The 243,473-nt window shown below is 42.6% G+C and overlaps 6 protein-coding genes, 1 non-coding gene and 2 pseudogenes across 17 annotated transcripts; 5 read left to right on the top strand and 4 right to left on the bottom strand.

Annotated features, from left to right (window-relative positions):
* Positions 1-21,919: 21,919 nt before the first annotated feature.
* FLVCR1 (FLVCR choline and heme transporter 1) lies at positions 21,920-61,638 on the bottom strand. The gene is made up of 10 exons (XM_003930465.4): positions 60,721-61,638; positions 54,583-54,727; positions 47,039-47,179; positions 40,840-40,907; positions 39,285-39,388; positions 36,633-36,743; positions 35,724-35,829; positions 35,055-35,166; positions 29,763-29,830; positions 21,920-29,598 (listed from the first exon to the last, which is right to left on the bottom strand). Exons 1-10 carry the CDS (start codon positions 61,456-61,458, stop codon positions 29,524-29,526), a joined length of 1,668 nt encoding a protein of 555 aa, XP_003930514.2. The 5' UTR covers positions 61,459-61,638; the 3' UTR covers positions 21,920-29,523.
* LOC120361577 (THAP domain-containing protein 1 pseudogene) lies at positions 55,267-56,239 on the top strand (annotated as a pseudogene).
* Positions 61,639-61,989: 351 nt separating the features above from the next.
* On the bottom strand, positions 61,990-121,440 carry TATDN3 (TatD DNase domain containing 3). 11 transcript variants are annotated; one of them, XM_074385166.1, is made up of 14 exons: positions 121,325-121,440; positions 118,374-118,406; positions 116,934-117,007; positions 116,333-116,417; positions 111,003-111,065; positions 109,388-109,497; positions 109,161-109,216; positions 105,708-105,820; positions 105,247-105,327; positions 99,575-99,636; positions 98,973-99,032; positions 82,878-83,064; positions 70,939-71,066; positions 61,990-62,840 (listed from the first exon to the last, which is right to left on the bottom strand). In XM_074385166.1, the coding sequence occupies exons 1-10, from the start codon at positions 121,388-121,390 to the stop codon at positions 99,613-99,615; spliced, it is 705 nt and encodes a 234-aa protein (XP_074241267.1). In that variant the 5' UTR covers positions 121,391-121,440; the 3' UTR covers positions 61,990-62,840; positions 70,939-71,066; positions 82,878-83,064; positions 98,973-99,032; positions 99,575-99,612. The 11 variants fall into 11 exon arrangements, with proteins under 11 accessions (XP_074241267.1, XP_074241269.1, XP_074241268.1 ...); XM_074385168.1 differs by having other exon boundaries at positions 105,247-105,324; XM_074385167.1 differs by lacking the exon at positions 82,878-83,064.
* On the top strand, positions 79,822-81,031 carry SPATA45 (spermatogenesis associated 45). Its single transcript, XM_074385170.1, has one exon. The coding sequence runs from the start codon at positions 79,893-79,895 to the stop codon at positions 80,181-80,183; it is 291 nt and encodes a 96-aa protein (XP_074241271.1). The 5' UTR covers positions 79,822-79,892; the 3' UTR covers positions 80,184-81,031.
* On the bottom strand, positions 85,354-98,483 carry LOC141581071 (small ribosomal subunit protein uS7-like; annotated as a pseudogene).
* A 61-nt stretch (positions 121,441-121,501) lies between the features above and the next one.
* On the top strand, positions 121,502-150,121 carry NSL1 (NSL1 component of MIS12 kinetochore complex). Its single transcript, XM_010341042.3, has 6 exons — positions 121,502-121,780; positions 124,982-125,060; positions 128,108-128,238; positions 130,118-130,172; positions 147,721-147,788; positions 148,629-150,121. Exons 1-6 carry the CDS (start codon positions 121,547-121,549, stop codon positions 148,905-148,907), a joined length of 846 nt encoding a protein of 281 aa, XP_010339344.2. The 5' UTR covers positions 121,502-121,546; the 3' UTR covers positions 148,908-150,121.
* A 21,381-nt stretch (positions 150,122-171,502) lies between these two features.
* On the top strand, positions 171,503-172,051 carry LOC120361580 (large ribosomal subunit protein uL11-like). Its single transcript, XM_039463418.2, has one exon. The coding sequence runs from the start codon at positions 171,503-171,505 to the stop codon at positions 172,049-172,051; it is 549 nt and encodes a 182-aa protein (XP_039319352.1).
* Positions 172,052-183,150: 11,099 nt separating this feature from the next.
* BATF3 (basic leucine zipper ATF-like transcription factor 3) lies at positions 183,151-196,613 on the top strand. The gene is made up of 3 exons (XM_010341043.3): positions 183,151-183,262; positions 185,820-185,924; positions 196,020-196,613. The coding sequence occupies exons 1-3, from the start codon at positions 183,185-183,187 to the stop codon at positions 196,206-196,208; spliced, it is 372 nt and encodes a 123-aa protein (XP_010339345.2). The 5' UTR covers positions 183,151-183,184; the 3' UTR covers positions 196,209-196,613.
* LOC120361611 (U6 spliceosomal RNA) lies at positions 190,257-190,360 on the bottom strand. The gene has a single exon (XR_005577780.2). It is a non-coding gene; the product is annotated as a U6 spliceosomal RNA (small nuclear RNA).
* Positions 196,614-243,473: the final 46,860 nt, after the last annotated feature.

Genomic DNA, 243,473 nt, shown 5'->3' with positions numbered 1-243,473 from the left:
AGCTCTGCCTAGAACGTCCTGGGTGAGGCAGGTAGCAGTCCCTACCTATTTTTATTTTTTTGAGACGGAGTCTCGCTCTGTTGCCAGGCTGGAGGTCAGTGGCGCGATCTTGGCCCACTGCAAACTCTGCCTCCCAGGTTAAAGTGATTATCCTGCCTCAGCCTCCCAACTAGCTGGGACTACAGGTGCACGCCATCATGCCCAGCTAATTTTTGAACTTTTAGTAAAGACAGGCTTTCATTACGTTGGCCAGGCTGGTCTTGATCATTTGACCACGTGATCCGCCCAAGTCAGCCTCCCTAAGTGCTGGTATTACAGGTGTGAGCCATTGCGTCCTGCATCCCTATGTATTTAGTGAATGCCAGAGGATTCGTAATATGAATATTCAGGAAAATCAGAGTCAGAACTCTTCCCTGAGCACAATGGGTGCATTCCCTTCATGTCTGACCATTGAACAGTGTTATCTGAATTCAGACTTCTCCACTATTCCCCAGAAAACTATATACACAGCTCAGATCCCTCCTGTATCAGTCAAGAGGCAAGCAGGACGCAGGTGGAACTCTGAAAAGGGTGTAAGTGAAATCAATTTGTGAAGGGAATGTTAATAGGGGTATAAGCAGGATTAAGGGAGACACCAGGATGGTGAAGCATCCAGGACTGGAAACATCTGGAAAGCTCTCCCACCGAGGCCTGGAGGAGCCAGCAAGAGCAGGAGCCCGGTCCCCTGAGGGCAGCCTCCTGTGCACAGAGCAGGGAAGAAAGCAGATTTGGGGAACAGTCAGAGACTACCGCATGCACCTCCAATCTTCAGGACACTGGCATATACCCCATGCCTTCTGGGGGGCGTTTCACACACAGAGATGAAAGGGAAAAACAGATCAGACATAACAAGGACTGAATAATACATGAGGGAAAACAAGACATTGGTGTGTTCAGACTGTCGGTGTCAGCACATTCAGAGGCTGAATCTGCTCCTGGATGTACCAGATTGAGACCATGAATCCATGGCAGTGTACAGGAAGGGGGTCCAACCTTCTTACTTGGTCCTCCCTGAGCATCCAGTTTGAGGAACGGGTTCAGCATCAGACATGTGCCAACAGGCTGGGTGCAGTGGCTCACACCTGTGATCTCTGCACTTTGGGAGGACAAGGCAGGCAGATTACTTGAGGTCAGAAATTCGAGACCAACTTGGCGAACAGGGTAAAACCCTGTAGCTACTAAAAATACAAAAATTAGCTGGATGTGGTGGTGGGCACCTGTAATCCCAGCTACTAGGGAGGCTGAGGTGGGAGGATCACAGAAGTTTGCAATGAGCCTAGATCGGAGCCTCTGCACTCCAGCCTGGGTGACAGCAAGAATCTGTCAAAAAAAAAAAAAAAAAAAAAAGGAAAGAAAGAAACGTGCCAACAGATTTCTTAATTTCTTAATTGTAGCACTCATGAAAGATGGCAGCTATTCAGGGAGCAGAGTGAATGCCCAGGACAACCATATCTTTTGGCAGAAGAGGTGCTGCAAAAAGTTCAGAAGGAAACCCTTCCCCTTGACATGGCCAACACGTATTATTGCTGACATTCACTGAGAACTTACTGTTTGCCAGACACGGTTCCCCGTGCTTCTCAGGACCCACTCCATCCTCACACGACCTCCCTAGGAAAGGGGTGCTCTTGTGTGTGCTCCCCACCCCACATTCATGCGTTTAAGCATTAACCCCCAGAGCGACTATATTTGGAGGTGGACCCTCTAAGGGAGCAATTACGGTTAAGTGAGGTCATAAGGGTGGAGTCCTGATCCAATAGGATTAGTGTCCTTATAAGGAGAGACACCATAGAGTGCCTTCTCTCTCTCCTCTCTGTCTTCTTTCTATCTCTGTCTCACCCTCTGTCTCTCCACACACATGCTATGTGAGGACATAGTGAGAAGGTGGCCATCTACAAGCCAGGAAGAGAACCCTCACCAGAAGCTAAACTTGCCAACACCTTGATGGTGGATTTTTAGCCTCCAGAACCGCGAGAAATTATGTGTGTTGTTTAATCCACTCAGCCCGTGGCACTTCGTTATAGCAGCCTAATACAAGCGCTCTCAATAGTCCCCATTTATCGATGAAAAAACTGAAGCATAGGGAAGCTAAGTGGCTTTCTCACTGTCACCCATTTGCCTTAGATTTTGGTATCTTTATCTTTCAGGATCCTGCTTTTCTTGCAGGAAATGGGTGGGTGGAAACAGATCTGGGTCATAGCCCCAAATGCCAACAGGGAGGCAACAGATAAAAGAAACAAGTGAAGTTGTCTGCACAGGGGTGTGGCAAACTGGAGAAGGCAGGCCCCTTAAAAAGAGGTAGCCCCTGGCCAGGCGCTGTGGCACATGCCTGTATTCCCAGCACTTCGAGAGGCCGAGGCAGGCAGATCAGTTTGAGGCCAGGAGTTCGAGACCAACCTGGCCAACATAATGAAACCTTATCTCTACTAAAAATGCAAAAAATTAGGCTGGGCTGGGTGGTGCACACCTGTAGTCCCAACTACTCAGAAGGCACTCCAGCCTGGGTGACAGAGTGAGACCCTGTCTTAAAAAAAAAAAAAAAAAAAAAGAGGCAGCCTTTGGTCAGCATTAACCAATCACTGGCCAAGTGTCTCATGTTCTCAGAGCTACACTTTTTCAAGACATCTGGACCTTTTTAGGAAGTGTTCTGGTTTCTCAACTGTTAGCAAGAAATTCCATCACAAAACAGTGTATAGGCCAATGAAGACACATCTATGGGACATCTCAGTGTGCAGCGGCCAGTTTGTCCTTTCTGGGCTAGATTATTTTTCTACACTCCTTTCTCCTCCTGCCTCTCTCCTCTGCCATCATTCTCTGCCTTCGGCATTATTATTATTATTATTATTATTTTTGAGATGGAGTCTCACCACTCTGTTGCCCAGATGGAGTGCAGTGGCACCATCTTGGCTCACTGTAGCATCCACGGTTCAAGCAATTCTCTTGCCTCAATCTCCTGGGTAGCTGGGATTACAAGTATGTGCCACCACACCCGGCTAATTTTTGTATTTTTAGTAGAGACACGGTTTTACCATGTTGGCCAGGCTGATCTCAAACTCCTGACCTCGGGTGATCTGCCCCCTTCGGCCTCCCAAAGTGTTGGGATTACAGGCGTGAGCCACCGAGCCCGGCCTCAGCGTTATTCTTGTGTGCAGATGCTAACCCCTGCAAAGAACCAAAATGATGCACACTTGTTTTAAGTCATAATCAGTGCAAACGGTAGACTTGGCCATGCCATATGTCTTTGAGTCTGCTTCCTCTTTTGAAAGTTGGTCCAGTAACACCCACCTCACAGGAATTCCATAAAGATTAAATAGGGTGCTGTAGAGGGAAGCAACTGGTGCAGAATGAATTCTCTATGTATAGAACTCCTGTGTATCAGAGACATTGCACCTATGCTTTCCATACATCTTTAGGTGACTGAGTTACGTATGTACAGTTGACTCATGGTTTTATTGGCTGTAATATGCTTGAAATAGACATGATTGACAAAGTTCTTTTTTTGCTCTTTTTGTTTTTTGTTTTTTGAGATGGGTCTCACTCTGTTGCCCAGAATGGAGTGCAACGGCATGATCTCGGCTCAATACAGCCTCCGCCTCTTGGGTTCAAGTGATTCTCCTGCCTCAGCCTTTCAAGTGCCTGGGATTACAGGTGCCCACTACCATGCCCAGCTAATTTTTGCATTTTTAGTAGAGATGGGTTTTCATCATGTTGTCCAGACTCCTTTCAAACTCCCGACCTCAGGTGATCTGCCTGCCTCGAACTCGAAAAGTACTGGGATTACAGGTGTGAGCCACTCTGCCCAGCCATGATTGGCACAGTTCTCGAAAAGTGCTGGGATTACAGGTGTGAGCCACTCTGCTCAGCCATGATTGGCACAGTTCTCGAAAAGCGCTGGGATTACAGATGTGAGCCACTTTGCCCAGCCATGATTGGCACAGTTCTAAAAGGCAGCAGGGGATGTTCTGTGGAGCTCAAGGTCATGGCTGGGAGGTAAAGAAATTGTCAGGAAGGGGTGAGAGCAGCAGTGATCTCACCCCTGGAAGACAGGCACAAAACAGCCTCCTCCTCTGTTCATGAGGGATTGGGAGGCATAAGCAGTAAGAGCGTTTGTAATAACACACTCAAAGTCCTACTCAATGCTTAATAGCTGTGTGCAGAAATTCCAGTGGGTCCATTTTTAGTTGGGGCTAATGAGGGTTAAAAACTCTCCAGGCTGCCCAAAATACTCTCAGCGAGGCTCCCCGAGGGGGGTTTATTTACCACACTGCTGATTAAGGAACAGTTTATCTGCTCTGGGTCATCTTTCACCAAAGCCTTTTATCAGTGTGTTTTTTTGACTGCTGCTGGTTTGTTTTATTTTTTAAATAAATGAGAACAGATTATTTGTGTTCCAAGACCATGACTCAAGTTAGCTGTTTGCCAGCTGTGAGGGAGACAGAGCCGGATCCTCTGGGGCCAGCCCTCCTTTTGCAGAGCTGGAGGGAAGTCACAAGGATGAAGGAGTGAAAAATGAGGAGACAAAAATTCACTTATTTCCATGTCTTGCTGGGGAGTAGCGCAGTGGTGCAGCGACGATCTGGGGAGAAGTAGCCCAAAGAAGAATGAATGGGCTAGAGGCCAGGTGGAGAAGGGAAGCCCAGAAACAAAGTGGCAAGGGACGAAGAGGTAGAGCAGAGGGAGGCATCCAAGGCGGTGCACCGTGTAGACTTCTCTGAGACAAACTGAAGACGTCTATGTGCAGGATCTTAAAGGGAGGAGCACCGAGTGGAGGGAGGACCTGAGTGAAGCTGTACTCTCTGCTGGATTCAAACTGAATCAACTCTGGGCAGATCAAGGAAAAGCTTGAAGGATGTGACTTAAGGAAGAACCTTCTACTGAAAAAGCCAGGAGACCCTAAAATGCGTTTTCTGAGCAGATAATACAGACGCCTTATGGGTAGAGAGCAGCGCTCACTGGATTTGAAGCCAGCCCCATCACTAACCCGTGGATAATCCTGGGCATGCCCCCTCCCCTCTCTAAAGTTTGGTCCATAAAGTGAGGGGGCTGAACTACATTCCTGTTTCTCAAGCTTGGCTGCACATTAGAGTCAACTGAGAGCTGCTAAAAAGCCCGATGCTGAGGCTGCAACCCAGATGGTTCCGATCAGAGTCTTTAGGAGTGGGGTCCACAGCTGGAATACTGTACATGATGGAGTTGGGAACTTGCAGAGCTAGATGGTATCTAAAGGCCTCCACCAGCCCTGACACTCATTAAGTCGTCGTCGTCTTTTTTTTTTTTTTTTTTTTAAACAGAGTTTCATTCTGTTGCCCAGGCTGGAACGCAGTGGTGCGATCTCAGCTCACTGCAACCTCTGCCTCCTGGATTCAAGCAGTTCTCCTGTCTTAGCCTCCCAAGTGGCTGAGATTACAGGTCCTCAGCTAAATTTTGTATTTTTAGTACAGATAGGGTTCACCAGGCTTGTTTCGATCTCCTGACCTCAGGTGATCCACCCATATCGCCTCCCAAAGTTCTGGGATTACAGGCATGAGCCACTACATCTGGCTTCATTAAGTCGTTAAGGAAAGGAAAGAGGAGAGTGGTTGGCAGGCAGGCCTCAGTGGAAGCAAAGCATGGATCAGACAGCTTCTTGAGGGTTCCACACTCCAAAAAATTCAATGATTTGAGACCCCGTGTGAATGGGCACTTTCTGCCAACTGTTTCTTTCCATTAATTTACTCCACAAATATTTATTGAGCATTTACTATGTGCCTGGCACTATTGTAGGCTCCAGGGATACAACAGGACCCTCTCCTGTGTTCAGTTATTGGGAGAGACTTGAAACCACAAAAGTAAAGAAGAGTGCAGGGTGGTGCAGAGAATGCGAAGGAAAGGAAAATTTGGGAATGCGATTCACATGGAGTTTTTCAAACATATACATTATTTGCTCAAACCCCTAAGATCACTCTGGATCTGTCCTCGTCCCATTAATCTCATCTTCCTATCCTCCTTCAACTCTGGGGTCATATATATTTGGATTTAGCAAGCAACTGTAGGGTCAGAAAAATTCTGCTCCCTGATTCCAAATCAGCATGAGCTCTCAGGTATACATCAGGTCTTCCCAACTGAAATACAAGCTCCTCAGAGTTGAATATTGGGCCTTGCATCTTTGGGGAGCAGATAGTATAGTTTAGAGTGCGAGGGCTGAGACAGATGGCCTCTTACTAGAGACTATTACTGTGTGGCCTTGGGCAGAACACCTAACAGCACCCCAGTCACCCGACTCAGCTTGCATCTGCAAAATGGGGATTGTAATAAGACCACCTTTTACTAACTTTTAGATTGCTGTGAAGAGAATTGTCTAAATTAATATAGGCAAAGCAGTTACTAACAAAGGCTGGCACACGATCAGCACTCAGTTCGTGGTGACTGTTGTTATCCTGGAGCAGAAGATGTTAAATGTGCTTGTTCTGATGAAGTTTATGAAGTATGTCATTGTGGTATCTGCTCTCTCTCATTTCCCATCAAAGCAGGGGGCTGATATGTTGGTTAAGGTAACAGCAGATGCTGTAGCAGGTAGGCCCTGAAATCCCAGCGGCTTCATTCAATAGGTATCCACTCTTCTCTCACGTAAAGTCTGATGGGCCTGGGGACAGGGTGCTGGGCTCCATGCAACCATTTAGGGTGCCAGAGGCTCCATCATGTTCAAGGCACGAATCCCGAGGCATCCCAGGGCTTGACATCCCAGTGACACACCACATAAGGGAGGGAGTGCAGGGTCACATGTAAGGCTTCTGCAGGCCAGGGACTGGCATTACTGCCACCAGCCAGAACTCAGCTGCATGCCACAGGCAACTGGGAAGGGTGGCCTGGAGGAAGTGCAGGAGGGGCTGCCATGGTCTGAATGTTATGTTCCCCCAAAATTCACATGCTCAAATCTAATCCCCAATGTGAAAGTAGGGAGAGGTAGGTTTCTTAGGAGGTCATGAGGGATTAGTGCCCTTATAAGAGGGATCTCAGAGAGCTGGCTCACCCCTTCTACAATGTGAGGATGCAGCAAGAAGCCTCTATGAGGCATGGGCTGTCATCAGACACCAAATCTGCCAGCAACTTGATCTTGGTCTTCTCAGTCTCCAAAACTATGAGAAATAAATGTCTTGGGTTTATAAGCCAGCCAGTTTATAGCATTTTTGTTATAGCAGTTCAAACAGACGAAGACAGGAGCCTCTAGGACTCGGCCTCCAAGGTCTTCTTAGTGGGCTAGACTGTCTCCCGTCTCAGGTGCCCAGACCCGCAGTGGCTGTCCTGCCTGCGACTTGCACTAGGGCCACTGTTCATGTAAGGGCTCACTCCTCCTGCCTCCTTCTTCTCTGGCCTTCTCCAGTTACTTTTCTCCTCTTCCTGTTCTCTCGCCAAGGGTCTCTACCCTCTGTTGAGCTCCTATGATTGGAGAAAGGCTCATTGTTTGGCCATGGAGGCCTTGGTGGAGAAGTGCCCTAGGAATTTAGCGACAAGGGATGGTGAAGGGTGGAGCTGGTAGAGGAACCTTCCAGGGAGGAGAGCCATGGCCACTGCCACCTGCTTCCTGTGAGACCAGGAGAGCACAATCCCAGGTTGCCAGGCTCCCAGGAGCCTGCAAGGGGCTCTGAGCCTCTGATGCTGTCTCTGATCCACAGTAGGCATACCAGCTAGGAACTTAGGAATGCAAACTCTCAGCCCCCTCCCAGACCAGCTAAATCAGAAACTCAGCTCAGAAAAGTCAGTAAACCTGCCCTAAGTCACACAGCAAGTAAGAGACAGGACAAAAGCATTTGAACAAAACTTTCAGGTGATTGTGGTGCACGAAAGTCTGCCAGTCGCTGCTGCAGGGTCGGGGCCCAGGGGAGGGGCGCAAATGGGAAAGTGGCTCTTACTGCCCCCTGTGGCCACAAAGTGAACAACAGCCAAGCGTCTCGCTCTGGGGACAAACTTTTGGGGTTGAAGTGGCAGCAATGACAACATGTAGAAAATTAGGAAGCAAATTCTGGAAGGCACTGGGAACCAATCCCACAATGCCCTGCATGGGGCTTACCTGGGTCTGCCTTTTGGATAGTTTTTAAGACTTGAACTAGAGTCCGGCCCAGAGCCAGACCCAAAATCTGTTTCCAGAAGAGTGAACCCACCTGTATTTACATTTCATAGGGACTAGCCACAGCTAGCTGGAAGAGGCATCTGTGGTTGAACTGATGAACCCATCAGGGATCAGGCTTCAAAATGCTGCCAACATCCTCAGGGGATACCAGGGCAGGCAGAGTCACTTCTTCCCTGGGAGAGCACAGAACTCCGAGCTGGGGATGCAGAGTAGAGCCGGGGATGTGAGGGAGGAGGGGCAGCAAAGCCACTGCCCAGCTGATCCAGAGGAAGGACAGATGGGGCCCTGGAGCAGCATGCGGCAGCTCAACCACCATGAGCCCAGATGCCAGTGACCAGCCCCTCTGAGCCTGGGATGGTGGTCCCGGATGCCCCACTGTTCTCCTGGATGCACCACATGGGCCAAAGCCCCACAGAGTACGGATCACTCAAAGTAACCTGGTTTTTAAAGATAATTTCTGGCCACAGACTTGAAAGTACATAACAGCTGTTAGAATAAACATGAGAAAGCATGAATGGGTCTGTGCGTTAAACTTTATTCAACACAAAATTGTCATCAAAGAGCCTGACATAGATAACCTCAGGTTCTTTTTGTTTGCCTGTTTGTTTTGTTTTCTGAGATGAAGTCTCACTCTGTCACCAGGCTGGAGTGCAGTGGCATGATCTTGGCTCACTGCAACCTCCACCTCCTGGGTTCAAGTGATCCTCCTGCCTCAGCCTCCTGAGCAGCTGGAACTACAGGCATGCAGCACTATGCCCAGCTAATTTTTTGTATTTTTAGTAGAGACGAGGTTTCCCCATGTTGGCCAGGATGGTCTCAATCTCTTGACCTTGTGATCTGCCCGCCTTGGCCTCCCAAGGTGCTGGATTACAGGTGTGAGCCGCCACACCCGGTCTAACCTCAGGTTCTTTCCAGGTATCTAACTCAGGAGTCTGTGGGTATGGCTTGCTGGATTTTTTGCCTTGTCAGAAGACCCCAAGGACCCTCCAGTTTAAGAATCACCAGTATGGCTATCATTGTCATCATAACCAGAAGCCCAGAGTGTCCACCCCTCCACCCTAGAAGATACACCCTGGCCAGTAACAGGGCCTGGGGAAGATACACCAGGATAGAGTATATACCTATATCAGAGCCCTGATCTGCTGCAGCCGTATCACCTACGTAGAGAAGATACACCACACTCTGAGGCCCTGAAGATGAGGTGGGTCCAGAACAGGGGACGCCTTGAGGGCACCAGGGCAGTTGCCCAACAGGCTGGATGCAAAATACCTTTCTTGAGGCCCCGGCTCCATGGAATAATCCAGGCAATTGTGCCTCAGGCCTTGGGAGGCAGAAGAGCCAGCAGCAGTTCCATGCCAGGTGGAAGAGAGCCTGTATCTGATGCCCTCAGGTTGGCCATAGCACGGACTCCTCCTTGGCGATGCCCCTCTGTGTCATGGGGATGGACTGGCACCTGCCTGAGGCTGAGGCTGCTCCCAGCCACACCCTGCTCAAAGTTGATCAACCTTCCCTTTCCCAAGGAAGCTGACTGAGACAGGAAAGGCCTGGCCTGGGAATCTCAACAGTGGGGCCCACCTGGGCCTGAGTTTACTTTTCTGAAAAATGGCTGTATGAGTGAGGCTCCGGGCTCCTTTATAGGAGGCACTTATGGACACCAGTGTACCCTAAAGAAGGGGAGCGGGGTGCTAGAAAACAGCCTGGAAACACAGGCACACTCTTTCGGCTTTGCCATTTCTTTTTATTATAGATTGTTTATTATTTTTACGCCAATACATCTGGTACAGGTGAGTCTTCAGTTCTTCAGAGAAATAGTATGAACATAAAATGCAAACTATTATTCTATTTATGATTTGTTTTCATAATTGAATTCTGAATTCTAGGTCACGATAAAGTTGCTGACTTTCAGTCAGATTCAGTACAAAATTGACATTTCAAACATTTAGGTATAACCCAACAAGATATCTCAGTAGAGTTGTCTTTCGCTTAGATTATAGGCTAACTAGAGATGGCTCGGGAGCCTTGGGGAGTGGGGACGAGGGCGCTACTGAGCTTCTCGCAGACACCTCTTGGTGCTGCCACTGGCTAGGTGACTCAAGCCTGCCTTCCTCATGGGGTGTTGCAATGGTCAGATGACATCACGTAGATGAAGACGAAGCCCTTCAGGAACTGTCAAGCTCTCCACAGACGGAGCATATGCTTAGTCCCCCTACAGTAGGATCCAACCCTCTAGCCAAGAGTCTGACCAGCACTGCTTACTGATGACACAGTAAGTAATAATTTCTGTATTTTTAGTAGAGATGGGGCTTCACCATGATAATGTCCCCTGGGACCCCTTCTGCACAAAAGCCACCAAGGAGCACTTTCCCAGCCCTGGACCACGCACTGGCTGGTTGTCTGGGGCATCTTTCCAAGCCAGGGACTTGGTCAGCTCTGCCAAGCCCCCTAAAGCACTATTTTCAGGAGGAACCTCCCTACCCATCAACAGCCCAGGTGGTCCTCCAAAGAGGTGGCCAGAGCCTTCGAAGGCTCGAGGGCTTCATTTTAATGGGTCAGTAGTCCTCAAAAGGTGACCACTGCCCACTTATTGTAGGAGCATGGGGATGCCTGTGAAAAATGAAATTCCAGGACCCATCCTGGGTCTAAGGAATCCATTTTTGGGAGTGAGCTTGAGAGATCTGTGTCTTTTTTTTTTTTTTTTTTTTTTTTAAATCATAAGCACTCCTGTTTATTGATGTGCAAACTAAATTTGAGTTTTGGAAAGGAACTGTCATGAGATCTGGGCCCCCGCCCAGAACAGACTTCTTGTGAACCATTCAAATTCCAGAGAATCTTCCTCATTTTTAAAGAGCCCACCTTGTTTTGGAGGATAAGGAAGTGACAGGAATGCATAAAACATATCAGCCAAGTGTCCTTTGGGAAGAGTCAGCAGAGACAGTGCAGGAAGAAAACCTGAGATAAAAGGGAAATGTGGGGAGGTCAGCTTTCAAAGGCACTGGCAGCTTTTGCTAAGGGCAGAAATCCTGTCCAAGATAGAAAACTAGAGGAGGTCTCCCTAGGGGCACAAGTGGGTGCCCCATCAGACTCCGCCCAAACTTCAGCTCCGCCATGCCATTTCCTCCGTCATTCCCTCCCCAGCACACCCTTCCCTCTGCAGAGCAGTGCTCACTGCTGTGCCACAGCACACCGTGTGGCCCCTCCTGAGCACTTTCTCACCTTTGAAGTTCTCCACGTGTCTGTCCTCAATAGGCTAAAAGAGCTAGCATGAGATCTTGCTTGGCTCTGCAACCCCAACCCCTGGCCCAAAGTGCTGTTAGATGTGTGTTGAATGAATACATGAGCCAATTCCATAATCAATTTGTGGGACAAACACCCAAAGGAAAGAAACAATTTTAAGAGATTATTTAAAGAGAGAATGAAGGTTGGGTGCAGGGGCTCACACCTGTAATCCCAGCACTTTGGAGGGCCAAGGCGAACAGATCACCTGAGGTCAAGAGTTCGAGACCAGCCTGACCAACATAGTGAAACGCTGTCTCTACTAAAAATACAAAATTAGCCAGGAATGGGGATGGGTACCTGTAATCCCAGCTACTCAGGAGGCTAAGGCAGGAGGAGAATCGCTTGAATCCGGGAGATGGAGGTTGCAGTGAGCCAAGATTGCACCATCACACTCCAGTCTGGGCAACAGAGCAAGACTCCGTCTCAAAAGAGTGAGAGAGAGAGAGAGAGAGAGAGAGAGAGAGAGAGAGAGAGAGAGAAAAGAAGTCTTGATTATATAACCATTATCCTTATAAATAACATAGGGAAAACAAATCAAGGAAAGATTAGATGAACCCATCAATAGTTCTAGAAGCGAATAATTCAGGAAAGTGGTGTCCTGTGCGTCTGGCCCAGTGTGGCAGTCCTGGGGATCACTAGGTAATTCCTGGAGAAAAAAAAATACATATCTATATGGCTATGAACGTCTGTCTTTCCTGCTTCTACTCTTTCAGAAGAACGAGGGCTGCGGTTGAAGCCTAGGACTGTTCCCTGCTGGAAGCGGATCTCCTGTGCATTTTGGGGGGCAGGGCCTCTTCCCCTTCCCTGCGTCTTCTCTTTTTTGCTGCTTCCTCACTTCGCGGCCATCCTGGGACTGCATGGAGCGGGTGTCAGTGCTCCCTTTACTGGGCAGGAAGTCACTTTCATTACCTTAAATCCAGGTTTTCCAACTTCCCCATCTCCACTCCCTTCTGACATCCACTTCGTCTCCCTTTTCTGAATTACCCCAGAGGATAGGGGAGGGAGGCAGGTAGGGGAGGGAAGAGTGCTAGGCAGGTCCAGTCCCAGCCAGACACGCTGGAGGAATCAGCCCGGCCCTTGAGGGCGCGCCCGTGGGTGGCTGAAGTTTGTTTCTCCACAGAAGCAGACGCCAGTGCCTTGTGGCTTCCACAGTCTGGAGACGGCCCGCTGCACCATCTGTGTTCCTTCCCCACCACAGTCACAGATGCACCCACGGGCTTGGAACAGCCTGGCTGCCGGAGAAACAGAATCTCTGCATTGTTCCTCTTCATGGGGGAAATACAAAAGCTGTCCGTCTGTAAAGAAAAGAATAGCCAGGCCGTCTTTCCAATCGGGTCAGAGGGAGGGTTTCTGAGACAGCCCAGGAGCCACAGTGGGGAGAGGCAGAGGCTGTTCTGGGCCACCTGGGGAAGCTGCTGCAGGGTGGTGCTTTCTGGGGGTGGTCCCAAACCAGCAGCTCCAGTAAGAGTCCAGGGTTCTTTGGGACCTTGTTAGGAACCCAACCCAGTGTCTTGGGTCCCACCTCAGACCTACTGTGTTCCTACAAGCCTTCTGGATGATTCGGAGGCAGTTGCAAGTTCGGGAATGTTGGAAATAGATGCTCGGTGCTGCAAAGAAAAATCAGCACTGAGACAAAGGATCTTTCAGCAATGCCCTAGGCTGCAGGAAGGGTACCCTCGCTAGAGAGTACAATGAATAAAGGAAAACACAAAAATTTATCCCTTAGGCATTTGGGGTTGTCCTTACTGCTGTGTCTGATCGCCATTGGCTGGAGCCAGACCTCACAATTTAAACTAAAACCCGATTGGCTAATAACTTAAAATATTTTTTTTTTGGCACATAAAACTTAGTAAGACTTTAATATCACCAAGTATGTACACATAGTTCACATTTTCCCAATTGTCGTTATATTTTCATGGTGTATTCAAATCAGAATTAAAATAGTCATGCACTGCAATTGGCTGAAATGATCAAGTCTCTTTTAATCTCTCTAATTTTTCCAACCAAGTTGTTTGTTAGAGACAGTGAAACATTTGTTTTACAGAGTTTCCCAGTTTTTACATTGTATTGATTTTGTCGTGATAGAGCATTTGTTCATTAGAGGCTGGATAAATGCTTGATTAATTCCTTTTATTTACCAATATTCAGAGATATTTCCTTAGCATCCTATATAAGTCACCAGTAGAATCTTGCAAAATTCTATCATGGGTTCCTGGATTTAGGTATATTTGAAGAGTTTCAATCCATTTCAGTTGTTTTCTTATTGATGATCGAATTATACCATCTTTGACCAGTAAAACCCTTTTAAATTGATCCTTGAATCTTTTGCAAGTCACTCCAGTTGTCTTGACAACTTTCTTTTCTTCTTTTGTAAAAGGTAAACCATCTAGATTGCTAAGAATTAATGTGCAGAATCTTCATCTTGGTAGAGTTCCTTGTGACTCATATGGCAGTTGGCAGGAGGCTTCTCTACTTCCTCACACATCAGCCTCTCCATAGCCTACTTAAATGTCATCATAACTCGTCATCTGTCTTCCCCTAGGGCGAGTGATCCAAGAGAGAGAAAGGCAGAAGCCACACTGTCTTTTCTGACTTCATCTCTGAAGTTTCACATGGTCACTTTCTCTTTTTGTATCTTTGGCTTCTTGTGACTACTATTGTAATATTGGGGTCCAGAGTGCCCTCAGCTCCCCTGAGAGGATGTTTCTCCAGGTCCTTGGTCTAATGCCCTCTCAAGAATGCGAGAGGAGACCACGGACTCAAAAGTGTTTATAGAAAGTGATTTGTTTAGAGAGAGAGAGAGAAAAAAAAAACCTGAGAAGGAGAGAGACAGAAACAGCTAACTCTCATACAGAGAGAGAGAATCCACAAAGATGGAATCCAGGAGAGGAAAGCAGCTTCCACCCTGAGTGGAAGGGAATAGAGAGATGGAGTTTAGGAGGGGAAGACAGGCTTCCACGAGAGAGTGTGGAAGGGGACCCCAGAGGAGAAATCCAGGAGAGAAATATGGTTTCCACGAAGGGAGTGTTGGGGAAGGGGACCCAAACACGGAATCCAAAGGGGTGCGGAAGAAGGGGACTTTTAACCCACCTTCTCTAAGACCCCGGACCAATGAAAGAAGTTCCCTAGAACTTCTGCTGGAGTGATTGACTCAGTTTCTTGCCACTTCCTTTCCTTCGGCCGGCCGCACCAGCGAAGGAAAAAAGCCACTTGCTTCGGGCACTTTAAAAGCCTCATTTGCAGCCACTGCTGGGCGGGCCCTGAGTTCTCCTGCCCCGGGGGCTTTTGGTTGCCATGTTGACCCCACTAGAACCACGTGCTAGGTTGGGCCACGCCCCCAGCCGCTGCCCACGCAGGGACCGGCCGAGGTCATAGGGGAAGGACCTGGGGAAGCCTTTTTTGCACTGCTGCCCGGGACTGAGGAACGCCGGAGAGGCCTGCCAAAACCACGCACCAGGCTGCCGTGCTCCCTGGTCCCTGCAGGCTCCGGCTGTACCTCGCCCCTCCCTGCTGTTTTCTCCCAGCCCATGGTGCTGGCGGCTATGGCTTGGTGTAGGCACCTGGGCCCACCCACGGGGCTGGGTCGTGGTCTCCGTGGGTCCCCATTTCCAGCTGACAAGGAGCGAAAGGCCCAGGGGCAGTGCTCCCCTGCTCTGCCCCACAGGAAAAAATTGTGCTTTTAATTCCGGCGGGCCTGGCAGCTGCTTAATACAGGCTGGGTTGTGCCTCCAAGGCTCTGCTGCTGCTTCAGGTGAGACAGGACAGAATGGGGCTGGTTTTACTCACGGTTTTGAAGTGTTTTTCTCCAGCTGTATCCCTTTCCTGGTGTACCCCTCTTTCTGGTGTACCCCTCTCCTGGTGTACCTCTCTACTGGCTGGCTCACCAAATGTAATGTTGGGGTTCAGCGTGCCCTCAGCTCCCCGAGAGGATGTTTCTCTGGGTTCTTGGTCTCCTTCCCCTCTCAAGAATGGGAGAGGGGACCATGGCACAGTGCGCCACAGTGCGCAGTAAATGCTGGACTCAAAAGTGTTTGCAGAAAGTGATTTATTTAGAGAAAGAGAGAAACCAGAGGAGAGAGAAGCAGCTAACTCACACTGAGTGAGAGAATCCAGAAGGATGGAATCCAGGAGAGAAAAGCAGCTTCCACACTGAGTGGAAGGGAATAAAGAGAGAGAGAGAGAGATGGAGTTTAGGAGGGGAAGACAGGCTTCCACGAGAGAGTGTGGAAGGGGACTCCCAGGGGAAATCTAGGAGAGAGAAAGATGGCTTCCAGGAAGGGAGTGTTCATGGAAGGAGACCCAAACATGGAGTCCCAACTTATAACTTTTCTAAAGAGGTAAAAGCAAGGGAGAGCTTGGACATGCCCGTGAGCACGTCCAGCACAGATATCTTGGTTAAAGAACAAGGACGTAGGACCGACTATGTGCCTGTAGGCATGACATGTCTAACAGCTACATCGGAAGGGGCTTAACAAAGTTATTGGCACACTTATTTAACAAGAAAGGAAACTTTAAAAAGAAATTTTCTACTTCCCACAGGGAACCTCTGGGTTAAGGGATGGCATGGAATCGGCCCTCGGCCCTGGGGTGGGAGGCAGGAGCTGGGGTACTGGGGATCATGCTGGGGCCTCCAGCCACAGGCTTCATCCATTTACCCCAGTGTTGCAGAAATACGTAGTACTCTTTTGTGTGTGTGGCTGAGGAGTTCCTGTGGAAGGGAGCCCCACATGGGGCCACTGGACAGGGCCTGGAGGAGCACAGCCCGAGGGCACCCAAGGGATTCCACAAAAGAGCAGCCTTTGGTGAAAAACAACGTGCTCTCTCCCATTTGACAGAAGTGGTGTCCTGGACAACTTCTACCTCCAGTTAAGCTGAGTCACCTGGCTGTTCTCGCATAGATCATCCTATGATTTGGCTTCATGCATCCCTAGAAAGGTCATTGATGGCTAATGTTTCACCACTGCCCCATGCAATGCAGCCGTCCACTCAGGCAGAGGGAGGCTTCCGTGTGTGTGTGTCTGTGTGTGTGTGTGTGTGTGTGTGTGTGTGTCTGTGTGTGTGTGTGGCAAGTGACTGCTCTGCTACAGGTTTGATGATATGGCTGAAATGAACTGTCACATCCGTGTCCCTTATCCTCAACACCTCACTGCAATCCAGTAAATTTCAGTAGAGAGTCTGCAACAGTTCCTGAAATGACCAGCAGGGAGGGTGCTTTCCCCATCTGTGGAATGGAAATGGCTCTCTCCAGGCACAGTGCCAGGTGAGGGTCTAGCTACCAGATTTTCAGTGCTTAGGAAGAGTCAGATGTACTTGCAAGCCAAAGAGGCACTGGCCTGAGGCAGAGTCATGTTAAGGACACAAGGAGAGCCAAAGCCTCACTCCGTTTGTCTTACTGGATAATGGAGGCTTTCTGAGCTGTATCTATTCAGCCTAGACCACGTTAAGTTGCAAATACAATTGGCATTATATTTGAGGTTGTTGCCTGTCCTTCATATCTCACTGAGATGAAAGGAGAGAGAATCATTTGACAGACTAGAAGGTGAGCATGAGTTCTGGGATGGACAGGGAAGCATAAGGAGCATAAAACAATCAAACTGGGGTCTCCCGAGCAGTGCAATCCTCTGCTCAAACAATCAGAAAAGCTTTGCCTCATTCCAACACTGAGAACTGAGTCTATTCCTGCATGTCTGTGTCTGGCAGGAAGGGCCACTCCCCCCGCCCACCCCGGAGCTCCCGTTTCTTTTGCACAACACTGTGGACTGAAATGATTTCTTTTCTTGTCCTTGAGCATCTTGGAAGAGGAACACCGTCTTTGCATTTCCAGCTCCAGCCACAAACTGACAAAACTGTAAATGCTCAGTGTTGAATAAGGGAATGAATAAATGTCCACGAGTAGAGAAGCATTCGATATTATGTTAGCTTATTGCAATATCATGTGGCGATGTAAAATAATGGTTCTAAAGGACACATGGAAAATGCTTATGGTCTTATGTTAAATATAGAAATTGCTTTATTCTTATGTAAAATTATGCATCCATATGAACTAAGAGAGAACAAGGAAAAATGAGTTGTGTATGGGTAGTGGGCTTGTTGGTGGCTTCCTTTCTAGTTTGTTTTTTAATTTCCTTTGTTGAGGGTGGTGCAATATACATAGGAACCATTTTTCCTGCTTACAAAAGCAACTCAGTTTTGTTCTTTTAGTGCCCAAATCCCTTGGCTACCATCTCATTTGCTGATATCTCCTCTGAATTCTGATGCCTCCTGAATTCATTTTTGTTTCATCATCTTTGCTCAGTGCCCAGCACTGCACCCATGTGCACATGCAAGTGACAATATTTTGGATAATAATTTTATTGGCAGCTGCTTATAAATAACATTAGGTTTGAACACTGGTTCTTTCACATCAGGCTGTTGCTTCTCAAATGTGTGTTATCAGCAGCAAGTTCCTGTTTACACTGTTTTTTAAAATGAGAGTCGTAATGGATCTGATTCATTGAGGACCTACTGTGTGCCTTCTGCTTAAATTTAACCCTCACCACAAACCTGCAAAACAGGAAATATTGTCCTATTTAATTGAGGAAGAAACAGAAATTCTGAGAGTTTAAGTTACTTCCCCAGGATAATAAATAGGTTCCAAACCTAAGACTGTGGGCCACCCAAGGGTCATGTTTTTATCCTGTAGTCCATGATGAATCCTTTTTTTTATTTTGAGGTTGAGTTTCACTCTTCTTGCCTAGGCTGGAATGCAATGAAGCCATCTCCACTCACTGCAACCTCCACCTCCCAGGTTCAAGCAATTTCCTGCCTCAGGCTCCTGAATAGCTGGGATTACACATATGTGCCACCACGCCAGGCTAATTTTGTATTTTTAGTAAAGACAGGATTTCACCATGTTGGTCAGGCTGGTCTCGAACTCCCGACCTCAGGTGATCTGCTTACCTCGGCTTCCCAAAGTGCTGGGATTACAGGCATAAACCGCTGTGCCCAGCCGATGAATACTTTCAAAGGGCTCATGGTATAGTTGAGGCAGTGAGATAATGCACATAAATAACAGAAGAAAACCATTCAAGGAAACTGCCTTATGATAAGAGTACCCTGTACTGAATAACGTTGCAAAGAATGAGCATGGCTTTGTATAGGTTCTCCAGGGGAATCTTTTAAAATTCTGAGCTCCTGATGACACAATAGAAAGCTCTGGCCATGGACAAATTCTGCCCTAGCTGGAATGACCCAGAACATGTCTGTCTCGGTTTGAGGTCAAAGTAAGGATTCAGCCTTTTCACTGAAAAAGAAAACACTGTCACTCCTATTTCATCCTCACTTTTATTTTTATGCATTAATGAAACTTTATAAAAATATAATGTGTCATTTTATCTCAGGGGGTTTGGGGCCGGAAGAATCAAATGTTTTCCTTGTGATGGGAATGAAAGGTCTGAGAGGCGTGCTCAAACAGCATTTGTCAACCAAAACCTACAGCCTCCAGCCAGAAATCAGGTTTCTGCTGGTTTCCACCAGGTTGTTCTCTTTACAGTTACCATTTCATCAGGGGGTTAAAATAATCAAGATAAAGGGAAAAGCGCAAATGGATACATGTAACAAGATTAAGCAAAGGCCTAATATGCCACTTGTCTAAATGGAAAATGAGGCTCATCTGTCTTATTTTAATGAGTTCTTTCTAAATTTCTCCTCTGTGCTGCCTCTTCTCCTTTCTCAAGGCTATGGGGTCTCCAGGCCCCATCTGCTCTGCCCTCCTATTCAAACCTGCTCGCAGGATAGCTATCAGATACCAGTGCAGATTTAAGATGAGATATTCCCTCTTAGCGGTCTGGTGTGCTTTGAAACCTTATCTCTCTTTAGGAACCCAAAAATATAGTATCTCCTGTCATAGGTCATAAAGGCATTTTCCAGGCATGGGATCCGGTCAAGGGCCCTGAAATTACTTCAGGGCTAGCTGTCACCTACTTCTTGCAGAAAGTAGGGGGCAGTGTGGTGAGGACAGGAAGCTGACACTGGACAGGTGGATTACAGGAAAGAGTTGACTTCAGAAATGTGTTACTTACCAAGGTTTGTTCACCTGCTATTGAAAATAAAATGGTATCTTTTTTTCTGGATGGAAGTAGTTTTTCCCACTGAGAATCTAAATGTGAATTTTAGTGATTCTCAATGGAACCTGAGAAAGGTCTTAGATTTTAAAGTTCCTATTTTTTTTTGAAACGGAGTTTCGCTCGTTACCCAGGCTGGAGTGCAATGGCGCGATCTCGGCTCACCGCAACCTCCGCCTCCTGGGTTCAGGCAATTCTCCTGCCTCAGCCTCCTGAGTGGCTGGGATTACAGGCACGTGCCACCATGCCCAGCTAATTTTTTGTATTTTTAGTAGAGACGGGGTTTCACCATGTTGACCAGGATGGTCTCGATCTCTTGACCTCGTGATCCACCCGCCTCGGCCTCCCAAAGTGCTGGGATTACAGGCGTGAGCCACCGCGCCCGGCCAAAGTTCCTATTTCTTATAGGGCAACTGATAATAGATAAAATGTCATGTATTATTTTATATTTTAAAAACTTTCATGGCTTTTGTCTCAAATATTTAGCTGTTTGTAAAACTAAATAATGCTGGAAACTTTATCCTGAACTATGCTAATTATAATTTAGATGGCATGACAACGAATGGTAGTAGCAGCTTTTTATTACTTTCTGTTTACATAGAGGCTGTATCTTCCTTAAACCATCCTAATTCTTCTGCCTGTCTTTACCATAGGCTCCTTCTTTGTCTGCACTAACTCTTTATGTTCCATCTACCTCGTTAGAGGCCTTTGATCCTTGATCCTCCCTTACTCTTTATTCACTCTATATTCTCACATTGTCAATCACTGATCAATGTAGTGCTAGTCAGTTTCTCCTTTCTAGAAGCAAGACCCTTTTTAGGGAATCCATAATGCCCAAACTCTTTTCATAATAATACAAAGAAGTTATGTACCTTTTTCACTGCACTGACATTTGCTATGGTGGTACAAAGGTGGTGGTGGCTAAAATTGCTGCTGTACACTAAAAATTAAGTTCCACTTGTTTATGTCTGCTTTTGCTGCCTCTGTTTTTGGTGTCATATTTAAAAAAACCATTGCTTACCAATGCCTATGTTTCCTCCTTACACTTTGTGATTTCAGGTCTTATATTTAGGTCTTTGTTGTTGTTGTTGTTGTTGTTGTTGTTGTTGTCGTTATTGAGACAAGGTCTCATTCTGTCACTCAGGCTGGAGTGCAGTGGTGCAACCTCGGCTTACTGCACCTTCAACCTCATGGGTTCAAGTGATCCTTTCAACTCAGCTTTCTGAGTAGCTGAGACTACAGGCATGTGCCACCACACCTGGCTAATTTTTAAATTTTTTTGGTAGAGGCAAGGTCTTATTACGTTGCCTGGCTGTTCTCAAACTCCCAGTTCAAGTGATCCTTCCACCTCGGCCTCCCAGAGTGCTGGGATTACAGGAATGAGCCACCAGATCTGCTGTCTTTAATGCATTTGAGTTGATTTTTGTGTATGATGTAAGATAAGAATCCAATTTCTTTTCTTTTCTTTTCTTTCTTTTTTTTTTTTTTTGCATGTGGTTATCCAGGTTTCCCAACAGTATCTATTGACGACTATCCCTTCCCCATTGTGTATTCTTGTTACTTTTATTGAAGACTAGTTGATGGTATATGTATGAGTTTATTTCTGGGCTTTCTGTTCCATTGGCCTATATGCTTGTTTTTATACCAGTACCATGATGTTTTGATTACAGTAGCTTTGTGATATAATTTGAAATCAGGAAGTGTGATACAGCTTTTATCTTTCTCAAGATTGCTTTAGCTATTCAGGTTCTTTTGAGGTTCCACATAATTTTTAAGATTGTTTTATTTTTGTGAAAAATGCCACTGGAATTTTGAGAGATTGTGCTTAATCTTAAGGTTGCTTTGGGTAGTACAGACATTTTAACAATAATGATTCTTCTGATCCATGCACTTGGGATATCTTCCCATTAATTTGTCTTCTTCAATTTCTTGCATCAATGCATTATAGTTTTCATTGTACAGATTTTTCTCCTCCTTGATTAAACTTATTTCTGAGTACTTTACTCTTTTTGATTTTATTGTAAATGAAATTTTTTGCTTCGTTTTTCAGATAGTTCATTAGTACATAGAATGCAAGTTTTTAAATGTTGATTTTGTGTCTAACAACTTTCCTCAATTTATTATTTTTTAATGTTTTTTCATAGAATCTCTAGAGTTTTCTATACATAAGATCATGTTATCTGCACAGAGACAATTTTAATTCTTCTTTTCAAATTTGGATGTCTTTTATTTCTTTTTCTTATGTATTTACTCATGTTAGAACTTCCAGTCCTACTAAATAGAAGTGATAAGAGTGGAACTCTTTGCTTTGTTCTGGATCTTAGAGGAAGAGATTTCAGCTTTCCACCACTGAGTATGATGTTAGGTGTGGGCTTTCCATAAATGGTCTTTATTGTGTTGAGGTAAGTTCCTTCTATGTCTATTTTTTTTTTTTTTTGAGATTTTATCATGAAAGGATGTTGAATTTTGTCAAATACTTTTTCTGCATCTATTGAGGTGATCATATAATTTTTACTCTTATGGTGTATCACATTTATTGAATTGTGTATGTTGAACCATCCTTACATCCCAGGGATAAATCTCATTTGATCACAGTGAGTATGAACCTTGTAAGGTGTTGTTGAATTTGGTTTGTTAGTATTTTGTTGAGGATTTTTGCATGTATATTCATCAGGGATACTGTCCTTGACTGCTTTTGATGTCAGGGTAATGCTGACCATTAGTTTGGAAGTGTTCGTTTTCTGCAATTTTATGGAAGACTTTGAGAAGGACTGGTATTAATTTCTTTGACCGTGCGGTAGAATTCACCAGTGAAGCCATCAGGACCTAGGTTTTTCTGCTATGGACAACTTTTGATTACTGATTGATTCAATCTACTTACTTGTTATTGGTCTACTCAGATTTTCTGTCTCTTCATGATTCAGTCTTGGTAGGTTGTGTGTTTCTAGAAATTTATCAATTTCTGGGTTATCCAGTTTGTTGAAATACAATTGTTCATAGTAGCCTCTTACAATTCTTTGTATTTCTGTGGTATCAGTTGTAGCAATATCTCCTCTTTTGTTTAAAATTTCATTTGAGATTTCTCTTTTTCTTACTCTAAGGTTCATCAATTTTGTTTTTTATTCAGAAAATAAAACTTCTAGTTTCATTGTTCTTTATTATTTTTCTAATCTAGATTTCATTCATTTCTGTTTTCATCTTTATTTCCATTCTTTTACTAATTTTGGGCTTAGCTTGTTCTTCTTTGTCTAGTTCCTTCAGGTGTAAAGTTAGGTGATTTATTTAAGATATTTCTTAACATAGGCATTAATTGCTATAACTTCCCTTTTTGCTGCATTCCAGAAGTTTTAATATGGCAATGGAAATAGAAAATATTTTTATTTTCATTTGTCTCAAAATATTGTTTGATTGCCTGTTTGATTTCTTCTTTGACTCATTGGTTGTTCAGAATTTGTTGTTTAATTTCTACATATTTGCGAGTTTTCCAGTTTTCCTCCTGTTAGTAATTCCTATCATTGTGAAATGATATGTAATTGTGTAATTTCTTATCATTGTGTCAGAAAAGATGCTTAATATGATATGTCTTAAGGAATATGTGATTATTGCAATTGTATTTCTTACTTAGATGTCTTTTAAAGACATTCTTTTGGAACTAAAACATAACCCATCCTGGAGAATGTTGATGTGTGCCTGAGGAAAATGTGTATTCTGTTGCTGTTGTATGGAATATTCGAAATATGTCCATTAAGTCCATTTGGTCTAAAGTGTAACACAACTTGTTACACCCTTTTAAAGGATTTACCCCATTATCATTAAGGATAGTCTTTGTCCTTTGTTAAAGTTTTTTTTTCTTTTTCTTTTTCTTTCTTTTTTGTTTTTTTTTGAGACAGAGTCTTGCTCTCTCTGCCAGACTGGAGTGCAGTGGCAAGATCTCGGCTCACTGCCACCTCTGTCTCCAGGGCTCAAGCAATTCTGCCTCAGCCTCCCAAGTAGCTGGGATTACAGGCATTTGCTACCACGCCCAGCTAATTTTTGTATTTTTAGTAGAGACAGGGTTTCATCATTGTTGGCCAGACTGGTCTCAAACTCTTGACCTCAGGTAATCCACCTACCTTACCTCCCAAAGTGCTGGGACTATATGTGTGAGCTACCGTGTATTTCTCACAAGGTAGATCTGGTGAGAATATGAAAAAATGCTCATCACTGATCATCAGAGAAATGCAAATCAAAACCACAATGAGATACCATCACCAGTTAGAATGGCAATCATTAAAGAATCTGGAGACAACAGATGCTGGAGAAGATGTGGAGAAATAGGAACAGTTTTACACTGTTGGGAGTGTAAATTAGTTCAACCATTGTGGTAGACAGTGTGGCAAGTCCTCAAGGATCTAGAAATAGAAATTCCATTTGACCCAGCAATCCCATTACTGGGTATATACCCAAAGGATGATAAATCATTCTATTATAAAGACACACACATGTATATTCATTGCAGCACTGTTTACAATAGCAAAGACCTGGAACCAACCCAAATACCCATCAGTGATAGACTGGACAAAGAAAATGTGGCACATATACACCATGGAATACTATGCATTCGTAAAAAAGGATGAGTTCATGTCCTTTGCAGGGACATGGATGAAACTGGAAACCATCATTCTCAGCAAACTGACACAAGAACAGAAAACCGAACACCACATGTTCTCACTCATAGGCAGGTGTTGAACAATGAGAACACATTGGCACAGGGAGGGGAACATCACACACTGGGGTCTGTTGAGGGATGAGGAGCTAGGGGAGGGACAGTGGGGGTAGGGAGGTTGGGGAGGAATAACATTGGGAGAAATACCTGATGTATTTTTAATACTTTCATTCTTTTTTTCTCCTCTAGCTGTATCTTTTGAAATGACCTGTCTTTGAATTCAGATTCTTTCTTCTGCTTGATCAAATCTGCTGTTGACTATTGCATTTTTCCTTTCTCATTGTATTCCTCAGCTGCAGAATTTGTTTATGATTTCTATCTCTTTGCTGAACTTCCCATTTTGTTCATGCATTTTCTGATTTCATAGAGCCATATGTCTGTTCTCTTGTAGCTCACTGAATTTTCTTAAAACAATTTAAATTTATTGTCAGGCAATTCATAGATCTCAATTTCTTTGGATTTGTTACTGGAATATTATTGTGCTCCTTAGGTGATATCATTTTTCCTTTTTTTTTTTTTTTTGTTTGTTTTCTTGAAGTCTTCCATTTCTATCCTTGCATTTGAAGAAAATTACTTCATCCAGTCTTTATTGACTAGCTTCAGGAGAGAAAAGCCTTCATCAATCTGCCTGGCTAAAATTTTGGAGGCTCTCTCATGCTTCTGTGGATTCACCTGCTCCACAACCACATTTCCACTTGGGGAAGGGGATTCTTAAGTTATAAGCCTTTGCTCATTTCCACAAAGCCAGGCCAGGTGCTGACAGCCTCTTGTTTGCTTCCCCTAGGGTGGTGCTCTGAAGTACTCTGTATACCTTGCTCCAATTCCACAATCAAGCCATGTCTCTATATTCGATGCTTGCGGCTGCCGTCCAACGTGGCATGCTTAGGGAGCCAGCCTCAGGGAGATGGGGGTGAGGTGCACAGAACATCTGGGGTGGCCATGGGTCATATGGGAGGTCCATATGCAAGGTATAGCAGTGGCTGGTGGGTAGGCTTCCTGATGGGAGTCTGTGGAATGCTGAGTAGGTTCCACAGCCTTTCTTCCCTGCTTCCTGCCTTTCCCAACACTTAGCTATGCCAATCACCTCAGTATTCTAGTTGGGGCAAAAAGAGGTAGGCCTCTTAGGCAGCATCCCACACAGCTAGGGGCTGCGCACTCACTCACTATGCTGTCACCTTCTCCCATGGGAGAAATCATGGACTGAGGGGTGTCTCTCTTGCCGCTAAGCTGTGCCAGCTTCAAGGAGGAGTGATATAGGTAAAGTGAAAATATTCTTATTCCTTTCTTTAATACATCTATTCTCAGATATCTCTGCTTCAATGGTGTGTTGGAATTTCTACATTGGATGTCTGGATTCCTACAAAGGAACTATCATCTGAAAGTACTGGAAAATCAATGCTTATGTGGAAGATCGATGAAGATTCTGCCATCTTGCTGACATCACTCTATAAAGTTACTTTTAAAGGAATAAAATATTTTAGTATCTATTTTAGCCTTCACCCTGGTAGACTTTGCTTCCTTATTTTATGTTCCATGCACTACCTCATTCCCTCTTTGCCCATTCTGAAATTTCATAATCCCTTTAAATTCCCCATGTTTACCTAAGCAGCAGAATTTTTTTAAAGCCATAAAAAAATAAATTTATTTGAGTCTGAAATACTGAAGAACAAGCATACAGATAAATAGTATAAAGGGCGAAAATTAGAACTTGAGTAATGACTTAAGACAGGCATTTTTCAAGCTATTGCATACAGACACATTTTTACATACAGACATTTTTAAAGACATTTCTCCAACATTCTCAAAAGGCAAGAACTATATTTGTGACATTTATAATAAATGCAATAGCTTTTGAAACATCGTTTCTTTCCTAAATCATCTGATTAAAATTCACACAAGTGCTAATTACCTATTTCATTTTTCAAAAATATGACATAGTCATGTGCCACATAACGCTTCAATTAACAATGGACCACATGTGACAGTGGTCCTATAAGATTACAATGGAGCTGAGAAATTCCTATCACCTAGTGATGTCACAGCCATTGTCACAGTACAGCACAATGTATTAATCTGCTCTATGTTTAGATTACACAAATACCATTGTGTTACAATTGCCTACCGCATTTAATACAATTCAGGTTTGTGGCCTAGAAGCAATAGGCTACCCCATACAGCCTAGGTGTGCAGTAGGCTCTACCATCTAGGTTTGTGTAAGTACACTTCATAATGTTCACACGATGAGATCACCTAACAACAAAATTTCTCAGAATGTAGCTCTGTCATGAAATCACACATTACTGTAAAATTCTAACATTCTTGTTTGATGTATTACAGACAACTTTCACTCAAAATACAGAAAAATTATCAATTCATTTTATGTTCTGTCACGTCATATTTCATCCCCATTCTAACCAACAAGGAAAAATACACATAACATATATGTATATGCTTTTCAGAAGTAAAGTATTCTAAATTTTATTTGTAATTTGTTCAAAACCTCAGGAACTCAACAAGTACATGATTATTTTAAACAACATTTATAGTTTAAAAATAAAAACAATTATTTGGGGAGACTTAAAGTATATTTTTGGCTGTTTTCACTTATAATGTAAATATCTAAGGAAGCTAATGATTGGACATATTCTGCTTGAGAAACTGACTAAAAAGGCTAAAAAGAAATTTAACAGTCCCTGTATCCATAAGGTAGCTATCACATTTGTTTATCCAACTGTCCAGGGAATTTCTCTCTGGCTGGTTTCAATTTTCTGTGCTACAATAATTTGGTCTATTATATGATTAATAGCATTTAATATTTTGAAAAGATCTTTGAGATCAAGCTAAACATTCATTTCATGGATGAGGAAAATGCTGCTGTGAGGTTTATGACTGTCCAGAGGTTATAGGAACATACAGAAACACATCCAGGCCATGGACACAGAGTTCCTGATTCTTAGTCAAATTCTTTAGGTTAACACATTCCCCAGGATCAGATTCTACATAATTTACAGTCACTTGATTACAGAGAATGTTATAATTTCAATATATATCAATGCATATATTTTGTCTGATATAGTTGGGATACTTGTTCTTCCACACTCATGTTGAAATATAATCCCCAGTGTTGAAGGCTGGGCCTAATGGAAGGTGTCTGGATCCTGGGGGTGGATCCCTCAAGGCTTGGTGCTGTCCTTCTGTTCTTCTTTTTCTGAAACACAGTCTCGCTGTCACCCAGGCTGGAGCGCAGTGGTGCAATCTCAGCTCACTGCAGCCTCCGCCTCCCAGGTTCAGGCAATTCTCATGCCTCAGCTTCCCAAGTAGCTGGAACTACAGGCATGGGCCACCGTGACCGGCCTGTGTGTGTGTGTGTGTGTGTGTGTGTGTGTGTGTGCATTTTTAGTATAGATGGGGTTTTGCCATGTTGGCCATACTGGTCTTCAACTCCTGGCCTCCAGTGATCCACACACCTCAGCTCCCAAAGTGCTGGGATTACAGATGTGGGCCACTGTGCCCAGCCTCAGGTATTTCTTTATAGTGATGTAAGGATGGCCTAACATACTGCCTAAATCAAAACTGCTATTCACTTCAAGGGTATTCATTACTTGACTAGCTTTTTTGGGTACATATGAACATAATGTAAATGTTATTACTGTAAAGATGTTCCCTACGAGCTCAGAGAGTCAGGACATCAACAACATTTAAACTCTCACTGTAAACATGACACAGTGGTAGGCACTGTGGAAATATATTTGGTCCTATTTTCCTTACCTGAGCTAGTAGAACAGCAGACTGTTCCAACAGTGTGATGACTGCTATACTCTGCACTGAAGAAAAGAATCCACTCTCCCAGCACACAGATGAAGCACGTACCCGGGCATAGTACTGCTCAAGGGAGAATGGTCATAAACATGATACTGCAGAATTCAAACAGCATTCAAGAGGACTCCACTAAATGGGGACATGTAGACTATCAGAAGTTATTACAGATTTCCTTATCTCGGGAATCTTCAAGGCAAAATACAGGATATGATACAAGAAATCATGAAATAGCCAGTAACATATATGATAAAATTGTCTTACTATAAAGTTATACAAGAAAGAAAAAAAAAAAGGAAGAGAAAGAAAAAAAGGCAATGGGTACAAAGCTATTCTATTTTAAGCTGGAGTGAAAAAATACAGTGTTAGCATTTACCATGATAGAAAGGCAGCACAGAAAACAACCTGAGAGAAAATGAGCCTGTAATGAGGGCCTTGCCTTAATTAGAACATAATTCTAAGACCAAAGTTATGGGTAGAATCTGTACACAGAATAGTTTTTGTAGCCATTGACTGTGTGTGTTAAAAAGTACTTTGTAACAAGAGTACACTGGGAAAATGTACTCTTGTTGTAAAGAATGGGAAAAATCTTAGAGGTCATCTGAAAGCCTGATACCCATGCTGTTCTTTGTGGGTGAGTGGTGTCATGTTGGTATGTTGTACTCATACTGAAGTGGCTTTGACAGTTGGTCAGCACAGCAGAAAGGCAGTCAATTAGGAATATATTGTACATTTAGTTCTACTGGATATTTTAATGTATAAACTGCATGAACTATTATGTATCTTATGGGGACTGAACACCCCATATTATCACTGTAAAAAGTCTTCTAAGCAGCTGGGCGCGGTGGCTCAAGCCTGTAATCCCAGCACTTTGGGAGGCCGAGGCGGGTGGATCACAAGGTCAAGAGATCAAGACCATCCTGGTCAACATGGTGAAATATCGTCTCTACTAAAAAAAAAAAAATACAAAAAATTAGCTGGGCATGGTGGTGAGTGCCTGTAATCCCAGCTACTCAGGGGGTTGAGGCAGGAGAATTGCCTGAACCCAGGAGGCGGAGGTTGTGGTGAGTCGAGATCGCGCCATTGCACTCCAGCCTAGGTAACAAGAGCGAAACTCCGTTTCCAAAAAAAAAAAAAAAAAAAAAAAAGTCTTCTAAGCTTCCATTTTCTGCAAAAAAGAAAAACATCTACTTTTGAAAAGTAAATGTCAAGAAGCTTACTTTTAGATACAAGACTAAAAACCGGATACAAATTAGATAAATAGTAGTGTTAACATGATGTAAACAGAAGCATTTTAAGAAAATTTCCCTTAAATCAACAATGAAGCAAAATAATAATTACGCATTTAGAGTTCATATGGTAATTTTCAAGTAAGTGTCTATTCCCCCACCACATGCAAACCCAGCCTTGGTGCTCATATATCTCTCCAAGCATATCACATTGTCCCCAGTTACTACAGGATAGTAACTTTTTCTTTAACTTCAAATTGCGGATTCTGACTGCTTGGGTAACATAACTGTTTTTGGTTCTTGGTCTGTCGGACTGTCAGCTGGTACCTATAAAAATAATCAGAAGATTAAAAATGTATAGCATCTGGCATATCCTATTACAACAGATCAACAGTTGATGGCAGAAAAACAGCTAAATAAAAAAACATGGTTTTACATTTATTCTATGCACACTTCTCAACAGTATAATCATAAAAATATTCATTACTTACAGCTTTAATATCGTCATTTGTAATTCCTATATTTATGTTGTGTCTTCGCAGATCAGACTTGATTAATGCTGAAACAGAAAGGCATCAACAAAGTTACTATAAACTGTTATGTGAAGATTTTTTTTTTTAAAGCAGCTCAAAGTCTTTCTTACTATTGTCAATTCAATATACTATAATGTCATGATATTTAATAGCATCTCAACAGCCTGAAAAATAATAGTACGTTGTTAACAATTAGTAAATCATTCATTATTGAACAAATACGGGAATGCTAGGAACCAATGATACAAAGATGAAAAGCACAATTCCTTTCCTTAAAGGATTCTCCAATCAAGTGAAACTTTGACACGTAAACAAGTTTAACAGTATATGATAACTGCAAGGTATAGTAGGGAAGTGGGAGCAAAAATGTCTATGTCAACCAAAGAAAATAAGAGACGACTTGCCAGAACAGAAATACTTGAAACTTGAAAAAAGTGAGTAATAACTTGTCAAGCAGACAAGAGAAGAGGAAGGCTTTCTGGGCACAAGGCAATACAGGTATATCTCAGAGATATTGTGGGTTCAGCTCTAGATCACCACAAAAGAGTAAATATCACAATAAAGCAAGTCATACAAATTTCTTGGTTTTCCAGTGCATAAAAAGTCATGTTTACAAAAAAAGAAAAAAATTCATCAGGATATTCCCAAAAAAAGAAAAAAAAAAGTTACGTTTATATTGTAGTCTATGAAGTGTGCAATAGCATTACATCTTTAAAAAATCAATGTACATGCCTTAATTTAAAAATATTTTACTGCTAAAAAATGCTAATGATTATCCAGGCTTTCTGCAAGTTATTATCTTTTTGCTGGTGGAGGGTCTTGCCTTGATGTTGATGGCTGCTGACAGATGAGGGTGGTGGTTGCTAAAAGGTGGGGGTGGCTGTGGCAATTTCTTAAAGTAAGACAGTGACGAAGTTTGCCATGTCAATCGACTCTTCCTTTCATGAAAGATCTCTCTAGCATTCAATACTTGTTTGATAGCATTTTAACCACAAAACTTCGCTCAAAATAGGAGTCGATCCTCTCAAACCCTGTCACTGCTTCATCAATTAAGTTTACATAATATTCTAAATCCTTCGCTGTCATTTCAATACTTATATCATCTTTACCAGTAGATTCCAACTCAGGAAAACACTTCCTTTACTTATCCACAAGAAGCAACCCTTCATTTATTCAAGTTTTATCATGAGATGCAGCAATTCAGTTATCTCTTCGGATTCTACTTCTAATTCCAGTTCTCTTGTTATTCCCATTACATCTACAGCTATTTCCTCCACTGAAGCCTTGATAGTCTGACCTTCTCCCATTAATCAAGAATGTTTTTAATGGCAGCTAGGATGGTGCATGCTGTCCAGAAGGTTCTCAATTTACTTTGCCCAGATCCAGGAGAGGAGTAATTATTTCTGGCAGCTACAGCCTTTTGAAATGTATTTCTTAAAGAGTAGAACTTGAAAGTTGAAATTACTCCCTGATCCATGGGCTGCAGAAGGGATGCAGTGTTCCCAGGCATGAAAACATTGATCTCCTTGTACATCTTTATCAGAGCTCTTGGGTAAACAGGTAATTGGTCAAAAAGCAGTAATATTTTGAAAGGAATGTTTTTCTGAGTAGCAGACTTCAACAGTGGGTTTAAAATATTCAGCAAACCATGCTATTAACAGATGTACTTTCAACTACAGGTTCAGGTTCACTGTTCCATTGATAGAGCTTAGGCAGAGTAAATTTAGCCTAATTCTTAAGGGCCCTAGGAGTTTCAGAATGGTCAACAAGCATGAGTTTCAATTTAAAGTCACCAGCTGCATCAACCCCTCACAAGAGAGTTAGCTTGTCCTTTGAAGCCAGACATTGATTCCTCCTCTTTAGCTATGGAAGTCCTAAATGGCATCTTCTTTCACTATAAGGCTGTTTCATCTACATGGAAAATTTGTTTAGTGTAGCCACCTTCATCAATCATCTTAGCTAGATCTTCTGGATGACTTATTTCAGCATCTACATCAGCACTTGCTGCTTCACCTTGAACTTTTATGTTATGAAGGCAACTTCTTTCCTTACCTCATGAACTAACCTCTACTAGCTTCCAGCTTTTCTTCTGCAACAACTTTCTCACCTCTTTCAGCTTTCACAGACTTAAAGAATTTGGACCTTGTTCTAGATTAAGCTTTGGCTTAAGGGGATGCTGTGGCTGGTATAATCTTCTAACAAGACCACTCAAACTTTCTCCATATCATAAGGCTGTTTTGTTTTCTTATCATTTGTGTGTTCACTTGAGTAGCATTCTTAATTTCCCTTAAGAATTTTTCCTTTGCATTAACAACTTGGCTGATTGTTTCGTGCAAAAGGCCTAGATTTTGGCCTGTCTGGGCTTTTAACATGACTTCTTCACTAAGCTTAATCATTTTTAGCTTCTGGTTTAAAATGAGAGATTTACTATTCTTCCTTTTGCTTAAACACTTAGAGGCCATTGGAGGGGTATTAATCAGGGGCCTGATGTCAATATTGTTGTGTCTCAGGGAATAGGGAAACCAACAAATGGCAGAGAGATCTAGGAATGGCTGGTCAGTGGAGCAGTCAGAACACACAAAACATTTATTTTTAAAGTTCACTATTTTTATGGGTGTAGTTCATCATGCTCTTAAACAATTACAACAGTAATACCAAAGATCACTATCACAGATGACCAAAACAGATAGACTAATAAAGCTCTAATACAATACTCAACATATCAGAGAAATTAATTCGCATCAATGTAAAACTAATTATAAAGATCTATTTTCACTTCTTAATTTTCTAGACTTGATCTGTTTGAATTAGTATTCATGAATCTCACGTTAGAGTAATGTGAAATGGAATTACAAACTGCTCCCTTCTTTGGTATAACAATAATACTTGATTTTTTTGAGAAGGACTCTCACTTTGTTACTCAGGCTGGAGTGCAATGGTGTGATCTTCACTCACTGCAACCTCTGCCTCCCGGGTTCAAACAAATTCTTCTGCCTCAGTCTGTCACGTAGCTGAGATTACAGGTGTGTGCCCCCACACCTGGCTTAATTTTTTGTGATTTTAGTAGAGACGGGGTTTCACTATGTTGGTCAGGCTGGTCTTGAACTCCTGACCACAAATGATCTGCCTGCCTCAACCTCCCAAAGTGCTGGTTATACAGGCATGAGCCACCACATCTGGCCAACAATAATACTCTTTGATAAACATATAGTACTTGCCTAGAAATTAAGAACCAACATGGAATTACTTATGAAAAAACAATAGTTAAAGCAGTTAATGTATTATATATTTCACAGTTTTGTATGTTTTATGTTACTAACTGGGTAGAGGAAAAAACTTCCTTGTGATAAGATGTTTTTCTTTGAGGAGACAGAGTGTATTCACTTTCTTTTAGAATAATAAATGAATGCTCAAGTTCCCATCATTCATACAGTAATGAGTTAGTGACTTTAGGTAGTTGTGTATATCCAAAATGTTTATCACTGATGGGATTTCATAACCTTCAGGTTTCACAAAGAATGATCAGGTATTCAACAAACAGTAAAAGAAACGTTGATTCACATCTTTCTGACAGATTCTATCGTCCCACTAAGTTATAACCAGATCAAAGCAGCACAATTTCCCTTGGTATCTGCGGGGGATTGGTTCTAAGACGCCACCTCAGATACCAAAATCCATGACTGCTCAGGTCCTTTACATGAAATGGTGTAGTATAAGCTTGTTCAACCTGTGGCCTGCAGGCCATATGCAGCTCAGGACAGTTTTGAATGTGGCCCAACACAAATTTACCAATTTTATAAAACATTATGCAATTTTTTTTTTTTTTTTTTTTTTTTTTTTAGCGTATTAGCTATCATTACTATTATTTCATATGTGGCCCAAGACAATTCTTCCAATGTGGTCCAGGGAAGCCAAAAGATTAGACATCCCTGGGTAGCATTTGCATATAACGTATACACATCCTCCTATATACTTAAACCATCTTTAGATTACTAATACCTCATACAATGTAAATAGTTGGATACTATAATGTTTAGGGAATGATGACATTTTAAAAGTCTGTACATGTTCAGTGCAGATGCAACTATCCATTTTATTTCCAATTAATTTCAACCCACAGTTGGCTGAAATCACAGATGAAGAACCCATGGGATACACAAAGGGCTGACTATAATCCTGAATATCCGAAACTTCTGTCCCTAATGATGGTAAAGGGATACAAAAGGAAATTCACAAATCAGAAGCCAACATGGGCCTAGAAACAGTGCTGAACATAATTCATGTTTCCAAATCTGTTGTACACCCATGTGCATGGGCAAACTATGGATAAAAATTCTTTGACATTCTCTTTCTCTGGATATTGGGCACTATTTTCCTTCCTGCTTATGTCTATGATGATTAAATCTAAGAAGTATAAGCACTAGCTAAGGATGCCACATACTATTTCCACCACTACCACTTGGACTGCTTACCGCCTCTACCACATTATAACAATAGCAACACGTGTTATGCACATCCCAGGTGCCAGGCACTAGAAGCTTTTCATGAACCATTTCAATTAATCCTCATGGTAACCCTATAAAGCAGGCTTTAACACTCTATTACATAAATGAGGAAAGGAGAATTTGAGAGGTTAAGCAACTTGTCTAAAGTCACACTCCCAAGAAGCAGCAGAATCAGAATTTGAGGCCAGGTCTTCCCAACTCCAGGTCTTTACTATTCTTTTTTTTTTTTTTTTTTTTTTTGAGACAGAGTCTTACTCTGTCCCCCAGGCTGGAGTGCAATGGTGCAATCTTGGTTTACTGCATCCTCTGTCTCCTGGGTTCAAGAGATTCTCCTGCCTCAGCCTCCCAATCAGCTGGGACTACAGGTTCGTGCCACCACACCCGGCTAATTTTGGTAGAGACGGGGTTTCACCATGTTGGCCAGGCTGGTCTCAAACTCCTCACCTCAAGTGATCTGCCAGCCTCTGCCTCCTAAAGTACTGGGATTATAGGTAGGAGCCACCACACCAGCCTTTACTACTCTTATTACAGCAGTTTTGCTTGCTAGGCAGAGTAACTGTATTGAATTTGAAATCTGCAAAATGAAGTAACAGATTGATGTCCTTAGAAGAGAACAAATAATGTCCCGCTTTTTACCTCATTTATTCCCCTTGAGTTCTGCCAAGCCATTGAGAAACAATATACAGGAAAATTAGATATAAACGCATGACACAAGTCCCTTTGCCAGGCAAATGCCCTAATTTACCTGTTAAAATGATGCCTATAAACATCCAGACACAGAGAAAAATGTTCCCTGCCATAGGGTCATAGTCTGATGTGAGCTTTCCTTGAGCCAATGTGAACAAAATTCCAAATATCTAAAATACAATAGGAAAAGTAATTTGTTATTAAGTTTACTTATTTAAAACAAGTATAAAGTTTTCATTAGAATTTTTCTTAACTTATTCTGTTTATATGATTTGGTTTCTAGAAACATTCATTGGAAAGTTGAATTGTTAAAACAAAAACCAGGGTCAGGCTGGGCGCAGCGGCTCACACCTGTAATCCTAGAACTTTGGGACGTTGAGGTAGGCAGACTGCTTGAGCCCAGGAGTCCAAGACCAGCCTGGACAACATGGCAAAACCCCATCTCCACAAAAAATAACAAAATGAAAAATGTAACTGGGCATGCTGTCGTGCACCTGTAGTCCCAGATACTCTGTAGGCTGAGGAGGGAGAATTGCTTGAGTCTAGGAATTTGAGCCTGCAGTGAGCCATGATCGCATTACTGCACTCCAGCTTGGGTAGCAGAGTGAGACCCTGTCTCCAAAAACAAAACAAAACAACAACAACAACAAATTATGGTCAAACTCATTAGCACTAGAATATATCTGGTACAATAATCATCTCAGGTTTAGAGAAATCAGAGGTTTACCTGTGCAGAAGCATTAAGAAGACCAGATGAAGTACCTTCGGATTCAGGGTAAGTGATTTCAACAGCAAATTCAAAACCCAAAGGGAGGTAACCAGTCATGAAGAAGCTAGAAAAATAAATCCAGAATTACAGAAAGAATTATCAGAAGGTCACAATCACATACTGATGCAATTATTCTGCTTCTTGGGCCTATTCTAATGACCAAATAAGTGAGTATTTTGAAGCTGCTATGTCAAAGCAAGGAAGCTTTATTACTGACCAATCAGTCCAAGGTTACAGAACTGGAAAGCAACAAATACCAATATTTTTTCTGAAAACAATTTACTTCTAGTTTAATAAGTCAATTGTCTTTGTAATCAAAGTTACACAGATTAAGTAAGGCTCATCCATTTTTTCACCAATGGCATAACAAAAACCAATTTTAAACAATTTTTAATAGTTTATTTTTTCTTTTTTTTGAGACAGTTTCACTTTTGTTGCCTAGGCTAGAGTGCAATGGCGTGATCTTGGCTCATTGCAAACTCTGCCTTGTGGGTTCAAGCGATTCTCCTGCCTCAGCCTCCCAAGTAGCTAAGATTACAGGCATCCACCACTGCGCCCAGCTAATTTTTGTATTTTTAATAGAGATGGGGTTTCACCATGTTCACCAGGTTGGTCTCGAACTCCTGACCTCGTGATCCACCCACCTCAGCCTCCCAAAGTGCTGGGATTACAGGAGTGAGCTACCACACCCAGCCAATTTTTAATAGTTCTTTTAGAATTACACATTTATATACACAGAATGAATCCTTTAAAGTTAAAAATATTAAAGAACCTTTGAATAAACTTAAAAAATTAAAAACCAGAGTAATAATACTTCAGAATAATAACAGCATGCTATCAATCCTCCTAAACACATCTGATACTTACCCAAGGACCCCTCCAGTAACAAACACAATAATAATGTATCCAAGGTCCAATGTGAAAGTAAATATAACCATTCCAATAAAAGACAAAATATAAACTATCAGAGTAGTCTGCCTAAAACAAAACAACAAAGCCGTTAGCATTTTGTCTGATCCTCCTAGGCATATAAAAATCATCACTCTTATAGAACAGATAGTAATGAACCTGTTTTTCAAAGTTCACCTCTTCCTGTCTATGGAAAATGTATCCACCAAAGCATAAATTTTAAAGCATTTTTAATTTAAGATTCAGCAGCAGCAGACCATAAAACCACACCATATTCAATGCTCAGATGGGGATACTTTTATACGAATAAAATCATTTTCATGCCATCAAATGGGATAGTTCCCTACTCACATTTCAAGATACGGATCAAATTCTACCTCTTCCAAATGCCTTCCAAAGCCACACCAGCTTATGAGAGTCTCTCTGTCTTCCAAATTCCCTTATAATTTGGGCACTATAAAACTTATGACATCTATTTTCGTTTGTTCTGTTGTTTAACTTTTCATATGTAAATGACTTATTTGCTCCATTGAGACCACAGCATCTTAAGAACAGGGATCACATACTGCTTGCCATAATTTTTACCCAAGAGAGATGCACACAACAGAAGTTTGGTGAGTGAAAGGCAGTTACCCTGAGAAGAAAGCCACAGTAGCAAAGAACACACTTCCATGCCCATCAAGTTTTCTAAATGTACAATGGATGAAAGACTTAAGAAATTTAATCCTTTACATATGCTCCCTTCATCTATAAATCAAGCAGGTTTCACTCTAAGCTATCATTTTACAATAATGAAGCTATGGCAAGTGTTGCCTTAAATTATGGAAGAACTATCTTGGAGAATTTCAAGATTAGAGATACTTTTGGTGGTGTTTAGACTAATAGTATCAGATGTATCTTGAGCCTTGAAAGGTACAGGGGACACAGTTCCATATTTCATTCATCTATTCATTAATAGTTTCATTCATTCATTTCCAAGTACAGCGGGAAGTTTTGGCCTATTAAAAAATGTGGTAATTTTTTTAAAATCCCAGAGCAAAATATGCTGCCTCTGAAACCCCTTTCTTAGTCTCCCAGTTGGTATCATTCACTTTTTCTTTGGTATTAGCATTTTGGTGGTTCCATATAATCATATAATGTGCAATTAACATAGTATATTCTTTCTTTTTTTTTTTTTAGACAGAGTCTTGCTCTGTCACCCAGGCTGGAGTGCAGTGGTGCTACCTCAGCTCACTGCAACCTCCACCTCCTGGGTTCAAGCAATTTTCCTTCCTCAGCTGTCTCAGTAGCTGGGATTACAGGCACCCACGACCACACCTAACTATTTTTTGTATTTTCAGTAAAGACAGAGTTTCACCATGTTGCCCAGGCTGGTCTCTAACTCCTGGCCTCAAGCAATCTACCCACCTCAGCCTCTGAAAGTGCTGGGATTACAGGCATAAAACATGTGTCCAGCCAGCATTGTCATATATACATTACTCTACAGTTAAATGGTGCTGTAGTCTGGGGATACTTTAGCCAAAAATTTCTTACCAAAATAAAGCCTTATGCTCAACAATATTTTTTTGATCGGAAAGAACTACATTTTTGTTTTTGTATTTAAGCTCAAAACATGAGAAAAGAACAAGATAGACCAGGCACGGTGGCTCAAGCCTGTAATCCCAGCACCCTGGGAGGCTGAGGTACGAGGACTGCCTAAGCTCAGGAGTTCAAAACCAGCCTGAGCAATAAGGTGAAACCTATCTTTACCAAAAAGTAAAAAAATTAGCTAGGTGTGGGGACACATACCTGTGGTCACAGCTAATCAGGAGGCTGAGGTGGGAGAATCACCTTGAGCCTGGAAAGCAGGAGTTGCAGTGAGCCAGGATGGTGCCACTGTCCTCAGCCTGAGTTACAGAGTGAGACCCACCTCAAAAAAAAAACAACAAAAAAAAACACACACACACACACACACACACAAATCAAGTCTATCCAAAGTCAAATATTTCTCAGAAATGGCTCTTTTTAAAATACAAATAATTTCTTCTAAAGTGGTAGGTTAAGTACTGTTAAAAAGAAAGAAGGTTCATAAGCTATCCAAGTTCTCAAAATTTAAATAAATGTGACCAATAAAATAATACAACACATAGAATATTGAAACACTTGTTAAATGAAGAGAACCTACTAATTAGAATCTAGGTCTTTAAGTAATAACACTTTTAAAATTTTTTTATTTTTATTTTTATTTTTGAGATGGAGTCTCACTCTGTTGCCCATGCTGGAGTGCAGTGACATGATCTTGGCTTACTGCAACCTCTGTCTCCTGGGTTCAAGTGATTCTCCTGCCTCAGCCTCCCAAATAGCTGAGACTATAGGTGCATGCCAACATACCAGCTATTTTTTTGTAATTTTTAGTAAAGACGGGGTTTCACTGTGTTAATCAGGATGGTCTTGATCTCCTGACCTCATGATCTACCCACCTGGGCCTCCCAAAGTGCTGATTACAGGCGTGAGCTACTATGCCCAGCCAAGTAATAACAGTTTTTAAATTTCTTAAAATAAAAAGCAAATTGTTCTTTAAAATAAAAATACCTTTGTTCATACACCATACATGTATTTACTTTCACTTACTTGTATGTTTTGGTATAATCCAGCCATAAGCCACAAAGAATAGAGCCCACCATTCCGGCTACTACCAGCGTTAGCCCAATTCTTCCAGCATTGACTTCCTCTCCCTGAAAACAATTTGCATAAGAAGTTGATCAAATAAATGGATTAACTAATTAAGATTCTTCACATTTCCATACCTTTTCATAGTCAAGGAAAATAATTAGATAAAATTAACTATACATTAGGACGATTCAGTACACGTGCTAGGGTAGGAGGGGAGGGCAGGTAAAGAATATATAAAGGTATTATATTTTAAAACCAGAAAAAAAAACTAAAATAATAGAATAAAAAAAGAAAATTTTTGTTAATCCTCTATGGTTAGAAGTACAATGATTTTTGTTAGGATTCTTAAGTATAGATAGCCAAGTGCTCCATAATGACATTTAGGTCAACACTGAATCATATATACAATAACAATCCCATAAGATTATAATACTGTACTTTTATTCTACCTTCTCTGTTTAGATATATTTCAATACACAATACTTACCATTGTATTACAACTGCCTACAGTATTCAGCAGAGTAACATGTTATACAGGTTTGTAGCCCAGGAGCAAGAGGCTATACCACATGGCCAAGGTGTGCAGTAGGCTATACCACCTAGGCTGTGTAAGCACACTCTATGATAGTCACTCAACAATAAAACTGCCTAGTGAATTTCTCCGAAGGTGTTCCTATCATTAAGGAAGACATGACTGTAGAGATGTCTGAAAAGGAGGTTAATGGATAGCTTTTACATAGTACAACTGCTTTATCCTTTCAAAAGCAAAGATAAGTCAGTAGGAACTTGATATTTACTTATCTATATTTATGTTGATTTCCCTTAAAAATGTTTTGTCTTTTTCCATATAACCAATCAGATTATTTCCTAAAAATAAGCTTATGTATTGTCACAGGGATAGTAACTTCTGCTTTCCATATTGTGTGTTTTATAAACTGAATTAAATATGTTAAATTAAAATGATGGGAGCCCATTGTTTTGGAGTGAGCTCCCACACTAGGCCCAACAGACCAGACCGCACAGAATGGTGTCACTAGTGCTAGGTGCCACATAATCAAACTGAACTTTAAAATGGGGCACTTTTCCAGAAAAAAAAATAAATAAAAGGAGATTCATTGCAATCCATTGGAAGGGGCCCAATCCCCTTGGTTTTAATGCTATAAGGAAAGTAACTTTGTAAAAACCAGTCTGCTCTTTGTTCCTTGTGTCTGCTTTCTTCAGCCTTCTTCTGCCTATAAAGTCCATCTCCTCTGCTCAGCTCATCAGAGTACCTTTCTAAATCTTTACATGGGATGCTGCCCAATAAAGGAATTGATAATAAAAGCCAATTAAATCTTTAGACTAAATTTGTGGAAATTTCATTTTTAACAACTATATTATCAATTAAAACAAATATAAATATTTGATAGCAACAATGTCATAATCCTTAATCTCATGATCCTGCTAACACCAATTATATTGCTAAAGAAAAATCCTTGGCCAGGCATGCAATCTGATATTAGCAGAAGCTTACCTTATAATATGTCAATATAATTTGATTTAACAATGTTGAGACTGAATAAAAGGCACCAGTCATGATACCTACAATAATAAAGATGATATTAAGTCATGATACCTAAAATAATAAAGAGAATACTAAAATTTTGTCATTTACCAGTTCATGAAGTGACATGGATTATGTGACAATTGTGAAAATAAATTTCTTAAGACACTTGATAAAGGAAATTAAAAACCACTGCCATTCCCTTTCAGGACGTAGACTAATAAATTGCACACTAAATTTACTAACATAGGATAGCAGAATTCTGTCCTAACACTATTATTATTTAGAATGAGATATATTACCCATAAATCATACCCCCACATACAACACTATATATGGTAACCAGTCAAGCAATGGTTTACTAAAAGCTACATACAGTGTACTATAGCCAACGAATGTGCAAAGCCTAACAAACTGTGTTTTAGAGAGTTTACCTTTTTGTATCAAAGACTTACTGAAAATTCATAAGACCAAATCAGTTAAAGAATACTTTTTTTTGAGATGGAGCCTTTCTGTTGCCCAGGCTGGAGAGCAGTGGTGTGATCTCAGCTCACTGCAACCTCCGCCTCCTGGGTTCAAGCGATTCTACTGCCTCAGCCTCCTGAAGAATACTTTAAAAGTGAACAATAAAAACAGCTGGTTATGAGAACCACAGATAGGTTTGAATCCTGATGTTTCCTAGCATGTATTGTATGAATTTAGGTAAGACTCTTCACATAAATTAAGCTAAGACTTAACTTTATTATTTCTCTATTATTAAATATTTTAAGAATACAAAATAATATAGAGAATATAACAAATATCCTCATATATCGCTCAGATTTGGCAAACATTAACATTTTTCCATCTTTGCTTCAGATTCATTTTTCAGACTTTTCCCAATCCTATTCTTTCCCAAAGGCAAGCCCTATCTTGAGCTTGGTGTTTATCATTTTATATACTACCATATATGCATATTCATAATTAGAAGTATTCTGCATATATATAAATATGATTTGTAATGGGACTACAGGCACATGCCACCACGTCTGGCTAGTTTTTGTATTTTTTTGTAGAGATGAGGTTTTGGCCATGCTGCCCAGGCTGCAGGTCTCCTTTTATGCCTTTTAATGTTTTATAATTTTCTCTATGAAGTTCTTTTGGTATATTTACTCTAAGAAATCTTTATAGTTTTAGTTGCTATTATAAAAGACATCTTTTCATGGAAATGCAATTCCTATAAATACATAGGAATGCAATTGATACTTCACATTGTCAGTTACTTAGTAACTTGGCTAACTCATCAGTTTTAACAGCTGTCTCTAGGTTTTCTTGTCTTAGTTTAACAGACGGGTGATCACCAAACATTTTATGTAAAGGACCAGGTAGCAAACCTTAGTTTGCTTTGTAGGACATATGGTTTCTGATGTAACTACTCAACTCTACCCTAGTAGTTCAAAAGCAGCTATAGACAATATATAGACAAACAAAACTTTATAAAAACAGGGAATGGCCAGATTTGGCTCATGGGCCATGGTTTGCTGACCTCTGATATGCAAAATCATATTATGAGCAATAACATCTTTTTTGTTTCTGTTTCATATACCTTTTATTTCTTTTGTCGTGTGTTACTGAGCCAGCCAGGACCTCCAGTTAGATGCTGAAGTGATGACAGTAAATACCCTTAAGCGATACTTCTTATTGATTCTTAAAGAGAATGGCTCTAAAGTTTGTCTTTAGTATAATATTTGTTATAGGGTCTTTGTAGATTAACTTTATCAGGTTCAGAAAGTTCATTTGTTGGCACCTAATTAAACAAAAGAGCTTCTACACAGGGAAAAAAAACCCTATCATCAGAGTAAACAGACAATTTACAGAATGGGAGAACACTTTTCTGACAAAGCTCTAATATCCAGAGTCTACAAGAAACTTAAAATTACAAGAAAAAAACAACCCCATTAAAAAGTGGGCAAAGGACATAAACAACCACTTCTCAAAGGAAGACAATCACGTGGCCAACAAACATGGAAAAAGCTCCACTTCACTGATAACTAGAGCAATGCAAATCAAAACCACAATGAGACACCATCTCATGCCAGTCAGTATTAAAAAGTAGAGAAACAACAGATGCTGGTGAGGTAGCAGAGAAAAAGAAACGCTATTACACTGCTGGTGGGAGTGTAAATTAGTTCAACCTTTGTGGAAGACAGTGTGACAATTCCCAAGATTTAGAAGCAGAAATACCATCTGACCTAGTAATCCCATTACTGAGTATATACCCAAAGGAATATAAATCATTCTATTATAAAGATACAAACACATGTATGTTCACTGCAGCACTATTCACAATAGTAAAGACATGGAATCAACCCAAATGCCTATCAATAACAGAATGGACAAAGAAAATGTACATTTATACCATGGAATACTATGCAGCCATAAAAAGGAATGAAATCAAGGTAGGTGCAGTGGCTCATGCCTGTAATCCTAGCACTTTGGCAGGTCAAGGTGGGTGGATCACCTGAGATCAGGTGTCCGAGACCAGTCTGGCCAACGTGGCGAAACCTGATCTCTATTAAAATATAAAAATTAGCTGGATAGGTTGGCATGCACCTGTGATTCCAGCTACTCAGGAGGCTAAGGCAAGAGAATTGCTTGAACCCAGGAGGTGGAGGTTGCAGTGAGCCAAAATCACACCACCGCACTCCAGCCTGGGCAAAAAATCGAGAAACAAACAAAGCTGAGATTGTGATTAACTTAATCATTTATGCACAGTCAAGTTTTTTTTTTTTTCCCTCAGATGGAGTCTTGCTCTGTCACCCAAGCTGGAGTACAGTGGCACGATCTCAGCTCATTGCAACATCGGCCTCCCAGGTTCAAGCGGTTCTCCTGCCTCAGCCCCCCAAGTAGCAGAGACTACAGGTGCCCGCCACCATACTCAGCTAATTTTTGTATTTTTAGTAGACACAGGGTCTTGCCATGTTGGCCAGGCTGGTCTTGAACTGGCCTCAAGTGATTCGCCTGCCTTGGCCTCACAAAGTGTTGGGATTACCGGCGTGAGCCACTGTGCCTGACCCCAGTATTAAGTGATATGGTATCAAAGCAACCAAAATTCCACAGATACCTGAGTTCACTGAAGGTACCATCTAAGGCCCTCACTGGTGCCATTTTCTTCTTCCCCTCTGACTATTCAAATCCAAACCACTCTTCAAGGCCTAGCTCAAACACTCTCTTCTGTGAGACTCTCCCTGCCATCCCTAGGCCTTCCCTTCATTTATCCTTTCTCAAGGATAAACCCTGAAGGCCCTCAGCATGCACTCACCATACAGCTTCTCTTGTGTTGTTATCCTTTTGATAAGTACCAACTATATTGTTGTTTACTTCTCAAATGTTTTTATTATCTCCCCAGTTAGATGATCAATTTCCTGTGGGTAGAAATCATCTATCATGCCTCTTTCTAGCCACAAAGCATCTAGAGCACCACTATACATTTAGTTGGTATTTGATAACTACTGATGGAATAAATGAATAAAAGAATGAACACCAAAATGAACAATAAGTTAGGCAAACATTAAGCTAGCTCTTGTAGGATTGCTTACAGAAAAAATTAGCACATAGGCCAGGCATGGTGGCTCAGGCTTGTAATCCTAGCATTCTGGGAGGCTGAGGTGGGTAGATTACCTTAGGTTAGGAGTTCAAGACCAGCCTGGCCAACATGGTGAAACCCCATCTCTACTAAAAAATACAAAAAATTACAGTGGTGTGCGCCTGTAATTCCAGCTACTTGGGAGGCTAAGGAAGAATTGCTTGAACCCCAGAGGCGGAGGTCACAGTGAGTCGAGATCACGCCACTGCACTCTAGCCAAGGCTACAGAGCGAGCCTTCATCTCAAAAAAAATAAATAAAAGCACATTTCAGGTAAAAGAAATGTTGGCACAAAATTACAGAGACTAGAATTAACAGCGTATATGAACGTGGAGATGTGTGTGTGTGTATGTGCGTGTGTATGTCTGTGACGGGGGTTGGTTTTAAGTGTGGCTTAAAGAGAATTTTGTATTAGGAAAGTGAGTGACAAAAGAGTGGTCAGAAAAAGGCCACCTTAAGTGACAGGCAAAAGAAATGAATTTGCTCTACTATGTAACAATAAGCCACTATATTTTCTTACATGTAATTACGAATTTTAGGTTTAACCTAAACAAGGAGGTAACCAGCAAAATTAAGACAACAAACTATGGCATGCAAAAGTATTAATATATAAGGATGAGATGATATGACATCTGGGATTTGCTTTAAAATATTCCAGGAAAGGCTGGGCATGGTGGCTCATGCCTGTAATCCCAGCACTTTGGGAGGCCAAGGCGGGTGGATCACCTGAGGTCAGAAGTTTGAGACCAGCCTGGCCAACATGGTAAAACCCCATGTCCACTAAAAATATAAAAAATTAGCTGGGCATGGTGGCAGGCACCTGTAATCCCAGGTATTTGGCAGGCTGAGGCAGGTGAATCGCTTGAACATGGGAGGTGGAGGTTGCAATGAGCCAAGATTGTGCCACTGCACTCCAGCCTGGGCAACAACAGCAAAATTCCATGTCAAAAAAAAAAAAAAAAAAAAAATTCCAGGAAAAAAACTGGGGGAAATAGATGAGGCAAGAATGGCAAAATGTTGGTAACTGTTGAAGATGGGTGATAGTGTACACAGGACATGGGCATACAGGAATTTATTAGATTAAATGCTCAACTTTGGTGACTAGCAATTTCTACTTTAAAAAAAAATATGTACCAATGGAGGAATGTTTAAAAAAAAAAAAAAGGAACTAATCCTGATAGAAATGACTTAATCTCTTACAACTTATAAAACATGTATGTACTAGGGTGTATATTCCCAAAAAACGTAAAACAGAGAATCTAGCAGTGAGTGATTCCCAGAGGCAAGTAAGACAGAAATAGGGAGTGTCGGTGGTTCCTGTACAGTAAATGGTGTTAACACAAGAAACAAAGAATGAACTGTCAGAAAACTCTGAAAAAAACCAAGTGTGTTGGTGTCTACAGTCAAAGCTACGCTGTTAAGATGAATACCTGTCAGCTATCCTGAAAGATTTGGAGAGAGAGAATATTCTTAGATGTCAGAACTGGTTAAGGTGAGTTCCTTATGTCTAATTTTGATTCAGCAGTCAAAACAGATGTCAGCTTGTACAGGGTCAAAGAAAGGTATTATTGATAGCACTTCCCACATGCTTACACCAGTATAACTGTAGTTCACAAATGGCCTAAAATACTCTAAGAGAACTCACAAAAGAAGACAGCATTTATCTATTTTGAGAACTACTTTTCTTTTTCTTTCTTTTTTGTTTTTGAGACAGTCTCATTCTGTTGCCCAGGCTGGAGTGCAGTGGCACAATCTTGGCTCACTGCAACCTCCGCCTCTGGGTTCAAGCGATTCTCCTGCCTCAGCCACCTGAGTAGCTGGGATTACAAGTGTGCACTACCACACCCAGCTAATTTTTGTATTTTTAGTAAAGAAACAGGGTTTCACTGTGTTGACCAGGCTGGTCTCAAACTCCTGACATCCATCCACCTGCCTCGGCCAACCAAAGTGCTGGGAGACGATAGGCATAAGCCATCATACCCGGCAAAGAACTACTTTTTAAAAATTATTATTTTTTAAAACATATAAGAAGAAGATCTATCCTGGACTTTCTTTTTTCTTTTTCTTTCTTTCTTTTTTTTTTTTTTCTGAGACAGAGTCTTGCTCTGTTGCCCAGGCTGGACTGCAGTGGTGTGATCTCAGCTCACTGCAACCTCCGTCTCCCACATCAAGCAATTCTTCTGCCTCAGCCTCCTGAGTACCTGGGACTACAGGTGCATGCCACCATGCCTGGCTTATTTTTGTATTTTTAGTAGAGATGGGGTTTCACCACATTGGTGAGGCTGGTCTTGAACTCCTGACCTCATGATCCGCCTGCTTCAGCCTCCCAAAGGGCTGGGATTATAGGCATGAGCCACCTCCTCCTAGCCCATCCTGGATTTTCTATTTTTAGTTTAAAATTTAAGTTTATGATTATGCTATAATTATTTTTATAGCATTAACAAGCCAATCTCATTGAAGTTCAAAACACTAGGTTAAATGAAAAGAATCCACAATGCTGAAAGGCTTACACAGACATTAAAGAAAATACAAGAAAACCACTTACCATAAGTGATCAACAGAAGGACAAAAGGAATGTTTTTAAACAGGTTTCTTATTGAATTCTTATAGGAGTACTCTTCAGGGGGACTGTCTTGAAGAGCTGCTTGAGCCTGACTTGGTGGATACTGCGGTTTTTCTTTGAAGGCTGAGAACATACATGAAAAGGATTATGTATATTTAATATATATACAATACGTAATTAATTATATGTATCTTTCTCAGTGAGCAGACAGATTTCAGTTTAAGTTTAAAAAGGTAGTTTAAGTCTTTTATGGTGAGGGTTTTTATTTTCACCGATTTCTAAGTGAAGAATAGTTTAACGTCATCATCTCAGTTCTCTGAAACTGACTAAAACTCCAGAGATACGGCCAATTCGCATAAGTGAACTGCAAAACCATCGACAATATGCCACAACCCTGCCTACTGAGTATTCTATTTTTACCTAAGAAAGATTTAATTTTTACTACATCAAATATTCAACAATTCTATTTTTAAATTTAGTTCAATTTGTAATTAGAGATAAACACGAAGGCTGGGCACAATGGCTCATGCCTGTAATCCCAGCTCTTTGGGACATGATGAAGGGGTAAAAACTCTTGAGCCTGGGAGGTCAAGACTGCAGTGAGCTGTGATTGTGCCACTGCACTCCAGCCTAGGTGACAGAGCAAGACCTTTTCTCAGAAAAAAAAAAAAGGAAAATAAAGGAGAGAAATAAAAAATTATCAGGTATGAGGAACCCAATATACTACTGAATTTTAAGAAGACTTGAATTAGCAACCATTTTCTTCTGAAGTTCGATATAAAGTTTATCATCTTATCAAATTACACCTCTGGGACTAAAAAAGTCCAGGTGGATTCATGGAAGCAGAGCTAGGTCTTGCTAACTCATTTGAGCTGCATATGGAAAGTACAGGGCAGACGTCCCCAAACTGCGGCCCCCTGAGGCCATTTATCTGGCCCCCCGCCGCACTTCAGGAAGGGGCACCTCTTTCATTGGTGGTCAGTGAGAGGAGCACAGTATGTGGCGGCCCTCCAACGGTCCGAGGGACAGTGAACTGGCCCCCTATGTAAAAAGTTTGGGGACACCTGGTATAGGGGTAGAGCTAAGAGACTTAAAAGTGCAGTATATGATATCTGATAATGTAAGTTTTAGCACTGTCCATTTCTAGTTAGAAATTTCATAGCCATTCCAAGCAGACATCTAGAGACCACCTTTTTGATGTGCAGGAAAGGATCTACCAACTTTCCACAAAAGATGGCTAGAGAGATTTCTTTAGAGTTAGGCTAATCAGAAGTCAAGACTAATTCATAGGCCACCAATTCACAGGCCAGCAATTCTGTAATTCCAGCACTCTGGGAGGTCAAAGTGGGAGGATCATTTGAATGAGACTGTCTCTAGAAAAAAAATGTTTTAACTAGCTGGGCATGGCAGCATGCACCTGTAATCCTAGCTAATTGTGAGGCTGAAGTGAGAAGATTGCTTCAGGATCGCTTCACTGAGCCCAGAAGTAAAGGCTGCAGTGACCTATGGTCACACTACTACACTGTAGCCTAGGTGATAAAGCAAGACCCTGTCTGTAAAAAACAAACAAAAAAACTATTTATAAAAGGACTAAATTGCTAAAATACGGTACAGTAGAAATTAAAATCTAATCTTTGTATTGATTCAAAACTTTAAACTGTTTCAAAATTGTTAACTCCAACAGAAGGAAAATATTGTACTTCATTCAGTCTAAGATCTTCTAATGCTTGCAGTCAACGATCTTGCCAGGTATCAACAGAAGGTCTTTACTTAACCAGGTCTCAATTACCACAAATGTTAGATGCCATTGATTATTAGAGGCATCTTCATTTCAGAGATTTCATGAAAAAGTAATATTTCAGGATTGATACAACAGGGTAAATTCAAAAAGAAAAAAGAAGCCTGTAATCTCAGAACTTTGGGAGGCCAAAGTGGGTGGATCATTTGCGGTCAGGAGTTGGAGACCAGCCCAACCACCATGGTAAAACCCTGTCTCTACAAAAAAATACAAAAATTAGCTGGACATTGACGGTGGCACATGCTTGTAGTCCCAGCTACTAGGGAGGCTGAGGTAAGAATCGCCTGAACCCAGGAGGCAGAGGTTGCAATGAGCTGAGGTTATGCCACTGCACTCCAGCCTGGGCAATGAAGTGGGACTGTCTCAAAAAACAAAATAAAACAAAAAAAGAAACAGAAAGAAGAAAGAAGCTAAATGGATTCAGAAAAGAATATTGTTTAGGACTCTTTTTAGAAGTTAGGATTTCTCTGCCATCCTTAGCCAGACAGCAAACAAGAAAAAACATTTTTTAATAGAAATTAGGATTTCTTCTTTGTTGTTGTTGTTGTCTGTTTTTTAAATTGGCTATTTCTTTCTTCCAACAAGGAAGACCCGCTTTGGAGTCTGAAAGAGGGTTAGATATGATGGATTTATCAACTGGAATCATTTGGAAAATTTAAAATAATAGATTTTGAGATACTACCCAAGGCTCAGTGAATCAGAAACTCCAGGATGCAGCCAGAGAAACTGTTTTAAACACAAAACTCCCCAAATGCTTTTGAAAACCAGCCAGGGAGAAACAATCACTGGGAAAGTAAGAAATGACCCTTCAAATTTCCATGAAGTTCTGTAGTTCTCTAATTTTCCTGTTTGCTGCTAAAATTTTTTTAAAGTTCATTGCTGACCAAAACATTAACTGTGATGTAACTAAAACTTAACAAGCTAAAATATACTTCTATTATTACAGACCTCACAACTAATTAAAGGAGAGATATAACTCATAAATATTTACTTTTTAATATCCTTACATTGGAAGACTGGTACACATAAAAGGTTTAAGTTGCAAATCCTCCTCTTCCTTTCATTCTATCTGCTCTTGCACTGTTAGGATGTCTGTTGTCCTTTCCTGAGTCTTTCTGTATCCTAATCAGACAGGAAATATCTCTTTTTACTAAGATTGGTAATGCAGAACTCACATAGTTATAAACAAAGTTTCAGAAAGTAAAAACTATGCTTACAAGGTAGTCATGGATATTTAATGAATCTTAAGTCTCTTACCATGGCAAAATAAATCTAAATGGCCCAAATCTGAACTCAAATGCAAAAATGAAAATACTTCTGGCCAGGTACAGTGGCACACGCCTGTAATCCCAGCATTTTGGGAAACCTGAGGCAGGAGGATCACCTGAGGTCAGGAGTTGGAGATCAGCCTGGCCAACATGATGAACCCTGCCTCTACTAAAAACACAAAAATTAGCCAGGTGTGGTGGGTGCCTGTAATCACAGCTACTCAGGAGGCTGAGGCAGGAGAACTGCTTGAACCCAGGAGGCAAAGGTTGCCATGAGCTGAGGTCATGCCACTGCACTCCAGCCTGGGCAACAGAGTAAAACTGTCAATAAATAAATAAATGAAATAAATAAACAAAAAGAAAGAAAGAAAACAAAAGAGAAACTTTCTCAAAAAAAAAAAAAAGAAAGAAAAGAAAAGAAAAGAAAATACTTCTTACCAGTCTTTAAATTCAATAGATTTATTTTTTAAATACAAGAGTTTTCCTTTAGTTTCAGGGAGTCAAACTATCTTTTGGCAAAAATCAATCCTGTATTTACTAGCTACATGTTGTAGTAAAGTCGGATTTAAGTCTACTTGAAGAAAGAGGAACAAAAAGCCATGGACCTATAACCTTGTTTATTCCCAAATGTCACTTTCAAAGAATGAAATATGGCTTTTTCTTTCTCCTCTGAAACAGAAAAATAACAGCATTCTACTGTTTTCTCTTCTCCCAACCAAAAATTTGCACCAATTAAACAATTGATTATTTGAAGCAGTTATCTCCATTCTGGCATTAGTCATAAAAAGCAGCCAAAATATTCTTGAGCAACACATTCAAACTTTTCCTCCTATATAGCAAGTCTACGGCTGTTTAGGATCACTTTTACTTTTTAAGATCAGATTTTAACATTTTAAAAATTTCATTATTCGTCCCTGTGTGATTCAGGCATATATTACGTATATTACATTATTATAAGAAATAAATGTTTAAACCCTGGCTCTGCCTCAGCTCATTGTATGACTTTGAGGAAGTAAATTCCTGTTCCCCACCTTTATAGCTTTCTCATTCATAAAATGGAAATAACAATAACAAGCTGTTTGAGGATTACATGATACAATATATGTAAAATAATTCTGTAATTATCAAGTGCAACACAAAATATATTGCCTTTTTTGAGGAATATTTATTTTAAAAAATCAGAGATTGCCTCAGGAGCTTGAAATTCTTACAGACTAAGTTAAATGTATTTCTGTTAAAGGTTTGCAGCCCATGTTTAGATAGGTTGAATTAAGACTCAAGTGGTAGTGCATGCCTGTAATCCCAGCTACCCAGGAGGCTGAGGCAGGAGAATCACTTGAACCTGGGAGGCGGAGGTTGCAGTGAGCTGAGATTGCACCGTTGCACTCCAGCCTGGGCAACAAGAGCAAAACTCCATCTCAAAAATAAAAAGGAATCATAAGCAGCTGGGTGTGGTGGCTCATGCCTGTAATCCCAGTACTTTGGGAGACCGAGGCAGGTGGATCACCTGAGGTCAGGAGTTCAAGACCAGCATGACCAACATGGTGAAACCCCATCTCTACTAAAAACATAAAATTAGCCAGGTATGGTGGTGTATGCCTTTAATTCCAGCTACTTGTAAGGCTGAAGCAGGAGAATCCCTTGAACCTGGGAGGCAGAGGTTGCGGTGAGCTGAGATCACGCCAATGTACTCCAGCCTGGGCAACAACAGCAAGACTCTGCCTTAAACAAACAAACAAACAAACAAACAAAAAACAGCTGGGTGTGGTAGCTCATTCCTGTAATTTCAGCACTTTGGGAGTCCAAGGCAGGCTAGGAGCAGCCTGGACAGCATGGTGAAACCCTGCCTACAAAAAATATAAAAATTAGCCAGGCATGGTGGCACACACCTGTAGTCCCAGCTACTCAGAGGACTGAGGTAGTTAGATTGCTTGAGCCTGGCCAGGAGGTCGATGGTGCAGTGAGCTGAGATCGTGCCACTGCACTCCAGCCTGGGTGACAGAGCAAGACCCCATTTCTTAAAAAAGAATCAAAAGTAAAATTATGCACACGTTATACACTTACGTGTTTAAGTACATTGCTATTAAATATTTTTATTGTGATTACTTTTGGCTTCTGTCATCCACTTATTTTGGTGAATCAGAAAATTATTTTAATTGACACATGAGTTAAATGACACAATTTACTGCTCTGCTGCACAAGAATAGCTTTTAAATACAACAGCATTACAATTTATGCAAGAATCTGAATTCAAACAAAAAATAAGCCTCAGTAAAAACTAAAATAACACATTTTTATCTATAACTTTTATATATGGAGTTAGATTGTCTAGGCTTAAATCTGACCTTCAGTGTTTACTAACTGTGACCTTGGACAAATTAGATTTAACTAAATTCTGTGCCTCAGTTTCCTCATCTATAAAATGGGAATATTGGGACCTTCCTGATAGAGTCATGAGCAGTAAATGAGAAACAGCATGTAATAAGCTGTAATAAGCCTCCAAACATGTTTGGCACATACCAACAAACCAAATGTTTGAGGCTATAATAGAGTTCTCCTAATAGGAAGCAGGAATTAGTGTGAATTTCAGTGGAAGGCTTGGGTTAATTCCTGGACACTAGATGGCTTATACTCAATATAAGCTCCATGAGGGAGAGGAACAGTTACTTGGCATGAACCTTTGAGACAATATTTTAAGTTGACTGCTGAGAATCAATTTAGTAGGTGTCACATTGCTGAAAAAATTAAATTATTTTATAAGAATTTGGTAGGACTTCCAAAGTAACTATGGGTAGAATTTAGAATGAAGTAAAATCACCTTTTAGTAATTAAGAAACTTAAAATTGATAAGGATTTTGTAAATAATCCAGTTTCCTCAATAGCAAATATTTGGGAATGAGGGAAACAAGTACATGTTCTATTTAAATGTCACAATTTTCAACTTAAGACTTTCAGATCACAACTGTGTATTATTTTGCTTTTATACGTTTGGGATCATAAAATTAAAATTAGAGTCTTCCAAGCAAAAGTCCACAAAGTGCCCTTCTTTCAATGCCATTTTTCCTATTCTGGGTAATAGCACAAGACTCTGTCTCAAAAAAAAAAAAAAGAAAACCCTATTGCTAATGGAAGCTCCATTTATACAAAATGTAATTCCTATTTCATCTAGAACATCAAACATGGCTACCCGAAAAGCAGACTTAAAAATTTGGGTTTTTTTTTTTTTTTTAAACAATACATATTTTTTTTATAACTTTGCTAAACTGCTAAAATAGGATAGGAAGAATGTGTACTTTTTAGTAGTCTGCATATCACAAATATGCCACTCCCTAACTAACTGAAAACAACAAACAATAAGTGAATTAGACATGTCAGAATATTTTTTATGTTACCAAGAGAACATTCTGCTCCTTATAGTAAGGAAAATTAAGTATGTGGGCTGAGCTTCCTATACCTGGATCCTGCAGTTTATCTACCAAGGCAGCTTCTATTCAAACACTCTAGAATCTTCAGCATTCATTTCTTTGAAAACTAAGGATTTTATATCTGGAGATCATAAGATATGAATTTTCTATTACTATTATAGCCATTATAGAAACTAATATGCAAATTTAACTCCAGCTATAATGAAATTATAAATTTGATTAAAAGATGGCCTTTCAACTTTATTAGTTCTTTTCCTTTTCAAATAAATTTCAAATTTCAAATAAATATGAGTGCCTAAAAGGGAATATTATAGTTATGCTAGCAGCTATATTACTTACATAAACCTTACCTATCCTTTTCCCTGAAATCAAAAGTTTCCCATTAAAAATAAACTTTAAAAAGCAGACCTTCCCAAAGCTTCTTCCAAACTGATGATGGCTGCTTGCAGCTGATTTTGACTGACTGCTTCAAAAGACAGGCCCAGACGAGAGGACTCGGTGACGAATGGTGGCAGCCGTGTTGTGCTGGAGTGGCCTAACAAGTAGATAGTTGCCACAGTTTGAAATTCTGCTGAACAGCTTGCTGCTGCCCAGGACCATTCACTAGTCAACATTTTCAGATCCAGTTAACTGTTAAATTGGAAATCCTTGGGAGAATTTAGCATTACAAGAAAGACCACGGCCTGCGTGCATAACATCAAAGCATGATAAGAACTTGTTCCTGGCTAGGTAGGCTTAAGATGCAGACCATGTAAGCAAATATGGGAAGACGAGGCAGGTAATATGTTTGAAACCAACAGTTAGGAAGAGGAAAAGTTAGTAGACAGATAAATGAATTAGTCTTGAAACCCATTACGATGTAAAAACAGATGTGTAGGCCGTAACATATCCCTAGGGTTGTAGCATTCATTACCTGAGCAAGAATGAAACAAGCACATGACACTTGAGATATTATCAACAAAAATTTCCAGAGTTAGTTATCCTCAAATTTCTATCATGCATTCATTTAAGCTTTAGGGAAAATAATTCACTTACCAATTGCTGTTAAAATAAATAAAAGTGTGGCAACAGCTGATGTCCCATAAAACATGGTGCTGATATTACAAGCCAGGAGATTTGTGTCATTCTGTGTGTTGGGTACTAAAACTGGTGGTAGCAAAAAGCCAACTGCAGTTCCAAGCTGTAAAACACATAGTCCTGTTAATAGCTATTATCGTTAGAGAAGAAAGTAAATGCTGGCAATTAACAGAATATGAAGAGGACAGCTAGGGTTTATTAAGGAGCTTAGTAAATTACTATGTTCTAATGTCTTTGTTACAATCGTATTGTTAAAGGGAAATTGCTGACCAATATCTTTCCTATTCAAAAAACATTTACCGAATTCCTACTATCTGAGCGATGCTGCTATAAAGCTGTGTGATATACAGTCCCTGCCCTGTAGATGCTTACAAAAGAAAGGGGAATAAGAATATACAAAATAAGGCTAAGATGACCTACAGAATGAGAGAAAATATTTGTAAATCATATATCTGCTAAGGATAGAGCTTCCAGAATATATAAAGAACTCTTACAATTCAACAAAAAAAGCAAATATCCCAATTTAAAAATGGGCAAAAGACCTGAAGAGACATTTCTCCAAAGATATACATATGGCCAATAAGCATTTTAAAACATGCTCAAATCAAATCCATAATAAGATACCACTCCACACCAGGTAGCATGACTATTATAATAATAGCAATAGAGAAGTGCTGGCGAGTGGGACCAGCAGCCCTCGTGAGAGGTGAGGTTGAAGCTGCCTCCGCCATCTTGGAGATGGGAGACGGGCGACGGCTGTGGTCCTTCTGCTACTGCAAACCACAAAACGAGCACACTAGTCACACCCGAGGGAGGCCACCATCACTGTAACTGTTGGCCAAAGCTACAAAAGAAACGAGGGTGTCCAACTGAGCGCGGCGACACTGAAAGCAGCTTCCCCTGCCTCCTGCGGCTGCGGAAGTGAAGTGCCGAGGGCCGGAAGGATACGTGCGGTCCTGCTCCGCCCACGGCCGCGAGAACCGCTGCTTCAAGGACAAGCCCGTTTCTTTCCACAAGTTTCCTCTTACTTGACCCAGTCGCTGTAAAGAATGGGAGGCAGCCGTCAGGAGAAAAACCTGTAAACCCACCAAGTATAGCAGTATTTGCTGCGAGCACTTTACTCCAGACTGCTTTAAGAGGGAGTGCAACAAGAAGTTACGGAAAGAGAACGCGGTGCCCACAGTATTTCTTTGTACTGAGCCGCAGGACAAGAAAGATGATCTTCTGGAGCCACAAGAACAGCTTCGCCCACCTCCTTTACCGCTTCCTGTTTCCCAGGTTGATGCTCCTGTTGGATTAGTAATGCCACCTCTTCAGACCCCTGTTAATCCCTCGGTTTTCTGTGACCACACTACACTGTGGAGGATACAGTGCACCAGCGGAAAAGGATTCATCAGCTAGCACAGCAAGTTGAAAAACTCAGAAAAAAGCTCAAGACCGCACAGCAGCGATGCAGAAGGCAAGAACAGCAGCTTGAAAAATTAACGGAGGTTGTTCACTTCCAGAAAGAGAAAGACGACGTATCAGAAAGAGGTGATGTGATCCTACCAAATGACTACTTTGAAATAGTCGAAGTACCAGCATAATAAAATGTAATGTGTATTGATTTCTTTTTTTTTTTTTTTTTTTTGAGACGGAGTTTCGCTCTTGTTACCCAGGCTGGAGTGCAATGGCGCGATCTCGGCTCACCGCAACCTCCGCCTCCTGGGTTCAGGCAATTCTCCTGCCTCAGCCTCCTGAGTAGCAGGGATTACAGGCACACGCCACCATGCCCAGCTAATTTTTTGTATTTTTCGTAGAGACGGGGTTTCACCATGTTGACCAGGATGGTCTCGATCTCCTGACTTCGTGATCCACCCGCCTCGGCCTCCCAAAGTGCTGGGATTACAGGCTTGAGCCACCGCGCCCGGCAGTGTGTATTGATTTCTAATGGGGCAATACCACATATCCTCTTCTGGCCTATAGAGGAGTTTCATTAAAAAAAAATAACACTTGTTACTTACATAAAAACAGTTCAGAACTTTTTTTTTTTAAAAAAGAATTCGATATATACTGTAAAATTATAAATTTGTTTGTAATTTCAAGTTTTTTACATTTTAACAAAATATTTTAAAAGTTACAAACTAACCTCAGAACTCTAAGTTGGTTTCAAGACTGGAGATTTTTGGGGTTTAGTATTTATAGAAATAATGTAAAAATAAAAAGTAAAAAGAATGAGAACAGTACAGTAAAAGGGTGATTTAAGTTTAAAACTTAAAATTAATACTGTTTTATTGAGAGAACTAGTTATATTTTAAATCAGAAGTATGGGTCAGATCATGGGACATAACTTCTCAGAATATATGTATATGTACATATTCTCATAAGTAAAGTCACAAGGTTCACTTATCTTTCTGAATCAGTTATCACGGATAAACTGGCAAGTCAGTACTTAAAAAGAAAAAAAGATTTGATTGTCTTCAGCAGAAAAGAGTCATTCCATATCTAATCAATAAGTTTAGATTCTAAGAGTGGACTTTTTTTTTTTAAATGGGCTCCTATTTTTTCTCCTACTGTCTAGCTATTTAAAATTAGAAGTGCATTTTCAGTGGAAAAAACATTCTTCAATAAATAAAGTAAGGCATTGTTATCAGTGAAGTCATTGAAAAAGTGTTGGCAAAAATGTGGAGAAATTGGAACCCTTGCATACTGCTGGTGGGACTATAAAATGGTACAGCCACTGCAGACAATAGTTTGGCAGTTTCTTAAGTTTAACACAGAATTGCCACACGACTTAGCAATTCCACTCCTAAGTATGTGTCCCAAAAACTGAAAACAGAAATTCAAACAAATAATTATATGTGAATGTTCATAGCAGCCCTATTCACAATACCATAATAACCAAAAGGTGAAAATAACCCAAACATTTTATCAACAGATAAATGGATAAACAAAATGTGGTATATCCATACAACTAAATACTATTCAGCTATTAAAAAGGAATGAAGTACTGATATAGTGCTATGACATGGATGAACTTTGCAAATAAGCTAAGTGAAAGAAGCCAGCCACAAAAGGTCACCTACTATATGATTTCATTTATATGAAATATCCAGAACCGGTCAATCCACAGAAAGAGAAGGCAGATTAGTAGTTGCCACAGGATAGGGGAGGGGGCAATGGTGGGGAAGTGACTGCTTAGTAGGTATTGAGTCTTCTTTAGGGTGGATTAAAATATTTTGACACTAGATAAAGTAACAGTTATGGCTGGACACAGTGGCTCATGCCTGTAATCCCAGCAATTCGGGAAGCCGAGGCTGGTGGATCACCAGAGGTTGGGAGTTCGAGACCAGTCTGACCAACATGGAGAAAGCCCATCTCTACTAAAAATGCAAAATTAGCCGGGTGGGGTGTAATCCCAGCTAATTGGGATGCCGAACCAGGAGAATCACTTGAACCTGGGAGGCAGAGGTTGTGGTGAGCTGAGATTCTGCCATTGCACTCCAGCCTGGACAACAAGAACAAAACTCCTCCTAAAAATAAAGAAGTAACCATTGCACAACACTGTAAATGTACTAAATGCCACTGAACTGCACACGTTAAAATGGTTAGTTTTATGTTATGTGAATTTTACCTCAACTTAAAAAATGGCTGAATATCATAATCACAACAAGAAATAAAATCAAAATATTAAAAGGTTCAGTGGAGGAAGATATCATTTTTAGAAGGGCCCAAGAAAGGAGTCTGAGGCAGAGACAGTCACACTTATCAAATACTTCATTTGCTCCCTTACAAAAAGCTAGATAGAGAGACTATAACTGGTAATTATGAGAGTGTGGTAATACAGAACTGTGATGGAGGCATAACGAGTGCCAAGACTGGGAGACCACATAATTTACTGTCCAAACTAGAACACTCTTCAGAAGGAAAGGGACTTCATTAGTAATTATACTAGACAAAAGGTGTACCACCAGGGCTATCCCAGGCAAACTGGGACATATGATCAGGATAGCTAAGAGAGTACCACCTTATATAGAAATATTATTCAGCTATCAAAAAGAATGAAGTAAAAGAAATGCGATTCAGAAAAAGTTCCTAAAGGAGCGAAGATCTGAATAAGAAATTGGGAGTTGTCAAGTGAAGAAATATTCCAAGCCAAGAGGACATTACATACAAGGCCAGGAGGGGAAGAGCATGACTCTGGGAGAAACTGTAAGTGTGGACAGTTCCACACAGAGCAGAGAAAGCATATGTCTGTGGGGAAAGGGGTTGTGGAGACAGATAAAGGGGAAGGGCTCGAAGGAGACAGACCTGGAGGGTCCCATATGTCACATTAGAGTGTTTAAATTTTATCCTACCGACAATGGAAGCCACTGCAGGACGTAAGGATGTGTCCTGAACAGATTTGCATATTGTGAAAGACCACACTGGATGAATGTGGAGAACAGAGAGAAGAGAGCAAGGGCTACAGATAGGGAGGACAGTTAGCAAGCTCTAGGTGAGAGCTGTAGGTGGCCCAAGCCAAGACCGTGGCATTAGAGATAAAGGGAAATGAGCAAGTAGAAAGCAATTTTGAGTGGTGTGTTCCCATGAGGTATCCGAGATAGTTCCCATGAGACTATCTAGCTGGCTGATATCTGTATGAGTCTGAAGCTCCTTCACTTATTCAACATAGTTTTATGGAGAGTAATAAATGCTGATGATACAATTGTGTACATTCAGACCATATGCTTATTTTCATAAAACTTACAATCTAATGGTGGGAGTAAGAGAAGAGTAATAGGTAATATATAAACATGTAAACAATAACATGAGACAGTGATGCATACTATAAGGAGAATTAAAGTAAAATAAATAATAGAGTGACTGGGCAACTCAAATGGGATCAAGAAATGCCATTGAATATTAAAATGAATTTAAACTGAGAGATGTGTGACAAGAATAATGTAATCATGGCCGGGCGTGGTGGCTCACACCTATAAGCCCAGCACTTTGGGAGGCAGAGGTGGGCAGATAGCTTGAGCTCAGGAGTGCAAGAGCAGACTGGGCAACACGGAGAAACCCCGTTTCTACCAAAAACAAACAAAACAAAAAAAAACTTTAAGAAAATAGCTTCTGTCCAAACCTGCAAATGCAACCAACTCAAGTATCAGTCATAAATTATTTTGGACATACAGACAACTAAAGTTCAATCTACTCCATCTTCTCTACTTTTAGATAAGAGAAATTACTATACAGCAATAAGCATGTGGATTCTTGTGCCTCAGCCACCTGAGTAGCTGGGATTACAGTCATGCAGCACCAGGCCCGGCTAATTTTTGTGTATTTGGTTTTGCCATGTTGGCCAGGCTGGTCTCAAACTCCTGGCGTCAAGTGATCTACCTGCCTCAGCCACCCAAAGTGCTGAGATTACATGCATGAGCCACCAACTCCAGTCCAGAACTTTTAGTTAGCTGTCATTTCTATGTCCCTTATGTGCTAGGCACTGTGCTGACCGCTAATATGTGAAAATAAAAAGGAGCTCTTCACAATGACCTCTCAAAATGGAAAAAGTCTTCCCAGAATCCAGTACCTTCCTTTCACAAAGAATACACTTGTGACAAAAATAATATCTACCCAAGTCTTGATCATTACTGCATTGACAGGTTTTCTATGCTCAGCATATACAAGCCAATACAGTTAATTATTCTTATTATTTTGAGACGGAGTCTCAGTCACCAAGCTGGAGCGTAGAGGCGCGATCTCCTCTCCGCTCACTGCAACCTCCACCTCCCAGGTTCAAGTGATGCTCCTGCCTCAGCCTCCTGAGTAGCTGGAATTACAGGTGCCTGCGACCAGGCCCGGCTAAGTGAGCCACCGCGCCCAGCCAAGTTAATTACTTTATAGGTAATTTTCAAAGCAAGATGACAAGGTGGTTTGGAAAATTCTGTCCTTACAAAGAAACGTATAACCCTTTTCAATCCAAGACTGCCTCCTATTCTGCGACTTCATCTCCTCTTTCATAGACAAACACCTCCTGGGGCAGTCAGTTCATCCACACAGGCCATAGTTCTCACGGCCTATGACTTTTTCTGGTCTTTGAAGGATCCAACTTTCACCTACCACTCCAGTCCTTACCTGATTGCCCAGCACAGCGGTGGCACAAGCTGTGGACACTTCTTTGGGCCCAAACCACACTGAGGCGATGCGGGAGGGCAAGCCCAGGATGAACACCTGGGCCACGGAGCACAGGCACTGGCCCAACATGGTGACCCAGAAGAGATGCTGCTGCACACTGCCGCACTTGATCCAGGCGCCCAGGCAGTTGAGGCCGGAGCCCAGCAGGGCGGTGAGCCGAAGGCCTCTGGTGTCCAGCAGCCAGGTAGCCGGGAAGATGAGGGGCACGTAGGCCAGCATGTACACCATGGACAGCCAGTCGATGTGCAGCAAGGTGACACCGTAGAAGCCCTCGAAGACGTTGCTGATGATGCTGTACTGGATCCACTGAAAGGCGTTCACCAGCGAGTACAGGCTGAAGATCAGGAGCACCACGAAGCGCCGCGGGGAGAGCGCCGTCCGGGGCAGCGGGGCGCCCTCGGCCCCCGGGGTCTCCGCCCCCGCGCCCGCAGGCAGCAGCCGGGCCTGGGTCTCCTCTTCCGGGGCCAGCGGAGTCTGAGGCCCGCCCACGGCTCCCGAGGCGGCGGCGAGGCTGTCGCGAGGGGCCCCATTCACCGAGAGAGAACCCGCTTTGGGCCCGTTCTGCGGCTCCAGGCTCCCCTTCCCGGCGGGCGCGCCCCTCGGCAGCGGGAGGTATCCTTTCGCGTGTGGGTGTCCGGCCGCCACCGCCGCCCCCTCCTCATCGTCTGGACGCGCCATGTCCCCGGCTCCCCGGCGCCACCTCGCGCCCCCGCCCCCCTCCCCGGCTCCGCACCCTCGGCCCACAGCCCAAGGTCTTCCCGGGCCCCACCTCCACCCCCTCGGCCCACCGCTCTTTCCCCGGTGGCGCGCGCCGCGAACCGCAATCCGCGCCGCCGCGAAAACAGATGAAGGCGTCCCAGTCCGCGCCGCGCGGCGGTCACCCCTCGTCTGGTCCCGCCCCTAGAGTCGCGTGTCCCGCTTGACGACGGTCCTCCGGCCAATCAGCGCGCACATTTGCCCGGCGCAGCAGCAAATCGGGAGGATGGAGAGGGGCTGGAGCGAACTGCCGGACTGCGGGGGCGGGAAGCGGGCGGGGAACGCCGGCTGCCGTTTTCCTGCCCGGAAGGATGGAGGACCCGGGGTCTGCCGCACCTGGGGATGGGGAGGCGGCCCGGGGTTGTGTTGCTGGAAAAAGGGTGCCTCGACTCGGACCCCAAGAGAGGGTTCTTGGGTCTACCGCAGGAAAGAATTGAACGCAAGTCACAGAGCTCCGTGGAGGAAGCAAGTTTACTGGAATCTGCTCCGTTAGAGTCTGGCATCCTCTGACTGCAGGAGAAGGAGCTCCCGCCCTTTGGTAGTCACTACTTACGGGAAACTGTGAGAAGCTGTGAGCAAACGTGGAATCTGCGGATGTGCCCACTGAAGATAGGGCTGTGGATGCACTAATGACCATTAATCCTTCAACCCAAGCCTGCGCATGGCCATAAATATTGTGTAATTATAATTGCTGGTCAGCTTAGAACGCGGCTATTTTCAGACCTTTAGCATTAACCTTATAGGTGCCCTGTGAGTGCCTGGCTACTCACTTTAACATGCAATCACTCTGGCTGTGTTTTATTAAACCAGATGCCTGGTAAGCAGTGACTCCTCTAACAAGCGGGCAGCTTGGAACTGGGAACGAGAGGGTCACCGAAACAGAATGAGGAAGACAAAGAAGTGGGCATCACCCTCGCCTCCACAAGGGCTTCCCAAGGGCGCTGTCCCCTACGCAAGCCCAGGACGAACTTTATTTGTCGCCCCAGCATCGCTGTGCGTCTCAGTGAGACCCTGGCTTTAGGGCAGACAGGACCACGTTTCATAAATTCATGCTGTCCCTGCAGAGGAATAACGCCAGAAAGGGTTCCAGCACAACTTCCCTTGTGAAGCTGGAATCCCCCAACCTCACCCTGCTGACTTGGATAAAGCACTGAGACCGGCTGTGATGGAGCAGATCCGGTTGCTCCACCTTCTCCCTCGGACCAACACGTGTAGTTAACAGTTACTGGATGGACATGCATATTCAGTTCGCTCCAGGCACCAAACTTGTGTTGAATCGTAAGTGCCAGACACTGTCTTGAAATCTGGAGAATAAAAAAATAAAAACGAGATGTCCAGAGCACAGTAGCCTTGCGTGTCTTCCTGGACTAGAGAAAATTCAGCCCAGCTGCTCCTTGGGAAGCTATGTTTGGGGGTGGGGGGGAGAGAGACCCCAAAGAATTTGTTGTTAAATTCAAACTAGGTGTATATAGTACAGGAATTCTTACCATGCATTTAATCGTAAAAAGTGCTGATATCTAGAACCCTAAGCCCCTGCACTTTGTTTTATTGCCTCTTACATTATTATTTTGGTCATGTATGAAATATATTCGGCATCTCTCGGTACAAGTGAAATGCTACATATTCTAAACTTAAGTGATAAGTGCATTATAATGTTTTCCTTGGCCAAAGTATATCAATTGCTTGTGAAGCAACATTCCTTCCCTGCTTTTCTCTCTCTCTCTCTCTCTCTCTGTCTCTCTCTCTGTCTCTCTCTCTGTCTCTCTGTCTCTCTCTCTCTCTGTCTCTCTGTCTCTCTGTCTCTGTCTCTCTGTCTCTCTCTCTCTCTCTCTCTCTCTCTCTCTCTCTCTCGGCTGACCACCAAGCCCGAATGATCTGCTCACCTATGCCTCCCAAAGTGCTGACATTACAGGGATGAGCCCTCACGCTGGCCTTTGCCTCGTTGTTTTCTCCCTGCCCGCTACATTAAGTTTGGTTGCTTTTTACTACCTCTATTTTTCAAGAATTTGTAACGTACTATGTTCGAGCACCTAGCACATAGTAGGTGTTCAATAAATATTTACTGTGTGTATTTTAAATAATTACTTGCTTTGTAAAGAAGTCTATTTCTTCTCTCCGCCCAACAGCCGCCGCACTGCCGTCACGGACACCAGCCTTGTGTCCCCATCTAGCCGGCCAGGGTCACTAAGCTCCTGGGCAGAATCAGCTCTCAGGGAGAGTGCACACAGGAATGTATGGATGACACAAGCCACTCCATCATCCGCCCAGTAAAAGGCCCCGTGCTCAAGGGCTATGTAATCACCCGTTGGAGCCTGAGCCAGAGGCCCGGAGATGGCACCGAGCTTGGCTGCTCACTGAGTCTTGGATGTTGGGTTCCACCACTGGGTCCGTAAGAATGGTATGCCACGATCCGCTCCTTTATTTTATTTTTTGCCAGCCACACGGAAATTAAGATACACGTTTAAATAAAGTGTTTGTGTTCCAAATTAAAAAGCAAGAAATAGAGAGAGGTAGGAAGGAAATCTATTTCTTTGATTATTATTATTATTATTATTTTATTTTTGACACGAAGTTTTGCTCTTGTCACCCAGGCTGGGGTGCAGTGGTGCAATCTCAGCTCACTGCAGCCTGCGACACCTGGGTTCAAGAGGGTCTCCCTCCTCAGCTTCCCAAGTAGCTTACAGGCACCTACCACAACATGAAATCTATTTATTAAAAAAAAAAAAAAAAAAAAAAAAAAATCTTGCAGACTTCCAGGAGAAGGAAGGTTGAGAGGGAGGGAGGGAGGGAGGGAGATCTATTTCTTAAAATAAAAAAGAAAAATAAAAAAATCTTGCAAACTTCCAGAAGGAAGGAAGGAAATCTATTTCTAAAAAAAAAAAAAAAAAAAAAAAAAATTGCATTCTTTGCAAAACACAGGACTTAAAAAAAAAGAAAGAAAGAAAACAAAAGAAAAAAATTCTTGCAAACTTCAAGAAAGAGTTTCTGTTCCAAATTTTTTAAAAAGAAAGAAATCTATTTCTTTAAAAAAGAAAATCTTGCAAACGTCCCTGACAAACATGGTTTTCTAAACATTGGAGGTTATTCTAGATCACTGAGGGGTGTTCTCTGAATGAGGAAAAAAAGTAAGTGTGGAATCCAAATTGGGCCTTAGTCAAAAACTTTATTTTATGAATTTCTAAAAAAATGAACTAATTGCATTGCTTACTATTCAGCATAAAGCTGGACACAGTGGCTTATGCCTGTAATCCTCGTATTTTGGGGGAGGCTGAAACAGAGGATGACCTGAGCCCGGGAATTTGAGTCTGGCCTGGGCAACATAGGGACACCTTGTCTCTAAAAATAAATAATATTCAGCACTATTATTCAATATTCACAGGCATTTTTCTGTACTTTCATGTACCATGAAACCTACATAGCTCACACACACACAAAAAGCTATTTGGAAAGGGAATCCAGTGGGTTAAATTTTAAATGACCTTTCTTTGTTTGCCCCAACCATACCTCTGTTCCAGATGTCCACAGTAAACATCCAGGTATCTGCAAACTTTCCACCCCTTCCTGAAACCAGAGACTGAAATGTTATATTAGATCCAATTTCCCTATTATCCAGTGGGTGCTAGACATCATCTTCTGCCATATCTAATAGATAACTCTTCTCTGCACTAGGGAGCTTCCTGAACATACTACTACAGGGAGGCCATTTTTTCTGTTTAGGCTCCTTCTGTTTAGAGATCATTTGTCTTTTCTATGTCCTCAGCAAGAAGGATTGGGTTGAAAATTCCCTGGGTGTCCTGGACAGCCAGTCAGCTCATAATTTTCCCAGATATTTTTATGAGCTGGCTGGCCCCTATTCCATTCTGTCTCTCTCTCTGTGTTGCTCAGGCTGGTCTTGAACTCATGGCCTCAAGCAATCCTCCTGCCTCAACCTCCCCCCAAATGCTAGGGTTACAGGCATAAACCACTGTGCCCAGCCATCTGTCCTACTCTCGTATCCACCTTTATCATGTGCTTTCTCTGCACATATATCTGACACTACCACCACTTCCCTGGAATGTACCACCAAGGGGGTCTAGAGTATTTGGCAAGGGCATCAGAGCTACAACAAGCTACCTGGGTTTGAATACCCTGCTTCAGCACTCATTGGCTATGTGACCTTGGACAAGTTACTTAGCTGTTCAGTAATAGGATTATAAGATCCTGCTTTGTAGGATTATTATGAGGATTAAATGATTGAACAATGCCTGGCACATGTTAGACTTGTCATGTGTTCAGGCTCTAGAACCAAGTGGCCTAGGTTCAAACCCTAGCTCTTTCACTTACTAGCTGTACAGCCTTGGATTAGTTATTGCATGTATGTGTACCTGTAAAATGAGGACAATATTCTTCACAAAATTGTTATGATCAATAAATGGCTAGTAAATATAAAGCACTTAAATGGTGCCTGACCTCTGATTCACACCAGTACTCAGTAAACCCACCCATCTCCTTTATTACCAACTCATATCTTTGTGTTTCTCATAATCATATCTCCTTCTTATTGTGGTATCTTAGATTAGACCCCATCTGTTTCCCATCTATTTAAATCTGCTTGGATTCTCCTGTTGTTTTTGTTTTTAAGACAGAATCTCACTCTGTTGCCCAAGCTAGAGTGCAGTGGCGCAATCTCCGCTCACTGCAACTTCCATCTTCCAGGTTCAAGCCCTGCCTCAGCCTCCAGAGTAGCTAGGATTATAGGCATGCTCCACCACACCTGGCTAATTTTTTATATTCTTAGTAGAGATGGGGTTTCTTGAACTCCTTACTTCAGGTGATCCACCCACCTCCACCTCCCAAAGTGCTGGAATTACAGGCTTGAACCACCATGCCCGGCCATATCCTCCTGTTGTTACTCCAAACTGTTTCAGATCAAATTTCTGACTATAGGGTCCATCGCTGCAGTGTGCTTTCAGGACTGCCCCTAAAGGGTGGCACACCATGGCATATCATAGCTACCTTTTGTCTAACAAGAGGTAAGTTTCTTACCACTGGAGGTGATAAATAGTTGGAAGGACTACCATGTGACATATCTATACAGCAATTAGATGATTTTTTATATCAGAGGGTGTGTTGTGGATAGGATTTATAAATTCTGTGAAAAAAAATTGAGCTATGTAATATGTAATTTTTTCCCTCCCCTTAGATCTAATTTTTCTTCTGACTTTAAGTTGCTATGATTTATGAAAAGCAAAATAAGCTATTTCTACTGAGAGCATTAGACACAATTACTATGCCTACCTATGCCTTCTTCCCAGGAAGAAGGAAAAAGGTCCAGAAGTAAAGAACAGAGTAAGAAAAAGTAAAAACTCATCAGTATCTCTTTGTAGTGGCATTCTAAGTTCTTAATCTTGTCTTCCTTCTCTGACTTCAGTGGTAGATACTTATTAACCAGTTTAAACATGAGTCACAATTTGTATCAAATGTTTGGATGTATAACATAAAATGAACCTTAACCTCTGTCAAAAAAGATACTACTGGGAGCATCATTTGGCTAGGAGTCAAGCTGAGATTGAGCTACTTTATAGGTGTGGAATGCCAAGTCAGAGAGATTTGAATAAGTAACAGTTCAGCAATATGAGGTCTGGACAGTATCCAGGAGCCAAGGTCCAAAATGCTAATAGGAGTGATGTAGCTGTCCCTGAACAAAGGTTTCCTATAGTTTAAGAGCCTCAGAGGTTAAGATGCAAACCAGAACAATGCTATTGGAACGTGCAATCCATGATGTTTCATGGGGAGGTGGATAGATCTGGGCAGCCTTGCCTTCAGTTTACTCCTGCTAGCAACAGACTTTGTCTATCTGAGCCTCAGAGGCCATATGGTTCTATTCTGTGAAAACATGAAGTTGGAAATGAAGGAGTGGAGGAGAAGGCTGGAAAGCAGAATCCTCCCACACGTATTCCCCAGTCCATTGAGACATTTTATTTACATATATGTATTCCTAAAAGAAAGAGTCCCAGGATTTTTTCTCCTGTGTGTTTTTGTCTTGTTTCCTCTTGGTCCATGATGCCAGCTGAGGTCATCAACACAGTGAAAACAAACTGGTGAGATGGGAACAAATTATTTTGTCACTTTTCTAAATCTTCTTTTTTTTTGAGACCGAATCTTGCTCTGTTGCCCAGGCTGGAGTGCAGTGGTGCAATCTCCGCTCACAGCTACCTCTGCCTCCTGGGTTCAAACGATTCTCCTGCCTCAGCCTCCCAAGTAGCTGAGACTATAGGTGCCCACCACCATGCCTGGCTAATTTTTGTATTTTTAGTAGAGATGGGGTTTTACCATGCTGGCCAGGCTGGTCTTGAACTCCTGACCTCACGTGATCCCTCCACCTCGGCTCCCAAAGTGCTGGGATTACAGGTGTGAGCCACTGCACCGAGCCCATTTTTCTACATCTTTTAATTGCATATCAAATCTGGAGCTGATTGCTCCACACTTGTTTAACCTGCCTATGAGGTTCATGACAATTTTCGCAGCTCTGTGACCATCAGTGACGTTGAATTCACCAATATAACCATGTTCATCATCACAGTTAGAAACCGAACAATGACTTTGGAGCATGACCTAATAAGAACACCGCATTTGGGTTTCTTTTTCGAATTCATGCACACCATTATGGTGGCACAGAAAGATGATGAAAACTATTTGTACATTTTTGTGTAGAGGTACTAGAGATTCAATTCTGCAACGGCAGAGCTTCCTGCCCTAAAACATCTCCAAGGATTTGCTAAGGCAGATCCTGCCTTTCGTGTCTGGCTTAAAATTTACCTATTGCATGATTTAAATGTAACCAGGCCGGGCGCGGTGGCTCAAGCCTGTAATCCCAGCACTTTGGGAGGCCGAGGCGGGTGGATCACGAGGTCGAGAGATCGAGACCATCCTGGTCAACGTGGTGAAACCCCGTCTCTACTAAAAATACAAAAAATTAGGTGGGCATGGTGGTGCATGCCTGTAATCCCAGCTACTCAGGAGGCTGAGGCAGGAGAATTGCCTGAACCCGGGAGGCGGAGGTTGCGGTGAGCCGAGATTGTGCCATTGCACTCCAGCCTGGGTAACAAGAGCGACACTCTGTCTCAAAAAAAAAAAAAATGTAACCAATGTCAAATCATAACTAAATTTTCCATGTTACATCTGCTTATTCCTTTAGGCATGATTTAATTTATCACATTAGCTAGTTGACACATTGGTTTTAAATATAATGAGATTTAGGCTGGGTGAGGTGACTCAGGCTTGTAATCCCAGCACTTTGGGAGGCCGTGGCTGGTGTATCACCTGAGGTCAGGAGTTCGAGACCAGCCTGAACCAACATGGTGAAACCCCATCTCCACTAAAAATACAAAATTAGCTGGCCAGTACTAGCAATTTTAAAACTCTCACCTTCTTTTACAGTTTTTTTAAAAAGTATGTATTTTTTTAAAATTATACTTTAAGTTCTGGGATACGTGTACAGAGTGTGCAGGTTTGTTACACAGGTATACACGTGTCATGGTGGTTTGCTGCACCCATCAACCCGTCATCTATGTTAGGTATTTCTCCTAATGCTATCCCTCCTCTAGCTCCCCACCCCTCAGGAGGCCCCGGTGTGTGACGTTTGCCCTTTCACAATTTTTAATTGCTTAATTTGAATTGATTGAAATGTACTATCTCTCTTCATTCCCACCAGAATTAATTCAGGTTTTTTGAGCCTAAAGGCTTAATTTGGGGATGGGGGTGTTATTTAAGAAACAAACATCTTTAACTTGTGGCCATAATGCAAACAAAAATCAATAAATAAAAAGAAAAAAAAGAAACTAACATCAAATTTAAAATTTAAAATGAGACCAGGTGTGGTGGCTCATGCCTGTAATCCCAGCACTTTGGGAGGTCAAGGCAGGTGCATCAGTTGAGCTCAGGAGTTCAAGACCAGCCTGGGCAACATGGCGAAACCCCTTCTCTACCAAAAAAATACATAATTTATCTGGGCATGGTGGCACATGCCTGTAGTCCCAGCTACCTGAGAGGCTGAGGTGCGAGGATTGCTTGAGCCCAGGAGGTCAAGGCTGCAATGAGATGAGATTGCACCACTCTAGCTTAGGCAACAGAGTGAGGCCTTGTCAAGAGAGAGAGAGAGAGAGAGAGAAAGAGAGAAAGAGAGAGAGAGAAGCCTTCAGAGACCCTGAAGGGTAAGCCATATTAACCTCATGGTAAATTGGCCTCTGCTCACCCCTCCCACACCTATAGCAACTAATATCTTCATTTCCAGATTTTCTCTGAAAAAAACTGCAACTGCCTCACATGTTTTCTCTTGATTCTCTACTTTGGAACTCACTTACTGAAACTCTGATGAAAGAATTGGGCCAACAAAAATGGACCTCCAGTCTTCCTTCCCAGCCCTGGCCAATTCAGAGCATCTACGACAGAGGAGTCTCAACGGTTTGTATGCTTAGAGCTGAGAGACCAAATAGCTGTAATTAGAGGAAATGCCATATGGACACAGGCCACAAGCCCCTGTAAACCAAAAATGAAATATTCTAAGCCCCAACATAGTCCATGGATTAAACCTCCCACCTCAGCCTCCCAAATAGCCGGGATTACAGGCACATGCAATCATGCCCCGCAACTTTTTGTATTTTTGGTAGAGACAGGGTTTCACCCTGTTGGCCAAGCTAGTCTCAAACTCCTTACCTCAAGTGATCTGCCTCCCTCGGCCTCCGAAAGTGCTAGCATTACAAGCGTGAGCCCCTGTGACGGGCCTCTAACGCTATTTCTGAAGTTTTTTTTCTTCTCTGCTTTTCTGAAGCCCCTTCGTCCATCTCTTGTTGCCTTACGGTACCGTCACCCTGGCTGGGCCTGATTGTTCTTTCATCAGTTTTTTTCTTTGTTTCTTTAGCCTACATATGCTCTTCTACCTGGGTTATAAAAATGTGAAGTACATCCTAGTTCCATGCTGGGCCTTATTATTAACAAGAACTTTCCTGAATCTCTCAAGATATAGTGAAAGCATGCATACATAAACTATATTGAACTAAACTGTATTTCCTAAAAATAAATAAATGTGTTGGCTGGGAGCGGTGGCTCAGGCCTGTAATCCCAGCGCTTTGGGAGACCGAGGTAGGAGGATGGCTTGAGCTCAGGAGACCAGCCTGGGTAACACAGTGAGTCCTTGTCTTTTAAAAAAATACAAAAATTAGCCGGGTGTGGTGGCTCAAGCTTATTCTTCCAGCTACTTGAGAGGCTGAGGTGGGGGGATGGCTTGAGCCCTGGAGGCGGAGGTTACAATGAGCCAAGATCACGCCATTGCACTCTAACCTGGCAACAGAGCAAGACCTTGCCACCAAAAAATAAAAATAAAATAACATAAAATAAAAGTGTTTTAAAAAATGTATTGCCCACCTTTGAAGGCAGCGATGGCACTATAAATGATGTGTAATTTCTTGAGTCAGCTTCTTTCTTGAGTTCCTCTTCCATGTAGTGAGTTAGTCAGTTAGATAGCTTTTCCCTGCCCCTACTTCCAGAGTGACCTGAAGATTTAAAAAAAACAAACAAACAAAAAAACTGGAGACATCCTCTTCTTAGAAAAGAAACGCATGAATAAAATAACTCCCCATGTAGCCTGGGCAACATGGCAAAATCCCATCTCTACAAAAAATTTAAAAATTAGCTAGTGTGGTGGTGAACGCCTACAGTCCCAGCAACTCAGGAGGCAGACATGAGAGGGTCACCTGAGCCCCAGAGGTCGACGTTGCAGCGAGCCTTGATCACACCACTGCACTCTAGCCTGTCTCATGGAGTGAGGTCCTATCTCGAAAAGCAAAACAGGCCAGGCACGGTGACTCATGCCTGTAATCCCAGCACTTTAGGAGGCCGAGGTGGGCAGATCACCTGAGGTCAGGAGTTCCAGACCAGCCTGACCAACATGGTGAAACCCCTTTTCTACTAAAAATAGAAAATTAGCCTGGCATGGTGGCTCATGCCTGTAATGCCCCTCAGGAGGCTGAGGCAGGAGAATCACTTGAACCCGAGAGGTTGAGGTTGCAGTAAGCCGAGATCATTCCATTGCACTCCAGCCTGGGTGACAAGAATGAAACTTCATCTCAAAAAACAAAACAAAACAAAAACAAACAACAACAAATTCCCCATGTAAAATATAAAGTTTTAATAAAACCGATAAAGTAGCTACCACTTACTGAGTACCTACAATGAATCTTTAGATTAGAACTCTTCTTCATGGGGCCAAGGAGCCATTTGTCCCCAGTAACCACAACGGCACCAAGCAGAATATGTGCTCAAAATGTATCAGAACATGTAATAAATTGATGCCAGGCACAATGCAAAAAGCTTTACATGCATTCCTAATTTAATCTCAACTCCTTCCTCATCACTTACCACACATACACACAGCTTGGTGATAGCAGTAACCTTAGCCCCATTTTACAGATCATGAAACTGATACTATGAGGGTTGGATGGCTGGGCCTGGTGATGCACACCTGTAATCCTAGCACTTTGGGAGGCCAAGGCAGGGGAATCACTTGAGCTCAGGAGTTCAAGACCAGCGTGGCTGACATAACGAAACTGTGATTGCACCACTGCTCTCCAGCCTGGGTGACAGAGTAAGACCCTGTCTCCAAAATAAAAATTTTTTTAAAAGAGGGTTGAGTGATTTATATTTATCCAAGGACACCTGGTTATTAAGTAAATGATTTCTCTGACTCCAGAATCTCTCTTGACCAGGCTTCTATGAATAGAACAAAGTTGGAATAGCACTGATCAGAATATTCCATCACCAAGGTAGCATCCCAGTGGGCTAATCCACGCCAGTGGACTTGAAACACACTTTCGGTTGCTGTATGTTAAAGGTAATTTATAACAATATGCTTGTGGAAATAGTAATATATTTTATCATGCAGTCCTCATTACTATGATAGTTATGATCTATAAAGATACCAAAAACCTTAAATTACCAAACACTGAACCATTCCTCCTAGAAAGAATACAGCTGGCCAACTTACAATAGTTTGACATACAATTGTTCGACTTTACAATGGCACAAAAGCAATATGCATTCAGTAGAAACCGTACTTTTCATCTTTTTCCCAGGCTAGTGCAACTGGTGCTATTTAGGGTAACAAATATATTTTAAGGAGTGGCCAAATTTGCAAATATTTAATCCATGAGTAATGAAGGTCTACTGTATATACATGTTTAGTATTTTCAAAGCCTGAGCTAGGCAGAGTTGCTCATGCCTATAATCCCAGCACTTTGAGAGGCTGAGGCAGAAGGATCACTTGGGCCTAGGAGTTCAAGACCAGCCTGGACAACGTGGTAAACCCTGTCTCTACAAAGATTAGCTAGGCATGGTGGTGTGTGCCTGTAGTGCCAGCTATTTGGAAGGCTGAGGTGGGGGTTCATTTGAGCCCGAGAGGTTGAGGCTGCAGTGGACTGTAATCAAGTCACTCACTGTACTCTAGCCTGGGTGACAGAGTGAGACCTTGTCTCAAAAAAAACAGAAAAAAAAAAAGTTTCAAAGCCCTTTTCAGTCTAATGCTCTCCCAACGGAGCTATTTTGGGCAGTTCTTCAAAGCTGCTTTCAAAGTCGTGAGTTGAACATATTACTTATCTCCATGTAAGAGATTGCAAAATGGATGAATTAGCAGTTGAAACTGTCCTGTTCCTATGTCACTTACAGGACCAGCTTCACAGGCATGAGACCCAGTCACATAGGGCCCTTTGCTCAGAGGGTCTCACAATTGGCTGAAAGTTTTACTGACATCACCTTGAAAGTCTGAATTGTTTGTTAATAAAGCATCCAGCATTTTTATTTTCACTGGACCCTACAAATTATGTAGCCAATTCTAGTCAAACAGCAAGTAAACAAGATTAGTAATTGGGGAGAAAAGAAATTTTATCAAATTGAACAAAACTTTTTTCAAAGTGCTTATTTAATATGATAAAGTTACCACTTAATGAGGGTTGGTCGTATTAAGCTCTTGATATTTATTAGCTCATTTCATCCTTAGGACACTGTGAGTTGGATATTATTTTCATTTAACACGTGAGGAAACTGAGGCCCAGAGAAGGTAAGTAACTTAAACAAGGTCATATAGTTAGGAGGCAGCATAGGTAAATATTAATCAAATCTTTTTTACTTAATAAATGTGCTTTTAGCACTAGACTCTATTACTGTGTCTATTTTGTTTTATTTAGCTCCAGTTGTAATAAGAGTTTGAATTTTGTTATCTTCATGGTGAGCTTTGAACTAAGACATCTATGTTTTATTTGCAGTTCAACTATAAAATGGGCTTTTAACAAAATATAAATTAACTCAGGCTGGGGGTGGTGGCTTACGACTGTAATTCCAGCACTTTGGGAGGCTGAGGCAGGCAGATCACTTGAGGTCAGGAGTTTGAGGCCAGCCTGGCCAACATGGTGAAACATCCCCCAACAATCTCTACTAAAAATACAAAAAAATTAGCCAGGCATGGTGGCGCACACTTGTAGTCCCAGCTACTCAGGAGGCTAAGGCACGAGAATCGCTTGAACTTAGGAGGCGAAGGTTGCAGCGAGCCGAGATCAAGCCACTGCACTCCAGCCTGCATGACAGAGCGAGACTCCATTTCAAAACTAACAAACAAAAACAGGCAATTGACAAACTAACCTTTTTATTATTTTATTTATTTATTTATTTATTTTGAGACAAAGTCTCACTCTTGTTACCTAAACTGGAGTGCAGTGGTGTGATCTCAGCTCACTGCAACCTCAGCCTCCTGGATTCAAGCAATTCTCATGCCTCAGCCTCCCAAGTAGCTGGGATTGCAGGCCCATGCCACCACACCCAGATAATTTTTGTATTTTTAGTAGAAATGGGGTTTCACCATGTTGGCCAGGTTGGTCTCAAACTCCGGACTTCAAGTGATCTGCCCGCCTTGGCCTCCCAAAGTGCTGGGATTACAGGCGTGAGCCACCTCTCCCAGCCTTCATTCTTTTACTGGTCTCTTCCATGACGCTGAACTCAAATTCCAGACATTAGCGTAAAAGCTATGGTTCTAAGTTCAATGATTTCCCAAGGGAAACAGGAAACAAAAAGATAAAATGGGGAAGCTGCACATGCTGGAGATGGAAAACTTAAACTGCAGTTCAGTAAAAAAAAACATTTCATCACATATTCTTTGCCTTTAAAAATAAGTTTATCTTATCCTGTTTAAATTCCCAGAAACAACGCCAGGCGCAGTGATTCACGCCTGTAATCCCAGCACTTTAGGAGGATGAGGCGGGTGGATCACCTGAAGTCAGAAGTTCGAGACCAGCCTGGCCAACATGGGAAAATCCCATCTCTACTAAAAATACAAAATTAGCCAGGCATGGTGGCACATGCCTGTAGTCCCAGCTACTTGGGAGGCTGAGGCAGAATTGCTGAACCCAGGAGGCAGAGGTTGCAGTGATTGGAGATCACTCTTGCACTCCAGCGTGGGTGACAAGAGCAAAACTCTGTCTCAGAAACAAGCAAGCAAAAGATTTCTAGAAACGAATGTAGGAGTGTTAGGTTCTCCCTGACATACTGGATTAGAGAGAAATATCTTTTCTTGTTTCTACTAGTCCTTAAATTGGGGTGCAGACCTCAGCTCAACTCTTAGCCTGAGGCAGAGTTCTCAAGTGATATACACTTGGATCAGCCAGTCCACTACTGGGCATGAGAATAAATGTCATTGTATGCTGCTGAGTTTTGCAGCATCATTCTGGCAATAACCGCCTAAGACAATTCTTTGCCATCTTTCAGAAACTCTCAGTCTTCCATGTGGGTCTGGAAAGGAGGAAGGGAACAAAACGTTTGGCATTCTCTCCTAAAGCATTTCCATTTTCTACAGGTGTAAATGCTTGTTAGGTTTAAGTGTTAGGCAGAGAGCTTTGAAAAGATACCTCTTCTTTGCTTATTTAGGAATGAAAAATTGATGGCTCTGGTAGCTTTCCTAAAAGAACGTATGTTTGCATGGTTTTCGTCACTTCAATGTGTTTCAAAGTGTTATTATACAAATAAAGTGAAAACAATCTAAAGTCTAGCAATAAAAAGAATAATTAATGTCAGCCTTGGTGGCTCACACCTGTAATCCCAGCACTTTGGAAACCTGAGGTGGGTAGATTGCTTGAACTCAGGAGTTTCAGCCCAGGCTGGGCAACATGGTGAAACCCTGTCTCCACCAAATATACAAAAAAAAATTAGCTGGGCATGGTGATGCATGCCTGTGGTGGTCCCAGCCACTCCAGACACTGAGGTTTGGAGGATCACTTGAGCCCAGGAGGCAGAGGTTGCAGTGACCCAAGATGATGCCACTGGATTCTGTCTGGGTGACAAAATGAGACCCCCATCTCAAAAGAAACAAAGAAGAAGAAAAGGTGGGGCCAGGCACAGTGGCTTATGCCTGTAATCCTAGCACTTTGTGAGGCTCAGGTGGGTAGATCACGAGGTCAGGAGTTCAAGACCAGCCTGGCCAAGATGGTGAAACCCCACCTCTACTAAAAATACAAAAAAATAGCCTCACGTGGTGGCAGGTGCCTGTAATCCCAGCTACTTGGGAAGCTGAGGCAGAGAATTGCTTGAACCCAGGAGGCGGAGGTTGCAGTGAGCCAAGATGGCGCCACTGCACTCCAGCCTGAATGACTGAGTGAGACTCTGTCTCAAAAAGAAAGAAAGAAAGAAAGGAAAGAAAGAAAGAAAGAAAAGAAAGAAAGAAAGAAAAAGAAAGAAAGAAAGGTGGTATCTCCCATGTCAAAATAATTTAAAAGACCGAGTGCAGTGGCTCACACCGGTAATCCCAGCACTTTGGGAGGCCAAGGCAGGTGGACCATGAGGTTAAGAGATCGAGACCATCCTGGCCAACGTGGTGAAACCCCATCTCTACTAAAAATACAAAATTAGCTGGGTGTGGTGGTGTGCACCTGTAGTCCCAGCTACTCGGGAGGCTGAGGCAGGAGAATCACTTGAACATGGGAGGCAAAGGTTGCAGTCAGCCAAGATGGCGCCACTGCACTCCAGCCTGGTGACAGAGCAAGCCTCTGCCTCAAAAAAACAAAAACAAAAACAAAAGAATTTAAAATTAAAATTAAATTTAAAAAAAGAAAAAAACTAAATCCACATGTTAAGACTATTACATTATCAAATATTACATTTTTGTTACTAATGACCCATGTAAATACATGAAATATTCTCACAATAACAACATTAAAGTGAAAGAAAATCAAGACTTATAAGTAATATACTTTCTTATTCATTCAAATATTTATCAGCCACGTAATATTCATTAGGCAATGTGCTAGGTACTCAGCCAAATTTTATGTTAAGAGCTTTATTGAGTGGTCATTGGCATACAATAAACTGCCCATGTTTAAAATGTACAGTTTGATGTTTTTGACATATGCATACACCCAGGAAATCTTCACCACAATTAAGATAATAAACATATCCATCAGCCCCAAAAGTTTATTCATATCTCTTGTAATCCCTGCCTATTACCCTTGCTCCCTGCCTTTCCCCATTCCCAAGCAACCATTGATTTTCATTTGTCACTGTAGGGGACTTCACACTTCCTAGCTTTTTAAATTTAATTTTATTTTTTTTTCTGACACAGGGACTTGCTCTGTTGCCCAAGCTGGAGTGCAGTTTTGTGATCACAGCTCACTGCAAACTCCACCTCCGGGGCTCAAGCCATCCTCCCACCTCAGCCTGTTGAGTAGCTGCGATTATAGGCAGGTGCCACCACACCTAAGTTCTTGAATTTTTTTCATAGAGACAAGGTCTCATTATGTTGCTCAGGCTGGTCTTGAACTCCGGAGCTCAAGCAGTCCTCCTTCCTCAGCTTTCCAAAGTGCTGGGATTATAGGCATGTGTGACCAGGCCCAGCCGAGTATTTCCTAGAGTTTTATATGCATGGAATCATACACTATACATTCTCATTTGGCTGGTTTTTTTTTTTTCCTCAGCATAGTTATTTTGAGATTCAGCCATGTCATTGTGTTTATCAACAATATGTGAACATTGCTCAAATATATATGCTGATGAATTAACATTTCAGGTAAAAGGAATATATCTATATTATATAAATATATTATATACATATATATATATATAAATATATTTTATAACTCAATGTCTATTGTGTACATATACCACAATTTATTTGTTTATTCTGCTGGTGATGGACGTTTGGGTTGTTAGAACTTTTCAGCTCATAAAAATAAAGCTGTGGGCTGGACCTGGTGGCTCTGCTCACACCTGTAATCTCAGCACTCTGGGAGCCAAGGCAGGAGGATCCCTTGAGCCCCAGGAGTTCAAGACCAGCCTTAGAACATAATGAGACCTCATCTCTACAAAAAATAAAAACAAAAATAGCCAGATGCTGTGGCTTGCACCTGTAGTCCTAGCTACTCAGGAGGTTAAGGTGGGAAAGTGGCTTGAGCCTGAGAGGTCGAGGGTGCAGTGAGCCATGGTCTCGTCATTTCACTCTTGTCTGTGTCAAAAATAAATAAATAAAACTAAAGCCGTGTAAAAAAAAATTTTAAGATGTGATAAACATTTATGTGTTAGTTTTCATATGTACAGATACATTTCTTTATGCATGTATGTGGAGAATTTCATTTCTCTGGGGTAAATATCTAGAAATGGGTCATGTGATAGGAATATGTTTAACTTTTTAAGAAGCTGCATGATTATTTTCCAAAGATATCGTACAACTTTACATTCTCACTAGGAGCATATGAGAGTTCCAGTTCCTTCATATCTTTGCTAACACCTGGTTTGGTCAGTCTTTTTCATTTCAGCCAGTCTAGTGATATGTAGTGGTACCTCACTGTAGTATTTATTTACACTTTCCTAGTGACTGATGATGCTGTTTTTTTGTTTTTTTTTTTTTTTTTTTTGGAGACAAAATCTTGTTATGTCACCCACGCTAGAGTGCAGTGGCACGATTTTGGCTCACTTTAACCTCTGCTTCCCAGGTTCAAACTATTCTGCTGCCTCAACCTCTTGAGTAGCTGGTATTAAAAGCACACACCACCATGCCCAGTTATTTTGTTGTTGTTGCATTTTTAGTAAAGATGAGTTTTTGCCATGTTGGCCAGGCTGGTCTCAAAACTCCTGACCTCAGGTGACCCACCTGCCTCAGCCTCCCAAAGTGCTGGGATTACAGGTGTGAGCCACTATGCCCAGCCCCATTTCTTTGTCTGCTGGCTTCTGTTATTGCTTGTTGAAGAGTCAGCTGTTGGTCCAATTGTCCCTCCTTTTATTCTCTGGTTGCTTTTAAGATTTTCTTTTAAGTTTACTGTAATCTCAGAGTGGGCTTTTTAAAAATATCCTGACTGGCATTGTTTGAGCTTCTTGAGACTGTTGACTGTATCACTGTATCATTTATCAGTTCTGAATATTTCTCAATCTTTACAAATCTTGCTCTGTCACCCAGGCTGTAGTGCAATGGCACAATCTCAGCTCACCGCAACCTTTGCCTTGCAGGCTTTAAGTGATCCTCTCTGCTTTCCAAAGTGTTGGGATTATAGGCGTGAGCCACTGCACCTGGCCACCTTTTTTTTTTTTTTTTTTTTTGAGACAGAGTCTCACACTGTCACCTGAGCTGGAGTGCAATGGTGTGATCTCAGCTCACTGCAACCTCTGCCTCCTTGGTTCAAGCGATTCTCGTGCCTCAGCTTCCCGAGTAGCTGGGATTACAGGTGCCCGCCACCACACTCAGCTAGTTTTTTGTATTTTTAGTAGAGATGGAGTTTCACTAAGTTGGCCAGGCTGGTCTGGTCTTGAACTCCTGGCCTCATGATCTGCCTGCCTTGGCCTCCTAAAGTGCTGGGATAATAATAATAAAACAGTGAGGTGTGCTCTCCAGGCACGGTGGCTCACAACTGTAATCCCAGCATTTCAGAAGACTGAAGTGGGCAGATCACCTCAAGCCAGGAGTTTGAGACCAGCCTGGCCAACATGACAAAACCCCGTTGCTACTAAAATACAAAAATTAGCCAGGCATGGTGGTGCACACTTGTAATTGCTACTCAGGAGGCTGAGGCACGAGAATCACTTGAACCTGGAAGGTAGAGGTTGCAGTAAGCTGAGATCACACCATTGCACTCCAGCCTGGGTGACAGAGCAAAATGCTGTCTAAAAAAATAAATAAATAAAAAAGTGAGGTGGGGTGGGAGGCGTGGTGGTGGTAGTGTTATTTTATGAAAGGAAAAACAGGAAACTGGTAAATGTGATTGTGAATAGTGGCTTCTAAGTCAAAAAGACAATTGATAGTATTTTTTCGTTTGCTTGTAGGATAGCAAGAATCACTTGACGATTGCTTTGTGAGCATAATGGCATCTATAAACAAAATCACTGAAATAATTAAAAAACATGGAGTAAGCAAACAACATCTTCTGGAGGAGATAAACAGAAAGCGTGAATCCAACTGCTTGGTGGAACGAAGCAATCAAGTCAGCTTACTGAGAGCTCAGAAGAGGCACTTCCCGGGTGCTTATCAGTCCTCTACTCATACCACAGCCAAAGAGCCTGTTCCTGACAGTGGCAGGAGCTCCTGGGTCAAGCTGAGTCTCCTTGCTCATGTGGAGAGGAAGCACTTTCCACCAAAAAGTAAGATGTTATGATAAGATTTTTGTTTTCAAACGGAGTTCCACTCTTGTCACCCAGGCTGGAGTGTAATGGCATGATCTCAGCTCACTGCCACCTCATCCTCCAAGGTTCAGGCTAGTCTCTTGCCTCAGCCTCCCAGGTACCTGGAATTACAGGTGCCCACCACCACAGCCAGCTAATTTTTTTTTGTATTTTTTAGTAGAGACAGGGTTTCACCTTATTGGCCATGCTGGTCTCAAACTTCTGACCTCAGGTGATCCACCCATCTCAGCCTCCCAAAGTGCTGGGATTACAGGCATGAGCCACCAGGCCCAGCCTATGATAGGATTCTTAACCAATTGATAGGCAGGATTTGTAGGAATTTCTTAGGAATAATCTCTGGGACCGAAAGAGGTCCCTGAGTATTGCCCTGGTATATCATAAAGGCAATCCGTTTGAAGGTAAAACTGTCATTAAACTAGCCTGGTGGATTGTAAGATCTATTATAGAACAGAGACTCATTTTTTTATGCATACAGAATCCCAGGCCCCAGCTTCAGGCTGTCTCATTCAGTAGGCTCTAGGGAAGTGCCTGGAAATCTGCATTTTCAGAAGACTAAGGTGATGCTGATGCCAATGGCCTGAGAACCACATTTTGAGAAGAATTGTTACAATAGACCACAAAAACTTCAGAGACCTACCATCTCATCAGTTTCTCTGGCCTTTATAAACATTTCATGTGCAAAACTGAGGTGCAATGGAAATCCTTTTAATGACCAAACGTCACATAAAAAGCCCTAATAATATGTGGAGGGGCTAGACATGGTGTGGCCCATGCCTGTAATCCCAGCACTTTGGGAGGCCAAGGCGGGTGGATCACCTGAGGTTAGGAGTTTGAAACCAGCCTGGCCAACATGGTGAAACTCTATCTCTACTAAAAATACAAACATTGGCTGGGCGTGGTGGCATGCACCTGTAGTCCCAGACTTGTGAGGCTGAGGCAGGAGAATTGCTTGAATTCTGGAGGAGGAGGTTGCAGTGAGCTGAGATCACTCCAGTGCACTCCAGCCTGGGTGACAGAACAAGACTCTGTCTCAAGAAAAAAAAAAATTGAGGAAGTTTGGTGGGGGCAGCAGATGGCAGGGTGGTGATGGTGTTATTATTTTATATGAGGAGGAAGGGCAACTGATAAATACCTTCATTGTGAATACTCGTTTCTTAGTCTAGGCAGGCAGCCGATAGCATTTTCTCATTTATTTGAAAAAAAGAGAATGGGGTGTGTAATCATATCTAATACAACCAACAAATTCTTAATTTAGATCAGAAACAAAAGAATTACCACATTTGAGATTTCACTTCTTTCATGTGGCTGTAACTTTACGTTTGCCCAGTGCTCTTAGGAAGTGGAGTGTGATACAGCGTGGTGTAGAAAGCTGAGATTCTCCCAATATTTTTAGAGTTAATCTGTAACAGTCATGTGTTTTTTTATTCAAAAATAACTCTTAGGCTGGGTAAGGTGGCTCATGCCTAAAATCCCAGCATTTTGGGAGGCCGAAGTGGGTGAATCATCTGAGGTGAAAGGACAAAGTATTACATTTCACTTTAAATCAAAAGCTAGAAGTGATTATGCTTAGTGAGGAAGGCATGACAAAAGCCAAGATAGGCCAAAAGCCAGGCCTCTTGTGCCAATCTTTTATCCAAATTATGAATGCAAAGAAAAAACTCTTGGAAACACACAAATGATAAGAAAGCAAAACAGCCTATTGCCAATAGGGAAAGTTTGAGTGGTCTGAACAGATCAACACAGCCACATTTCTTTAAGCCAAAGCCTAATCCAGAGCCAGACCCTAACTCTCCTCAATTCTGTGAAAGCTGAGTCTCTCTGTCACCCAGGCTGAAGTGCAGTGGCATGATCTCAGCTCACTGCAACCTCCGCCTCCCAGGTTCAAATGCTTCAGCCTCCCAAGTAGCTGGGATCACAGGTGCCCACCACCTCACCTGGCTAATTGGTTTTTTGTTTTGTTTTGTTTTGTTTTGTTTTTGTATTTTTAGTAGAGATGGGGTTTCACCATATTCCTGGTTCACCAGGAGGCCAGTCTCAAACTCATGGCTTCAAGTGATCCACCCGCCTCAGCCTCCCAAAATGCTGGGATTATAGGCATGAGGGACTGTGCCTGGGAGGAGGTCATTATTCTAAGTGAAGTGAGTCAGGAATGGAAAACCAAATATCGTATGTTCTCACTTATAAGTGGGAGCTAAGCTATGAGGATGCAAAGGCATAAGAATGATATGATGGACTTTAGGGACCCAAGGGAAAGGTGGAAGAGGGACAAGGGATAGAAGACTACACACTGGGTACAGTGTACACTGCTCAGGTGATGGGTGCACCAACATCTTGGAAATCACCAATAAATAACTTACCATGTAACAAAAAACCACCTTTACCCCCAAAACTACTGAAATAAAAAATAAACAAAAGAAACCACCCTATCTAAGCAGCACTTCTCAACACTCTATAGTCCCTTTCCCAGCTTTCTTTTTCACCACAATGTTTATCATGCCCTAATGAAGACTAAGCTTTTTGAAGGCAGTGATGATATCTGCTTTTTTCACTACTTGATCCTCATTCCCTAGAACAGTGTCTGGCCCAAATTAGGCACTCAGGAAATGCTTCCTGGCTGACTGAATAAACGTTGGGACAAGGAATATACTTTCCCAGAAGTAACTTACCTCATTCCTCTAGAGACCAATAGCTATGTCCTTAGGCAATGGCTCACAAAGTTAGAGTTTCTCACAGCGACCTTAGTTGGTTGCTGTAGAATAATCTTCAGAAATGCAAGAGGGTAATAATACAGTACACTTTGCTGGACATATTCAATAAGAATTGGAAGGCACTTTATTCTTTTCCTTTGCATACCTGTGCGAGAGGAAGAAACACTCATTTACTCTTCATTCATTCAACAAATATATATGAGTGCCTACTTTATGTCAGGCACTGTTCTACGTGCTTGTCAATACAGTGATGAACAAAATCTTGCCTCAAAAAGCTTTGGCCAGGTGTGTGCTGGCTCACACCTGCTATCCTAGCACTTTGGTAGGCAGAGGCAGGAGGATCCCTCGAGCCCAGGAGTTTGAGACCAGCCTGGGCAACATAGAGAGATCCTGTCTCTATTTCTAAAAACAAAACAAAACAAAACAAAACAGAACTTAGATTTCACTGGGTAGAGCCAGATAAACAAGTTAAAAAATACTGAATGTTAGCCAGGCACAGTGGCTCACACCTGTAATCCCAGCACTTTGGGACACCAAGACAGGTGGATCACCTGAGATCAGGAGTTCGAGACCAACTTGGCCAACATGGTGAAACCCTGCAAAAAATTAGCTGGGCATGGTGGTGCATGCCTGTAATCCCAGCTACTCTGGAGGCTGAGGCAGGAGAATGGCTTGAACCTGGGAGGTGGAGGTTGCAGTGAGCCGATATTGTGCCACTGCACTATAGCCTAGGCAACAAGATTGAAACTCCATCTTAAAAAAAAAAAAAAAAAGTAAATGTCAGATCAGATAGTGGTGAGTGGGTGCTATGGGGACACAGGAAACAGCAGGGTGGAGGGTGCATCGCTGCCCGTAGAACTATACGGGGATTACTATCCAGTGCATGAGGCATGACCCAGGACTCCTGGGTTCCTTGAGGTGAGGTGTCTTATATAAACAGGGAGAAGGGACAGAATGACACTAGTCCTGATGATGGAACCTCAACCTGTGTGTTGAGGGGAAGGAATGGTATGGATTTTGCATAGAGTATTTGGAGTTCTAGGCGCTCCTCTTTGCTTCTACTAATAGTGATGTGAAGACCAGGAAAGTTCTCTTAGAGATTTCCAGGCCCTCTCTTCAATCTTCCACTTGGAAATGTGGAGCCCAAAAAAGGGGGCAGTTTATTTAATATATAGTCTTAAAAACACCTGGGTTCAAGTTTTGCCTCTGTCATTGACTAGTATCATACTTTTAGTCATTTGATTTTTTTTTTAGAGGCAGAGTCTTGCTCTGTCACTGGGGCTGAAGTGCAGTGGTGTGATCATGGCTCACTGTATCCTTGACCGCCTAGGGTCAAGAGATTCTCCCACCTCTCAGCCTCCCTAGTAGCTAGGACTATAGGCATGTGCCATCATGCCTGGCTAACTTTTGTATTTTTTAAATAGAGACTGGGTTTCGCCATGTTTCCCAATCTGGTCTCAAACTCCTGATCTCAAGCAATCTGCCTGCTTCAGCCTCTCAAAGTGAGTGCTGGGATAATAGGTGTGAGCCACTGTGCCCAGCCATTTGGTGTTTTCTTTCTTTCTTTCTTTTTTTAATTGAGATGGTGTCTTGCTCTGTCACCCAGACTGGACTACAGTGGCCTTATCACAGCTCACTGCAACCTCTGCTGCCCAGGTTCAAGCGATTCTCATTCCTCAGCCTCCTGTGTAGCTGGGATTACAGGCATGCACCACCACACCCAGATACTTTTTTTTTTTTTTTTTTTTTTTTTTTGAGATGAACTCTCACTCTGTCACCCAGGCTAGAGTGTCATGGTGCAATCTCAGCTCACTGCAACCTCTGCCTCCCAGGTTCAAGCGATTCTCCTAACTTAGCCTCCTGAGGAGCTGGGATCACAGGTGTGTGCCACTATGCCCAGCTAATTTTTGTATTTTTAGTAGAGACGGAGTTTCATCATGTTAGGTGGGATGATCTCTAACTCTTGACCTCGTGATCCACCTGCCTCGGCCTCCCAAAGCGATGGGATTACAAGCGGGAGCCACCGCGCCTGGCTGCCATTTAGTGTTTCTAAACCTTAGTTTCTGTATCTGAAAAACAGTACTCTACCCTCCAGGGTTATTTTAAAAAACATGAAATGTATTATAAGTTATATGACAAATACTTTTTTTTATTTTTCAGATAATGCCATATTTGGATAAAGTACATCTCCAGACACACACAGAAATGTCTTTGATCCTTCTTCAGTGTCTAAATTATTTAAATATTTTAATTATAAACAAAGCTAAACAAAAGTATTTACTAGATCCCTTAAAAAACATTAAGTCACACAAAACATATGACATCTTTATTCATTCCATTCTATCATTTAGACTTAGATGATTTGAAGAGACAGTATTTGAGTTCTTTAAAGATACTTTCAAAGACGAATACCTGAGTTTTCTCTACAGTGATCTTCTTTTTTTTTTTTTTTTTTTTTTTTTTTTGAGACAGAGTCTTGCTCTGTTGCCCAGGCTGGAATGCAGTGACATGATCTCAGCTCACTGCAACTTCTGCCTCCCAGGTTCAAGCGATTCTCCTGTCTCAGCCTCCTGAGAAGCTGGGACTACAGGCACATGCCACCACGCCCAGCTATGTTTTGTATTTTTAGTAGAGACGGTGTTTTACCATATTGGTCGGGCTGGTCTTGAACTCCTGACCTCAGGTGATCCACTAGCCTTGGCCTCCCAAAGTGCTGGGATTACAGGCGTGAGCCACCATGCCTGGCTGATCTTTTCTTTTTTTTGAGACAGAGTTTTGCTATTGTTGCCCAGGCTGGTGTGCAAGGGCACGATCTCGGCTCACCGCAACCTCCGCCTCCCAGGTTCAAGCGACTCTCCTGCCTCAGCCTCCAGAGTAGCTGGGATTACAGGCATGCGTCACCACACCCAGCTAATTTTGTATTTTTAGTAGAGATGAGGTTTCTCCAAGTTGGTCAGGCTGGTCTCAAACTCCTGACCTCAGGTGATCCGCCCACCTCAGCCTCCCAAAGTGCTGGGATTACAGGTGTGAGCCACCATGCCTGGCCCTGATCTTCTCTTTACTCATCTAAAATGTTTAAATAATAGTTTATATTTGTTTCTATAATTCAGTGGAATATATTGATCAACCCAACTGATCAGGTTGAAGGCTAAAAAGTTAACACTTGCTTCTAAATGATAAATTAACTTCCTCTGTTAAAGCTACAGTTTTGATGATTTGAATAAGGAGATATTTAAGAGGGTAATATAAGGTGCCTATAGACAGGGCTTTCTGTTATATTGCCTTGTCCATTCCCAAAGAGGTCATGGTTAGAATAATCTCATGGCCAAATCCTGTTTGGCTACTATCACCTCTGTGTCATTGCTTCTTGGATCATAATGTCTTCAAATCTTTTTTTTTTTTTTAGATGGAGTCACACTGCGTTGTTCAGGCTGGGGTGCAGTGGTGTGATCTCAGCTCACTGAAACCTCTGCCTCCCAAGTTCAAGCGATTCTTGTGCCTCAGCCTTCCGAGTAGCTGGGACTACAGGCATGTACCATCATGCCAGACTAATTTTTTGTATTTTTAGTAGAGATGAGATTTCACCATGTTGCCCAGGCTGGTCTCAAACTCCTGACCTCAGGTGATCTCCCTGCCTTAGCCTCCCAAAGTGCTGGGATTACAGGCATGAGCCTCCTCAAATCTTAACTTGGTTTATGTTCCTTTGCATAGTTAAGAACCTACTCTATATGGCAAGCAGAGCACTGCCTGGCCTGGAACCCAGAGCTTTTTGGCATTTGTATTTCAATAAGACATTCACCTTTTATATGGATGCCCTCTACTTCCACAGGAAGCTCAGACTCATAGAAAGCCAAAGTGTTCTGATATTTGAAGGGATATGGGTAAGTCAGCTGGCTTAAAGCCTTACGTCAGCCAGGACTATATAGTAGGGCACCATGTGGATAAGACTCATCAACCATGAGAATATGTTAAAAAATAGTAATAATAAACAACACAGAACTACAGCTAATTTTTCACTTCCCAAAAGGCAAATACCTAGCCAGGCAGCAGTGGCAGATGCCTATAGTCTTAGCTAATCAGGAGGCTGGAGTGGGAGGATCACTTGAGACCAGGAGTTCAAGGCTGTAGTATGCGATGATCATGCCTGTGAATAGCCACTGCCCTCCAGCCTGTGCAACACGGCGAAAGTCTGCTTTTTCTCTTTTGGAAACAGGGTCTCATTTTGTCACCCAGGCTTGAGTGCAGTGGCATGATCATGACTCACTGCAGCTGGACTTCCCGGGCTCAGATGATTCTCCCACCTCAGCCTCCTAAGTAGCCGGTACTACAGGTGTACACCTGGCTAATTTTTATATTTTTAGTAGAGACAGGGTTTCGCCATATTGCTGGTCTTGAACTGCTGGTCTCAAGCAATCTGCCCTCCTCAGCCCCCCAGAGTGCTGGGATTCTGTAATCCTGTTTTTGTTTGTTTGTTTGTTTTTAAACAAATACCTATTGTCAAGAACTGTAAAGGATTATTGTGCCAGAGTTGTCATGGGCACCCACAGAAGACATGAGGCTCCTGGTTCAGAGGCAAAGGATTTTACTACTCAGAGCACAACAAGGAACACAAGCCTCATGTTTGGGTTGGTTCCCCTTGCTCTCCCCAACACCCTCAAGATCCATGGGGCAATGTGAAGATGTCCAGGTAGATGCCACACACACAGAGGTTTTGCCTCACAGCTGAGGAAAGCAGCTTAAAGAAACCCAACCCTTGCCCGAAAGGAGACATTATCTTCATTATAGTGGATGGTAAACAGACCTGCCCTCTGCTCCAGAGGGAGTCATGATCTTCCAAAGAGATAATCTGGAACAAAGGTTGTCAGTGCCTCTGCTCCCTAGATGTGCAGAAACATGCAAGTCCTGTAGAGAATTATCTTCCCACACTCAGTAGCTCAAATAAAGACTATCAAATACAGTATTATCTCTTTGGCTCAAGCTAGAATGAATAACAGGAAATAAACACATAGGTGGTAAAGGAGTGTCAGGGTATGGACAGTACATTTCTTTTTCTTCTTTTTGAGACAGGGTCTCACTCTGTTGCCCAGGCTCGAGTGCCATGGTGCGACTTCGGCCAAGTGCAGCCTCAACCTCCCCGGCTCAAGCAATTGTCTCACCTCAGCCTCCAGATTCGCTGGGACTACAGTGTGTACCACCATGCCCAGATAATTTTGTTACTTTGGCTATGTTTACCAGGCTCGTTTCAAACTCCTGGCTTCAGGCAATCCTCCCACTTCAGCTTCCCAAAATGCTGGGATTACAGAGATGAGCCACCACACCCAGCTGGACAGTACGATCAACACATTCCCTAACCTCAGTTCTCACTAACCCTAACCATCCTCCTCTCCTATGTGCCTCTGGTTTTATAAAACTACTTGTGACTCTCTGAATTTGCCTTATTCCACTACTTCCTCTTTACCTAACTTCAATTTGTATACGATTTAATTTCGATACCACCTCCTTCTGGAAACCTTCCCTTATCCCTGATCCCACCTTAGGCATTTTCTACTTTATCCTCCTCTATACACCCTACAGCAGTCTTAGGCTAAAACCAGAACCTCAAAAGTCACAAGACAATGTATGTATTTGGACTCTGACCCTACCTGAAATGGCAGAAAGTCCACATGCTCTCCACCCCCTCCCAGGTGTGTTTCATATCTGTCCGTGCATGGGTTTCCTCAGTAACACTAAATCACAGTTTCCTCCTTTTCTGACCTGGCTTCCTGCAAAGCCCAAATGTGGTCTACTGGTGGAATTCTTTCTTGCTTGGGAAGGTCAGTCTTTTTCTATCTCTAAGGCCTTGCAACTGATTGGATGAGGTCAACCCACTTTACAGAGGGGAATCTGCTTCACTCATAGTCCACTGATTTAAACGTTAATCTAATTTACAATATACCTTCACAGAAACATCTAGAATAATGTTTAACCAATTATCTGGGTAATGTAGCCTCACCAAATTGACACATCAAATTAACCATCACGGCAGCTGTCCCCCCAAATAACCCTTTACCTTATACTGGGGGATTCTCTGGCATCTGAAAGCCCCAGGCCAATGCTCATGATTCCCAACTCCCCACTCTCTGAATTCCACTGGGGTGGATCTGGTGGACTCTGGCCTTTCCTATGCCCTTGAGAACCAGAGAGCAGTAGAGGCGGCCCCACATAAAACTCATTATCCTTAGCTTTAGCAGGTAGCTCAGGAAATCCACAGGACAGCCTTGGTAGGCTTCTGGAAAATTTAGTAAAGAGTAAGGCTAAGTGGCGTTCTGGAGGAATTGTAAGAAATTTGCTATTTGGGGCCAGGTGTGGTGGCTCATGCCTATAATCCCAGCACTTTAGGAGGCCAAGGCAGGAGGACTGCTTGAGGCCAGGAGTTCAAGACAAGCTTGGGCAACACAATGAGACCCTGTCACTAAAAATAAATTAACAATATTTAAATAAAAACAATTTTGCCTTCGGGTGCAACGGCTCATGCCTCTAATCCCAGCACTTTGGGAGGCTGAGGTGGGATGATCACTTGAGCTCAGGAGTTCAAGACCAGCCTGGGTAAGACAGCAAAACCCTGTCTCTACCAAAAATACAAAAAATTAGCCAGTCATGGTGGCTTGCACCTGTGGTCCCAGCTACTTGGGAGGCTGAGGTGGGAGGATGGCTTGAGCCAGGGAGGCAGAGGTTGCAGTGAGCCAAGATGGCACCACTGCACTCCAGCCTGGATTGTCACTCTGTCAAGTGAGACCTCATCTCAAACACACACACACACCAAATTGCTATTTTATTAACAGTTTTAGATATTTTTTCTTTTTTTTTTCTGTTGTGGGGCCACTCCAAAGGGCAGACAGGTTTATAGGGCAGCAACCTGGAAAATCAGGCGTTGGACTTGGACACACCCTTCAGCTCTCCCTTCTTCTTGATGGCAGAGGAGTTGGAGGAGCCCTTGGCGCCACTGATGAGCTCATCAGTCAGGCACTTAGCGATGGTCTTGTTCCGGAAGGCAGCCTCACGAGCGCCTGTGCACAGCAGCCAGATGACCTGATTTACACGGCACAACGGGGACATGTCCACAGCCTGTCGTTTCACAGTTCTGGCTTGCCCAATGTGTACAGAGGCCTCCCAGGGACCATTGTTGATGATGACGTTCACCAGGACCTGCAGAGTCCTCGCCTGTGAGCAGGTGAATGGTCTTAAAGGCATGCTTGGCGATGTGCAAGGTCATGAGCTTCTTGCGGTTATTGTGACTGCTTGTCATCATGGAATGAGTGAGGTGCTCCACAGTGGGGCGCTGAGCTTTGTGGAAGCGTTTGGCGGCATACTGCCCTGCACTGTGAGGCAGGTGCTTGACATACTTCTCCTTTACTGCAGTATAATCCTGCAGGGAAACGTCATTGATCTGCATGCATATCATCTGTGTTCTGCTTCCCAAAGAGCTTGATGTCTGGGCTCTCTGCCCCCGCTGGTGCTGTTGTCTCCCATTTGGTCCCTGGGAGCACAGCCTGAGCATCTCTATTGCTTGGCGTGGACCATGTGCTGCCCTGGCACAGACAGGAAACTAGATATTTCAATGATCGTTTTTAGGCTTCTTTTTTTATTTTTTATTTTTTATTTTTTTTTCTGAGTCAGAGTTTCCCTCTTGTTGCCCAGGCTGGAGTAAAATGACACGATTTCGGCTCACCGCAACCTCCGCCTCCTGGGTTCAGGCAATTCTCCTGCCTCAGCCTCCTGAGTAGCTGGGATTACAGGCACACGCCACCATGCCCAGCTAATTTTTTGTATTTTTAGTAGGGACGGGGTTTCACCATGTTGACCAGGATGGTCTCGATCTCTTGACCTTGTGATCCACCTGCCTCGGCCTCCCAAAGTGCTGGGATTACAGGTTTGAGCCACCGCGCCCGGCCACGCTTCTTAACTTTTATTAATAATAGACAGTTCTTTTTGGGTCCCAGAAAAGAAAGTGGAAGAAGCAGATTCAAATGGTATTTGCATGTAGAATCCTTCTATAGGAAGCCACTGATTTCAGAAGGCCCCTGTTAAAAATAGACTCCCCTGATAATATGTTTGGCAGTCCAGTAAATTTGTTTGGTGACAGTATTGCAACAAACTTTGTTGTGGTACAGGTAATTCACCTCAAATTCAGAGAGGAATCTTGGGAAATGGGCTTATTGGAGAACTCTTGTGACCCTTGGGGATTGGGGACAAGTTCCTCCAGGCCTTGTTTTGTGTGGGGTTTGGGATACAATTTTACAGGCGTGATCCTTTGTTTGATTCCAGCAGGTGTATTCTTTCTGGTCAAATTAATTCCTGACTTTTCTTGTGAGTTTCCAACAAGAGGATTTTTTTTTTTTTTTTTTTTTTTTTTATGGAGTCTCACTCAGTTGCCCAGGCTGGGATGCAGTGGCATGATCTCATCTTACTACAATCTCCGCCTCCCGGGTTCAAGTGATTCTCATACCTCAGCCTCCTGAGTAGCTGGGATTACAGGCATGCCCACCGTACCCAGCTACTTTTCATATTTTTAGTAGAGATGGGTTTTCACCATGTTGTCCAGGCTGGTCTGGAACTCTACTTCAAGTGATGCTCCCACCTTAGCCTCCCTAAGTGCTGGGATTACAGGCATGAGCCACCATGCCTGGCCTCAACAAGAGGGCTTCTTATAATGACAGGAGCATTACACAAGCAGTGAATTGTGGCTATTGATGAACTACAAGGCATAACGACCCCTAAGGGTTAATGGCTCAAGATGATCTTTGGGGTTGAAGTTAAGCAATTCCTATAAAATTCAAAGTTCTTCTTCCCCATCCTGACATTTTAAAGTCAGGAACTTAGGCCCCAAATGAACTCCAAGGTGGCAAAAAGCCTCAAAATGCATGTGAAAGATGGGAGTGAAAGAGAGGAAGGCAAGTTTTGGCCTTGGAGATGATGGAGTTTTGTGGACCAATTGCCTTTTCCATCAATCAGAGTTTAGTTTCAAGAAACAGAAACCAACTTTGACTAATTTAAGCATATAAATGTATTAAATATATTAGGTAGCTCACATAAATCTCTAAGACAGCCAAAAACCAGGTTTGAAGATTATAGAGCTAGAAACAGTGCCCCAAAGCAGGTCACAAGGCTGGTCCATGATGACTCACTGCCTTGGGACACTGAATACAGTTACTGGAATCAATGCCACCACTGCCTCTGAAGTGGGGTACAGCTGCCACTTCCCACACCAGCACAAAGTCCCATGCCATTGGTTTCTTTATATTCCTGGCCTCTGACTTGAAATCTGGGCTGCGTACTTCTGACTGGTGGAACTTAAGTCACGCATTTGCCATGATAGTGAGGAACGCGGGGAAAGCAAGTATTTGGAATGTTCAGTTTCTAGAGTGGAAGATGGGTTCTGCCTCATAAAATGAGGGCTTTCTCACTCTAATATATAAAAAGTAGACCCAAAATATTTAAAAATGTTCATTGCAGTGTTGGCTCCAAATCAGTACATATCCTTCTTGCCATAAGAATTTAAAATGCTTTCACAAGTTTAATCACCATCTGCCATAGGCTTTCAATGTCTCATTCTTTAAATTAATTGGAATTTTGCTCCTGGAGACCTATGCAGGCTATATAACCAGTCCCAGATTTCCCTCTTTTCCTTCTTTCCTGTTTTCCTTCATTTTCCTAAGGGTCTCTTGATGACAGCTACTTCAGGGTATTGATTTTCTCATTAAACAGGGTTCTTAAAAATGCAAGCATTAGAAACTAAATTTGGCTATTTTTTTTTTTTTTTTTGACAGAATCTTGCTCTGTCACCCAGGCTGGAGTGCAGTGGCACAATCATGGTTCACTGTAATCTTGACCTCCTGGGCTCAAGTGATCCTCCTACCTCAGCCTTCCAAGTAGCTGGGACCACAGACATGCACCACTATGCCTGGCAACTTTTTAAATGTTTTGTAGAGACAGAATCTCCCTATGTTGCTCAGGCTGGTCTTGAACTCCTAGTTTCAAGTGATCCTTCTGCCTTGGCCTCCCACAGTACTGGGATTACAGGTCCAAGCCACCTTGCCCAGCCAAATTTGGCAAATTTAAGCAGAAAGGGAATTTACTGAAGGATATTGAATAGCTTGTAAAATCTCCAGGAGGGATGACAAAACGAACTCATGCCAGTGAACTAGAACCACAGAGACTCCACTGCCACAGACATTGGGAATAGACTGCGGTTAACACTGCCAACTTCTGCAAGCTAGACTCAGAATATTGTCATGAAAATCCCTGCCACACTGTCCACCCTTGTGAGCACAGAGTCAGCTCAGTCCCGGCTTTTTAAAATCAGTGTCCTGCTTGCAAGAGAGGCTGGAAAGTGATTGCTTAGCAGTTTCAACTTCTATAGTGGGAAGCAGGTTCTGCTTAGTAAGGTGAGGCATTTCTCACACAATGGGAACTCACAAATGGTATGACCAAAACCAGACCAAAACAAAAACAACAAAGCTGTCTAATGTCTATCCATGTGAACCACAAGATTTCTTTTCCCTCCCTATTACTTCTCTCAGTTATTGCCTGTACACTCAGAGGCCAGCCCCCCAATTCAGAGTTCCTGATTTGCTATACTCTAAGGATGGGCTGTGAAGATGCCATTTAAGCTCATGTAGATAGTAGACAGAGAGGCATTGTGATATTTGAAAACAGTGCTGGGATGGAAGTCAGGGTATTATATATCATCACACATTAGCTGGGAGAATTTACACAATTTAGTTAAATTACTTGGGCCTCAGAAGTAATCCACAGAGAAGTCTTGTACACACATTAAGCTCTTAACACTTTCTGTTCTTACATACTATGCATGGTTCTCAATATGTACAACTTCTTTTTGAGACTGAATCTCACCTTGTTGCTCAGGCTGGAGTGCAGTGGCACGATCTTGGCTCACTGCAATCTCCACTTCCTAGGTTCAAGTGATTCTCCTGCCTCACTCTCATGAGTAGCTGGGACCACAGGCACACACCACCATGCCCAGCTATTTTTGTGTTTTTAGTAGAGGAAGGTTTGCCATGTTGGTCAGGCTGGTCTCGAACTCCTGACTTCAAGAGATCCGCCCCCCTTGGTCTCCCAAAGTGCTGGGATTACAGGCATGAGCCGCTGCACCCAGCCTCAATATGTACGACTTAAATTACTGAACTGAGCAATGAGAAGTTGTTTGCACTATTTTTAATACCTAAGATATAAACACTACAGATTTTCATGAATTACAGGAATGCTCACCAAAGAAACCATCTTTTTTGGAGATATGGTGTTTCACAACTAGCCAAAGAGGAAGGGTTTCAGGGGGGTCTATTAGGATATTTTTGCTTGGAATCCTATGTTTAAACTTGTAGCACTGGTAATCCTTGATTTATCTCATCCCTTTCTATTTTATCTTTTTGGCTGACCCTGTAATTATCAGCACTGACTTTGTCACAATTTATAAAGGACAGTGAGATTTGCCTATGCTTTAAAAGCTAAGCTCTAACAAGCATTGGACAGTCTCTGGAAACCCTTTCTAAGTTACTCAGGTCCTGTAAATGAAACGAAGATTCACATATGCTGCTTTGAAGTATTCTGTGCACAAAAGGGCAAGAAAGGGCAAAGGCAAGAAATAAAACTCTGAAGTATGAGTGTAGCTTGACCATGTAAAAACAGGATTCCTCTTTATGTTTAGTTTAGAAGAGGGGACTTGGAGAGGGGAAGGAAATGTGCAACAGTGAAGTACGGAGGGGATTATGACAAAAATCGTAAACCAGAGATAAAGAGCAAGCAGCAAAGTGGTTAAACGAACTCTTAGTTACAAAAAAAATGAAAGAAAAGAGCTGACAACAATTCTTCAAAAAATAATACAATTTCATCTGATTCTTACTCAAATAAAGGCAAGAGCTAAAATAAGAACCATTTCCTTTAGTAAGGAAGGTCACCATATGCTGGGGCAGTGTGGGGAGGGAGGTGGCAGATCCCTTTTTGCCTTTCAGCTGAGGGGAGAGGGTGTTCCTACAGAATGCAGAAAGACTTGTTTCAGGCCAAAAGAGCTTATTCCTATTTTGCAGAATGGTTCAAAATTAGGAAATCTCTGGATAGTATTTAGTATATTTATAGGTTAAAGGAGAAAAATACGTTTCTCAAAGAACTGTGGAAAGGACGCCAGGCAGGGTGGCTCAAGCCTGTAATCACAGCACTTTGGGAAGCTGAAGCAGGCGGATCATCTGAGATCAGTTTGAGACCAGGCTGGTCAACATGGTGAAACCCTGTCTCTATTAAAAATACAAAAAATTAGCTGGACATGGTGGTGGCTGCCTATAATCCCAGTTACTCAGGACGCTGAGACAGGAGAATCACTTGAACCCAGAAGACAGAGGATGCAGTGAGCTGAGATCATGCCACTGCACTTCAGCATGGGTGACAGAGTGGGACTCTGTCTCTAAAAAATTGTGGAAAGGTATATAATATCCAATATCCATTCCAAAGAGAAGATTGAAAGATAAAATATTTTTGCAATTCCAGTCAGTTTAAGACTTACTGCCTCCATTCACTTGTTTAAAAATATTTGAGGCCAGGTGCAATGGCTCATGCCTGTGATCCCAGCACTTTGGGAGGCTGAGGTAGGTGGATCACAAGGTCAGGAGTTTGAGACCAGCCTGGACAACATGGTGAAACCCCATCTCTACTAAAAATACAAAAAATTAGTGTGGCACATGCCTGTAATCTCAGCTACCTGGGAGGCTGAGGCAGGAGAATCACTTGAACTCAGGAAGTGGTAGTTGCAGTGAGCTGAGATCACGCCATTGCACTCCAGCCTGGGTGACAGAGTTCACTGTCTCAAAAAAATAAAATAAAAATATTTGAGAGCATATCATATTGCAGGCCTTGTTTCAGACGATGTAGAAGATGCAAAAACAAACCAAAATTGACTTGCTCTCAAAAGGCAATTTCTTAAGGTGGAAAACATATACATAAGGTAGCAATAGTAAAAAGGAATATGTGATAAGTATCATTGAACTGGTTTATAGTACTTTGTTCTTCATTACTATAGTGTTGCTGGAAAAGACTCCAAGAGCCAGCCCTTGGGTCTAGCACAGGGAAGAATTGGAGGGGAGTCACAGAGCACAGCGGAGGAAGCAAGTTTATTGGAACTACTCTGTTATAAAGTAGTGAGTCCTGAGGAAGCAGGAGGAACACACTGTCCTTGGGCAGTGTCTCTATTTAGCAAAAAACTATAAGGAGCTATGATTCAACTTGGAAAGTGCTGATATGCTCACTAAAGGTCAAGGCTATTGGTGTTATAATGACCATGAATCCTTCAAACTAAGCCTATTCATTAATGGTATCTTTGGGTGAAGTGGGCTGCATTCAGGACATCTGGACATTCTGCAGGCTTGGCGGGAGATGTCCTGCATGAGCATAATTTTTTTTTTTTTTTGAGACAGAATCTTGTGGTTGCTCAGGCTGAAGTATAGTGGCGCCATCTCGGCTTACCACAAACCTACACCACCTCCCAGGTTCAAGCAATTCTCATGTCTCGGCCTTCTGAGTAGCTGGAACTACAGGCATGTGCCACTATACCCAGCCTTTTTTTTTTTTTTTTTTTTTTGAGACGGAGTCTTGCTCTGTTGTCCAGAGTGGAGTGAGTGGCGTGATCACGGCTCACCACAACCTCCACCTCCTGGGTTCAAGCGATTCTACGGCTTCAGCCTTCTGAGTAGCTGGCACTACACGTGTGTGCCACCATGCCCAGCTAATTTTTGTATTTTTAGTAGAGATGGAGTTTCACGTTGGCCAGGCTGGTCTTGAACAGCTGACCTCATGATCTGCCTGCCTTGGCCTGCCAAAGTGCTGGAGGATTATAGACATTGTCCACCACACGCAGCCTAGCTTTTTAAAATATTAATATTTTAGTAGAGACGGGGTTTTGCCATATGAGCCAGGCTGGTCTTGAACTTCTGGCCTCAAGTGATCCACCTACCTCAGCCTCCCAAAGGGCTAGGATTATAGTTGTGAATATTTTGTAATTATAATACTTATGGCTATTTTTAGACCATAAGTATTAACATTATAAATGTCTTGTGAGTGCCTAGCTACTCACTTTAAGATGGGGTCACTCTAGCCATGTTTTTTTGTCTTTTTTTTTTTTTTTTTTTGAGACTGAGTCTTGCTCTGTCACCAAGGCTGGAGCGTAGTGGCACCATTTCGGCTCACTGCAACCTCAGCCTCATGGGTTCAAGTGATTCTTGTGTCTCAGCCCCCAGAGTAGCTAGGATCACAGGTGTGTGCCACCACACCTGGCTACTTTTTCTGTATTTTTAGTAGAGACGTGGTTTTGCCATGTTGGCCAGGTTGGTCTTGAACTCTTGACCTCAAGTGACCCTCCCATCTTGGCCTCCCAAAGTGTTGGGATTACAGGTGTGAGCCATTGTGCCCAGCCTCTAGTCATATTTTATTAAACGAGAGGCCAGGTAAGGAGGGGTTCCTCTAAGAATAGCACTTCTCACATTGCTTTGAAATTACTTGTCTACTTGGCCATCTCCTTGATTAAATTGTGAACTGAGGGCAAAGACCATATTTTATTCTTCTTTGTAACCTAGGGACCGAGACTAGTAGGCCACATATAGGAGGGGTTTAATAATTGAAACAAACAAATGAATGAATAAATGAAGAAAATAGCTAAACAGTTTAGAGGGCAAGGATCATATCCGGCTGGGGTGATGAGGCAGTGAAGTAATTTAACTTGAATCTTAAAGGATTTAATGGTAACAGTCTGACACAGGGTATGTGTACAGGAGGTAGGAAATAGGGAAAGGAAATACAGAGTTGAAAGAGAGCTTAAAAGTCTGGTTTTGGCTGGGTGCAGTGGCTCCCACTTGTAATCCCAGCACTTTGGGAGGCTGAGGCGGGCGGATCACAATGTCAAAAGATTGAGACCATCCTGACCAACAAGGTGAAACCCCATCTCTACTACAAATACAAAAAATTAGCTGGGTGTGGTGGCATGTGCCTGTAGTCCCAGCTACTCCAGAGGCTGAGGCAGGAGAATTGCTTGAACCTGGGAGGCAGGGGTTGCAGTGAGCCGAGATCATGCCACTGCACTCCAACCTGGTGACAGAGCAAGATTCTGTCTAAAATAAAAAAGGTCTGATTTTAATATAACCTCCTGTTAAATGTAGGAATTTCATTTATAATGGTGCTGATGGGAAAATACCCTATTCTGTTTGTTAGTCTGGTTTGGACAATCTGCCCTATTTTTGATTCTTCTGTAAATGAATTCATTTCAAAATATTTATCGAGTCATTTCAAAGTGATTACATAAAATCACTTTGATTTAAGAAGTTTATTTTTTCTATGACAGGTACTTTTTCCAGCATTTGCTGCTTATATAACAAGATTAAATACCTAAGTTTTGCCATGGGCCACACCTGCTAAGCTACATATAAGCTTTTTAAAAAAATTATAGTAAAATACATACAACATAAAATGTATCATCTTCATTCTTTGAGTGTGCAGTTCAGTGGCATTAAATACCTTCACATTGATGTGCTACCATCACTACCAACTATCTACAGAACTGTTTTTACACCTGAGATTTTTATTTTTATTTTTTTGAGATTTTTATTTATTTACTTTTTTAGAGACAGGTTCTCACATCTCACTAGGTTACCCAGGCCAGACTAAAACTTGGGCTTAAGGGGTCCTCCCATCTCAGCCTCCTGAGTAACTGGTACTACAGGTGCATACCACTGTGCTTGGCTTATACTAACATTTTAAACTTAAAAATACAAAATATTACTGTTCATGAGGAAGTCAGATACATTTTTAACAATGCCATTTACATTCTAAATATGTTGGCAAAATTCATACCAGAACTTAAAATTGGTATATTAACTAAACTTTTGGGCTTTGTATTTAATAATGATTGTTCAAACCACTGGCCTCATAAGTCGAAAATCTAAGATCAGTGTAAAATCCTTATGCATTTTTATCTTAAAGAGAAATAACTCAAAGTATTAAAAGTTTAATTTTACAAACCTAGAAAAGAGATTTCTGATAGCATAGGACACCAGACACTCTCCCTTCACTGGCTTAATCCTATGGGAAGAAAAACAGGTGGTAAGACCACACTTTAGCCAACTCCATCCTCATCACAGTAGTGCTTATGCCCTTCCTGTGGGAGCCACCCTTCCAGAAGCAGTGGTTTCAGTTCAGATGGGGGTTCTATGTAATAGGGCAATGTAAGAAGTAGCAGTATTTTCCCAACATCCCGCCAGAACTTGGCTAACTGAAAAGCAGCACAAGGCTAGAATCAGAACTCAGGGTTTCAGGATCCAAGCCCAGTTTTCTTTCTAAGAGAAATATTTCTCTACAGTTAAAATTGTCAAAAACCCTATAAAATAGCCTCTTGAGTTCAGATTCTTCATCAGAACATTTTTATTTTTCAAATGCTGCCCCCTGCAGTTGATTCCATTTTGTAATGTATGGTTTTGAAGCTATTTCTGGAGCACGTGTTGGAGCTTAGGAAACAGTTTTAATGCATTCTGTGTCGTCACTTCTATAACTTCTTCCACTGAGATCCCTTTCACCTGGGCAATATATTCTGCTGAAATAGAAATGTTCCAGGGCTCATTCCGTACCTGAAATTACACAGCAGACACCATGTCAAACATGACAGTCAAGGGAAGCAGATCCTTGGAGACTATAGATAAAACAGAAGAAAATGAGTTGGTAAAAACAACTGATGGGCTCCTTTTTTCTTTTTAGGTGGGGATGAGGGCTGGGAGGGAGGCATGGCTGCAAAGTTGATTGGAAATTTATGCTGCTCCTGAAAAGAAACCTGGGGTATTAATTGAAGTCCCTAGTTCCTAGCGCATGAAGCAGTCTGCAAAGTCAACAGTTGGTGACCTGCCTGACCAATGGATTAACTGTCCTGGTTTGTTGCTTACGTGAGCGCTTGTAAAGGTCATTGCTCTGCTGCTTGGCTGCCTACCTCACAGGCTACATGACAGTCTGATTCAAGAAATGCCATCATGTATTGGAAAGACTGAACGGATTATGTACTGTTATTCCACTGATTCTAAGATGCATTTTAGAATCATCTCCTCTATGTTAACATCTCTGAAATTGATACAGTATATTTCACTTAGATTCAGTGGTATATCATAGTGTAACTGGTAGTGCTTTTTCTTTCTTAATGGTCATAAAACAATGGTAAACAATGGTGCCTCTACAATCAGTAGCATTTATATTCGATGAAACAAAGTATTATTATTACTATCAATAAGTATCTACTCAGGATGATAATGTTCAGCAGAATAACATTATTGTTAAAGTTTAAAAAAACCCACCTAAAAAAATAAAAATGTGCACAAAGATTTGTGTTCAAGATGTTCATCATGTTTTTTATAATACAATCTAGATGACCAATATTAAGTTAAATATATTACAGCAAACTCACATACTGGAATATTATGCATTTATTAAACATGATGAAAAGTATATTTATTAATATATACAGAGGTTCAGCTTCTGTATATATTAATATACAGAGGTGCAGTGGCTTACATCTATAATCCTAGCACTTGGAAAGGCAGAGGCAGAGGATCACTTGAGCTCAGCCTGGGCAACACAGTGAGACCTTGTCTCTATTAAAACAAATTAACAAAAAAATATATATACAGAGATTTACCACATAAAGGTCAGTTATGAAATAATATGTCCAGGTTAATTCTGTTTTTATGAAATATATGTACATACATAAATGAACATTAAAAGGTCTGAAAGAACACATGGACTTTAGTGTTTTCTATAGATGAGGCATTGTTCTAAGCTTTTTATAAAATTTCTCATTTAATCCTCAAAATAACTCTGTGGGATAGGTATACTATTATTAGTAGTGTCCCTTTTTTTTTTAGAGACGGGGGTCTTGCTATGTTGCCCAGGCTGGAGTGCAGTAGCTATTCATAGGCGCGATCCCACTACTGATCAGCACAGGAGTTTTGACCAGCTCCGCTTCCGACCTGGGCCAGTTCACCCCTCCTTAGACAACTGGTGATCCCCCTCCTGGGAGGTCACCATATTGATGCCAAACTTAGTGCAGACACCCGATCAGCATAGCGCACTACAGCCCAGAACTCCTGGGCTCAAGCAATCCTTCCACTTCAGCCTCCCAAGTAGCTGGAACCACAGGCACCTGCCACTGCACCCAACCATATCCCTATTTATATAGATAAGAAGGAATCTCAAATAGCTAGTAAGTAGCCTGGCTGGGCTTTAAACACAGGCAATCTGACTTCAGAGTTTACGGACTTAGCTACTATATTATAGTGGTAACCTTTGTGTGGTAGATGATTTATTTTCTTGGTCATGATTTTCTGTGTTTTCTAACTTTCTAAAACAGACATTTTTTTTTTTTGAGACGTAGTTTCGCTCTTGTTGCCTAGGCTGGAGTGCAATGGCATGACCTCAGCTCACTGCAACCTCCGCCTCCTGGGTTCCAGTGATTCTCCTGCCTCAGCCTGCTGAGCAGCTGGGATTACAGGTACGTGCTACCATGCCTGGCTAATTTTTGTATTTTTTTAGTACAGACAGGGTTTCACCGTGTTGGCCAGGCTGGCCTAGAACTCCTGACCTCGTGATCTGCCTGCCTTTGCCTCCCAAAGTGCTAGGATTACAAACACGAGACACCACGCCTGGTGAACAGACACATTTTACTTAACAAAAATGACATGCAGTTAAAAAATTCATTTATCCAAAAATATTTGTTGAGCACAGGTTGAGCATCCCTTGCCCAAAATGCTTGGAACCAAAAGTATTTCAAATTTTGTATTTTAAAAGTATTTACATATACATAATAAGATATCTTGGGGATGTGGACCAAATCTAAACACAGATTCTTTCTTTGTTTCTTCTTTCTCGCTTTCTTTTTCTCTTTCTCTTTCTTTCTTTATGTGGGGGGAGACCCCGCAAGTGCCAAGGCAAGGGTCTGAAGCCTCAGCCTGTTCCCATATAAATGATGAAATTAGAAATATAATCACATAAGTAATCATAGATATAGATACTTAAATATATATATACTGATTATAATCTTTTAACGTTGCTAATACTTCTCAGGTTGCAAAGTGTGAACCTAACATGAAACTGTAAAAGAAGTGACCCTAAGGCAAGATGCTCTAAGCCCTCTGTCACTCCTGCATAAGGGCTACTGGAGGGCAACTTGGCTGTGCAGCAGTGCCAGCACTGGGAAAGTACCAGGGCTGGGAAAGTGCCCGCTGTTTAGCCAGCTGTAGAAGGAGACATTCAAGATGTCTCTTCACCAGAGGAGTTAGGAGAAAACTCTGCTCCCCCAAGCTCTTGTGGTAGGCCTGACAGCTGTCAGGGAAACCCACAGACATCCGGGGGCTTAAATGTCTCTATGTGGGGCTGTGTTTCAGAGGTCACGTACCATGTCTACTTTCATCTTTTGCTTCTGCACCTGGTTCCTCTTTTTCTTAGAAGATATCAGTAATAGTAACATAAATCTCAAAGTCTGCTCTCTTTTTGACGAGTATGAAAAAAGTGCTGATGCAGTATGCTCCTTCCCTCGTCTGGGCTACCTGAAAGTCCTGGGTGCCTGTCTCCAAGACACGTGATTTACCTGACCCTATCACTGAACAAAAATGACCTGCCTAGTCTACCCTGCCCCCTGCTTTGTATGCAATAAAAGCCAGAGTGACCAGACACTCGGGACCACTGCTGGACTCCATGCTTTGGTAAGCAGTGGACCCTTGGGCTCAAACTTTTTCTCTTGATCTCTGTGTCTTGTCTTTTTTCTACAATTTCTCATCTCTGCACCAGTGGAGAGGGGCTCTTAGGACCCTGTAGGGTTGGACCCTACATTTTTTTTTTCTCTGTTGCCCAGGCTGGAGTGCTGTCGCATAATCTCAGCTCACTGCAACCTCTGCTTCCTGGGTTCAAGTGATTTTCCTGCCTCAGCCTCCTGAGTAGCTGAGACTACAGGTGTGTACCACCACACCTGGCTAATTTTTGTATTTTCAGTAGAAACAGGGTTTCACTGTGTTGGCCAGGCTGGTCTCAAACTCCTGACCTCAAGTGATCTGCCTGCCTTGGACTCCCAAAGTGCTAGCATTACAAGCGTGAGTCACTGTGCCTGGCCCCATTTATGTTTCATATATACTTTATACACATAGCTTGAAGTTAACTTTATGCAATATTTTAAATTATTTTGTGCAAGAAATAAAGTTTTTGTTAAGTACTCATTTACAGAATTTTCCATTTGTAGTGTCACATCCATAATCAAAAAGTTTTAGATTTTGGAGCTTTAGATTTAGGATTTTCAGATTAGGGATGCTCTCAACTGGTGCCTACTTTAAACGTGGCACTATGCCAGAAACTCACAATATTTGTCAAATCAACTAAATGTAAATATAAAAGTGACTTACAACAGGCATCAAAATTGATTCCTGTTTAGGAAGAATAATGCTAGGTCCTTTCCTTCCATTTTACACTAGTCTAAATGGCAATTTTGTACCAATCTGTCCTATACCAAAATAGAAAAAACTAGTTGTGTGATCCTCTACTTTCCCATTCTTCTATATTACATTCTTCTAATAGCTGGTTCATAACCAGCCTGGACAGCTACTGGAGGTGGGTTCTGAGGTGGGAGGATCACTTCAGCAAAGGAGGTGGGGGCTGCAGTGAGCTATGACTATGCCACTGTATTCCAAACTAGGTCATAGAGCAATATCCTGTTTCAAAGAAAATAAAAATAAAAGCCAAGCACAGTGGCTCATGCCTGTACTCGTAGCACTTTGGGAGGCCAAGACAGGAGGCTAGGATTCTTTGAGGCCAGGAGTTTCGAGACCAGCCTGGAGAACATGGTGATACCATGTATCTACAAAAAACAAATAAATGGCCAGGTGCAGTGGCTCATGCCTGTCATCCCAGCACTTTGGGAGTCCAAGGCGGGCAGATCACTTGAGGTCAGGAGTTCGAGACCAGAGTGGCCAATGTGATGAAACCCTGTCTGCACTAATACAAAAATTAGCCAGAAGTGGTGGCACAAGCCCATAATCCCAGCTACTTGGGAAGCTGAGGCAGGAGAATTGCTTGAACCTGGGAGGCGGAGGTTGCAGTGAGCCGAGATCATGCCACTGCACTCCAGCCTGGGCGACAGAGTGAGACTATGTCTCAGAAAAAAAAGAAAAAAGGCCAACTAGCCAGGCATGGTAGCACATAGCACATGCGTGATGGAGAATCAACTGAACCCAGGAAGTTGAGGTTGCTGTGATCATCCCACTGCATTACAGCCTGGGTGACAGAGTGAGACCCTGTCTCAAAAAAAATAAAAAATAAAAAATAAAATATATATACATATAATTAATTGAACATCAATTTGTAAAATTCACATTGCAATCACATATAATCATACTTTCTGAATAAACACATAGTAATTGCTACTGTTCCCAAACCTCTAAATTTTGAGTGCTAATTCTCTGAATTTGGCAGGCACAGACACACAGATCTGGTGGGGCAAAGGCATTTATTAAACTGCACATTGGGAGGTCATTGTAATAGGTAATGTCTAAAGCAAATAAAGCATATACTGTGGCTTACTTTCAGAAAATTATAAATTAAAATAGTAGCAATATGAAAAAGAGTGAAATTTAAAATATGATTCCTTGTGGCTTACAAAAACAAAAAGAGACTACAGCAAAGATCATGTAAGTAAACCCGTAACTATATCAATGCTTGTATTGAAAGAAACAGACCTTCATTATAACATGCCAATTAAAAGAAGAAAATGAACATTCATTGAGCACCTACTGTATACCAGACATTGCTAGGTACTTTCACATACATTCTTTCATGTAATACTCACCATAATCTTTTATATTATTTATTATTTTACCCATATTTTATAAATGAAAAAGCAGTTTCAGAGAGATTAAGCGGTTTACCCAAAGTCAGCTACTAGGTAGACAACAGGATTAGAATCTGTCTGACTGCAGACACCGTGCTTCTTTACTACACTGGTCTGACTGTTATTATTACATACATTAGGACATGCTCCATTATCAAATAATATTCTCTGGTGCACAACAGCTATATTTAGAAAGACTTGAAATAAAGTTAATATAACCCCTCAATCTAGCACTATATGAGGATTCCACCGTATTTATTTATACTAGAAATGTGTAAATACGGTGGAATCCTCACATAGTGCTAGATTGAGAAACATAGCTAAATAAGAAAAGAGCTCAAATGAAAGATACAATCTAAATAATACAGACATTAGAAAACCATTTACCTGTTTTTCTGGTCCTAGTGCAGGTGAATCTGTTTCTAAGCATATAGAAGTTAAAGGCAACTGTTTCACAAGTTTCTGCTTCTTAGACAAAAGAGAAGTTTAAAACATGAGAAATAAAGAGCATTAAATTGACATGCTAATAATACATCTGATTCTGCATGAACTTAAAATTTATGCTTTAATCTGGGCGAGGTGGCTTACACCTGTAATCCCAGCACTTTGGGAGGCTGAGGCAGGTGGATCACGAGGTCAGGAGTTCGAGACCAGTTAAGTCTTTGATCAGTTTCTGAGTTCATTTATATATATATATATATGTATATTGTGTGTATATATATATAATGTAGAGACCTAAGATTAATTGTTGTAAAGTAACTAGAATAGTATCACAAGTATGTAAGAAAAGCTCATACTTTAACTTTTATTTCATAAAGTGTTAGATGAGTTTCAATGAAAAACTTTACCTGTCCACTTCTTATGATAGAAGGGGGAATTGAGAAGAAGTACCCAGCTCTTACTCCTTGCATGGCTACAGATGGCCGACCGTCAAATGCATGCAGCAGTACCTTGTCAGCACCTTTCAAAAATGAAAGATAAAGCAGAATTCCATTTTATTTCCCATCAATCAAGTTAAATAACAGAAGTCTGAAATTTTAAGTAAATGTTGGTCACTAGGATATAAAGAAGAGGTTCTATAACTTTTAAAGGGTGGATAAATGTATGGTGTTCAAAGAGTAGAATAAAAATACAATAAATTTTAGTCCAGGCACAATGGTTCACACTTGTAATCCCAGAACTTTGGGAGGTGAAGGCAGGCAGAGACCAGCCTGGCCAACATAGTGAAACCTCATCTCTATAAAAAACACAAAACTTAGCTAGGCATAGTCACACAGGCCTGTAGTCCCAGCTACTCAGGAGGGTAAGGTGGGAGGATCACCTGAGCCCAAGATGTTGAGACTGCAGTGAGCTGTGATTCCACCACTGCACTCTAGCCTGGGTATGAAAGTGAGACTCTGTCTCAAAAAATAAAATAATAAAAATATATATAAGCTGGGTGTGGTGGCTCATGCTTGTAATCCCAGCACTTTGGGAGATTGAGATGGGCAGATCACCTGAAGTCAGGAGTTTGCGACCAGTCTGGCCAAGATGGCGAAACCCTGACTCTATTAAAAATTTAAAAATTAGCCAGGTGTGGTGATAGGCACCTGTAATCCCAGCTTCTTGGGAGGCTGAGGCGGGAGAACTGCTTGAACTCGGGAGGCAGAGGTTGCAGTGAGCTGAGATAGTGCCATTGTACTGTAGCCTGGGTAACAGAGTGAGACTTCATCTCTAAATAAATAAATAGAGAGAGGAAATAAATTCTTATCCTTCAGAATAAAATAGAAATATTCAGTAATTTTGGCCAGGCATGGTGACTTATGCCTGTAATCCCAGCTCTTTGGGAGGCTGAGGTGGGAGGATCTCTTGAGCTCAGGAGTTTGAGACCAGCCTGGGCAACATGGTGAAACCCAGTTTCTACTAAAAATACACACACACAAAATTAGCAGGGTGTGGTAGTGGTGTGCCTATAGTCCCAGCTACTTATGGAACTGAGGTGGGAGGATCACTTGAGCCTGGGAGGTAGAGGTTGCATGAGCAGTGATCACCCCACTGCAATCCAGCCTGGGCAACAGAGTGAGACTCCTTCTCAAAAAAAAGAAAAAAAAAAAAAAGAATATTCAATTTAAAAGACAATTATTTAAATTTCCTGCACCATCAGACCTTTTCTAGAAGTCTGTGAGCTGTCAAATTGTTTCTAACAGGAGGTTTTTTAGGCAGTCCAGTGGATTCTCTTAACAAAAATGCTAGCGGAAGAAGAAATGGGGGCCAGGTGCAGTGGCTCATGCCTGTAATCCTAGCACTTTGGGAGGCTAAGGAGGGTGGATCATGAGGTCAAGAGATCGAGACCATCCTGGTCAATATGGTGAAACCCCAACTCTACCAAAAATACAAAAGTTAGCCAGGCATAGTGGTGTGCACCTGTAGTCCTAGCTACTTGGGAGGCTGGGGCAAGAGAATCACTTGAACCTGCAAGGTGCAGGTTGCAGTGAGCCAAGATTGTACCATTGCCACTGCACTCCTGCCAGGGTGACACAGTGAGACTTCATATCAGAAAGAAAAGAAAAGAAAGAAGAAAGAGAGAGAGAAAGAGAGAGAGAGAGAGAGAGAAAGAGAGAGAGAGAAAGAGAGAGAGAGAAAGAGAGAGAAAGAGAGAGAGAGAAAGAAAGAGAGAGAGAAAGAAAGAAAGAAAGAAAGAGGAAACTAAGTGACACAAATTCAACTGTCAGAGTCGGCCTCACAAAATTACCCCCAGTTCTTAAAGGGTAGCTACTCCGCCTGAATAAAAATTATGCTTTCAGTGACTCTAGAAGTATTAATCACTGAGAAATACAATGTTTTCTAGTTGCAGGCAATTACATTTACTTTATTATTTGACAGTGTTTTTTTCAAATGGTATGACCATTAGTGGGTTACAACCATTAAGTGAGTTATGAAACCAACTTAGTAGGTCACATCACAACCAATCAAAGTGTGTTTATATGAATGTATCTGTGTGTGTGTGTGTGTGTGTGTGTGTGTGTAGCACACACATTTATACATACCGATACACACATACACATATAAGGATTGCTCTTTAAACTTTTGTTAGCTTTCTTTATGTGAATATGAGTCTCAAAATAAATTATATTTCTTACTGTGAATGGCACCTTTAAAAGCTTGAAAAATAATGCTGTAAGATGTAATTTTACTTTAGGAACAACTGACAAAGAAGAGTGTTTTTATGTATGATGGCCAAAATCTTTATTTCTGCATTTCTGTAAATTCTGCGTTTTGCAGCAGCAGCCAGAAAATATACAAAACAGTGACCCAACATGATTGCTGTATGATTGCCCTTCTTTGTCTTTTTTCCTGTTCCTCATTAATCAGCTGACTGAGCTGATTAAGAAACTGCAGCTGCTGGCCAGGCACAGTGGCTCACATCTGTAATCCCAGCACTTTGGAAGGCTGCGGCAGGTGGATCACCTGAAGTCAGGAGTTTGAGACCAGCCTGACCAACATAGTGAAACCCTGTCTCTACTAAAAATATAAAAATTAGCTGGGTGTGGTGGCACAAACCTGTAATGCTAGCTACTTGGAGGCTGAGGCAAGAGAATAGCTTAAATCCAGGAGGTGGAGGTTGTAGTGAGCCAAGATTGCACCACTGCACTCAAGCCTGGGCAAGAGTGAGACACTGTCTCAAAAAATAAAATAGGCCAGGCATTGTGGCTCATACCTGTAATCCTACCACTTTGGGAGACTGAGACAGGCAGATCATTTGAGGTCAGGAGTTTGAGACCAGCCTGGCCAACAGGGTGAAAACCTATCTCCTACTAAAAATACAAAAATTAACCAGGCGTGATGGCAGCCACATGAGAAGCTGTAATCTCAGCCACATGAGAAGCGGAGGCAGAAGAATCTCTTGAACCCAGGAGGTGGAGGTTGCAGTGAGCTGAGATCGCGCCACTGCATTCCAACCTGGGTGACAGAGCGAGACTCCATCTCAAAAATAAATAAATAAATAAAATAAAAATAAAAAGAAACTGGAGCTGCTATTTTTTTAAAAATTTTTATAAAGTTACTAATTTTTAAATTGAGGGACATAAATTATTTTATTCAACTTTTCATTTACTCTATCTGGGCCTTAGAAATATCGTAATTACACTGAAAACCTTGTAAACAATAGCCTGACTTGCAAAATCATCTTAGATGATTTCTACCTCTCTTCTTGCCCCCTGCCCTTCAGTAAATCAGATTAAAATATGGCTTGCTTTATAAGAATGTAAACTGGAATTGGCAAATTTGAACATTAGGCCCATTTTTCTCAGGAAACTAAATACCTTGCTCTTGTAAAAGGTTGATGGTAGGTCTTCCAGCAGAGCGTGAGTGCACATTTCTGTTTAACAATAAAATTTCTTTTAAGTACCACTGTGGAAGTATTGTTTTTGATCTATTAAAGTAGTTCAGAGAAAAAGAAATGTAGAACTCCATTTCAGGAGAACTCTGATCATTATTTCATTATTTAATTTGCTCTATAGCTATTAACATAGAGAGATAATTAACCTACAAAGGCAAATTTAGTCTTTTGGCTAATTGGATCTGTCTGATTAGGACTTGTCTTTGCTCTTCCTTCTGTTCATCAGTGCCAGCAAATCTGGGGGAGAAATCTAGTCCAACCTACAACAAAAAAATAAAAAGAGATATTTTGGATTGATGCTATCCAACAGAACATAATGCGAGGCGCAAAAGCAAGCCACATAAAAATATTAATTATAGTACGTTGCCACATTAAAAATATTAACAAAAACAGATGAAATTAATCTTAATATACTTTAACGCAATATATTCCATATATTATTTTAACACATAGCCAATATAAAATATTTAGTTATTTTATATTCCTTTTTGTTTGTTTGAGACGGAGTCTGAGTCTTTTACCTAGGCTGAAGTGCAGTGGCATGATCTCAGCTCACTGCAACCTCTGCCTCCCGTGTTCAAGCGATTCTCTTGCCTCAGCGTCCCAAGTAGCTGGGATTACAGGCATATGCCACCATGCCCAGCTAATTTTTGTATTTTTAATAGACAAGGTTTCACTATGTTGGTCGGCTGGTCTCGAACTCCTAACCTCAAGTGATCTACCGCCTCAGCCTCCCAAAGTGGTGGGATTACAGGTGTGAACTACCGTGCCCGGTCTTTATGTTTTTTTCTTTTTGGTATTAAAGTTTTGAAATCCACAGTGTATTTTACACTTACAGCACATCTCAGTTCAGAAAGGTCACATTTCAAATGCTCAGGAGCCATAAGTGGCCACTCCATTGGATGGCACAGATTATAGATGACTCCTTCTTCTGGGACTATTTTGGCATGCATTCTATAATCTATTCTGAATTTAAGTGTTATTCTTATCTTTTGCCTTTAATTAAAAATGGAATTTATTACCAAGTAATAAAAATATTTCATAATTGGCCAAGCATGGTGGCTTATGACTATAATCCCAGTACTTTGGGAGGCCAATGTGGGTGGATTACTTGAGGCCAAGTGTCCAAGACTAGCCTGGCCAACATGGTGAAACCCTGCCTCTACTAAAAATACAAAAAAATTAGCTGGGTGTGGTGGCGCATGCCTGTGATCCCAGCTACTCGGGAGGTTGAGGCAGGAGAATCGCTTGAACCTGGAAGGCAGAGTTTGCAGTGAGCCGAAATTGCACCACTGCACTCCAGCTGGGATTGTGCCACTGCACTCCAGCCTGGATGACAGAGCAAGGTTTCGTCTCAAAAAAAAAAAAAAAAAAAATTCACAATTATAAATTATTTAAATAAAAAAGTTATTTAATTACAAACTCTAACCCGTTTAAAGTGTGTTTCTAAATTACTTACGAAGAATTATAGATACTGTATTAACTCACCAGAGCAAGGACCGATATTTAAGCACAAGAAAAGAGAAAGCAAATTCAGAAATACTATGATTTTTCTCCAATTAAGGTAGGCCTATGGTAAGGCTTTCGATTGTTCCATTCCCAAGCTTTCTTACTTATTAAAGAAGTATGGACAAATTGTTATTTGGCCAAATAAGGTGAACATAATTAATTAAGTCAGTTACAATCACCAATACTGAACTAAGGATTATTTTCATATACAGAAGTTTGAATTAGAAGTCATTTGATCAGCCTAGTAGGTGTTTACCTCTCCAATTGCCAACAATCGATCCTTATAATTCTCAATAATGGGCAAAGCTACATCCAAATCCTGGGAGAAAAAAAGTAAAATTGTTAATATGGAAGACAAAAACTGCTATTTCACAAGCTCCAATTATGTGCTAGGTGCTATGCTATCCTGGTGTTTTACGTACATTTAATTCATTTAAGTAGTCAAAGAACTAGCAATAGTAATCCTTCTATAATGGTGAGTACCTCTACTTGAAATTTGAGTAGAAACATATCCCATACCCATTCAGGTTACAAGAATGTGACTTTTTATGAAGGGCGCCACTCAAACATTGACTCCTGTTTAGGAGGTATTTCCTGACATTTAGGAGGCATTTGGACTTTCTGAAATCACTAAAAAAAAAGAGAGGCAAAGCACCAGGTAGTCATCTTTGCACGTGAATTTTGCGATTGCATTGTTGTGTTCTCTCCTTAGAATTCCTCTGCTTGGTGAGTTTATAATAATGATAATCCCATACTTCCTTTGCACTGTTTTCACTGATTTCATTTGTCTTTATAGTCCTACTTTGATTATTTGTCCTAAAGGTTCAGCAATATAAACAATGAATATCTTATACATGCTTGTTAACTATTGAGTAGCTCTGTATCATTAGTTTCAATGATATTACCTTTTCCACTCAGGAGAATTTGCCCTGTGAGCGTTCCCTTCTTAGGCAGGGAAAAGAAATATACGGCAAATTGCTTCTAGATACCTTTTAGACTACATTGCAGATTTTAGTTTCAGGATATGTAAATTGCAAAGTATTTCTCCTGAGGATAATCAGAACAAGACAGAATTAAGAAAAGAAAGGCAAAGCAGATGACAGAGGAACAGGAGTAGATTTTACAACTACGAGAGAGAGAGAGAGAGAGAACAAAGATAAAGGAGAGTAAGTTAAGGCCTTGAAATATAGTCTAGTAGACCTGAAGAAGAATTAACATTGTCATGAGATGTGATGGGTATATGACCCTAGATGTCATAGAAGCTATCTGACAACAAGATGAGTAGGTTAAACAGTTCCAGGCAAAGCTTTTTCCCTATTATGCATGCAAACTACTCTGTCTCTGAGATCTCAGAGGGACTGGAGAAGGAGGAGAAGTCACTCAGGAAACGTCTGACACTTAGAAAGCCCGAGTCACAGAAATTACACATTTGGAGGAAGATCAGATGTAGAAAAAACCATGCCTCTTGGAATATGTATTATCTTTGAAAAAACAAAACAGATTTACATAAGACTATTCAAACTCCTAATAAAATAGACCTGAAGTTTTTATCAAGTCAAAAATGATAAATAGAAATTAATAGAATATAATTCACATTACTTATTTAATATGTACAAATGCATTTGTGTGTGTGGTCTCTGTCATTTTATTTTAGTAGATGTCAGCATATTTATAAAGATATTTATAGGTCTATTTCTGACCTCAATTCCATCCCCACTCCCTTATTAAGGTCTCAAGTTCCTTAACAGCTAATGGTTCTACTATACTTTTCTCGTTTTTTTTTTGTTTGTTTGTTTTTTTAAGATAGGGTCTCAGTTTATCACCCAGGCTGGAGTGTGCAGTGGTACAATCATAGCTCACTGCAGGCTTGAACTCCTGGGATCAAGTGATTCTCCTACCTCAGCCTCCCAAGTAGCTGGGACTACAGGCACATGTCCCCATGCCTGACTGGTATTTTTAACCTTTGTGTAGAGATAGGGTCTCCTATGTTTCCTAGCTGCTCTCCAACTCCTGGGCTCAAGCAATCTTCCCACCTCAGCCTCCCAAAGTGTTGGGATTACAGGAGTTGGCCATGGCACTCCGCCCTACTATGGTTTTTGTAAAAAGAAGATTCTAAACCCCTATCCCTCATGACTGGGCATAATACTACTATATAATTTTCATCATTTACAAATGAGGAAATTCAGACTTGGCGAAGTTAAGCAATGTGCCACAGATCACAGAAGTCAGTAGACAAGGTCTCTCTGACGTCAAGGCTCATGCGTGCTGTTTCCACCATGCTACTGAAAGAGGAAAGGAAGGAGGGACAAAAAGGGAATGAGTGAAAGAAGGAATAAGGATGAAAGGGATCAAGGGAGGGGAAGAGATGTATTCATAATGATTCTAAATAATTAAAATCAATTTTTTTATTATAGAAAATGTTTAGTCTTCAGAATCTTTAGAACAGGGGTCAGGTGTTTAACAGAAATTTGTGAAGTGGGACAAGCAGACACAGTAGCTAACTGGAAAGCAAATACCCTGCATGCATGAGCAGCAGAATGCCGCCAGGGAATTGTGAGCCACAATTCATTGTGATTTATCCCCAGTGCCTAACTGTGCCTGGTAATAATATTTATTGAATGAATTAATTAATTCAGGAATATGTTAAAAGACTTATGTGATGCCAGGCAATTCATCTTACAAAACAAGTTAATATGATGAATACTTAGTACCTATCTAGCTTTGTACTACATATTTTGGAAGGTTGTAAAGGTGCAATGAGGCATACTTCCTGTTTTAAAGGGGCTTATAATCTAATCAGTAGGAGAAAACTAAACTGCAGTATGGACTACAAGTGCAATTGGAATAAAAAAGGGCCAACTCTGCTCATCTCTAATGTATTCCAGAGGATTATCACAACATTTGATGGGTTCTATCTGCTTTGATAATCAAGAATTACCTATGGGCCAGGCATGGTGACTCACACCTATAATCCCAGCACTTTGGGAAGCCAAGGCAGGTGGATCACTTGAGGCAGGAGTTCAAGATCAGTCTGGCCAACATGGCAAAAACCCGTCTCTACTAAAAATACAAAAAAATTAGCTGGGTGTAGTGGTACATGCCTGTAATCCCAGCTACTTGGAAGGCTGAGGCACAAGAATCACTTGAACCAGGGAGGCAGAGGCTGCAGTAAGCCAAGGTGGCACCACTGCACTCCAGCCTGGGTAACAGAGTAAGATTCTATTTCAGAAAAAAAAAAGTACCTATCATATTGTTGGCATATTAATTACTTTGGTAAGTTAAGCAGTCTACTCAATTCTATATTAATGGCCAATACATGCCAAATCCACCCAGTTCTCTACCTCCAATGCTAGTACTCTGATCCAGTCCACCATCATTCATAGCCTTCTAACTTTCTTCCCTTTTCATTTTTTGCCCTCTTTAAAACTCACTCTTCATACCACAGCCAAGGGGATCTTTTTTTTTTTTTTTTCCTTTCACCAACTCATTTTACTGCCAGAGCCAAGGGGATCTTTTTAAAACATAAATTACATCTTGGTAGGCCTCATATTAAACCCTCCATTGCATGTGAACTAAAATCCAACAAGGTCTTACATGAAATCTCTGCACATCCCTCTTACCCCATTACTATCATTCCTCTCTTCCTCTAGCCATATCAGCCCTCTTTCTGTTTCTTGACTATACTGAGCTTATTCCTACCTTAGGACCTTTGTGATTTGTTTTTTCCTTTGCATATAACACCCTGATCCTCTCTTTGTAAGGTCAATTCCTTTGTAGCATTCAGGTTGCAGCTCAACTGTCACTACCACAGAGTCCTTCCTTGATGACATCATCTAACAACCAGCGTCCACAACACCTACTACATAATTTCATTTCATTGTCTTCAAAGCACTTATTGCCATCTAAAGTCTTGTTTATGCAATTGTTGACTGTCTGCACCACCTAGAATCTAGTTTCCGTGAGAGGGATCTTACTCATTATTGGGTCTGCAGTGCTAACAGCAGTGCCTGGCATGTAGCAGGTGCTCAGTACACATTGTTTGACTACCTAACTAAATGAATGTCTATTAGTATAAATCCCCATATAAATGAAAGAAGTGCTGCCCTGCTATGATTCCACATTTGTAGAATTGTGACTGTCTGGCAATGTAGCTAATTTTATCATACTTATCAATACAGGATAGCTACAAGATAAGCATTTTTACCTGAAGTGCATGAATTTTATTTTGTTTATTTCTATTTTTTTTTAAAACAGATGAAGTCTCACCATGTTGCCCAGGCTGGTCTCGAACTCCTGAGCTTAAGCAATCCTCCCATCTCGGCCTCCCAAAGTGTTAGGATTACAGGCGTGAGCCATGACAGCTGGCCATGAATTTTATTTTGAAATAAGTAGAGCTACCTAAGGTATCTTTTTTTTTGAGACGGAGTTTCGCTCTTGTTACCCAGGCTGGAGTGCAATGGCGCGATCTCGGCTCACCGCAACCTCCGCCTCCTGGGTTCAGGCAATTCTCCTGCCTCAGCCTCCTGAGTAGCTGGGATTACAGGCACACGCCACCATGCCCAGCTAATTTTTTGTATTTTTAGTAGAGACGGGGTTTCACCATGTTGACCAGGATGGTCTCGATTTCTTGACCTTGTGATCCACCCGCCTCAGCCTCCCAAAGTGCTGGGATTACAGGCTTGAGCCACCGCGCCCGGCGACCTAAGGTATCTTAATATAGAAATAGAGATACATTATTATTTTTAAAATGGCCCCATATCTTAATTTATTCATAAGTAACAAGAAGTCATTACTTCTTCGAAATGGGACTATCAACCTTATTATGCAATAAAGCACTCAAGAAATTGTGCGTCTTCCTGATGCTGAGTCAGGAGACAAATGTGAAATATAAGATATACTGACTATTGTGAGTCAGTGAGACCTTGTGGGTAGTATGTTTTTAGAGAGGTTATAAAATCAGTGCAATTTAATAGTTGGAGGGAAATCCTGCGGTAGTGGTTCTATGTTCAAAGACAAACTACTTACTTGAACTCATCTGTTCCCTTATAGTATATGGCACCTCTGAATTTGTATCTTTCTTTTTCTAGATATTCTATCACTTTTTTGCCAAAGCAACATGACTACAGGACCAAGGAAATGTGAAAAAAGTTACACATAATTCTACTATATCAATGCAATTACTATCATTTCCGTGTTTTTGCTCCAGTCTTTTCTTTATGAATATATGTTTATGTTTATGTACATGTCACTCATAGTGAATATGCCATTTGGTATTCTGCTTTTCTCTCTGCAATATACTGTAAGCATTTTCATGTGCTGTATACACTTTATAATACTCATTTTCTGTAAATGCATTATATTTAACACTCTACAATTTAACTAATGATTCCTTTATTTCTGAACCTCTAGGCTGTTTCTACTCTTTCTCTGTTATAAATAATCTTGCAACAAACATCTTTGTGAAATAAGGTAGTGTTTCCTTCTTTTGGATTATTTCCTGAGAATATAAATTAGAAAGAGGAGGATTACTGAGTAAAAGAATTCTTTTGTTTGTTTTTAATGGTTCCTGTTTTGTATGACTGTTACCTTTAATGTGACACTTCTTTGGTCTTCTGGTAAAAGTCCTTGAACTGGATGAACACCCAAGCATGGCAGGACAAACCCATTATACCTAAAAATGTAGAACCAATTAAGAAAGCAGGAATAGTAGACTAATAGATTACGATGTATTCTAATGAATAAGTAGAGGCCAGGCATGGTGGCTCACGTCTGTAATCCCAGCACTTTGTGAGGCTGAGGCAGGTGGATCACTTGATGCCAGGAGTCCACGACCAGCCTGGCCAACATGGTAAAATCCTGTCTCTATAAAAAAATACAAAAATTAGCCAGACCTGGTGGTGCATGTCTGTAGTCTCAGCTACTTGGGAGGCTGAAGCAGAGAATTGCTTGAACCCACAAGGCAGATGTTGCAGTAAGCTGACATTGTGCCACCGCACTCCATCCTGCTCTTTTTTTTAAAAGCAAGATTCAGTCTTAAAAAAAATAAATAAGTAGAAAAGAATATCTTTTTAGGACCACGTTAAAATGCTTTTCCCTCTTTATTCTCTTTAAAAATGGATCTTTGATATTATAAACTGGATGTCACAACTGTGTTCTTATTAGCAGCCCTCTTAATTAGAAGTAGCACCTTTCTGAAAGTTGCATAATCTTTTCAAATTCTCCTGAATGTTCAGCAACTGCCACAAGGGCCACAACATTGGCCTGAAAAAAAAAAAAAAGGAATAGAGTTCCAAACAATACACATTTTATATAAATTATGTATAAATTTAAAGTTTTCTCTGCATTTCAGTTATCCTTGTTTACCCATTCTCCATCAACACAATCAGAAGGGCTATCATTGAGTATTTACTATGTTTCAGGTTCTATGTTCAGTGAATATAAATATTGCATCATTTAATTTACAGAAACCTATAAAGTAGACTGTAGACTACAGTACAGATCAGAAGACAGAGTTTTGAATGTTGAATAACTTGCCCAAGGACATCAGGTCTATATATCAGGTCCAAAGCCCACATTCCTAATTAAGCTACCACAGCGAAAGCTTGCTGTATATAAAAATGTACTACAACCATTTCTGGCTCTATCATTTTCTGAGATGGCCCAAAATGCTAGTTACAATGAATTTAATAAACACTTCCCAAAAAATAATTTTTCCAAACAAATCAAAGCATTTCAGAAAACTTTTATAATATATCCTACACATGAATTTGAAAACTGAAAGATGACCAATTTGTTCCATAGTGCTGTTGAGCATAGTAGCTATGGGAACATGTTTTGAATTCAGACTAACTTGTCTCTATCATTTCACTAGCATGTGTCTTTGGACCAGTTACTAATCTCTAGGCCTTAGTTTCCTCATCTGTAAAATGGGAAATGGTTGGCTATAAAATAATAATTTCCTCAGAAGGCTGTTGTGAAATACTGAATGAGGTAAAGTCCAGAAAGGCCTTGGCTCAGTACCCAGCATGTGGCAAACATTTAATAAATGTTACTTGGGCTGGGAGCAGTGCCTCATGCCTATAATCCCAGTGTTTTGGGAGCTTGAGGTGGGTAGACTGCTTGAACTCAGGAGGTTGAGACCAGCCTGGGCAACACAGTCAGACCTTGTCTCTATTTTAATTATAAATAATACAAATTGGCTGCGTGCAGTGGCTCATGCCTATAATCCCAGCACTCTGGGAGGTCGAGGTGGGCAGATCACCTGAGGTTAGGAGTTTGAGACTAGCCTGGCCAACATGGTGAAACTCTCTCTACTAAAAATATAAAAATTAGCTGGGTGTGGTAATGCGCGCCTATAGTCCCAGCTATTTGGGAGGCTGAGGCTGGAGAATCACTTGCACCTGGGAGGTAGAGGTTGCAGTGGGCTGAGATGGCGCCACTGCACTCCAGCTTGGGCAACAGACTGAGACTCCATCTCAATAAATAAATAAATAATAAAAATTAAAAATGCTACTTACGATAAACTACTGAAACAACATCAAGGTAGTATATTTAAATTTCAAGCTGTCTTTGCTTGAAATGACAGTAAAATTAAAAACCAAAAGAGCAATTACAAATATTGACTTACCTTCTTGGCTTTCTCCAACACATCATCCAAATCCTAAAACATGCATAAGAAATCACCATTAATTTAGATGAATAAGTAACTAATCTTGGACTCTATATGTCAATGTAGTTGAGGCATCACAAAGAATGGCAATGATAGCAACAAACGGAGTAGTGGACAGCAAGGAGCCTACACTGACCCATCTCCTGTTTACTCTCACTCTCAGTAAAGTCTGGCTTCTGTTCCCAACACTAAAAGAGAAACCTCTATTTTCAAATATACAGGGTATTTCTCTGTCCTCATCTTACTCTACTCCTCAACAGCATTTGGAATGCCTCATTTCCTTACTCCTTCCTCCTTAAAATGGTTTCCAGTCTTTGCTTCTGCAACACCACTCTCTCATTGGTGGCTACTTTTCAGTCGCCTTGACAGGCTCCCCTTCCTCTTTCTGACTTCAAGAACTTCTGCTTCTTTCTCTGCACTTGCCTTGCGTAATTCTCACTTCCTGTCATGGTTTTAATATCATCATCATGCTGAGTCTCCAATTTTTTTTTTTTTTTTGAGACATTTTGCTCTTGTCTCCTAGCTGGAATGATCTCGGTTCACTGCAACCTCCACCACCCGGGTTCAAGCGATTCTCCTGCCTCAGCCTCCTGAGTAGCTAGGATTACAGGCGACTGCCACCACACCCAGCTAATTTTTGTATTTTTAGTAGAGATGGGGTTTCACCATGTTGGCCAGGTTGGTCTTGAACTCCTGACCTCAAGTGATCCACCTGCCTCAGCCTCACAAAGAGCTGGGATTACAGGCATGAGCCACTGCACCTGGCCTGAGTCCTCAATTTTTATCTTTATTTTATAACTCTTTCCTGAACCCATGAATCACATTTTAAAATTATGACATCTCCACTGGGATGGGATTAGGCTTCCCAATATGCCCCAAACACAAATCTTTATTTTCTCCCCACAAACCTCTTCTTTCTGCCTACCTCCCCACCTCCACCTCAGACTTTGGTCTTCCCTTACCTCAGTAAACAGCACTACCATCTTCCCTAAAGCACTAGCTAATAATCTGAGCCATCCTTGATTCCTCTCTTTCCCTTGTGATCCACACAAAATTCTTCAGTACATACTGTGGATTGTGTCTCTAAAATGTATCTTGAATCCATGTATTTCTCTCAAACTCACCTACTATCATCACAGTACGAATAACCAACATCTCTCGCCTATATACTGCAAAAGCCTCCGAACTGGTCTTCTAGCTTCCACTCTTCTCCACAATCCATTTGCCATACAGCAGCATAATGGTGTAAAAATGGATAGCATCACGCCTAGCCATTTTTGTTTAATCCCAGGACTTTGGGAGGCTGCAGCGGGTTCATCACTTGAGGCCAGGAGTTCAAGACCAGCCTGGATAACATGGTGAAACCCCATCTCTACTAAAAACACAGGAAACTAGCCAGGTGTAGTGGTGCACACCTGTGATCCCATCTACTCAGGAGGCTGAGACAGGAGAATCGCCTGAGCCCAGGAGGAGGTTGCAGTGAGCTGAGATCCCGCCACTATTGCACTTTGGCCTGGGTGACACGGCCAGATTCTGTCTCAAAAAAAAAAAAAAAAAAGGAAAAGAAAAAGAAAAAAAGATAGCAGATCTTGTCACTCTCTCTTTTTTAAAAAGCCCTTTAATGAATCCACATTGTGCTTCAAATGCAATCCAAATTCCTTACTGACCTACCTCACCTATCCCCTGCAAACCTCTCCAGTTTTGTTTCATGCCTTTCTTTTTCTAGCTCATCAAGCTCCATTCAGCATTTCCGCAGCTGGAATGTGCCAAATTCTGTCTTGTCTGGGGACCTGCAACCTATCTGTTTTCCTCACCAGCATACACTCACTCCCTGGTTTGGGTGGCTCCTTGTTTTCTCAGCCTTAAGTGTCAACTCCTGGGAGGATTTCCCCCTGAAATAAAATCCCCCTTACTTTTCTATCATTAGTCTCTAGTTTCCCATGTAATGAGTAAAACAGTTTGTAACTAATTTTATGTTTGTATTATTTTTACTATTATTTTAATTGAGACGAGGTGTCTCCATGTTGCCCAGGCTGGTCTCCGAACTCCTGCAGTGAAGCAATCTGCTCGCTTTTGCCTCTCATAGTGCTCGGATTACAAATGTGAGCAACCACACCCGGCCATGTATGTGTATGTGTGTGTGTGTATATATATATATATATATACATATATATATATATATATATATATATAATTTTTTTTGTCTTCCTTCCTTCCCTTCGTTCCTTCCTTCCTTTTTCTTCTTCTTCTTCTTTTCTCTCTTTCTTTCTTTCTTTTCGGTTACCCAGGCTGGAATGCAGTGATCTCTGTTCACTACAACCTCCACCTCCTGGGCTCAAACGATTCTCCCACCACAGCCTCCCGAGTAGCTGGGACCACGTGCAAGCGCCACCACCCTCGTCTAATTCTTCTATTTTTTTGTAGAGACGAGGTTTCACCATGTTGCCCAGGGGTGGTCACGATCTCCTGGACTCAGGCGACACGCCGCGCGCGCCTCGGCCTCCCAAAGTGCTGGGATCACAGGCGTGGGCCCGCGCCCGACCTCTGCCCGATTGGAACGCGTTTTGAGAACTGCTTCCCAGGAAAAGTGGCGTCTCAGCCAGGGAGGTGAGAGGCCCGAACGGAAAAACAGGCCAGCCAAGGGGAGATGGGGGAACGAGTCCAGGAACTCTGAAGAGCAAACAAAAGCCTTGTGGAGATAGCTTACAGCGACTTCACCAGGGGAAAAAAAAATCGGTATGTCTGAAGTTAAATAGGGAACAGCGAAAGGAGGGGCGGGTCATATGGCCATAAACAAGGGTCTGCCGGGGGAGATGGGGTTTGGTCCCAAGGGAGGAGAGCAAAGATAACGCGAGTGGAAAGGACGGGGGCCTCCCTGCTCCCTCGGGCCCCGCATCGCCCTCACATACGCGGTCGAAGTCCGGGGCGGAGAGGTGGCAGTGACAATCCACCAACCCTTTGCCCACCGTGCCCATCGCGCCCCGGCGGCCGCCGCTTTAGACGCACCCACAGAGCCGGGGCCGGAACGTTTTGGCTGCAGCGTCCTAAGTTTCTAGGCGGATGCATGCTTGTTACACCAGTCGGAACCCGCTTTTCCGCTCCCAGAGTCCCGCCCACAGTTCCGACAAAAAATGGCGGGGTCTTCTGAGTTGGTGGTCCTTGACCCACCGTGGGACAAGGAGCTAGTGGCCGGGACAGACAGTGAAGCCTTGGTTTCTGCCACTCCCCGAGAGGACTTTCGGGTGCGGTGCACCTCGAAGCGGGCTGTGACCGAAATGCTACAACTGTGCGGCCGCTTCGTGCAAAAGCTCGGGGACGCTCTGCCGGAGGAGATTCGGGAGCCCGTGCTGCGAGATGCGCAGTGGGTACGGGCCCAGTTAGCCAGTTATTTACTTATCACCCCCCTACCCAACACCCACGGTCTTAGGATTCAGAAAGATCCCATGCCAGGCCTCGGCAGAATTAACGGTGCCCCAGGCAACTGTAGAACCTGTGCGAGAAACGCGAGGGAAGAAAGAAATAGATGATGTCAGCTGGGTATTATTAATTATTTAAAACAGCGCTGCCCAGTGAAAATACAAAACAAGCCGACCTTTACGTAATTTTAAATTAAAAGTAAGAAATAGGTGAAGTTAATGGAAATAAGACATTTTGTTTAATCCAGTAAATCCAAGATATTTTAACATGTAATAATATCAAATGAATGAGATATTTTGCATTCTTTTGTTCGTACTAAGCTTTTCAAATCTGGTGTCTTGCATTTACCACACATCTTTCGAACTAGCTACATTTTAGTGCTCAGTAGCTACAAAGTGGCTAGTGGCTCACGTGTTGGACAATGCAGCAGTAGACTATGAGGAATTCTCCTGGAAAGGGTAATTCTGAAAATTGGTCATTCACCCAGCCAGCATTTGGTCTTTTCTTTTGTCTGTTTTAGAGTGAAAACATTTTCCTTGGAAGTCTAAAATAGGTTTTAAGAAATTTTGTGTTGGTTGTAAACTTTACTAAGATCACACATTGGTCCTTAGACCGCATTTCCCCAGCCTTTCTTAAATATTTTGCACAGCGCTGAAGGTGATAGTTTTTTGGGAAGACAAGAAATAAAGAGGTTATGGGCTTCCTTATGACAGGCACCAATCAACTTGCATGTAGAGGGAAAAAATTAAAAGCTTATAATACAGCACATTTGTGAGTTATGAATGACCACAGTGCAAACAGTAAAAATAAAAGTTAAGTGGAAGAATGAAGAAACACTTCCTGGGTTGTGTATGTAGTTTTGTATATAGTAGGTCTTATGTCATTTCTTCTTGCAAGCAAGGCAAGAATAGAATATATCTCAGGACATTTTTAGTAGTTTTTTGGGAAAGACTTGTTATATAATGATCTTAAAATTTGTCTGATTCTAGGAAATGCTAAGGTATTTAAAACATTTATGTGTCTTACAGAGAAAGAGGAACTTGGCTTTAACCTATTACATTCTGTTTAATGGGATGATAAAGTGAATTATAAGTTTCCAGGACTTAGACTACCACAGAAATTCACTTGTGTTTTATTTTAAATAAGGCAGAAGCTTTATGTTGTAGCTCTGTTTAAAACTGCATATTAAGTAGCAGATTTTCTTTAAAAATAGTATTGGTAGGAGTCTGCAATGAATATTACAAAGACAATATATTTTCTCAGCAATTCTTGAAGGTAATTCTAGAAAATAATTAAAACATACATAGGCTGGGTATGGTGTCTCACGCCTGTAATCCCAACACTTTGGGAGGCCGAGGCAGGTGGATCACCTGAGATCGGGAGTTCGAGACCAGCCTGACCAGCATGGTGAAACTAAGTCATACTAAAAATATTAAAATTAGCCAAGGGTGATGGCGTATGCCTGTAATTCCAGCTACTCAGGAGACTGAGGCCGGAAAATCGCTTGAACCCGGGCGGCAGAGGTTGCGGTGAGCCAAGATGGCGCCATTGCACTCCAGCCTGGGTGACAAAAGCGAAACTGTCTCAAAAAAAAAATAAGGATTTTACTTTATGAAATGTAGAATATGTACTTTAACTCATAATTACCAGTCATTTGGTTTATGTTATTTTTAATTATACAAAGGGTACAAAATATATGCTCGTAAAAAGTTCAATCAATAGCTTAAAGTAAAATTCTTTCAACTTCCCTTCCCCATCCCTTTTCCTTCTAGGATGTGACAAACTATTTTGGAGTGTACTTCGGGAGAGTAAACTTTCCATACCCCTTTCTATGGCTTTACTTCTTTCTCTCTGTTTATGTTTGTTTGTCTACATTAATATTGTCGTGCTGATGAATTGTTATTGACCTGCCTTTTTTGAAACCAAACAAGTCTTTGACTATTACTTGTCAGTGTTATGTAGAGATTGTCTTCATTCTTTTTAGGTACTGTGTGGTATGAATATTGTCTATTTAACTCTTCTAATTTTGAATTTAGTTTTTTTCCCCACAATTTAAAAAAGTTCAAACAGTGCTGAAATGAACACTTCTAGCACATTCTCTGTATGCTTCTATGAGAGTAGTCCTTTAGGATACATTGTTAGATGTGAAATTGTTGACTAATAAGGAACACGTACTGCAGAATTCCTTTAGTCCTTTATTATTTTAAAAAAATTGATGAAGTCCAATTTGCCTATTTTTTATGTGTGTGTTTTTTTTTAATTTTAGTTTTTTATCTTTTAATGTATTATGAACATTTTTGACCTTACAAAAAATTAGTACAATGGACACCATATATCTACCACCAAACTCAACAGTTGTCAAAATTGCAAAGTTTGCATCTCCCTCTGTCTCCAGGCTAGAGTGCAGTGGCAATCATAGCTCATTGTAACCACAAACTTTTGAGCTCAAGTGATCCTCTAGCCTCCACCTTTCAAGTAGCTGGGCCTACAGGCATGTGCCACTATGCCTGGCTAATTTTTAAATTTTTTGGTAGAGAAAGGTGTCTCACTGTGTTGCCTAGACTGGTCTGGAACTGGCCTCAAAAGCAATCCTCTTGCCTTGGCCTCCCAGTGATGGAATTATAGGCATGAGCCACTGCACCTGGCCTACATTTGCCATTTTAAAGCAAATCTTAGATCTCATGTCATTTCATCCCTGCATACTTAAGTGTTCATCTCTCAAAAATATAAATATATTTTTGAGTCCTTTATAAATATAAATTAATTTTGTTTTTAAGGATGTATATTTTTCCTCTTGTTAACATCAGCAGCATATATAGTACTTGGACCCCTGAGATTCAACAGAGCCTAAATTTGTTAGATTTTATTTTTTCTTTCATTCTAGGAGTACATTCTTTTAATTTTTAAGAATATTCCGAAATTTTGTATCAGATTTTCTCTTGGGTAGCATAATGGCTATGAGACCAAAATGTAGGTTGGATCAGTAATTGAACTGGAATCTTCATTGAAGAGAATAATATACTACAAGCTATTCTGCTACCTTTCTTTATATCCTCTGTCACAAATCTGAAAGTGTTATTTTACCAAAACATTTGAATTGAGTATTTAAAATTATTTTTAGTGACTTGACTATTGTGAATTTATTGCAGACTTTTGAATCAGCTGTGCAAGAGAATGTCAGCATTAATGGGCAAGCATGGCAGGAAGCTTCAGATAATTGTTTTCTGGGTATGTGACTTAACTTTTTCCGTCTGTTATTAATTTCTGGGTTATTTTTGCAGCTAATTTTGTTTTGAATGCTGTTTTTTAATCTCCATTTTCAGTGTCATTTATTTTTAAGAAGTTCTTTATTAGGGGAATAATAAAGAACTGAGATTATGACTTCAATAGTCTTGTCAATTTATTGGAAAATACCATAGAGCTATCTCTAGATGACGAAAGAGGCTTAGGGAATTTCTGTAATTATTTACAAAGCAAGTCATATTTTTTTAAGTGATCTCTAGAGTGAATAGTGAAGTACCCTTAGAAGTGTAAAGTTAAACAATATGAGTACCATGTGAAGGATGAGCTTACGTCTTTGTAGAAGGCTCCTTAAAAAGACAAATTTTCTTTTTTATTTTTGAGACAGTCTTGCTCTGTCGCCCAGGCTGGAATGCAATGACACAATATCAGCTCACTGCAACCTCTGCCTCCCAGGTTAAAGCTATTCTCTTGCCTCAGCCTCCTGAGTTGCTGGGACTACAGGCATGTGCCACCACGCCCAACTAATTTTTTGTATTTTTGGTAGAGGATGGGGTTTCATCTGTTGCCCAGGCTGGTCTCAAACTCCTACCCTCAAACGATCCACCTGCCTCCACCTCCCAAAGTGCTGGAATTACAGATATGAGCCATTGCACCCAACTTTGTTCTCAATTCTTGGCTCATATTAGGCACCTATGAAATATGTTAAATTAATGAATCATTCTTTCCTGTTCACTTTTTTTTCTTTTTTTTTTTTTTAGTCAGAGTCTCACTCTTGCCCAGGCTGGAATGCAGTGATAAGATCTCAGCTCACTGCAACGTCCACCTGCCAGGTTCAAGCAATTCTCATGCCTCAGCCTCCCAAGTAGCTGGGATTACAGGTGCTTGCCACCACACCTGGCTAATTTTTGTATTTTTAATAGAGACGGGATCTTACCATGTTGGCCAGGCTCCTCGGCATACCAAAGCGTTGGGATAACAGGCCTGTGACCGGCTCCTGTTCAAATTTCATTATACATTTTAGTTGTCGCTTTATCATTTGGTGGTGCTGAGAAAGGATTTTCCTCTCTACAAAAAAGATTTAGCTGGAATACTTTTTTTTTTAACTGATTGTGAATAGTATATTATTTTCTTCAGGCTAATGATTTAACTTTTGTAATGAATAAGTGAAAATTTAGGGAGAGCTGCTTATTTAAATAATTATTCAGAGTAAGAAATAACTGTTATTTCTTGCCCTCAAAAGAAGGGTACCCTCACAATGTATACTACTTGGGTGATGAGTGCACTAAAATCTCAGACTTCACTACTCTGCTATTCATCCATGTAACCAAAAACCACTTATACCCTAAAAGCTATTGAAAATCTAGCTAGCTAGCTATGAAAGAAGGAAGGAAGAAAAGAAAGGAAAGATGGAAAGGAAGGGAGAGAGGCAGAGTAGGAAGGAGAGAGAGGGAAAGAAAGAGAAAGGAGGAAGGAAAGAGAAGAAGGAAAAAAAGGGTGCCCTCAAAAGAACCAATTTAGTGGGAACCAATTAATATTTGTTACATGAAAGAAAGAGTATACCTGATATGCTTGATTAATCTTTATCTAATATGTATGTGCTGAAACATATAAGCAATTTCTCAAAATATTTCAAAAAATTATGTTTCAGACATCAGATTTCTTCCTAATAAAGCTTATGATCAATAAAATAAATAGATCAATTTCTAACATAGATTTTGACACAACAGAGCAATATGAGGTAGACTATTTAAGCTGAGGACTTAGCTGTTTAATATTTATAACTACCTAGTATTTTCACTCTTTAAAATGATTTTCAAAATAAAGTTAGATGTATCACCTACATTCATTTCATCTAGGGTACTTCATTTCTGGGCCCCATCTCAGACATACTGAATCAAAATTCTGTACCCCTAACATACTCCCCAGGTGATTATTCTAAAGTTTGAGAATCACTATTTTAAAACATGAAAAAGTATATGATAAAATGCAGTTAGCTAAATGAAAGAAACTCTAAACTCACAATGTCTTTCACTTTTTCCTACCATCAATCCAGTTGAGTCCTATTTCAGATCTTGTTACTCCACTCACAGCTACTTTCATAGCTTTGGTTCAGTACATAATAAGCCAAAACTTCTTAGCATCCCTGATATTAAATACCCTTTACAGTCTGGTTCTTATATATTTTATCATCCATTTTTTCTTTGTAGCAATTTAGAACTTTTCTTAGGTCCCCAGAGACTAGAATCTTGCAAATACTGTTTCTTCTGCCTAAAATGCTTTTCCCCATTCCTTTTTCCCCTACTAGTTTTTTTTTTTTTGGGCAGAGTTTCGCTCTTTTTACCCAGGCTGGAGTGCAATGGCGCGATCTCGGCTCACCGCAACCTCCGTCCCCTGGGTTCAAGCAATTCTCCTGCCTCAGCTTCCCGAGTAGCTGGGACTACAGGCGTGCGCCACCATGCCCAGCTATTTTTTTTTATTTTTAGTAGAGATGGGGTTTCACCATGTTGACCAGGATGGTCTCGATCTCTTGAACTCGTGATCCACCCGTCTCGGCCCCCCAAAGTGCTGGGATTATAAGCGTGAGCCACCGCGCCCGGCCTCCCCTACTAGTTTTTATCCATTGGACTTACACTTCTGCTTCAGCTCAAGTCTTAGATTTCCCAGTCAGCCAGTTTTCCATTGTTCTGTGTCCTGATGGCGTTTCGTTCATACCTCTATTGCATTTATCAGGTTGCCTTGCAGTTATGTTTCTTTAAGCAAACTGTGAACTCTTAGAGTAGAAATCACGTTGTGCTCATCTTCATATGTCTCTTGTTGAGGCCTAGCCTCTTCTAGATGCTCAATAATTGATTGTTCAATGTGTAAATAAATCAGTCACCAAAGTGGGGGGCATCCATTAACTTGCCATATTTTGTTTTCCTTCATTATTTTGTGTCTTCTAAATTTAGTTTATAACACATTTCCATACAGAATGTAAACAATGAGTTTTAAGGAACTTTTTAGATATACTTTTTTTTTTTTCCCTCAAATAGATTCTGACATCAAAGTACTGGAAGATCAGTTTGATGAAATCATAGTAGATATAGCCACAAAACGTAAGCAGTATCCCAGAAAAATCCTGGAATATGTCATCAAAACTATAAAAGCAAAACAAGAACTTCTGGTAAGATGATTTGCCTTTAAAAGTTGTTGTATATTTTAACACAATAAAAACATTAACATATAAGGCTCTACTTGGAGATAAATGACATTTTGTTGTCTCTTTCTTTCCTGCCTGAATTAGTATTGTTTGTCTCTTACAAGACTTTCTTCTTCTAAGTCATACTATGTTTTGAACACACTGGTTCAAAAATGAAAAAAATGAAAGGTATAGTGATTGGTTAAAATTGAAATTGACAATGGAAAACTGACAATGACTTTATGATTCTGAGACCAATGGAAAAGAAAGCTTTTAACACTTTTCTTTCTGTTTGTCATTTGTTTTTGGCATATATTTGTGTATTTGTATATTTCGGAAGGCCCTTTAGTTAAAGTGATGATGAAGAGAGTTTGAGTACCTGTTCATAACACTGAAGTTTATTTTATGAACTGGGTGTAATTTGTTTTGCTGCAAAAATCGTGACCGTCTGTGTCACAAGACCAGGAAGTCAGCTCCTTCAGCATGAGCTTTTTAGACAAGCAGAGCCATAGACATCTTAAAATTACTGTAGATATCAGTGACCAACCATATCACACCCTCATCTTTTCAGATTTATTAGGACTGGAATTTTTTAAAAATAGGAAATACACAAGAAAATTGGCTCTTCCCTTGGTGGGGAGGGGAGGTTTGCTGGGAATAGCATTGCCCCTCCAGTGAGGTACATGTTGTTTTTGGATTATGCTATACTGTTGCCTTTAGTTTTTGAAATAATTAGTACATATGTTCGCATATAAATCTTCTAGTTGCCTCAGTTTCAGGATAGTTTCAGGGCATTAAAGTCCAGGCTTAATACTTTAACATTTTAGTTCTCATTCTATGAAAAACAATATTCATGAACAGAATTTTTAATTTTTTTATAGCAGTTCTCAAGTACTCCATTCTATCACTTCCCCCACCCCTCCCACTTGGAAGTTTTTTTCAGGAAAAACATTCAAAGTGTATTTTTCAGTGTCTCCCTTTTTACTGCCCCACTACCCCCAAACCCCTAAAACTGGTAATCAGTATTGCATAAAAGAAAGATGGCAGACCTAGGTGAGATACTGCTGTGGTGGTTTAAAAAGTGATGTAAAATGGATGAGGTGAGGATACCAAAGTCCTTTTGAAAGTTTTTTCCTGTGCTGCCCTGCCCTGCGCCTTTCCTCCCTTCTTCCTTCCTTGCTGCCCAGACTGGTCTCAGACTACTGGACTCAAGCCATTTTCCTGCCTTGGGCATCCCAAAGTGCTGGGATTACAGGTGTGAGCCGCTATAGCTGGCTTTTTAGACTTTTTAGACCAGACTTTTTTTTATTCTTGCTTACTTTTTTTTAACCTTTTTGGCTTCTGCTGGCTTTGGGCAAGAATAAGGAAGAATATTTTCCTCTTTTTGCCTGAATTGTAGATTAGGTGCCAGCAATTCTGCTACTATAATTTCAGTGTGTCACAGGATATATAGGCTTAGTGTGGTGGTAATGTAGCCTCGCCACTTTTTAGAGCCAAGTTTTTATGGTAATATGCATTTTTGAGTTTCAAACACTTGTTAATTGGAGACTACCCTGCACTTTAAACATAAAATTCAGTCTCTGTGCTTTTAATTTGCTTGATTGCTTTTCCTGATCATACTTTTTTTATGGTGCCACTTCTTACTGTATGCAGTAGGTGGCAGTACTGTAAAAGACATAATTCAGACTTAGTTTGACTGGTTTTACCTTCTCTCCTCCTCTTCCCTACAGACTATCGGATTTAATTTTCTTTCCTCAAAAGAATGGCACTATTGACTCTATAGTATATCTGCCATATTAGCTGAAAGAGATGTTTATATGAAGCATTAAGTGATTAAATCTGTTTTAATTTATGTTATGTTTAGAAGCAGTACCACCCTGTTGTACATCCACTGGACCTAAAGTATGACCCTGATCCAGGTGAGTCATTATCCATTTATGGTAAAAATGAAGCATCTGCTTATAATTTTAATGGGTTTCTGATAACTCTTCTGAAAGGGTCAACATCAAGGATATTCTCTCTTTCATGGTTTAACTTCCTACCAGTCATTCATGTTTACCTCTTCACCTAGAATTATGAGGGCAAGCTTTATACCCATTGACTCAGAATTCCAGGGGTGGGACCCAGGAATCTGAGCTGTTATAAAGTTCTCTCCTGACCCAGACTATTATAACGCATACCCATCTCTTAACTTCTAATACCCTCCTATCTCTGTCGTTGGACTACCCATTCTTTGCATTACAGCCAAAGCTATACTGTTAAAGCATTCTCTCAGGCTGGGTGCGGTGGCTCAAGCCTGTAATCCCAGCACTTTGGGAGGCCGAGGCGGGTGGATCACAAGGTCAAGAGATCGAGACCATCCTGGTCAACATGGTGAAACCCCGTCTCTACTAAAAATACAAAAAAAAATTAGCTGGGCATGGTGGTGCGTGTCTGCAATTCCAGCTACTCAGGAGGCTGAGGCAGGAGAATTGCTTGAACCCAGGAGGCGGAGCTTGCGGTGAGCTGAGATCGCGCCATTGCACTCCAGCCTGGGTAACAGGAGCAAAACTCCATCTCAAAAAAAAAAAAAGCATTCTCTAACAGTGTCACACCCTGTGTAGTAACCATCATTGGTTTCTCATTGTTTCTAAAATAAAATATAATATTGAATTTAAGAAGAGATAAGTGTACTCATTATGCCTTTGAACTCAGTTTTGTTTCTGTTTAGATGTATCCCATACAACAGAGAAATAAACTTGACACAAACAAATTTATGTAAATCCAGCAACAGAACAAGCATTGCTAAAAATGGGGATTATGTATATTTTCAAATGACTATATTCTCATATTTAAAAAATTATACCAGTTTTCCTAAGTCCTTTGGAATTTGCCTTTGACACTCAAAAATGCCATTTCTGAACTGTTAGGATAAAACAGTTAAATCTCTGATTTATTTGTATGGGATATTTATACATAAAGCTTTGAGTACTTTGTTGAATTCCGAACTACTTTTTAATATGTTCCCCCACATTTCCCATGCAGTCTAAGCTAATGGGATAAAACTAAGAGGGGGATGTATAGCACAAAGCTACTCTGAAGTTGATTAAAATCACATCACTTACTGTGTTTGACATTAAAAATTGACCTAGGACCTAACACTTACCAGTTTTCATGGTTCACTAAAAAGGGGTAGTTGCCAATATGCAGAGGTTCATGTATACTTGTTTTAGCTTTTAGTCATAAAAACAGTAATTGAAACTTGTAGTATTTATGATATACTCAAGTATTACTTTTTAGATACAGTCAATTTCCCTCTAAAGAAACTTGGTTACCTTTTATCCTAGGGAAGACACACTTAGTTAAATGATTCTTTGAAACATGATTTTACTTCCACTGTTCTGATTATGTAGTATTAGTGGAAGAATCTTCTGTGTCATATGATTCTGACTTCAAAAGTAAGCAAAAGAATCAGAATCTATCTTTTGGATAAATTTTGAGTTTTTTCATTGTGTATTTTCATAATGTTAACAAGCATAGGATAGCATCAGTTCCTTACAGACAGCAAAATTGGCTTATGGTTATTAACTTTACATCTTTGGCCAAGTCACTTCTTCAAGCATCAGTTTCATTATTATTATTATTTATTTTTTGGAGACGGAGTTTCGCTCTTGTTACCCAGGCTGGAGTGCCATGGCACAATCTCGGCTCACCGCAGCCTCCACCTCCTGGGTTCAGGCAATTCTCCTGCCTCAGCCTCCGGAGTAGCTGGGATCACAGGCACGTGCCACCATGCCCAGCTAATTTTTTGTATTTTAGTAGAGACAGGGTTTCACCGTGCTGACCAGGATGGTCTCGATCTCTTGACCTCGTGATCCACCCGCCTCGGCCTCCCAAAGTGCTGGGATTACAGGCTTGAGCCACCGCGCCTGGCCAGTTTCATTATTATTAAAATAACAAATTCTAGAATTGCTGCCTGATGCTTTAGGTGTTAATTCCAGCTCTGTACTGAACATTACAGAATGTCCTGCCTGCTTATCAAGGTTGTAGCATAGCTAAGCCAGATAAGGGGGCTGTATAAACTATATAACTAAAACAATACATAACTAGTAGTTTTTAAGGATATAATATACCTTATAATATTGCATACCTTATAATCTGTTGAACTGGTAGAATCATATGAAACTGATTAAAATGATTTAGGAATAAAAAAGAAAGCATAAATTTCTGTGGGCCTTAAAAATCTTGAGTCAGCTGCATGGGAAAACTTTTGTGGGAACTTCTTGACATTTTTTTCTTTTATTGTAATACTAAATGATATAAAATTTCTTTGAAAACTGATACTTTTAAAGAGGGTTGTCGGGTTTTCAAAACTAGGCGGTGTGTATAACATTGATTCAACTTAGTTACATTCTGAACTTTGGAGGACACAAAGATAAAACAGACAGATTCTCCCCATAAAGAGCTTATGTCTGAGTAGGAGAAATATGAACATAAAACAGGATTCTTTCATGCCCCCTAACTGGTTCCTTGACCAGTTTTCCCCATTTGTGTAAGTGACATCTATACCTACATGTTGCTTTAGGTGAAGTTAACCTTGATTCTTTCTTCCATCAAACTCCTCATACCCGGTCCATCAGTACATCTCATAAATTGTTCTTAGTATTATCTCACATTCATCAACTTCTCTTCATCTTGCTATTGTTATCTCTGTTCTAGGTTACCATTACTCTAGCCCGGAGTTCTACAAATGCTGTCTTAGAAGGTCTTCTTGTTTCACTCATGCTCTCTTCCATTTCATTCTGCATAAATAGGACAGAGTGATTTATTTTATTCTTTGAAATATTTCAAACATATAGAAAATAAAGAATACAACGTAATGAACATCTCTGTTTCCACCACCCATATTTAAGTGCTAATCACATTTTGTCACACTTGTTTCAGACCTTTTTAGGAACTAAAATGTTCAGATACAGTCGAAACTTTGTGTCTTCCACTATCCCATTCCACACCCTCTTACCTCAGAAGTATAACCAGGATCCTTAAGCTATGTGAATCCTTGCTATTCATGTTTTTATACTTATTTTATAGAAATGTATCCATAAACAGTGTATGGCATTTAATTTTTTATATAAATTGTGTTATATTGATCGTATCTGCAACTTCATTCATCTGTTGATGGACACTTAGGTTGGTTCCATATCTAGGCTATTGTGAATAGTGCTGTAATAAAAATGGGGTGCAGAGATTACCTACATATACTGATTTTCTTTCTTTTGGATAAATACCCAGTGGAGGAATTGCTAGAGCATACGGTAATTCTATTTTTAGTTTTTTGAGGACCCTCCATATTGTTTTCCATGGTAGCTATACTAATATACATTCTAACTGACAGTGTCTAAAAGTTCTCTTTTCTTCGCATTCTCACCAGCATTTGTTATTTTTTGTCTTTTGATAGTAGTCCTGTCTTAACTGGGGTAAGTTGATAACTCATTGTGGTTTTGATTTGCATTTCCCTGATATTTAATTATGTTGAGCATCTTTTCATCTGTCTTTTCTCCATTTGCATGTCTTCTTTTGAGAAATGTCTGTTCAGATCCTTTACCTTCTTTTTAACAGGATTTTTTTTTCTTTGCTGTTGCGTTGAGTTTCTTGTAAATATTGGCTACTAGTCTCTCATCGGATGAATAGTTTGCATATATTTTCTCCCAATCAGCAGGTTGTCTCATTACTCTGTTGATTGTTTCCTTTGCTGTGCAGAAGCTTTTTAGCTTAATGTAATCCCATTTGTGTGTTTTTGTTCCCTGTGGTTTTGAAGTCCTAGCCGTAAAATCTTTGCCTAGATGTTCTAGAGTGTTTTTCCTGTGTTTCCCTATAGTATTTTCATAGTTTTGGGTTCATGTTTAAGTCGTTAATCCATCTTAAGCTGATTTTTCTATGATGAAAGATAGGAGTCTAGTTTTATTCTTATGCCTGTGGATATCCAGTTTTCACAACACCATTTATTGAGGTATCCTTTCCTCAATGTATGTTCTTAGCACATTTGTTGAAACTCAGTTGACTATAAATACCTAGATTTCTGTGACTCTATTCTGTTCCATTGGTCCATGTTTTTTTAAATATCAATATCACATTATTTTGGTTACTCTAGTTTTGTAGTATATTTTGAAGTCAGGTAGTATTATGTCTTCAGCTTTATTATTTTGGTTCGGTATTGCTTTGCCTATGGGCTCTTTTGTGGTGGTTCTGTACTAATTATAGGATTGCTTTTTCTTTTTCTTTTTCTTTTTCTTTCTTTCTTTCTTTTTTTTTTTAAGACAAGTTCTCACTCTGTCACCCAGGCTAAAGTGCAGTGGTGCAATCCCAGCTCACTGCAACCTCTGCTTCCCGGGTTCAAGTGATTCTTGTGCCTCAGCCTCCCAAGTAGCTAGGATTATAGGTGCACACTACCACAGCCAGCTTACTTTTTAAATTTTTTTAATTTTTTGGTAGAGACAAGAGTTTCACCAGGTAGGCCGGGCTTGTATCAAACTCACTCCTGACCTCAAATGATCCACCCACCTCAGCCTCCCAAAGTGCTAGGGTTACAGGTGTGAACTACTGTGCCTCATCTAGGATTGCTTTCTCTATTTCTGTGAGGAATGTCACTGGTATTTTGGTAGGAATTACATTGTATCCATAGAGTGCTTTGGGTAGTGTGGTTATTTTATAATATTAATTCTTCTGATTTGTGCTCAAGGGATGTCTTTCTATTTGTATCCTGTATTAGTTTGTTTTCATGCTGCTCATAAAGACATATATGAGACTGGGTAATTTATAAAGTAAAAGAGGTTTAATGGACTCAGTTCCATGTGGCTGAGAAGGCCTCACAGTCATGGCGGAAGGCAAAAGGCACTTCTTAAGTGGTGGTGGTAGGAGAGAATCAGAGAGCCAAGCGAAAGGGTTTTCCCCTTATAAAACCATCAGAGCTCATGAGATTTTATTCACTGTCACAAGAGCAGTATGGGAGAACCACTCCCATGATTCAGTTATCTCCCACCAGGTCCCTCCTGTAACACATGGGAATTATGGGAGCTACAATTCAAGATTAAATGTGGGTGGGGACACAGCCAAACCATATCATATCCTCTTCAATTACTTTTATTAGTGTACTGTAGTTTTCCTTATAGAGGTCTTTTGCTTCTTGGAAGCCTTCTGTTAGTTAAATATATTTTCAGGTACTTTATTATTATTTTTTGTAGCTATTATAAATGGGATTGACTTCTTGATTTTTTTTTAGCTGGTTCATTACTGATGTATAGAAATGCTACAGCTTTACTGAATTTGTCTATCAGATCTAAGGTGTTTTTTATTTTTATTTTTATTTTTTGGTGGAGTCTTTAGGTTTTCCATGTGTAAGAACATGTCATCTGCAAAGATGGACAGTTTGACTTCCTCTTTTACAATTTGGAAGCCTTCTGTGTCTTTCTTTTGCCTCATTGCTGTGGCTAGGACATCCAGTACTATGTTGAATAGAAGTGGTGAAAGTGGGCATCCTTGTCTTGTTCCAGTTCTTGAAGGACTTTCAGCTTTTCCCCATTCATTATGTTAGCTGCAGGTTTCTCATATATGGTTTTATTATGTTGAGGTGCTTTCTTTCTATGCCTAATTTGTTGAGAGTTTTTATCATGACAGAATGTTGAATTTTATCAAATGGTTTTTCTGCATCTACTGAGATGATAGTATGGTATTTGTCCTTCATTCTGTTGATGTGATCTGTCACACTTACTGGTTTGCACGTGTTGAGCCATTCTCACATCTCTGAGATAAATCCCACTTGATTATCATGTATCATGACCAAGTGGGACTTTCGATGTGTTGTTGAATTCGGTTTGCTAGTATTTTGTTGAGGATGTCTATGTCTCTTTATCAGGGATATGGGCCTGTAGTTTTTTTTTTTTTTTTTTTTTTTTTTTTTGAGATGGAGTTTTCACTCTTGTTACCCAGGCTGGAGTGCAATGGTGCGATCTCGGCTCACCGCAACCTCTGTCTCCTGGGTTCAGGCAATTTTCCTGCCTCAGCCTCCCGAGTAGCTGGGACTACAGGCGTGCGTCACCATGCCCAGCTAATTTTTGTATTTTTAGTAGAGACGGGGTTTCACCATGTTGACCAGGATGGTCTCGATCTGTTGACCTCGTGATCCACCCGTCTCGGCCTCCCAAAGTGCTGGGATTACAGGCTTGAGCCAACCTCGCCCGGCCTTGTAGTTTTCTTTTTTGTATTGTTCTTGTCTGGTTTTGGTATTAGGGGTAATGCTGTCCTTATAGAATGAGTTAGGAACAATTCTTCCCTCTTGAAGTTTTTGGAATAGTTTGAAAAGAATTGATGTTAGTTCTTCCTTGTAAGTTTGGTAGAATTTAGCAGGAAAGCCATCTGGTCTTGGACTTTTCTCTTTTGGGAGCCTTTTTATTACTGATTCAATCCTGTAAAGTGTTATTGGTCTATTCAGATTTTCTGTTTGTTTTTTTTTCTCCCTGGTTCAATCATTGTAGGTTGTATGTGACGAGGAATTTACTCATTTCATTTAGGTTTTTCAGTTTGTTAGTGTATAACTGTTCTATTTTAATAGTCTCTGATGATCTTTTGTATTTCTGTGGTATCATTTATAATGCCTCCATTTTTTGTTTCCAGTCTTGTTTAGTCTAGCTAGCAATTTATCAATTTCATTTGTCTTTTCTAAAAACGAACTTTTTTGTTTTTATCCTTTGTGTTGCTGTTTAGTCTCTGTTTTGTTTAATTCTGCTCTGGTATTTATTATTTCTTTCCTTCTCTAATTTTGAGTTTTGTTCTTGCGTTTCTAGTTCCTTGAGATACATCATTAGGTTGTTTGAAATCTTTCTACTTTTTTGAAGTAGAGATGTATTGCTGTAAACTTACCTCTTAGCACTGCTTTTGCTATATCCCATAGGCTTTGGTATGTTGTGTTTTCATTTTCATTTGTTTCTAGAAATATTTATTTTTAATTTTTTTTTTTTTTAGACATGGTCTGGCTCTATTGCTTAGGCTAGAGTGCAGTGGCAGGACCTTGACTTACTGCAATCTCTGTTTCCTGGGCTCAAGCCATCCTCCTACCTCAGCCTCCCAAGTAGCTGGTATTATAGGTGCACGCCACCATGCCCGGCTAATTTTTTTATATTTTGTAGAGATGGGGTTTTGCCATGTTGAGCTCAGACTCCTTAGCTCAAGTGATATGCCTACCTCAGCCTCCTAAAGTGCTAGGATTATAGACATGAGCCACTGTGCTTCGCCTAAGAAATATTTTGATTTACTTCTTAGTTTCTTTATTGACACAATTGTTGTTCAGGAGCATGTGGTTTGATTTCCATGTGTTTGTATAATTTCCATAGTTCCTTTTGTTATTGATTTTTAATTGTGGCCTGAGAAGATACTTGATATGATTTTTTTTTTTTTTTTTTTTTTTTTTTTTTTTTTTTTTTGCTTAGTCTTGCTCTGTCACCCAGGCTGGAGTGCAGTGACATGCACAATCTGGGTTCACTGCAACCTCCTCCTCCTGGGTTCAAGCAGTTCTCATGCCTCAGCCTCCCAAATAGTAGCTGGGATTACAGATGTGCACCACTACACCCAGCTAACTTTTGTATTTTAAGTAGAGATGGGGTTTTACCCTGTTGGCCAGGTTGGTCTTGAGCTCCTGGCCTCAAGTGATCTGCCCATCTTGGCTTCCACCATGCTGGGATTACAGGTGTGAGCCACCATGCCCAGCCCGAACTTGAATTTATAAAATGTGTTGAAACTCATTTTGTGGTCTAACATACAGCCTATCTCTGTATGTCAGAATGTTTCATGTGCCAATGAAAAGAATGTATATTTTCTAGCAGTTGTGTGAAATCTTGTGTCCTTGTCTGATAGGTCCATTTGGTCTAAAGTGCAGTTTAAATTAAGTGTCTCTTTGTTGCATTTCTTTTTAGATAATCTTTTATGCTGAGAGTGGGCTGTTGAAGTCCTCAACTACTATTGTGTTGGCGCCTCTCTCTGCCTTTTAGATTGATAATATTTGCTTTAATTTGGGTGTTCTAGTGTTGGGTACATATATATACTTAGAATTATAATATCCTCTTTCTGAATTGGTCCCTTTATCATTATGTAATGACCTCCTTTGTCCTTTTTTACTGTTCTTGACTTAAAATCTCTTTGATCTGATGTAAGTATAGCTACTCTCGCTCACTTTTGGTTACCATTTGCGTGGAATATCTTTTCCATTCTTTCACTTGAGTCTACGTGTTTTATAGGTGAAGTGAGGTTCTTGTAGGCAGCATATTGTTGGGCCATGCTTTTTTATCAATAAAGCTATTATTTGTCTTTTAAGTGGATAATCTCCTTACATTCTAGGTTATTGTTATTGATATGTGAGGGCTTATTGCTGTCATTTTATTAGTTGATTTCTGGTTGTTTTATATATCCTTTGTTCCTTTCTTCATTGTTTATCATTGTGGTTTAGTGGTTTTCTATAGTGGTAACATTTGAGTTTTTTCTCTTTCTCATTTGTATTTCTGTTTTAGTATTGAGTTTTATACTTTTATGTGTTTTCACAAGATGGTAGATACTGTCCTTCTTGCTTCCAGATGTAGAACTTCCTTAAGGATTTTTTGGAGGGCTGGTCTAGTGGTAGTGAATTCCTTCAGTTTTTTTGTTTGTCTGAGAAAGACTTTATTTCTCCTTCATTTTTGAGGGATAGCTTTTCTAGGAATAGTATTCTGGGTGACAGGTTTTTTTCTTTCAGCACTTTAAATATAGCGTTGCATTCTTTCCTGGCCTATAATGATCCTGCTGAGAGATATACTGTTAGTCTGAAGGAAGCTTCCCTTCTATGTGACTTTAATCCTTTCTCGTGGTTTGTTTTTCTCTGAAACATAATTCAAAATAATGATATTAAAGAAGCTCAGTGAGATTGAAGAGAACACAAACACAAGGAAATATGAAAAAACAATTCGTGATCTAAATGAGAAATTCAACAGAGATATCATTTAAAAAAACAAACAGAAATCTTGCATCTGAAGAGTTCAATGAAAAAAATAAAAAATATAATTGAGAGCTTCAAAAATAGACTAGATCAGGACTGTCCAATCTTTTGGCTTCCCTAGGCCACATTGGAAGAATAATTGTCTTGGGCCACACATAAAATACACTAACACTAATGGCAGCTGATGGGCTTAAAAAAAAAATCATGTTTTAAGAAAGTTTACAGCTGGGCACAGCGGCTCATGCCTGTAATCCCAGAACTTTGGGAGGCCGAGAGGGCGGATCACCTGAGGTCAGAAGTCCAAGACTAGTCTGACGAACATGGTGAAACCACTTCTCTACTAAAAATACAAAAATTAGCTGGGCGTGGTGGTGCATGCCTATAATCCTACCTACTCTGGAGGCTGAGGCAGGAGAATTGATTGAACTTGGGAGGTGGAGGTTGCAGTGAGCTGAGATTGTTCCACTGCACTACGGCCTGGGTAACAGAGTCTCACTCTGTCTCAAAAGAAAAAAAAAATGTTTACAAATTTGTGTTGGGCCACGTTTAAGCTGTCCTGGGCTGCATGCAGCCCTGGGGTCGCAGGTTAGACAAGCTTGGGCTCAACTGACTGATTGATTGATTGACTCACCTACCAAGTTAACAGATAGTAGGCAGTGTTAGCATGCCTCGCCTTCTACTTAGAAGGACAGAATAGTAGCTAGAGATTCACATTGTGAATTTTCTTTTTTCTAAGAACCACCACAGGAAGACAGAAAGAATCCACAAACCCTCTGAAAGAAGCAGCAGGCTGGAGCCTACTGCATGAGACAGGTGAAAAACTAAGTTCCCAGAGTGTAAGTAGGGGGATGACCCTGTCTCAGAGCACACATCCCCACTGGTGACTTGAAAATCCAGACCACAGGAGAAGGCCTTAACCCTACCTAGCGCTGGAATTTATTTAGTCTATGTGAAATATAAAAGTAAAGGCAGCAGAGCGAAGTGCACTGTAGCCATTCTGTCTGTAGTGTGAACTGAGGAAAGCCATTCCTGAGATTGGTCCAGGCCTAGGTTTGGAGGCATTATCTGCTTCCCATGATTTCTGGCATAGCTTTAAGTAAGCTTCACTTCCTGGTTAGGAGCAGTTTTGTTTTTGTTTTTTTGTTTGGGATGGAATTTCACTCTTGTTGGCCAGGCTGGAGTGCAATGGTGTGATCTCGACTCACTGCAACCTCCACCTCCCGGGTTCAAGTGATTCTCCTGCCTCAGCCTCCCAAGTAGTTGGAATTACAGGTGCCACCACCAAGCCTGGCTAATTTTTCTATTTTTAGTAGAGACAGGGTTTCACCATGTTGGCCAGGCTTATCTCAAACTCCTGACCTCAGGTGATCCACCCACCTCAGCTTCCTTAAGTGCTGGGATTACAGGTGTGAGCCAATGCACGGGCTGGTTAGTGGCAGTTTTTTCAGCCTCCTTTTCAGGGTGAGAAAACTCCATCTCAGCCCTAGATTTCAAACACTGAAGCTGACTTCATTTCCTGTTCCTCTGGAGCACTTTGAACACCTTTTATCTTGTAGGAAGCAAATTCCTGGCTACTTTTGCCTACCAACAGGTCTGCAGCTTTAGCCTGACTTGCAGCCTTTTCTCTTTTCCTTTTTTCTGGTTCATTGAAATGTTTATTTTATATATGCTTTAGGAGAATGTCATTTTAATTTTCTGTATTCAGTGATGCTTTTGGACAAAGGAAGGAAGTTTTATGAACTTCTGAAACCAACTTGACTAAGAAGTCTAGTAAAAATGCAAATCAGTTTTCAGTCCTCTGCTTGAAAGTCTAAACTCTAGACTTCTTAGCATTCCTTTAGCTGATCTGGCCCCTACCTACCTCTCCAGATTTATTTCAGGCACTTTCCTTTTTGCTGTGGGTTTTTCAGTTCTTTGAAAGTGCCTCAGTTTCACACATGCATTCCCCCTCACCCCAGTTTGAGATCTTCCCAGTTTTCCTTTCTCATTTAAATGTTACCTCCTCAGAGAGATCTTTCTTTACCATCCTCATTAAAATACTCTCTCCAGTTGTTTATCATGGCACCTGTTTATTTCTTTAATAGCACTTGTTAAAGCTTATAAGTATTTGTGTTTATTTCCTTGTTTATGCTGTCTCACAAAACTGAAAGCTCCATGAGTTTTTAAATATATTAGCATTATATGTAGCCATCATATAGCACCATGCTCAATAAATACATTGTGAGTGACTTACTCATCTTTCCATTCAGTTTTATATATTGAATGTCTACTATATGACATAATTGTTCTCACTGTGGAAGATGTAATATTAGTGAGCAGCACAAAGTTCTTACTCTATAGAGTTTATATTCTAGTGGGAGAAGAAAAGTAATTAACAAATATAAAAATAAATAAGTTGCATCAGCACTTGAGGGTGATGTGTTTAGGTGATGGAGAAACACTTTTCTGAGGTAGTAACAGGAAGGAATTAATCTGATCATGATCAAGAGAGCTCTCCAAGCAGAGGGAAGAGCTAGAATAAAGTTCTTAAATCAAGAATGAACTTGAGTATTCATGGAACAAAAGACCCCAGAGGCTATACTCAAGTGAATAATAGAGGGAAGGAGCACTGCAAGATAATGTCAAAATCTTGGCTGAGGCCAGATAATACGAGCTAGGGTTAGGAGTTTGAAAGTGTGCTTTAAGAGAGGTGCAACATGGTACTGAAGGAGATGGTGAGGTGCAGGTGGGAGGGTGTGCTGCGGAGGATTTTGTATACCGAGCAAGCAGGTTCAACACATCTCTATAAATTGTAGCAAAGGGTTGTCTTTCAGAAAATCATAAATCACTGCTGAGTTTTTGGTTTCATTTTCACCAGTGATGCTGCTTTCCAATTCTTGGTTCTGATGGCTTAGTTACCTCTTTAGAAACCAATAGAAGCCACACATCCGATGCTGTGCATATTTGCTTATTTATATTCATAAAATATATAGGAAATAGAAAGGAAGTACTCAGTTAGTGCTTTTTTTCTGCTGAATTTCTGAATTTGGGCAGGCTTTTGGAGGTTCATGTTTCCTAGTTTAGTCAGTATTGTGACCTGAAAGCAAAACTAGGTTGATTACTCAATCTTTCATTTCCACTTTTTCATTTCCCTATGTTTTAGAAAGCAAGTGACTAGCGAAGGCAGTGTGTTCTCAAGGGTGCCTAACTTCCACATTTTTAAGAGCAAACTCTTTAAAACTGTTTTTATGGCAATCTACTGATTAGCTGTCTGCCAATAAGATGTGATCTCATTTGACAGTTACAACCTTTGATAATCCTATTGTAATGAATAATTGCTTTCATATTGTCTTTTTCTGAAAGTTCTTTGAAATTAATTGAAGAGATTCCCTTTTTTCCCTGTCCTTCACTAAAGATGTAGCGATGGCAAGGAGCTATTTTAAGTTTCTGTGTGGTAAACTTAATGATACTTCCAGTTCTTTTGCTGACCCTACAAGCCGAGGACTCAGAGGCAGTTCCTCTTCTTTCCTAATAATGCTGTCTTGCTTAAGCCACTGTCACAGTATTTACAGGTAGCCACTCAGAAACATGTTTTAAAAATTCATACAAGTCTGAGTTTTGGAATTTGAAATACATTTCCCACTGGAAAAAAAATGTGTACATAAATAAATCAACATGTTTCTAGGTAACCCTTTACAGGCCTATGAAACCTTAATCTACAGTGTAGCTGAAATACTACACATTTATGATAAAAAAAATTAGGAAAATCATATTTCAGATGCATATTAGTTCCACTATGTAACGTTTAAGTAGGACTTTATATGGAGTAGTTTGGATCATTTAACACCATCGTTGGTGGTGAGAGGGGTAAGTAGTGGTATTGTGAGGTTCTAGAGAGAAGGAATGCTCCTGGAGAAAGCCCCTCCCATCTCCTGCATGGCATGGACCAGCCATCTGCATGTGAGACATTCGTAAGTCAGATACTTGTATATTACGAGTATTGGATGCTCTTACTAGTTGCAAAATGTGAAAAAATTCATTTATTATAATCTTGAGTGAGGGAGTGAAAAGTTTATATATTTTGAAATTTCCTAAGGAAATATTGTTGGAAAATACCTTTTTCATGCATTTACAAACAATATATTCATATATTTAGTGATCATTTTTAGTTGTGTATGTTTTCCTTCATCTTTAAAAAAATGGTTTTATTAATAAAATTATTGGTGCTACTTAGTTTTAAATGCAAAGGACTTAATTCGTTTAACTAAAAAGAAAAATAAGGCACCATAAAGTTAATAGTTAAAACATTTTGCTCTATAATTGTTCTGGAGTTTTAATGTTTTAATTCTTTACCAGGCACGATTATTTTTATTTCAAGAGCTTTTCATTATGCTAAAGCTAATTTTTTTACCATTGGTTAACTTACATTCTTAGGAGGACAGTGTAATTCCTGACAAAGCAATATTTTGGAGAGTTATAGAATGTAGAAGAGTGTGTGCTTTGGATTCTAGGTGGGAGATGTGAGTTCTTATTCAAGTCTAGATACATTTTTCAGCTTCTGTTTCTTTATCTTCAAAAGGAGGCTGATGAAACCCACTTGCCTCCTGGGTTGCTAAAATTGCATAAGATTAATTGAGAATGTATGTCATCCCATACTACTATAGGAATGGGCTGTCCATGGAACAGGTAGGGAAAGCTTTCATGCCATTGTGTTTTTCTTCCTTGTACTCTTCTTCCTTTTATAACTAAGTTTCTCAAAATAAAAATCTGTACTCAGTAGGTTCACTTCTAATCTTTCATTCTTAAAAAAATCAGTAGTATTTCATATTTATATTGTTGGGACCATGTAAATGTTCTTCAATCTGAGTCAGGTAATTATTATTTTGTTCCTGAGTCAGGTAATTATACTATGAATATATTCTTTCTCGAATAGCTTTCTACCAATTTTAGAACAATAATTGCTTTGTTATTATTATTTTTGCCTTTGAGACAATCTTGCTCTGTCACTCAGGCTGGAGTGCAGTGGCATGATCTCAGCTCACTGCAACCTCTGCCTCTTGGATTCAAGCCATCTTCCTGTCTCAGCCTCCCTAGTAGCTGAGATTACAGGTGCCCGCCACCATACCCAGCTACTTTTTTGTATTTTTAGTAGAGATGGGATTTCACTATGTGAGCCAAGCTGGTCTTGAACTCCTGACCTCAGGCAGTTCACCTGCCTCAGCCTCCCAAAGTGCTGGGATTACAGGTGGGGGCCATTGTGCCTAGCCTATTTTTCTATTTGCTTTGTTTTCTGTTGTGCCTAACAGAACTGTAAAATTCATCTCAATATGGCAAACACCTAAGGTTATCTCTCAAATCCATTTTTAAACTTTTTTGTTTCCTTGGATATACTTCTCTGGGAGCCTTCCATCCTCCTAGTCCAGTCTGGACTGGCTGCTGTGTAGACCTGCCACAAAACTTTCATCTTGCCTATTCCTTTCATCGTCATCCTGGGAATTTTCTTTTACTTCTCTCCTGTTTTGAAGTGTTTCCTGGTTCCTGTTTTTTCCACTTTCTTGATTTATTCTTTTATCTTTGGTGGAGCACATCCTCTGCCACCCGCCTCGTGGCTCACTTACCACAAATCCTCTATTAAGGCAGTTACATCACCTGTGAAGATTTTCCTCTCCCTTCAGTTCCCTTGTTAGATTGATCTCACCTTCCTTTGTACCCCCATGACACCCTCTATCATAGCCTTGGTCCATCATGACTGTTGAGCACCTACTGTACACGTCAGGCACTGGGTTCAACATTAGGGATGCTAAGATTAAATAAAAATATGGTTCCTGTTCCCAAAGGAGTTCTAGAAGTTAAATAACACCAGAATTCTCACTGGAGTTAGTACTGCCCTCTAGTGGACCCTTTGAAAAAGTGAAAAAAAAAGTTTTTGGTTACCATAGTAATGGGAAAGTGTAGGTGACACTTTGTAGTCAGGGGCCAGGCATACTAGATGTCTCATATGCCCAGCACAACTTTAGAATATCTCACTAGACATCGATTTGTTGAAATCTGTTTGTAATTATTCAGTGTAGGGCCTAACTCCATTTTACACACAAACCCAAACTACTCTTAGCAATTTTTACATTGTCATTGCTTATGCAACCAATAGAAAATGGCTGCTGTTCAGCAATGTGAGTTTATAGACAAATTTCTTTTTAAAGTAGCATGAGGTATTTTAGAAATTCTTTCTATTGGTCATTGATAGTGTTTAGTCTCTAAGAATCCTAGTAAAAGGCTTCACAAATCAGTGAATATAGTTATCAGTGCTGTTAATTTAAAAAATTAAGCACACACCAGGCATAGTAGCTTATGCCTGTAATCCCATCACTTTGGGAGACTAAGGCAGGAGGATTGCTTGAGTCCAGGAGTTTGAGGCTGCATTGAGCTATGGTTGTGCCACTGCACTCCAGCCTGGGTGACAGAGTGAGATGCTTGAGCCCAGGAGTTTGAGGCTGCAGTGAGCAATGATCACATCACTGCACTCCAGCCTGGGTAATAGATTGAGAGCCTGCCTCAGGAAAAAAAAAAAGGAGAATTCCTTAGGTGATGGATTATTTTGTAAAGTTTATCATGTAAACCACATATTAACAACAAAGAAGACTATGATTACCTTACCCTATTCATAAAAGGTAACTTTCCATAATGATAAGAAATATTTTGTTCTTATGTTGCTTACTGAGAACAACATAGAAAAAAAAAAGAAATTTTAAAAAAAGAAATATTTTATTCATTATTGTGTGTGTGTGCATGTCCGTTGTAGTATAACATAGGTAATATGTAATATACAGCTTTATCAATTTATATACGTGCATACACCTACACATATGTAACTGCCACCATGATCTAGAGATAGAGTATCTGTATAGTTGGAAAATATAGGATAAACTTATTTTTAAACAGTATTTTATATTTTTGAATGCTGTGCCAATTATGTTTTCATAAATACAATTCATAGTATCCAAAAAATCTGGAAGCATGAAGGAAACAGTGTGTTTATTGTATTTTTAAAAAATTCACAATTGGAATTGCTTTAAATTTGGAAGTATTTCACTAGAAAAATATATTAAGGTTAAAGAAAAAGATATTGAGCATATTATTTGAAAATGTAACTAACACATATTTATCCTGTTTCCTATCCTTTTGGATATCCTGTGTAACATTTCCAGTACCCCAAAATGTTTCCCATACCCCTTTTTGGTCATTACACCATTTCGACCAGGTATAACCACTATTCTGACTTACATCATCATAGATTTTTGTCTATTCTTCCACTTCATGTAACTGGAATCATACAGTATGTATTCTTGTGTTACATTCTTTTTTTTTTTTTGAGACGGAGTTTCGCTCTTGTTACCCAGGCTGGAGTGAAATGGCACGATCTCGGCTCACTGCAACCTCCGCCTCCTGGGTTCAGGCAATTCTCCTGCCTCAGCCTCCTGAGTAGCTGGGATTACAGGCACACACCACCATGCCCAGCTAATTTTTTGTATTTTTAGTAGAGACGGGGTTTCACCTTGTTGACCAGGATGGTCTCGATCTCTCGACCTCGTGATCCACCCGCCTCGGCCTCCCAAAGTGCTGGGATTACAGGCTTGAGCCACCGCGCCTGGCTATGTGTTCTCACTTTTTAAAGATAAACCTAAGACTAGTCATAAAAAAAGAATAGCAGCTATGAAAGAAATGTTTTGCCTGGCTTATTGACGGATCTCTTCTGGCCGGTAAAACTGTGGCCCTCCTAACTTAGGTGTATACTTGCTTTGACTCTTAAGAAATTTCTAATCACAACTACACTTCCAAAAACTAATTCATAGAGCATTTCATAATAGAATGTTTTTTTCTTATTTTCAGTTTTGTTTGGAGTTTTAGTAAGATTTTTATCCTTATATGCAGTTCTCTTATGGAGTAGCTGTAAACATTTATAACAAAGATTGAAAGAAGAAAATATGTATAAGACAAGATAAAGTAATATTACTGATAATCTGTTTCACTTTAATTCCATCTAGGCATGGCCTCAATGCAGTGTGATTGTATATTCTAAGATCACGTATGTGTTACTTTTATAAAATTCAGAGTAATATAAAAAGTATGAGGTTATATTTCTTTAAAAATGTGATGATAGTGCTCAAAGATGTTCTAGTAGTGGTAGATAGTATATACAATGAACATTGAACTCTTTTAGGGGCACACAGTGTTATGACTACTCATAGTAGAATTTTGTCTACCATCTTATGCTTGTAACTTTTAGTTTTACTCTATTATAATGGTCTTGCAGTCTTTTTATTTATTTAGATTAATTTAATAGGATACTTGTTTTAATAGATTACAAAGTATTCCGAGAAAGATTAAGCTGAGGTGAATCGTCCTAGCAGATTTTGTCCAGATGGCATCTATATACATTTTATGATTTGCTATTAGATACAAACCTAAAATACTGTTTGGCAATTTTTTTGCAGCCTCTCATATGGAAAATTTGAAATGCAGAGGGGAAACAGTAGCAAAGGACATCAGTGAAGCCATGAAGGTAAAAGCTATATGCTAAAATATTATAAAATGAACAAAGTGTATGGCTAGGTATTTGCATTCAACATTCATACGTGTTTTAGTCTGCTGTAACAGGAATTCTCAGCAGTGTTTTAAATAAATCTCCAGTCAATTTATTAAGCAACAATAACATTCAGAATAGCTTCCACTTATCAGGTACCAACTGTGTGCCAGGTATATACCTGGCTTCTTTAAAGGTTGATTATATTTTTGTGTTCTAGATATTAGCAGTTCACCAAACAATTCTGGATAATAATACCAGCTAAAATGTATTGAATAATTGGTATGGGCACCATCCAGCTGCTTTACATGTATTGCCTTATGTAATCCTTATATCCTATGAGACAGATACTATTATTTCTTTTATAGATGAGGAAGTTGAGGCACAGAGAGACTCAGCAGGTTGCCCATGTAAATAACCAATCCAGTATTTAAAGCCTGGATTGGCAAGGGCATGGTGGCTGATGCCTAAAATCCCATCAGTTTGGGAGGCCGAGGCAGTCAGATCACCTGAGATCAGGAATTCAAGACCAGCCTAGCCAACATGGTGAAAGTGTGCTTCTGCTAAAAATAGGAAAATTACCTGGGCATGGTGGTGCGCGCCTGTGGTCCCAGATACTTGGGAGGCTGAGGCAGATGAATCGCTTGAACCCAGGAGGTGGAGGTTACAGTGAACTGAGATCGCCCCACTGCCCTCAAGCCTGGGCAACAAACAAGATTCCCTCTCAGAAGAAAGAAATTTAGAGTATTGTGTCCATCTCTGTGTGCTTGTGTTTCAACCTGAGATTAATGTTGAATATTACTATTTGTTTGTTTGAAGTCCTTGCCTGCATTGATTGAACAAGGAGAGGGATTTTCACAAGTTCTCAGGATGCAGCCTGTTATCCATCTCCAGAGGATTCACCAAGAAGTCTTTTCCAGTTATAATAGGAAACCAGATGATAAACCTGAGAACTTGATAATGCAGATGGAAACTACACCAACAGAGACTGCTTCCAGGAAAACCTCTGACGTGGTACTGAAAAGAAAGCAAACTAAAGACTGCCCCCAGAGAAAATGGTATCCATTGCGGCCAAAGAAAATTAATCTTGATACATGAGCTCTTTTTGTTTATTTTGGGAGTTGAAAATAGGTGCCATCATTTAGATTACAGCCTAATTAATACCTAAATAGGACTTCATTTGAAACAAGAAATAACTCTTTTACTAGTGATTCATTTATACAAATATAGTGTCTGTATACAGGGATATGATATAATATTGTATTTCCTTGACATTTTATCGTAATGAAAAGCATTTTTTAAAATATTGACACAAAGCCCATCAGTGGGCATTAAAAGTATTAAAAGTGCAGACTTTTACTGTCCTTAAGTCCCATCAGCTCTCAGCTCCTTTGTAGCTTTTGTGGGATTTAACAAGTAACAAATTATGTTGGGTTTCCCTATACATCTTTATAGAAAAAAAAAAAAAGAGCTGTATAATTATTTTTCATTTTCCTCCTGAAAAGTAGTGATCAGTTCTGCACAGCAGCAGATGCAAGGCTTTTTTTTAAAGATGTAGTTTGAAATGTGCAAATGATAATACTGGCTTTGACTTTGTTTCTCTATGTTCAGCTAATTTAGGTTTGCGAGATTAATTTTAGGATTTTTTTGTTGTGTAGGGCAATAATGACTTTGTGCAACATTACTCTTTGAAATAAAAATTGGCATGTAGCCAATGTTTCCTGCCCACACTTATTTTTTTCTGTAGACCTTTAACATAATTTAACTTGGAACTAATGGTTTCTTTTTAAGATTTCTTATTTATTTCCTTATAGATCATTCCAGTTCAAAATATATATCAGATTAATACATTGGCAAAGTGTCATTGTGGAACAAATGTAGTCATATTGAACTATTTTACTTTTGAAGATGTTTATATATCAGATATATAATCACTGGGAGAAGTCTGAGAAATTTATATTGCCTTCTAACACTTAACTGTAGTTTCTTATAACTCTTACCATGTGTCTTACATTACACAGTGTGGGCAGGACCATCGAACTTACCAACTGTTTCCCCTTTTGATGACTCTGATACCTTCATTCATTTTCAAAGGAATTTACTGATCATGAGATTGGAAAATCTGTATTTCTCTTGCTTATTATGTATTAATAATCATAAATGTCTAGATTCACCAGAAGTCACCAGAAGGTCTCAGTGAAGAAGACTTATAAAAAGCCACTTTACTGCATTTGTGTTTTCATGTTACATTTTGAGATCTGTATATTTGTACACAGCAATGTGTTTTTATTAAAATAATGTATGATGTGCTCTTAACGCTGTATATTTTTATAAATTGTCTTAGGCATTCCTGAACTAAGCTTCAGTTGGATGTTGGATCAGCACCCTGCATATCTGAACATTCTAGACTTCAGTTCAAAACTGTTTTGAGGCTGCCTAATATGTTGCTATTCTTACAGTGCTAACTTTTTTTTTTTTTTTTTTGAGACGGAGTTTCGCTCTTGTTACCCAGGCTGGAGTGCAATGGCGCGATCTCGGCTTACCGCAACCTCCGCCTCCTGGGTTCAAGCAATTCTCCTGCCTCAGCCTCCTGAGTAGCTGGGATTACAGGCACGTGCCATCATGCCCAGCTAATTTTTTGTATTTTTAGTAGAGACAGGGTTTCACCATGTTAACCAGGATGGTCTCGATCTCTCGACCTCATGATCCACCTGCCTTGGCCTCCCAAAGTGCTGGGATTACAGGCTTGAGCCACCGTGCCCGGCACAGTGCTAACTTTTTAATGGCATTAAAATTCTATATGATTTTACTTCAGAGTTCCCCAAACAAAAGAATTACTGTTAATTCTATTAGATTATATAAGCTAATTGCATTTTTATTATATAAGAACATGCCCCTCCTCCTTTTTAAAAGTGGTGTATTGAGCTACTTAGAGTTAAATGACATAATGTCTTAGATTTGCTCTGAAATATTCAGCAGAAAAAAAAGAAAGGGAATAGATTAAGGAAATGTGACAAAAATCTTGTAAATGTTGAATCTGTGTAATGAATATATTCTACTTTGTGCTGGAAATTTTTATAATTTAAAAAAAATTGTTATATTTTTAAGTCCCTAGACAGACAGCTGAGACTTGAAATCCTCTTGAGAGCCCAAAGTTTTACTCCACAGTTATAGCAGCATTTAAAATAGAAACACCAGTGGGAAAGACAGTACATATTAGCATTATTAACTAAGAAAAGCATGACCAATTGCAGTAATAGTATTTAATAAGTATGCTCTGTAAGAGGAGAAGTTACATTTCTGCATAGGCTAAGAACTAATAAGCTAAGAGGATTAAAAGTAAGAAAGTCTGTAGGTTTAGGGAATCTTGGAAAGGTTGAAGGAAAAAATTGAAAATCAAATCTTGATCTATGGTAAAAAGAGATCTGGATTGAATAGAGTTTTAAAATTCTCTTTCAGAAAAGAAATAGCCGGGCACGGTGGCTCCTGCCTGTAATTCCAGCATTTTGGGAGGCCGAGATGGGCAGATTACTTGAGCCCAGGAAATTGAGACCAGCCTGGGCAACACGGTGAAACTCCATTTCTACAAAAATTATAAAAATTAGCAGGGTGTGGTGGTACACACCTGTAGTCCCAGCCACCCAGGAGGCTGAAATGGATCACTTGAGCTTGGGAGGCAGAAGTTGCAGTGAGCCAAGATGCCACCACTGCACTCCAACCTAGGTAACAGAGTGAGACCCTCTCTCAAAATAATAATCATGCCTGTAATTCCAGCATTTTGGGAGGCCAAGGTGGGTGGGTCACCTGAGGTCGAGAGTTCGAGACTAGCCTGGCCAGTATAGCAAAACCCTGTCTCTACTAACAATACAAAAATTAGCCAGGCATGTTCGTGGATGCCTGTAATCCCAGCTACTTGGGAGACTGAGGCAGGAAAATCACTTGAACCTGGGAGGCAGAAGTTGCAGTGAGCCGAGATCGCGCCATTACACTCCAGCCTGGGCAACAAGAGTGAAACTCTGCCTCAAAAAATAATAATAATAATGTAGTAAAAACACAAGAAGGTTAAATCTAGTCTCAAAGGAGGGAGAAGACTGTCAAAGTTGGTTTCTGAAAACTGGTACCAAAACCTACATTAGTTTATTTAGGCTGCTATAAGGGAATACCACTGGCTGGGTGGCTTAAATAACAGATGTTTACTTCTCACAGGTCTGGAGGCTAGAAGTCCATGAGAAGGTGCTGGCAAATGCAGTTTCTGGTGAGGGCTGTCTTCCTGGCTTGTAGGTGACCACCTTCTTACTATGTCCTCACATGGCCTTTCCTTGGTGCGTGCGTGTGGAGAGAGTGCAAGCTCTCTGGTGTCTCTTCTTATAAGGACACTAATTCTATCAGATCAGAGCCCCACCCTTATGGCCCATTTAACCTTAATTATTTCATTAGAGGCCCCATCTCCGGATACAGCTACAGCCACAGCCACGTGGGTGTTAAGGCTTCACCATATGGATTTTTGGGAGACACAAACACTGAGTCCCTAACACAAGCCTACAGGAATCTTATCCTAGACCTCTTTCCTTGGGCCTTTGTGACTTGGGCTCCATAGAGAACAAAGTTAATAAAATCAAATTTTTTGTTTGCTTTGACTGGGTCTCAAAAAAAAAAAGTAAAATGAAAAATAAATTGTGGCATATACATATAATGAAATACTATAGGAATAAAGAACAAATTACTGATAGAAAAATGTGGATAAATATCAAAGATAATGAATAAAAGTGAAACCAGGCACAAGAGAATGCATACTGTATATGGAATCATAGAATGGGCAAAACTAATCCATAGTGGTTCCCTCTGGGGAGAGCGGAGATGTTAACTGGGAATGGCAGGGGAAACATTTTTGGGTGAGCGAAATGTTCTATATCTTAATCCGAGTGGTGCTCACATGGCTGCATGTAAAATTTTGTTGAACTATACACTTAAAATTTCCGCGCTTTATTTTCTGTAAGTTTTATATTTTAAAAATGCACAAAACTGATTAACTGAATATTTGAGGAGAGTCTCCAGCATCAAAAACAGACCAAAAAACTGTAAGTCCTTTAATGGCAGGAATCTTTGATTCGGCCACCTTGAATAATTGCTGGCATATGGTGGGCCCTTGATGCAAAGCAGTTAACTGAGTGAATTACAACAAAAACCAAAGAGAAAAAAGGACCACAAAGAAAACAGATAACATAAAAGCAAAATTTTCCCAAAAATAAAACATAAAGATTAAGAGATGGCAAATTAGAAAGGTAAGAATAAAGAGAATAAATTCATGAAGTCCAATGTCTAATTGATACCCATTCCAGAGAGAGCATGCAGAAAAAGCAGCAGAGTCAAAATTATCAAAGAGATAATGCAGTTACCCTACTGCCCAGCAATTTTACTCCACGTTCTAAACCTAGAAGTGAAAACATTCCCACACAGTAACGTACACACAAATGTTTGTAGCAGCAACTTGAATGTTCAGCAACTGATGGATGGATAAATAAAATGTGGACTGTCCACTCAATGGAATATTATTTGGCAATAAGAAGAAATGAGGTACTGGTAAATGCTGCAGTGCAGATGACCCTTAAAACATGCCAAGTGAAAGAAGCTCTCTCACAAAAGACTGAGGCTCCCAAAACGCAAAGTCCACAGGATACTAACTAATCAGCAGATTTGTGGATAGTCTAGGCAGACCAGGTTGGAATAAAACTATGTAGGACTCAAAAGAGATATTTTCAGAAAAAAATAAAACAACACGAGCGATAATGTTAACTATGCAGAAAATTGTATAAAGGAGATAGTTTGTAATATGATTAAAATGTTCAAAGAAACAAAAAAATCAGGCAACTGTTCACTACAGTAAAGGCAGAAAGCTGAACAAGAAAAGAAATGTAATGATGTAATTCTCCAGTGGACAATATTTATATAGTCATAATAATAACCCTGAATCTGAATTCAGTAAAAAAGAAAAAGAAAGTGAGGGGAACAGTTATACTGGGAGGCTAAAGGATGAGAATGAGCAATTAGTACAGCAGGGGCACTGAACAGTCAGATGGACATTGGTTAAAGCCCCAGGGTGGGGTGTGGAGGCCCTTATAGCTGCTGGGTCCTGGGGCAGTGTAGGATGTCCTAGGACATGAAGCTGGAGCAGCCAGAATGGCAGGGATAGTGAGGAGGCTTCTGTGCCAACCAGTACAATCCACATGGTGGTAAGAGTGTGACTCTGAACACCAGCCTTGACATGGTAATGTTGGGGAGTGAAATCTTCATCCACAATTGGAAGTCAGTGGATAGTGTCTGAAAAGCTGATTCAAGGTCATACAATATGGATATTATTTAGTAAACAGCAGAATCGAGAGCTGACAAAGTGGGAAGTATTAACTCTGTAGATAGATCGGGGAAGTGGGCCAGGGACTGATGTTTTTTGATAGAAGCCTCATCAATTTGATTTTTTAAATTAAGTGCATATAATAATTAGGTGAAAATAAATTTGGTTTTAAAATCATTGTAGAACTGTCACAAATATAAGTTAATATGAATTACCTTCTCACTATCTTTCATTCTTCATGCCATTGAGAATTAAGAGACAAATTTTCCCCCAGAACCTTTCTCAGGGTTTCAGTTTTTCAGGGTTTCAGGTTTTGGGGGGTTTCAGAAGCTTTCTCAGGGTTTCAACACAGCTGCGTGCCACCATGCCTTTTTAAAAAATTTTTTTAGAGATGGGGTCGAGCCATATTGCCCCAGCTGGTCTTGAATTCCTGGGCTCAAGCAATCCTCCCTCCTCAGCCTCCCAAAGTGCTGGGATTACAGGAATGAATCACTCATCTGCAATCTCGGCTCACTGCAGCCTCCGCCTCCCAGGTTCAAGGGATTCTCGTGCCTCAGCCTCCCAAGTAGCTGAGACTACAGGCACTTGCCACTATGTCTAGCTAATTTTTACATTTTTAGTAGATACGGAGTTTTCAGGCGCTTGCCACTATGTCTAGCTAATTTTTACATTTTTAGTAGATACGGAGTTTCACTGTGTTGGCCAGGCTTTTCTTGAACTCCTGACCTTGTGATCGCCCACCTGGGCCTCCCAAAGTGCTGGGATTACAAGCATGAGCCACTGTGCCCAGCGCTAAAACAATCAATCTTTTTTTTTTCTTGAGACAGAGTCTTGTACTGTTGTCAGGCTGGAGTGCAGTGATGCAATCTTGTCTCACTGCAACTGCTGCCTCCCGGGTTTAAGCAATTCTCTTGCCTCAGCCTCCTGTGTAGCTGGAACTGCAGGTATGTGCCACCACACCTGGCTAATTTTTGCATTTTTAGTAGGAGATGGGGTTTTGTCATGTTGGCCAGGCTGGTCTCGAACTCCTGACCTCAGGTGATCCACCACCTCATCCTCCTAAAGTGTTGGGATTACAGGTGTGAGCCACCACATCCAGCTGTAAAATGATTTTTCATAGCCACACCTTTTATTACACAGATACTGGATGCATCTTAAGTACTGTGCTAAGAGTTGTGTGGATGTACACCAGTAAACCAAGGGCACAGATCTTGCCCACAAGCAATTTGCCATCAGTTATGGGAGCCATCAGTAGCATCTGGGGATTAGTGGGAAAATAGGGAGCTGAGGGAGAGGCTAGGAACCCAAGTAAACATGTACTTCTGCTCCTAGAGGGAACTTGAGAGTGAAACTCATGGGTTTGGAAACTTCTGTGGAATTAGCTGCTTGCAAGAAATGATTTTGTCTGGTTTTAGAAACTATGATGGAACATTAAGACATTCCTGTAATTGACTGGCAAGTTTTAACATTTACTGCAATTTCTTTTTGTTGTAAGCCCAACCCATGAATTCTTCCTTTAAAAAAAAATTTCAGATTGACAAATAACTGCTTCTTTAGAAATACTCTTTACTAAAACTACCTCTCATTTCTTTTTCTTTCATATTCAAAGGGAACAATGTTCAAATACACAAATAAATACTGCTCTCTGCAGAGCGGTGGACTCTGTGGCCTCCCCACCCCCAGCACTCGTAGTCTTGCCCTCCTGGAAACACCAGACTTAATTTTCTTTGCACCGAGGGCCCTCCTGAAGTCCGAGTGACAGGAAACAGAGAATGGAGAAGCTGAGATGTGGCAACAAAGGGGACCGTGATCAAGTTTACCCCCAAAGTTGCCTGTGGAGGTATTCCATTCTCCAGAGATCTCATCAAATGGTATATGTGATGTGCAGATAAGCCTGTGGTTCCCTTCACTATTTCATACATCAGATCAGAGCCCCAGAATTCTCAGAAACCATTTTTTTCTAACATAAAACTCCTTTTCTCATTTATATCTCCCTATAAATCTGATTTGAAAAAAATTGTTTAAACTCACAATGTCAGATTTGTTTCAGCTATATGAGCTCACAATTCATCTACTATTAATAGTTCAAGATAAAAGATTACCCAAAGAAAAGGAAGAGATTGAGTAAAGCCACAACTGTAATAGTGACCCAGATGGGGTAAAAGACCATTAATAAGTAGTGTGAATTGTAGAATGGTTTAAAGCAGCATATTTTAAAAACAGGCATATAAAGAATCCATTATATGCCGGGAATTGCACAAAAATACTTTAAATGAATGTTTAAGTATGTTATCAACTTAATTGCTAAAAGTAATAGCAATATAATACTAGTAGTTAACCATGTATTGAGTGACTACTACATGCCATGAACATGTTAAAAGCTTAATATGCATCATCTCATTTAATCCTCAAGACAATCCATTAATTAAGGACTATTATCATGCCCATTTCATGAGGAAGAGGTGGCAATAAGAAGGGAAGTGCCTGGCCACCTTCCCAGTGGCCCATAGAGCATGTAGAGCAGAGTGAGGCCTCCTGACTGCAAGCTCTGCTTCCACCTTCTCCCCGTGGGTCACAGCAAAGGCCTTGGCCAGACGCCCTCACCACTACACAACAACGACCTCGTTGGTTCTTATTTTTTTTCAATGACACATAGCAATAGAGGGTATCAACAAACATTTTTAAATTTCCCAGCAGTTAATGAATAATGAATATTACCAGGTAATACCAGCATCTAAGAAAGCCCAAAGTTGTTTAAAGCAATTTATGATCTTAATGAGGTTGAATAAAAACTTTTGCTGTTAATTGATTGGTAAATATAAATCATCATAGCTAGTCATTCTTTCATCATGGGAAGCTGACAGTCCTGACTCTTCAGGATTATAATTATAATAAATTCTGAATTGGTGAACTGTGAATTTAAGAAGGTTACAAAACTTCCAGATAACTGAGTCATAAAGTTTTTAAAGGAAGCATGTGCCACACATCTAATTCATTGTCCTTTCTCTCCAGTGGCAGTTATATTAACCTAAATTGCAAAAGGAATCATTTTAGTTGACTGCTTCTTGAAATTGTATCACTTTTCCAAATTTAGGTAGTATCTGTTACAAGGAGAATGTTTTGGCAACATTAACTTGACATTCATTTCCCTAGTTAAGTGACCTTCCTGCCATGGGCTGAGTGCCGGGGCTTACTGCCCCTCAGTAATTTGGAAGGGGATCCTGGGCCCTGCCTGGAACAAAGGGTTGTGGAACAGCTCTGAGTCTCTAGGCAAGTCTTGGAAGCCATATATAGTTTTCAGAGAAAGAGATTTTCTAAATTCCATTTACCCCCATTTAACACATTGGGAGCCAGGACTGTTGGATTAGCTCCAGGGACAGTCTAGGAGAGAAAGGGTCAAGAACCTTCATCCCTTCCTTCTCCCTCTGGTGAACTACAAAAGATGAAGAGGATGAAGCTGGGCAACCCAGAGCCCACCCTCCCGTCTCTGGGCAGTCATCTCCAAGGCCAGAGTAGACTGGACTGGAGGGTCTCTGAAAGGACAGTCAGGAAGTAGACATTTTAAATTTCCCTGCAGTTAATGAATAGTGAATGTCCCTGTGCTCTTCACCCACCAAGAGGAGACAGGACGGGGAAGTCCATGCTGTATGGTGTCCATCAGAGGGAGGGCCACCATTCAGCCCCTGGGACCCACCTCAGCTCTGTTGTTGCACAGAAGGCATTTGGCGATCTCCACGTGCCATGTGGAGGATTGTGGGAGGAGCCCACCAAGGTGGCCGGCAGTCTCTTGGGGACATGAGGGAGAGTGACCCAATCACCCTGCATTTGAGGGCTGCAGAGCGACTCACCGATCTGGACATTGAAGAGGAGCCAACCTCAGGGGTAATGCAGTGCCGCTGAGAGCCGAGATGAGCCAGGTGGTCGGGGGGACACAAGCCTAGACCAAATTCAATAAACCAGCCATAGACATTATCACTGGATATGCCCAGAGACAAGGTGAACAGGGGCATTTGCTGTGGAGACCAGAGGGCCAGAGAGAGTACAGGGGCCTGCATAGATGGCTCCAGCACCTCTTTCTCTGTCTATACCCATATGCCCTCTTGATAAAGAACAAGGAAATCTGAAAAATACTGAGTCTTCCCATAGAGGCAGTGTGACCCCTCAAAACAGTTTGAATAATTGGCTTGCGCTGGATTTTCTGAAGTGGACTAATGCTATTTTGTGAGTTGTTTTCTTACCGTTTTGTGAGTTGTTTTCTTACTGACTAGAGTAATAGTTTATGGGGGACACCTGCTCCTTTCATTTTCTTACAGACAGCTAACCACCTGTTCCGACACCATTTATTGAATAGCGCCTCTTTCCCCCAAACTGATGCGAGATGCCACATTTTTCATCTAATAAAATCTAATATATATTTAGATCTGTTCCTACTCTGTTCTTTCCATATGCCATAGTGTGCTTCTTTAACTCTCTTATGACTATCTTCCTCCACTTGTTATTACTATTTTTCCATAAAGTTCCTGGCTACTTTGGCTTGTTTATTTCCCTACATGAACTTTAATATCAGCTTGCCTGAGATGCCAAGGATATCCTATTGGTAATTTTGGTGGATTGCATTAATTTTATAGTTTATTTTAGGGAAGATGGACTTGGTAATTCTTCTCCAAAAACTTTATATGGGCTAGGTTTTTTTTAAAGGTTTGTTGTTACCATGACTCTGCTTTTCGTTTGTTTTATTTTATTTTGTGATTTTTTTTTTGTACAGGTGAGGTCCCACTGTGTTGTTTAGGCTGGTCTTGAACTCCTGGGCTCAAATGATCCTCCTGCCTTGGCCTCCCAAAACACATAGGGTTACAGGCATCAACCACCATATCTGCCCCCTGCTTGATTTTAAATTTCTTTTTTTTTTTTTTTTTTTTTTTTTTTGAGATGGAGTTTCACTCATTTTACCCAGGCTGGAGTGCAATGGCGTGATCTCGGCTCACCGCAACCTCCACCTCCTGGGTTCAGGCAATTCTCCTGCCTCAGCCTCCTGAGTAGCTGGGATTACAGGCACACGCCACCATGCCCAGCTAATTTTTACTTATGACTATGATGATTTAAGGTGATTTTAAATTTCTAACCATGTAGTCTGTCAATGAAACTGCTTTGGAAGATCGTATATTCCTCTTCTGTCTTCAGAAGTGATGAGATTTTTAAGTTATCAGTTGCTTGTATTTAAAAAAAAAAATCCCCAAAGTCCTGGCTTAAAACAACCAAATGATTATTTGCTCACAATTCTATAATCTGGGCTGGGCTTAGCTGGATGGTTCTTCTGCTGGTCTTGCTAGTGTTCACTCGTGTCTGTGTTCAGCTGGGTTGGCTGGAGACTGGGTTTTTTGAAACACTGGAATGTCTGAGCTTCTCTCCCTTTCCCTGTAATCTCAGAGCCACTCCCTTTCCAAGTGGGCTCTCCGCATGATTTCTCCAGCAGAGTAGCAAGTCTTTGCTCATGGTAGCTAAGGGATCTCAAAACCACAAAAGCAGAAACTGCCCACCCTTCTTGGGCTTACACCTAGAATTGGCACAACACTAATTCTACTATATCCTGTTAATTAAAGCAGATCACAGCCCAGCTCAGATTCAGGAAGGGGTAGGAGACTACATAAGGGCATGAATACTTAGAGAAATGGTTGTGTGGGCCAGCAAATTGGCAGTCCACTACAATTGTCTTAAAATTTTCAACCAGGCGTAATGGCTCACGCCTGTAATCCTAGCATTTTGGGAGGCTGAGGCAGGTGGATATCTTGAGCTCGGGTGTTTTAGACCAGCCTGGACAATATGGTGAGACCCCATTTCTACTAAAAACACACAAAAAATAGCTGGGTGTGGTGGTGTGAGCCTGTGGTCCCAGCCACTTGGGAGGCTGAGGTGGGAAGATCACTTGAGCTGGCGGGGGGAGGGGGAGTGAGGTTGCCCTGAGCGGAGTTGACACCACTGCACTGCAGCCTGGGTGATTTTGATATATAGATTTGTTATATGAAACTTGCCTGAAACCACTTACTTTAAAAATGACATAAAGTTCTAGCTCTTGGGAGCTTGGTAAAAATAAAATGTCTCAAAAAAAAAAATTCAATGGGCACTACATCTCCACTACCTAACAGTGCTTGGCTCACAGTAGGCTATCAATAAACATTTGTTGAATGAATACTACTGAAGGATCTGGCTAAGACTGCATATATAAGCAGCACCACTGGAAATGTAGAACAGGTTCTGAAGGCAAAGTCTGAGCAATTACTTGCAAAGTCAAACCTGCACCTTTGCTGCTGATATGTTGGGGTCATTTGCACATCAAGCTAGACACCATCTTACTTCTCAGAAGTCATCATCTGTAATTATATCCTTCCTGAGAGTTTATTCAAAACACACATTCAACTAATACATAAATTGCAGCATTTACGTTCTGTGAAAACAAAAAGAAAGTTATTTGAGGACAGTGGTTAGTGTAGAAGGAAGCCAGGAAGTGTCATTGTTCTTGTTAGTCAGGGAAGACTTCCTGGAAGAGGTAGTTTCAGGAGCCCTGCAAATGATGAGAGAAGATAGAATTTGCTTGGGGGTGTTCTGGGCAAGTAGTAAGAGCTTAAATAAGATGTCAGAGACACAAGAGCAAGATGAATATCAGGGAATGGTGAATAACTTTGCAAAGAATAAAGGGCCAATTTCAGTAGGTGTTTGACAGACTAGTCCAGGCACTTTCTGCAAAAGTAAAGGCCTCTAGTGCCTCTGCAAAGATTGAGTGTTGATGAGTCTGAGATCTCAAAGGATGATCACTTTGGCTCATCACTCTGCTGCTAGGGCTCCCTCCCTCTCCGGCTTCCCGGTTACTTTTAGAAAGATTCCATGTGAGGCATAGAGTGAGCATGGCTGTATCTCATAGGTTCACCGGCACTGGTGTGCAGTAATACACAGTCTCAATGCCATCACGCTTAAAAGTGGCTTCCTCAGAAAGAAACGAGGAAATGAGGAGTCCACTTTGGTGAGTCCCTACTTAGACACTCACTTCCAAGTGGAGTGGAAACCGCTCCTAAGAAGCACAAGCTCCTTGAGGAACGTAATGTGCAGGACACGCCCCCTGCCTGAGCCTCCGCGGTCTCTCAGACAGTCTTTGTGATCATCCTTTTGTGACCAGGTACATGTAGGGAGAAGTGGCTGGGAAATGGGCAGCAAGCCTGCATTATTTTTCCTGCTCTATCCACCACTACTGGGTAACCAGCAAATTCCTGGAACTGCTTTTACTGTTTTCGTGATTTTAATAGGAACCACACTCATGAGTCATACAACCAGTAAGGCTTACCAAATATTTGCCAAGGGTAGAATCCAAAGCCGGGTCCTGAGAGGGACCACATAAAGTCAGAACTGAAAAGAAGCCCCCAAAGTTATCTGATCCAGGTTCCTGCTTTCAGATAGGTGAATGTCAACAAGGTGAGCTAGTTGTTAGAAGAAATATGCCTTGCTCTCAGCCACTCAGAAGGCTCAAGGAATGCCTCAAAGTGGCAAAACAATTGGAGAATGAGTCTCACGTGCCAAGAGGGAAGACAGCGAATTGATTCACCCTTGAGAGCAGGTTAAGGTGTGGTAGTTCAGTTCTGAAGAAAAATCATAGGCAGAGCTCCAGGCCAATGCTTCTCTGCCTCCGCTGGGGAAAGAACAAGAGGAAATGGGTTTGAAAAACAACGTGTGGGACCAAAAATAAACGCGAACTGCAGATCATCAGTGTTGTTAAGTCTGGAACGATGAAAGCAGTGCAGACTCTTCATTAAAAGACAATGAAAACCCAAACCTCATGTGTAATCTTGCCTAGACACAAACCAAAAAAGGTCTAAGACAATCTAAGATCTTTCTATGTTATCAGCAGTTGTCTCTGGGTACAGGGATAATTGGTGGTGACAATAACTTCATTATTTTAACTATGTATTAATTAAATATGTAATAATTTATTATTAATGATCAATAATTATCATTGTTGTTTTCCGAATTTTAAAATATTTGGTACTGTCCCTTTTGATAATAAGATGAGAATCTTTGTTTAGGAATCTCTCTAGTCTTCTGTGACTTAAAAATTTATCATTCAGTTTTTAATAAAGTCTGGAATTGCCTGGTATATAAAATTGTGCCCATGCAAAATATAAAAATTCATGGCTACTTTTATATATAGATATGTTGTATGAAACTTGCCTGAAATCACTTACTTTAAAAATAACATAACGTTCTAGCTCTTGGGAACTTGGTAAATAATAATAATAATAATAATAATAATAAAATAATAATAATGATATAAAGGTATAGTTAGACTTATTCTTTGTAAATACTTTTATATTATGCAGACCATTGAAACTATCAGCTAACACTAATTACTCCAAAATCTGCCATCAGCTAACTAACTTGAAGATACAAAAGTTCAAAACTCAGTGGAGTGTTGCTCACTTTGACATAAAAGTCAGACCTTTTTTTTAAAGACAGTGTTACTCTGTCACCAGGCTGGAGTACAGTGTTGTGATCTTGGCTCACTGTAACCTCTGTCTCCCGAGTTCAAATGATTCTCTTGCCTCAGCCTCCCAAGTAGCTGGGACTACAGGCACCCACCACCATGCGCAGCTAATTTTTTTTGTATTTTTAGTAGAAACAGAGTTTCACCATGTTGGCCAGGATGGTCTCAATCTCTTGACTTTGTGATCCACCCACCTCGGACTACCAAAGTGCTGGGATTACAGGCGTGAGCCACTGTGTCTGGCCAAAGTCAGACTTTTGAAATAGATTTTTTGAAATGCTCAACACCACTAATCATCAGGGAGATGCAAATGAAAACTATAGTGAGATACCATCTCCTACCAGTAAGAATAGCTATTATTAAAGTAAAAAAATGCCAGATGTTGGTGAGGTTTCATGGAAAAGGGAATGCTTATACACAGTTGATGCGAATGCAAATTAGTACAGTTTCTGTGGAAAGCAGTTTGGAGATTTCTCAAAGAACTAAAAGTAGAATTACCATTCAACCCAGCAATCCATTAGTGGGAATATACCCAAAGGAAAATAAACTGTTCTGTCAAAAAGGTACCTGTACTCATATGTTTATCACAGCACTATTCGCAATAGCAAAGATATAGAATCAACCTAGGTGCCCATTAGTGGTGGACTGGATAAAGAAAATATGGTACATATACACCATGGAATACTACACAGCCAAAAAAAAAGAACGCAATCACGTCCATCGCAGCAACATAGATGCAACTGGAGCCCTTTATCTAAGCAATTTAGCACAGAAATAGAAAATCAAATGAGCTACCATGTTCTCAATTATAAGTGGGAGATAAACATTAGATACACATGGACACAAACATGGGAACAATAAACACTGGGGATTCCAAAAGGATTAGGGGAGGGAGGGGGCATGGGTTGAAAACCTACCTGTCATGTACTATGTTCACTACCTGGGGGATGCAATTCTTAGAAACCCAAACTTCAGCATCATACAATTTACCCATGTAACAAACCTGCACATGTACCCTTTGAATCTTAAATAAATAAATAAATGTAATACATTTTTTCAGTTGTTTTGCTGTTGAGAGGATAGTTCATCTCCCACATCTAACTATTATGTATATGGAAATCACTTCATAGCATGAGTTTATCAGCATTCTGAATAATTTATTCTTCCAGTCTGTCATATTAGTAATATTTCTGCTGAACAAGTTGGCAGTTTGCCCAATATACCACTTTTGGTGGATATAATCATTTGAGATGGAATTTTAACCATGTTCACTACGTGAGTTAGAAGATTAATAAGGGAGGCCAGGTGTGGTGGCTCAAACCTGTAATCTTAGCACTTTGGGAGGCTGGGACAGGTGGATCACCTGAGGTCATCAGAAGTTCGAGACCAGCCTGGCCAACATGGTGAAACCCCATCTCTACTAAAAATACAAAAATTAGCTGGGCATGATGGCACACACCTGTAATCCCAGCTACTCAGGAGGCTGAGGCAGGAGAATCAATTGAACCCAGAAGGCAGAGGTTGCAGTGAGCCGAGATTGCACCACTGCACTCCAGCTTGGGCAACAGAGTGAGACTCCATCTTAAAAAAAAAAAAAAGAATATTAATAAAGGAGAGGCACTTTGCCTATAAGCCAATAAGATAGATGTAAAGAAACAGTAAGACACGTCTGCTCTGAATCATTGAGACCACCCAGTGGTTTCCCAGATGTGTGCAATAGAATACCAATCCATGCAGTCACTATGACAGATGTTCTATAATGATCAAGAAAGTCTTCATAGAGGAAGCATTTGAGCCACATTTAAAGCATAAATAGGATTTTGGTTGACAGAGAACATTGTATTTAAAGAAAATGACATGGTCAAAAGTGTGTAGGCAGTGAAGGGATTTGAGCAATATATAGAATTCAGCAATATACATTAAAAAAGAAAATTGGCCAGGCACGGTGGCTCACACCTGTAATCCCAACACTTTGGGAGGCTGAGGTGGGGGGATCACCTGAGGTCAGGAGTTCAAGACCAGCCTGATCAACATGGAGAAACCCCATCTCTACCAAAAAGAGACACAAAATTAGCCAGGCATAGTTGCATGCCTGTAATCCCAGCTACTCTGGAGGCTGAGGCAGGAGAATCACTTGAACCTGTGAGGCAGAGGTTGCAGTGAGCTGAGATCATGCCACTGCACTCCAACCTGGGCAACAAGAGCAAAACTCTATCTCAAAAGAAAAAAAAAAAAGAAAAGAAAAGAAAAAAGAAAAAAATTATACACCATAACCAAGCAGAGTTTATTCCAGGAATGGAAGTCTGGTTCAATTTTTGAAAATCAATGTAATCTACCATGTTAATAGGCTAGAGATGAAAAATCATATGATCATATCAATTGATGCAGAAAAAGCATTTGAAAACAAAATCAACACTGATTCATGATAAAAATTCCCAGAAAAGTAGGAATAGTGAGGAACTTCCTCAATTTGTTAAAGGACAGCTACAAAATCTCCACAGCTAATATTATTATACTTAATGGTAAAAGATAGAATGCTTTCCCCTCTAAGATCAGGAACAAGGCAAAAATGTCTGCTCTCACAAGTTTTATCCAACATTGCACTGGAAATTCTAGTCAGTGAAATAAGGAAAGAAGAGAAAAGAAAAAGCATATACAAGGAAGAAATGAAACTGTCTTACTTTCAGAAGACACGATTGTCTACACAGAAAATCCCAAGGAATGCACCACAAACTCCTAGGACTTACATATGAGTTTAGCAAGGTCACAAGACATAAGGTAAACCTACCAAAAAATCAGTTGTATCTCTCTATACTAGCAATGAACGAATGGACACAGAAATTAAAAATATAATACCATTTGCAATCACTCAACAAAAAGCAGTTGGGTGTAAATCTAACAAAACATGTATAGGACTTATATACTGAAAGCTACACAGTATTAGTGAAAGATGTCAAAGATATAAATCAAGAGACACAACATGTTCATGGATAGGAAGACTCAACCTGGCCATTTCTCTCCAAATTTATACATATGTTTAATGTAATTTCTATAAAAATCCCAGTAAGTTTTTAAAAATATGTATACACAAGATTATTTTTAAATGTATATGGAAAGGCAAAGGAATTAGAGTAGCTAAAGCAATTTGACAAAGAAGAAAGTAGAGGGAATTGGTCTATTGCAATTTCAAGACTTATTATATAGCTATAATAATGAAGACTGGGATATTGGCAGAGAGGTAGACACACAGATCAAGAACACACAGAATAGAGAACCCAGAAGGAGACTCACGTAAATATGGCCAGCTGAGTTTTGTCAGTGGTGCAAAAGCAATTCAAGGAAGAAAGATAAGTCTTTTCAGCAAATGGTACTGGATCAATTGAGCATCCATGGGTAAAAGAAACAAATATTTGGCCAAGTGAGGTGGCTCATGCCTGTAATCCTGGCACTGTGGGAGACTGAGGTGGGTAGATCCCTTGAGGCTAGGAGTGCAAGACCAGCCTAGCCAAAATGGCAAAACCCCGTCTCTACTAAAACACAAAAATTAGCCATGTGTGGTGGTGCATGCCTGTAATCCCAGCTATTTGGGAGGCTGAGGCATGAGAATTGCTTGAGCTTGAGAGGCAGAGGTTGCAGTTTGAGCCTAAACTGGGCCACTGCACTCCAGCTTGGGTAACAGAGTGAGACTCTGTCTCAAAAAAAAAAAAAAAAAAAAAAAAAAAAAAAAGGAACATCTACCTAAGTCACACTTTATGGAAAAATTAACATGAGTCACGAAAGAAGGAGAGATCCAAGATGGCTGATCACTAGCAGCTCGGGATTGTAGCTCCCAGTGAAAGCGCAAAGAAGGAGAGGACGCCATACCTTCACATGAATTCTTGTTGCTCACGCACCAGGAGATTCCCAGCGGAGGAGCCCCACAGGTCGCCAGCGCGACTCTTGTGACCGGCGAGGCGGTTTTGCTGGCGCCTCGGAGCGACGGTTCTTGGTGCAGAGTCAGAAAAGCACCATCAGTCTTAACGCTGCTGATTGAGTCGGCGCAGTGGGTTGCTCAGATTTCGGCGCTGAGAATCAATAACTCGGACGTCCACTCAGAAAACCAATTACAAAGACCGTAAATACAAAGACCACAGATGGATAAATTTATAACGAAGGGAAGAAAACAGCCAAAAAAGGCTGAGAATACCCAAGATCAGAACGCCTCTCCCTCAACGGGGGATCACAGTTCCTCATCAGCAACGGAACAAGGCTTGATGGAGAACGAGTGTGTTCCAATTACAGAAGCAGGCTTCAAAATGTGGATAATGAGAAACTTCTGTGAATTAAAAGAACTTGTTTTAAACCAATCCAAAGAAACTAAGAACTTTGAAAAAAGATTTGACGAAATGTTAAAAAGAATACACAATTTAGAGAGGAATATAAGTGAATTGATGGAGCTGAAAAACACAATACGAGAACTTCGTGAAGTATGCACAAGTTTTAACAGCCGAATTGATCAAGCAGAAGAAAGGATATCAGAGGTCGAAGACCAACTCAATGAAATAAAACAAGAAGACAAGATTAGAGAAAAAAGGATAAAAAGGAATGAGCAAAGTCTCCAAGAAATATGGGACTATGTGAAAAGACCTAATCTACGCTTGATAGGTGTACCTGAAAGTGAGGAAGAGAATGAATCCAAGCTGGAAAATACGCTTCAGGACATTATTCAGGAAAATTTTCCCAACCTAGTAAGGCAGGATAATATTCAACTCCAGGTAATACAGAGAACACCACAGAGATATTCCTCAAGAAGAGCAACTCCAAGGCACATAATCGTCAGATTCACCAGGGTTGAAATGAAGGAGAAAATACTAAGGGCAGCCAGAGAGAAAGGTCAGGTTACCCACAAAGGAAGCCTATCAGACTTACAGCAGATCTCTCAGCAGAAACCCTACAAGCCAGAAGAGAGTGGGGACCAATATTCAACATCCTTAAAGAAAAGAACTTTCAACCCAGAATTTCACATCCAGCCAAACTAAGCTTCACAAGTGAAGGAAAAATAAAGTTTTTTGGGAATAAGCAAGCACTCAGAGATTTCATCACCACCAGGCCTGCTTTACAAGAGATTCTGAAAGAACCACTACACATAGAAAGGAACAAACAGTATCAGCCTTTCTAAAAAAATACCAAAAAGAGCATCAATATAATGAAGAATTTACATCAACTAATGGGCAAAATAGCCAGCTAATATTAACTGGCAGTATTAAACTCACATATATTATTATTGATTCTAAATTTAAATTGACTAAATCCCCCATCCAAAGACAGACAGGCAATTTGAACAAAAAACTAAAACCGATCAGTATGCTGCATCCAGACCCATCTCACATTCAAGGATACATAAAGATTTAAAACAAGAGATGGAAAAGGATTTACCAACCAACCAGAGAGCTAAAATAAATAAATAAAAAGCAGAAGTTAAAATTAAGCAACAAAGATCAAAAGAAGCAAAGAAGGACATTATATAATGATAAAAGGATCAATGCAACAACAAGAAGAGCTAAAGATCCTAAATATATACGCATCCAATACAGGAATACGTAGATCAGTACCACATCATATCAACTTAGAAGTTTAAACGAAATGTTCGTTGGCTCCTTGTTTGTTATTCTCTTCCCTCATTTTCTTTTATATCTCCATTATTAAGGACAATTATAGGCATACCCATATTTAGGTTGCATTCTAGCCCGGGCAATAAAGCAATACCCCCATTCTCTCTCCCTCTTACACACTGGGGTCCGTTGGGGGGAAATGGGGGGGTGGGGGGGGTGGGGAGGTGGGAAGAGATAGCATGGGGAGAAATGACAGATACAGGTGAGGGGACGGAAGGCAGCAAACCACACTGCCAAGTGTGTACCTATGCAACAATCTTGCATGTTCTTCACATGTACCCCAAAACCTAAAATGCAATTAAAAAAAAGTTCCCACGAAATCATAGGTGTTATCATGTATCAGTCATAAATAAATGTATCAGTCATAAATAAATATGTATATTTTGGAAAATAAATAAAAATAAATAAAAATAAAAAAATAAACATGTGTCACACAATTAAATATCAAATGTGTAACAAACATTTGGAAACAATTGAAGAAAATCTTCAGGATTGAGGGCTAAGCAAAGAGTTCTTAAATTTTACACTAAAAGCATTATTCATTTTTAAACATTGATAAATTGGAAACATGAAAATTAAAGATTTTGCTTTTTGAAAGATGTTAAAAGGATAAAAAGACAAGTTATAATCCAGCACTTTGAGAGGCCAAGATGGGAGGTTTATTTGATTGAACTCAGGAGTTCAAGACTGGGCAGCATAGTGAGACTCTATCTCTACAAAAAGTAAAACAAAACAAAATTAGCCAGGAGTGGTGGCACACTCCTATAGTCCCAGCTACTTGGGAAGCCAACGTGGGAGGATCACATAAGCCCAGGAGATTGAGGCTACAGCAAGCCGTGATTGCACCACTGAGCCTTGTCTAAAAAAAAACAAAAACAAAAACAAAAAAATGCCTCTCAGAACTCTTAACTGCAAAACAGCAAGACAGCAAGCAACATAATTATAAAATGCACAAAAGACATAAACATTTCATGAAAGAGCATATATGGGTGGCAAATAAACACATGAAAAAATGTTCAACATTAATTGTAGGAAAATGCAATTTAGAATCATAATAAGGTATCAGTACACACCTATCAGAATGAGTAAAATAAAAAAACTGTCCAGGCGGGGTGGCTCACACCTGCAATCCCTGCACTTTGGGAGGCCAAGGTGGGTGGATCAAGAGGTCAAGAGATAAGACCATCCTGGCCAACATGGTAAACCTCGTCTTTACTGAAAATGCAAAAATTAGCTGGGCGTGGTGGTGTGTGCCTGTAGTCCCAGCTACTTGGGAGGCTGAGGCAGGAGAATCACTTGAACCCTGGAGATGGAGGTTGCAGTGAGCTGAGATCACACCACTGAACTCTAGCCTGGGGACATAGCGAGACTCCCTCTCAAAACAAAACAAAACAAAACAAAACAAAACAAAAACAACAACAACAAAATATTCAACTACCAAATAACCCAACAATTGCACTCTTGGGCATTTATCCCAGAGAAATGAAGACTTATGTTTACACAAAACCCTGTACACAATTTTTTTTTGAGACAGATTCTCACAGTGTTGCCCAGGCTGAAGTGCAGTGGCATGATCACAGCTCACTGAAACCTCCATCTCCTAGGATCAAGCAATCCTTCTGCCTCAGCCTCCTGAGTAGCTGAGTCTACAGACACACAACACCACGCTTGGCTTATTTATTTATTTATTTAGTAGAGACAAGGTCTCTCTATATTGCCCAGGTTGGTCTTGAACTCCTGAGCTGATGCAGTCTTCCTGTCTCAGCCTCCCAGAGTGCTGGGATTTACAAGCATTAGCCACTATGTCCAGATACGCAAATGTCTACAGCAGTTTTATTTGTAATAGCCAAGAACTAGGAAACAGCCCAGATGTCCTTGACAATGGTTGAACAAACGAACTGCAGTACATCCATGCCATATATGGAATACTACTCAGCAGCAAAAAAAGAAGCAAACTATTGATACAGGCAGCAACCTGCATGAAATCTTCAGAGAATTTTGAAGAAAAGCTAATCTCAAAAGGTTATGTGCTGTAGGATTACATTTATATAATGCTCTTGAAATGACAAAATTACAGAAATGAAGAACAGATTTGTGGTCACCAGAGGTAAATGTAGGGGGCAGGTCAAGCTAGAGCAAGAAGTGGTTGTGACTAAGAAAGGGCAACAGGATATATCCTTGTGATGGAAACGTTTTGTGTCTTGGCTGTATCAATGTCAATATCCTTTCTGATTGTGACGTCATATAGAACATAGGTTTGCAAGATTTTACCATTGGGGTAAACTGAGTATAGGGCACATGAAATTTCACTGCAAGAGGATCTACAAATATGTCAAAATAAAAAAAGTTTAATATTTAAAAAGTAACAAAAATATAAACACAAAATTTAGAATAGTCAGGTGGGGAAGAAAGGAGCTGGAATAGTGAAGAGAACAGAGGTCAATGAAAAGGATTGTCGGTGTTCTGGTTCTTGGATTAGGTGATGGGTTTAGAGATATCTGTTATACTATTAACAAGCAAATAAGTAATAAATAAACACAGGAAGTACACTCATGAAACAACGATGTCAGAGTATCAGGAACCAAGGCTAAAGGTTAATTCAATTTTGCATACAGGAGGTTGATTAGAGGGAAATAACAAACTGGCTCTGCTTTTTTTTTTCTTTGAAAAGCAGACTGAAATGCTGAAATGCTAAATTTGTTTGTTTGTTTGTTTGTTTGTTTGTTTGTTTTTTAGACAGAGTCTCTGTTGCCCAGGCTGGAGTGCAGTGGCATGATCATCACCTCCAACTCCTGGGTTCAAGCAATCTCCTGCCTCAGCCTCCCAAGTAGCTGAGATTACAGGTGTGTGTGTATGTATGTGTGTGTGTGTGTGTGTGTGTGTGCCATTTTTTGTACAGATGAGGTCTCACTATGTTGCACAGCTGATCACAAATTCCTGGGCTCAAGCAATCCTCCTGCCTGAGCCTCCCAAAGTGCTGGGATTACAAGTGTGAGCCACTGGCCTAAGGCTCTTTTGGCCCTAAATGATCAAAGAGTGTGGGGGGTGCTATTGTTGAGAAAGAAAAGATATTTCTTGCTTTCGGCTTCTGGCTCGGAGGAGGCCAAGGTGCAACTTTCTTCCGTCGTCCTGAATCTGGGTTCATCTGACACCAGCCGCCTCCACCATGCCGCCAAAGTTCGACCCCAACGAGATCAAAGCTATATACCTGAGATGCACTGGGGGTGAAGTCGGTGCCACTTCTGCGCTTGCCTCCAAGATCGGCCCCCTGGGTCTGTCTCCGAAAAAGGTTGGTGATGACATTGCCAAGGCAATGGGTGACTGGAAGGGCCTGAGGATTACAGTGAAACCGACCATTCAGAACAGACAGGCCCAGATTGAGGTGGTGCCTTCTGCCTCTGCCCTGATCATCAAAGCTCTTAAGGAACCACCAAGAGACAGAAAGAAACAGAAAAGCATTAAACACAGCGGGAATATCACTTTCGATGAGATTGTCAACATTGCTCGACAGATGCGGCACCGATCTTTAGTCAGAGAACTCTCTGGAACCATTAAAGAGATCCCGGGGACTGTCCAGTCTGTGGGCTGTAATGTTGATGGCCACCACCCTCACGACATCATAGATGACATCAACAGTGGTGCTGTGGAATGCCCAGCTAGTTATGAAGCACAAAAGAAACTATATTTCAATAAAGGTCATTTAACAACTGGTTAAAAAAAAAGAAGAAGAAGAAGAAGAAAGAAAAGATATTTCTTGAAACAGCCCCAGGCATCCACTTTGAGTGTTGGGGGGACTACCAAAGTTGTGAGTGTCTTTCTAAGGAAATCTACTGCTGCTAGAAGTCATTCGTGGTTTGTTCATTCAGCAGATGTGTGACCAGGATTGTAGGCACAGCTCTGTGCCAGGTACAAGAAGTTGGAAATGGACCCAAGGAAATGCAAATTAGTTGTCGGTGGTAGTAGGTCCCACAGGAAATGAGTGAAATTATTTTTTGAAGTAAGTCACAAATGACACATATCTTAATCAAATGGTTTAACACAGAATAATGAGCAATCTCTTCAGATAATATACTACTATAATTCTCATGGTGTGGGATCATTTAAGGCTGCAGTAGAAACTAGCATTGCATGACTTTAGCAAAAACACGGTTTTGCTAGATGCCTCTCCCTAGGAAACAAAATTGGGGGAACAAAGAAAAAATAAGTTATTGGTAGGTGTGGTGGTTCACACCTGTAATCCCAGCACTTTGGGAGGCCGAGGTGGGCAGATCTTTTGAGGCCAGGAGTTCAAGACCAGCCTGGCCAAAATGGCAAAACCCCGTCTCCACCAAAAACATAAAAATTAGCTGGGCTCGGTGGTGTGCCCCTGTAATCCCCGCTACTTGGGAGGCTGAGACACAAGAATCACTTGAACCCAGGAGGCGGAGGTTGCAGTGAGTCAAGATCTCATCACTGCACTCTAGCCTCAGTGACCAAAGCAAGACTCTGCTTCAAAAATGCTACTACTAATAATAATTTCTTAATTTTTGAATGAAATATGCCGCCATGATGCATGTAAGTCATTAAAAATTCTTATGTTTACTTCAATTGTATGTGCTAGACCTCTTTTTGGCATAACTCTTCTATCTAATCCAAATGTTAGTTGAAGGAACATGACTGTTTATTCACTATTGACCAATTAAAACTTCATTAAGTGCATGCTCTGCCTGAGTTTGAATCCCAGCCCAGTCACTTCTCTGGGTAACCTGGACAAGTCTCTTAAATTGTCTGCGCTTCAATGCCATCATTTCTGGTGCTGGTTATTACTACAGCTAGCACTGGGCTGGGAGGGGGCCAGAGTAATGAAGACATTGCCTTTGTCCTCACACAGTTTGTAATCTAGGAGGAGGAGACAGATTTGTAAATGAGTGGTGCACTAATATACATATATAAAATATGGAAGGATACACACCAAACTAATGACCAGAATTGAAAGTGATGATCATGGCTGGGAGCGATGGCTCACCGCTGTAATCCCAGCACTTTGGGAGACCTAGGCAGGTGGATCCCTTGAGGCCAGGAGTTCAAGACCAGTCTGGCCAACATGGTGAAACCCTATCTTTACTAAAAATACAAAAATTTTGCCTGGCGTGGCGGCAGGTGCCTGTAGTCCCAGCTGCTTAGGAGGCTGAGGCACGAGAATCGCTTGAACCCAGAAGGCAGAGGTTGCAGTGAGCTGGAATTGCACCACAGCACTCCAGCCTGGGAGACAGAGGGAGACTCCATCTAAAAGAAAAAAAGAAGAAGAAGAAAACGATGATCACTTTCAATTTATCTGTAATGGTTAAATTCCATTTTATTCTGGGAATGCATTCATATATTTCTTTCTTTAAAAATGTTTTTCTGTACTTGCTTTCTTCACATATATTTCTTATTAAATAAAAACCAAACTTTAAGAACTTTATAATGGAGTAGTGGAAAAAAAGACATGTTAATTCTAACTGATTGCCAAGGAAAGGCTTTCTGGAGGGAGAGATGTTGAAGCTACTTCTTCTTCAAAGAGGAGTACATGTTCGTGAAGTTGACTGAGTTAGGAGTGGGGAAGGGATGTGCGCAGAGAAAAGAAAAGGGACCAAGAAAGACAAAAGCCATAGAGAGTAGAGATGTCTTGATGTGGTCCGGAGGTTCCCAGGCAGTTCTTCTATTTCATGAGCATGAGGGGGAGGTGAGTCAGGGGAAAGGAAAGTCAGCGCAGCCTCTAGAGAAAGCCTTGGATGCCAAGCAGAGCTGCTGTGCTACATACACCCTGGCAGCAAAGAGGAGCCATGGAAGGGTTCTAAATACTGGAGCCGCGTGACAAATTGGGCCAGAGACCCCTGAGAGCAGAAGGAAGGCTTGTCACAGGGCTGTTGCTATGACCCAGATGAGAGGAGGAAGGGAGGGAGGAAGGAGATGAAAGGAAGAGGAATAGAGATTTGTGAAGACAGAAGTGGAGATGGACTCACCGTGAAGCTACTAACGTTTAAGCTTCGGCCCGTCCATCACTTAGAGCCACTTTCTAGGACTTGGGAGGGGACATAGTTCTGTGTTCACTGAGACAATTTTTTTTTTTTTTCAAAAGAAAGATATTTTGACTATAATGAATGAAGACTGCTGTCTCTTTCCACTCCAGCTTTCCCTTTGACATATATTCTCTCAGGGCAGGTGGCATGGGGTGGCCATGGGCATTTTCGAGAGAGGGTGAAGGGAAGTTGAGTTGGTATGCAGTGAGTTTGGGTTTCACTTGGGAGTAGAGTTGCTATTGCTAGGATACTGGTGAAAGTGAGGCTTCCAGGCTACATACTCCTATCACACACCAAGCCAACTTACCTGGCATGGAGATGCCAAGGTACAGTGCCAGAGGTGCCTGGATATGAATGTGCCCTGCAGTGCCAACACCAGAAGCAAGCAGGCAGTGGAGGCTTGAAGTATATGTGGTAGAAGCTAGCTGGTGGCAGAGGCTGCTGATCATTAGCTATGTAAAAAAATTTAGGATTCTTTTTTTTTTTTTTTTTTTTCAAATGGAGTCTCACTCTGCCGCCCAGGTTGGTATGCAGTGACATGATTTCAGCTCACTGCAACCTCCGCCTCCCAGGTTAAAGCAATGCTCCTGCCCCCGCCTCCCGAGTAGCTGGGATACTCCCACCACTATGCCTGGATAATTTTTGTATTTTAGTAGAAATGGGGTTTCACCTTGTTGGTCAGACTGGTCTCAAACTCCTGACCTCAAGCAATCCACCTGCCTTGGCCTCCCATAGTGCTGGAATTACAGGCGTGAGCCACCACACCTGGCCTAGGATTCTGTTCTCATGGAAGCCTAATCCAAAATAAACGTTTTCAGTTTTCTGGAATATACTTGACAATATAGCTGATACAATTACAAATGTGTATACTTTATAAAATTTTTATTTGTAGACAGGGTCTTGCTCTATCACTTAAGCTGGAATGCAGTGGCACAATCATGGCTCACTGCAGCCTTGACCTCCTGAGCTCAAGTGATCCTCCTGCCTCAGCCTCCTATGTTGATGGGACCACAGGTGTATGCCACCATACACCTGACTTGCTTGCTTGCTTATTTATTTATTTATTTATTTATTTATTTGTAGACACGTGGCCTGGCCTCACTTTGTTGCCTCAGCTGGTCTCTGAACTCCTGGGCTCAAACAATCCTCCCGTCTCAGCCTCGCAAACTTGCGATTACAGGCATGAGCCACTGTGACTGGCCTGTACATACTCTTTGATGGAAATCATAGAAAACGGAATTAATCAGAATTCCTGAATTTTTGTGAGTGAACAGCAAGTATATCCCTGGGTAGAATCAATCACATGATTTATATCATCTCAGATATAAAATACAATTTTAATCACAAGAGTGAGTTATCTTTCTATTCTCCCTATAAAAATAACTTTCAAAAGCATTGTTAATATGAAGAGGTGGTCGGTAAGTATGCAGCCAAAAGCAGACAATAAAAGCATGTGGAGTGTGTTAGCCATTAACGGAAAAAAAGTAGGCAATTTTCTGAAATTTTATCATATTTGCAATAATTTGGTAAGATTTATTTTCTCATTCTACTTAACATTTAACTTGAATATCTAAATTTGAATGATGTTTCTTAAAGAGGCAACCCCTAGTAGCATCAGCTTTAGGCCCCACAAAACCTGGCTCAGCCCAGGAGTAGGTGTTACAGCTGTAGAGATTGAGTGTGGTCCGCAGAAAGTGTGGCTACGGCCTCCGCCCGGGTGGCTGGGCAGCCGTTGGCACAGGTCCCTGGGACGGGGCATGAAGAGGAGCGAATTTGGTTTAATGATAAACTTAATGCTCAGCATGCTGAATCTGAGATGTCCGGGATATCCCCAAAGAGGCACAGGAGAGAAGTCGATCTCCTTAGAGACAGGGAGGAAGAGGGAGAAGAAGGGAGGGAGAGGGAGGGAGGAGAAGAGGGAAGGAGGGAAAGGGAGAGAGAGAGAACACCAGGACAGAGAACCAGTCACTTACCCAGTCTCCATTCCAGAACCTTCTATGGCCCAGGTAGAGTCACTTGCTGGCATCCCATTATGACCTTCTTTTCTGTCTCCTTCCCTCGATCCCACTTTTTTCTCCTTTAGGCTTTTCTTTTTTCCTCTGTCCTTTTCCATAACCAACACAACATATAGAAGAGGATCGTGTTCTCCCCCATCACTCCCCCATTCTTTAGTAGAGGTGAGATGAACGCCCAGGTGTGACTTGTTCTCTTTCTAGTCTTTACTCTGTGAAAGCAGGAGAAAAGCCTGCCAGATGAGAAGTTTGAATAGAGCAAATGTGGTGATGCCTTTTGGATTAGGCTGCAGAACTAAGAGTCAGCCTGGGTTGCCTGCCCCTTGGGGAATCCTGGGCTCCAGGGAGTTGATGTAGCTTCAGGGAGTTGATGTAGAACTGCCTGTGAAAGGGAAGCGGCCAAAGAAGACCTTCACAGTTGGATGGGAGCAGGGGATGGGAGGTCCCCATTACATATTTATCTCTTCCTGTTTTCTTCTCCTTCACCAGGATTCAACAAGTGATCTGAGAAACAAGTTGAGTTCTTTTGACCCTGAAATGTAGCCCACCTAGAAAGTTACCTAATAAGCTAGTAGGATTTTCACACACTCCTATCAGGACTTTTAATTGCAAGGCCATTTGGCAATATGGGTCCAATGCCCTGAAAATCAAATATTCCTTATTCTCAGCAATTCTATTCCTGGTGATTAAACTGAATTCCTAGTGATCAAACCTGACGCCTAATGTGGTGGCTCATGCTTGTAATCCCAGCACTTTGGGAGGCCGAGGAGGGTGGATCCTTGAGGTCAGAAGTTAGAGACTAGCCTGGCCAACATGTGGAAACCCTGTCTCTACTAAAAATACAAAAATTAGCTGGGCGTGGTGGCAGGTGCCTGTAGTTCCAGCTACTCAGGAGTCTGAGGCACGAGAATTGCTTGAACCCAGGAGGTGGAGGTTGCAGTGAGCCAAGATCACGCCACTGCACTCCAGCCTGGGTGACAGAGCGAGACCAAAATAAATAAATAAATAAATAAAATAAGTAATTAATTTTTTAAAACCCTAAAGCCATAATCAGACAAGTGCAGACATCTGTGAGTACAATGATATTAACAATGTTGTTTCATCGTACAGAAAAGTTGAAAACAACAGAATAATAGGGACTTATTTAGACCATCTATGACATATCTCTGCTATGGAAACTGTGTATATTTAAAATAATGACAGATGTATGTTTATTGTCATGAAAAGATGCTCTATTACATTTTTAAGGAAAAAGCAGCTTATAGTATTATTATTATTATTTTTTTTTTGAGATGAAGTTTTGCTTCTGTTGTCCAGGATGGAGTGTAATGGTGGGATCTTGGCTCATGGCAACCCCTGTCTCCCAGGTTCAAGCGATTATTGTGCCTCAGCCTCCCAAGTAGCTGGGATTACAGGCACGTGCCACTACACCTGGCTAATTTTTGTGTTTTTAGTAGAGACGGGGTTTCTCCAGTCTGGTCAGGCTGGTCTTGAACTCCTGACCTAAGGTGATCCGCCCACCTCAGCCTCCCAAAGTGCTGGGATTACAGGTGTAAGCCACAGTGCCCGGCCTTGAGTATGATTTCTTGCATATTAGTACATGTGTAGTATATACTTGCGTAAAAAAAAGCGGGAACACAACAAATGCCAAAATATTAGCAGATATCTCTGTGTGGAAGCTTGGACTATGGAGAATCTTTTTCTTCTCTATGCTTTTCAATTGATTCTAGATTGTATTATTATGGATAACCAAGTGCCATAAAAATATGGATGGTTGTGGCTCACATCTGTAATCCCAGCACTTTGGGAGGCTGATGTGGAAAGATCACTTGAATCAAGGCGTTTCAGACCAGGCTGAGAAACATGGCGAGATCTGGTCTCTAAAGAAAATACAAAAGTTAGCCATGTGTGGTGATGTGCGCCGGTAGTCCCCGCTACTCAGGAGGCTGAGGTGGGAGGATCACTTGAACCTAGAAAGTTGAGGCTGCAGTGAGTCCTGACCATGCTACTGCACTCCAGCCTGGGTGACAGAGCAAGACTCTGTCTCAAAAAATAATAATAATAAACAAAATAAAATAAAATGTGGAAGGTTGTAAAGTTAGCTAGCTATTAGACGCTGCCCATCTCTACCACAGTGTCACAGACTGTCGAACAGGGCTCTGAGTTAGGAAAGGAATTTTCTCATTCTAAAAAATAAGTACAGGGCAGGGCACAGTGGCTCACACCTGTAATCCCAGCACCTTGGTAGGCCAAGATGGGCAGATCACTTGAGGTCAGGAGTTCAAGAACAGACTGGCCAACATGGTGAAACCCTGTCTCTACTAAAAAACAAACATGTGGATGGGTTTTTGTCCCCTGCTGCATCTCAGTACCTAGAACAGGGCCCAACACACGGTGGCTGACTTCTGGCAAACACTGCGGATTCTGCTTTTAGCTTTCTCTTCTCCAGCCCCACCGGCAGCCCACAGGACCGCCTTCCGAGGAAGGGCAGTGAGAGTACAGTGACTGAAAGTCCAATTTCCCTAAAAGAGAAGAGCTAAGGTGAACTAGTGGTATGGTTTCCTAGCATTGGAGTAATGCATTTTTTTTTTCTTTTCTTTTCTTTCTTTCTTTCTTTCTTTTCTTTTTTCTTTTCTTTTCTTTTTTTTTTACTTAATACGGAGTCTTGCTCTGTCGCCAGGCTGGAGTGCAGCGGTGCAATCTCGGCTCACTGCAACATCCGCCTCCTGGGTTGAAACGATTCTTCTGCCTCAGCCTCCCGCGTAGCTGGGACGACAGGCGCGTGCCACCACGCCTAATTTTTTTGTATTTTTAGTAGAGACAGGGTTTCACCATGTTGGCCAGGATGGTCTCTATCTCTTGACCTCGTGATCTGCCCCCCTCGGACTCCCAAAGTGCTGGGATTACCGCCGTGAGCCACCCCGCCTGGCCAGGAGTAACGCATTTTTATGAAGAGCTGTCTTTTGTGACGTGAATCACCAGAGGATTTGGTCACTGAGCTACAAACCTCTGGTACATCCTCCCCACTAATTATGGGATTAATAGGAAATTGTCAAATCATATAGTTTCCCTTCCCGGTTCAAGGGAAAAAAATACAAAGAAAAATAAAAGAAAAAGCAGAAGAAAAGGAGGCATTTGAAATGCTTGCTCTTGTTTATCTTTTCTTCATTTTCATTTGTCTTTCTCCTTCTGACATAAGAGAATAAAATAAACCAGAAAACATTACACAAAAGCAAGGAAAATGTCTGTTATTAGAGCAAACCCCTTGATCAGAGAAGTGCTGGCATTCTGATGTGGCCAATGTGCTTAGTGCCAGGGAAAGGGATCAGATAAATATATTTATATCACTTATACATATAAAATGTTTTAAGATGCTAGTGTAATAAAAACAATTTTTCAACAAGTACCGGTAAAAGAAATTATAATGCTACCATTATGAGAGAAAGGCTACCATCAGGGTACGTTTCTTTCCAATCTCTTCTCATATGCATGCACATTTTTACATACTGTTCACGTCATATATGTACTTTTTGTAACCTCATTTTTTTCTCACTTTACTTCAGATCAAATAAACTTTCCATGTGGCAAATTTGTCTGCATGTTTGTAATTTTTTTTTTTTTTTTTTTTTGAGACAGGGTAGCACTCTGTTGCTCAGGCTCGAGAGCAGTGGTATAATCACGGCTCACTGCAGGCTTGAACTCCTGGGCTGATCCTCCCACTTCAGCCTCTAGAGTAGCTGGTACAACAGGCGAGAGCCGCTGCACTCAGCATGCATGCTTGTAATTTTAAAGATGCATAACAGGTTATCCGGTGGCAATAACATATTTTGTTTAGCCATTCAACTATAATTAGACATTTACGTTGCTTACATTTTTCACTCTTAAAATGTTATCATGAACTTTTAGTGCATATAGTATTTTTCTGTCTAGTATTTTCAATGATCATCCTAGAATAATTTTCTAGTAGTGGGGAAATTGAGTCAAAAGTGATGACTCTTTTATGGTCTTGAAAGTGACAGTAAAACTGCTTTCCAGCAGGTTTGTGCCAATTTACAATGAAGCCAGTGAAACATGTGAGCACTAATTTCGCCACACTCTCACCAGCATTTGATATTACTACTTTTTATGTTGCTAATTTAAAAAGGATTTTTATTTTAATATGCATTTTTCCTGTATATATTTTTCTTGATTATTTCTTCTGCTGGGAAATACCATTTCATGTCACTTCTGCAATTTACCTTTGCAAGTTGTCTCAGTATTTTTCTTATTCTTTTCCATGGGCTGTATATTAACCCTTTCTCATACACACTGTATTTATCCAATCTGTTTGTTTTACATTTCTGGCTATACTGTCATCTAAAACAATTTAGCTCTTTTATGTAGATCAGATCTTATCAAGGCCATTTCTCCTATTACAAGTAGCCTTATAAAAATCTCTTTATTTTAGCTCCACTGCTTTATTTTATGTATTTATTTGAGATAAGGTCTTGCACTGTTGCCCAGGCTGGAGTGCAGTGGTGCAATCATAGCTCACTCCAGTCTCAAACTCCTCCTGCCTCAGCCTCCTGAGTAATTGGGACTACAGGTGTGTACCACCACACTCAGCTAGTTGATTTCTTTCCATTTAAGGTAGAGATGGAGGTCTCACTATGTTGCCGGTGCTTCCAGGACTAAAATAAGGATTTAATTCTGCTTTAGCTCTTTGATTTTCATTTCTGTATCTAGCTATTTAATCCATTTTGATGTATGATATTCACATCAAATTGACCTCTGCCCTAAATGCTACCTAGTTAACCAAGACTAAATATATTTGAAGAAACACTTGTGTAACACAAGGCAGTAGACTATGCCTATAAAAAGAGTTCTTGTGTCCTGGGGCATGGTTCCAGGTTTCCTGGGGAGAGACAGGGAGGATGCAGCCTCAAAAGACTTAAAATGTGAGGTGGCTCAGTGAGAAAATTGGGCATGACCAGAATAAAGCGTGGGAGTCCACAGGAATGTTCCCGAGATGTTTTTACCTTGCCCTTTCCGTGCATAAATAACACTGGGGAATGAAATCGCTTCTGAAAATGATAATCCCTTGACCCAGCGGTTTTCCTAGCTCGTTAGAGTCCTTTTAGTGCTTCAAGAATGAGGGCTCTCAGCTGACCTAGTGCAATGAGCACCCGCTGTGTGTATGTAGAGTGTTGTGCTAGGCACCTGTGTGGGATACAAAATAGTCCCGAGGAAACCACGCGTTAAGCTGAGTGCTGAAATAAAAGGGAGATGAGATTAATCTGAGCAGAACCCAGCGTAGCGCTGGCTCTGCTGCGCAGCCTTGCTGATGTGGAGTGTGGCGCTGCGACTCATGGGCTGTGTCCACCTCTGTCTTCCTCCCCTCCTCCCAGTTGGCCGAAGCTTCTGATCACACAGACAAGAATCTCCGCTCGCTTTCCTGCTGGCAGCATGACAGCCAAGTTTACTCAAGCTCTCTCAACGCGTTTGCAAGAATGGGTCCTAAATCCTGGCGGCGGGCAGGTGCACTCATTTGAGATTTTAAAAGGAATCAGAAATGCCTGTCCCCCAAGCCCACTGCTGCCCACGAACCTGAAGACCCAAGCGACCACACTCGGTAGGCACTTCTGCCCTTCTGGTCTGGTTCCCACTCGCCCATCCAGATTCGCGGTTATCTTTCTTTCCCGGTGCTCACAGCATGCAGACTACAGCCCGTAGCCGCTAGTGTTTCCTTTGCTAGGACCACGTCTAAGTGTCTTTGAGGCTTCGCAATTTTGATGGGCAGGCAGGTGGACTGGTACTTGCCCTGCTTCAACTCGGTCCCCAGCTTTGGCACGAGCGGATAAATCTTGAAAAAGAAAAAAGATCTGGGCTATTTAACGGTGGCATGGCGGGTCCAGATCCCCAAACCTGTCACTAGTGATGTCCCACGTGGCAGATTCGCTCTCAGGGAAGCCCGTCACCGTTTCTGTCCGGGACACGCCACTGCCCACCCTCCGCTCTGGGAATTTACCATCTGGGCCTCCCCGCCTCCCTCCCTCCCCTAGCCTGGCGGGGCCGGGGACAAGAAGGGGAGGCGCTACCCGCAGAGTCCCTGGGGCGGCCGCGGCTCGGGGTGCCCAGTGGGACTCGGTGAAGCCGCTGTCCTCGCCCCAGGGCAGCGCCTTCGGGGCCGCGGGAGGAGTGAGAGTGGCGCTCGGATGTCTGATCGCCGCGGAGAAAGTCCCCCGGGACAGTGACCCCCGCGCTGCAGGGCGGGCACAGGGCGTGGCCGACGCGCAGGAAGATGCCGCGATGGGACCGGGAAAAAAACACAGACCCCAAAACACCCACTGTGTTTCTCAGCCTGAGTTCCCCGGGAGCGGCCGAAGGACTCCAAAGGCTACGTGGCGCCCCCTTAACCCCCAGCGTCGCCTCGCGTGGGTGGGCTTCGCGTTTCCTCCGGGGTTTCGGAGCCACCACGTGACTTCCACGAAGCGCCGGCCCAGGCGGAAAGCGCGGCAGGGGTGGGATTTGGGACCCCGAGGTGCGGAGAGAGGGCGGGCAGAGGAGGAAACGAGGCGGGGGTGGGAGAAAGAGGGCGGGGCAGACGTGGGACGGGAAGGACGGCGCGGTGGGGACTGGCGCGCGGGGACACCAGGCGGACAAGCAGAGCCGCGGGGAGAGCGGGAAGCCTGAGGGGGCGGGGCTGGCGCGGGGCTGCGGGTGCAGCACGAGGATGCCCACGGTGGGACAGCGCCCGTAGGCAGCCCCGCGGGCAGGGCGCGCGGGTGGGCGGGTGGGGCAGGAGGAGCACCCGGCATGTCGCAAGGGCTCCCGGCCGCCGGCAGTGTCCTGCAGAGGAGCGTCGCGGCGCCCGGGAACCAGCCCCAGCCGCAGGTAGAGGGTGAGAGGCTCAGGGAGGGCCGTGGGGTACGGGGGAGCAGACGCGACGCTGAGGGGCGAGGAGGTGGGTGCCGGGGTTCCGTGGTGGTAACCGCAGAGGTGAGGGGCGCGGCCAGAGACAACGGAGTAGGGGCGTGAGGGAGTGGGGGCGATCCAGGGACCCTGGCATGCGCACAGTGGCCGCGGTGCCTGGAATGGCTCCTGAGCCAGCTCCTGCGCCCTCTGTGGGGGAGAAGCCCGAGGGCGCCGACTCCTGGCTGGGCCGGGCATGGCCGGTGCTCCCCGGCACGTGGGCTCCTCACTGCCCTGGTGGCCGCCCCATCCTAGTGTAGCCGGCTACTGCCATCCCACCCTCCACGCCTGTAGCCCTTCCGGGCCATCCCGGGAATGGGCAGCCACGGGAATGCAGAAACTGGGACTGGTCAACCTGGGAGGGGGGACCCACAATGGGCAGACTCTGCCCCCAGCTGGTGGAAACCCTTCTCCCCCTTCCCAGTCAGCCGTCCCTAGGCAGCGTGTATAGCTGTGCACTCAGGAAACAGACCGGGTTGGCCACAGGGACAGCTATCCGGAAACTTCACCTGGGTCTTTGCCACCTGTCTTTTCGTCCTTACTCCCCACCTTCCCAATTCAGCGCCCAGCACATGTCATCGGATGACACTGGAGTGTCGCAGAGATCTGAGTTTGGGCCTCCGCTTTGCCACATGCAGGCTGAGCAGCCTTGAGCAATTTGTTTAACCTGTCGGAGCCTCTGTTTCCCCATCTATAAAATGAATATACTAACATCAACCTCTCAGAATGTTTGAGACTGAATGAAATATGGTTAATTGCAATGCTATCTTTAACTTTTGCTTGCTATCTCTCACTTTCTGTCTTGATTAAATGTTTCTGCTGGGTTGGCAGGCTGTGACCATGGTAATGAGTCCAGTTTAGAGTCAGCTCCCCGAAGGCAGTATGCAGGCTGCTTTCTTGTGCCTGTGACTTTTTGATTATGGAGGACAAAGAGGCGTGAAAAGCACTATGCAGAATACATTTATTTTTAAGCAGCAACTTCAACAAAGGCAGGTAACTTCTTGAGGGCATACTGTGTGCTGGGAGCTTTAGGACAAAATCTCATTTCATCATATCCTAATCCTAAGCATTAGGCTGTTGGCACCAAGTCTGCAGAGTTCACTGGCCCTTTGTTTAGTGCTCGTATCTCAAGTGTCTAGGACAGTGTCTGGCACATGGTAAGCGTGCAGTTAATACATATTGAGAGAATGAATGAATCATGCTTGCAATAAATGAGGAAACTGAAAACTCAGAGAATTTAAACCATTTACACAAGACCATGTTGACACTAAGAGACAAAACTAGGATCTGTGTGATTCTAAAGCTAAAGTGCTGTCTTCTGACCACATGTTCCCCTGTAATATTCTGGTTTTGTTTATCAAGACTTCTTTGAAGACTGTATTTTTATACCTTGTCTCTGTTCCCTTAAGCTTCTATTTGCTATGTATATTATTTATTCTTCTCCTTTTTACACCCTTATGTTCTTGCATATGCTGAAAATTCTTACCTGCAATAACTTGGGAAGATGTGTGTCTTATTTGGAATACAAGGTGAGATCAAATGATAACTGAACATATCCATTATTTTGTTATTAATATTTACATTCCATGCATATTAATAATTTTTTCCCTTGTTTGCACTGCTTGGCTTTTAAACTCTGTACATGTAGTGTTTTTCCAATTTGGTGGTGTCTTCTCATGGGGTTCCAGAAGGAAAATACTGCTGTACTTTTCCATGTTTTCTATAACTGATTGTTTTTACCATGGTGCATTTTTCCACCTGTCTGTTTTATAATCACTCTTGAGGGATTTGACTGAATTTGGCTAAATCTTACATATAGCTAACAGCTTTCAAGACACATCAAAAATTTGCTTTCTGATTCAGTCCAACTTCTGAAACAAAATGTCAGCCAAGCATTGTTCAAATGAGTACATTGTCAGTGGGGTTTAAGATCATTTGGTGTGTTGCTAGAGTTGTGCGGTTGCAATTAGTTGTAAATGTGATCGTGATTTGTATGCAGTATCAAAAGTACCTTTTATGCGTGGTGGTGTAAGGCCTGGCAAACAGTGAGTTCCAGATAGCAGGTCTCTCCCCCGCCCCTGCCCCCACCCAGCTTTCCAGTCTCAGATGGACAACCTTGATACCACAGCCCTTCCAGGCACACGCCCTGTGGGCTAGAGGTTTATGAACGTTGGTTTGGAGACCAACAGACCTGAGTTCCACTTCCCACTCACACACGTAGTGGCTATAATACCTGGAGCAAGGTCCTTAACCTCTGTGAGTTTCTTATTCCTCATCTTTGAAACGGCAGTCACACCGCACACTCTACACACTCACATGGTATGTGCTCCTGGGCCAGGGGCTGCTGTGAACCCCCTGTGCTGCTGTCAACTGCAAAGCAAATGGTGACGTTCAGTGAGCAACACTAGTGACAAGATGAGGCAGAGAAGGGTAAGGCGAGGGGCCCCGACATCACACCCCACCCAATGTTTTCCCCCAGAGCCCTGAGGATGATGACAGGAAGGTCCGAAGGAGAGAAAAAAACCGTGTTGCTGCTCAGAGAAGTCGGAAGAAGCAGACCCAGAAGGCTGATAAGCTCCATGAGGTGAGACCGTGGTGGGGCAGCCACCTTAGAGCCACACAGCCTCCGCCCTTGCACGGGAGTGGGGGTGATGTTACTGTTCTCCTCATCACGATGTCAGCGGCACTTATCTCTAATTTCTGCCTGGTCCTTCCAGCCCAGTGTTCTCTCTCTCTCTTTGCTCACGGACATGTTCATTTCTCCCTCATCCACTGGGTGCTTATCATGCTCAAGTTTCTTTCATTATAAAGCAAAACAAAGCCTCTTCTGGACCCTGATTCCCTTTCAAGTTCTTGCTCCATCTCTTCCCTTCCCTCACATCCTTGCTTCTTGTTTGGTTTGTTTTTTTTTTGCTCCAGAGTAATCCCTAACATCTTGCTTCTTCAAGAGAGTAGTTACACCTGTTGTCTCTGTCCCTGGTTCCTAGTTATTCCCCAGTCCTCTGTGACTTCATTTCTGCTACCCCCTCTCCACCCAACACACACATATGTGCACACAAACACATCCACACATGTACCCAATGCGCGTGTGTACACACACACACACACACACACACACACACACACACACCCTACAAAAGCTGCTCCCACTGCAGCCACCAGTGTCCTGGCACTGGCCTATCCAGGACACTCTTTCTGGTCTCATCATCCTTGACCTTGTTAAAACATTTGACACTTTTGACCCATCTCTTTTTAAAGCCTCCCCCTCTTTTGCTTCCAAAAGACCACATGTTCCGGTTTTCCTGACCCTCTTCAATATTTTTCTCCATTTATTTGTTAGCATTCTACCCTCTAGTTCTTAAATGTTGGTGATGACCAGTGTTTCAAACTCTGCTTTTTTTTTTCTCCCCCATCCTGGAGGATTTAATCTATTAATCTGTTCTCCCAGCATCAGCTCCCAAGATTGATTACTCCAGGCAGGCCCTCTGTCCTGGACCCTAGACCCCATAACTTCAGCATCTGCTGAGCTGTTTCCCCATGGGTCCACTGCAGGCTCCTCCACTGTACCACTTCCTTAAGAGTGTTATCGTCCATTTACCCTGAGACTTTGTCTTTTCATTGTCTTCAAAAAGCAGGAAAGTATGGCAGGAGACAGCTAAATGAAATAGTTAATGTAGTTAGTGGAGCAAACGATCTTTTTACTCACTCAAATCAGAAGGCTGGGATTTATCCTAAGCTGTTCCTTTCCCCTCTACCCTCGTGCATAAACCTGCATAATCCCACAGTTGGGACATGGAGAAGCTCCATACCAGGAACTGGTCTCAAAAGCATGCAAGGATCTATCTGAGGAATGGGTGGCCATTCCATGTCCTTCTCTTTGTCCAAGGTTGGTGTGCCTCATTAAAGATTTTAGTTTAGCTCTCTCCTTCCATACTTCCTTGTTTTTTGTTTTTTGTTTTTTTGAGACAGGATCTTGCTCTGTTGTCCATGCTGGAGTGCGGTGGCATGATGATGGCTCACTGCAGCCTCCACCTCCCAGACTCAAGCAATCTTCCACCTCTGCCCATATTTTTGTAGTTTTGTAGAGATGGGGTTTTGCTATGTTGCCCAGGGTAGTCTCAAACCCCTGGACACAAGCGATCCATTTGCCTTGGCCCCACAGAGTGTTGGGATTACAGGCATGGGGCGTTGTGCCAGGTCTCCTGTCATACTTGTCTCAGCAAGGCCATTCTGGGGCATTGGCAATACAGAGACTCTGAGGTGTGTTGGGGAGAGCAGAGGAAAAGGGCGAGCTCTTAAAACTCTACCAATGAACAGAGAACAAATTTAGGATGCACATGCTGCACAGAGAGGTGACCCTCTGATATACATTCACAGTGTGGCATAAATCATAAACATTAGATTCTTTCCTGGAAGTAAGAAGGCTGGGCCTTAGACGGGGGTCTCTAGACTAGCATCATGGAAGGTCCTTCGCAACCCTTGTTCTGCAGAATTTCCACAGAATAATGGCAATGCCCTTTGCCTCCTTTCTTCCTTCCCTCTTGCTCCTGGAACAATTGTGATTCTAGCGTCCTGTTACCAAAGAGCCCCCAGTGGGGACCTGTGTCTCCCAGCTAGTGCACGGCCCTGTATTCAGACGTGCTGCTGGATGGCCAAGGCGTCACCCCTCAAGAAGCTCCTAGTCCCAGCCAGGTGCTTTAATATTTTTAAAAACTATTTTAAAAAAAAATCAGTTGTAAATCTGGACAGAATATGTATCCAGAGGATAAGATCATGGACAAGATCTTTCATGAGTAAGTGGATCCATTTCACAAATACGAAGGCATTGCCACTGAGTGATAAAGAGAGATGGACAATATCCTGCCTTGCCTGTCAGTGAGAAGCCTAGAATTTCCCAAGAAAAGGATGTTAATTTCCTACTGCTACTGAAACAAACTCTCACACATTTGGTGGCTTTAAACAACACAAATTTACGATCTTAGAGTTTTGGCAGTCACACGTCAGCAGTGGAGCACACTGGGTCAAAATGAAGATGGCAGCAGGACTGCCTTCCTTCTGGAGGTTCTGGAGATTTATTTTCTTGTTCTTTCCGGCTTCCAGAGGCTTCAGTGTTCCTGGGCTTGTGGTCCCCTTTCATCTTCAAAGCCAGCAATAGCTGGTTGCATCTTTCTCAGGCGGTGTTACTCTGGCGCTGTTTTCATTGTCGTATCTTCTATGACTCCCTGACACCCTCTTTCACTTACAAGGACCCTATGATGGCACTGGGACTGCCTGGACAACCCAGGATGGTCTCCCCATCTCACGCTTCTTAGTCACATCTGCATAGTCCCTTTTGCTGTGTAAGGTGACATAGTCACAGGTTCAAGAGATCAGAATGTAGATTTCTGTAAGGGGCAATTAGATTATGCTGCCTACCACAGAAGGTAATGTAAATACTCACAGAACTTTACTACAGTATGAAAAAAGGTACATGCATGAAGCGTTGGCTCTCTTGCGCTTTCTGTCACTGCTGCGTTTGATAACTGAGTGAACCAGGGACTCCGGAACTTCAGAGTGGCGCCACATTTACCCCCAGCCGATTCCTTTCAGAACCGTGGGGTAGAGACCCCTTCTTTAGGGTCCCCAGTCTACTCTCCAGCCGAATGACCATGTTGTATGACTGTCATACCAGCTGCCCTTTTCAGAAATGGGGTGGGTTGATCTGAAGTCCAGACCCTCCATGGAAGAGCCACTTCTCCTCTCTCTGTGGGGCTGAAGGAATGGCTCAGGGTTACCCACCACTGGCAGATCACCTCAGCAAGGCCAGTTCTATTGAGAAACTCAGGGTCAGAGGGGCCAAGACCCCAGAGCTATAGCTTCACCTTAGCCTTACTAGCTACACACATGTGTCACGGGTCACAAGTGGGTGTGAGGAAGCAGGTGACTGAATATATCCCAAACCTTCTGCAGAACCAGAGGAACATGATCTCTGAACCAAAGGACACCACGTGAGTAATCCCTTCCCTGTTCCTTCCCAGCCTCCTTCCAGGAGGGCATGGTAGCTGTCGGGATCTACGTTCTTCATGGCCAACAGTTAGTGGTAGGACATTGGATGACTACATCTACTATTGGAGGCAAGGGATCTGGTTTAAAAATGGCGTAAAGAACACTTTTGCCAAGCTCCAGTGAGTTAAGCATAGGGCGCCTTGCACACAGCTGTGGGTCATGACAAAAAGCCCCTTGGGACCCCTGGACCTCCCAGGCCAATCTAGGATGAGGACAACACACATAGGAACCTCCTCAAATCTGGAGTGAGGCCAGCTTATTGGGAGACACTAAGGGGTCCAGAAAACAGCCACTGCCTGCTGCTCCCTGGAGACTATAGCCCATCAAAAGGGCTTTCTTCATCTGCTCCTCTTTCCCACACTGCAGGGGTTGCATTCCTGAATATCTCAAAGTAACTCAGGCTCTTTACTCGCACTTCTTGCATATCCGGATATTTGGAGGATATTTGGAGCAAGACTTGTTTAAAGTTTCCACTTTTTGGCCAGGCACAGTGGCTCGTGCCCATAATCCCAGTACTTCGGGAGGCTGAGGTGGGTGAATCCCTTGAGCCAGGAGTTCAAGACCAACCTGGCCAACATGGCCCATCTCTACTAAAAATGTGAAAATTAGCTGGGTGTGGTGGCGGGCACCTGTTATCCCAGCTACCTGGGAGGCTGAGGCAGGAGAATCCCTTGAACCCAGGAGGCAGAGGTTGCAATGAGCCAAGATTGTGCCACTGCACTCCAGCCTGGGCAACAAGAGCGAGACTCTGTCTCAAACAATTAAAACAAAATTTCCACTTTTCTCTCCTCACCTTACTCACATACTTCACCTGTACTTGAACCTCTGTTTTTTTTTTTTTTTTTTTTAACTCTTTCATCTTCCTGGTTTAAAAAAAGTGGAACAGTTTATGAATTTACATGTTATCCTTGCTCAGGGGCCGTACTAAGCTCTGTATCATTCCAATTTTAGTGTATGTGCTGCTGAAGTGAGCACTTGAGCCTCTATGACCTCCAACACCCTGAGAAACTTGCTCTGGCTGGAGTTTTTTTGGCCAGCTCCCTCCCCTCCTTGTTCTCCATCTCCATAGTCCTACAAGTGTCCATCCAGGCTGGACCTTTGTGGAGGGGAGAATGGGGGAGGAGGCTGCATAGGCCAAGCCAGAGAGGCAGGGGCTGGGGTTCCCCTTCAGGTAGAGTTTTCTGGGCAGTGGTTGCTGGCAGTTGGACTACGGTGATGAGAAGCGGTTCCTAACATAGGTCTGTATACCCCAGAGTTCACTGCAGGCTTTCAAATCATCCCCCCAACCCACTCACACCTCCTATGGGGATTTTGACCTGCATTCATCTCTGAACACCAGGCTCATGCCAAAGTCCATGCTGACAAATGAGAACCAAAGTGAACAGTCAGGGTCTCATCTCAGCCAAGCTGAAAGGTGGCTCAGAAGTGGGTCAGCCTGGTTCAGCCAGGCACCCCAAAGGTGTAAGACTGAGAAAGAATTTTGAGTCAGAAAAGGAAAGCAGCAGTGCCAGTGCCGTCCTCAGGAGCCCCAAATGTCACAAGCTGATGAATGGCTTGCGCAATGTGATTGTGGTGTGTGTTGCCATGGTTTTTTCAGGTACTGCACGTTCTAAGAGAAAGCTTCATGCCAGCACCCACGTGGTTGAGAAACTGATTATGACACTCGTTTGTACAGCCCTTGCTGGTAACATGATTTTTGCTGGGAAGTGCATAGTGAATGCTTGGGAATAGACTTATTCTAAAACCCTGAGATCTTATGGCTTTTTACTTCTGGTAACCCCCATGGGGAAATCTGGACCCAGGCACTACCAACCAAAAGCAGAACTGTTGATGCTACCAGAGAGTTGCAGTTGACCTTGAACTTACGAGTCAGATCCCAAGTCTGTGTGACCCTGGAAAAGTCACCGTACCTCTCAGAGCTTCTGTTTTCTAACTCGTGAAATGGGGTCTCTGTGTAGCTGTGCCTTCGTCGTGGCCTGTTCCTACTTCTTTCCTTCTCACCTTAGTTGTCACCTCTGGTCCCTGGTACCCACTTCTTTACCAATCTTTGATGCTGTCTTCAGTCTCAGGGGCACCCTGGACCCTGCATACCCCCAAGCAGCCCCTTGACCCCAGTTACCTGCTCTTAGATGCCCAGAACAGGGCTTCTCAGCCTCAGCACTGTTGACACGTGGGCAGCAGAACTCCTTGTCACTGGGGGCCTGTCCTGTGCACTGCAGGACGTTGAGCAGCACCCTGGCCTCTATCCACGTGATGCAGTAGCATCCCCTACCAGCTGTGATAACCCAAACCGTCTCCAGACACTGCTGGTGTTCCCTGCAGACTGGCACAGTTGCCCTACTTGAGAACCACTGCCTTAGGCAGCTTAATTTCTGAGGCAGAACTGGGATCCACCGTGATTCCGCCACTTCTAATTTTAGGTATCTGCTTTGAAATTGTCCCGGCAAATATCTGGAGAGGGAGTACAGTAACTTCAAACCCTCTGTAGCAAAGCAGTTGGAACTGGGCAGAATTTGAGCTAGATGGGTCACATTTTTGGAAACAATACAGGGTTTAATGATCTTTGCTTACTTGTTTTTGGCGTTAAATCTAGCAATTTCTCTTGGGTGTGAGGTGGGTTTCATTCCTTCCTGCTTTGCTCCCATTCAGTGCTCCCTGGCCTCTTCATTCTTCCCTCCCAGCTCCTCTCTTTATTTTTGTAGGACTGGTCTCACCTAAAAATTTTGACTTCTCTTCTTCTTATTCCCTCAGCTCAATAAAAGTCCCTCATCAGGTTTATGAGTAAAGTTTAAATCCTAGAAGAGAAAGTCCCTGTGGCAGATGAGGGGCCCACAGGGCACCTGTGACGGGCAGCTCTGAAGACTCTGAGCAGGGGTTGGGGATGGCAGTGGGACCTCAGGGAAGCATCAGGCCACAGGGCTGCGCACAGCTTCCAGAGACAAAGCTGGGAAGCTCAGAGTGTCTTGCTGTGGAATTCAGTCTATGTAGAAAGGCAGCTTGGAATATTCTACCAAAGGAAGAGCACTGCCCGTCCTTTGGAATCTACCTAAAATGTTAGCATGTTGGAAATATTCAAATGTACTCCCCATCTTACTTGAAAGTGAAGGGCATTTCCAGCTGCAGGCTGGAGTATGTGTGTGTATATGTGTGTGTATGTGGGGGGGGGGGGGTGTCTGTGTGACAGTGTGAGAGGTGTGTGTGACTGTGTGTGTCTATGAGAGTGTGTGTGTGACTGTGAGAGTATGTTTGTGGCTGTGTATGAGAGTATGTGTGTGTGACTCTGAGAGTGTGTGGGACTGTATGTGTGTCTGTGGCTGTGTATGAGAGTGTGACTGTGTGTGTGACTGGGAGTGTATGTGACTGTGTGTCTGTGGCTGTGTACGAGAGAGAGAGAGTGTGTGTGTGTGTGTGTGGCTGTGTATGAGAGTGTGTGTGTGACTGAGAGTATGTGTGATTGTGTGGCTGTGTATGAGAGTGTGTGTGTATGTGTGTGACCGTGTATTAGAATGTGTGAGTGTGTGGCTTTGTGTGTGTGACTATAAGTGTGTGTGTCTGTGGCTATGTATGAGTGTGTGTGTGTGTGTGACAGAGTATGTGTGACTGTGAGTTTGTGTGTGTGTCTGTGGCTGTGTGTGAGAGTGTGTGTGTGACTGTGACTGTGTGTGTGGCTGTGTATGAGTGTGTGTGTGTTTGTGTGACTATGTGTGACTGAGTTTGTGTATCTGTGGCTGTGTATGAGAGTGTGTGTGTGTGTGTGTGGCTGTGTGTGTGGCTGTGTATGAGTGTGTGTGTGTTTGTGTGACTATGTGTGACTGAGTTTGTGTATCTGTGGCTGTGTATGAGAGTGTGTGTGTGTGTGTGGCTGTGTGTGTGGCTGTGTATGAGTGTGTGTGTGTGTACGTGTGTGGTGTGTGTGCTACAGCATTTGTCATCCCTCTGTTGCCTGCAGGATTCCCTTGACGCCTTGGCTTCCATCCCATCCTCCCATCCAGACTTTCCCCTTGCCTATGGAGGGCTTGTTGCTGGGTTTGTAGACACAATTCCGACTCGAGGATTAGAGCTTGTCAAAGGCCTGAGGAGGGCATGAGGGCTTGGGAGTGGGAGGCAGGGAGGAGGATGGTGATAGAAAGGGGCCAGTGTACTGGTGAAGCCACATGGCCCCAGGACAGCCTGCTGCCCTGGAGAGTGCCCCAGACCACCCCAGGAGCCTGCCTGGGGAATGGCTCAGATAGAACCTACAGGCAGCCCCTCCAGACCCCTTGGTTCTGAAAGAAAGGAAGATGCGAGAGTCCCTTCTGAAAGGAAAGGATGGGGTTAAAGAAGAGACAGAGGGCGAGGACTGAGGAATCACTGGGCAGGTAGATGCTGGTGCTATGGCTCATCAGGCGGGGGTGGAGGAGAGGAGTAGCAGAAGCTCCTAGGTCCTTTACATTTCTGATGTTTGGGGAGAGACATTACTTAATATGAGTGAGATTGACTATGATACAAAACCGAATAGAACGCGTAATAAAAGATGTGGTTCCTGTAGGTGCTGTGGTCAGGGAAGCCTTTCTGGAGGTGGTGGGCTTGAGCTAGACCCATGCAGAAAAGGAGGAAGGCAGTCCAGTTGAAGAAAACTGCATGAGGGGAGGGCCAGGGTTGAGAATTTGCATGTGTCTTTGGGGGCTATCAGATCAGATTTCTTTAGTGATAGTTCCTTAAAATTACTAGTAAGAGAGAAGCGTGATGAGTAACACAACTGGGCCCTGAGCTTGGGAAATGCATGGTGTGCATGGTACAACAAAGCCTTACTATGAACTAGAAATGAACGAAAACATTTCAGCAAGATTTAAATAAGATTGCCAGACTGAAAAGGGTTCTATTGGCATGGTGCAGAGCTCTGCCATTGGCTGTTTATTGTGGAACTTATTAATGACTTGGATGAAGAAAAGGAAGACTGTGTGTTCAGTTAGTGGCTGGCTTAAAGCTATATACTATCACCATTCATGAGATGATGCAGCTGAGATTCAAAAAGATTTTCCGATTTTGCTGGGCTGGAAGATGCCCAAAAAAGGAATGAAATTGAGTGGAGATGGATGTAAAATACCCTTAAACTCCATAGCATCCGTCATCGTCCAAGGACAGAGAGGGAAACAGCACATGCAGATAAAGTGTGCACCTCTCTGCAGGCTCAGGGAGACTCCTCAGTGGCTTGGACCCAGCACAGGAGACACCACTGCCACACATTTGCCCTTGTCATGGTCCCCAGAATAATGCATTGCATCCTGAGAGCAACATTTTCTGAGATACTCTGGCAAATTGGAGTGTATGTTGGGGAGGGCTCCCAGAAGGACAAAGGAGCTGCAAGTCCTAATGCAAGGAACTCAGGACCTGAGACAGTTGAGCTCAGAGAATACCTAAAGAGAAGTGATACGGGGCTGTATCCTAACATTTCAAGAACTGCGATGTTGAAAAAAAGCATTAGATTTACCGATGTGTTCTATTACATGGAACCAAGCCCAATAGGTACGTTTGAACGTGAGAGTTTGGATCAGTGCAAAGAGGAGCTTTCTTTTTCTTTACTTTTCCTTTCTCTTGTCTTGTCCGTCCGCCCATCCTTCCTTCCTTCCTTCCTTCCTTCCTTCCTTCCTTCCTTCCTTCTTCTTTCTTCTCTTTTTCTTTCTTTCCTTTCCTTTTCTTTCTTTCTTTTTTCTTTTTTTGAGTTGGAATCTTTCTCTGTTACTGAGGCTGGAATGCAGTGCTATGATCATGGCTTATTGCAGCCTAGAAATCCTAAGCTCAAGCAATCCTCCTGGCGGAGCCTCCAAGTACCTGGGACTACGGATATGCATCACCATGCCTGGCTAATTAAAAAAAAAAGAGAGAGAGAGAATGTGGTCTCACTATGTTGCCCAGGCTCCTCTCAAACTCCTGGCCTTAAGTGATCCTCCCACCTTGACCTCCCAAAGTGCTGAGATTGCAGGCATGAGCCATTACACCCAGCAAATAGGATTTTCTAGTACAGCAGCTCAGAAATGACAGAGTCCGTCCATTGAGAGGAGAAGTGCCCAGAACAAGGTGGATACGGATAGTTTCTACACTGTGTGGGTTGGGCCAAGATCTCTCTGATCCCCTGCAGTTCTACACCTCTGTAAACCCTGATGGAGGTGAGTGCTAGAGCGAAGCCAAGGCAAGGGATGGTTTCATTCACCTGTTAGTGCAATCAACAAACATTTGTTATGTTCCAGGTACTGTTCTAGGTGCTGGGATATAGCCATGAACCCAACAGAGACCTTCGGAAAGCACATCGGCAGTTGGCGGGGAGGGGGAATAACTGCACAGGGGCATGAGGGAATTTTTTGGAGTGATGGAAATGTTCTGTCTATTCATCAGCACAGGTGTATACATCTGTCAAAACTCATTGGATTGTACTTAAAATAGATAACACTTTATTTTATGTAAGTGATACCTCAATAAATCATTTCATCCCAGTGGGAGGGGAGAGACACTCATCAGATGGACAGATCTGAGCGGTGGAGGGGACATACGAAATGAACCAGCTTTCATGCGCAGGAGGCAAGCATCGTGGTGCGGGAGGACAGAGGAAGGGAACAGCACTTCAGAAAGGATTTTGCCCGTTCTTTGTCTCCCCCAGGAGTATGAGTGCCTGGAGCAAGAAAACACCATGCTGCGGAGAGAGATCGGGAAGCTGACGGAGGAGCTGAAGCACCTGACAGAGGCACTGAAGGAGCACGAGAAGATGTGCCCACTGCTGCTCTGCCCCATGAACTTTGTGCCAGTGCCTCCCCGGCCGGACCCCGTGGCCGGCTGCCTGCCCCGATGAAGCCGAGGACACTCCTCTGCCCAACGAGGAGGCTTGGTTGGTTTCATACCTGAAAGGAAGGGTTTCCCTTCACAATTGTACGCAGGGGGCACCTGTGGCCAGGCCTCTTCCTGGGCACTCCAGGACCAGCCAGCTGTGTCCCCTGCAGACTGGGCTCAGCACAACATCCTACGGGCGCCAGACTCACAGAGCCCTTGTGCAGATCCAGCATGGAGGCCACCCTCAGGAGTGTCTTCTCATCCACCCTGGCAGCTAGTAGGTTCTGCTGCTATGCAGAGCCATTCCTCTAGAATTTGGATAATAAAGATGCTTATTGTCTCTCCTTTCTCCAGTTCTTGGAATTTAGAGGCACAATACACTTCCTCTTCCTCGAGAGGTCATCTTCTGACTACTCGGGGTGTTCTGTGGCTCATGGGGCTTACCTCCCTGCCTGGCTGCTCTCCCACAGCCACATCCATGGCAGACAGGTGAGGTGGCTTTAGGAGGCTGTGTTGCCACTTCTAGGCCTTCAGAAGTCTTTGGCCCAGCTGGGTCACAGAGGTGCATGCTGGGTGTGACCCGCGTCTGCGTCATGCTTTGCGCAGCCTTCCACCTTGGCCAGCTCTCACACCCATGCTGCACTGGCATGGAAGATTTTCTATTCCAGGTTGGTTTTCTCAACTGCACCGTCCACTCCCAGCTCACCTTCTTGTTCTATAAGTTCTTGGGGGATATAGGATAGGGGAGGAACTTTGGATGAGTCTGAATCACAATTGAGTGGAGAAATTTGTCTCTTTATTTAAACAGATATTTGGGTAGATGAGAAGAGGACCAACTTCTTTTGAAAAGCCCTGTCTACCCAATTCTCGTCTTTCAGGAAAAACAGAACCAAGCCAGGATGAAGCTGGCCCCAGCAAGGAAAACCAACTGGGAAGACACTCCCCATCCTCCCATTCTCTTTTTCCCTGGAAAAGAGGTGGTTCTGGAGGGTGGAGCCATTCTGTCATAAAGGGAACAAGAAATGGGAACAGAAAGGAAAGTGCTTGGTTGTAAATGTAGATGGTTAAAGAAGAAAAGAACCAAGAAAGAAATAGAAGGCAGCCCCTCCCAGGGGTGAAGGACTTGCTGACTATTGGCTACTCCTCACAACCCCCGCCCCTTTCCTAGGGAGGGTTCCCCTTCCTTCTGGAGGCCTGCCTAGTCTCTAATGCTCACAGGCTGAAGGCTGCAAACGTGTCCTTGCCAGACGTGTTGGAGGCTGCTGTTGGAGAGCAGGACTCATGCCTGCTGGGAGTTGAGGGGCAGAAAGAAGGATGCAAGTTTTTAGTATAAGAGACATTAAAATCATCCATTCTCACCACTCCGCTTTGCAGAGGAGGGGCTCAGGTGCAGTGAGGGGAAGAGACTTGCTCCAGGTCCCCCGCGGGAGAGCAGAAGAACCAGGCTGAGACCTCAGGTGGTCTCCCTTCTGATCCTCTGTGCATTGAGTCAGGCTGATGCAACAAGGAGGTAAACTGGGTGCGGCTCAGCTAGTGTGTAAATGTGGCCAGTCCTTCCGTCCGCGCAGTCCAGAGGAGCACCCTGTCTGTGATGGTGGACTTGGAGCCAGGGTCCCAGGGGTCTCTGCAGCTGTGAGTAGGAACATACTAAGTGTGTGCCTGGCACATGCAGGAGTTTCGCGGCTGCTGACTTTCAGCGCCAGGAATGTGTGGCCCTGCAGGAGTCTCATCCTGATCCTGCAGAACTTCCAAGTTCTCCAGGGATGTGGACTCCTCTGGCTGATCCAACTTCCAAAACCCATGTGCCCTGACTGTCCGCTGAGATGCTCCGACCCTTATGGCCATTGCTGTTCTACTGCCTGCTCCCCTACTCCACGGAAAATCCCAGGGCGCCCAGGCCCGCTGGCCTCATTGGCCTGAGTATCCTTTAGCCCTGTCCAGCCTGACCTCATGTGACCCCTGGCTTCGCGTGGTCATCCTTGTTAGTCCCCTGGCTTCCATTTGCTGTGCGCCCTCAAGGCCCTGCAGTTCCCCAGCCCGTCTACTCTGGCTGGGAGGCTGGGTAGGAGAGGGTCCATGGGGGATGAGGCAAGGGTCTGTGTCCCAGAGGTGACAGTGCATCACTTCCCCACGATTCAGTGTCCAAAACTTAGTCACCTACCCCCATCCAGCTACAAGGGAGGTCGGGAAATGAAATTTAGTCAAGCGCTCAGTGAGAGGAAGAACTGGGTTTGGTGAATATCTGTCAGGCTCTACCATAAGATCCAGCGTTTGTTCCCACCCATCCCTGGAACTGCCTCCTTGGAGTTCACCAGTAAGCTCTGGTAACTACATCTAATGGTCACATCTCAAGTCTTCTTTCCTTTACTTCCCAGAAGCCTGTGACAACGGCTTTACCTTTCTTCCGTGTTCTACCTGCTTCTTCTCAGCCGTCACCTGTCCCTGTGCTGATAACTTTCCCATCTGTACCCAGAGCTCAGCTCTGTCTCCAAGGGGCGGACCTGTGGATCCATTCAGCTGCCCGGTAGGTGTCTCTCAGAGGATGTCTCACAGCTCATCCCACTCAACATGGCCCAGGATACACTCATGATCTCATTGTCTTCCCCTCAAACATGCTTCTCAATCTGTTTTTACCTATTTAATCAAAGGTCCATCACCCACCTGGCTAGAAACCTATTGATTTCTCTGTGCTCCCAGGCTGATCCACCAAGTCCCGTGGATTTTGTCTCCTAAATATCTCCCAGATCCAGCCACTTTGCTGCAATATGTTAATGGCTTTATCCGTGATCAAGAACTTTATTCAAACTAGCATCATTCTCCCTAGCTGCTGTGTTGAGCTGGAGGTTGAGCTTGAATTTTGGGAAGATCAAGACTGCCTCCACTTTGAATGGGAAAGCAGTAAATTTGGAAGCAGTGAACCAAAACGAAGCAGCCCATGATGCTGGGGGTCAAGGCCCCTCTGAGATAACTTGTAATGGGGCCAGAGTCGTCAAAAACAAGTGTCCCCTGGGCTTACTCATGCTTGCAAAAGTAAAAATTCTGGAGGGTATAAGCCTGAGAAAGTGTTGTATTCTTCCGGGAGGGACCAGGGGAGTAGACAAGCCACTGAGGACTGGATTTGCGTGGTTCTATTCACACTGCCACTGGCACCAGGCCTTGTGCTGGGCATCAGCATCTCAGGTCTCAGAACGGCTGCCTGCTGGGCTTGGGGAAGGAAGACAGCCTGAGAAAGGCCCGCTCGGCAAAGAAAGTATCAGAGAGGGAGGAAGTCCTTCCTTCACACCCACACAGCCACACCACTTCCTGTCCGCAATTCCACCCTGTATTGCACCAGCCAGCCTTGAACCTTGGGGTTTCCATTCAGTAATCAGGACCCAATTTTGGCCCCAAATCTTGGTTAAGAATGATGACTCTCACAGACAGGAAAGTGAGAATCCCAAAAGCCCCTCTCTTCTTTCCCATCAATGCTAGGGTCTCTGCCCCCGGCGGGGGTATTTACTGACACAGGGCTGTGGGCTTTGCCCCAGCAAGAACTAGAAAAAAAAAAAGGGAGGCCCCAGCTATCAGTGACACCCCTTCCCTCCCTGGAGGCCCAGGGGGTCCTGTCAGCATCATCGTTCTGCAGGAAGGAGGCTTGTAAAAGTGAACCAGGGAGCAAAAAGAAGCAAGAATGGAGAGGAGAAAGGAGAGAAGGAAGGGAAGGAAAGAGAGAGATGGAAAAGGGAAGGAGAGAATGGGGATCCTTGTTCTCTGAACCTAAGCCATCCCTTCTCCTGGGGAGGGTTTGCCGAATCCACAGGAGGGTGTGCTGGGGGAAGTTCCCCTACGCCACCATAATGCTGCATAATTTGAGGTTTGAGGGTGTGGCCAACCAAGGCCCCAGTCTCTGGAAACTCTTGTATGCTTGGAGTCATGGGAACTTTTCTGGAGGACCCATCTGGAAATGGATCTTGATGAAAGTGTCCCACCTTATCTAACTGGGACAAAGAAGATAGATGTGGTCAACACCATCACCATGGACGCCATCATCATTAGCATGACCCACACCAAAAGTTTGTATTTAGCAGTGGTGGTGTGCTTGGCGTGGTATGCTTAAAGGGCTTGAACCCTAAGTCCAAGGCTGTGTTCAGGACAAATGGACTCTTGAAACAGATCACCTGCTCTCTTGGGTGTTCTAGCATAACCTTTTCTGGTATGATATTCTTAAGAAGACCAGAAATATCATCACAGATCAGAACAAAGTCTACTAGCCCAGAATCTAACCACAGACCTGAGGGAAAGTGCAAGGGAGAGTCCAATGTTTGCATTCTACCACACTGTCCTGAAAGGCCAGAGATGAGCTCTGGAACGTCCCTGATTTCCCTTAATAACCTGCTACTTAGCTGTTCATTTCTAAGTCAAGACTCATCTGGAACTGGTTTAAGTTTACAGTTGCCTTGTGCAGGATATAAACTTCTGCTGTGCTCTGAAATTGGCGCTCGTGTTGTCTGAACTTGAGGGTGACAGGTTCTTGGACAATGTGTCATCATTGCCGTTGCCCAGAAGCCTGGTAGGAAGGACCGTTTTCCAAGCATCCTCAGCTTTCACGGAGCTTCCTCAGGCTTTCCTTCAGGCTAAAGACCAAAAAGTACCTTCCAGAATGTCACAAACCCACAGAAGGCTCAATTCACCAGGCAGAACTTTTTGAAATTGAGAGAGAAAGTTTGAGAAACACCAGTGGCAGCCAGCAACCTGAGGCTGAGAGTGGAAAGAATAAGTGAAAGTACCTCCTAGCAGTTCTTTAATTTTTACAGCTAATTTGCAAATTAGCTGTAACAATATGGAATATTAAATCCTTATTAGGAATAAATTATTTATGCTAATTATAAGTAATGTTAATTATAAACAAATATTAATTTATGCAGATCACAAATAATCCTATTTCAATAAACTAATTTTTATAAAAATAATGCTAATATAAAAATAATTAAAATAATGATTAATGATTTGTTATTATTAATTTACAAATTATTGTTCAGACAATGAATGGTTAAGTACCATTCATTGTTGATGACTTCATTGTTGATGAACAAGTAATGAATTCTGCGTGTTGTGGGGAAACAAGATACACAAGGGAAAGACACATTCCCCAACCCACATATATCTTAAGGGGCGCCCTTATCATACAACTTCTAAAATCTCACCTTTAGACCTGGCTCATTTTCATCAGAGGAAATCTAATGCTTTCCCCCATCTGGCCTGAACAGGGAACATGCCTACTGAGATTTTAAGCGACAGATTACAATTGATTGGAAGCAGTATTCATTCCTATATGGCTGGTTGCTTAGCACCATGCCTAGCACATGGTAAGGATTAAAAAAAGTTCTGTGTGACTGATTGAATGAATGGGTACTCCCTCCCTAGTCATCTTCAGCCCAGTTAAGCCCCCACCCCTACTGCAACCCCTACAACATCACTTTCATATTTGTGATGTGAATTTCTCATTGTTGTTTCCCCATTTAGAAGCATGGACATAACGTACTTTCTTTGCTCACAAAATTCATCATCTAGATCAGTTTGCCTGTTGTAAATATGGAGTTCCCATAAATCAGTGAAGACATTGCTTAAGAAAGGCCTTGTAATACCAGTGATAAAAGTGACAATAGATTGATGATGATGGTGGACATGTGACACAGAAATAAACACAGGACACAAATCTCTTCAGTTGTTTAATTTCACTTAAATGCTGTAAATATAGTTACCACATTTCTACCTGTTCTACATCATTACCACGTAAGTCCTTAATATTTGCTTAGGATTACTTCATTTATCACATGTGCACGGAGGAGTTAGGTACACAAATCACCCGTGGTCCTGGCCAGAGGAGACAAAAAGGAAGAGAATTTGACAGGTTGGCCACGTAGGGAAAATGTGCAAGAGAAAACTATGCATTGTCTAGAGGACACCCCTCAGGTCATCTGATAATAGTCCTGTGGTGTCTTTGAGCTTTTACAACTCTGTCAATTGTAGCCGATTGTAACAATGCAAAATCATTATCTATAGACATGCAAATTACGTACTGACTGTAGAAGAGCAATTTCTTTTCCTCCTCACTCTCCCTCGGAAAGACCAGTTTGTCTCCATTTGCACATTCACTTCGATATTCCAAGTCTGGAAACATGCCCGTTTTTTCAGATTATCTTTTGAACTAGTTACAACCGCTTGGCTCCCTCACTGATTAATGATTTTCGATAAATAAAAGTCTTAACACCTGTATATTTCATATATAAATAAGAGCATAATTTTGTCTTCTTAAAAAAAATTTTTTTTAACAGTGTCAAATGAAGCTAATGTTTTCAGAAGATGTTTATTTACCCCACATGCACAGAAACACTGAGAAAGCCAGGGCATGTATCGACTATAATTTCCAAGGAGCAGAGAGTTCCTGGGTCACCTCACCTGTTCTGCTGTCATGGGCGGCCTTATCCTGAATCAGGTCCTCAGGTCTGCCATTCCTCTCCTTCATTTCTCTCCAACTCCTAGGTACCTTTAGGGCACAGGCTAGACATAGCTTCCTCAGAAGACTTCTGTGATCTCTGACAACTTTGCGAGAGGCTTTTCACATGTACTTGCCTTGACTCTGAATCACAGCACACATTCCATTATATATATTTTTTGAGACGGAGACTTGCTTTGTTGCCCAGGTTGGAGTGCAGTGGCATGATTTCAGCTCACTGCAACCTCCACCATCTGGGTTCAAGCGATTCTCCTGCCTCAGCCTCCCAAGTAGCTGGGATTACAGGTGCGTGCCACCACTAATTTTTGTCCTTTTAGTAGAAACAGGGTTTTACTATGTTGGTCAGGCTGGTCTTGAACTCCTGACCTCAGCCTCCTTTTTGCTTCCCTCCTTTATCCTTTCCTCTTTAAATAAACTGCAGAACACATATTCGAACCTGTATTTGTGAACAAGCACTTTGAAGGCAGTGAGGTCCCAGTCTCTGTCTGTCCTCCCAGAGGCCAGGGACATATCATGGGCAACTCCCTGAGGTTGACCTGTAAGTGACCTTGAGGCCAGCGTGAGTAGGCCCTTCCCACCTCCACACGAAAACGGTAGCATATGCTCCTGTGAGGCGTCTGACCCCTGTAGAAACTAGGAAGGTAGAAAATTGCAGAAAACGAAGAGGCCCTCTGGAACCCAGAGCTGACCGAGCAGATCTGTGCACTTACCTGGTCCAATTCTTTACATTAATAAGGAAAAAGATGATGCATTTTAGAAATATCGGGACCCCCTTCAGACCTGGATTTCAGAAAGGCTCTGCCGTGCAGCCCCATTTCACCCAGGGCTGCGCAAATGTGCTTGGTGGTCACTGAAGCGTCTTTGCCTCCAGCTTCTTGGGTAAGAAAATATGGAATCCTGTGTCTTTAAGAACCGAAACCGTCTAGAAACAGGATTTGATACCCGGTAGGAGACAGGAGACTTCCCTTTTGCTGTTCAAGTTTCATCTTCAGTTATCAGGAACTGAGCCGGGGGCACCAGGACTTGGAGCCACAGCAACACGGGTCTGTGAAGCTGCTGCTCTCTGGAGATGAATACACTCTTTCTTTTTGAATGTACTTCACCACCGTGAAAAGTACGTTTAAGAAAAGTCCCTGGTTGACTCTGCATGCCCCCCGGGTTTGCTGGAAAACAGGAGCACCAGCTGGAGTTCGAGACGCTGACCAGTCCCCAGCCTCCCCAGCACGCCCTGGCCCAGCACCGCTCCTCTCTGCCTGGGGTCGAGCCCCAGTCTGTGCTTGGTGGGAGGGCCAGATGACTTACAGCAGAGTCAGGGGACTCTCTGCGGAAGGCCACAAAGTTCACTCAACTGAATGGTCCGGCCTACTCAGTTTGCTGTCGAAGCAGTCGAGGCCTAAGATGCCAGCAGCATGCCTCCGAGGACGCCCAGTGTGTGGCAAGGACAGGAATGCGAGTGTCCTGACTTCTGTGCTATGGTTTTTCTGTCATTCCTCTGAGTTACCCATGCCCCTGCTTTTACACTGGCTGTGTTCCAGTGTGGCCATGTTGGTCTCTTGCTTGCTCCTGACCCCGCACAGCTGTTCCATTCTCCACCCTTCTTTGCTTCTGCTCCCTGACCGCTGACTTCCAATGGCATTAGCCAGAGGGAGGCACCAGTCGGAGACTGAGGGGAAAGGAAAGATAACCTTCCGATGATGGGGGTATTTTTTGTCTGCGCCTCCTTGATTCAGAGGCTTGGCCTGGCAGTGGCTGTATTCTTCCAGAGCCCGGCTCCTCCTCCACAGCTCCCGTCTCCACTGGGCCAGTCACATCACCCTCTCCCTCTGCCCCTCTGGCCTCCGTGTGGTAATAGCTTCCACTGTTGAGAGCTCCTGTGTGCCTCCCCACCCCTGGTTGGCTCCCTAACGTGGCTCTCCTCCCTGGAAATAATCTCTTTATGAAAATCTCATCGGTGGAACGATGTGAGTAGAATCCTGGAACTGGACTCCACTGGTCAAATTTGTTCTGGAATTCTAAACCAAGGGACAATTATCTAGGGACTAAGAGAGTTCATACCAAACGACAAAAGCATGGAGAAGGTTGCGTTCTATTAGGTCAGCCCGAAGATTTAGCAGCTGTCCAGCTAATGCTCAGAGCACACCTATCTCAGCAGCAGGGTCTGCCTCATGGAGAAAACCCTAAAAGGCAGCTGGGGTCAGCCTGTCTCCAGCTCTCTGCTTTCTGCCCTCCGGGGCCCACTTGCGGTGACCAAGTTTCTGAGCTCTCTGGAGGGCGTGTAGACATCATGCTTCTCTCAACCTCTCTCTCAGCCCCCACGCCATGTAGAAGACGAATCTGCTTTCCATTTCCCAAATCCTGGAATATTAAATCATTATCCACCCAGCTTCCCAAGCCGGAAACCAGGGTTAATTGGATTTTTTTCCTCTTCCACCAAGTCCAGTGGTTGTTCATACCCACCCTGTCTTCCCTCTGTTCTCCCTTCTCTCTTCCCACAGGCAACGCCTTGTTTGAACCCATAGTTCTCAACCAGGATCAAGCAGGGAGTTTTGTTTTCTGAATTCAGATGCTTACGTGAGCACCCAGATGCTGGCGCTGTGCAATGGTATCTCCCTTTGAGAAGCCTCCCTCCGTCACCTCATCAGATTTCTTCCTCTGTGCTATTGTAAGAGCTCATGTGTGTCTCTGTCAAAATACTGGTCTTGTTTTTTCTGTTTTAGATTCGTTGTATTATTTTTAAAATTTCATATAAATTTATATCTGAATCAGCCTGTCAATGTCTAAAAACTCCAGCTGTTTTCACACAGGATTGTACTGAATCTTTACATCAATGTGGAGGGAACTGACATCTTGCTAATAGTGAGTCTTCCATTCCATGACTCTGGTGATACATCTATTCATTTATTTAAATATTCTTTAATTTTTCTCAGTGACTTTTTTTTTTTTTTTTTTTTTTTTGAGACGAGGTTTTGCTCTGCCACCCAGATGGAGTGGGAGGATGGAGTGCAGTGGCATGATCCTCTAGGCTCAAGTGATTCTGTTGCTTCAGCCACCTGAGTAGCTGGGTCTTCCGGCGTGCACACCATGCCCAGATAGTTTTTGTATCTTTTAGAGAAATGGGGTTTCGCCTTGTTGCCCAGGCTGCTGTCGGTGTCGAATCTGTGGGCTCACGCGATCCGCCTGCCTTGACCTCCCAAAGCTCTGTGATGACAGGCATGAGCCACCATGCCCAGCCTCTGCTATGTTTTATAACCTTCAGCGTAGAAGTCTTACAAATCATTCATTAAATGTATTCCTAAACATTTCATGCTTTCCAAGGCTATTACAAATGGGATTTATAAAATTTTAATTTTTCAGTTGTTTGTTGCTAGTGTATTTATTTTTGTATATCACCTTGATATCCTTTAACCTTGCTAAATTTACTTATTAATTCTGGAAGGATTGGTTTTTTTTTTTTTTAAGATTCCATAGGATTGTTCATGTAGACAATCATGTTACCTGTAACTAGAAAAAATTTTACTTTTCTTTCCAACCTTTATGACTCTTACTTATTTTCCTTGCCTTAGACATTGCTAGGGGCTGCAGCACAGTATTTCACAGATATGTTAAGAGCAGTTATCCTTTCATTGTTTCCTGTCTTAGGGGAAAGCATTCAGTCTTTCACAATGATATTGTTAGCTGTAGTTTTCATCAGATTTGCCCTTTGTCAAGTTGAAGGAGTTTCCATCTATTCTTAGGTTGCTGAGAATTTTTATCATAAAGGGATATCCATTTTGTCAGATGCCTTTTCTGCATCAATTGAGATAATTATTTGATTTTCTCTTTTATTTTGTGGAGAATTATTAATACATTGTAATACATTGATTTTTTTTTTTTTTTTTTTTTTGAGATGGAGTCTTGCTATGTTGCCTGGGCTGGAATACGGTGGCAGTTCACAGGTATGATCATAGTAACTACAGCCTCACACTCCTGGGCTCAAGTGATCCTCCTGCCTCGGCCTCTCAAGTAGCTGGGACCATAGACATTGACTGATTTTTTAATGCTGAGTCAACCTTCCATTTGGTTATGCATATTCTTTTTATATATTGCAGATTCAATTTGCCAGTATTTTGTAGAGAATTTTTGCATCTATGTTCATGAAGGATATTGGTCTGTAAGGTTTTTCTTAAAGTGTTTTTGTCAGATCTTAGTATAAAGTTTTATTTTTTACATTACAGTTTAATTTTTGATTTAAAAAAACCCGCATAATTTGAAAATTCAATAGTGCTAGAAGGATTATGGAACAATTAGAATTAGTTTTAGCAACAAACTGTCGTGGACCGTCCGGACGGGTAGGCACGTCTGCCCGGGGGTCTCTCGACCTGCAAGAGGGTCCCAATACCTGGAAGAGGGAGTGCGCCTGAGAAAATAATAAAGACAGAGAGAGAGAAAGCGAGGCATCTGGAGGGCTGATAGGCTGTGCCTAAACAGCAAATTTTATTTTTCAAATGCCAGGAATAAATACACTTTCTTGGCTTTGATCTCCGTCATAGTAAGAGGAATGTAAATGTATGCCTCACATGGCCTATACAATAGAGAAGTCAGATATGCGATCAATGGTTGTAAAAAGTAACAAAATTTTCTATAATCACAAAGCTTGTTTATATCTAAACATCATCCACGAGACTTGTTTATATCAAAACATTGTCCAGGAGACTTGTTTATATCAAAACATTATCCAGGAATCTCTAAGTCAGGAATCCAAGCCATCCCTTATGGTGGCATTTTTCTTTGCAGATATCAACAGTTAAACCATTATCTATGGTACAAAGCAGTTAGGTAAGTAAAGGTTAAAACTTAAAGTCATAGAAAGGTCATAGCAGGAACCGGTTGCTGGTAGGGGGTTACTCGGTCTAGCAGCAACGCATAATTTTAGGCCCAAACGATATTGTGGTTGATATTAGAAACTGATCATTCATCTTTCTTCCTATATTCCGGATAGCTCGACTGCCTCCAGTAGGAAACTGTGTTTGGGATCAAACTCACCGTATAGTGAGACTCACGCCTTTTAGGGGTCTCACACGGGAGTGTTCCCCACAACAAACAACAGAAAAACCCAAAATATTTGTGCTTAAGATTTGTATAGATTTTCATATAAAAGCAGACTAAGAGGAAGGAAGCCAAGCTGGGAGGGCCACTCCACTGTGTCATTAAAGGCCCAGGCTCATTTTTTTTCTGTTCATCCTTAAGATCACTTCATATTCTCCATCCATCAGCTCCACATTCCAGGCCAACAGCAAGAGAAAGGAGAAGAAAAAGAAAAGGGTGTCCACTCCTCGCTTTTACAGAGCCTTTTCCAGAAGTCTCACATGACCTTTCTATTTATGCTTCATTGGGCATCATTTTGTCATATGACTACCTCCATTTGCAAGGAAGGCTGGGAAGTGTAATCTCTCAGCTGGGGGTATTGCCCAGGATTCTGTTACTTAGGAGGAAGGGGAGGATGGATGTGACATTATACTAAGCAGGACACAAAAACAGTACGTAGTATATGATTCTAACTCATCGTGACAGAAAACTCATCATTGATTGCAGACCAGGATTGAATGAGACAAAGTACAAGGAAACTTTTTGGGATAATGAGAATCTTCTGTGTTTTGACTGTGGTGATGGTTATATGAGTATATAAGTTTATCAAAATTCCTCCAAATGCACACTTAAAATAGATGCATTTTTGCACATAAACTATACCTCAATAATGTTAATTGTCATAACTATGGAAAATCCAATGCTGTAGCATAACTACTCTTAAATTTTGTTCATTTTTCAAGTCTTTTTTTATTTGCTTATCTTTACATAGCTGAAATTGGAATGCACATGCTGACTACTGTCGCTTGCTTTTCTCACTTCGCATCATAAAATTTTCCACACTGCTATATTAATCTTCATAACCATAATTTTTAAATGACTATATAATCCTTTGGGAATTAAAAATGTTATATATATAGATGGTAAAAAAAAAAATCAAAAGTACCAAATAATACACAGTAAAAGTAGTTCTTCCCCCAGCTCCAGCCTTCAAGACCCTTTACTTGGTGGCTTATGCCTGTAATCCCAGCACTTTGGGAGGCCAACGCGGGCAGATCGTTTGAGTCCGGGAGTTCAAGACCAGCCTGGCCAACATGGTGAAACCACATCTCTACAAAAAATGCAAAAACTAGCCAGGCATGGTGATGTGTACCTGGGGTCTCAGCTACATAGGAGGCTGAGGTGGGAGGATGGCTTGAGCCCAAGAAGTTGAAGCTGCAGCAATCTGTGTTCGTGCCCCTGCATGCCATCCTGGGTAATGGAGTGAGATTCTGTTTTTTTAAAAAAAGACCCATTACTTAGAAGCAGTGGATATTCTAGATTCTAAGATATACAACCAGCAATATTCTGTGCACATAAAGATACATATGAAGATCTTTTCGTCTTCTTTCAGGCATAAATGAAGTAATATTAGATATAGTTGGCCTTCTGTATCTGAGAATTCCACATCTGTGGATTCAACCAACTGTGAATTGATAATATTTTAAAAACCCAATATAACAATAAACAATAGAAATAATAAATAATATAGTATAACAACCAATACATAGCATTTACATTGTATTGGGTATTATAAGTAATCTAGAGATGATTTAAAGTATATGGAGGATGTGCATAGGTTATACCATTTTATATAAGGGACTGAGCACTTTCAGATTTTGGTACTCTTGCATTATTCTTGAACCAGTCCCCTGTGGATAGGGAGGGAAGGTAGTATTTGCTTTCTCACATAATATATCTTTGACACTGTCTCATGTTCACACATCAAGACAGGCCCTATTCTTTTTAACTACTGCATAGTACTCTATGACATTAGAGTATTATGTGGATGTTCTATAATTTGATGAACCAATAATTGGCAAACATTTAGGGTTTTCCCAGTTCTTTTTTCTATTATACATGCCACAAGATGTAATGAAGTTTTGACTCAGCTTCCAAGTTATAATAGATGCTACTTTCTAAAGGAAGTGCTAGGCTGTATACAAAACTTACTACAGAAGAAGTTTAAGACCAGTTACCTGACTATTGAAATCTCTCAGTTACACTGAGGATATAAAAGAGTGGAGACAGGAGAAGATTGTAAAGGGATTCGTGAGAGCTTCCTTCTTCCCCTGAAGTCAAGAAAGGGATATCCAACAGGTAGCTCAAGAAATGGCCTTGTTGCTCCTCCTGATCTGGAGGCCAGCTGCCGAGGTCATGGTGTGTGAACCCACACACTTGATCTGTTTTGAGGCCAAATCCCAACAAGGTCTAATACCAGCTGTCCTCAGAACACTGCCACTTGCTCAGAGAGAACCAGCCCTTCTAGCATCACTGGGAGCAAAGCAAAAACTCTGAAAGTCAAGTACTGCCACGTGAAGACAACATTCCCACAAAGACAATATCCAACAGGTGCTTCTTGAACTTCAGTGTGCATTGAAAGCACCTGGATATCTTGCTAAATTGCAGCACCTGGCCCAGGAGAATCAGGAACTGAAGATTCTGCATGTCAATCAAACTTCCAGGTGATGCCAATGCTCTTGGTCTGTAGACCAAACTTTGAATGTAGAGGACTTACAAATACATCCCACGTAATACATTCCAAAGCCAAAGTCGCTTTATAAAAGCATTCTTTTGGGTTATCTCATTCATTCAAAATAATTGAGGTAGGGAGGATATTCTGAAAATTTGAAGAAGTAAATTAGTTAAAAATTGTAAATCATAAATGCCGTTTTCATTTTATTTTTTTGAAAGCTATGTATTTTCATTGTGTGGAGTGACAGAGGTTGACAAGAAGGGAGTTCTGTGAATCTACCTCAATAAAGAGACAAGCATGATTTGAAATTTCTAAGTCTGTTTTTTTTTTTTTTTTACTAAACTCAAGACCCTTGAAACAACTTGAAAATGCTGAATTCTCTCCCAGGGGCACGAACACGGATCACTGCAGCTTCAAATTCCTGGGCTCAAGCAATCCTACCACCTCAGCTTCCTAGGTAGCTGGGACCACAGGTACAAACCACCATGCCCGGCTACTTTTTGTATTTTTTGTAGAGATGTGGTTTCACCATGTTGGCCAGGCTGGTCTTGAACTCCCAGACTCAAACGATCTGCCCGCGTTGGTCTCCCAAAGTGCTGCAATTACAGGCATGAGCCACCAAGTAAAGGGTCTTAAAGGCTGGAACTGGGGAAGAATTACTTTCACTGTGTATTATTTGGTACTTTTGATTTTTTTTCTTTTCGTATATATTACATTTATATATATATTAAGTGCTACAGCTGATTTTTCATGCTAGTAGCAGCCTTTTTTTTTTTTTTTTAATAAGACAGGGTTTCACCATGTTGGCCAGGCTGGTCTTGAACTCCTGACCTCAGGTGATCCGCCCACCTCGGCCTCCCAAAGTGGTGAGATTACAGGCGTGAGCCACCACGCTTGGCCTAGTAACAGCCATTTTTACTCTTTTTTTTTTTTTTTTAAAGCTCTCCTTTATTGTATTCTTATGTATACATTGAATAAATGAGCAAATAGTTGAGTTCCTTTGCTTATAAATTAGTTCTCTCATAAATAGCACAAAAGTAAGCTTTGGCCCCATCACTGAGTTGTTATAAAGTCTGTGCACTGTCCAGACGAATGACACTTTTCTAAGACCTGAGCCAGGCCTGACACCAGTTTCCTTCCCATGTACCACATGCCCAAGAATTAGTCAGGGCCGGGGAGTGTGTTTTCCTGAACAAGGCTGAGTAATCATTTTCGCTGCTCTGCAAAGACAGCTGGTAGGAGCCCACTTATTATCACACCCCCCTGCCTGTGCGGGGGCGTGGTGGGTAAAGAGTGTTGCCAGAGAAGTGGAGAGGCTGCTTCTGGAGCCTGCTAGGTAAATTACTATGTGTTTTCTCCCTGAGTCATCAGGGCAGGGATAAGTCTGGAGGAGTGGGGTTTTCCTGCCAGTATTTGGGTTTTCTTTGGGTGTGAGAGGATGCAAATGACTCTGGCACCATGCCTCATTTGCATGATGATTTACATGGCTGAGGCTTGGATACTCAAGGCATTTTTCTAGGCTGTTTAGGCAGATTCATCCTTTATGCATATGTATGCAAGTAAGGAGTTGTGGGGAGTGAAGAAGGATCAGGGAACTCTGTTTTTGGCTGTTACCCCATTTCTGCATTTCCACCAGCGATGCCAGCTGCTGATGTCATCATAGCTGTGAAGTCACAGCATCTAACAGGGGTCTACCTTACCAAGAGCTTTATGTGGGGCTCTTGGAGTTAGAGAGGAAGAATGTGAAGAGAACTAGTGAGCACAGCCTTGGCTTTTGAGGAACTGACAGGCAGGAGCAGAAAAAAAGACAGATCCTGAGAACCCTTATGAAGGAACTTCTGTGCAAATGGGTGTAGAGGGCACAAGGTGGTGACCACATGGAAAACTTAGGAGCTATGGCCTGGGGAAAAGCAGAGATGAGTTCACTGTGCCCATGAGGTCTCAATTTCCTCCTGGTACAGTGAAACTAATAATACCTCCCTTGCTCAGTTGCTTTGAGGATTAAATAAGATCACGAATGTAAAATGCCTAGAACAGTGTCTGGCTCTAAGTGGTATCTGTCATAATATTAATTATTATTAATAAGATGAAACCATCTTATTAATAATAATAAAGACAGAGCAACCAAAATTCTGTCTTGCATATTCTACTTCTTTGCTGCCTTTTTCATTGTGAGAAAAGCCTGCCTTGAGCTCCCTCGCTCCTTGAAACCTTGGGTTTTCCTTGGGATCTGTAAGATCAACAAATGGCTGGACAGACTGCAAGATGCCATCTGTGACCCCCAAACAGGACAGGCCAAGGTGTGACTGAGTAGCTCACTTGAGGGTAAAACCTGGGACTACAACCTCAGTGACAGCATAACTTCCCACCCCGCAACCAGCGGGCTGTAACGAGTTGGGAAACTTGGGCTCCATGGGAGAGTAGAAAGAGCACCTAGAGTTCCTAGCGTTCTAGGAATGTTTCGTTCCAGGATTTGAACAAAACTGCGTTCAAATCTCGCCTCTGTCATGAGGTGTATAACTTTGAGCAAGTTGTTTAACCTCTTTGTGCCTTGGTTTCCTGATCTGTTAAATGGGGATGATAATAGTACCTACCTCATAGGGATGGTGTGTGAATTGAAAGTGTTAACACATACAGTTGTCTCTCAGTATCTTCAGGGAGTTGGTTTCTTTGGATAAAGGGAACCCAAATACTGGCAGGAAAACCCTGATCCTCCAACCTCATTCCTGCCCTAATGACTTGGGGAGAAACCACAGTTATTTACCTAGCAGGCTCCATGGATATCAAAATCCAAAGATGCTCAGGTCCCTGATATAAAATGGCTTAGTGTTTGTATTAACTTATGCACATCCTCCTGTATACTTTAAATCAACTCCAGACTACTTATAATTTCTAATACAATATAAATGATATGTAAATAGTTGTTATACTGTATTGTTTAGGGAATAATAACAAGAAAGAATGTCTGTAGATATTCAGTACAGACGTTTGGTTTTTTAAAAATATTGTCTATCACAGTTGGTTGAACCCACAGACATGGAGGGCTGAACGTATAAAGCACTTGGAATGGTACCTGGCCCAGAGTAAACCCAAGACAGATGTTACTATTCTCATTTAGTGAGATCCTTGGATGTGAAAATTTGGCTTTTCATAATTTTTGATGGGGTGGTGTGACTAGGGTGTGTAAGGTAGTGTGTGAAGGGTGTGTGGGCAGAGGACTGAGGACCGCCGGGTGGGCAGGCAGAGACCTCCACTTGCAATGGTCTATGCGTCTTTAGAGAAGGAAAGGACAAAGATGGTGGCTGGGATGGAGAAGGACGCGCTTGTGCAAGGTCAGACAAACTTCCCAAGCACTCTCACTAATATCCTAGCAGCTTCCACAGATGGCAGGGCCCTGCCCAGGCCACCATCTCCTCATCCTGCAGAGGGAGGGTGGCTTGTGTCTGCGTGATCCTTTTGTGAACCACACCTGCCAACTCCAGCCTATGCCAGCGCCTCCTTGGGTACATTGGTGCATGAACCTTGCCCTGGGGATGTTTGACTTCTCCTACCACTATTTTACCTTCTTTCCATTTCTGCTTTACCAAAAAAAAAAAAAAATCTTGCTGAATTATATGTATTAATATTTGTATTAGCCATCTTAGGTTATTCCTGGAATAGGCAGAGAGTAAAGAAATAAACCACCTCATGTCTAGAGTTCTTATTTAAATTTCTTCAAGTTTTTATAGCAGTGGTTTTCCAATTTTATTTTCAGAGGATTCCCCTTTTAAAAATTAAATATTTTCTAGAACCCCTAATATATATAAGCAGCTTGATCAGGTTAAAGCAGGGGAAAGAACCTCAGCACCCGCCCCCTGCTCACCCCCTGGCCACCCCCTGCCTGCCCTGCCTGACCCCTTGTCCCCTAAGGCGTCTTCACCAAGTCCTAGCCCTGAGGAGCACTGTTTGTAAACCATGAGTCCACTCCATGGAAACCACACTGCAATGTTTGTTTGGTATATCATTTTGATGCAAAAATAAGGAAGTGAGATGGTTTCCTATGACCTTTTGGATAATTTCCTAATTATTGGTAGACATTAACTGCTAAAGAATGAATATTAGTTAACCTCTAAGAGGAAATAACAAAATGAACAAAAACAAAAGTCCTGTTGACCTATCACAGAAGACCATCATTTGTGAGGTTAAGCCAGGTGTTGCTTTAATTACCACTGACAGAATGAAAAAAGTAAGAGCTAGATGCAGATCTTCAATGTGAAATACAAACAATACAATTCAAAAGTAGTTTAGAAACTGAATTGTAACTAATAATCAGACCTCAGCTGCCCCTGGTCCTCCCCCATCCAGGGAATTCTCCATTCCTCAGATTGTCTCTACTTTCCCATCCTTTCCTTTCCGTTTAACCCTCTCCTTCAATTCCAGCTCCTTCGTGAAGCCTCTATGTGATCTACCTAGTCCAAACCCAGTGGCACTTTATTAAATACAGTCTGCTCTATCTTAGGGTGTGGACTTAGTCCCCTCAGTGAGGGGCCGGCATGGCATCTGGGCCACTTTCACACAGTGGTCAGCCCCACAGAGGGCAGTGGACACCCCACCACTGCTCCTTCTATTCTCTCTTTCATTCTCCCTGGTTCTCAAGACGGTGACTGCTTCTGAAAGAGTTAAAATTTATGTGACTGTGTTGGTAGAAAGACAAATACAGGCTGGGCACGGTGGCTCACTCTTGTAATCCCAGCACTTTGGGAGGCCAAGGTGGGCATCACAAGGTTAGGAGTTCAAGACCAGCCTGGCCAACATAGTGAAACCCCATCTCTACTAAAAATACAAAAAAATCAGCCGGGTGTGGTGACAGGCACCTGTAATCTCAGCTACTTGGGAGGCTGAGGCAGGAGAATTGCTTGAACCTGGGAAGCAGAGGTTGCAGTGAGCGGAGATCATGCCATTGCATGGGCGACAGTGTGAGAATCCGTGTCAAAAAAAAAAAAGACAAATACATTAAATATTATATATTAAAACATTCTCTTTCAACATCAAGGTCATTTTTCTTCTGATTTTAGAAGAAATTAAAATATTTACATAAGCCCCTAAAAGCATGATGGGCCCTTGACGATGCTACTGTGCATGTAAGGCTACCACTTTGCTAGCTATGTGAACTTGGGCAATTTACTTAACTTCTTCTTTAGTTTTCTCATTTGTAAATGGAGATAATAATAGCACCCAATCTGCAGGATGAAATGTCAACTATGACTTGCCTGTATTGCAAAGTTAAAAATAGAGAAACGCAAATGATAATATCTTCTTGATATCTTTTTATGCTCTGATCCAATATCAAATCTAGCTTTTCAACTTATTTTTGGCAAGTACAGACTTCCTATTTCAAAGGAAAAGCACTGCAAACAACAAATGAAACCAAACCAAAAGCTCTTCCGAGACATCCAAGGTCTCTTGCCAAACAGCAGCTTGATGAGTTCACAGTAAATGAATCAGAGACAGTGGTTCAGATTCCCCACTCAAAGTGTCAGAGGGACACAGGAAGGCCGAGGACTCCAGAGAGCCGCTGCCCTCGAGCCCCTCCGACATCTCCGGATGATCCTTTCCCCCAGGCTCAACTCACATTCTCCTTTCACTCTGTCTTCCCTCAGAGAGAAGATGTCACCAAGGAACCCTAACTGGAAACCAGATAGTTACCAGGGTACCCGAAACCCAATATTTGGTTATTACTTCATCCTTGACCTTCATTCCATTCATTCCCAGCTGCAGACAGGTAGGATTTCTAAGGAAGAGTTACAAGGGTAGAGGTGGTGGACTGTCTTTCTGTGATTGATGTTTTCCAGGAACTCAGCTTGTTACCAGAGAGATGTCACACACTAGAATGTTCCCAGTGACCAGCAGGGGAACTCTGGAATGACTCATGTGAGGACCTGCACCAGGAAAGGGAGGGTTATGGCCTAAAACCACACCCCACCCGACCCCCATTGTATATCAAACTGCAACCTTTTCAATGTCAGCTTCAGCCCCTCCCCTTCCCCCACCAGGAAGACTTCCTAGATGAACCAGAAGCACTTTCTACCCCAAGCCACCCTCACACCTCCAACACTTCATTTGCATATATGGTTAGCTTTTTAATGATATCAGAGCGATCTGTGAACAGCTTCAGAGGGGGCCCTCTGACGGAATTGAATAAATTAGATGGTTAAAGATCTGATTGAGGTCAGGTGTGTTGGCTCATGCCTGTAATACCAGAACTTTGGGAGGCCTAGGAGGGAGAATTGATTGAGCCCAGTAGTCTGAGACCAGCTCCAAGCAACATAATGAGATCCCCATCTCTAAAATATAAAATAAAAATCAGCCAGGTGTGGTGGCAGGTCCTAGGTGGGAGGATCGCTTAAGCCACAGAATTTGAGGCTGCAGTGAGCCATGATTATGCCACTGCACTCCAGCCAGGCAACAGAGTGAGACCCTGTCTCAAAAATTAAAAAGAAAATCTGACTGAGAGCCAACTTGGTAAAGTCATCAGAGCCAAAGTGTCAGGCAGTCAGTCAACACACATGGAAGGATTGTGCACTGGGGAACTGCAGGGCAAGACAGAGATGTAGAGGAAAGACTTGACTCTCAGAAAAGTCAGGAAAGACACAAATAAAAACCCCAAAGAACCCCCGGACCCAGACCTCTACAAACTGACTTGTTAAGCTTTTGACCAATCACGGAGGAAGCAAGGGCTCCACACCATATGAGCCTGGGTCAGGGCTAAGGTGCCGGGCCTGGGTTCTTCTCTGCTCAAGCAGGCTTTATGTGGAACACGCTCTCTCTGGGACACAAAACAAGCACCATGCCCCCTCCACTCTGGCCCCCTCACCGTCTCAGAAGGGGCTCCCTGGCCTAGCAGAGAGCAAAAGGCTACAGGTCTCACCACTCAAAGCTGGGCACCACCACCCCAAAGCAGAGAAGCAGAGGAGAGGACACTTGCGCATGAAGCCAGCACCCGAGAGAAGACAGGAGGGAGGCAGAACGGAGCCAGAGCCTGCGGTTTGCCGTGGTCACTGTGACCACTCTAATTACCATGCACCAGTCCAGGGACTGTGCTGGGTGCTCCTGAGCATGCAAGACATGGCCCTTGGGGGTGGGATGTCCTGCAGGAGAAATTAGCCAAAAACACAAGGCTGCCTGCGTTGAATGCTACATGATGGATACACATCAAAAGTGTCAGAGGAAAAGAAATATTTACTGAGTATTTACTGTGTGTCAAAGCACCTCTAAATGGTTTAGATATATTTAATTTTTCCAGCGCTAGCCTCAGCATCACATACACTACTAAAATTGGAAAGATAGATTTAATTTTTCCAACAGCCTATAAAGTGATAACTAGTATTATTTCCACTTTATGGATGAGAAAATTGAGGCTCAAAGAGACTTAAAGAACTTGCCTGGTGTCACAGTTTTTCATGGTAGATCCAGATTTTCGACTCAAAATTCTACCTCTCCAAGTGCATGTGCGTGCACCCATGCATTAAGTGATGGGAGAGGACTTTGGGAAAGAGAGGTGACACCAGGCACAGGACTGTGGAACTTCGATGGCTGAGTTTTCAATCTGAGGGATGGATTTTTTTTTTTTTTTTAGACGTAGTCTCTTTCTGTCGACAGGCTGGTGGCTGGAGTGCAGTGGCGCGATGTCGGCTTGACTCACTGCAACCTCCGCCTCCCGGGTTCAAGCGATTCTCCTGCCTCAGCCTCCGCAGTAGCAGGTAAAGACAGGGTTTCACCATGTTGGTCTGGCTGGTCTCGATCTCCTGACCTGCTGATCCGCCCGCCTCTGCCTCCCTAAGTGCTGGGATTACAGGCGTGGGAACCGAGAGCTCATGTTTGATGTTTGCTTGTCTATAGTCGTTCAGTCTGCGAGCTGTGATCCTGCTTCGTTTGTGCTGTGGGAAGGCAGTGGGCCAGGACTGGCTGGCCGGGCTGGGGAGGAGCCCAGGGAAAGAGGAAGGGAGGGCCGGGGAGGGGAGAAGCAGCTGCCCCCGGGCTGCCCGGGACAGCCCGTCTTTGGGCCTAGAACTCCCTGGTACGGCCTCCACTCTTCGCAGGGCCAGGGGGCGAGGAAGGAGGAGGGAGGGAACCGGGATCTCGGTGGGGAGTGGGAGAGCGTTCTCCACCAACTAACGCTTGGGTCTTCCGCGGGGCAGCCTCGGAGAGGGTGGCGGCAGGGCCCGGAGTCGCCTGGGTCGCAGCGCCATCTCGTGGCTGCTGGCAGGTCTATCTTGGGCCCTCGTGCGCACATAGGAGCCCGGCGTTTTTCCCGTCAGTGGCAGGTGCCCGCCAGCCCGCAGTGAGTTCCAGGGGGATTTCTCCAGCGTCAGGGAGCCAGGAGGGGAAGGGGGCACGGGTGCTTGGACCAGATTTGCCTGGGTCTGTGCTCCTGGGTAAGGACTGATTGTCAAGAGTGGGCCTCCAGTTCTACCCCAGACCCTGGGGGCCCTTGTCCTTTCGCTGGAAGCCCCCACCGTTCTCCCCTGCTCTCTCCCCGCTTCTCCAAGGACAGCATAATGGAAGAAATCATCCTTAGAGTATGCAGGCCAGAACCCCGCCCCGTTGCTTATGAGCTGTTGTCCCCGCGCATCTCTGGGCGCCAATGGCCTCATCTGTTAAAGGGCATAATAACACCAGGAGGAGAATATTTTTTATAAAGCCTCTAGCACAGTGCCTTCAAGTAGTAGGAACGTAATCCATCATTGATGGCGACATCATCATCAGTGGTTACGACAGATCTCCATGTTGCAGAAGCTCATGCTTAGCAGATGGTAGGTGTTCTGGAATATTCAACCCTCACAGTGATGCCTTCTGAGCTCCAGCCCAAGAATGGGACAGTCCTAGTGCTAGATGTTTGCCTGTTTCCACAGATGGTAACCGTCCAGCTGGTCTTGCAAACCTAGTGAAAATAGCTGTCTATTCTACCGTCAGCCCAGGAGAATGCTCCTGTGTCCTAGTGACTCCTGCTCTCACTTTTGCCTATAGGAAGCCCTCTTGGAACAAAAGCGTCTCACTTCTGGGAGGCATCCAGGTAGCGAGGGGGGAGCGCAGTGGAGTGGGGTACGCAGACGTGGGGCTCTCAAACCGGGGTAGGACCTGGGCAGGCCGCTAACCTCTCCTAACTCCATGTTTGTCATCTGTAAATCAGGGATATTATTAGACTTCCCACCTCTTTAGGCTTTCATGAAATTAAACGAGCTTATTCCTGTAAAACACTTAGCATGGTGGTTTGAGTGCATCAGCATCACCTGAGGATTTATTAAAAATAGGAGTTGCTGGCCCCACCTCAAGGTTCTGAATCAGTAGGACTCTGATGTGGCTCAATAATTCGTTTGTGTTTCTAATTTGCATCTCAGGGGATGTTGGCGCAATCTGTCCGGGAATCAGACTTTGAGGACTAACCTAGCACATACTAGACCGTTAAGAATTTTTATTGTCATTCCCCACACACGCATGTACAAATCAAAAGAGAATACGAGAACATATGGGAAAATATAACCCAAATCCAGTCAAGTAAAACTATAAAACCCACATCTAGCCAGACATAAAAACAGTTCAGTTTAACAAAAGTTAGTTGAATGCCTTCTTCTGTTTCTTCCATATACTTTGTTGGGTAGGGATTCACTCATGTGCCCCATCTCTTTCGACGCTCACAACGATCTTGTGAAGTGCATCATGATCTCCATTAAGAGGTGAGTGACTTGCTTACAGGCACAAACCTCTGGAAGGCAGAGCACAGCCTCAGTTGGAATCCGCCGACCCTGGCTGGGTCCTTTGGAAAACGTCTCAGACACCTCAGCATGCTCAAGGAGGCCGGCTGGGCTGATGTCAGTCTGCTTCAGCCACTGTCTTCTGAGAATTTCTGTCTTAACTGAATTTCCTGGCCAAGCTCACTCTCTTAACCAGCTCACACTGCTTTGGGGTCAAGCGTGGATTGGTTTATCCTTGCCACGCTCATTGGCTCTCTCTTCTCGTCCACGGAACACTTGGTCCTTTCAGAGCATGGCTCCCAGCAGAAGGATGAGGCCATCAGGACCTGGGGTAGACTAGAGGCTCACCCTTGACAATCAGTCCTTACCCAGGCCCTCTAGGTCTCAGGAAGAGTCCCCTTCTCCCCCATCCTGGGCATCTGAGAGGCCTCAGTATCGAGTCACTTGGAGACATGGGAGGAGCCGCCATCCTTCCCTACTCAGCGCCTGCTTTGCCTCTCCTGAGTGGGGTGAAGGAAGGGAAGAGCACTAAACGTGGGTGGACTCTGGAATGCCAGGATTCTCTCCTCCAGTTTCCTCCTCCAGAACCCAGATGGTTTGGGTTTTTATGGTTGGTGGAATGAACATGGCCTTAAGAGCAAAACCTGATTTGAACCAACGCCAGATCTCTGCTACCAAAATACTGGGTGGTCCTTAGAAAGTCTCTTAACTTCTTTGTGTTAGTTTCCTCGTCAGCAAAAATAGGCCCAGGAGAACTTGCCTTTCAAAACTACTGTTTGGCTTGAGTGACGTCTCTGTGTTAAGTTGCTGGCACCTAATGGGCAGTGTCTTAGTTCATCCATGCTGCTGCAGCAAAGTACTGGAGACTGGGTGGCTTAGACACAACGGACACTTATTGCCTGCTATTCTAGAGGCTGGAAAGTCCACGATCAAGGTGCTAACAGATTCAGTGTCTGGTGAGAACTGCCTTCTTGCTGTGTCCTCATATGGTAGAAAGGATGAGAGGTCCCTCTTGGGCCTGTTTTATAGGGATACTAATTCCATTCAAGAGTGCTCCACCATAATCACCTCCCAATGGCCTATGATTGGGAGATAATCACCTCAAACAGGCCTCATCTCCTAATACCATTATGTTGGGGTTAGGACCTCAACATATGAGTGGTTGGTGTGGGGGGGCAGGGCGGCACAAACACTCAGACCAGAACAAATACCAAATAACTCCATTTTCCTCCATTTGCTATTTACTAAGCACCTACTGTGAGCCTCTCCGTGGGGGTACACAGATGAGTGAGTCAAAATCCTTGCCTGCTAGGGACTTCCACCCCATACACTTAACCTACATGGACAATGTGGCAGGCCTGAGACCAGATCTCAGTGGGGGAGTTGGGTGTAGGAGGCAAGGCTGCTGGTTGAGGATGGGTGCTCAGGGTGTGAACTCTGCAGCCAGGGCGACTGAAGTTTGCTCTATGCCTGCTGGGCTTGAATCACAGCTAATGGTTTTCACAGCTTTGCCTTGGAGGCATGGAGAGCCCTTTGAATCACCGAAGGCTCCTCCACCCAGCAGCCTCTGCTCTGGCATCCTTTGTTACATGTCCATTCTCTCATTCATTCATTCATTCATTCATTCCACAGACATGTCAGGAACCCAAAGTGTGCTGGACCCTGGGGCCTGGAATGTGGAAGACAGACTTGGTGGGGAGGCTAAGAGGGGATTGATTACACCCCGTCCATCCTACCTCTCCTCACTGGGCCCTAAAAGGGGTTGGGAGTAGGGGAGTAGGAACTTTTCTCTCCGTTCTCAAGGCTCACCTCATGGGGTCACAGGGAAGCCTGATAAAGGAGAAGTTTCTGAGGTTAACTGGGCTGGTTGTAGCTCCTGAAGGGATATGGGATGAGGAAGGAGGAGCCATCGTGCGGGGTGATGCCTGACACCTGGCTTGGAGGGGAAGGAAACCAATTTGGGTTCAGTATCAGTGTTCCCTTGAATTTCTTTTCTTTTAGGAGATGAAAAGAGAGTCAAGAAGCACAGAGTGGAGGATTGGGGGGTGAATGCTTCCAAGGCTCTGCCCCTCCAGGCCTCCTACCGGTCCCTCTGTTTCCTCCACCTCCCTCCCTCTGCAGCTCATCCTCTCCTCTCCTCTCTCGTCTCTTCACTGTCTCCCCCTATCCTCCAGACTAAGTCTGAAGCTCCCAAGGAATAATGGAAAAGCTCAGTGACCCTAAACCTGCTCCCTCCCATCCCACTCCACCTCTGCATCCAGATTTTGCTTCAAAGTTCTGCCCCATGACTTATAACCAGAAAAGAAGTCCTACTTAGAAAAAAAAAAAAAGGTGTTTTGATTAGAGGGTGGAAGGAGCAAACAGCCTCCTTCACACTGAGTTACGGGCTACTCTGCTAGTGAGCTGGTGAGCTGTTGTTAGTGGGTTGTCCATGCCACCAAATCCCATTTAAATCCTGCAGAGTAGGGACATTGCTCTTAGAGGTCTCGTTGAAGGTTAGCTGACGGATGTTGACAGTTCAGTGACTTGTCTAACAATACGCCGTTAAGATCATTCTCTCCTCTTCCTTCTCGAATTTCCTTGGGGAGGTCCCAGCCACTCTTTTTTTTTTTTTTTTTTTTTTTTTTGGTGAGACAGAGTCTCGCTCTGTTGCCAGGCACCAGGCTGGAGCGCAGTGGCGCGATCTCGGCTCACTGCAACCTCCACTTCCCGGGTTCAAGCAATTCTCCTGCCTCAGCCTCCCAAGTAGCTGGGACCGCAGGTGCGCGCCACCACACCCAGCTAATTTTTGTATTTTTTAGTAGAGATGGTGTTTCACCATGGTCTCGATCTCTTTGACCTCGTGATCCGCCCACCTTGGCCTCCCAAAGTGCTGGGATTACAAGCTTGAGCCACCGCACCCGGCCCCAGCCATTCTTAAGCTCTCCCTTGTTATCTCTGTGGCCACAGTTCAGCTTCTGACCTCTTCCCCAAGTGCCAGAGCCTCATGGTGGTTAGGCACTTTGGAGCCAGGGGCCTGGGTTCTTATTATCTGTGGGAACTTAGGCAAGTACTTAACCTCTTGGAGCAGTAGTTTCATCATCTGTAAGATGTGGATAACAATGTTTGCCCTTTGGGGTGTTCTGAGAATTAAATGGGGTAATGCATGTGAAGGGCTTAGCACTGTGCCTGGTAGAGAGTAATCTCTCAATGTGTATCAGCCAATTCTGATGACAGTAATAACATCTCCACTTGGATGACCTACAAATACCTTAAACTCGATATTTCTTCCCTGTAAATCAGCTCCCTGGCTTCCCTTTCTAGTTCCCTTTAAAGGAATCAGCATTCTTCCTATAAGTCTTTTGGGACAAGGTCACCTGGATTCAACTTTGTGCCTTTCTTATGACCTTTCTACCATTCCTTTATGGCCGTGTTCAGCCCTTCATTATGCCTTCCCTGGACTCCCTGATGCCAGTCTCTCCATTCAGTCCTCTCCACAGAGACATCAGATTTGGCTTTTGGATTATGTCAGTCTCCTCTTCAAGAACCTTCAATGGCTCCCTACTGTCCACTGCCAAAGTAACTACATACTTCTTACACTTCTCTCCACAATATGCCCTGATACACCTGACCACCCACCTCCATGCCCTCCCCTTGCCCAGCTTTTCTCCCTGGAAGTTTACATAACTGTCTCCGCCACCCTCTTGCTCTCCAGTATGTGTATCATCAGAAGGACGGACTTGCAGCCCCTATTCCAGGTGAAAAAGAAAATCTCTTGGTGCTGCCCTCAACCTAGCCTGTCCTCTCTCCACTCGGATTCTTTTCAACATTGACTCTCTTGAAAGGATCGTCAACACTCACTTTAAGGCGTATATGAAGAGTTTTGTCTCCCGGGAAGGTTTGCATCGTATCTCTAATGGTGGCGTCTCAGGCACCAACTTCTCAGGCAAAGGAAGGGTGATTTTGGGCTGGGGGGCCTTCCTGAAACCTCTGAAGAAACAGCACACTGGCACCTCTGCCAGTCAGCTGCGTTCAGGACCAATGTTCCCCCTGGGTCTGGTTCACTCTTTTGAAGCTTTGCAAGGCCCCAAAGTTAATTCCAACCCTTTCTTTGATCTCTCTTTGGTCCAGGCACAGCTGTAGGAAAAATCGTGAAGTGGCATGAAAAAAGTGAAGGGTTTCGTGTAGTAAATTCTGCAATTTTTCTTTTAAAAAAATACTACATTAAAAAAATAAAAATACTATGTCTTCTTATAAGGGAAATGTATTTCTACATACACATATACGCAAATATACTTAAGGGATAGTTCAGTTGAAAGTAGTTATACGTCTTTGTCATAAAAATCCTTGGTTTACCCAAATTAATGTTTCTCCTGAAAATGAGAATTCTTGAATTATATTGGGTTTTGGGGAACAACTGCTAATTCATAGGATGTGAGCATCTAGCAGGTACCCAATATGTATTTTATAGACTGGTATATAAAATGCAAATACTCTGGGCTGGGCAACATGGTTTTCAGTTTTTGCCTGTCTGTGTGTGTGTGTGTGTGTGTGTGTGTACATTCTTATGCATTCTATCCAAATGATATTCAGAAACAATACTGTGGCTTTGATGCACTTGTATTTTTTTCCCATTGTGGCTGGTTTTGGATATACCCGCAATTACTGTTGTCAAAGCAGTTCCCTTTTCACCCTCTATAAACGTAGATTTACACAGTGGTGGAATGTATACCGTGACAATTTCACAGTGATGAAAGCTGACACTGAAGAGCTGTTTCAGCCCTGTTCTTCTCACCTGCTGGCATGCAGGAAGAGCACTGGTTTCCTCTGTGCCAGCCTGGCCACTGCTGGTTACCCAGACTGGGATTCCAGGGCAAACTCCGTGGGTTCTAGTTTGTAAACTGTAAATGGAAACAGCTTTGCTTCGTTACATGTACATTTTGGAAATAAATCCCTAAAAATGAAAAAAAGAAAAAAGTAAAGGGCATGAAACCGGTCAGAAACCACAAGAGTATTTATCCATTAGAGGAAGAAGACCTTGCTTCCAGGCCAGTGGGGAAGCAGGAGATCCTAGAGACTCAGGGAGGCCAAAAAGTGGAACCCAGGGCAAAGATGTGTGTCTGTACCCACAGGCACAGATACAGATACACACACACACACACACACACACACACACACACACACACTCATGGATACAATGGGAACTCCAACAGAAAGAGCTGGGAACACAGCTCTGGCATTTTAGGTGCCTCAGCCCACAGCTCTGCCCAAGCCCAGGAGGGGCCCCCTCTGCCCCTTCTTATTTGCCCCTTTACCCAAATTCTCAGATGCCAGGATCCAGGCTCTATCCCTATGGCTCCCTGAGGAATGCCCTGGGCACCTCCTTAGGGTGCTGGGGAGACCACCATAGGGTAAGACTCACAGGATAAGACTCAGGAGGCCTGGGCTCTCCCTCTGCTTCTGCCTCCCTATCCGCCTTAGATTCTTCCAGTATAAAGAGGCTCAAAGATCTCCCAGATCTCTTCCAGCTCCAACAACACATGATTATTTTGGAAAATAGTGAAATTCAGAGACTCAGTTTATCAGAATGCTTTGGTTGCAAATAACAGAGATATGAAGAATAAAAAATTGGGGTTCTGTTAGCAAGAAAGGGAAGGGGAGCAGCAGTTGGGTGACCAACAGTGCCTGCCACAATCAGGGGGAATGATTTCAGGAGCAAGAAACCAAGACTGTCTGGTTGTTGTAACCAGGAAGGATATTTATTGGAAGAAAGGTGTGGTGTGAGTCTGGAGGAAACAGGCCAGAAAAAAGCAGGAAGCACAATAAATGCCTTCTAGCCGGAGTGGCCTGGTGTGGATCCCTCATCACAGCAGAAGAATTCTAGTGCCTCCAGGCTATGTGTCACTCATTCAAGATTGAAGTCTTGGCAGCAATATAGTATTGGCTCAGGCTGGGATTCAGGCCTATGACCTGGATAGCTGAGTAGAGAGAGAAAGAAGACTCGGCCTTTTTAGTTTCCAAAGTGGCCACCTACCAAGACCTTATATAATAGGAGATTCCCCTCCAGTAGGAAAGAGGAGTTGGATACTACTCAGCCAAAACAAAGCCAGATGGCCCAGCTAACATCCAGGAATTTGAAAAGCCCTTATTGAGCCTGTGGCCTGGGAAATGCAGTAATTGGGAAAGCAATGGTTGGACTTACTTATGGCCACCATGATTAGTTACCAGGAAGCAAGTAATGACTATATGCTTCATATCATTTTGCAAGTCTTATTAACAGCTGGGTAAGCTTATTTTGATGATAACATGAATATCTATGTCCACCAAGTTTGTAGTGTGGTTGGTTGTTCACAATTTTAAGATATTATAAGAATAGAGTTGTTGTTAAAGAAAAAAAAGACTTAGAAGGAACACTTAAAAAAATTAGTCTCAGAGATTGCCAGCTGGATACATCCCACCTGAGTGAAGCGGTGGAAAGGCTCCAAGACACCAGAGCTGGAAGCAGTGCCCTCAGCTCCCTAGTGCATTTGCGAGTCCCTGAAAGGTCTCAGGTTCCTTTTTAAGTGGAAAGATAAGTAATACGTTTTCACCTCAAAGTAAGGCCGTTAAGCACCAGATGATCCTCAATGAGGGATGTCATCATCTCAATATTCAAAAATCACCCCTCTACAGGGGCCTCTAGACTGCCCATTGTGGGATAGGACAGAAACCAAATCCTGCTCCTGTCTTCCTTGGACGTGGCTTGATACCACTTTCAGCAACTCATGGAGCCAACTCAACCTAGACAGCGAAAGGCCAAGACCCACAGAACTACCACCGCCCCTCTGTCAGCAGGAAGCAGTTACAGAAGATTGGTCTTCATCCACTTTCCCCCAAAGCTTTGGAGTCTTGGACTCTTGAGGCAGGGGAAATGTTACAGTAGGTAGCTAGTCAAGTATGAGCAGGGCAGGAGAGGGCTCCCCACCACACATGCACCAGAAGTGTTGAGCAACCATCAGGTGATGGTCAGGCAGTTCTTAACAGTTCATTTAAAGTAATAATTGGTCAAAGCTGGTGCCAGGGAAAGGGAGGCTCCTAATAGATAGAAAACACCTGAAACTGATCAGCAGCTTCCCAATCAGATCCTGGAAGTGTACCAGCGTATAAAACCCCAAGTCAAGACATCAAGCTGTGCACTTGGTTTCTCGAGTCGCCCGCTTGGTCCTCTTCCAAGTTGCACTTTCCTTCTTTCCTTTTCTTTTTTTCCTACTGTCCTAAAGCTTCCACTCCTGCTCTGAAAAAAAAAAAATTACTTAGTCAAAATTTATTTTAAGGCCTGAAAACATTCAGACTAATCAAAATAGTACTACCGTAACTTCTTATAATAGATAATTAATATAAAACTTTGTAAAATGTAGATACAGTTAACTAAACTCTACACACCATACCATCTATCTTAAAAGCAATGGCTATTTAACAAACTGTAAGGTGACGATACAGTATTAAAGAACATTCACACGCTTAATGAGAACATAATTAACAGCAAGCTAGTCAGACAAGCACAAACGTTTTCACATTTTTCCATGTTTGTTTTTAACTTTGCTTCATAAAGCCACTTATAATTGAGGTTTCCTTCAAGTATAGGATTTCTAATATTAAAAATAGTATTTTCTACATATCTCTATAAAGAAATGAAAAAGCCACAAGTTGCATCGTTTGCCATAAATTCATACACCAAAAAGTAAAGCACAATCCAACTAAATTTATCCATGCTTCCCTCTTCTCCAACAACCACTTTAAATGTTTTTCTATATATTTTCAAAATATCTTTATTAAGGTCAGTTCAAATTCATTTATGCAGATTAGGAAAAAATGATTCATAGTGAATTATTTTTAAGATTACCTTCTACATACTTATATCTCTCCACCAAATCAACCACCAAATTTATTGCTAAAGTGAACAATAATGCAATATACTATTTGAAGGGGCCCAACGAAATCTGTAATTTTAATTTCCTAAATATCCAAAGATTTCAACTTTCTGCCAATATCAACAAAAAGATTCAAAAATTACAGTCAGTAGGAGGAAAAAAATCTGAAGTATGAAGATAGTTTAACAAAACCTATGCCTTTCCCTCAAGCTGCAAGCATTCTTGAGCATTAAATTACATTGTGCATATACAACTACACCAGTTTAGATTTGTCCTGGAACATGTATTAAGAATAAATAATTTCCACATGGACTTCTTTGTATTCTTAGAGTGTGGGTTCCATCCTATGCGCACCACCATTTTATAGATATCTCCACTTCCATCAGTGGCCCAACCATAATAAATGCCAGTGCATGCATCAGCTGGATGAGTACTACTTGTTCAGGAAAGTTCGCTGTGGCCAAGCCCAGTGCTTGGAGCCACAGCACCTGGCCTGGGCAGAAGTAGAGCAGGTAATTCAGAATGCAGTCCCCTCGCTTGGTGCACAGGCTATGGCCCGATCCATGTATTGTCCAGACCCCTGCATAAGGAGGTCCATCAGGGGAGGGGGTATGAACTCTGTGCTGGGCAGATGCCCACGACACTCAGTGGTGCAGCGGGTGGGTCCCTCACGCGGCTGACCCCAGGAACAGCTTCTGAGGCAGCTGGACTAGGGAGGACTATGACCTACACCTGCTTCTCCCACACACTTCACTGATGGGGGCCCGCAGGGACGACACTGATGAGAGCAGAGGCTTCTCAGGGATGGTTTGGGGATGATTTGGATGGGAAGCAGGTGGATTATGCAAGTTCTACTGTATTGATACAAAACTTCTATTTGTCCGTACCACCTCCATTTAAAATGAATCAAACATGTATTTGCACAGTTTCACCATGCCTGTGACCCAGGTGGAGGCGAGCTTCGCCTAAGTAGGCAAGACCTCGCCCAGTCAGCAATGCGCATGCGCACACCTGCACCCGCGCATGCGCACACCCCCAAAAACGCGTGAGGGTGCGCAGTGCTGCCTCTCCGCCAACAGACGGCGATGGGAAGTGAAGTGAGATCCGAGCCGGATGCCAGGCCGGTGAGCCTTGAAAGTCCTGAACTGAGTGCTCCTGTCTTTGGAGAGAGCAGCCACAAGGTCTGTTGAGGTAAATGACTGGATTTTAATTGGTGCTCTTTGATGGAGGTCTCAGGGTAAGGTTCAGACTTAACACTTCATGGCAGCCCAGGCCCCCACCCCGGCCATCATCTTAGGACATGTCAAACGTCCTGTCCAACAACCACTACAATTCAGATATTACAGAGATTTAAGTTCTTCCCCTTGGTGCAAAGAAACCCAGCAATGGTGGTTCTTGCATCATTTAAAAAGAAACAGTCTCTTCTCAATTAAACTCATTCTTGAGTATTCATATCCAGTGACTAGGCATTTTTAATCATCCTCTCTAAAACAAATTTCCTCCAGATTATCAGGGCCACTAACTTCCTGAAACCAGTCCCTGAAGGAGTATCACCAAGTCTCTTGCTTAGACCACTGGGTTTGAGGCAGCTCTGGACACCTGGTGGGCACAGTCAGGGAAAGTGGGAGACGGGATCGGAGGGGTGCCACCTCCTTCTGCCATCAGAGTCCCTCTGTGTCTCAGTGCCCTTCAGCTAGAACCCTCCCACTGCTCTCACACACCTCACACTCAGATTTCCCACTTAAATCCTCTTTCCCCCTCCCTGGCCAGGTCACAGGCTCTTTCCTATCTTGGTGGAGCCGCAGGTGTGTGGCAGCTTGGTCTCCATTTGCCCACCAAACCCAGCCTCCTCACAGGTCCCTCAAAGCCTGCTCTCCTTGAGACTTCTTTCCTATCTTGCCTCCAGCCAACGCTGCACCCCAGCCTTAATCTCTTCATCACCATCACTAAGGAAGGCTTTTCTTGCCTACCAAACACTGGGCTTCTTCCCTGGGCAGTTTATTTTTCCTGGCTCAAAGGTTATCCTTCACTCATGGTATTTATTGACATGATTTTACTGAATTACAGATGTAGTCTGTGTGGCAGTTGGGGTGTGGGGCAGAAACAAAGGTGGCCTATACCAGCTACATGTGACATTCCTTTCAGTTTTCCAGTTTGTTTCTTTGTGCATCAAACATTGCTCATTTATCATTTGTCTGGTTTTGTGAAAGACATTGGGCATAAAAGAAGGTAGATAAGACACAGTTTCTCCCCTCAGCCCCCAAGGAAGCTCGGAGTCCAGTAGGACAGTAGTTAGAGTTTCGCAGCAGATGGGGACAATACAGTGTAGTGAGTGCAGTGATAAGGCGTAATGAGAGTGATGCAGAGGGGCTCTGAACCTGGGTGGGGAGGAGGCTCAGCTGAGCGTTGAAGGACAAGTGGGCAATAGCCAGGGGAAGGTGGGGTGGGGGAAGGAAGATCAAGGGACAGTGGTATAGCAGGGAGAGGGAACTTGTAGTCTGGGGGCCGGAAAGTCGCCATCATGTGTGCTGAGAACTGAAGGTAGTTTGGAGTTGCTAGAACTGAGGTTTGAGGCAGAGAGTGGTGAGTGACGAGGTCAGAACTACTCTAACTCTGGGGGGTGTCATACCTACTGCAGTCATCACGATAGGTAGCCCCTGTTGTGCATAATTTTTGTGGCCTTAGACCATGGCCCTGAATGCGGCTGAGAGGTAAGGCTAAGCTTGGGGATAAGGACTGTAACCTGATAAGGGCTAAAGAACTTGAACTTTGCCTCATGCTACCCCCAGGTGACTGGGCCCCCACCATGCTGTGTCCCTCTAGGCACCTACGTGCTGGTCTTTTCCTTCTTACCCCTTTCTCCTTAGATCACAGGCTGTTAGGACTAGAATAAAGCTTAAATGCCATCAAGGGCAACCCCCTTCTTTTCAACAAATGAAACAATACTAAAACAAAGGCTCAGAAAAGGGATTGGTGTGCCAGAGATCACATAGTCAGTGGTAAAACCTTCCAGGTCTGTTCTTCCCTAAGACCCACTTAGCTACTGGCAATATCCCCAGTGTCCACCCTACCCTGAACTTGTCTTGGTGTTTTCTTTCCGACATTTTGATGTGGCTGAGGCTGATTTGCCAAATCCTCTTCCTAAACCTTATTGTTTATGAATTGGGGGTGGGTCCTGGCGGTTGGACAATGAGGCCCCGGGAGAGGTTTATTGGGGAACTGTAGGAAATGCACTTCCTCCCTGTTCTGAGTGAACTTCCAGAAGTACCAGGTGCTCCTGGATGTGTCGGTGGGACCTGCACACAGCTACTGGGTAGATATTCTCAAAGGAAGTTTGGAAGAAGGGGAGCCTTGGGAGACACACAAATGTAAGCCAGCAGAGCTTCCAGCTTTAACATTTCCCCTCACGCCTTTGGGAAAGACTGCCAGAGACACCTGTACAGCCTGCTGTATGGTCTGGGGTGACTGTAGAGAGAGGCAGTCAAAGGAAGACTTTCCTGTTGTCACCTACTTGGTAGTATCCTCAGGGTTGGAGCGGGAGGCAAATACTTGGAATTTCAGGCCACAATCGGGGAGGGAGCAGCAGTGCCCCCACCCCATCCCAGTGATGCTGGGTGGGCTGGAAGGAGCCCAGGATACTCAGAAGCCCCTGGTGCCTGTGCGGCTGTAGGCCTGGGTTGCACATGTATCAGTTCTGTGTATCAACAGCAGGTGTTTATCCTCTCTTCCCCCATTTTCTCTCCCCTTGATGTCAGGCTGCCCTGTGACTTGTTTTGGCCAATGGAATATGAGAGCGGCACTAGCAGGGGTTTTTAATGGGTTTGTGTGTTTTGGCTTTGTCTCCTGAGCATCACTGGTGATGAGGAGAGCTTGTTCTGAGTGTCTGCTAGAGCTCCACGATATCTTAAATGAGAAATAAATACAATTGCCATCTGAGATTTCAGGGTTGTTTGTTAAGCAGCAGGGCCAGAGCAAATCCTAGAATACTGTTCTTTTGAGAGAGACTGTGAAAACACAAATGACCAGCGACTTAACACAAAAAGGTGTTCTTCTCTCATGTAAAAGTCAAAAGGAGTCACTGAGACCCAGGATCCTTCCAGCTTTCGGTTTCATCCTCTCCAGGTTGTGGCCTTCATCCTCATGATCCAAAGTGGAATGAGCGATCAGGGTCCACATTCTAGCCAACAGGAAGGAAGAGTGAGGGATGGCAGAAGGACATGCCTGTCCCTTTAAGGAGACTTCCTTAAAGTTTTACACCAGGAGTAATTTTGAAAATATTTAATAACCAGTAAGGCACGAGTTTCAGTTAATTGGAACCAATGCCAGCTATAAACAAAGGTACATCTCTACTTGGGCATGTAGTGTTAACTGTCAGTCCTGATCACATCTTTCCCCTTACAGATCTCATTGGCAGATCTTAGTCACATGACCCCACCTAGCTGCAAGGAAGGCTGGGAAACATAGTCTTTCCTTCTGACAGCCATAGATCCAAACACAACTTGGAGATTCTATTACCAAGGGAGAAGGTGAAAGAATTTACGGTGGGACAGCTAGTGTCCCTGCCACACTATTAAAGACACTTAGCAGAGCTCTTGGTACAGGTCTGTAAGCCCTTTCCACGATTTAAAAAAGAATTTTGCAAGTTTTCTCTGAAAACTTTTATGAAAAAGTATTTTTCATAAAACATTAGCAGAATCTGACCTGATGTGTCTATTCCATTTGGTGTGAATATTCATACATTTGCTGCAGAAATATAGTGTGTTTGATTATGAGGTACTGCCCTGGATCCCTCTACATACGTATAGTATATATGCATACACATATATGCGTGTACACAGTATTACCTTTATAAAATCTAAAAAAAAATCTAAATTTGAAGCACATTTGCCCCCCAGGGTTTTGAGTAAATCAGGTGATTATACATCCCAGTTTTACAACTGTAGTCCTGGTGAGATTATTGATAGCTCCCCACCCCTCCTTTTCACTTTCAGAATTGCCTGATTTGCATGATATGGTCAACCTGTGGATAAGGGATTGTGAATCTGTACAAAGTTAAGCTCTCAATAAATGGCAGCAGTTACTACCATTCCCAAGTCCAGCTCCTATAATGCCTATGTATATACAAGAATATACTAAAATTTTTTAAGGTAGCCATCCAGTTCCTCAAGCCTAAACAGTACCCTCATCCCCAAACAGTACCCTCCTCCCCATTTGGGCTCCATTATTTATGAATTGGCTTCCAAGACAGTGTGGCAGCCAGCTTCATCCCAGCTGCCTCTTAGCGGTCATAGGCTTGGAAGTAGTGAGCACTAAATCAGGGCGGTTTTACTGAAGCAGGAAAAGGACTAGCACATTTTGAATGTTGACAGGCTTTTCTTTCTTTGTTTATGGGGAATTTAAAAATAGGTCTGGAGATGACTTTTTGCAGCTGAATTCTACATTCATGATATCCCCTTTCCACAGAAGAGATGTGGGGGACATCTGGCTAGAAAGTCCGTTTCTTGACTTGAGGTTCTTCCTCCAGGTTCCAGTCAGGAGCTCAACTCCTGGGATAGGTGCCAGTGTCTGTCGCAGCAGGGCCAGCCCTGAGCAGCACTGTAGATGGTCCCTCTCTGTTCCCTCCTCCCTGCATTCCCTCACCCTCCCCACTTCAACTTACCCTCTTCCAATTTCCCACGGCAAAGCACAGGGTAATATTTCCTAAACTTGGCTCATCGCACTTGCACCTGGGGGTGTTGGAAAACACAGATTGCTGAGCCCTGCCCCCAGAAGAGGGACTGAGGAGGCTTGGGCCAGGGCCAGGAATCTGTATTTTTAACTGTCCCCTTGGTGATTCTGAAGAGCACCCTAGATCAAGAAACACTGGCCAGGCACAGTGGCTTACGCCTGTAATCCCAGCACTTTGGGGGGCTGAGGTGTGAGCATCACTTGAGGTCAGCAGTTCAAGACCAGCCTGGCCATATGGTAAAACCCCATCTCTACTAAAAATACAAAAATTAGCTGGGCGTGGTGGTATGTGCCTGTAATCCCAGCTACTCCAGAGTCTGAGGCAGGAGAATCACTTGCACTTGAGAGTCGGAGGTTGCAGTGAGCTGAGATCATGCCACTGCACTCCAGCATGGTGACAGAGTGAAACTCTGTTTAAAAAAAAAAAAAGTTTAAAAGTCTGATGAAACTACAGAACAATTACAAAGACTTTGGAAGAATCTTTCCTTCTCTTGAGATCTTTAAGAAAAGGTCAGTTTCTTTTTTCTTTTCTTTCCTTCTTTTCTCTCTTTCTCTCCTTCCTTCCTTCCCTCCCTCCCTCCCTCCCTCCCTCCCTCCCTCCTTCCTTCCTTCCTTCCTTCCTTCCCTCCCTCCCTCCCTCCTTCCCTCCTTCTTTCTTTCTTTTCTTAAGGGTTTGGCTCTGTTGCCCAGGCTGGAATGCAGAGGTGCTGTTTCAGCTCACTGCAACCTCTGCCTCCCAGGCTCAAGTGATCCTGTTGCCTCAGCCCCATGAGTAGCTAGGACTACAGGTGCCACCATGCCCAGCTAATTTGTGTTTTTGTAGAGACCGGGTTTTGCCATGTTGCCCCAACTGGTCTCAAAACTCCTGTGCTCAAGCCGTCTGCCATGTGCTAGGATTACAGCCATGGGGCACTGCTCCTGGCCAGAAGAGGTCAGCTTCTAGCTGTTGGGGTTGTTCAGCACATTTCTGTTTAGGGTCAGAAGAATGGGCTGAGGCTTCTGGGGCCACCTTCATCCCTCCTGTCCTTTCTTGGAGTGGTCCTTTCCTCCCTTCTTCAGGAAATGAGGCACCCAAGCCTTTTTGGCTGAGTTGACCTGCCCTTAGCAATCCTTTGAAGCTTGCTTTATAGGAGCCTCCAGAATGCCTAACCCCTGATCAGGTTCCAGAACAATGTCCCAGAACATTCTGGGCACTTGACCAGCCATACCCAATGAGAGTCAAGTACAAGAAGGTCAGTGTAGGGAGATGTAAGGGGAGAGGAGAATAGGAAAGTGCTGTCACAGGAAGTAAGATGTAAGTAAAATGTCTGTTTCCCAAGAGGCAGTACAGCCCAGGGGCTGTGTTCTCGGGCGCACACTGTCAGGTGGTTTTGACATGGCGTGGAGCTGAATCGGAGCTCAGAGTTAAGACAGGAGAAAGGAGGCACAGGCATGGCAGCCAGATGCTTTTTCTCCCTCTGCCTTCTGTTGGGTGGCTTAGAGGATGTACGCGGAACCCAGACTGCCCTCTTTCCTCTGAATGACTTCCAGCCACATCCCTCCCTGACCCCCAACTGAAAGCCATTCTATTTTAATATTTCTCTTGGGAAGTAGATTCCAAAATTTCCCTAAGTCTTCCTGTAAGGGGAGCCTCTGATTTCCAGTAAATCCAGGGTCACATAGTTTTCTATATTCATTTGCATTTGGTTTGCATAAATTAACATGCTACCAAGTCCTGGACTCTGAGTCAAAGCAAGCCAGGGAATGAATGCAAAAAGGCTCAAGCTTTTGTGCCCCTGGGAATGGCAGAGGAAGACAGCTTCAGCCTCAGAGAGCACAGCACTGAGTTGTAAGCAACAGGTCTCCTCATCCCCTTGGCCAGCAGATTTTCACCCTGGGCCCTCTAAGAAGCCTGCCAGGGGGTCCTCTGTTGTCTGCATCCTGAGGCTTCATCCTCAATGTGTTGGAGCCTAGGAGAGAGGATTACAGTTATGTGGTAGGTGAGGGAGTTGTGTTTGATGGGGTAGGTGCTGGGTGAGGAAGGATCCTCAGATTTGGGTAAAGGCAAGAAGGCAAGGAAGCCAAGAAAAAGCAAGGAATTGGAATAAAGATGGCGTGTGGAGAAAGGGAGTGAGCTGGGTACACGGGTGGGAGCAGATGCAGGAGGAGGAGGACAGAATCTGACTCAGGATTAGACAGCCTGTGGGAAGTGGGCCCCTAGAGTAGGAACGGGAGAGCCAGAGAGGAGAGGTACAGCAGGCAAGAGTGGGGTGAAGCAAAGGCAAGCAGCAGGCAGGCATTGCGTGGCCAGTTGAGAATGGAAGGGGCACATGGTGATCTAGAAGTTTCTGTTTAAAAGCAGAGAGTGTATGGTCAGGCAGTTTCCCCAGCAGGGGGAAAAAACCTTTCTGTTTCCTTTTGCCAGGCGGGTTATGTTAGACTAGGGTTTCTTGCTGGGGTCTGTCCTGGGACTGTCTGTGGTGTCACAAAGAGCCCACAGATACAGATCACAGATTTGAAAGTGACTCCAGGTGGAGCAAATGACAGCGAGATGGGACTTTAAGTTGTTTTTCTAGAAGTAACAAGCTGCTCCACTGCCCACACATGCAGCTCATTCTCCCGGTGGCCAACACACTCCTGTGCCTGAGGGAAAGGCAATGCCTATGGCAGAAATGGAGCAATCCCCCAGCCAGGGGAAAGAGTGGCATCTGGTATGCTACCCAGTGCTCTAATGTGTGGAGCTTATTAACTGCTGACTGTAGACCAGCCACTCACCACAGTATAGGTTGGAAACCTCTAAGGCCATGCACTTTGCAGAGTCAGCCCATGGTGGGGCCAGGAGTGTGGGCTCCAGAGTTAGCCCCTTGGGATTTAATTCTGGCTCCACCTCTAGGGGACTTGGGTAAGTTCTTGTAACTGCTCTGTGCCTCAGTTTCCTCACCTGTAAAATGGGAATAATAATGCCTGCCTCACAGAGTTGTGGAGAAAGAACTAAGCACAATAATCGCTGTAGAGTTCTTAGAAGAGTGGCTGGCAGAGAGGAAGCACTCAGTAGAGGCTATGATGACACACAGCAGCCCTGATAAGATGCAACAGAAAGATTGCAGAGCTTGGAGAGAAACACCGGATGGGCTCCCAATTGCTTGGCTCTGTGCCCAATGTGGCAGTTGTGCTTACAATTTCAACTTCAGTTGCTGCAGCCACAGCAGCAGGCTGTGTGGATGAAGGCCAGGTTCAGGCTCTGACCAACCACAGGTTGGGAAATGACACTGTTAGCTGATGATGTTTCATCTGGCCTAATGATGTTTCTTCCTGTTTTCAGTTTTCCTTTCCTTTTTAGGGGAGTATAAGGGAAAAAAAATGCCCCTTTCTTTTTTTGGAGAGAAAGAATCCATGGGCTGGAAGGAGGGACCCTGGTACAAAGAAAGGCATGGGACCCTCCGTGACTCTTTTCTACCACTCCTCTTCGAGGGCTCCTGGGGAGGGTTTCTTAGTCTTGATCGGTGGGAAGACGAAACCAAAAATCCTTAGCAGGGTTTCTCCCTGCCCTAAGCCTTCTGTCAGAGCTAGCAGAGATATGCTGGAAGGAGGCCGTCATGCCTGGGTACAGGATCAGAAGGATTTTATAACAAATATTTGTTGAGCTCCTAATATGTGCCAGATTGTGGTAGACCTGGATACCCAGAAACATAGCCACTCCCCTAAAGGAGGTTGCAGGCTATACCAATTAAAATAATTATTTCAGTCCCTTCTTATCAACAGAGTTGTCCATGGAGACTACTTCTCCCCCTGCCCCAGGCACACAGAGGCCTTGAGACTTTCATTGTGGCCCCGTTGTGACATCCCTGACAGCATACGCAGGTGGCACTCTCAGCTTATCACTGATTTGCAGAGCTGCTGTCTTGAAGCTAAAAGCAGTGCACTGGTGGATTTAAAAAACAAAAAGTTCTGGGAGGCTTCTTAGAAGGTCATTCTTCACATCACGTAACTATTCAGATTCCAGAACATGGTGCCAACCCTCTGCGTCTACCCCAGCCTTGCTCTTCCTCTCAAGATCTAGCTGCTAAAGCTATGGGATCGCTGGTGGCCTGCTTGGGCTCTCCCAACCCCCACCCTGAGCTTCTGCCTGTTTGGAGCTGTTATCAGAGGAAACAGGCTTGAATACGACAGAGTTGCTGTTGCTTGGGGCTGGCCAGAGAGTTGTGTTTTCTTAGCCTATATCACCTCAGATTGACCCTCAGCCTGACTGCAGTCATTATCAGCTAAATTCACCATCCCTAGATGCCCAGAAGATTTCAAAAGTGGTCTGTAGGCTGCCAGTTGATGTTAGAGTTCAGAGAATCCCTGGACTTCAGCATTAGAAAGGAGCAGCCGCTATGTTGGGGTATCAGGGGCTGGGTGCAGAGCTGTTGCAGTGATCTCTGCTTGCTCCCCTGACAGCCCACTCATCCATCTCTGAAGACTGGGACCAGAGCCAAGGCTGGGACAGGCCTCTCTGGGAACAGGGGCCTGTTAGCATTGGTTTCATTGCTTCACTAAGAGGCCTAAAGACATTGGAATTATGAGCAATTAATGTGAAACGGAAACAAGTGGCTTTAGTTCCAGGCATCCGAAACAGAAAGGAAGCTGTTGACATTCTTTGAGACCCACTATAGGCTATGATTTATGCTGTGCTAGCCAGCACTCTGCTGCTTACTTGAAGTAGGACCTTGGGAAAGTCCCTTCTCTAGGCCTCAACTTCCTCATATGTAAAAGTGCATCTGGGATTAGTCAAGACCCTTCCAAGCCTGACATACTATAGTCTAAGTGTCCTGATAATCTCTGTGTCACCGAGGGATCAAAGATTTACAGATGTATAGGAGAGATGGGGAGAAAGAGACTAAGAAATATCCTTGTGAGTTTAGTTAACAAAAAGGGTGGGAGAAAGAAAGGAAAGTAAGAAAATAAAGTGAAAAGGTAGAAGAGGGCAGAGTGTGAAAGAGGGAGATAAGGAAAGTACCAAAGATAGAGATGTCTGCTGCAATTTCTCAGCACTGTTCAGATACATCCTGGCCAGGTTTTCTTTCTTAGGGACAAGGTAAATAGTTAGGGTGTGAAAATGGTATTTTTTGAAGAGAGTCACAATAGTATTGCCATCCCACATGCTCTTACACAATGTGATCTTAATATTTCTCTACCAAGATAAATGCAGTTCCCTTTAAATCTGAGCTGGCCTTAAGACTTGCATGAACAATAAAATGTGGTAGAAGTTATTCCAAGTGACTTCTGAGACTTGGTCAGAAGCAGCCTCCCTTTAATTACTTTGAGACATTTGTTCTGAGGGAAACCTGAGGCTGTCATGCTGGAGAAGCCACACACAGGCGTTGTTGTTGACGATCCTAGCTGAACCCTGTCTTCTAGTCATTTCCCTCAAGGTTTATCAAATAAGTAAATGAAGCTATCTTGGACCCTCCAGACCAGCCCATGCTCCAGCTAAGTATTACTGATCAATTTCACTTTATACCACAGGGAGCAGAAGAATCACCTAGCTGAGCCCTACCCAAATTCCAGCTGTGTTTGTGCCTAGCTTTTTTTAAAATTATATATATATATAAAACAAAACGTACTGGAACAGGATGGTAGGAGATTTTTTTCAAAACTCTTGTCTCAAACAGCAATGAAAAATTCTTTAAAATTTAAAAATAAGACTTCAAGATTTTAAGAGGTATGAAATTTCAAAAGCAATCTGAAAGCCAACTTTTAATTTGCCCATTAAGGACTTTAGTGCAAAACTACCATCTTCTATAGGTCATCTTATTGTTTTTGTTTGTGGTGATACAGAGGCTCACTCTGCCACCCAGATTGCAGTATAGTGGCACAATCTTGGTTCACTGCAACCTCCCATTCCCAGGCTCAAAACATCCTCCCACCTCAGCCTGCCAAGTAGCCAGTAATACAGGTATGCACTACCATGCCCAAATTATTTTTAAAAATTTTTTAGTAGAGGTGCGGTCTCACTGAAGCAGTGCTGTTGTCTGGGATAAATACCTGGGTTCATCATCTCAAGCCAAGAAGATTAAGGACATGGACACACACGAGGAGTAAGTTTAGGGGCAGAGCTTTAATATGCAAAAGAACGAGAAAGGAGAACAGCTCTCTCCCTTGCAAAAGAGAGGGGCTTCCAAAGGGGAAAACCCAGCCTGCAGTGGACTACACCTGAGTTCTTAGAAGAGTGACTGGCAGAGAGGAAGCACTCAGTAGAGGCTATGATGACACACAGCAGCCCTGATAAGATGCAATAGAAAAATTGCCCAGCTTGGAGAGAAACACTGGATGGGCTCCCAATTGCTTGGCTCTGTGTCTGCTTGAGCAGACAGTGTCTGATTTACGTAGGGCCCACAGATTGATTTGACCAGGTATGAGGTTTACGTAGTGTGCGGGGAAAGCTGCTCACCCCACCATAATTTTATTATGCAAATGGAGTCTTTGTTTGGGTGGTGCCATATTGTCTTCTCCTTGCTGTACCTGTGGTTTGACAAAGGGAAGGGAAGATGGAACTGCCATTTTGAACATGCCTAGTCCCAGGTAGCCTTTTTCTATTGTCACGACTGCTGGCATTCACTTGTGCAAGCTTCTAGCTTGTTTGTCTATGTCTGCAGCTTGATTTTACAGGCTGCTCTTTGCTAGAAGAAAAAAATGATTTGGGGGCTGTTTTTCATTAAAAGAAAAACCTTACCGAGGACTCCCATGCCCTCGCTAACTGCCTAAGTAATTTCTCCTTAACTCCTATATCATTACTGTATTGCCCAGGCTGGTCTCAAGTTCCTGGGCTGAAGTGATCCTCCTACCCCAGCCTCTCAAAGTGCTAGGATTATAGACATGAGTCACTGTACCTAGCCATATTGTATTTTTTAAAGTATATTTTATCATGAAAAAGGGAGAAAGGATACTACATCCTACCAGAAAAGCTAAAATGAAAGAGAAAAATACTATCAAATTTTGACAAAGATATGAAACTCAAAATTCTCATATATTCCTGGTGGCAGTGTAAAATGGCATAGCCACTTTGGGAAGTAGCTTGGTCATATCCACTAAAGCTGAAAATATGCATCTATTCAATTATATTCTTAAGTATATACCCCAGAGAAATTTATGAGCATTTTAACCAAAAGATCTGTGTACAAATGTCCACAGCAGTAATATTTTCTTTTCTTTTTTTGCTCCAGTCAAGGGAGAAGCAGTAATATTTTAGTATCCAGAGAGTGGAAATAACCCAAATACCCATCAACAGCAGAATGAATAAATAAATTATAGCATATTCACACCATGAAATGTTGTATAGCAAAGAGAATGAATGAACTATTGCCAAAAAAGACAAGGACAAATCTCATAAACATGATGCTGAAAGACCAGAGTCCCAAAAGTACATATTATGTGATTCCATTTATATAAAGTGGGCAAAGGAAGCAACATTAACTTATGGTGTTGGAAGTTAGGATAGTGGTTACCCTCAGGGGTAGTGACTGAAAGAGAACATGAGAGGGGTGTTGGGGGTATGCAGTGATGTTTGGTTCTTCATCTGGGTGCTAGTTGCATGGGGCTGCTCACTTTGGGAAATATCATTTGAGTGGTATGCTTCTGACCTCTGCACTGTTCTGCATGTGTGTTATACTTCAAAATAAAACATTAAAACACAGGAGGAAGGACATGGTCTCAAAGCAAAGGACAGGTTTTTTTGTTTTGTTTTTCTTTTTGTTTTTGTTTTTTGTTTGTTTGTTTTTGGTTTTGTTTTGTTTGGATTTGAGACAGAGTCGTGCTCTGTTGCCCAGGCAATAGCTCACTGCAACCTCTACCTCCCGGATTCAAGTGATTCTCCTGCCTCAGACACCTGAGTAGCTGTGATTACAGGCGTGAGCCACCATACCGGCTAATTTTTGTGTTTTCAGTAGAGACAGGATTTCACCATGTTGGCCAGGCTAGTCTTGAACTCCTAACCTCAGGTGATCTGCCTGCCTCAGCCTCCCAAATTGCTGGGATTACAGATGTGAGCCACCACACACATGATGCCAGATGTGAGGCCACAACAGGTCTTTAAAAAGTAAGTTTAACTTTATGAAGAGTTTTATGAAAAATGTACTACATTTGTCCACATTTTTCTCATCTCTCCTTGATCCAGTGTAAATTGCTTTAGGACAGGGTTCTGGGGCTATGCCAGTGTCAGTGGGAAAAGAAAACAGGGGTGACATGATTGGCATCAACTGATGCTGTGAGGAACAGGCCAGCTCTCCAAGAAAGGTGCCTCTCAACTGCTCCTGGCTGCTGCGCTCAGAGTTCACACGCACTGTGTTGTGTGCGTGTCTAGGCAGATGCTTCCCAACCTTTTGCAGACCGTGGCATACGCAGAAAATGACAGCATTGGAATGGCACACTGGCATACCAGATGGGGCTCCTGGCAGTCAGTGCCGACTGGCCTCATCCTTCAGCCGCCCCCAGAAGGAAAGAGATCAATACCTTGGCACATCTGTGGGAAAGCTCCAATTACAGAATGGGGGGAAGACATGGGGCTCCACAAACATTTCAGGTTCTCTAAACTGACAAAGGGGAAGAGTCTGGGCTCCCTTTGCCCTTTCGTTCTTGGAGAGCCCAGCTGTGCACACCAGTCACCCCTGCACTATAGCTCCCATTTGGGTAGTGAAAATCACAGGACTCAGGGGAGTTGTGCAGCATTCAGGAATGGAGACCTGGAAAGCCACACTCCTCCTTGCTTTCCCGTGAGCCTCTCTTCTTGCTGTCCTCTTTACAAACCAACAGTCCCTGCAGGGGGAAGACACTCTGCTTTAGTCAGTTCCACCTCCCTTCCAGGTCTCATCCTCCTTCCAGCCTCATTTTCCCCACACGCTCATGCTCCTTCCCACTGCTCACCCTCACCCCCAACTCTCCGCCAGCACATCACACATTGCACCCGGCATGCTGTGCTTGTCTGCCATCCATTAACAGATCCACGTCACCCACACCCTTCTCTTTCCCTGTTGTGCTGGAGCCTCTGCCAGGAGCGCTCAGCCTGCTGTCTCCACTCAGACCTCCCTATTCCGCAAAGTCTCCTTCTGCACACTGCCTGAGAGCCACTCCTCTCTTGGGTTTGTGTTACTGCTGTGTGTGGCGGCATCTCCACGGTGCCTGATTTCCCATCTTGGCCTACAGTAGGTGCTCAACAATTGTTTCTCAAATAACCACCACGTTGCAGAGGGACCCTGACACCAAGCGTCCACCCCACCCAGACTCTTGGCAGTCACTCATTGTCTCCTTGAGTTGGGATTCCAGCCTCTCAGAGGACCTGTCCTGCCGCCATTCTATACACTGTCACCTCACTGCCAGGAGACTAGAGCCATGCTGCCTGGATGAGACTCATCTTTATCAGCTCCTAGCTCTGGTGGCTGTCTGCTCAGGGGTGGCTGCGGGCCGAGGGATTGGGCTGATTACAGGTGAATCAGCACAAGGCTGACTGGTGTGACAAAGGGAAAGGGTGACTGTCTCAGCCTCAGTCCTGGCTCCCCTCCTTCTAGCCCTGACCTGCAGTAACAGCATATGGCCAGCAGGGGCTCTACTGGGCGACTCATGCCCCACGGAGAAAGGCCCATTGGGAACATCTGACCCCAGCTCCCAGGAGATGAGAAAGGAAGCATTTGGGAGGCCTCTTCTCTTGGAGGTCTCTGGTGCTGAAGCCCCACAGCCCCACCCGGCTGCCTTACCCTTGTGTTTTGCCCCTCATGGGTCTAGAAGCTGTCGTCCCACACCTTAACATCTTCCTCCTTGCTTGCCATGAGCTTCTCTGCAGGCCGCCCCCTTTACAGAACAGTCAAGGTAGAGGGAAGATGCCTCTACTTTTGTCAGTTCTGCTTCCTTTAGG

The sequence above is a fragment of the Saimiri boliviensis genome, chromosome 14 (assembly GCF_048565385.1).
Source record: "Saimiri boliviensis isolate mSaiBol1 chromosome 14, mSaiBol1.pri, whole genome shotgun sequence".
NCBI lineage: Eukaryota > Metazoa > Chordata > Mammalia > Primates > Cebidae > Saimiri > Saimiri boliviensis.
This window is presented reverse-complemented; position numbering and strand designations above follow the sequence as displayed.

Bases quoted from the DNA above. Each gene is read 5' to 3' on its own strand.
- FLVCR1 (XM_003930465.4), bottom strand. From the start codon at position 61,458: ATGGCGCGTCCAGACGATGAGGAGGGGGCGGCGGTGGCGGCCGGACAC. The intron at 40,908-47,038 runs GTAAGTGGTTTT...TTATTATTGTAG, and splicing joins CCTTCTGTTGATCACTTATG to GTATCATGACTGGTGCCTTT. The intron at 36,744-39,284 runs GTAAGTGAAAGT...GTTTTGTTTTAG, and splicing joins GATTATACCAAAACATACAA to GCAGACTACTCTGATAGTTT.
- SPATA45 (XM_074385170.1), top strand. From the start codon at position 79,893: ATGGCATCTATAAACAAAATCACTGAAATAATTAAAAAACATGGAGTA.
- TATDN3 (XM_074385159.1), bottom strand. From the start codon at position 121,390: ATGGGCACGGTGGGCAAAGGGTTGGTGGATTGTCACTGCCACCTCTCC. The intron at 109,217-109,387 runs GTAGGTTAATTA...ATTGTTAAACAG, and splicing joins AAAAGACTAAATTTGCCTTT to AAATGTGCACTCACGCTCTG. The intron at 105,328-105,707 runs GTAAAGTTTTTC...CTTTTGTCTAAG, and splicing joins CTATCATAAGAAGTGGACAG to AAGCAGAAACTTGTGAAACA.
- NSL1 (XM_010341042.3), top strand. From the start codon at position 121,547: ATGGCGGGGTCTTCTGAGTTGGTGGTCCTTGACCCACCGTGGGACAAG. The intron at 128,239-130,117 runs GTAAGATGATTT...TGTTATGTTTAG, and splicing joins AAGCAAAACAAGAACTTCTG to AAGCAGTACCACCCTGTTGT. The intron at 147,789-148,628 runs GTAAAAGCTATA...GTTTGTTTGAAG, and splicing joins ACATCAGTGAAGCCATGAAG to TCCTTGCCTGCATTGATTGA.
- LOC120361580 (XM_039463418.2), top strand. From the start codon at position 171,503: ATGCCGCCAAAGTTCGACCCCAACGAGATCAAAGCTATATACCTGAGA.
- BATF3 (XM_010341043.3), top strand. From the start codon at position 183,185: ATGTCGCAAGGGCTCCCGGCCGCCGGCAGTGTCCTGCAGAGGAGCGTC. The intron at 183,263-185,819 runs GTAGAGGGTGAG...GTTTTCCCCCAG, and splicing joins GGAACCAGCCCCAGCCGCAG to AGCCCTGAGGATGATGACAG. The intron at 185,925-196,019 runs GTGAGACCGTGG...TGTCTCCCCCAG, and splicing joins AGGCTGATAAGCTCCATGAG to GAGTATGAGTGCCTGGAGCA.